This window comes from Astatotilapia calliptera, chromosome 9, assembly GCF_964374335.1.
Source record: "Astatotilapia calliptera chromosome 9, fAstCal68.1, whole genome shotgun sequence".
In the NCBI taxonomy this organism is placed as follows: domain Eukaryota; kingdom Metazoa; phylum Chordata; class Actinopteri; order Cichliformes; family Cichlidae; genus Astatotilapia; species Astatotilapia calliptera.
The window spans coordinates 34,392,122-34,680,479 of record NC_137430.1 but is presented as its reverse complement, the minus strand read 5'-3'; the positions used below and the strand labels follow the sequence as shown (position 1 = coordinate 34,680,479).

Here is a 288,358-nt window from a genome sequence, read left to right as displayed (position 1 = left end):
GAGCACAGTTTTAACATTCCCCTCATTCCTTCCCCAAACTCAGAGGCAGCGGTCCGGGAGCTTTTATGAAGATGAATAATGGAAATGAGGCAGCTCTGTGACCCTCTGCCTCGCTTTAACGCACTTCCTGTGGCCAGCAGAGACGGCTGGAATGCATTATGGAGATGAAGCCAATGTTTTTGGATGTCATCCTCCCGCAGTTTGACTTTTATGTGCTTTTACCTCAATCAGGCAGGTCTGAGAGCTGCCGGGCGACCCGTGCAGGGCAGAGAGCAAACGAGCCGGTGGGCTTAAAAGCAGCTTCATTTGCATGTTCTCATCACGGCGCTGATTTAATCCTCAGTGACGCAGCGTGACTGAGAGCACAGCTCGCTCTCCACGCACCTGCCGATTGATGTGGACGGTTTATTGGTGACTTTCCACTTCCTAAACTTTTAAACGACTGCATGAAAAGCTGATTTTGTTTCATTTCACAGCAAGCAATTGACTCACATCCACCAGTAACAGACGCCTCATGAGTCCAGCTTTACTCATCTTTAGAAGCCTCTTTCTACAAGCATGAAACATCCAAACCATCAATGCACAGATTCAAGTTTGAAGCCGTGCACTGGCCTAAAGTTACCTCAGCTTTAGTACCTACATCCCCAAATGATTTGACCCTAATTTATTGCCTCGCCTGTCCTGACAGGGCGCCACTGCCGCACTGCGCCCAAAACACACAAGACTGAATGAATCTCCACCCGTGAGCTTTCTCTGCAGCTCTCTGTCTTCTGGGGTGGACCTCGCTGGTCATCATGTGACCTGAAGACCCTGACCCTGTAGAGGCAAAAAACTAAACCATCAAGGAGTACGAGCGGCGAGGGAGGAGCAGAAGTCTTAAACGGAGGAGGCACCACCTTCAATAAAGTATGAGTCTGCTTATCCGGGGCTAGGTCACAGGGGCAGCAGCCTCTCCTCAGCCACCTCCTCCAGGGGGAGGAGGAGGAGTTCTCCAGTGTGTCCTGGTCTGCCCCGGGGCCTCCACCTGCGACAACATGCCCAGAACACCTCCCTCTAAGGCTGTGTGATATGACCAAAGTCTCATATCCCGATATAAGACATCGTCCCGATAACGATATAAATCACACAAACGTAACATTTTCTGTAAAGTCTGTGAATCTCGGGCAGCTCGACTTGTGTGAAGTGTTTCCAGCTGAGCGTCGTGTAGCTGGAGTCGAGTGTTTTAACTGATGCATGAAACGACACAGTTTTAGACACAAGTTGTAACGGCGCCGTTTTCTTTGTATTTATTACACGGCGTGCTGCGGGGAAAAGTTCTAACGTTTGAGTCTAAGGTTTATTTTTTAGCACCTGGCGTCTTTTTTACTTCTCATCTGTAAACACTCTGCATCTTTCACGTGATTCAGTTTATTTTGAAAAGTCTCAACAGGATCTTGAGCTTTATTGTGAAAGCTTTATGTGGAAAATAAACAAGCGGACACGCGGTGGTTTTACCGTCGTTGTTGCTAACGACAACGCATAAAAACAGGCGCTTGTCTGTCCGTAGTGTGGTTATATTAAATATAAGAGAAAGAGAGAACTTTAAGAAATTAATAATAACTACAGTGACATCAGAACATGAACAAATATTGCCGTAAACAGTTTATTTTGTGACATAACGAAACAAACGATAGTGTAAAATGAAACGACAGATGTTTTTATATCATCATCCGATATATATCGTTATATCGAGCAGCCCTACCTCCCTAATGTTAATGTTTCAGAGGGAGAGAGACGCCCTTCAGACAAAACTCCTGGAGCCTGACTGCATTCATTAAGAGTCATAGAGTCAGTCGTTACATCACACACTCCAGGTGTACACAAGCATAGCAATGCTATAACGCCACGCCCACAGAGGGAAGAACAGCTGCTATAATGTTAGCTAAATGTTAGCAAGCTGCCGTTGTTATACGTAATAACGTTACAGCTTTGTGAGTTGTATAAATTCACCTCCAACACCACGATGCCTAAAAGCCACGTGAACATACAGGTAAACGATGTTTGAGAAGCTCTTTGGGTTTACAAACGTTGTCATCTTGTAACAAAGTGCTGCTAGAAACATCTTCACCATCTTCAGATGGACGCGTATCCATGCAGCTATTTTAAACCATCAGCTTAGTCAGATCTCAAACACTGGACTGACAGTTCATCAGCCAATCAGCTGTTAGCCTTTGTTGTTGTACTGACTCACAGTACGAAGATGATCAGGAGACAACAACGATCACACAAACCACAGCGTATGATCTCACAACAGCTCGGCTGTAATTCACCTTCTATTGACCAATCACGTTCCACCATGCAGGTAAACATTATGTTTGTACCTGCTGAAACATGACATCAGCCACACCCACAGCAGCAGTGGGTGGAGCTTCACTGTCGTCCCGAGTGTGAAAGCTGAAAACTGTAAACTCAGGAAGTGTTCCTGCTTTTGTGTCACAGAGCAGACGAGGGAGCGAGGAGGCTCAGATGGATGCTGCACGCCGCCCTGCTCGTGCTGCACCTACACGCTGCAGTACAGCAGCGCATTAATGTTTCACAGTCAGCCTACAGCGAGCTCCATCCATTACATTCAGTTTTCCTTTCTTTGCTTGTTTCAGCTTCCATCTCCTCCTCTGTGGCGTTCACACACCTCCCTCTCTCTGCAGTCTGTATGTAGGTCATGTAAATGTCGCTCACACGCTCAGAGCGGCGTCCCCGTGATGCAGGGACTGACTGACAGATAAAATGAAACTCCTCCGTCCTCTTCAAACGCTCAGAGAGAGTTCGTCTCCCGGGCGACCCCGCGAAGCTGCAGCCGCCCGCAGAGTCCACGTGAACTCGCTGAAGCCGCTTTGAGGAAGGAGTCTGGGGGCGGGGTCACATCTGCACAGGTCAGTCAGGTCCACCTCGGCACAGGCGTCAGCGCTGGGACCGGAAAATGAAACAACCAGAATGAGCTTAACTGAGCCGAGTGGACGAACCACAGAGCGAAGACGAGTCCAGAGTCCACGAGCCGTGAAACGAACTGTCTCAGGTACAGCACGCTCCATCAGCGCTCCACCAGTGCTCCATCAGTGCTCCAACAGCCCTCCATCAGCGCTCCATCAGCCCTCCATCAGCGCTCCATCAGCACGCTCCATCAGCCCTCCATCAGTGCTCCAACAGCCCTCCATCAGCGCTCCATCAGCCCTCCATCAGTGCTCCATCAGCCCTCCATCAGCGCTCCAACAGCCCTCCATCAGCGCTCCAACAGCCCTCCATCAGCGCTCCATCAGCCCTCCATCAGTGCTCCATCAGCCCTCCATCAGTGCTCCAACAGCCCTCCATCAGTGCTCCATCAGCCCTCCATCAGCGCTCCATCAGCCCTCCATCAGTGCTCCAACAGCCCTCCATCAGCGCTCCATCAGCCCTCCAACAGCGCTCCATCAGCCCTCCATCAGCGCTCCATCAGCACGCTCCATCAGCGCTCTATCAGCCCTCCATCAGTGCTCCAACAGCCCTCCATCAGTGCTCCAACAGCCCTCCAACAGCGCTCCATCAGCCCTCCATCAGCGCTCCATCAGCACGCTCCATCAGCGCTCTATCAGCCCTCCATCAGCGCTCCATCAGCCCTCCATCAGTGCTCCAACAGCCCTCCATCAGCGCTCCATCAGCCCTCCATCAGTGCTCCAACAGCCCTCCATCAGTGCTCCAACAGCCCTCCATCAGCGCTCCATCAGCGCTCTATCAGCCCTCCATCAGCGCTCCATCAGCGCTCCATCAGCTGACCGCAGGAACATATTCATCACATACTCTGGATCCTTAAACTAAAGATGAGACCTCACTGGCCTCTCTGACACAGGTGGAATATTATCTGAGTGAAGGATCTGATCACTCAGGTGTCTCCTGTTCCTGCCACTACCTTTAATTAACCAGAGTCATAAACCTCAGTGGGAGTGGATCCTCCTCAGGTGGCAGCACACTCTCCCACTGTGGGACTGTGAGGAAGTGTGGAACGTCTGCCGGCAACAATTCAGTCACTTTGATCCGACACCAGGAAGGCAGCGAGTCCTTGTGATCTGTGGGCGGGACAGGAAGCACTCAGGTGTCACATGTGTAAAACGTTCAGGTTTCCGTGGTTACCTCAGGCGGTGACGGTCACAGCTGGAGGCTCATTGATGAGTGCGTCTCAGAGAGGAAGTGATCAGGAGGTTTATCTGTGTCGCAACAAGATTAGATTAATTTATTTCTAACGTTTCCATTCAGATGTGGGTCAGAGGGTCAGTGGCACAGGTCAAAGGTCATCGGGTGAATCAGCAGCATTTGCAGGATGTAGTGCTGAGCGGGAGTTTAACAGTGTGGAAATGGAGCAGCAGTGAAAACGCCTCCAGCTCCTCCAGATTCTGAGTAACAGCTTTGATGCTGCGCCGCCAACCAAACCACAGCACAATGAAGCCAGCCAACCAGAAGGGCCGCCTCCCCCGCACGCCAGGGAGGAGGAGAATCCGTCGCTGCAGCGGGTCAGTGGGTTTGATCGCTGAGAGGAGTCACTCCGGGGCAAGCCGCGCCTCCTCCTGAATCTTAATGAGGGTCTGCACACAGAGCGAGCTCACACCTGCCGCCCTCTTACAGGCCTTATAGACACACCTGCTCAGGCTCATGTGCGACTGTGATGTGTTGCAGAGACATCAGCTGAAGCTCTACACAGCTGGCTGTACTCTCATGTAATACCTCTTTGAACCACACGATGGTGCAGCGAGTCGGTGCACTCGGGGAGGATGCTTTGATAACTCACCTGTCTAAATCGTACTTAAAGTTTGCTTTATTAGGGGCGTGGCCTCTGTGACTGACAGGTGGCTGTAGCTGCTAGCTTCATCTGAACTGGACTCTCGTGTTTGTGCTGTTGGAGCCTTTTAATGATATCATGTGACCACTGATAAGAATGTGGCGACCAGGTCATCCTGTGTCCCGCCCACATGACATGTTGGCTCTAAAAGTCTCACAAGCACAGAGCTGTGCCTGGATTTAAACCCAGAGAATAGATAAACAGGTTTAAAGGTAGCGAGCCATAAGAATAAACTTTATGTTCTATGTCTTTACTCAGCTGGAGCAGGAGAAAACTTACGTCAGACCTGGATCCTGAATCCTTTTATGAGTTATAGATCTGAGAGCTCGGGTCTCACAGTCATCAGGCTTTAATATCCTGTTAGTTTGCACTAATTAACAGACACACAAAGTGAAAACAAGCAGATATAAAATCAGTCATGTTGATGGTCAACATGGGATCCACAGAGGGTTTCAGGTCTTCTCTGGTCATTTGATTAAGAGCACACAGCTCAGCCCGTTAAACCAATAATAATGACACAGAGAGCAGAGCTCCAGATGTTTGCACAGCAGCAGGAGCTGCAGCCTGATGCTATCCTGGAGAAAGGTCAGCAGGTCAGGAGATGACATCTATTTCCATCAGCTCACACTGCAGAGCTGCATGAATATTTAGATTTCCACACGGAGCAGATGTGATTAAATCCTGCTGATTAGACTTTCAGGCCAACTTGGAAATGTCATGTGAGGACAGGTGTGAGGCGGCGCTGTCACGTCCTCCCCCTCCCATCCGCACGAGTCCCCAGCTGATCTCTGAGGAAATTTTCATTCCAGCGGCTCGGCGCAGTCATCTGAATGTAAATGCTGAGCTGATTGCAGAGCGCGGCGAGGATCTCCGGCGGGAGGAGGCTCTCTGATGCGAGAACGCAGCCGGCGTGTCCTCGGCGAGGTCGCCGAAAACCTGTCTGACACCGAGACCCCAATCAGGTCTGCGAGGGAGGACGACGTGACGGGAATAATCAGGTGCTCCCGTCACAGACTCACAGAGCTGGATCACTGAAACACTCACAGACATGATGGGGACAGATTCATGAACCAATCACACACCTCCAAACACGCCCGTGTTAGAAACTGCACGAACAGTTCGTTTGTTATAAACGTTTGTTTTTCTTTCTCTATCGACGTGTTTGAGGCTCTCCTGGTAAAACGATGAGCTGAGACGCTCAGCTGGGAGCAGATACAGGAGACCCCGACTCCTCCTGAGGTTTCAGGTCCCCGAGCTGCTGAGTCCACGTTAACCGGGACACACTGCTTCACGTCCTTTGGTGGACGGGTTCCTCGTGGACGTGTTTATTATTATTTTTTATTATTTGATTGTAGTTTACTGTCGTTATTGTTTATCAGTGAAGCTCACGTCTGTTTAAACCTTTGAGAAGAAAATCTTTGATTTATTAGTTTTATGCCTCGTGACAACCTCGCCTCTCATTTCTGCTTTCCCAGTTCGTTACCCCTCCCCCACCCTTTCTCTCGCTCTTCATCAATGGCTCTGTGTTATCTCCTCCTCTTCCTCCTCTCTGTCCTGACTTGATGCTCGGAGGTCACATCAGGTAAATCCAGCTCTGTCTTCGTTCGTCAGCTGTCAAGTTTAATCCTCTGCTCCATTAAACTCAACCTAGAAATGCATCGATCTGATTGGTTCAGTGAGCGAGCTCATGCTATAGACTCTGTGTGAGTCTCCGTGGATCAAACTTCCACCATCCTGTGGATGTGGACAGATTCAGAGTTAGGTCAGCACAGCAGAGGAGAAGCATCACAAAGTCTCACAGAGAGCAGCCGAGCACCTTCACTCTGCTGATGCTGAGGTCAAAGGTCAGGGAGATCAGCTGCCTTCTGCAGCAGTTTAACTTCATCTTCACATTTCTCTTTCAGACTGGCCGTGTTGTACTGTAACAGTTGGTAACAGACGGCGCTCAGGAGACCACGGCGCTTTTTATTTGTCTGTTACTGCACAGCTACAGCACACGCCTGCCCTCTGCTGGTGGAGGAGTCAACAGCACCCCAGCACTACAGTATATTACACCATCCATCCATCATCCATCCATCATCCATCCATCCAGCCATCATCCATCCATCATCCATCCATCCATCATCCATCCATCCATCCATCCATCCATCCATCCATCATCCATCCATCCATCCATCATCCATCCATCATCCATCCATCCATCCATCATCCATCCATCCATCCATCCATCCATCCATCCATCCTCCATCATCCATCCATCCATCCATCCATCCAGCATACATCCATCCATCCATCCATCCATCCATCCATCCATCCATCATCCATCCATCCATCATCCATCCATCCATCATCCATCCAGCCATCCATCCATCCATCATCCATCCATCATCCATCCATCCATCATACATCCATCCATACATCCATCATCCATCCATCCATCCATCCATCCATCCATCATCCATCCAGCCATCATCCATCCATCCATCATCCATCCATCCATCCATCCATCATCCATCCATCCATCCATCCAGCCATCCATCCAGCCATCATCCATCCATCATCCATCCATCCATCATCCATCCATCCATCCATCCATCATCCATCATCCATCCATCCATCATCCATCCATCCATCCATCCATCCATCATACATCCATCCATCCATCCATCAATCCATCATCCATCCATCATCCATCATCCATCCATCCATCATCCATCCATCATCCATCCATCATCCATCCATCCATCATCCCATCCATCCATCCATCCATCCATCCATCCATCCATCCATCATCCATCCATCCATCCATCCATCATACATCCATCCATCCATCCATCAATCCATCATCCATCCATCCATCATCCATCCATCATCCATCCATCATCCATCCATCCATCATCCATCCATCCATCATCCCATCCATCCATCCATCCATCCATCCATCCATCCATCCATCCATCCATCATCCATCCATCATCCATCATCCATCCATCCATCAATCCATCATCCATCATCCATCCATCATCCATCATCCATCCATCCATCATCCACCATCCATCCATCATCCATCCATCCATCATCCCATCCATCCATCCATCCATCCATCCATCCATCATCCATCCATCATCCATCCATCCATCATCCATCCATCCATCATCCAGCCATCCAGCCATCCATCATCCATCATCCATCCATCCATCCATCCATCATCCATCCATCCAGCCATCCATCATCCATCCATCCATCCATCCATCCATCCATCCATCCATCCATCCATCCACTCACAAACAACATTTTGGTATTTTGTCTAACTAAGGATTGTTACACAGACTGAAAAGTCTGCTTTCATGCTCTTTAACTATCAGTGCTGACTGAGCTCAGGTGGTTTCATCACTTCTGTCATTATCATTGAAGAACGTGGGTTCAGTCGACCTTCAGAGGTCGTCGTTTGTTTCAGAGCTGGTTTTGGAGAAAGTGTGAACAGTTTATGACGTTTGTCATCATAAACCTCCCTGATCCTCCCCCTCAACTCCAATGATGTGGGCTCAGACTTGGAGGTACAAACATCACCTCAGTGTAAGTCTGAGGTTATGAAGCCAACGTGATCACATGATCTAAACGGACACACTCTGCCCTGTGATTGGCCCAGAAAGCCCGTGACCTTACAGCCTCTGTGACATCATCGCTGTGCTTCTTGTTTTCAGCCCTCTGTGCTCGTGTATGAGCCGTTTTAGTCTTTGTGGCTGTTTTGTGTGTTTTTAGCCATGTTGCCTCTGTGTGTACTCCTCCACCTGTCCTCCACCTGTTGTTGAGCTTTTAGATTTTTTTCTCTGATGTTTCAGAAATTTCTGCAGGACACGATTCTCTCTGAGATTTAGTGTCTGTGTTTGCTGCTCCAGAAATGTGACTTCACTGATCCACCGAGTGAAACGTGGAGGAGGACGACTGTGGGTGAATGTGAGCTGAGTGGGAGACAAGCCGAGGGAAACCTGACCGGGTGGAGCTGCAGCCGGAGAACAAGAAGGGAAACACAAGACGTGGAAGGGAGGAGACGAGGAAGGGAGGAGATGAGCGGATGCTGAGAGTGCAGACTGGCAGCTGGTTTTCCACCCGTCTTGTATTTCATGTGAAGGAAGTGTCCAAACCCTCAGCAGGCCACACACCGGCCGCTCCACAAGCACCAGCCCGTCTGCAGGAAGATTTAAAGGATCTGAGGTGCACATGATCAGATCCTGATGGAGTAAATGTTCCCAAACTATGATCTCACTCCAGCGTCCTCCCAGAATGAAAATGCTGTTGTGCAGGATTACATTACTTCCTGGATTCAATCAGCAGTTTGAGAAGCTCATTAAATCGAGTTTGACCAACTTTAGGTTAATAAATCTGACAAAAGATTAAAAATTAACATCTTTCCTGTGTTTTTACTCTCACTGCCGTTAACCTGCAGGCTCCAGTACTTCATTGATGAAGACCTCAGTGACCACTCTGCTTCTTTAGCTAAGGGTTAGCCACCTCCCTCAGCACGAGGCCTTTAACACACCGTGGACGCTCTGTTACCAAAGTGACCTCACAGCAGCCGTGTTATTGGTCACATGACGTCATTAAAAGGCTCCACCAGCACAAACACGTGCAGAGGTCCAGTTCAGGTGAAGCTAGCAGACAGCTAGCAGCTACAGCACACCTGTGTCACCATCCACCTGTCACTCACAGAGGCCACGCCCCTAATAAAGCTAACTTTAAGCCTGGTTATGATTTAATGTTGGACACAGGTTTATCTTCATGCTTTATGGGACAGATATCTGCTGAGTGTGACGCCTGTAACATTTCAGAACAAATAACGGACCAAAAACAATCAAAGTAAAACCATGTGAGGGATTTTTATTGCTTCTGTTAGAAACGAACAGCTCTGCGAGATTTCTGCACATTTTCATCCTCTGAGGCTCCGACAGTCCGATGATGATGTCTTCTTCTCCTGCATGCATCACTGAGGGAAATCAGTCACACCTGTGCAGCACCTGTGCAGCACCTGTGCTGCACTCTCATGGTCCCTCACATTATTATGTAAATGGACTCGACACAGTGAAAGTGATTCTGCAGAGAAGCTGCACTTGTGGACGTGGTTTCCTCCTCCTGCCCCGGTGCCATAGTTAAACACGACAACAACAGAATTTAAGCCACAGCTCAGAGAGATGGACCCCGCTTCCTGCTCAGGCTTCAGAGCAGAGCGGGGTTAAACGTGCGCCCAGATGTTCCAGATGCTCCACTTTTACTTTCACACAATCTGAAAGCCAAGCTCACCGACGACATCACAGCTGCTGCTGCCCACACAAGCACACTGCACTGTGGGCGCTGAGGTCACAGCTCGTGACCACAGTCTGCTAGGGACCGTCATCCAACCACCATCCATTTACCTGACTGCTCCATCAAACATCCGCCCGTCTGTCCGTCCAGCCTCTGCTCAAAGACCTGCTCCAGACTCACCTCCATGTGCCGGTCAAACCCGTGTCCACACTCTACACTCTGTAACTCTCATGTACACAATCACACACTTTAGTTTGCAGCAGGTGTATTGATTTGTAGGCGCACACATTTAGTTTACTTATGTATTTGTGACTGATCCTTGTTTCTTTTATGAGCCTGACATTTGTTATTTTTTAAATATAACTTCTTGGGTTAAATAAAGGAAAACCCTTTTCTTCTAATAATTCCTGTGACTTGTCCTGCTGTTCAGCTCCATCGAGGTGTCCCAGAGCCAGTGAGGGATCTAATCTTCACAGCAGAACATTCATGAAACACTCAGATCCTGAACGTTGACTCTTTTGATGTGGAGGAGCAGCAGCTCTGCTCTGAGCTTCTCCTGAATGACCGTCGCCCTCTGTAGTGGAGAGCCCAGAGTTGGGCAGCCTACAAGAACAAAGAACCACAGCATGTTGTCCAGGCTGAGGATACTGGGGCTCTGCTCTGGAGATAGGTGATGTGGTTTGGTTGGAGGTCTGACCTCAGTCACAGTGACTCATGTGGGTCTGGGATCCTGGCGACCACAGAAGGGGCCGTAGGGGTCCAGAGGTTTGTGGGGGGGCGGGTCAAGGGGAACGATTCGGTCCAATCTCAAAGACGATGCTTTCACCGAGCAGCTCCATGAAGGAGACGGATCACTCCTGTGCTATCTGCTGAAAGTGACAGAGTGGGAGGACTTCCTGTCAGGTCACCGAGTGTACGACCTGTCCTCTGCTGTGGGATGAAGTCGCACCATTATCCAGTGAAGCGGCCCGTAAACATCACAGCTGAGGAACAATCAGACTTCCTGTTTGCTCCTCAGCATGAATCAGTGAAGCTGCAGGATCACCTGCTGCCCTCACAGCTGCTTCATGTGCAGGTGAGTGCTGCCACCTGCTGGACCGTCTCACCACCAAACAGCACAGAACCTTTCAAATCTCTCATTTCTAACAGCGTCTCATCTAAAACCAGCCCGATTCTGTCTGATGTTTAACTCCTGCTGCTTCTCATCAGCTGATGCAGTGTCCAGTGTATTACGTACAGCTGCTAAACTCTTCATTAAACTCACAGTCCAGCTGTTCTGACATTTACAGTAAATTATATAGAATAGAATCAGAGTCAATGGGCGGGGCTTAACCCACATTTTAGCCGTCACTGACAGGATGGCGGTGCAGACAGGAAATGACCGTTCGTCTTCAGCATCCCGCCTCCATTTGGTCCGAACCACAGGAGCGTGTCATGGGTCAAAGTCTGGGCTCATGTTTCTCATTTATGAATATCTGTACGAGTCTGGCTTCAGACAGCGCCCTCTGTTGGCAGTTAGAAGCACAGGGTCAGTCTCGTCCTGAACGAGTGAAAGCTGGAGGATCCTGTTACTCTGGTCTGTTTGTTGGAGTTCAGGTTTCCAGGCCTGGAGTCCTGCGTTAATATAAAACCTCTGGCAGAACAGCTGGATGAACTCCGGTGTACACAGGTGTTCATAGACAGCTACACCTTTCTTACCTCAAAGCACACCGAGTGCTGCACAACATTCAATATTTACTGTTATTTACATTTATTTAGGTTATTGCAGTGGTGCTGTGTTATTGTGTTGCTCTTGTTTTTCTCTCAACAGGTAACCAAGGAAATTTGTTTTCTTTTTTTAGTGTCCTCTCTCACTGTCCCTCTTCCTGTCTTTCTTCCCCTCCCTTTTTTCTCCCTCACTCACGTCTGTCCCATCTGTGATAACTTGAAATGAAATAAATAAATAAATGAATAATAAAGGTCAATCAAATGGACCAATACGACAAGGCCGTGATGAAGTAAATCCGTTGGGCGTCTTTGTTGACCTTCACAGATCAACTCTGACGGCTAAAGAACCAAACAGGCAAAAACAAAGACGTTTGATTTAAAGAATAAAGGGTAGAGAAAATTATGACTGTCAGACAGATTTGATATTTTCGTAGATTATAAAGTGTCCTTTATAACACAAACACAGACTGAATATTTACAGAGAAGACGACCTCATCGAGTGATTGTGAATTTATTGGACAAACAGACGTCGGAGAACGCTGAGCAGCAGTTAGAGTGTTTAAGGCACTTTACCAGCAGTGAGCACACTGAAAGCATCACGGTGTGAAAACTGAAGCTCAGACTCACACGGACTCCTAAAGCATCAGCTGAGGACAGAAGCTCTGTGAGCTTTAAGCCTGCGTTTCATTCACTGAGACCTGCTGCCACAGCCTCAGAGCCTCTGCACCTCCCTACCCCGCCCACCAGGTGGCGCTCACACTACAGATTGGTCACGAAACATCTTACAGTCTGCTCTAAGTCACTCTACAACATTTACAATTAATAACCATCATCTTCATCATACACGCCTCCTCTTCCTCAGAGCTTGGCCTTGGCCTGGAAGAAGCTCATGACGGCGTTGAAACACTCGTCTGACATCCAGCGCTCCATCAGGCGCTCCACCTCGGCGTCGTTCACGGCGTGCAGGCGCTCCTTCTCCACCGAGCGGATCAGCTGTTTGGACAGAGCCAGAGACTGAAAGAGGGGCGGAGACAGAGAGGTCAGAGGTCAGATTAAGCTGATTCGGGGCCTGGACTCGTTTCCCTGCAGACACAGCCGTCAGCATCACTCTGAAGTCCTTCATACACAGAGACCAGTTTCACCTCAGAGCTAACAGGACAGTAAGTATTCAGTTCAGTTTTATTTATATAGCGCCAAATCACAACAAAAGTCGCCTCAAGGCGCTTCATAGGTACAGAGAAAAGCCCAACAATCATATGACCCCCTATGAGCAGCACTTTGGCGACAGTGGGAAGGAAAAACTCCCTTTTAACAGGAAGAAACCTCCGGCAGAACCAGGCTCAGGGAGGGGCGGGGCCATCTGCTGTGATTGGTTGGGGTGAGAGAAGAAGACAGGATAAAGACATGCTGTGGGAGACTGTAAAGCAGTAGAGTACTCGAGTAAGTCTGTGTGTGATTACGTTGCGGGGCAGCTTGGCGTAGGCCTTCAGCCGAGTCCAGACCTCCGACTGGAAGCTGCTGTCGGGGAAAACCTCGGTGACCAGGCCGAGCTCACAGGCCTGAACCGCCGTCAGCTTCTTGTTGAACAGCAGCATCTCGCTGGCCTGAAGACAGGAGACAGTCAGAGAGCTCATGTCCTCTATGTCCAACCAGCAGATACTCATGTCACAGCAGTGTTACCATGGTTACAGTCATGTTTACTAACTGTGATGGTTTTAGGTCCGATGGTTTAAATGCTGTAAAATGTAACTAAAAATGAGGCAGCTTGAAATCAAAGAGATGAACTCAGTGTTTTCCTTTCATGTCATCCACAGAGGAACACTGTCACCGTACGACCTCACACATACACACAGAACGAAAGGAAACGTCAGTCCTAACAGCTGCCTGCAGTGTGCACAGGTTACCAGCAGGGGGCAGCGTTCATATGAGCACTGCCTCTGTGACAGTGTGTGTGTACCTTAGCAGCACCCATGAGTTTAGGGAAGGTGTAGGAGGAGCATCCCTCGGCGCTCTGACCCAGCTGACTGAACGGAGTGTGGAAGGTGGCCTGAGACACACAGAGGCACAGCGTCACCACCTGGAGCAGGTCGCTGTCACGTGACCTGAAAAGGTGTCTTTCATGGAAACTGGACGTTAAATTGTTCATTAACAATAACAATGAAGCTCTGCATCAACACCCAGCATCAGATAAATGAGGATAACACAGGGCTCTTATTTTTACTCACTGAAACCAGGAAAAACATTAAATAAAAGGTTTTCTCGTAACTCTTTTTAGTTTAATTACGTGTAGTTTCCCTTTTAAACTGAGATCTGCTGTCCTATACCTGAGTCAAGACACATATCAATCATATCCTGATGCACGCTCGACCGTCCAGGTAAGTAAATCTCCAAAAGTTGATTCTGTTCATCTGGACGTGTTCAGTGGGAGAAACGTTTCGTCATCATCCAGGCGACGTCTTCAGTCTCAGCTGACTGCAGGTTTGCAGCCCACTGAAGGAACAATGGGCTGGGAGGTCAGTTCACTGATCATGGAAGCCTACATCCACATGAACAGACTCCAGAGAAATACAGATAGGAAATGGGAGCAATTGTGGGAGTCAGTAGGAGGGGGGAGGGCACGGTCAGATGATCGTGTCTCACAACAGTTATGCATAGTTAGTGTAAGAAAATGGCTGTTGTGCATTTCTAATGGCACTGGCCAAGAAATCACAGCAGCGTCTCTTCTTTCTCCGCAAACTAAGAAGAGCAGGAGCACCAGCCCCCATCATGTACACTTTCTACAGAGGCACCATCGAGAGCATCCTGTCGAGCTGCATCACTGTGTGGTTTGGAGCCTGCAATGCGTCCTGTCATAGAACCCTCCAACGCATAGTGAGAGCTGCAGAGAGGATCATTGGTGTCTCTCTCCCCTCCCTCCAGGACATTTACAGCACCCGTCTCACTAAAAAAGCCCTTTGCATAGCGGCTGATCCCACGCACCCAATGCAAAGCTTCTTCAAGCTGCTGCCGTCAGGGAGGAGACTGCGGAGTCTCCAGGCCAGGACCAGCAGACTGAAGGACAGCTTCATCCATCAGGCTGTCAGGAAGCTAAACTCCCTCCCGATTCTGCCCCCCTCTCTCCTCCACGGTCTCACTGAACTCTGTCACACACACACACACACACACACACACACACACACACACACACACACACACACACACACACACACACACACACTCTCTGACTCACTCACTGGCCTGCACCAGTTACCAGTCACTTTGTGGAGCATTGGACTGCCATTACCTCATAAGACTTTGTTGTTACACTATCTCTTACCGCATACTACTAAATCTCCATTTGCACTATCTGCCTATTTGCACCACTCTGCCTCCTTACTTGAATATTGTATATTGTATATTGCATAGCTTTTTTTTGTTATACGTAAAATTGTATTGTATTTATTTAAATTTTTACTTTTTAATTATTTTATTTGCATTTTTTAATCACTAGGGTTTGAGAGTAACGAAATTTCTATTCTCTGTATGTCCTGTACATGTGGCAGAATTGACAAATAAAGTTGACTTGACTTGACTTTCAGCAAAAACCCTGTAGGTGATGGAGGGAGATGGTGTTTGCAGCACTGATAATCATGCTGCGCTGCAGCGCAGTCAGAATAAACACGCACAGCAGGTCCAGCTGTGACCACAGAGGCAAGATCATCATCCAGGTGAGGAAACACACCTGAGTCTGCACTCAAACATCCTGAGCCTACGAGTCAAAGGTTTCATCATCATCATGTGACGTCTTCTCTGTGTGTGTGTGTGTGTGTGTGTGTGTGTGTGTGTGTGTGTGTGTGTGTGTGTGTGCACCCTCTCTGTGGCGTAGACCAGGTCAAAGAGGCCCAGCACAGTGACAGACACGCCCACAGCCGGTCCGTTCACCACGGCAACCAGCGGCTTGGGGAAGTCTATGTAAGCGTTCACGTACTTCCTGCAGAGAGACAGAGGAGAGCTCAGGGTTTCAGGTTTGGCACCAAAGAAAACATCCTGACTGTGCGAGGCGGGAATGATTCAGGCTGATCTCTCCTTCAGGTCAGTTTGAGGTTCAGAGGTCAACAAGGAGACGACCTCACATGATGCAGATGACGGCGTGCATGCAGAGCCACTGTGATCCACGCTATACTTAAGGACATGAATACTTTGGTACTTTTACTCGAGTACAGTGGGTTTCCTGCTGCTTCCATCATGAACACTCACCTGAGCAGATCTGCACCCCGTCTGGCCATCTCCTCCACCCCGTTCTCCGGGATTTTGGTGAAGTTGGTGAGGTCGTTTCCACTGCAGTAGAAATCGCCGGCGCCTGAAACGTGAGAACGAAGAGAACACGCGTTCACTTCAACACGAGCCTGAAGGTTTCAGTCGGAGTTTAGTCCCAGCGAGGACGGACCGCCGCGTTTCCTCAGACTCATTCTCACCACGAACAGCAACAATCATTCATGATGTTCAGTAACATCTGCAGGCCTGATGATGAACCAGAAACGTTCACACAGCAGCACAACTTTATTCATTTGACTCTTCTTCCTGTCAGTGGTTTGTTCTGGAAGCTCACAGGACCTGACACACAGCCCTGTGTGTGTGTGTACCTGTAACGACGGTGATGACAGAGTCGTCCGTGGCCGCCTGCTCCAGAGCGGCGATGATCTCGTTGTACATCTGACAGGAAACACAGATATAAGAAGAAAAGCAGGTGTACATGTTTTTGTTTCAGAGTAGCTTCAGTCTGAAGCGTGGCTGACCTCGGTCGTGATGGCGTTCTTCTTGGCCGGTCGGTTCAGTTTGATGGTGGTGATGTCATCCTCCTTGGTGACCAACAGCGTCTCGTAGGTCGCACCGCTCCCAGCTGGCTGTGCGCTCACCTGGGCGGAGCTTCCAGTCTCTTCCTCCACCAGGGAGCCAATCAGGTCGCAGTACTTCTGTCGGGCTTCATCCTAACAGATTCAAACCAAAGAGGAAAGAACACAGCAGAGCGGCCTGTTAGCATCAAGAAGCTAAAGGAGGAGCAGATCTGTGAGCTCCGAGCGCAGCGACGCTCTTTCAGGAAAGAGCGTTAACCTGAAGTCCCGAGAGAATAAAAGACTTCCTACAGACAGCTGAGCAACGACCCTTCATCATTTATCTCCCTGCTGTGTTTGTACCTGTGAGATGGAGCCCAGAGACTTCCACGCGTCCCACTTGGCCTTGTTGACAAAGTCCAGCATGCCGGGTTTGGGAGCGTTGCAGGGACCCTGGGTGGCCTGAGCGAGGAGGAAAAGGAGGAAGAGGAGCAGGTGAACTTATACTGAAGTCCTTCATGAACCCACACACCAGGACTTTTACACCGGGGCAGAGTTTTGAGCATCTCTGTCATATGTGTCGAGCTCGGCTTCATGTTAGCACTCCGACGAGACGAAGTCAAGTCAACTTTATTTGTCAATTCTGCCACATGTACAGGACATACAGAAAATAGAAATTCCGTTACTCTCAAACCCTAGTGATTAGAAAATGCAAATAAAATAATTAAAAAAATTTAAATAAATACAATACAATTTTACGTATAACAAAAAAAAGCTATGCAATATACAATATACAATATTCAAGTAAGGAGGCAGAGTAGTGCAAATAGGCAGATAGTGCAAATGGAGATTTAGTAATGTACGGTATGAGATAGTGTAACAACAAAGTCTTATGAGGTAGTGGCAGTCCAATGCTCCACAAAGTGACTGGTAACTGGTGCAGGCCAGTGAGTGAGTCAGAGAGTGTGTGTGTGTGTGTGTGTGTGTGTGTGTGTGTGTGTCTGTGTGTGTGTGTCTGTGTGTGTGTGTGTGTGTGTGTGTGTGTGTGTGTGTGTGTGTGTGTGTGTGTGTATGTGACAGAGTTCAGTGAGACCATGGAGGGGAGAGGGGGCAGAATCGGGAGGGAGTTAAGCTTCCTGACAGCCTGATGGATGAAGCTGTCCTTCAGCCTGCTGGTCCTGGCCTGGAGACTCCGCAGTCTCCTCCCCGACGGCAGCAGCTTGAAGAAGCTTTGCATTGGGTGCGTGGGATCAGCCGCTATGCAAAGGGCTTTTTTAGTGAGACGGGTGCTGTAAATGTCCTGGAGGGAGGGGAGAGAGACACCAATGATCCTCTCTGCAGCTCTCACTATGCGTTGGAGGGTTCTATGACAGGACGCATTGCAGGCTCCAAACCACACAGTGATGCAGCTCGACAGGATGCTCTCGATGGTGCCTCTGTAGAAAGTGTACATGATGGGGGCTGGTGCTCCTGCTCTTCTTAGTTTGCGGAGAAAGCAGCTGTTAGCGGCACACGCAAGACTCCAGCCAATGACAGGAGATCAGCACGCTCCCACATCTGAACGCTGAGCACAGTTTTACTCACGTCTCAAACCGGGACGACAGGTTGCTGAAGAAGGAGCAGAAGCAGCTGCTGACCCCACAGCTGACCCCACAGCTGGCCTCTCAGCTGACCCCACAGCTGGCCCCACAGCTGGCCCCACAGCTGGCGTAAGAATCTGGCAGGTGGCAGCAGTGAAGCTCAGTAACAAGATGGAGCGACTTATATTTTCCTTCACTACCAAATCTAATCAGTCCCCCAGTAACACCAATTAAATTAGTTTTTTTACACTGAGGTTACTGAAAATTAGACTCAGTTTTATGAAGTTTTCATAAGTATCATTTTTTTAAGCCAATACTTTTTTTTAAAGGAGGACATGATTTTTTTTTTTTTTTTTAAAAAGGTTTGACAAATCTGGATTAACCAATTAAAAACCTGCTTTGAAAAGCTCCACGTGAGAAATTTCCAGAACACCAAATGTCTGAATGTGGAACATGTGGAACATCTAGAACGTGTGGAACATCTAGAACGTGTGGAACGTGTGGAACATCTAGAACGTGTGGAACGTGTGGAACATCTAGAACGTGTGGAACATCTAGAACGTGTGGAACATCTAGAACGTGTGGAACATCTAGAACGTGTGGAACATCTAGAACGTGTGGAACGTGTGGAACATCTAGAACGTGTGGAACGTGTGGAACATCTAGAACGTGTGGAACATCTAGAACGTGTGGAACATCTAGAACGTGTGGAACGTCTAGAACGTGTGGAACGTCTAGAACGTGTGGAACGTGTGGAACATCTAGAACGTGTGGAACATCTAGAACGTGTGGGGAACTGGCACCTGTTTGAAGAGAGCGTAGATCTTCAGTTTGACCTCGTTGCCCGGGTCGTCCTTCAGCGTCGACAGTTTGCTCTTCGCCTGCTCAAACTGCTCCACTGTCACACCTGAAAACACGCAATGACATCATCACCAAGAGTCCTCGATCATCATCATCATCAGTACATGTGCTGTTTGAGCTCCTCAGAGAACTTACTGTGAGATTCTAAAATCCCAGCAGAAATAAACATGATACAAACCTGTTCTGGGCTCTGTCCTCTCCGTCCCCATAATAACACCTGTTTATAACTCACTGTGCTTTGAAGGCTCTCCTGCTGCTGTGAACATCATGGATGATGATGATGATGATGATGATACTCACCCATCATGGGAGACGCTGTGGTGTGAAACTTCAGGCTGGGAATGTTGGATCGGACTGAGCTGGAAACAGAAGCACACACAGTGTTTACAGAGCCAATCATGACTAACCTGACTCACACTTTCACTACAGCTTCACCCAAACAGGCGCAGCTCAGTGATGAAGACTATTGCTGTGGCTTCTTCGTCATTTAAGAGCAGAACCTCCATCTTCAGTGTGAATATGAGCTATAACATGCTAGCCCACCTGTCTGCTCACCTGTGACTAGGGTTGCCAACTGTCCCTTAAAAAACGGAATCGTCCCGTATTGAGCTAATAAGGGACGCACTTTGTCCCGTAATACAGTGAGAATCAAAAGTAGTCTATAAATGTTAATGGAATTAATGCTTTGTTTGAAAACATAATTCCCAGCCCCTCTCCTGCTTTGTGACCAATGAGCTGACAGCACACTTATGACAATTCGAGTATGACAATTCAGATTACCGCTCATCTCATTGGTCGAGGAAAGGTCGCTTACGGAGAAAATACCGGAAGACAACAGATGACCACAACAAGAAGCATGGCCGACAGGGAAACAAACGCCGACACTGCGGTGCAAGTCTCGGACGACGGTACACCTAAAGCTGGGCAAACACTGTGCGATTTTTTCAGTCACGTTATTCAGCTCCTGCTCAAACTGCACGATTGACTCGCAGGGGTTAGAAGTTGGTAGGTCACGATGCTCTGATGCGACCTGAGTCAGGGCTCGCAAAATCGCTAGCCCGACGTCCCGGGGCTAGCGATTTTTCCAGTCGGGCTACCAAAACCTCTCTCTGCTCTGCCCGTCAGGCTATTGTAGGAAGGAAAAATATATGTCAATGCTTTTGCATTCTTTCGGAAATGTAGCTGGGTAATTATGTCATTGGCATCGGTGAGTAGGGCTGCCACGATTAGTCGACTAGTCACGATTACGTCGACTATCAAAATCGTCGACGCCTAATTTAATAGTCGACACATCGTTTAAATGCCGTAAAATCCTGAAAGGTGCAGGAATAACAGTATGATTTAAGAGTGTAATACTTAAATCCAGTGTAGACTGAAACAGAAGATGGCGGAAATGCACCTACAAGGATACCGTTAAACGCCAAAGATGAAGAAGAAGAAGAAGCAGCAGTCTCCGTTATCATGGCTACTCGGCAACGGAACTCGAAAGTCTGGGAGCATTTTGACCAAACAAAAGAAAAGAAGGTCCAATGCAAAATCTGCAAAATGGAACTTGCCTTCCATGGCAGTACAACGGCGATGCACGAGCATCTAAAAAGGAAGCACGTCGTGGCATCCGACGTCGAAGTGGTACAGTCGTCTCGGTAAGCTAATTGGCTAGTTAGCTGCTAACATTATTATAAACAGCAAGCTGCTAATTATTTGTGCTGTCAGTGTTAATCTCGTTAGTATGATGTTAACGCCATAACCGCATTAACACGGCAAATCCCCGTTAGTCAGTGCCATGCAGCCCTCGCACCGCGTTTTTGCGCTAACGGGGATTTGCCGCCTTAACATCGTATTGACGAGATTAACGCTGAGAGCACTACTTATTATTGCTTATGTTAATAGCTGTTAACATTACAGGACTGCTAAAAAAATACGTTCGTCTTCAATGGACGACTTTGTCACCAAGCCAACAACATGTACACCTCGGCAAGCAGATGTCCTGACTGAATCAATCTTGAACATGTTGGTGACGGACATGAGACCCCTGTCTATGGTTGATGATCAAGGTTTCAAAGAGATGATCAAGCAGTTCAACCCACATTACCATGATAACTACCTACCAGGCCGATCCCACTTCACCAAATTGATGGAAAAGAAATATGATGCTGCCTTTGAGAAGGTTGGTCTCTCTTTCTCTCCACTCTCTCACACCACAAACACAAAATAGCAATTTGTATTAGAATTTAATAAATTTCATGATGAAATAATATAGAGCTTGCTGACTGAGGAACCAATAAATTAATCTTGGTTAAAGCATGTAATGGAAAGTTGTTGTTTTTTTTTTTACTGATATGTTGAATGTTTATTGTTTAACATACGTAAGTGTATTTGATGTAACTGAATTATTCAATTGGTAAATTCAAATCTTAATGCATAAACTGACAAGCATTATTAATAATGAAAAAATATACTGTAATATATTTCCCTAATGCTTACTATTGTTCCAAATCATCTCATATCTTTAGGTAAAGCAGACCCTTGGTGGTGTCAAAGGTTTCTTCACCCTGACTGCTGATGTCTGGACCAGTCGTGCAACAGAGGCCTACCTTGGTGTGTCTTGCCATTTCCTGAGTGAAGATTGGAAGATGAAGAGCTTCATCCTTGATACCATGCCTCTTGAGGAGAGGCATACTGGTGCCAATATAATGACATGGATGGAAGAGGTGCTAACAAAGTTTGACATCTTGCCTGCCAAAATAAAAGCAGTAGTACATGACAGTGGTTCCAATATGGTGGCAGCAATGCGACTGCTTGAAGAAAAACATGGATGGGCCTCTATCCGCTGTGCTGGACACACACTCCAGCTCATAGTCAATACTGCTCTCAAAGAAACCACCATCAGCAGAGCACTAGGTGCTGCTAGGCAGCTAGTGGAGCACTTTAAGAGAAGCGAGCTGGCTAGTACAAGACTAAAAATGAAACAGGAGCAAATGAATGTGAAGAAAAATACACTGATCCAAGATGTCAGTACAAGATGGAATAGTACATTCCACATGATAGAAAGACTCCTCGAACAGCGCTGGCCTCTCACTGCCACTCTTTCAGATCCCGAGGTAACGCCAAGGGGGAAACACTACTTTGACTTGAAGCCAGAGCAGTGGGTGCTGCTTGAAGAACTGAAGCAAGGTTTGGCACCTTTTGAGACTGCTACTGTTTACCTTAGTGGACAGAAGTACACAACGGTTTCAGGTCTTCCACAGGTGGTCAAAGGGCTGACACGGGCTGTACACCAAAGCCAACTGGAGACGAGCTCAGGAAAATCTTTCATTGCCAGTGCAGAAAAAGGCATAACACAGAGATGGGGGAGTATATGTACTTTCTCAGCAGACAAAGAAAACTCTGTTATTCTCGCAGCTGCCTTGGACCCCAGATACAGAAAGTTGAAGTTTTTGGCTCCTGAAGATGTCATCAGAGTGCAGGGGACTGTTGAAGTGCTTGCTGTCAAAGAAGCAAATGCTGGGACACATGAGCATGCAAAAGTGCAGACAGCCAATGGTTCAGGTAGAACTGAAAAGACTGCTCTGGACAACCTCTTTGAGTCTGACACAGACAGTCAGGGTGACAATGAGGAAGAAGCATCTAAGGAGGACCAAGATGTCCAAGTTGTGAGAAGTGAAGTTCAGCTGTACTTTAAAGAAGCCACAGTTTCTAAAAAGGATGATCCTCTTAAATGGTGGAGCGAAAATGAGGGACGTTTCCCCACACTATCAAAGCTAGCTAAATCTTTTCTGTGCATTCCTGCAACCTCCACCCCATCGGAGCGGATCTTCTCCACAGCAGGGAACATCTGCTCTCAAAAGAGAGCAAGCCTTTCTGCAGAACATGTAGAAAAGCTAACTTTCCTGGCTATGAACAATAATCTCGTGTAGATTGCTATACTGACTATATAGTCCCAAAGTTCAATATAGTTGTGAGGACTGAGCACAAAATGCTATTTTGTTATATTTGTTTTCGGGTGGCTTCAAACTTGAAATTTCATTAAAAGTTTAATAAACTATCATCTTGTCTTTATTTTTAGTTTCACATACCTTAAACACTTAAAGCTGTAAGCTAATGATAGTTATATAAGAGCAGATGCTGCTGCTGCAATAATCTGTACGTTTTACGTCCAATGGATGCATAATCTGATTAGTCGACTAATCGCAAGAATAATCGGTGACTAGTCGACTATCAAAATAATCGTTTGTGGCAGCCCTATCGGTGAGCCACTGTCAACATGTGACATATTGAAATCGCGTTTGAATTTGCGCTTGTTTTTTTGCTTTCACTTTGCAATCGCGCGAACTGTGTATAGAGAGCGACAGCACTGATCTGTGAGTGATGATAATTTGTGCACCAATTCCTCTGACATCGTCTTATTAATCGTTAGCTTACTACGCAAACATGACAAGTGAAATCTCCCGCAGCTTAAACATGTGAGAGGTTGATCGCGCAGAGAATCGCTGAGCTTATGTGAGTGCGTGTGTAAAAGCAGCAGGATATATATTTTAGTTCTGCTGAGCCAAATAAGACAGGTCAGGGTGAAGAAGTGACAGCCAAAGAAAAGCTTACCACAAAACGGAGAAGTTATGACAAATCAGACTATAAGGCAAAAAGAAAGCTTTACAAATGTCAGAAGGAGTCCGAACCACAAAAGAAGCGCGTATTCTCGGAAAAGTGGTTGCAGGAGGTGAGCTGGCTTCAAACAAATGATGAACACACAGATGTGGTGCGGAATGTGCCGTGAAAATCCCACTCTAGCGGACAAAAACAGCTTTTTATATGGACGCAAACGCGCACTGCAACTTCTTATCTGGTGCGTCTTTTATTTTGACAGCGAATGCGCACATGCGGACCACTTATATGCAGCCATGTAAATAACATAATGTTCTGCCGGGTGTGTTGTTGGTTTTCTCTCGATTTCTGAGTCGACAAGCGCCTTTGTTACTGGGACCAGTCATTTTAAGAAAGGCCCCCATTAGAAGCCATGAGAAATGCAAGAAATGCATTATTGCTCAGTCTGCAATATCTTTCCCAGAACAAACACCAATTGCAAATAATATACTAAAAATAAACCTGAAAAATCTGTTTAGAACAGCTACTATGTTGCAAAGAGTGAACTACCACTGGCAAAATTTAGCAGTCTTTGCAAACTTCAAAAAGCAAACGGCCTCGATCTTGGTTCCACTCGTCTCTTACCCGCGACTTCAGTGGAAATTTCAAATTCAGGATCTGACACAGACTGATTCATGTCCTACACAGTTCTTACAAGTTCATAGAAACTTCTGTTCAATTAGAACCAAGTATTTGAGTTGATGATTGTAATTTTTATACAATGTTGTAATTTGTGTTTCAACAATTTTTTGATTAATGTTTTGTTTCCTTTACAATATTATACTTTAATGTATAATATTGTAAAGGAAACAAAACATCAACCAAAAAATTGCTCTCTTTTTTATTCGGGCTACTTAAATTTATTTTGGGCTACCAAAAACTGAAGAGTCCCTGCCCGAAGGGCTACCAGGGATTTTGAAATTTTGCGAGCCCTGTGAGAGCTCACACTGTGCCTCCATAAAATTAAGGTTATAACAGAAAATCTGTCGCTCGCTCTCTCTGTCTTTCACTCACACAGACACACCACCACCATCAACTTTGCTAAATTGCTAATGAAAAACATGATCAGGCAGCTGTGATTGAGCAGCAGTGTAAATCCAACTATTTTCACGGTTGTTGTGGTCGTGATAATTTTGTGATGCCACATCGAAAAGGCTCGGATGAGCCAAAGTTCTACAAGTTGTGCCTCCATCGCTTGTGTCCAGATCACACGCTGCACAGCTGTGCTGCTGCGTCTTTTTCACCGACGTTTACGTGTTTGCGCATGAGCAGTGTGAGCGGCTGTGGTGAGACCCTCACGAGCGATTGATGATCGGGAGCTGGTCGTGAGGTGTTAATCGCTTCTCGTTACCCCACGTATACTACACGACGCACGATGAAGGCCAAAATCGGGCCGATCACCAAATCGGTCGCACGACTCAAAAATCGTCTCAAAATGGGCCTAAAATCGCACAGTGTGAGCCCAGCATAAGCCCAGCATCAGAGCAGCAATGTTTGTTCCCCTCAGAGAAAGAAAAAAAGGAGGATTGGGAAAAGGAAAACACCTGGCTGGGAAAGTGCACGATAACACCTATAAAGCGCACTGCACTGTGTGCCGGCGCACTTTTCCCATAGGCATGCTTCTAGTGGTGGCACATGAAGAACATGAGGGGCGTGACAGCTCGGGGAACCCTTAACCAATTTGTTGTCCACCAGGCCACGGCAGAAGCAGATATGGTATGTAAACACTGGTTTGTTGTTTAAACCCTCTGGTTAAGGTTAATATGGGCATGTGCAGTGAATATCAGCGCTATGTGGCCAGAAGTGTGATAATTTATTTTGTGTAATAAACAACTGCAAGGATGGATGATTACAACAAATTGATGACTAATACATAAAAGTAATACATAGATGAATAATGATGATGAGTTAAGATGTGTAATCATGGGAACAAGCGGGTTTACAAACAGGAGCAGCTGATTAGCATTAGAAAAGCTGAAATAATACCTCAGCTGAAGCCAACTGTACTAAATGCACTAAATGTGCACAGTTACAAGAATATTTTTGTTCTATTGCTTTCTATTAATTTATATAATTTTAAGTTAAGCAGGACAGAGTTCTTTTAAAGAAAGATTTACTTATATTCTCAAAAGTTAAGCATGACAGGCTTCTGTTTAAGAAAGAGACCTGTTTTACTGTGTTAATGTTGTCATTTTGAGCTAAAAATAAATGGCTAAATGATCATTTGTTTCCCATACGGTCATATCACAAAGAATATGCATCTGCTTAAATCAACTTCAAGTCAAATGGTTAAAAAATAATTTCACACACAAAAAAAAGAGCTACCACACTGGGAAGGGTGAAGACAACTGGGTCGCCCGGCCCTGGCCACGAGGTGTCCCTTATTTATCTTTCAGGGAGTTGGCAACCCTAACTGTGACCCGGGGCCCGTTCTTCGTACGTCGCTTACTACATCCAAGATCAAATGACACATCCAAGATCAAATCATCGCGCTAACCGTGAGCTCGCTAATCCGGTTCCCCGAACACACCTGCTGTTGACGATTACTACAGCTGGACGCAGGAATGTGACATCACTGGGTGTCGTAAAAGGGGCTACGCATCGATAGTAGAAACATTGATCGGCAACCCACTGATTGGTCGGCGAAAATGTCGAAGGGGCGTGCTCGGTATTTTCCGGCAGCAGAGCAAGAACTCATGAGTGAGGGATTTCAGGAGTTTCAGAGTTTAATTAAAACGCAAGAGAACACTGCAAAGGCTGCAAAAGCAAGGAGAGAGGGCTGGCAGGAAGTTGCTGACAAATCAAACTCGTAGGTAATTTAATAATAATAATAATAATGGATTGGATTTATATAGCGCTTTCCAAGGCACCCAAAGCGCTTTACGATACCACTATTCATTCACTCCCACATTCACACACTGGTGGAGGCAGCTACGGTTGTAGCCAGGCTGCCATATCGCGCCATCGGCCCCTCTGGCCAACACCAGTAGGCGGTAGGGTAGATCTATCATATGACACTATATTGTCCAATATCATATGGCATTATATTATATTATAATATGTTATATTATATCCCCTTTCACATTAGAGCCACAACAGGACCCACAAGAACATGGGAACAAGTAAAAGTGGAATACAGGAGTATTCTACAGAATGGTAATATTTATCTCTTAGATTGCTTTGCGTCTCTTGGCAAGGTAATACTGGCCTGTAATACTCTGTTAGTTTGTTCATAACAGCAACCAAGAAAAGGGCAGAGGAAAAAAAGACAGGTGGTGGTCCTGCACCCCCTCGTCAACAAGTTGGTTAAGTAAATAATACCCTCACGGGAAAATCGATATCTCTCTATGAGCACACTGTCGCGCTGAGCTAAAGGATCCTGTCTGTCCCGCAATATACGCTGAATTCTGAGGACTCTCCTTATCAATCTTGCACCTTCCGCAATGGGTGGCTCGCGTATACGGACAGGACATGGCTGCGACAGGCTTCCCAAATCCACCTTCGCTTTTATAGCCGTGGTCTCTCATCTTGATTACACGAAGTAATTTACAATTGCTACTCTGAAATATGAATTACATCTGTAATAATCACATACATGTAATAGAATGTTAATAGTTCATTTCCCTTTTTTAGGAAATGACCTGTATGTATCTGTGTGACATCAATAAAAGGATCAAGTGCTGCATTATCTTTAGTTACATTGATAATATTTATTTATGGTGAAACAGTGGTGGAATATCGCTGTTGCTTTCGTATAAATGAAGCGGACATACCTGCGTGGCCGCGATCTAATCCTGTTTACATAAAGTAAGCCTGCTCCCGAGCAGGTTTACGCTTACGGCTCTGTTGCTATGACAGCAAGTCCCGGATGAGCTTCGGGGAACCGACTGATCCAGGATCACGCGAAATCGTCAACAATCTAATCCGGCTAACCTACTTAGCGAGGTACGAAGAACAGGCCCCTGCTCACTGAATGAACAGAGGATGAAGCTGAGCCTCATCTTCAGGTCATGTCTGAATGTGGAGCAAAGGTCGTGGCTAGCTGCAGCCATGCTATATAAGCAGCTAGCTGCTTATATAACAGCTGATATTTCTCCGCTTTGAGCGCGAGCAGCGCACCTGTCAGCTTCAGCCCGTCTCTGTGTGACACCTGAGTCTGACAGGTGTCGTTAGCGGTCAGGTAACCACAGACCCCCGACACTCAGTGCTAACAGCCATGCTAACTGTTAGCTTCCTCCAGACTTTTCTAACTACAGTTAGCATCTAAACTTCTGATTCCGCCTGAAACACCCCGCGGGCCTCACCGGTCATACCTTGTTAATGTGACACGGCGCCAGACAGCGGAGCACCTCAGCGCGACGCCGGCCATTAAAGCGCAGATCCGGGGGGTCCAAGGTTCGGGAGGACGGGCTAAGGCGGTGAAGGGTTAACTAGCGTCGCCACAGTGGAGCTAATCAGCGGCTAACATGTTTACATCGCTGCTCCCGCCCACGCCGTCATCTCCTGTTTTCCCATTGGTTAAAGAGAACTGCTGCATGTCTTCCTCTCTCTCTGTTTCCTGTCAGTCCTGACTGTATAATAATAATAATAATAATAAACTTTATTTATAAAGCACACTTAAAAACCAAGGGTATGCCAAGGTGCTTAACAAGTAAAATAGAGTATATGAGGAGGATAATAGAAATAGGACCAAAGCAAGTACTAAATATGCAAGCAGAAAACTGTCACTAATACATAGGAAAGCAACAGGTACAGAGCAAACAAGAATTTAAATGAGCATAAAAGTGCATGATATAAAATCATAAAAGAAATATTAACTAGAGGGAAAGGCAAGATTGAATAAGTGTGTTTTTAATCGTGATTTGAACAGTGCAATGGAATCAGATGCGCGGAGGTCGAGAGGAAGGGTGTTCCACAGTACCGGGGCAGCCGGAGCAAACGCACGGTCACCCCGGGACTTCAGTCGAGATCTGGGTTGGGTCAGAAGTAGTTGAGTGGCAGATCTGAGTGTTCTAGCAGGAGTATGTGGTTTGAGAAGTTCACTAAGATAACTTGGCGCTAATTTATTAATAGTTTTGAAAGTAAGAAGTAATATTTTAAATTGAATACGGTACTTTATGGGCAGCCAGTGCAGGCTAGCTAGAACAGGAGTAATATGGCAAAATTTCCTGGTACCAGTTAAAAGGCGGGCTGCTGCATTTTGGACTGTTTGCAGTCTAAGAAGAAGAGAAGAGGGAAGACCATAGTACAAGGAGTTACAATAATCCAACCTGTATCTATGGAATAACGCCAAAAAATAAATAAAGTCAGCTTCAACACAGACTGAGCTCACGTGATTTGATTTGATTAGTAACAGAAACTAATAAAATGGACAGACTGTATATAAAAGATGGCTGTAGCGCAGTTGTGGAGCCTCTTGCTGCCGCCATGTTGCTTTCTGTGTCCAGAAGTGACCATATTTAAGAGGTTATCAGCTGATGTCAGCATCACACAGACACAGGTACCTTCTTATTGAGTAACACCCAATCAAAGTCCTCAAATTTCACTAGGGCTGAACGATTATGGAAAATAATCTAATTGCGATTTTTTGCCCCAATATTGCGATTGCGATGCGATATGCGATTATTTTTTAAGGTCTTTGTCTTCTGTATTATTAAACAAAGACAAGCAATACATCATATAGTATGGCCAATACTATATTACATTAATTTTAAACTGTTCTTTCCTGGAAGACAGACCTCTGTTATGATGACATGAGGTGATGCATGAATTGATGACTGACATTTTTATTTAACTTCTTCAATCACAACAGTATATTTGAACATACACAATAGTTTATTTTTAGCTTACAAACATCTGAGCATAAAGTGCTGACAAGGAACCCTGGTGTAAACATTAAAATGAAAGTCAGTACAATGTGCAGATTGCAGAAATATACATAAACAAAATCAGTGGCTTTACCACACTCAGTTTTTCGACATCTGTGAACTACTAGACAGTCATTCAATTAAAAAATAATATTAAATAAATAAAACTAATAAATAAAAAATACACACATCTTACTGATCTCTGCAGTCAGTAACATTACACATAAAGTGCAAACATAATAGCAATTGTATAAACACACACACAAACACGCCTTTAAAGTTTAAAGGCGTGAAATTGGACGGTCTAGTTCTGATTAGCGTCACCGCTGTCTCGGTGGAGTTTAATAAACTCGGCCGTCTGCTTCTTGCTATCTAAAATATAACCAGACACTGGTGTAAATTCTCGACTGTCTCATACTTCTGTTTAATAAGTTTTCTGTTTGACGTTTAGTCAGCTGTGTGAAAACCAAGGAGGAACCCACCCGGGGGATTAATAAAGTTTTATTTTATCTAATCTAATAACTTTAATCTCAGCCAAACCGATTTACTCACGAACAAACAAAACACTGAAAAAAGCCCAACAATAACATTTTTAGGTTGTCTAAGTGACGTATATATTACGTTTAACCCGAGCAGCGAAACTCCGCGGTGATCTGAAAATGATGTGCCGGAGTTGTGCCGTTCTCGGCCGCATCAGTAACCCTCGAGCTCCCGGCTAGCTGTCGAGCTGGTGGGTAGCAGACGCCTCTGAAAACGTCGAAGCACTTTTGCAAATATGGGATATCTTGATAAACCGAGCAGATATTTGATGTTTACACAACTACTTTCTCGCCTGAAAATATGTTAAAAGTTTATTTTGTGACCCAGAAAGATTAGTATGAGTAATTTTAAAACTTAGTAGCGGCCGCCATTGTTGGAAACTGGAGTTTGGCTGGGCCGCGCTATGAATTCTGGGATATGGTAGGCCACGAAGGACACACCCGACCCATCCTTCAAATTCGGGGAAAAGGAGGACGCATTTGTCGGCTACATTCGGAGGAGTCTATGAATTTGGACAGCCTTCGTTGCGTCGCTGTGACGTAATCGGTCTACAAATGCGGCCTCAGGAGGATGCAGCCCATGAATTTGGACATGTCCAGAGTATAATCGCAGCCTTTGCGGTTAGAAAATTGCACTTGATCATGTCGCGATATTATCGCAAATGCGATATATCGTTCAGCCCTAAATTTCACTGTGCACAAAACCTGGAGCTCCACATTGTTGGATGCTCTGTTACCACAGTAACCTCACAGCAGCCATGTTATTGTTCACATGATGTCATTAAACGCTCCAACAGCCCAAACACGGTCCAGAGGTGCAGTTCAGGTGAAGCTAGCAGACAGCTAGCAGCTACAACCACCTGTGTCACCATCCACCTCTCAGTCAAAGAGGCCACGCCCCTAATAATGCAAACTTCAAGCCTTAATACGATTTAAACAGGTGAGTTAGAAACAGGTGTTATGAATGCAGATATTATCTCTGGACATCAAACAGTCTGTGAGCATGATTTTTTAACCTTTATTGGAAGAAATGATCAAATCCAAGTCAAACAGACCAGAATTGTAACAATTTACATTATAAAGATGGTGAAGCAAGTCTTTGACTTCAAAGGGAGAAAATAAAGTATCTGGGGTTTAATATTAAGGAACATAGACCTTTTGACAGAGGCAGGAACATTAGAATAACAAGTACTTTGTGGTTTTACTGCATAGTACAGCAGTTTTTTTATTCACATTTGAAATAAGCTTAAGTGACTTAAAATATTGACAAAATGGTAAATGGCCTGTATTTATTAGAGATGGACCGATCCAATATTACGTATCGGTATCGGTCCGATACTGACCTAAATTACTGGATCGGATATCGGAGAAAAATAAAAAATGTAATCCGATCCATTAAATATCACGAAAGCATCTCACAAAACTTGCAACACGCCGTAACTCACCTCAGCACGTTAGCACGTCGGAGCAGTATGCATCACGTGATAGAGCGGCTGTAGCATGCGGGACCTGTCGGTGGTCTGGATAGCATGTGGAGCTTCGCTAGCAACCCGGCATTTCATCTCCGACAAAGTTATCCCCGAGAGAAGTAAAGCAAGTGTGTAAGTCCATCTCTGAATGTTTGTAAAGCATTCCTGCGTTAAGCTTAACAAGCGATATATGGAGCGACTGCCTCTTCTTGCTGCTACTTCAATCATGAAACTGCTTAATGATCAGCTGATCGGCTTTTCTGTTGCGAGTCCGTGTCTCTAGTTTGTTTTTGGCCCACTTTGCACCAGACAGAGGAAACCAGCGGCTGAACAACAGCAGCACGTTTAAGCTTGATCAGCTGTTGTTAGAATTTATTTAATATTACTTTCTACTCGAGGATCTTTTTCTACGTAGCTGACGCTGGTAACTGTGCAGGGGCGGATCTAGCAAAGTTTAGCCAGGGGGGCCGATAGGGCAATAACAGGGAAAAGGGGGCACAAAGACATACTTTTCTTTCTTATTCTCATTTAAAATGTCTAGCTTTTAATAAATAATTATCTGACACCCAAAGTTTAAATTTGATGTAAAATGAATAGAAGTCAATTACTGTATATAGTAACTGTTAAGTCTAATATACCCTAGTAAGCTATAGTACTTTTTCCTTTGTGAAGGTACCATCTGTGCAGTCTGCAATTTTGTTGAAGAAAGATGTTGAATCTATTTAATATTTCTTGAAAAATAATTGATTTCTGTGCATTTTTTTTCACACTGCATCAAATTAAGGTTGATTACGTCGATTAAGCATCATGAGGTGGAGCGTGAGGGGTGGTTCCCTATTTTTTATTTATTTATTTTTGTTGTTGCTGGGAGTTGGAACCCTATTAGTTAGGTTGCTTAATATTTACACTAAGTACTCTTTAAAATACCAGAATAGGGAGGATGGTGTAGGTCTAAGTTTATTAGATTGATCAGTATTGCTGAACTATGAAACATTTTTTTTTTGCATACAAGTATAACAGATTAGCTTTAGTGTAGTTGTTGTTTTAAACTTGAGTATGAACTTATACAAAATGCAGCAAGATATTTAAAAAACAGTTTTGTTGATTAAAACACACTATATCGGATTCATATCGGTATCGGCAGATATCCAAATTTATGATATCGGTATCGGACATAAAAAAGTGGTATCGTGCCATCTCTAGTATTTATACAGCACTTCAAAGGGAGAAAATAAAGTATCTGGGGTTTAATATTAAGGAACATAGACCTTTTGACAGAGGCAGGAACATTAGAATAACAAGTACTTTGTGGTTTTACTGCATATTACAGCAGTTTTTTTATTCACATTTGAAATAAGCTTAAGTGACTTAAAATATTGACAAAATGGTAAATGGCCTGTATTTATATAGCGCTTTTCTAGTCCCTAAGGACCCCAAAGCGCTTTACACAACCTGTCATCCACCCATTCACACACACATTCACACACTGGTGATGGCAGCTACATTGTAGCCACAGCCACCCTGGGGCGCACTGACAGAGGCGAGGCTGCCGGACACTGGCTCCACCGGGCCCTCTGACCACCACCAGTAGGCAACGGGTGAAGCGTCTTGCCCAAGGACACAACGACCGAGACTGTTGGAGCCGGGGCTCGAACCGGCAACCTTCCGATTACAAGGCGAACTCCCAACTCTTGAGCCACGATCGCCCCCATAAAAAAGTAATTGAAGAAGACGGTAAACAGAGGAGAGGCATCTTCCACTTACATGAATGAATAAAACACTTACACAGCACTATTACAAAACTGACAACATCTGAGATTTCAGAGTCCAGGTTGTCCATAAAGTAAAGAACATCCTTACATGTGAAGGCAGGTATATTGGAAATTCTGAGTGAAAGCCAGCAGAGTATTTCAAACCAAACTGCATCAACGTGCTGACATTTGAAAAATAGATGCTCTAGTGTTTCTGGATGAGAAGAACAGAAAAGAGTCGGACTCGAACTTAAACCTTTTATACAGGATAAACGTCAGATATGCTTCTGAAGTGTTTCTTTCATTTTAGGCACAGGTGGCTATTTTAGGTAAGAAAATGACTTTTCTTTCAACGTGTTATCAAGGTGATGTCTGACATTGACATTATAGTTACAGAATACAGTTTGCTTACAGGTATTAGAGATTAACTTATTACTAAATTGTCCTTTATTGAGGTGTCATTGTCAGTGAAGGTGAGCTTGTTCTTGTTAGTGAACACTTTAAAGTGTTTACGATGGTATCGCTTTACAAACCTTATAATTATTAAATGAAACGTCTATTTTATACTTATCAATAAATTCTTCGTAAGATAGCAAGTTTCTGTTTTTATCAAGCAGATCAAAAACAAACACACACCGTTATCATACCAGTCTGATTTAAATAAGGACTCTTATTGATGACTATGACCCTGCTATTCCACAGCACAGGATTGTGGGTGAAAATTAGTTTCCCAACATTCAAAGCTTGCTTATAGAAACTAGACAATTTAAGAGGAATCTCAGATATTTCAAAATCACATCTGAGCAGAAAATCTACCCTCGAGCTTATTAAAGAGTTTGTCTGGATTATGGCACCACATAGACTGAGGGAAATGCAGTCGTTCATCCATCTGAGCCTGAACGCAGCAATAATGGATTCAAAGTCTAAAGCTTTCAAGCCCCCGTTTTCATAGTCTTTAATTGTGATTTGCGTATATGATGTGTTTTATTCTTCCAGATAAAGCTGAATAAAATAGAATTGGACAGTTTGATCATTTTGGGAGATGTAAAAATTGAATAACAGGGATATGTGAGTCTTGAAAGTCCTTCTGCTTTAGACAGTAAGATACGACCTAATATGGATAAATCACGTGTTAGCCAGTGATTACATTTTTTTTTAAACTACATTTAATCTAGAAGTTATGTTATTATTCTCTCCATCATTAATATTCTTACTGATTATTGAACCAAGGTATTTTACTTCCTCTTTTACTGGAATATTGTTAACAGTACTTTGATTCCAGCTGTGTACAGCTAAGATTTCACATTTTCTAAGGTTTAGTGTTAAGACAGATGCTTTGAAACTGAAAGGATTTTATTAATTGCAGTAGAGACCATATTTACATTCCTTAGAAATAAGGCAGTGTCGTCAGCACATTGACTAATTTTAAATTCTTTATCAAGAATGTTTATTCCTTCCACATCTGGAGAGAGTTTGATATAAATGGCATTTCTGCTGCAACAATAAACAATAACGGGCTAATAGGGCATCCCTGCTGAATGCCACGATTAATTTTAAAACTATTAGAAAACCCTTGATTGAGAGCAGTTCTACTTGTTATATCTCTGTACAACATTTTCACTACACTAACAGATCTGGGACCAAAACCCACAGCCTCCAGAGCTTTAAATAACAAATTATGCTCCAAAGAATCAAACGCTTTAAAGAAATCAAGAAATAAAATAAGGCTATCATGAGGAATTAAATGATTGTAATCCAACATATCTAATACTAAACGGGTATGATGATGGATGTGACGTCCTTTTATAAAGGCTGACTGTGTCTCATCTATTATTTGAGTTATTCCTATTTTTAATCTGTTGGCATAGAGATGAGCTAACAATTCATAATCACAGCAAAGAAGTGTGATACGTCTCCAGTTATCTAAAAGGACAGAGTCCTTGTTTGGCTTAGGAAGTAAAGAAATTATTCCTCGTTTCACAGTTGGAGAGAGCATCTGATCATTAACACATTCATTGAATATCTCTAATAACAAATCTTTAATGTCACTCCAGAAATATCTGTAAAATTCAATCGTGGCTCCACTCGCCATCTGGGAAACAGCAGCATCCAAATCTGTGAACATGATTATTTAAACACGTCTCTGCAGCTGACTCACTGCTGCCTCTGCTGGACATCAGGGGAACTGCAGATGCTGCCTGTGTAGAAGCCTGTAAACCCCGTCGAGCAGAGCACGATCAAAAGTCTGTGACTGTGGAGTCTGAGTGCAGTGAACTCATCGGCGTGTTCAGGAAACCAGCCTGAGACCATCTGAGCTCTGACACGGAGCTTTGGCAGCCTGAGCCCAGGAGGCTGTCCTGACAAACAGCTGACTGCGATCATGTGACCACAGTCAGAGCTGCAGGTGGTTAATGTGCTTTCATTCTGCCTGTGTTCAGCCTGATCCTCAGAAAACCTGCAAACACACCTCAGAGAAACATTTATAATGTTTCATGTTTTAAACATTATAAATAATATTTAATGTTGCTTCAGGTTGAAGGTTTCAGCTCAGAGAACAGAACAAAGCTTTGATTCGGTGCTTCCTGTCTCGTCTCAGCTTGGTGCAGTGTTTCCATCAGCTGAGAGCACCTGACAGGTACGTCCTCTGACTGTCCACCTGTGTGCTGACAGGACACATACATCAACTGTAACCACACAGGTGAGGACGCGGCGGGAAACCTACCAGCAATAAAAACAGGAAGCACAACAGCAGTTACCAAAATAAAACAGGAAGCGGAAACACAGGAGACACGAGGAGGATAAAAACCAGAAAAAGAACCACACACAGGAAGTAGAAACCCAAACTGTGGTGGTAAAAGTCACCTGTTCACCTGCTGACAGTAGCTTTACCTCAGCCTGAGGTTCACTGCTGCTGCTGTTGGTGCTCAGAGAGATGAAGACGTCACATCAAAGCAGGACTGAAGCTCAGCTCCTGGAAAAGTTTAAATAGTCAAAGAAAGACTGAACGAAACCTAACAGCTGCATCAGTGCAGGCAGTGTCAGTATTAGTACTGTACTTTTAGGAATACTTTTACTGCAGTAAAGGATGGCAGTACTTCCTCCTGACCACAGCCTGTTTGTGTAGAAACGTGACGTGTGCAAGATCATTGAGCTGCAAAGCTGCGGCCAAGCACTTTCTATTCACACACACACACACACACGCACACACACACACACACACACACTCACACACACTCTCACTCACACACACACTCACACTCACACACTCTCACTCACACACACACACTCTCACTCACACACACACACACACTCACACACACACACACACACACACACTCTCACTCACACACACACACACACGCACACACACACACACACACACTCACACACACACACAGCAGAATCAGCAGACAGGTCTGGATGAACTGAAAGCGTCGAGGCAGCAGAAACCTTTGAAGCCGACTCTTTTGTCCGGGGGCCTCGGCCCTCGGCCCGCCGCGCCCCTCGGTCGCCCCCCTTCCGTATAAATTGGGGTGTCCAACTTTTTCTCTGTTACACTGTGTGTGTGGTTGCGGGCCAGGTTGGACGACATCCAGCGGGACAAAATGTCACAGTACTCTGGAAAGGTGAGTGAGACCGACGAGGATCGCTTTGAGCTCTGTTTCAGTCTGAGCTCTGAAGCTGAAGATCAGGCTGCTTAAAATAGTCAATTTTTGAATGGAGTTTGGTGTGAAGCTCTTCACAGCAGCAGGACATTTAGTTTTTAAAGACAAGAACAGAAAAAAAAAATCATCATCTGAGTTTCACTTCACATTCATGTGAAACATTAAAACGACAGTTTCTGTTTTTGTTAAAACTTCACTGTTTGCTGTTGATGATGTCACTTTAATAAAGCAGCTGGGGTCATGTTTAAGACCAAACAGACGTCGCTGCACGCTCGATCGTCCTCTAAGCCCAGGATCAGGTTACAGAGCAGTAAAAATACTCAGTTACTTTCCAGCCTAGATTCAGAAATGTCATTCATTGTTATTTATTCGTGTTATTCCGTGTTAGAGACATCAAAGACTAACAACCTGGTGAAGGATGGAGATGATTCACATGACAGAGTCATGATAAACTCAGACCTGTGAGACTGGAGGCTTCAGATTACAGCAGGAACTTCGTCCTGTCAATCATTTTTAAATAAAGTTTTATTGAATGAAAGCACGTGACCGTTTGTCCTGCAGATTACTTTTTATGAGGGGAAGTGCTTCACCGGCAGGAAGCTGGAGGTCAGAGGTGACTGTGATAACTTCCAGGACCGCGGCTTCATGAACAGGTAACTTCCTGTTTTCAGGTGTTTGCTTTCTCTTTTTTTCTTTACTGAAGACGTTTGAACCTGAACTGAGTCAGAGCAGATCTTCAGTCGCACCTTCAGTTTCTCTGAGCTCAGAAACCAGAGTCTGACTGATCAGCTGATCAGAGGAAACGTAACAGGTGGTTTTATGTAATACCGCTCTGAGCCACGAGGGGGCGCAGCCTGTCAGTGTAACTGTAAGCAGGTCATGAAGTCATGACAAGTACAACAAATGTCAGAAACTGAGAGACCTGCAGCGCACATCTGGAAACACATGTGTGGAATCGCTGCCCCCTGGTGGTCACATTTATATTCAAACCGTGTGGACGAAACTGTTTCTGCTTTCAGCTTCTGAAATTCAGGCGAGAGCTGATATTTCTGACGAGCCTCTGAATACTGATACGAGGTCAGTGTTTCAGTTACTCTTAAGATTTTTCTAATGACATCAATGAAAACACAGAAGAACAGAAGCTTTGTGATTTCTGGCCGTACAGGAAGTCTAAACGTTTCCTTTTTAGTGACAAATAGAAACACATATCAAAGATCTGACGTTCTGCAAACTCAAAGATGTGAATTTGATGACCAACAGTTTTCACTAACAGCACAAACTCAGACTGAAGTCCGTCCACACAGAAACCATATTCAGCACTTTTTTTTCTGACCTTATCAAACATTCAGCCGCTCTTCATCAGAGGAGAGCACGAGGCCGACATCATCATCATCATGGTCAGGATAAACTGGAGTTCTTGGTGTAAGTGCTTCCTGTTTCCTTCAGCTGATCATCACCTGAACTCCATGACTGTGTCTGAGCAGCAGATGATCGTGCTGGGACGGAGGATGAAAAAGTTCTGACCAGTTAAACCTGCTGATGGTTTCAACATGTGACTGAGCACCTCTGCAGGGTAACATCTGGAGCCTGTCTTTGTCTCTTCAGGGTGAACTCGATCCGTGTGGAGAGCGGAGCCTGGATCTGCTACGACCACCCTGACTTCAAGGGCCAGCAGTACATCCTGGAGCACGGCGAGTACCCAGAATTCCAGAGGTGGAACTCCCACAACGACCACATGGGATCCTGCAAACCCATCCGCATGGTGAGCACCTCTGACGGAGTCGTGATTGTTTAAAGAGCACGGATGAGGTGATCTGACAGATCTGAGATTTTACTGCTGTTAGGAAACACAATTTCATCTTCTTTTTAATTCACACTTTTAAAAATGTCAGATTTGTTTTTCATGTGTTAGTGAAAGACTGACTCTGTGAGTCTTTTCCACTGAGGGGAAACCATCTTTTCTTGCTTTGGGATGAAGCACCTTCATCCTGAAGCTACAGCTGCTCCGTCCGGTCTGTGATGTAGGTTTTGTTGTTGGATTCTGACCTAATCGTGTCCGTCTGTCCGGCAGCACGGCGAGCACTACCGCATCGAGCTGTTCGAGGGCTGTAACTTCTCCGGTCAGTGCGTGGACATCTGCGACGACTGCCCCTTCCTGCAGAGCCGCGGCTTCTCCAAGAACTGCATCAACTCTGTGAAGGTCTACGGAGACGGAGCGTGAGTTTCTCCTTTACCAGAAACCTTAACGCTGATGTTCCTACTCCCCAGGGGATAGACTTTGGTGACCTTTAACCTGAGATTAGTATTAGGACAATATTCCTAACATGCTAACAGGAAATATTTATCATTCACATTCAAAGTAAAGGTCGGTTGTTGACATATTCCTGCTCTGCAGAGGATCAACTCTGTAGACTTTATTGCTGCTGGCAGCTTAGACTGTGGGGCTCATTATTTATTATCCCCAGATGATGAAATGTGACACAGTAATGTTCTTGTTCTTGGAAGTTTTGGCTGATGATTGATTTGATTGATTGAGTTCAAACTTTAGCTTTCAGGATTTTTCACGCTCATGTCCCCCTGAGGATGAACCCCACCAGGCTTATCTTATTATTAGACTTCTCACCTGGAGACCAGTAGAACTGTTTTTCATCCTCAGCTTAATTTTTCTATTTAGTGCTAATGTTAGCATGCTAACAACCTAAGGTTGGATGTGTTAGCATGACTTAACATAATAGAAAAAAGTCTAAAGATGTTTTAAGGCGGAATATATTTAAACATCATTCTGAATCCTCCTTAACAAAAGTGTGACAGGTTAATAAAAGCATGTTCCTCACTTTAACCCCGCCTCTCTTGCCTCCTTGCTCCACCTCCAGCTGGGTGATGTACGAGGAGCCAAACTTCCGTGGCCGCATGTACATTGTTGAGCGTGGAGACTACTGCAGCCATAACGAGTGGCAGGCCCAGAACCCCAACATCCAGTCCATCCGCAGAGTCGTCAACTACTTCTAAACCCCTCTGACCTCTGACCCCCAACCCTGACCAGCCCCCCTCACCTGTGACTGTAATCATGTACGATAAATAAACTCGGACTAAAATAAGAAAGCAGGTTTTTTTATCAAACAGTCTGTGTGTGTGTTGATTTGTGTGGCCACACCGACACCATCACATAAACAGGTTTTCATTCCTGCTGTGACAAAAGAAATTATAATCTGGATTAATACAGATAACAGAAAATATCTGTTTCTGACAGGTGGAGAGTTAATTGAAACTTCTGACAAAGTTTTAAAGATGTATTGTGGTGAATCCCACTGATGATATAAAAGACTCACAAAAATTCATGTATTCATATGATGCACTAAGTGTTAGAGGGTTAGAAGAGTCCAGGACCTTTAAATATGTCTGTGAAGGTTTGCAGTCATCCAGGTCAGAGTAATCTAAGGAGCTTGGCAGAGAATCCCAGAATTTTAAGCCCTATGGGAGTGTCCCTAAGAGGGTCATGGACCCACTACTGACCCTCTTAGGGACACTCCCATAGGGCTTATAAATCTGGACTCTCTACCAGTTGCTCTTAGAACTGAAGACGTTCTCAGATGAGAGGCCAAAAGTCTTCAAGAAACTTAAAGTCCAGATGCTTTTCTCTCCAAGATCCTTAGACTAGGATTTTTCAACCATCAATCATTTAGATATAAGGAGTAACAGGACATGTGAAGGAATAATAAGTTGGTCTAATTATGAGCTGCGTGAATGCATCGATCTTTAAAGCACTTTTTGGCTCTAGGTTATATTCCTGGAGAATTTACATCAAGTTAGTACTCAGAGGCCCCTCCGTGAATCGCTACCTCATCGTGGTGGAAGGTTTGTGTGTCCCAGGGATCCTGTGTTGTTGGGGGGCTTTTGCACTCTGGTAGGGTCTCCTGTGGCAAATCAGTCCTTGGTGAGGGACCAGACAAGAGTGATTCAAAAATCACCAATTAGAAGTAGATCCAGATTGTCTGCACTTAGCATCAGTTCAGAGTACCCGGCCTTCCTGAAGTCCTTGGGTGTGGTGCTTGAGGGTGCTCCACCTCGGGACTCGTCTTACTGGGAGACTTCAACACTCGGGCAATGACAGTGTGACCTGGAGGGGCGTGATTTGGAGGAAAGGAGCGTCTGTTCGTTAGTCGAACCTCGGATACAGGAGGAACAATGCAATTTCCATCCTGGTCGTGGAACACTAGACCAGCTCTCTATCCTGTCAAGGATACCTGAGGGAGCATGGGAAATTGCCCAACCAGTCTGCATGTATTTTGTGGACTTGGAGAAGGCACTCGACCGTGTCCCTCATGGTGTTCTGTAGGAGGTGCTGCGGGAGTATGGGGAGTCTTTGCTACGGGCTATCTGAACCTTACACAACTGCTGCAAGAGCTTGGTCCACATAGCTGGCAATAAGTCAGACTCGCTCCCGGTGGGTTATGGACCCCACCAAGGCTGCACTTTGTCACTGATTCTGTTCATAATCTTTATGGAGGAGTTTGGCCATCCAGGAGGGGCTCATACAGCGCAGGAATATATTAATCAGTATTAGAGTTACAGTGGTTGCAAAAGTATTCGGCCCCCTTGAACTTTCCCACATTACGTCACATTACAGCCACAAACATGAATCAATGTTATTGGAATTCCAGGTGAAAGACCAACACAAAGTGGTGCACACGTGAGAAGTGGAACCAAAATCATACATGATTCCAACATTTTTTACAAATAAATAACTACAAAGTGGGGTGTGCGTAATTATTCAGCCCCTTTGGTCTGAGTGCAGTCAGTTGCCCATAGACGTTGCCTGATGAGTGCTAATGACTAAATAGAGTGCACCTGTGTGTAATCGAACAAGGCCGAACAAGGAGAGCGCTGATCAGAAATGCAGCCGAGAGGCCCATGGTGACTCTGGACGAGCTGCAGAGATCTACAGCTCAGGTGGGGGAATCTGTCCACAGGACAACTATTAGTCGTGCACTGCACAAAGTTGGCCTTTATGGCAGAGTGGCAAGAAGAAAGCCATTGTTAACAGAAAACCATAAGAAGTCCCGTTTGCAGTTTGCCACAAGCCATGTGGGGACACAGCAAACATGTGGAAGAAGCTGCTCTGGTCAGATGAGACCAAAATGCAAAACGCTATGTGTGGAAAACTAACACTGCACATCACTCTGAACACACCATCCCCACTGTCAGATATGGTGGTGGCAGCATCATGCTCTGGGGGGGCTTCTCTTCATCTGGGACAGGGAAGCTGGTCAGAGTTGATGGGAAGATGGATGGAGCCAAATACAGGGCAGTCTTGGAAGAAAACCTCTTGGAGTCTGCAAAAGACTTGAGACTGGGGCGGAGCTTCAACTTCCAGCAGGACAACGACCCTAAACATAAAGCCCGGGCAACACTGGGATGGTTTAAAACAAAACATATCCATGTGTTAGAACGGCCCAGTCAAAGTCCAGATCTAAATCCAGTCGAGAATCTGTGGCAAGATCTGAAAACTGCTGTTCACAAACGCTGTCCATCTAATCTGACTGAGCTGGAGCTGTTTCAAAGAAGAATGGGCAAAGATTTCAGTCTGTAGATGTGCAAAGCTGGTAGAGACAGACCCTAAAAGACTGGCAGCTGGAACTGCAGCAAAAGGTGGTTCTACAAAGTGTTGACTCAGGGGCTGAATAATTACACACACCCCACTTTGCAGTTATTTATTTGTAAAACATGTTTGGAATCATCAGTGTTGGGGAGTAACGGAATACATGTACCGCCGTTACGTATTTAAAATACAAAATATGAGTAACTGTATTCCGTTACAGTTACCGTTTAAAAAGGTGGTATTCAGAATACAGTTACTTTGTTGAAATAAATGGATTACACTGCAGTACTTTCCTGTTTCATGTTGTCGCGGGCAGTGTTGGTCAAGTTACTTGAAAAAAGTAATCAGTAACTAATTACTGATTACTCCCCCATAAAAGTAATCCCGTTACTTTACTGATTACTTATTTTCAAAAGTAATTAATTACTTAGTTACTTACTTAGTTACTTTTTAAAAACACGATTTACAACCTGAAGAGGTGATAAAGCGATAGATCTTTCAGCCCAATTCTACTTTTTCTACATAATCCATCATACAAAATGTAATCAAATGGAAAAGTCTCTTTTTTTAACTTGTTTTATCAGTTTTAATCTTTTAACTTTTTGCATCAAGCAAAAATTTAATTATATGCAACATTCTCTGACTTGAATAAATTAGTTTAACATTTAAACCTATTTTCTGCACATTCCAGCACATAAAATAAAATATTTTTTGTGTTTACACTCACTCTTTCAAACAGATGCAAGTAAAACACAGCAGAAAATAAATAAAGTCAAAGACTCAGCGGTCCTTTTGCTCTATTTTCACCTGTAAAGCAGGAGCAGGGTAGGCGGAGGGTTACCCTGGTGCAGGTGTGCTGCGGTCAGTTGAAGAATCCGCGCGAGTTTCTCTGTGAGTTTCCCATTACGTCGTAGCTACTCGGTGCTTGTTGGAAGTTTAGGGGTTTTTTTCGCTGTAAAAAGAAGTTTTCTTCCCACGCACAGCGGACACTAATGTTTTTGTCACTCTTTATGGAATCAAACTCAAAGTAAGGTCAGTACTTCCACGCTTTAAACGCTGCACGCTCATACTCTCTCTGCACTCGATATATTATCCATTGTTGATCTGCACACAGCTGCTGTCACCAACGTCGCACTTGCTTACGTCACTGTCGTGAGACATTCTCGCAAAAAAAATCACGGTTTTAGTAACGCAGTAACGCAGCGTTCCTACGGGAAAGTAACGGTAATCTAATTACCGATTTTGCAATAGTAATCCCTTACTTTACTCGTTACTTGAAAAAAGTAATCAGATTACAGTAACGCGTTACAAGTACAAGTTACAAGTAACGCGTTACTGCCCATCTCTGGTCGCGGGTCAGGACTGTTTGGGTTTGTTTGACAGCTACGTTCTGTTGTTCCAGGCGGCAGCGTTACGATTGCCATGGTTACAGGGCGACGCTCTCTCTCTCTCTGCGACTGTGTGTTTCCTGGGTGAGAGAGCGCCTTTTCGTTGTTGTTGTTGTGCTAAGCTAACAGGCAGAATGCTACAAGCATAGCTCTAAAGAATGTAGCATCATGGGCAGTGTAGTCCGTGCTGCAGGGAGAATGGACTGCCATACACGTTATGGGTCTGTGAGCGCGAGGAGGGAGAAAGGCGAGTGGAAAGGTACGAGTTGTCGTCGAGCAAAAACGGGAGCTGGAAGCATGTAAATATAATAATAACCACTGCAGCCAAGAAGAGTGCCTGACGAGCCCAGTTGTAAGTAAGCTATTAAGACTCGACTGTACACCGTGTTCCTGTTTTCCTCCGAAAACAATAAGCTCCGTTGGAGCAGCCTTTCAACGCCTCTCTCTGTCTCTCGCAAGAAAAGTTGACCCACACAACAAAGTAAAGCTATTTTTCGGCTACGAGCCGACAGGGACCCCGCCGTATTAGTCAGAGGTCCCTTTACTACAGTTCGGAGTCGCGGACCTTCAGTAATAGTAATAAATCACAGCAATAGTACATTCATGTTGTTGTAAAAAGCACGATAATATATTAAGTAATCCAAAGTATTCAGAATACGTTACTGTCATTGAGTAACATAACGGAATACGTTACAGAATACATTTTGGGGCATGTATTCTGTAACGGAATACATTTTAAAAGTAACCTTCCCAACACTGGGAATCATGTATGATTCTCGTTCCACTTCTCACGTGTGCACCACTTTGTGTTGGTCTTTCACCTGGAATTCCAATAACATTGATTCATGTTTGTGGCTGTAATGTGACAAAATGTGGAAAAGTTCAAGGGGGCTGAATACTTTTGTAAGCCACTGTAGCAGCCTTTCCTGCTCAGACTCAGCTTTGTCTCACAGTTCTTCTGGAAGGTTCTGAGGGTTCGAGCCTGAAGTGCAGAGTGAGACTCAGAGTGAAGACTGAGTCTGTTGATGCACCACCCTAACCCCCATGCTACACCTCCTCCACCACCAATCAGCTTCAGTCTCTGTTCTTCTCACTGACCTGGTGTTTTTGCTTTTGTGTTTTTGTGTTTTCAGACAGACAGACAGACAGACAGACAGACAGACAGAAACACTTTGTGTCGTCTTTATTGGCTCCATCACAACCAAAGAATCAACAGGAAACCGCTCAGACACAAACTGAGACTCCGCTTTGATCCAACATCACCAACAATGATGTCATTGATGATGTCACTGATTAAACTGATACACCTGTGCGGTTTGAGCGGCAGGACACTGAATTATTGCTGAACAGATGATCGTCACTGTCTCCACATTGGCACGCCGCTCTGAACTCCCCGACTGCAGGACGATCTGTGTGTGTGCGTGTTTGTTCTACACAGCGACAACACTCGACCCGGCCCGAGCGTGTCACTAGGTGTGGGCGGGCTCACGGTGCAGGTACGCCTTCATGGCAGAGATGAGCTCGCTCTCCTCCTCCAGCGTGAGGTCCAGGTAGTCCTCCTCGTGGGGGGCGATGTCCTCGAGCACCTCGCTCACCAGCTCGCTGTCCTCTGGAGGGTCACACAAGCAGACTTTAGATCATGTGACTTTTTTCTTTTCTTGAAATGTGTTTTTTTCTTTCTGAAATCACAACTACACCTCTGAGGTACATTCCTCAGCTCGTCGGGTCACTCAGGCTTTCTATTGGACGATGATGGGTTTCTAAACCACATGACCGTCCTCACTGAAGCCCCATTGGCTGGTTTGGTTAGCATGTTTTCACAGTGACTGATGAGATGAAGATGAACCTGCTCTAAACGAGTTTCACCCTGTGAGCTCTCAGTTTCAGAGAAAAGCAAAGAGACGTCTGTAAAAGTTTCCATGCTCGTCAGGTAAAACGAGTCACAGAGACTGAGGAAGACGAAAGGTCTAATCTGGCAGCTCAGGTCCTTACAAAGGATGAGATCTGCTGAAATCTGCCTCGTTCAAACATCGACACTTCCTGTTCTGTAACTTTGTTGTGTTTATGCTGGATGAACGAAGGGTGGTTCTGTTACCTGGGGAGCTGGAGTCGGAGCTGGGCTCCTCTGAGGATGGTGTGGAGGAGGAGGAGGATGTGGAGGGCGGGGTCAGCAGCTCCGGGGAGAGGACGCCCTGGTTGTCCAACAGCAGCTGTGTCGCTGATTGGACGTCTCCACCTGTCAGTCTGAGCGCCGCTTCAGCCGAATCCCGCTCGAATCCCAAATACAACAGCTGGAGGGACAGAAAGAGAACAGCTGGAGGAGAACAGCTGGAAGAGAACAGCTGGAGGAGAGCAGCTGGAGGAGGGCAGCTGGAGGAGAGCAGCTGGAGGGACAGAAAGAGAACAGCTGGAGGAGAACAGCTGGAGGAGAACAGCTGGAGGGACAGAAAGAGAACAGCTGGAGGAGAACAGCTGGAGGGAAGGAAAGAGAACAGCTGGAGGAGACATAGCTATAGGAGAACAGCTGGAGGAGAGCAGCTTGAGGAGAACAGCTGGAGGAGAACAGCTGGAGGGACAGAAAGAGAACAGCTGGAGGAGAACAGCTGGAGGGACAGAAAGAGAACAGCTGGAGGAGAACAGCTGGAGGAGAACAGCTGGAGGGACAGAAAGAGAACAGCTGGAGGAGAACAGCTGGAGGAGAACAGCTGGAGGGACAGAAAGAGAACAGCTGGAGGAGACATAGCTATAGGAGAACAGAGAGAAGCCCCGCCCCCAGCTTTCCTCTGCTCGTCTTGTCACTGTTCAATAAAGTTTGAATGTTGAACGTGACCTCTGAGCGTACCTGCTCCACCATCTCTGGGCTAGCTCCGCCCTCTGTGTTGTTATTGGTCGCCTGGGCATCCTGGCTCGAGTCCAGCAGGATCTGGGGATGGCACAGAGGAGAACATGGAGTCAGTCACGGCTCCACCTGTGAGACCTGTACGAGGAGGCGGGGCCACTGACAGCGTAAGCTCTGTCTACGTTCCCGTCGGCGTGGTGCAGGGCGCGGGCGGCGTCTCTCTGGGAGAACCCCAGCTCCATCAGGGCGGAGATGGCCTCCATCCTCGTCCTCCTCTTCTGTCTCTCCCTCTGCTTCAGCTCCTCCCGCTCCTGATAAATAGAGATAAAACTTTATTAAACACTCAAACGGGACGAAGACAGGCGGTGAACTGACTTCCTGTCAGGTGTTACCTGTCGGCGGGTGCTGATGTGGATGGCGGCCTCCTGCAGGTCGCCCCGGGAGGCTCTGAGGCCGAGCCGAGCTTCTCTCTCGCTGAAGCCCAGCGCCATCAGCTGAGCCATCTTCTCCGAGTCGGGACGCAGGCGCGCGTACAGAGACTCCACCTGACACACACAGCAGCTCAGTGAGCCACTCACACACAGCTGGATTATTGTGGACTGTCACTCATGCTAAGCCGAGTCTCACCCTGGAGAGCTGCAGCCGCGCCTCAGAGTCGCTTCCTTCGATGTAGGAGAGGAGGCTCTGCAGGAGGTACAGACGCAGGAACAGCACCTCCTCTCTGCCCGTGTTACCCTGGCAACACACACATTAAGTCAATGACAGGCTGAAGGTTACAGATTCACTGCAATAACTTAAGCATAGCTCATCAGCATGTGTTACCATGGTGATACATCCCAGTAAGAAGTAAACAGTGGACATCTGCAGTGAGACTGTTCAGCTTCACATTGTTTACAACATTAACATTAAAACTTTATTTACACAGGTCGTCCCACTGAGACTCAATGTGTCACATACATGCTCACTCTCAGCATCGTCTAAGAAGCTGACCAATCAGAGTGCAGCCTGTCTTCACCTCCACTCAGCCTGCTCAAACCTGATTGGTCAATGATTCTCAGACTACAGGAAATGGACTACAAATATGGACTACAAATACAAACCAGAAAGTTTATTCCCTCATGTTGGTCACAAACATGAACACGTTCCCTGATGATGGTTTCACCCTCAGCATCAACACACAGTGTGTGTGTGTGTGTGTGTGTGTCTGACCTTGATCATCAGCAGTCTCTCCTGCTGTTCTCCGTAGCAACGCAGGAAACAGTCCTCGGCTCTCTGCAGGCGGCTCCGCCCATCCTCCAGGCAGGACAGCGCCTCCAGAGCGCGGTAACACCACACGATGTCCAGCTGCAGCACGGCGTAGTTATCCACGGAGCTGAGCAGCGCCGAGCCGCACTTCCTGCACACACGCACACACACACAGGACTTTAACCCTCATTAATGACACACAGCACGCTGGATGTGCTGGAAAACCTCACTCTGGAGGTTTATTTTGAAAAGCTGGTGCACGTTGCGCTCACACACAGGGACTTCCTGTCTCATGAACACAGTTTCAGACGTTTACAGTGACGGTGGATGAAGAGTCTCTGATCTCAGGCTGAAGGCTGATAAACTCGTGGTGAGCTGTGACGCGGCTCAGAGCCAATCAGCTCGCTCGTACCTGAACTGCTGGTCGGCCTGCAGCAGGTGACACAGAGCGTTATCGTGCTGCTTCCTCTTCATCAGAGCGCGACCTTTCTCATGGAAGCCCATGGCCAGGATCAGAGCCTGCACACACACACACACACACACACACACACAGAGGTTACACAGCAGCGCCCCCTGGTGACTGACCTCCGCACTGCGTCCTGTCTCAAACTCCACCTTCTTCTCCGTGGGGGGAATCTTCAGAGGGTTTCCTTTCTGGTCGGCGATCTCCAGGAACGGTGTGGTGTGTGGGTCCTCGCTGCCGTCTGATGGAGAGGAGCAGACGTTTAAAAACAAACAGCTGTGCCCCTCCCACTGCCATGCCCACATGGTCACCTGTTAGCCTGGGACACCACCCTGCTGTGGTCACCTGTGGGCTGAGCAAAGGTGTGTTGGAGGCGTGGTTGTTTCCTCACCTCTCTCTGACAGGATCTGGAAGCCTTTCTGGGTCCTCTGGACGCTCTCCTCCTGGCTCCTCCTCTCCTCCTCCTCCTCCGTCAGCTGCTGCTTCAGCTCGCCGTCGCTCACCCTCAGCACCATCACCTTGCTGTGGTTCTTCACGCCCTGCTCGTCCAGACGTCGCTCTGCACACACACACACACGCTCACGCTCTGCTCTGACAGATCACATGACTACTGCAGCTGTGAGGTCACTGACCTGCAGACAGAGTCCTCCCACTCAGGATCAGCTTGATGCTCCTGAGGCCGTGCTCCTCAGCGACCCTGCACGCACACACGCACACACACACACACACACACACACGCACACACACACACACACACACACACTTTACTACAGTATTGAATGGAGAACTGGTTCTTCTGCTTCCCAGTTTTCCAGCTGCTTGGAATCATTTGTCCTGTTGATCCCACTTCTTGTCCTCACACTACGATCAGCTGATTCCAGCTTGGATGTCAGAGGAGGAAAATAGTGACCATGTGTGTCCAAATGTATTTTTTATTGCACAAAAGAAGAAGATGAATGTAAATGTAAATAAGTGAAACGTGCATCCAGGACAGAAACACTCACAGTGCTGCTAACACAACCTCACTTCTTTACATCTGCACTGACAGCATGCTAACGCTAAGCTAGCCCAGAGTGAAAGCTGAGCGTGTGCAGACTCCACCCCTCGGCCCAGCAGCCAGAGCCTGAACTTCAACAGGTAACAAACTGATGAGCAGCCAGGCTGCAGCCTTGTTCCTGTTTCTACAGTAGAATCACCGTGGCAACCATTTTTTGTGTGTCTTCATCTTTGATTTGTGTGGTCGGCTTTGTGCTATGTTGGAGGTGTGTGTCCTCGTTACAGATGTGTTGGTGCCTCAGGTTTACAGGGAGTGCAGAATTATTAGGCAAATGAGTATTTTGTCCACATCATCCTCTTCATGCATGTTGTCTTACTCCAAGCTGTATAGGCTCGAAAGCCTACTACCAATTAAGCATATTAGGTGATGTGCATCTCTGTAATGAGAAGGGGTGTGGTCTAATGACATCAACACCCTATATCAGGTGTGCATAATTATTAGGCAACGTCCTTTCCTTTGGCAAAATGGGTCAAAAGAAGGACTTGACAGGCTCAGAAAAGTCAAAAATAGTGAGATATCTTGCAGAGGGATGCAGCAGTCTCAAAATTGCAAAGCTTCTGAAGCGTGATCATCGAACAATCAAGCGTTTCATTCAAAATAGTCAACAGGGTCGCAAGAAGCGTGTGGAAAAACCAAGGCGCCAAATAACTGCCCATGAACTGAGAAAAGTCAAGCGTGCAGCTGCCAAGATGCCACTTGCCACCAGTTTGGCCATATTTCAGAGCTGCAACATCACTGGAGTGCCCAAAAGCACAAGGTGTGCAATACTCAGAGACATGGCCAAGGTAAGAAAGGCTGAAAGACGACCACCACTGAACAAGACACACAAGCTGAAACGTCAAGACTGGGCCAAGAAATATCTCAAGACTGGTTTTTCTAAGGTTTTATGGACTGATGAAATGAGAGTGAGTCTTGATGGGCCAGATGGATGGGCCCGTGGCTGGATTGGTAAAGGGCAGAGAGCTCCAGCCCGACGCCAGCAAGGTGGAGGTGGAGTACTGGTTTGGGCTGGTATCATCAAAGATGAGCTTGTGGGGCCTTTTCGGGTTGAGGATGGAGTCAAGCTCAACTCCCAGTCCTACTGCCAGTTTCTGGAAGACACCTTCTTCAAGCAGTGGTACAGGAAGAAGTCTGCATCCTTCAAGAAAAACATGATTTTCATGCAGGACAATGCTCCATCACACGCGTCCAAGTACTCCACAGCGTGGCTGGCAAGAAAGGGTATAAAAGAAGAAAAACTAATGACATGGCCTCCTTGTTCACCTGATCTGAACCCCATTGAGAACCTGTGGTCCATCATCAAATGTGAGATTTACAAGGAGGGAAAACAGTACACCTCTCTGAACAGTGTCTGGGAGGCTGTGGTTGCTGCTGCACGCAATGTTGATGGTGAACAGATCAAAACACTGACAGAATCCATGGATGGCAGGCTTTTGAGTGTCCTTGCAAAGAAAGGTGGCTATATTGGTCGCTGATTTGTTTTTGTTTTGTTTTTGAATGTCAGAAATGTATATTTGTGAATGTGGAGATGTTATATTGGTGTCACTGGTGAAAATAAATCATTGAAATGGGTATATATTTGTTTTTGGTTAAGTTGCCTAATAATTATGCACAGTAATAGTCACCTGCACACACAGATATCCCCCTAAAATAGCTAAAACTAAAAACAAACTAAAAACTACTTCCACAAACATTCAGCTTTGATATTAATGAGTTTTTTGGGTTCATTGAGAACATGGTTGTTGTTCAATAATAAAATTATTCCTCAAAAATACAACTTGCCTAATAATTCTGCACTCCCTGTATATGTTTAAACAGTGATTATGAGACAGTGAGCTGCAGCTGTTTTACAGAGTAACATGAAAGTAATGCAACGAGTAGTGTAACTAGTTAGTTTTTCCCAGGAGTAATTAAGTACTGCATTACTTTTACACCACGTTCCAAATTATTAATAAAATTGTATTTAAGTGTCATAAAGATTAAATATGTTGTTTTTCAATCAAACTCATGGATGGCATTGAGTCTCAGAGCTGTTTGGATCACTGACATCAGCCTCAGACACATGTGATCATTCGTTTTCTACTAAAGAAGCATGCGCCACATTATTAAGCACACTACCATTTACAAGCAACATGGGAAAGAAAAAGGATCTCTCTGCTGAAGAGTGTGAAACAGTTGAATGCCTTGGACACATAATGAAAACCTTTCACGTAAACGTAAGCGCGATCGTCGTGCTGCTCAGAGATCACACTCACAAAACTCTCCAGGTCCATGGATGCTATCAAATGAGGGGTCCTGTGTTTTTATGGAACCTGTTAATGTTTTTGATTGAAATAGTTTTGATTTCAGTAAATTTGATCTTCTAATGGTGCAAATTCAACAAATGATCACTTTCAGTTCTTTACAACCAATAAAATGTTTGGAAGCTCTGTCGGCCTTTTAAGTTTGTTAGTTTAGAAAAACACGGTTTTCATTGGGAGGTTTGTTCAGTAACATTTGAACTACTACACACTCGGCCTGTGATGTAATAGAGTACCTGTCCACCACCTGCTGCGCCGACACGTCCAGCCTCGTCTCCAGGTACGTCCTGACCTTTGGATCCTGGAAGCAAACACTGAGGTCATTCTCCTCCGTCACAGGAGAGCAAAGCATTGTGGGTCGGTGTGTGTCATGTGATGAGTGTGTGGCGTGAGGTACACCGTCAGGTAGCTTCCTCTGTCCTCGCCGCCTTCGTTACCTTCTTGGCGTCTCGCGGCAGCAGCAGCTCCAGCGTCGCCACGCTCGTCTCCCTGAACGTTTGGTTTCCTCTGCCTCGCTTCACCGCCTGAGCTCGGATCGACTCCAGAGCGCCCCCTACCTCCGACACGGGCAGGCGCAGCAGGTGGGCGTAGCGCTCCGCCAGCTCCTGATGGAAGAAGAACAGCACTGAGCACGCTCAGAACAGAATCCAACGGCTGAACTTTGCTGTGAGGCTGAGACAAAAACCTCACTGATGCTTGAATCTCGGTGAAACAGAATCAGTCAGTCCTCATCCAGGGGCGATTTTAGCCCCTTTTTGGGGGCGGATCCCCCAAACCCGCCTGGGTGCGTCAGCACCCCCAAAGAGTTCTTTTTTTGACAATATTTTCTGTTTGTGTGACACACTACTAAAAATATAAAAAGCATACAGTACTTAATTGAGAACATTTAACAACAAAAGTATAGATAGCCCCTCCCCCCCGCTCTGGCTCTAGCGCCGCTGCTGCCAGAGCGATGGTGGCTGAGACGCAGCGGAGCGGAGGTGGAGTGTCTGGCTTAAAACAGGACACGTTAGCTGCATTTAACCTTCAGTTACTCTTTATATAGTTAGGTAGGAGTCAGACCCTGTTTCTTTTTAGCTGAAAAACGTTACACCAGGTAACTTGCAGGGTTGAAAACGTGTTTTCTGTCTATGTCTGTGAAGGTTCTCAGTCATCCAGGTCATCGTAGTCTAAGGAGCTTGCAAAGAAAAGCGTCTGGACTTCTTTAAGTTGCTTGAAGATGTTTCACCTCTCATCCGAGAAGCTTCTTCAGTTCTAAGGTCAAATGGTGGAGAGTCCCAGATATAAACCTAGTGGGAGTTTCCCCCCACAGAGGGACAAAAGGACCCCCTGATGATCCTCTAATCGCCTGAGCCAAGGTGGGAAACTGGGCGTGGGTCCCAATCAGCCAGAGTTTCGGGTGTGTTCATTGTGAAACCTGGCCCCACCTTATCATGTGATGTCCTGAGGTCAGATGGCCCAGGATGTGAGTGGGCGTTAAGGCGTCTGGGAGGGATCTCAAAACTGGATTATAGATGGCAGAGAGTTGGTGTCGTAAACCCCGCCTCTGTTCAAAGATGGTCGCTCACAGTGGACATAGATGCTTCTTTCACTCCTCTTTCAAACCATCTGTCCTCTCTGTCCAAAATGTGAACGTTGGCATTCTCGAAAGAGTGTCCTTTATCCTTAAGATGCAACCACTGCGTAAATCAAACTTGGTAGGTGGCGCTGTCACTTGGTGTTCGCTCGCTCTGCGGTAGAGTATCACTTCCTGTTCCTGTTCATTCACAGTGGTGTTTCTGAGTAGCTTATTTGCTTAGTAATTTAATTAACAACTTTTAAATATATTCTTCTTTCATAGTATAATCTTCACGTGCTTCATCCGAAGCACACTTTCTGTGTACTCACTACCTAATTTATAGCCAAAGTATTCACTCACTGTCTCTGTACTGTTTCGCTAGCTTAGCTTAGCTCGTAGCCGACTCGTTAGCACCATGGCTACTTCTCCTGTCCCTCCTGCACTTTCTTGCTCATTGTGTCAGATGTTTAGTTACTCCTCGGCCTCCTTTAGCAGTAATGATATCTGTAACAAATGTAGCATATTTGCAGCTCTGGAGGCCAGGATTACTGAATTGGAGACTCGGCTTTGCACCCTTCATTCACCTGTAGCTAGCCAGGCCCCTGTAGCTGGTGCAGCCGAAGATAGCGTAGGCCCCGCTAGCTGTTCCCCGGCAGACCCCAAGCAGCTGGGGAAAGAGGGCGGCTGGGTCACGGTGAGGAGGATGCATAGTCCTAAACAGAAGCCCCAGGTACACCACCAACCCGTTCATGTGTCTAACCGTTTTTCCCCACTCGGCGACACACCCGCCGGGGGTCAAACTCTGGTAATTGGTGATTCTGTTCTTAGACATGTGAAGCTAGAGACACCGGCAACCATAGTCAATTGTCTTCCAGGGGCCAGAGCAGGCGACATTGAAGGAAATTTAAAACTGCTGGCTAAGGGTAAACGTAAATTCAGTAAAATCATAATTCATGTCGGCAGTAATGACACCCGGTTACACCAATCGGAGGTCACTAAAATCAATATTGAATCGGTGTGCAACTTTGCCAAAACAATGTCGGACTCTGTAGTTTTCTCTGGTCCCCTCCCCAATCAGACCAGGAGTGACATGTTTAGCCGCATGTTCTCCTTAAATTGCTGGCTGTCTGAGTGGTGTCCCAGAAACGATGTGGGCTTCATGGATAATTGGCAAACCTTCTGGAGGAAACCTGGTCTTGTTAGGAGAGACGGCATCCATCCCACTTTGGATGGAGCAGCTCTCATTTCTAGAAATATGGACAAATTTATTAAACCCCCAAAAATATGACTATCCAGAGTTGGGACCAGGAAGCAGAGTTGCAGTCTTACACGCCTCTCTGCAGCTTCTCTCCTCCTGCTACCCCCCCAAAAACCCATCTCCATAGAGACTGTGTCAGCTCCCAAACAGACAAAGAACAAACTAAAAACCAGCAACAAACGACTTAAACATAAACAATCACAAAGAAAGAACAATACAGTATCCACATCTGAACCAAAGAGTAGAACAGTGAAATGTGGATTATTAAATATTAGGTCTCTCTCCTCCAAGTCTCTGTTAGTACATGACTTAATAATTGATCAACAAATCGATTTACTCTGCCTTACAGAAACCTGGTTGCAGCAGGATGATTATGTTAGTTTAAATGAATCAACACCCCCGAGTCATTCTAACTACCAGAAACCTCGAAGCACAGGCCGAGGGGGAGGTGTGGCAGCAATTTTTCACACCAACCTATTAATTAATGAAAGACCCAGACAGACTTTTAATTCATTTGAAAGCCTGATGCTTAACATTGTCCACCCCAGCTGTAAAACTCAGAAACCAGTCTTACTTGTTATCATCTATCGTCCACCTGGGCCTTACACAGAGTTTCTGTCTGATTTCTCAGACTTTATATCTAATTTAGTTCTGAGCTCAGATAAAAAAATTATTGTGGGTGATTTTAACATCCATGTAGATGCTAAAAATGACAGCCTCAACATGGCATTTAATCTGTTATTAGACTCAATTGGCTTCTCTCAAAATGTAAAAGAACCCACCCACCACTTTAATCACACTCTAGATCTTGTTTTAACATATGGCATAGAAACTGAACATTTAACAGTGTTTCCTGAAAACCCTCTGCTGTCTGATCATTTCCTGATAACATTTACATTTACAATAATTGATTACACAGCGGTGGAGAGTAGACTTTATCACAGTAGATGTCTTTCTGAAAGCGCTGTAACTAAGTTTAAGAATATAATCCACCCACTGTTATCATCTCCAATGCCCTGTACCAACACAGAGCAGAGCAGCTATCTGAACGCTACGCCAACAGAGGTCGATTATCTTGTTAATAATTTCACCTCCTCACTACGTACGACTCTGGATACTGTAGCTCCAGTGAAAACTAAGGTCTCTAATCAGAAGTACCTGACTCCGTGGTATAATTCTCAAACACGTAGCCTAAAGCAGATGACTCGTAAGCTGGAGAGGAAATGGCGTGTCACAAATTTAGAGGATCATCATTTAGCCTGGAGAAATAGTTTGCTGCTTTATAAGAAAGCCCTCCGCAAAGCCAGAACATCTTACTATTCATCACTGATTGAAGAAAATAAGAACAACCCCAGGTTTCTCTTCAGCACTGTAGCCAGGCTGACAAAAAGTCAGAGCTCTTTTGAGCCAACCATCCCTTTAACGTTAACTAGTAATGACTTCATGAACTTCTTCACAAATAAAATTTTTATCATTAGAGAAAAAATTACCAGTAATCATCCCACAGATGTAATATTATCTACAGCTACTCTTAGTACCATTGATGTTAAGTTAGACTCTTTTTCTCCAATTGATCTTTCTGAGTTAACCTCAATAATTACTTCCTCCAAACCTTCAACATGTCTTTTAGACCCCATTCCTACAAAACTGCTCAAAGAAGTCCTGCCATTAAGTAATTCTTCGATCTTAAATATGATCAACCTATCTCTAATGATCGGCTATGTACCACAGGCCTTCAAGCTGGCTGTAGTTAAACCTTTACTCAAAAAGCATCTCTAGACCCAGCAGTCTTAGCTAATTATAGGCCAATCTCCAACCTTCCTTTCATATCAAACATCCTTGAAAGAGTAGTTGTCAAACAGCTAACAGATCATCTGCAGAGGTTTATTTGAAGAGTTTCAGTCAGGTTTCAGAGCTCATCACAGCACAGAAACAGCTTTAGTGAAGGTTACAAATGATCTTCTTATGGCCTCTGACAGTGGACTCATCTCTGTGCTTGTCCTGCTAGACCTCAGTGCAGCGTTCGATACTGTCGACCATAATATCCTATTAGAGCGATTAGAACATGCTGTAGGTATTACAGGTACTGTGCTGCAGTGGTTTGTATCATATCTATCTAATAGACTCCAGTTTGTGCATGTAAATGGAGAGTCCTCTTCACACACTGAGGTTAATTATGGCGTTCCACAGGGTTCAGTGCTAGGACCAATTCTGTTTACATTATACATGCTTCCCTTAGGCAGCATCATTAGAAGACATAGCATACATTTACACTGCTATGCAGATGACACCCAGCTCTATCTGTCCATGAAGCCAGATAACACACACCAATGAGTTAAACTGCAGGAATGTCTTAAAGACATAAAGACCTGGATGGCCGCTAACTTTCTGCTTCTTAATTCAGATAAAACTGAGGTTATTGTACTCGGCCCTGAAAATCTTAGAAATATGGTATCTAAGCAGATTCTTACTCTGGATGGCATTACCTTGGCCTCCAGTAACACTGTGAGGAACCTTGGAGTCATTTTTGACCAGGACATGTCCTTCAACGCACATATTAAACAAATATGTAAGACTGCGTTCTTCCATTTGCGCAACATCTCTAAAGTTAGAAATATCCTGTCTCAGAGTGACGCTGAAAAACTAGTTCATGCATTTATTACTTCCAGGCTGGACGACTGCAATTCATTATTATCAGGAAGTCCTAAAAACTCCCTGAAAAGCCTTCAGCTGATCCAAAATGCTGCAGCAAGAGTCCTGACAGGGACTAGAAAGAGAGAGCAGATTTCTCCTGTACCATATCACCCTATTAGAGCACTTCGCTCTCGCTCTGCAGGCCTACTTGTTGTTCCTAGAGTATTTAAAAGTAGAATGGGAGGCAGAGCCTTCAGTTTTCAGGCCCCTCTTCTGTGGAACCAGCTTCCAGTTTGGATTCGGGAGACAGACACTATCTCTACTTTCACGATTAGGCTTAAAACTTTCCTTTTTGCTAAAGCATATAGTTAGGGCTGGACCAGGTGACCCTGAATCCTCCCTTAGTTATGCTGCAATAGATGTAGGCTGCCGGGGATTCCCATGATGCATTGAGTTTTTCCTTTCCAGTCACCTTTCTCACTCACTATGTATTAACAGACCTCTCTGCATTGAATCATATCTGTTATTAACCTCTGTCTCTCTTCCACAGCAGGTCTTTATCCTGTCTTCCTTCTCTCACCCCAACCGGTCGCAGCAGATGGCCCCGCCCCTCCCTGAGCCTGGTTCTGCCGGAGGTTTCTTCCTGTTAAAAGGGAGTTTTTCCTTCCCACTGTTGCCAAAGTGCTGCTCATAGGGGGTCATATGATTGTTGGGTTTTTCTCTGTATCTATGAAGCGCCTTGAGGCGACTTTTGTTGTGATTTGGCGCTATATAAATAAAATTGAATTGAATTGAATTGAATAGATGGACTGCTGAGTCTTGTCCTGTGGAGGTGGCTCTTCTGTGTTGTGCCATGCGCTTGTGAAGTGGCTGTTTGGTCTCTCCAATGTAGAGGTCTGAGCATTCCTCGCTGCACTGTACAGCATACACCACATTGTTAAGTCTGTGTTTTGGCGTTTTGTCTTTCGGGTGAACCAGTTTGTGTCTGAGTGTGTTGCTGGGTCTGAAGTAAACTGGGATGTTGTGCTTGGAGAAAACTCTCCTGAGTTTGTGATTAGAGGATCATCAGGGGGTCCTTTTGTCCCTCTGTGGGGGGTCACTCCCACTAGGTTATATCTGGGACTCTCCACCATTTGACCTTAGAACTAAAGAAGCTTCTCGGATGAGAGGTGAAACGTCTTCAAGCAACTTAAAGACGCTTTTCTTTGCAAGCTCCTTTGTTTCCCGACGATGTTTGCTACCCTACAATTCGTCCTGCTCTGTAGTAAAATCAGCCACATTTGACCGTCTTGTTGCTCCCATTGAAATGTATACAGACTATTTAAAATCTAAAACTTAACATTGTCCGTAGCTGCTGTTGTTACCACTGTCCTGTTTGAAATGTAATGAGAGAAACTGGTTATTTTGTCATATGTGCATGTGTCCAGGGTACTAACTAGCTGACTGACTGGATGCTCATTAACCTCATAACTCTGTGTGTGTGTGTGTGTGTGTGTGTGTGTCTGTGTGTGTGTGTGTGTGTCTGTGTGTGTGTCTGTGTGTGTGTCTGTGTGTGTGTGTGTGTGTGTGTGTGTGTGTGTGTGTGTGTGTGTGTGTCTGTGTGTGTGTGTGTGTCTGTGTGTGTGTGTCTGTGTGTGTGTGTGTGTGCAGAGAGACAGCCGGGTTCATATAAGTTCAGATCAAATGATCCGTTAATCAAGAATAATGTTGGATCAGTGTTTCAATATTTATATCTTTTATTAGATGTTCATGTGGTTTGGTTATTTGCCTTTTGGTTGAAAGGACACTGAGAGAGGACTTTATTTATTAGTGATCTTAATAGAATTTTTTTCATCTAATTGAATACAATCTATTTGTGTATGATTGTCAGTCCAAAGAGGGAGAGAGGAAAGTGGAGAACATGAAGAGAAAGTACAAGGTCAGGAAGAACCAGGTAAGCAAACAGACAGGGAGCAGTGCAGTGGCGGCTCCTGAAAAAAATCTCAGGGGGGGCAATTTTTATGATATCGACTAAAATGACCCATTTAATGAGTACATCAAACAACACAATTTTAATTTAAATTTAAAATGAACAACCATATTCTGGCCATTTGTATAGATTTGTAAAAATGAACATGAACAGATTTTTTTTTTTTTTTTGAATGAATGAAAAATAACTATTGAAAACAACAACTGTAAACTGATTGGGGGGGTGGGCTAAATGCGTCCCCGCATTGCTAGCTCAAAAGCACCACAAAACTTAATACAATCGATGATTTTAGATAAAATATGACGGTTTTTATCTACCTCTTCGTTGTGCCTTCTTAAAGCAATCCGATGTCCATCATCTAGCTGCGCCGCTATGCTAGTTTTCCCTAGCACAGCTAGCTTTACACTGTTGTCCATATGAACTCGTGAGCTTTCATGTTTCTTGATTCGTTCGGAGAGGTGCTTTAAGTCGGTTTGTCCAGATTGTGTCCACGTCAAATCACACTTGTCACTTTTGAACAGTATGCACGGGAAACAAAAAAGTGCATTAGCTGTTCCACAGCCTGTCAGCCACGACTTGCGCTGGAACCAACTCCGACAAAAAGTCCTGTTGTATGCTTTTGACTTCTCCTTCGTTGCCTGGGTTAGTTGAATTTCGGGCTTGTCAGGTCCCAACTCTTTAACTTGCAGTTTTTCTGCCATTGTCCTTCTGGCAAAAGGGTAGGTTAGAAGCGATCTAACCGAATTTGGGGGAGGCTGTGCCTCAACCGTTAACAATACCGCTGCCATCGTCTCTCTCTGACCTTATAGCTCACTTAGGCTACTGACTGAGGTAAAATTCTAGAACAGCAAATCTTCGCGCGTTTTCTGCAGGGGCGCAATTTTAAGCGCCCCCAAACCATTTAATTCAGCGACGCTGATAGGTCAAATATTTATTATTTTCCCCTGGCAACCATTTAATGATAGGCTATTTCGCTGCATATCAAGGGCGCTTTGACGAGCGCCCCAGAAGAAGAAAAACACCGTTTGTTGGTTGAACTTTAATGAGTCAGCTGGTGAAAATGTTAAAATACGCCTGGCTGTATATGGGCACACACATAGTAAAACTATCATTGATGAATTTTTTAAAAATATATATTTTTACTCCTCCACATTTGGGGGGGCGGAGCCCGAGCGCCCCCTATGGGCCAGCCGCCACTGGAGCAGTGACAGGCAGAAACTGTTAAACTGACAAAGAGAAAAAACCTGATTTTACTCACAATCTGGAAGTTGTGTCTCCCTATATTAAAGCTGCTGTACAGAGTCTGCTAAACAAACTGGGTTATCAGCCCTGGCCCTGCGTTACCATGTTGAGCTTCAGTCAGAGGAAGCCACGGCTGCCAAAGACCTTTTGAAGCTCAAGAGTGAGGCTGGTGCCATCCCAGATATGTTAACATTGTACAATCTTCTGGATAATCAGATCTTCCCCACACTGAAAACTGTTATTCAGGTTGCCCTAACAAACCCAGTTAGCAGCTGTAGCTGTGAGAGGTCGTTTAGTGTCTGGAGTCACCTCCATACCTGGCTGAGAAGGACCATGGGTCAAAGCAGACTCCAGCACCTGGCTGTGATGTCAGTTGAGAAAGAGAAGCTTGAGAGACTCGACCACCAAAATGTGACAGATTTGCCAACCTCAAGGTGAGGCGACATAGGATAAAAGAAAAGATCTGCAGAGCCATGTTAGTATCTGCAGTAAAGATCTTTTCATACGTTGTACCGGAGGCCAAGGTGTCTCAGTTTTCTACATTTTTAATAATATTTCGTACATTTCAAGGACTCTTCTATTTTTGTAAAGTATTTTTATGTGTCTGTATTATATTAAACACACACTTTAAAAGTGAATCTCTGTCCAGAAAATGCTCTCAGTTTACTTTTTACTCACTGTGAGCATCATTCATTATTCTCCCAGTAATTAAGGTCAGGATATGTATTTTTATTCCAGTCCATTCTTCTTTAGCAGCATTTAAATAAACTTTATCAGATTTGATGGTTTTGTTACAGACTTTTCAAAAACGTGTTTTTCTTTCACACATGTGGGATTAAATTATTAAAATGTACAAAACAGTGATGTCATGTTTTGTGACGAGGACCCAGGCACAGAGAGACTTAATGAATTTAAGAATCTTATGATTTAATAAAGAAATTTGCAGACTTGCACAGAGATGGTAAAATTATAATGACTGATAATAGAGACGAAGACAACAGATGACGAGGAGGACAGGGAGGAACAGGGGTTTAAATGCACCAAGGAGACAGTCAGAGAGAACTCGGGACAAGTGGAGACATTTAAGGATGCAGGGACTGACAGAGACGGGGGAGACGTCTCATCGTGACGAGTAAAGTGTATCTTGTATCAGCTCTCTGGGTGCTCAGCACCCCCACAGCTCTGATCCTAGAAGCGCCCCTGCTCTCATGTCTCCTCATGTGTTTCCTCTATAATCTGTTTCACTGGGTCAGTAAGTTGTTTAACTGAGGTTTCCTCTGACAGGAAAGAAAAACTGAACTCTTTAATGATGGTTTCATTTTTTTGTTTTAGCAGATTTATTATTTTATTGGATTCATGTAAATGATTAATTTGTTAAACAGCGTCACAAAGTGACCTTCATAGACCTGGCTGAACGTTATATCCTCATACTTTGATCTCAGTAGGAAGGTGTGTGTGGCCACGCCTCCTCAGGCGGGTCACCCACCTGCATGTGCTGCCGGCCCGGCTGCTGGCCCTGCTCGGTGTACGGCGGGTTCCACAGCTGGATCTTCTCCTGCTTCAGGAGGTTCTTCAGCTTGGCCTCCAAGTTCTGCTCCGCCATCGTTCTGAGAGGATACAAGATAAAAACTGTGACGTCAGCATCTCAGGTCCACGAAGACCTTTTTGAACCCCTGGACCAGGTCAGAGGACAGCAGCTGCTCACATCTGGAAGCGTTTCAGTGAAGCTCCGCCCCCTGATGGTGGCCAGCGATCACTACAGGAAGTGCAGCTGTAATAGTCTGTTTCCTGACTTTGAGTTAAAGCTGAGGTTAGTCATCATAAATCACTCACTCCTGTCACACAGAGCTCCAGCTGCATGAAGGGAAATGTAGGATCCACACAGGAGCCTATAAAGTCCAGAGGTCAAACTACAGTTCAGAGGTCAAACTACAGTTCAGAGGTCAAACTAAAGTTCAGAGGTCTCGGTGACTTCAGCACAAACCTGTGGTGTGTCTTCAGCTGCTCCAAACTCTGCTCCCGGCGGATTTACGACACAACAGCCTCAAACACGACACTTAATCAGAGAAATGACGCCACCGGGCTGACGTCAGCAGCTAACAGCTGCAGGTGAGCACAGCTGCTCTGACAGGTAGCTCACTGTCACAGGACCCGACGGCGACCAGCTGCTCGGTCTGAGAGCCGGTAAAACTCCGGTAAAACTCCGGTAAAGCTCCGCGGCGGCAGCTGTCTGCTGTTGTTTACGCGAACCAGGCTTTTCTGGGAAGGAGGCGAGCGCTCACTCTGCGCATGCTCCAGGATCAGCTGATCGCACCAAACGACGTCTGCCGAACACAGGCCGACGCTCCAGGACCACGTCACAGCAGACACGAGTCTTCACGAATATAGACGATCTTTGATCCTGCCGTACGGCTGCCCACGAGGGTCAAAACGAACAAACGCTACCTTAATGACACAAAGGGAAATGTATTAAAAATGTAAATACTAGTAAGTGGAGCAAAAGATATTTTGTTTGAAATGTATTGAAAATAAAATAAATAAGCAAACGATAAAAAAGAAAACCAGAAAATATAACAGTGAGTGATGCAACATGTTAGAAAAGGCAAAATAATAATTCAAAATAAAGTAAGACCGATTTTAAAGCTAAGACAACCCAGCAGGATCAAATTCAATCATAAATAATAAAAAACAATTTAAAAAAGTATAAGAACACTAACAGAGCCAAATCCAAAATCTGTGGTTATACATTTATTCCAAACACTATCTCTGTGTTTGTTCTTTCTATTTGCTTTCTACATCCTATCAACAACAACGTCATACTACCACAAACCATTATAAACTATGTTCCCTTTTGTAGATAACAGTGATGTTATGTTTGCCTGCCTTTGCTGCAGTTACGGAGGTTTCCAGCAGAGGTCGCTGGTGTTCTAACTGGGCTATGTGTGCTTCCTGTTACCTGTGTACAAACGTTTAAGTTGTAGTGATGGGATTTCCGGCTCTTTCAGCTCCGAACCGGCTCTTCAGGTTGTTTTGTTGCTTTAATTAATTTATTATTAACAATAATATAAAATTATGGACAAAAGGAATTAATAAAGTAAAAAAAAGTGGTTTTATTTATATATAAAATAATTTAATTGCCGCAGCAATTAAAACAACAAATGGCTGTGCGCGCTCGGAGTGCACCAGTGAAGAAAATGCACTCATCATCACAGAGCATGCCGTGAGGAACACCTTCAGGCGGGTGAACACCAGGAAGGCAGCAGGACCAGATGCAATCCCTGGCCGGGTCCTGAGAGCCTGCGCTGACCAGCTAGCACCAGTGGCGTGTCCAGCGGGGTGGCCTGGGGGGGCACAGGCCACCCCCCCAACCAGACTGGCCACCCCAGGTGCCACCCCAAAGGCAAAACAATAAAATTCAATCAAATATCAAATGTCCGATTATGTTTTCACGGTGAAGGTCAGATATCCGAGTGTAAGTGAATGCAGTATCGGCTTCTGCGCTATGTGCATCACGTTAGCAAAGGTAGGAGAGCCAAGCACGAAAGACGCACTGCAGGAAACAATTTTTCGGTGAAAGAAAATGAGGACAGAATAAATGTCCCGGTAAGTAATATTAAGTTTGTTGAGTTTAGTAAACTTCGGCAAAATTAGAATACCAAGGAAAAAATAACACTTAAAGAATTATTGCAGCCGTGGAATATTTCAGACAGTATGCTACTGAGGGCAGCTAACATAAGAGTTATGAGTTATAAGATATCATCTAAGTCGTAACATTGCTGTATGGAGCTGCAGATTTGGTTGCAGGTTAACATAGCTGGACTGGCCATCGGGCATACCGGGTATATGCCCGGTGACTTATTTTTTATTTTTTTTGTAACGGCATGAACAATGAGAGGTGGTGGATTGGCCAGATGCAGGTCGATGTGTAAAAATAACTCAGTTGTTTGGTGGTGGCTATGACGGGGCTTCCACAGAGGCCAGCAGGTGGATGAGGGAAGGGGAGGCAGGAGGAGAGCCCCGAGGCGGCCACCAGTCCGAGTGTCAGGTGAACTGAACTTCAGGTAAGAAGTTATGACCTGGGCCCTGTTTCAGGAAGCCGGTTTGGAAAACTCAGAGTGAAAAACGACACTCACGGTTGAGTAACCCCGAACTGTCCAACTCGGAATATTCGGTTTCAGAAAGGCTGATAACAATTAGTTCAGTCAACGCGGAGTTGCTTTAACCCCAAGTGAAGCGCGCGGACGAGGATACATAAAGCCCTGATAAGCGGAGCACAGATTAAGCGAGTCACCATGGAGACGGAGGGAAAGAAGGCGCGGTCAATGTATCTTACAGCGCTTGAGGCCGAAATTCTGATGGCAGCATATGCCGATAACATGCAAATTCCGCGGAAAAAAGTAACACAGCCACAGCTGCAAAAGAAAGTGAGCATGCATGGCAAAACATAGCCGACAGAGTCAATGCGTGAGTGGTAATGTAAACATTGATCGAGGGATTTCCACCCATTTAACACGTTATTTTATCATATGTTATTTTATTTGTTATTTTATACATTTTATTTTGTGATGTGATGTGAGCGCAGGTGCAACCCAACAGGCCCCAAACGTACCTGGCAGCAAGTAAAAATGAAATATAAAAATATAGTCCAAACAGGTGAGGTGTAATTGTATCATGAGCCATAGTGCTTGGTCTGTGTGTCCTATGTAAATCAATTGCAGTTAGAGGCCACAGTAATTTCCCCTCTGTGAGCACTTATTGAAACTATCTGAGCACATTACAAGTACATACTTGCTTACTCTGTATGCCCAAATGTGTGCTGTCACAGCCAACAGAAAAAAAGCGGAGGCCCGGAAAACAGGTGGGGGTCCTCCACCACCACCACCACTCACAGAGGCTGAGCAGTTGGCCCTCAGCCAAAACAGTTGGCGCCCTGTGGCTGAAGGCATCTCTGCGGGGACATCCTCTGAGTCAATAACCCCGCAAGACACAAGTGCCTACATAAGGGGTAAATCCAAAACAATACATGGCGTGTACACATCCATTCTGCACAGTCACCATGACCAAAATGAACTATGTCGCAGTGCAGTTACTGTCCTACTGACAGAGAATGACAGTCATCAAACAGTTAGGTGAATAGACAACACTGAGACACTTGGAAACTGTTAACGTGCTGCACGGGTGAGGGCCCAGGGAGAGACTCACACACACCGAGCTGCAGTGGTACGTCTTTATTATGTGCATAGCGGTGTCCGTTAATTTTGCATACGTGTGTGTGTGTTAACCCCCCACAGGGTGAGCTCCCTGTTCCCAGAGACAGAGCGAGTAGTACATTCCGTACCCTCCCCAATGAGTGTAACATATGAACATATACCTCAATGCAACATAGAGCTCATAAAGGCGTTCCCACCCTGACACCTACTGATTTTGCCTTCCCTCAGTGTCGGTTGTCTCTGAGAGCATACTGACAATGAGGTGTATGGTGATTGGTATGTCTGGTAATTGCCATTTGCGCCCACATAAGTCATGAGTGACCTGTATGAACCCCATATTCCCCCAGTTGACGGTGATGGTGTACTGCATCTGGTGCAGCCCCCTGTTGAGCCAGACCGACATGCAGTTGTGAGTACTCGTAATACTCCACAGACTACATGTGTCAACAGTGGAACAGCAATGTTGTTAAATGTCTCCACCACAGGCACATGATGACGACACAGTGACAGCTGCTACAGAGGAGGCCGCAACAGAGCCACACTATGAGGTATACAGTGTACAGTGGAAAATATAACAACTGACTACAATGTGGCACTATGATGACACCATGGACCTACTATGTCCCCGGCAGAGTGATGCTGCAAATGAGGAGGAAGAGGGTCCAGCCACTCCTACAACGAAGCTTTCCGCAGTGGGTTGTCCAGCACACATTCACAACCAACCTAAGTAGGCATGTACTATGGATGCCAATGCTATGTCCTTTGTTGCAATAGCTCCCTGTGAAGCAGCTGTATAGAACATATCTGGCCAGGAGGATAAGGAAGTGTGATATGGAAATGGTGCACCTCCAGCTGCAGATCCAGAAGTCGAAGCTGGAGATTGTACTGCTGGAACAACAGTTAAGGGTGGGTGGAGTGATCATAGATGGACGAATCATGTCAGTGTTCGTACAACATACTAATATTCGCATTTATTCATTGTGCACAGGACATACAGGGTGAGCAATAAAACAAGTTGACCACAGTATCTGTGTATTTGTCTCGTGACATGTTGGGTTGCCGGGTCACAGGAAATGGTTGTGGCATATGGTGTCTCTGACTGCTCGCCCATCCTGTACGTTCGTGGGTGGGTCAGGATGTCCATCATGTGGATCACTGCTGTCGTCTGGTTCAGCTGGACACTGTTCACCTCTAATCGTGGCAATGTTGTGTAGGATCACACATGCCACAATGATGTCACATGCCCTTTCTGGGGTGACTCTGAGTCCACGAAGGCACTGGAACCGGGCCTTGAGCATTCCGATGGTCATCTCAACTCTGGCCCGTGTCCTGCAATGGGCCAGATTATAACGCTGCTGTGGGCCCGGTTCAGGGTCAGGGTAAGGGGTGAGCAAATAGGGTAGACATGGGTACCCCCTATCACCAAGCAGGTGGCCAGTGAACTCTCCTAGGACAGAAGAATACATGTCAGTGCAAACGTCCCTGTGGCAATTGGTCTCTGTATATTTCACAGTTACTTCGACCCACCATGTCCAAATTTGGTGCTCAGTGTACATTCTCGGAAGATCCGTGAGTCATGGACAGAGCCTGGCCACTTGGCTTCCACATTTGTGATGATGTTGGCAGCATCACATATGATCTACACAGTGCAGAGTACACATATTAGCATCCGTTACCATGATGCCATCACTTGTTGGTGTGAAATGCTACAGGGAATTATGTACCTGTACATTAATGCTGTGGAAAGACTTCCTGTTCACAAAGTCTCCTTCATTTGCTGAGGGTGCAATGATTGGGATGTGGGTGCCATCTATACAGCCAATCACGCCTGGGAACCCTGTAAATTTATGTACCATTTAAGTAGTAGTTCAAGTATCACCACATCATACATTAAGTTTCGTTCATCCTGATACCTGCAATTTTGTGGAATCCCTCTTTGATGAATCTTGTGGGTCTATGACCGGGGAACACCACAAACGAGTGCAGGAGACGTTTCAGTGCTACTGTGACATTCCTGACTGCCCGACAGACGGTAGCCTTGGAAACGTGCTCAGCGTCACCGATATAGTACAGGAAGCTCCCGTTTGCAAAGAAACGGAGTGCGGTACAAAGAATATGTAATGGACTGAGCGCATGTCCGCGATGTGTCACATGCGTAATATATGGCCTGAGGATGTTATTCAAATAAATTATAGATTGTGCTGAGAAACGGTAACGTTCGCACAGGAAATCATCAGGTAATGATAAGATGTCCAGACGCGCTCGAATCACTCTCTCCCGGCGGAGAGCTCTGCGGAGAATTTGGGCTTCGATATCTACCGGCTCTTCAAGGAAGGGACACGCCATGTCTGACACTTCCTACTGTCAGGTTTCCGACAAAGGGGCGGAGACAGTCAGGGTTAGTTGTAGTAAACCTGCTAGGGGGCAGGTTAGCTTCACGGCGTGTGTCGTCATAGTGACTCACTCAGGCTGCAGCTGAACTCGCTTTGTGAAACCGAAAACCCAGAGTTTTCGTTAACTCAGGGTATACTTACTCAGTTTTTCCACTAAACCGGCTTCCTGAAACAGGGCCCTGCAGTCTATCTGGGTCAGATATAAACCAAGTTTAGGTGGAGTTTATTTTCGTTGTGCTGACTTTTTACCCTCAGTTGCAATAACTCATACTGCGTTCTAGCCAGCTTGACGGAGTTTTTATACAGCTGTTCGGTTGCTATGATGTTACTGATAGTGAACTTTATTTTATTCATAAGGTTAGTAGAGTTGCCAACGGCTCCTTAAAAAAATGGAATGGTCCGTCATTCAGAGAAAATATTACACGTTTCGTATTGAGCTGAGAAGAGACGCAGTTTGTCCCGAACTTTCTCTATAATGAAAAAAAGACACAAAGCTGGATTTATTCTGTCGTTACGCTGCACAGCTGCCTCTTCTTCTCTCATTCTCTCCCCTCCCTCTCCTTTTTCTACTTCAATCATGAAACTGATCAATGATCAGCTGATCGGCTCTCTTGTTTGTTTATCGCCCACTTTGTGCCAGAAAGAGGAAACCAGCAGATGTCGCGCTAAACAACAGCAGCACGTTTAAGCTTGATCAGCTGTTGTTAGAATGTATTTAATATTAATTTCTAGTATCAGCTGATGTTTGCTGGAGCCACAGCTGTAAAGCTGCTGGTCATGATGTCTGTTTAGATATGTGGTGAGAGGGAAACATGAAGATGAAACCAGGAGATGTCCTTACTGAACCATCAGAGCTGTGATGGAGAAACAGGTTTACCTTTTAGGTGACATGGATGAGTTGAAGTTATGAACTGTTTCTGAGACACAAATAACACCAGGATCCTTTTTTAGGTAGCTGACAGCTGGTAACTGTGCAGGGGCGGGTCTAGCAAAGTGTTGCCAGGGGGCCAGGTAGGGCATTAACAGGGAGAGGGGGGCACAAAGAAATACTTTTCTTTCTTATTCTCATTTAAAATGTCTAGTTTTAAAAAATAATTATCTGAATCTTACAACCAAAGTTTTTATCTGACGTAAAATGTATAGAAATCATACATATACCAACAAGACAGTGTACATATGGAAAAGATATATATAAATCTTATAAAGTTTGTATCTGTCTTGTGTGAAACTTGTATGAAAAGCATACAAGAGTAAAAACAGATATAAGATCCCTTGAAAAATTATATAATGAAACTTGTATGTTTTGGATACTTACTAAAACAATATATGAAAGTAATGAGAAAGTGGCCACTTTCATGAGTTAAGTCATATAAGTTTTTACTATTTCTTTTCCATATGGGACTGTCACAGCAGCATTTGTTTTCATTGAAAGGCTTTATGGCTTTAATACCTGGGGGGCCGGTCTGTAGTCAAAATGCCAGATTTTCTGTCCCAGTCCAGTCCTGCAGGTTAATACTGGCAGTGTCACCATCATCAGCCAGTGTTGTTCTTGATCAATATTACCAAAGTTTACCATAAGGCAGCATAGAAAGTATTTACTTGCTTTCAGGTTTTATTCAAATGTTAGTCTTTTCATTTGTTTCCCCACTTTTTTCCTGTTTCAAAATCAAACACCAGTTTGTGAGAAGATTATCTTCTTTTTTTAACAGGCAGATAAAGTTTTGCATTGGCATTGGCTAATTTGTCAATTGTTTGTTACAAATGTTCGTATTTTAATATTCAAAAATGTTTTTCCCAAAACATATGTGCACTATATGTCAGTAAAAATGCTATGCAAATATTGATGTCCTTGAATGCTGAGTAAACACTGACTGATTGTATCTCTTGTATTTTATCAACACAGTATCTAAAAACTTTGCACCGTAGTGGTTAAAATCTCATTCTAATAAGAGTTAAAAGCGCATTCAGTTATTAGGTTTACAGGGTTATTGAATTATGGTTAACGGTTGGTAGAATTTTTTTTTAAACATTATCTGCCAATTACATCTGCCACCCTTCTCCAAATCTGTGCCCCTACCTGGCCCCCCCAACAAAAATTTTCTAGACACGCCACTGGCTAGCACCGGTGTTCACGGAGATCTTCAACCTCTCCCTGGCCCAAGCTGTGGTTCCCACGTGCTTCAAACAGTCCATTACTGTCCCTGTTCCAAAGAAACAACAGCCCGCTTGCCACAATGACTACCGTCCAGTAGCACTGACTTCAATTGTGATGAAGTGTTTTGAAAGACTGATGAGAGATCACATCACTTCTTCACTTCCTGCCACCATCGACTCACTTCAGTTTGCTTACCGGACTAATCGTTCCACAGACGATGCCATATCTCACCTGCTCCACACATCCCTGAGTCACCTGGACACTGGCAGAGGGAATTATGTTAGGATGCTGTTCGTGGACTACAGTTCAGCATTCAACACAATAATTCCCTCTAAGCTTTTCACCAAGTTGACGGATCTAGGACTCAGCTCATCACTGTGTCAGTGGATCCTCAACTTCCTCACAGACAGACCCCAATCAGTGAGGGTGGGAAAACAAGTCTCCCCCTCCATCTCACTCAGCACTGGAGTGCCTCAGGGCTGTGTTTTAAGCCCCCTGCTGTACTCACTGTACACTTATGACTGTGTAGCCACATCCGACACCACCTCCATCGTCAAGTTTGCTGACGACACTGCTGTTGTGGGCCTGATCTCCGACAACATCGAGACGGCCTACCTGGAGGAGATTAGGAACCTGGAGACCTGGTGCCAGGAGAATAAACTCCTCCTAAACATCAGCAAGACTAAGGAGCTGATCGTGGACTTCACTACAAAGCAGGCGAGGAATTACAAACCCCTCATCATCAGTGGCACGCCAGTGGAGAGAGTGGACAGTTTCCGATACCTGGGTGTCCACATCACTCAGGACCTGTCATGGTCCTGTCACATCAACACCCTGGTTAAGAAAGCCCGTCAGCGTCTCTTCTTCCTCAGAAGACTTAGAGACTTCCATCTGCCACTGAAGGTGCTCAAGAACTTTTACTCCTGCACCATCGAGAGCGTCCTGACGTCAAACATCTGCACCTGGTTTGGGAACAGCACCAAGCAGGACAGACGAGATCTGCAAAGGGTGGTGCGCTCGGCAGAACGCATCATTCAATCAGAGCTCCCTGACCTGCTGTCCATCTACACCAAGCGGTGCAAGTCCAAAGCTAGGAAGATTATGATGGACCTCTCCCATCCCAACAATGGACTCTTCTCACTGTTGAGGTCTGGGAAGCGCTTCCGCTCCCTTAAGGCCAAAACAGAGAGAATGAAAAGGAGCTTCTTCCCCCAGGCTATTCGGGGCCTGAACCAGGTGTAGGACTGGACTCTCCCAAACACGTCACTATAAGACTGGACTCTCACACACGTCACCACACGCACCACCACACATTTCCTATAATCCTATAATTCCTATAATTTATAATCCTTATCTTTATAATCTCTTCTGCTATTTACACATTCTTTACTGTAAATTTCTAAGTTAATTTGTAAATTTTGTAGTAAACTGTAAATTGTAAATACTGTAAAACTTTTTTCTGTCATTTAATGGTCGGGCATTGTACAGCTACAAGCATTTCACCCCCATGTCATACTGTGTATGGTTGTGTGTGTGTGACAAATAAAATTTGAATTTGAATTTTATATGTTTATATATAAATATATACGGTGGCCCCTAGAGACAAAGCACGTACAAACTCCAAAACACATTTCTAGCGTTAACTGAACTTCAAAACAGAGCTACCTAGATCACTTAAATTAGACAATTGAAAGCATATGTGTGTTGTTTGTGTATTAGTGTGTGAATGGGTGGATGACTGGATGTGTAAAGTGCTATACAAATACAGGCCATTTACCATATTTATACACAAGCACTCACATATAGTCAAATAATTTAAAAAAAAGTTAATTTACCTGTTACTACCACACACCAAATCCGGTCGTTGGTACTTCCTGGCTTGTGTAGCCACGAGGTAACAAAAGCTCAACGCTGCCCCCTAGCATCCTGGAGCACTTCTGTTGTGTTTTGTCTGTAGGGGCCACCGTAAATATACTTTTATTTATTCACTCCACATAAAATGTAATAAATAAATCATATAATACAAAAACCAACTAGTCACATTTCAACTTTTAACTATTTAAATTTTCAGCTCTTTCCTTTTAAACCAATTTAAAGTGAAACAACACAAAACACTGCAAACCACAACACAATTAAATATAAATTAAATATGAAAACAAAAAGAAGATGCATATTCTCTGTCATATGGACCTGCATGAATAAACTTTCTGAGTCCTTTATCATCTGCAACTGAAAATAGTTGTGTATGATTACTATACCTTTCTAATGTGACGTTGTTGTCCCTGCTCTCTCTCTCTCCCTCCCGCTCTGTTCCTGTGCTACTGAGTGTAACTACCGCCCCTCCCCCCTCTGCCCAGCGCAAAGCACAAGGCTCGCGTGCGGAGTGAAGCGGGAAAAAAGTGCGAGAGAGAGAGAGGGTGAGAGAAAGGGAAAAAAAAAACATGGCTCGTGATAAGGCCTCCCTGAGCCTGGTTCTGGAGGTTTCTTCCTGTTAAAAGGCAGTTTTTTATTCCCACTGTCGCCAAAGTGCTGCTCATAGGGGGTCACATGATTGTTGGGTTTTTCTCTGTATCTATTATTGTAGGATCTACTGTGCAATATAAAGCGCCTTGAGGCGACTGCTGTTGTGATTTGGTGCTGTGTAAATAAAATAGAAATGAACTGAATTAACTTCTCTCATACAATCAAAAACGCAGTGTAGCGACGGTAAGACATCCTCAGTCAGATGAAAGTAAATTTGAATATCATCTGCGTAACAATGGAAAGAAATTTTATATTTTTCAAAGATGCGACCTAGAGGTAAAAAATACAAAGAGGACAACATAGGGCCTAACACAGACCCCTGGGGCACACCACAGGAAAAGGGGGCAACAGAGGAAGAGTAACTTCCCATCGTAACAGCGAAGGACCTTTCAGAAAGGTACGATTTAAACCAACTAAGAGCAGTACCCTTAATGCCTACCATGTGTTCTAGCCTCATCAAAAGGATATTGTGGTCCACTAAATCAAACGCTGAGGACAAATCCAAAAAAACTAAAACTGCTGAGCGCCCTGAATCAGCGATTATAAGGAGGTGAAAACTCTCAACAATGTTGTTTCTGTACTGTATGACGTGATTTGAACCCAGACTGGAATTTATCAGTGATGCTATTCACATCTAGATGGGCCTGTAGTTGCAAAAGGACTTTTTTCTCTAGAATTTTAGCCAAGAAAGGAAGTTTGGAAATCGGCCTATAGTTTGCAGGGTCATTTTGGACAAGGCTACTTTTTTTAAGAAGAGCTTGTACTACCGCATGTTTAAAAGTGGTCGGGGCACCACCCAAAAGCAATGATAAGTTCATTAAGGATAGAATGCTAGGCCCAATTACATTAAAACCCTCCTTGATGATGCGAGATGGGAGGATGTCATGTACAGAGTTTGAATTTTTTAGATGCTCAATTATCCCCTTCAGGGCAGAGAGTGACACCGGTTCAAACCACCTGAAGGTTGAGGTGCATCCCGAAGCAGAAACTTGATTAAACACAGGAGAAAGTGGAACTGTAAGTGTAATAGAGTGAATTGTTGCCCCCCAGTGGTAAAATACAGAAGTGCCTGTTACAGGGCTACTTCTTTCTTAAAAAAAGGGTAGCTTGTGCATCGCTAAGAAAACAACAAGTTAGTGTGTGATGTCCTGCTGTTCAATAAAGCACCTATCCACGTCCTCCTGATCTTTTCAAAGAGCCTAATCCAGAATATCACAATAAGAAAACTTTTTTTTTTTCAGTAAAGTGGTTTAAAAAGTGTTTGCAGAGAGTCGGGGAAGCCTCTCAGAACATCAGGGCGAGATTTAACCACTGAGTGAATGGGTTAAATGCATAATTTACCTACTACCCTAATAAAGTATACACAAAAAACAAGATAAAAACTTTAAGTCTTAAGTTAAAAACTACAAGTCCCAGCATGCTCTGTGTTTAGGGAGGAGCAGTGAAAGTGATCCTCCGAGCAGCAGGAGGAGGAAGGTTGAGCTGAGGCAGGTGAGTGTTAACGTGAATGTTTCTTCTTATGACATAAAATAATTCCACGCTGTTCGTGTTTGTGGGTGAAACGTGAGGCCGGTGGGCTCCTCTCAGCACTTTCCGTCCACTCCGTTGATTTCCTGTAAGTAGAGAGGAAGTGAAGCGAAGTGCGCAGTTTAGCTGAGCCTCCGTTTAGTGTGAGAGAGCAGGAGGAGAGTGAGAGCTGTGCTGAGGCAGCTGAGTGTAAACACCGCTCTGACATTACTGTGTCTCTGTGGCGGGAACAACAGGCTCCGTCAGTGGAGGCAAAAATAATCAGACTTTGGTTTTTCAAAGAAAACTACTTTATGTCGCAATTTACTGCGCGCTCATTGGATAACGACTTGTCAATCTCAAGTTATTAGCCAATGAGCGCGCAGGTTCACAGTAAGATCCGCCCCTAACACAGCATTTTTAAAACCTAAAATGGCGACAGTGGAAAAGTCTCAGGCGGTTTCTTAACGTGCGTACTTGCGTTCTCGTGGACTTGTGATACGTCATCACTCACAGACCAAAACCTTTTTTTTTTCTCATACTTTAATTAAATTTATGCACATATTACAATCTCTCGTTGGGAGACAACATTAGTGCAACAACATCTTGAAAAGGTTGAATAAGAAACCAAACGAAAAACAAAACAAAAACACATATATACATTTACATAAACATATGAAGGCCATTTTTATGACATATAACAGTTTCCTTTCTGCGAACACTTTAACATACATGTGGCTTACTTAGTACACCAAAAACACAATCATTAAAAGGATAGAGATTGAGTCCCATTGTCGCATATCAAAGCAGCCTCTTTACATGAATCCCTCAGTAATTCTAAAGATGACAAAAAAGATTTGAATTCAATTTTCAATACAGTTAGGGAAGGTCTTTTACTTTGTCATTTGCATTTGTGTATGTGGTATTTGCCCATAATTACCACCTTGTGTAGCATGGACAGTTCCTTAGATGGATCACCATTATTATATAAAACTTGTGTTAGAGTCAGTGGGGTCATCCCATCTATTCTTATACTCAACCAGTCTACTAAATCTTGCCAGAAGTCAGTTGTTACTGAGCAGGAAAAAAACAAATGATCAATACTTTCCACCTTTTGTGAACAAAATCCACTACCTCAAACCCAAACCTTTTTTTAAGCATTTCAGCTGTTGGGTAATATCCATTAATTATTTTAAATTGCATTTCTTTGACTTTGGGGGGGATAGGCCATTTTAAAAAGTGCGTATATTTGTTCGTTATTTTAATATTACTCCCTTTTAGTTTTGTGTTACTGTTAAAGTCGTGAAATAATTTGTTTTTAAATATCTTGTTCATGGTTTTATTATTACAGTTTTTATCCGTCAAAGGAATCTGGTTTAGATGTAAAGAAGGTAGACTAATTTGTGCCTTAGAGTAATACAAATAACCTTGAATCAAACTCAACAGAGGTAAGGGGATTGCCTTACAAACCTTGTCATATTCTCTAAGGGAACACTGAATGTTAAACTTAGCATTAAAAACACCCACTGAGAGAAACTGACCCCTTTCATCAAGTAAGTCTGTTATAAAGATTATGTTTTTTTCAAACCACTCTTTAATAAACAATGACTTCTTATTAATTGTAATTGTTCTGTTATTCCACAAGGTGGAGCAATGTGGTGAAAAGTTATGGGCAAACACCATCTTCCAATAAGACAAGACCTGCTTATGATATTCTGACAGTTTCACAGGCAACTTCAATATATCAAAATCACATTTCAGGAGAAAATCCAACCCTCCCACCTTTTTGAAAATATTTTTTGGGATATGGAACCATATGGAGTCAGGTTTCAAGAAATAAATCCAGTTTATTTTAAAAACTCCAACCATTGATTGAAAATCAATTGACTTTATACCACCTTTAGCGTAATCTTTGACAAGTTGTGATTTTTTTAATGTAATGTGTTTTATTGCACCAAATGAATTGATAGATTATAGAGTTAATCTTTTTAATACTTTTCGGGGTAATGTATAGTGAGTATGCTGGATAAACCATCTTTGAGACGCCCTCTGATTTGGATAATAGATTGCGTCCAAAAATTGTAATATGTCTCGTCAACCAATGATTTAGTGTTTTGGACATGCCATCAATTTTGTCTTTTAGGTTTTTTGATTCTCTAGTGTTGATGTCTTTGTCTAAATAGATGTCTAGATACTTAACTTCATTTTTCACTGGAATCGTCCTCAAGCTATTTTCCAAACAATTCCTGTCGAATTCCACAGAATATGTCTATCCTAGATGTTATGCCTGGATTGAGCGAAACATAACTATAAATTTGCTTGTAGAACAGTTTGATCACTTTGCAAAAAGCAGAAAGCAAGACCAGGAGGCGCGTAAATGTTTCTTCTCCATGATGTTTCCTCAAATGTTTCTTCTGGATGATGATGAGACCGTGACACGGGATGCCACCTTTGGTCTTGTGATGAAGCAAAGCTCAGGAAGAAGTGTGATTAAATGGTACCCACATGTGTGCTGCTGAGAAGGATGTACAGGGGCTCCTGCAGCCAAATCCAAGCCTCAGGTTAGTTGTAGTTGCAGAACGCTATAGACTGAGACAGCTGAGGCATCAAATGTTTGATTAAACGGATGAAAAAGAGAAGTTTCTTCCCTATAATTATCACTTCTTAAAATCTGTAGCAACTTCAAGTCTGTCAGCGTGCTGAGCATGCTCAGAATGTCACAATATATTTTTGTTCAATATTTAATTTCTTTCAGTTGCAATTGTTAAATGAAAAAAAAAATAAAAATCTATTCTTATAATTTCCATCCATCCATCCATCCATCCATCCATCCATCCATCTTCATCCGCTTTATCTGGGGCCGGGTCGCGGGGGCAGCAGCCTAAGCAAAGAGGCCCAGACCTCCCTCTCCCCAGCCACCTCCTCCAGCTTATCCGGGGGAATACCAAGGCGTTCCCAGGCCAGCCGAGAGATATAATCTCTCCAGCGTGTCCTGGGTCTGCCCCGGGGCCTCCTCCCGGTGGGACATGCCTGGAACACCTCACCCAGGAGGCGCCCAGGGGGCATCCTTGTCAGATGCCCGAACCACCTCAGCTGGCTCCTTTCGATGTGGAGCAGCAGCTGCTCTACTCTGAGCCCCTCCCGGATGGCCGAACTTCTCACCCTATCTCTAAGGGAGAGGCCAGCCACCCTTCGGAGGAAGCTCATATCCGCCGCTTGTATCCGCGATCTCGTTCTTTCGGTCACTACCCACAGCTCGTGGCCATAGGTGAGGGTAGGGACGTAGATCGACCGGTAAATTGAGAGCTTCGCTTTTACACTCAGCTCCCTCTTCACCACGACGGACCGGTGCAGCGTCCGCATTACTGCAGCTGCAGCCCCAATCCGTCTGTCGATCTCCGGCTCCCTTCTCCCATCACTCGCGAACAAGACCCCGAGATACTTGAACTCCTCCACTTGGGGCAGGAACTCATCCCTGACCCGGAGTGGGCACTCCACCCTTTTCCGGCTGAGAACCATGGCCTCAGATTTGGAGGTGCTGATCCTCATTCCCGCTGCTTCACACTCGGCTGCGAACCGTTCCAGTGCGAGCTGGAGGCCCTCACCCGATGAAGCCAACAGAACCACATCATCTGCAAATATCAGAGATGAGATTCTGAGGCCACCAAAGCGAAAGCCCTCCGCCACTTGGCTGCGCCTAGAAATTCTGTCCATAAAAATTATGAACAGAACCGGAGACAAAGGGCAGCCCTGGCGGAGCCCATCACCCACCGGGAACGAGTCCGACTTATTGCCGGCAATGCGAACCAAGCTCTTGCAACGGTTGTATAGGAATCGAATGGCCCGTAGCAATGGGCCAGACACCCCATATTCCCGCAACACCTCCCACAGGACACCCCGAGGGACACGGTCGAATGCCTTCTCCAAGTCCACAAAACGCATGTAGACTGGTTGGGCAAACTCCCATGCACCCTCAAGTATCCTGGAGAGGATAAAGAGCTGGTTCAGTGTTCCGCGACCAGGACAAAAACCGCATTGTTCCTCCTGTATCCGAGGTTCGACTAACGGACGAACTCTCCTTTCCAGCACCCTGGCATAGACTTTCCCAGGGAGGCTGAGGAGTGTGATCCCCCTGTAGTTGGAACACACCCTCCGGTCCCCCTTCTTAAAGATGGGGACCACCACCCCGGTCTGCCAGTCCACAGGTACTGCCCCTGATCTCCACGCAACATTGCAGAGGTGTGTCAACCAGGACAGCCCTACAATGTCCAGAGTCTTCAGGAACTCGGGGCGGACCTCATCAACACCAGGGGCTCTGCCACCAAGGAGTTGTTTAACTGCCTCAGTGACCTCGCCCCCGGAAATTGGCGGGTCATTCCCCTCATCCCCAGACTCTGCTTCCTCCTCGGAAGACGTGTCAGTGGGATTAAGGAGGTCCTCGAAGTATTCCTTCCACCGCCTGACAATTTTCTCAGTCGACGTCAGCAGCGCTCCGCCAGCACTATACACAGTGCAGGTAGAGCACCGCTCCTGAGACGTCTGACGGTTTGCCAGAATCTCTTCGAGGCAGTCCGAAAGTCTTTTTCCATGGCCTCTCCGAACTCCTCCCACACCCGAGTTTTTGCTTCAGCCACTGCCCGAGCCGCATTCCGCTTGGCCTGTCGATACCTGTCGGCTGCCTCCGGAGTCCCACAGGCTAACCAAGCCCGATAGGACTCCTTCTTCAGGCTGGTGGCTCCCTTCACCTCTGGTGTCCACCATTTGGTTCGGGGATTACCACCACGGCAGGCACCAACCACCTTGCGGCCGCAGCTCAATGCAGCAACTTCGGCAATGGAGACGCTGAACATGGTCAATTCGGACTCAATGTCCCCAGTCTCCCTCAGAATGCTGTTGAAGCTCTGCCGGAGGTGTGCGTTGAAGATCTCGCGGACTGGGGCCTCTGCTAGACGTTCCCAGCACACCCTCACTATGCGTTTAGGTGCACCAGGTCTGTCCAGCGTCCTCCCCCGCCACCTGATCCAACTCACCACCAGGTGGTGATCAGTTGACAGCTCAGCCCCTCTCTTTACCCCAGTGTCCAGAACATATGGTCGCAGGTCTGCTGATACGATTACAAAATCGATCATCGACCTGTGGCCTAGAGCGTCCTGGTGCCACGTGCACTTATGGACACTCTTATGTTCGAACAGGGTGTTCGTTATGGCCAAACTGTGATTAGCACAGAAGTCCAATAACAAAGCACCACTCGGGTTCAGATCAGGGAGGCCGTTCCTCCCAATCACGCCCCTCCAGGTCTCGCTGTCGTTACCCACGTGAGCATTGAAGTCTCCCAGCAGGACAACAGAGTCTCCAGGTGGAGCACCCTCCAGCACCCCCCCCCCCAGGGACTCTAAGAAGGCTGGGTACTCTGAACTGCCACTCGGCGCATAAGCGCAGATGACAGTCAGGACCCGTTCCCCGACCCTAAGGCGCAGGGAACAAACCCTCTCGTCCACCGGGAAAAACCCCAACGTACCGGCAGCAAGCCGAGGGGATATTAGAATACCCACCCCAGCCCGCCGCCTCTCACCAGGGGCAACTCCAGACTGAGACAGAGTCCAGCCCCTCTCCAGGAGACTGGTTCCAGAGCCCAAGCCATGCGTAGAGGTGAGCCCGACTATATCTAGCCGGTACCTCTCAACCTCACGCACTAACTCAGGCTCCTTCCCCACCAGAGAGGTGACATTCCATGTCCCTATTGCCAGTCTTGGCAGCCGGGGGTCAGTCCGCCAGGGCCTCCGCTCCTGGCCGCCACCCGGCACACAATGCACCCGACCCCTATGGCGCCTCCTGCGGGTGGTGGGCCTGCGGGAGGATGGGCCCATGTCTCCTCTTCGGGCTGTGCCCGGCCGGGCCCCATGGACTAAGGCCCGGCCACCAGACGCTCGCCCTCGGGCACCCTCCCCGGGCCTGGCTCCAGGGCGGGGCCCCGGTAACCCTATCCCGGGCAGGGTAAACTGTTCCCTCGGTGTCCTTTTCATAAGGGTCTTATGAATCGCTCTTTGTCTGGTCCCTCACCCAGGGCCAGTTTGCCATGGGAGACCCTACCAGGGGGCAAAAGCCCCCAGACAACATGGACCCTGGGATCCCTGGGACACACAAACCCCTCCACCACGATAAGGTAGCAATTCAAGGAGGGGATTCTTATAATTTAGCAAACTAATTTATTGAACCCAACTCCAGTAACTCTAAACACATGCCATCCATTTCTAACGGCCTGGTTACTTCCTGTCAGTTACTTTAGAAACCATGTGGTCACCTGACCTAACACTGTTTCTTCTTCTTCCCCTTAATGTTCAAGTGTCACATGTCAAACAGCTGGAGAGGAAACGACACCAGTGTACTGAGATGTTTCACCAACACGTGCCAGATGCTGTTCCTTCATGGTGACGTCACCAGAGACAGCCCCACCCACCTCAGGACCTCGCCATTGATCATGATGATTATAATGATGACAGCGAGCGGAACTACTGTAAGACTGTAAAAATCCACGACCAGAATGTTTCTTTCTAATTATTAATGAATACTGAGCCTCTTTCTGTGTTTTGTCTGTTTTGGTTTCTTAAGATAAGATAAGATAAGATAAGATAAGATAACTCTTTATTGTCATTGCACAGTCATACATAGTACAGTAGTACAATGAAATTGGAAAAACTGTCCTACGTCGGCACTACATATAACACAACACGACACGATATGACACACCACAACGTAACAAACAACACAACACAGTATATTAACTTAGTATAAAAAAAGAAGAATAAGTGTATGTGTATTGCACACTGTTATTATTGCACATTAATTATTATTGCACCTTGTTATAAATATAAATATTATTGTTATCGTTTTAAACATTGTTACCTCCCCCTAAAAAGTCCAGGGAGGTATCCAGTCAGGTCAGCTATTTACATTGATCAGGGCTATTGCCCTGTTGTAAAAGCTGTCCTTGAGTCTATTTGTTCGGGACCTCAGCAGCCTGAACCTCCTGCCAGACGGCAGCAGCTTAAACACCCGGTGTCCTGGGTGTGTGCAGTCCCGTAGGATGCTGCGTGCCCTCTTGAGACAGCGAGTGCTGTACCTCATTTGTTACTAACAAAGTTCACAAACTCACACAGTTTACATTCTGTATGTTTCCATCTTTACCAGCCACACTCTAACTGCATTTAAGAAAATAATCCTTAGAAATCGTCGTTTTTCTCTTTTGTAATTGATGATAATTCAGTGAATATACTGCGCTGCTTCCTTTTATTGCGTCTCACATTGCTTTAAGTTTTTCAGTGTCCAGGGCCCTATTTCAGGAAGCCGGTTTAGAAAACTCAGAGTGAAAAACGATACTCAGGGTTGAGTAACCCCGAACTGTCCAACTCGGAATATTCGGTTTCAGAAAGGCTGATAACAATTAGTTCAGTCAACGCGGAGTTGCTTTAACCCCAAGTTAAGCGCGCGCACGAGGATACATAAAGCCCTGATTAGTGGAGCACAGATTAAGCGAGTCACCATGGAGACGGAGGGAAAGAAGGCGCGGTCAATGTATCTTACAGCGCTTGAGGCCGAAATTCTGATGGCAGCATATGCCGATAACATGCAAATTCCGCGGGAAAAAAGTAACACAGCCTCAGCTGCAAAAGAAAGAGAGCATGCATGGCAAAACATAGCCGACAGAGTCAATGCGTGAGTGTTAATTTAAACATTGATCTAGGGATTTCCACCCATTTAACACGTTATTTTATTATATTTTATTTTATTTTTTATTTTATACATTTTATTTTGTGATGTGATGTGAGCGCAGGTGCAACCCAACAGGCCCCAAACGTTCCTGGCAGCAAGTAAAAATGAAATATAAAAATATAGTCCAAACAGGTAAGGTGTAATTGTATTATGAGCCATAGTGCTTGGTCTGTTTGTCCGATGTAAATCAATTGCAGTTAGAGGCTACATTAACTTCCCCTCTGTAAGCACTTATTGAAATTATCTGAGCACATTACAAGTACATATCTGCTTACTCTGTATGCTCAAATGTGACCCGTTATAGCCAACAGAAAAAAAGCGGAGGCCCGAAAAACAGGTGGGGGTCCTCCACCACCACCACTCACAGAGGCTGAGCAGTTGGCTTCCACATTTGTGATAATGTTGGCAGCATCACATATGATCTTCACAGTGCAGAGAACACAAATTAGCATCCATTACTATAATGAAATAATTTGTTAGTTTGAAATGCTACAGGGAACTATGTACCTGTACATTAATGCTGTGGAAAGACTTCCTGTTCACATAGTCTCCTTCATTTACTGAAGGAGCAATGATTGGAATGTGAGTGCCATCTGTACAGCCAATCACGCCTGGGAACCGTGAGAATAAATGTAAAATTTAAGTAGTAGTTCAAATATCACCACATCATGAATTAAGTTCTGTTCATCCTGATACCTGCAATTTTGTGGCATCCCTCTTTGATAAATCTTGTGGGTCTATGACCGGGGAACACCACAAACGCGTACAGGAGACGTTTCAGTGCAACTGTAACATTCCTGACTGCCCGACAGACGGTAGCCTTGGAAACGTGCTCAGCGTCACCAATATTATACAGAAAGCTCCCGTTTGCAAAAAACCGAAGTGCAATACAAATAATATGTACAGAACTGAGAGGATGTCCGCGATGTGTCACATGAGCAATATTAGGCCTGAGGATGTTATTCAAATAAATTATAGATTGTGCTGAAAAACGGTAACGTTCGCACAGGAAATCATCAGGAAATGATAAAATGTCCAAACACGCTCTAATCACTCTCTCCCGGCGGAGAGCTCTGCGGAGAATTTGGGCTTCAACATCTACTGGCTCTTCAAGGAAGGAGCACGCCATGTCTGACACTTCCTACAGTCAGGTTTCTGACAAAGAGGCGGAGAAGGTCAGGGTTAGTTGAAGTAAACCTGCTAGGGGGCAGGTTAGCTTCACGGAGTGTGTTGTCATAGTAACTCACTCAGAATTAATCTAAACTCGCTTTGTGAAACCGAAAACCCAGAGTTTTCGTTAACTCAGGGTATACTTACTCAGAGTTTGCACTAAACCGGCTTCCTGAAACAGGGCCCAGTTATTTTTTACTGCTGTTTGAATTCTCTATGTTTGACCCTGTAGACTGTTTGATGGACTGCTTGTCTTCCTGTTTGTAACCGCCGCCTGTTTTTTAATAAAGATTTGGATTTCTGACTTCAACACAGCCTCTGCGTGTCCTCCCTTTGTGTCCTCTTTCTCTGTGAATGTGTTGCATGTGTCACAGCATTCATTCACAGCACATTGCAGAAGGATTCAGATTAATACAGTGATCTTACAGTCAGAATGATCCTGAGAGAGTGCCACTGTGAATGATCTTTCATCAGGTCAATTTTAAAGTTCAGTATTTCAAAGCAGGATTTATGAAGACTCATACTGGCATTAGGACTAATAATATGTACTTACAAAGTCAAAGTTTTTTAATTATGCTAGAATATTGGAAGACAATCAACTTTTAGTGTTTTCCGCATATTAATTATTCTGAAATAGAGACGGTGACCCTCACTGTACAGAAGCACTAAACAACTGACAATCTAACAGACATCATTGGCCTGAGCCGTCATGCACAGTGAGTCTGATCCTTTGCTGTGAGAGTCTGACAAGCATGTTTCTGGTCAGTTTGGAAGAAATAATATCACAATGTTGATCTTTTTTTCAATATTCCTTGTCTTTTACAACATAAACTGTGATCAAAGGTACTTATGTTCACAGCATGTAATAATACTGACAGTCCAGGGCATTGTGGTCTGTTGAGCTAGGGTTAGCAATTCAGACATATGTAATCAATATTAAACGTCTCTGACGTGGGCCACCGTCCGCAGTGTTGGGAAATCCATACCAGGCTGGAACGAGTCAAGGTAGGTGAGCATCCACGAGAAGACACAGCAGATGCATCCTACTAATACTGACAGGACCAGGAGACTCCAGAAACCGAGCATCTTCTCTTCAGTGCCATCCTCTCCTGTCACCCTCTCTGCCCGCAGCTCTTTGAGTATGGGGTAGATAAGGTTGCAGAGAAACCCTTATTACTAATTTGTATTATAATTCAATTTTCATGAAATATTCAGTATCGGTCCTTTTATATTATAACCACGGATCCACCCAGGCTCATGGTGGGGCAGGGCTCTGTCCTGGGATGCTTGAGTACAAGGTAATGTACACGCTGACCAGGTATCCAGTCTGTCAGAATTGTTTTCAATATTTGGTTCAAAAACATGAGTGACAACAAAAATCCAACTAGGATTCTTGCATATGATGAATGAAGTCTGTCTTTGACTGTATTGTCCAGCTGATCCATCAAACCCCCAGCAGGTGAACCTTATTCATGACATAACACGGCAACAATGTAAAAAATGAAACAGCAACAGTCTAAATATAAAGTGCATCTAAACTCCTCTTCAATAAATCATATGCAAAGAGTCATTCAGGACTGTAAAACGTGAACTACAGAACCCAGAGTCTTCATCATTAAATCTCCGGTTGCTTCATTTTTCTATCCTATATCAGATACTTTAAGGTTAGCTTAGGTAAAGTTGCATTCTCATGGTGAGGCAAAGTGCTTTATGTGTGTGTGTGCGTGTCATGGACGGCTATAATTAAAGAAAGTGGGTTTTGAGTCCGAGTTGCGGCAGACTGTCACTACTTGTAAATGGAACGCAGCCTTCCTACGGCGGACAGCTAATAACAGGAATCGGACGCGGCCCACCCAAGTCCACAGCAACCACCATAGCAACCGCCTAGCATGACCTTAAAAACATATTCTGTCTTCATAACTATCAAACACGTGAAATGATTTGCAAAGTGTGAAAGTGTTACAGCTGCAGAGAGCTGTGGCGGTATCTTTGGAAGCTGTTTACATAGCTAATAATATACGATGTAACCATGGAGACAGTCAGTCACGTGAGCTAGCGGTGCATGTTTACTACAGTGAATAAGGTGATTGCGTCCACACGCTGCAGGGGGTAAAGACATTACTTCAATATTGTTTTATACTGATATATATTTGCCTTCTGTTGACCATCACCTCAGGTTCACCATCACAGTTTCAGCAGACAGATGCACACTGTCTAAATATCAACACATTCAAAAACTCAGAAATAAGCACAGCTGTTCATGTTTGTCATCAGAGTTTTATTTGTAAGAAAATTATGAGCTTCATATTGTGCATCAAATAAAAGAACATTTCACAACTCTGAGTCAACAGAAACAGGAAACAGAAATGTCTCTAATGTGTACAGTGTAGTGTAAGCATTAAAAGATCATAAAGGAAACACTAACATTCATGTGAAACTAATTGTAATAAAAAAAATGAACAGGTGGTTTATAGATGTAAAAGAAAGAATCTGAAAACAACACTTTTTTGGTCATCAAAGTAGAAAACAGAACTGATGTTCAAGAACAAATCGTAGCTGCATTAATATTACACATCTCGATCGTTGTGGTGAACAGACATGTTGCTTTTAAAACCACATGCAGTGTGTGACCGTGACTGTTCACTGAGACCATGAACGCCACTTTGCTGAAGCCTTCGCCTTCTTCTTCTTCTTCTAAATTGGAAGCAGAAGGAGCACGAGCTGCTTTGATCTACTGAAAGGAAAAAGCAGAACATCTGAGCTGAAACCATTAAGACAGGAACAATCATTCAATGCAGTGTCTCACGTATCTTAGCCTGTTACAACTGTTGATACAAGCTAAATACGGTTAACACACAGTGTCAGGGAGCTCCAGTGTGGGAACTAGTGGCTTTAGGTTTGTAGTCATTTAACTTTCATCCATTCATTCATTTAATTCAGGAGGAAGAAATGTCAGGTTGATGCAGGCTGGTTACATGCATTTGGTTCCATGCTGTCTTTAACTAAATGACTTGGTTCACTTTATGGCTGGGCTGTATGTGGGGTTATATCATGTTATTTGGGCAGGAGGACCTGTCCTCTGTTAGACTTATAAAGTTTCTCCATAAGTAGAGTTTCTAACTCTTCTAGCACATCTGTGGCTGACAGCTTTTTGGTGGCTCTTTTTACCCCACACTGGTTGTGAGTGTGTAAATAGCCCCACTAGTTCTTTTGGGTTGCAGTTAACTTGGGAGGAAGAGGTAGGTCTGCCATGACTAGATGAATAACAATTATCTGGGATACACAAATTTCATAATGCATGCATGTATCTCTATAAACCTGGCCTGAGGGCTGCCATTTTTTACATTCAGTTATTTCTCTGTTGAATCTAAATAATGAATGTGTTACAGTTAAACTGACACTGATCAGTGTAAATGGCTCATTGGGAAACAGAAACCTTTAAATTAAACCTGATATCGAGTGTCAAACCATATCAAAGCTGTAAAAGCTCTTTACAGTCAGAATTTATAAAACTATGATTGTAAATAAATTCAAACAAGTGAGCTTTTCTCTTTGTGCTGAACATCAACACTGTGACTTCTTAGACTGTAAGCTTTACTTTAGCACAACCAGTTGTAGAAGCCGTCACTCCAAATGTCTTTGATAACAAGAAAAAAAGACCTTTTCAGTCCACGGCCTGAAGTTCTTCTCTGACATCTTCTGCCATCAGCTTTGTCTGCTGGTTTGAAGACAATAAACCACAAAAAAGATGATTTAGTCACTTTGTCTGCGTCATGCAGCTCGAATGTGTCGTGTAACGATGTTGAATAGCCGTCGTTATCCCTCTGCTGTGTCAGTAGGATTGTACTGTACAGCATCTCATTGATATGTGAGGAATGCTAATGTAACACGATGTCAGAGTATTTTTGTTTTTAAAGGTTTTATTATTCATATAATAATCAGCTAAGAGTGTTTATATTTCTCTTCTGTACTCAACCAGCTGTATATTTTAATTGCTGGCTCCCTACTTTATAACGGAAACTGTTTGCTTTCACATAATCACTCTTTTGCCTTCACATTGTCACTGTTTGCCTTCACATTAATTGTCAGCAGCAGGAAACCGCCACCCAAGAGTAAGAAACAACCTTGTAGAAAACACAAAGTTTTTGAGAAACCACACCTGCGTTCTTGACGAGATAAGGATGATATTTCCTTTTTTGTATGCTTCATGATGTGTATAAATAAAGCCAGACTGCACCAAGGAGGTGTGTGAGTCTCTCCCTGAGTCTCTCACCCGTGCACGTTTAAAACTGCTCTAAGTGTCTGAGTGATATTTCATTGCATCTGAGTACTTGATAATAGAATATCTTTAACATTTAATTGGTCCTTCGAGCCGGATGGACATTGATATTTTTTCAATGCTCCAATAGGAAACCTTCATCAAGTCCTGACGTCGTGAGAAGCCCACGCTGTCGACTCCTCTCCAGGCAGAGGATAAAGTCCAGAGACGTGACGTTCGGGTTCTGGCCAGCGTTCTTATAAGAGGTCCACGACTTCAGGGGTTGATGAAGGAAACCAAAGCAACCACACAATAACTCAGGTGAATATTTAGCACTCACTCACATCTTGCGCAAAATGACTGAGGCAACCTGTGGTCTGTACATAAAATAGTTTCCCGTCAAAATATGACAGCTTAGTAACATTCTCGTCTGAAAAAGGACTGGTAGAAAAGTTACGCAGCTCGCCTGAAAAAGGGCTCGGAGCAATGTAAAAAGACACAGAGTTGCCCAGAATAATACTCATTACGCGTATGATCTGTTGTTTTACTGTTTTGTTGGTGGAGTAAGTTGATTTTACAGCACATTAAGGAGGCTGAACTACTCCACCGAATTGTTTACCGTTGGTTGCTCGAGTTCTGGTGGAACGGGAAAAGGTTGTGTTTCATCACATAAAATTGACACCGCTTTCAAGGCTAGCTTGAAAGTAGAAGGCCGTGTCAATAGCCTCTCCCATTCCTCGTGCCAGAGAAAGCACCAAGGGTGTGTATGTGTGTGTGTAAACGTAAATATATCTATGAACTAATAAAAAATAATAAGAAAGAAAAATAGGTAATAAATCAACAAAACTCACTGCTGACGAGCAGTGGCTAGAGAAAAATGTCCAGGCGCCGGACAAACTGCAGTGACTGATAAAACCCTTAATAAGTGAAAACTAGAGATCAAAGTAGTTTAAAAAGGTTGGAAACAGACCTCAACGAATAGATATAAATATAAGAAGTACAAAAATAAAATAAATAAAGACAAAATTACATTAGAACGTATTTTTAATGTACTGAAACTAATAATAGGAAGGATAACAACCTGTAAACTTATATTAACAATGAAACATAGTTGGCAAGACGTTCATGCCCAGAACGTATAAAATAAATAAAAGGAAATAATTCACACAAAAACCTTTTAAATAAAATAGAGAGATGCATAAGGTACATTAAGGCTGTGTCATTGGTCAGCCAAGGAAAGTGTGTGAAAAGGTAAATGTCTCCAGCTTGGGAAAAGGTGAAGCTGCAGATCACCCGAAGCCCTTGATGGACACAAAATAAAATATAAAATATATAATAATAAATTGCTTGGTTCGACATGCAACAGAGAGAATGAAAGTGACCGAAGGTTGGATCTGAGATGAGGCAAACAGAAGACCAGTCTAAAAAGTAGGCACAAACCTGTTCAGAGAAGAAGCAAATTTGTACAGATTGGATGAATTCTAAGTTATCTGTTTGCTGAGTAAGATGATCCCAACTATTAAATTGGCTCAGTAGTAGTATAGTAATATACACTTTTATATACACTGATAAAATGTTGTAATATACTGTTGTTATTATATGGAAAGAAAAAGATGATAATAATAAGAAGTAACCTAGTCAGGTATGATGTGAGATGGACAATTGTTATGAAGTAGTCTGCATCAAGCTTAAGGTTTGCTCAAACTCAGTATAATGACATAGGAGATGAAGAAAATAAAGGAAATATCTAAACTACTTAGGTGCATAGAGGCACCTGACATGCTTGAAAACCTGTCATTTACCCTGGATAAAATATTACTGAGATATAGAGCACATCTATAGTAACAACTAATAAGCCAAACCCTGTAGACAACAGCTAAAGTTACAGGATTGTGAAGCTGAATTAAATATGTGGACACCGCTAAGTTGATGAGCATGTTACACATTTTCTTTTATTTTTATTTATTTGTTTTTAGAGCAAAAACTGCATAAAAGCCAACACATGCAGCTGTCTGTGAGCTCAGTTTTCCCTCACACGTCTGCTCTGTTTCAGTAGCAGCATTTTTTCTTTTTGGGTCCTGACTCATGTATGTTTTCGGTTTTGTTTGATTATTTTATTTTGTTGATTTGGAAACAAATTTGTGACCATACTTGTGGATCACAGTGACATATAGTGATTAGGCATATGATTTACAAACGCCCAGTTTTAGAATTGTGAGCCATTCAAAGTTTAAATATATATATATATAAAACCCTAATTTCAAAGTTTGAAATATGTAAGATGTGTGAGATGTGTGAATTCTTTGAAAAACTAGAAATTATCTAAAAATGCCTTAAGTGAGAATGTAATGTAGCATCTATAGAGAAGAAAAAAAAAATCTTGCTGGAAGTGATCACCTTGCCAAAACAATTGGCACTTTGCACATGTGCAGCACATCAAAAAGACAATTATATTGTCACAAAAGGAAATAATTTTGCAGAAGAAGCAGCAAAACAGGCTGCACAACAATCGGCAGAGCTACTAGAAACCAACTACTGCCTACAAATACCACTTGATGTACTAAAAACCGAACAACAAACTGCCGAGTAATATCTTTCCAGTGTCTTGCAGGTTACAACCAGGTGATTGGATCCTGATCAAAGTACTCCAGAGAAAGAATTGGAGTTCACCAAGGTGGGAGGGCCCATACCAAGTCCTACTTACCACACCCACCGCCTGCAAAATAGCAGAAAGACCATCTTGGATCCACCAAAGCCACTGTAAAAAAGTGAGTGACAATCCAGACGCTTAGACGCCGGCTCCCCTGGCTTCTAGGTGATCTATTGGTGAAGGGAAGGGCTGATTGGGTATATCCCGCCTTTTTTTTTTACTTCTCGCCAATAGTCTACTCACCAGAGGTCTAGGTGTGCCTGGTCATCATGAAGACACTTGTCCTCCTAGTGGCCAGCATTGCGCTCCTAGTGAGCCTACTAACACTCACCCAGATGAGAGGAAATAAACAACACCACCTGCAAAAAAGATGGACACATGACAATTCGCATCTGCGTGACCTGAACCAAGACCATAACCACCCATGGATGAACAACGCGTGGTATAGATATGTGTATGATAGAACACGCACCGACAACAGCACGGAATGCTATGTGTGTTCACATATGCCAACAACAGCCGTACACGCAACAATATATGGAAAGGCACCTGAACTTGACGAAGCGATGTGTGTGTTCAACAAAGCAACAACTGGCAATTGCACACGCAGAGATTTGATGGCAACAGGACTGACCCTAAAAGGTCAAAGCACAAAGAAGGAAGACCTAATTCCATGGTGTAGTGACACAGACGTTAAACGTGTCACGAAACCACTTTCACAACGACGGATCCCAATTGAACAGACAACCCCTTGTGCCTACAATCTGACGAACTGGAACTACACCTGCAACGAAAAACATTGGGTAAACGTCAAAGCCAACAACACAAAAAACAAATCATTCGCCATAGTTTTGCCGCCGGACATACAGCACCCAATGTGTTTCAACTTCTCTGATGGAAACAGGAAACTTGGACGAAACCGCAACTGCACACAGACACTTGACCTGACCCAATCCAGAGGAATACACACCTTCAAAAATGGAACTTTCTGGGTCCAGGGAGCCGCTTGGGCCTGCGGGCCTAAAACCTACTTCATGCTCCCACCGAACTCCACCGGTCTGTGTGCACCAGTACTAATTTCAGACCACACCTTCAAGATCACAGCAGAGACACACACGTCAAGAGCAAAACGTGAAGTTGCTGAAGTCGCTGAAGTAATGCCACATGACCCAATCTATGGATCAGATGTGCCCAAGAACTTCAAACTATGGACTGATGGTCAGAAAGTCCTCCACTCCTTGTTCCCTTGGGTGGGAGCTGGGAAAAACATGCTGAGGATCGAGACACTTGACTATCGATTTGGACTGTTCCTAAATGCTTCAATGAAGATCAACAAAGCGCAAAATGAAGAAATCGACGCAATACGCATTGTAGTGATGCAACACAGAGTCGCACTAGACATGATTCTAGCTGAAAAAGGAGGTTTGTGTGTATTGTTTGACACTACATGTTGTACATACATCCCAGACAACATACACTCACAAAACATGACCGACGTTTTGAACACCTTGAGAAAGATTAAAGATGCTGAACAACAAGACTATGTCACAAGCACTGATGATTGGTTGACATGGTTACTAGGTGGTTCATGGAAGTCCCTTCTGATTAAAGGACTTGTTGGAATAGCATGTTTGCTTTTACTGTTATGTGTTTTCACAACATGTGTAGTACCCTGTCTGAAGAAAATGGTATCAAACATGGTGACAACTTCTATCAATGCTTTTGTGATGATGTCTCAAATGGAAGAAATTTTGAAAGATGATCCATACAGTAATGTTTAGTTTAATTGAACACAGGACTGTTTCATGACGTTCAAACCGAAAATGTTCAGACAAGAGGTTATGAACTGACATAACTAACAGTACTGTCATGTGAGAAATCTAAACAACAGGAGGGAATGTCAAAATATTTTTGCTTTTAAAGGTTTTATTATTCATATAATAATCAGCTAAGAGTGTTTATATTTCTCTTCTGTACTCAACCAGCTGTATATTTTAATTGCTGGCTCCCTACTTTATAACGGAAACTGTTTGCCTTCACATTAATTGTCAGCAGCAGGAAACCGCCACCCAAGAGTAAGAAACAACCTTGTAGAAAACACAAAGTTTTTGAGAAACCACACCTGCGTTCTTGACGAGATAAGGATGATATTTCCTTTTTTGTATGCTTCATGATGTGTATAAATAAAGCCAGACTGCACCAAGGAGGTGTGTGAGTCTCTCCCTGAGTCTCTCACCCGTGCACGTTTAAAACTGCTCTAAGTGTCTGAGTGATATTTCATTGCATCTGAGTACTTGATAATAGAATATCTTTAACACACGATAACAGACTTACATCATTAAAACATAAAGGACAGGAGATATTTAGATATTGTTATATTTATATTACATTTTATAGCTGACGGATATTACTAAATAGATAGAATTTACTAAATAGCTGGATGAACATGAAAAATATGTCCATAATCACAAATGACCATGAGAGCCAGTAGAATTAATTCAACTGGACACTCAAAAGATGTCCTTAAATGCTCTTTAAGTGGCAGAACAGATGAACAAACAGTTAATCGCTTACTTGAGATGAAATCTGCTCAGCTACTTTGAAAACAGCTTCTAACTGGTTCCTCCTTTAACAGGATGACTGCTCAGGGGTAAGGCCATCATGCAGTCCAGCAACCTTTATGGTTCTGCTTTGATTCACTAGGAACTATTAGGGAAACCTTCCAGCGCCTCCTGTGAAAGACACAGGCATAAACACACAAACATTTATTAACATGTTCCACAGTGTTCCAGTTTGATTTTCTTATCCTGTGGACAACAACGTACATGGATGCAGGTTTATTGTTAACTTTTGTAAGGTTTATTTACTGAACATATCCAGCTGCAGCTCCACTGTGATCCTGAACTGGATAAGCACTTAAGGAAATGTGTCAATAAATGGACATACATCAACTTACTATATTTATCCAAACAGACGGGACCAATAATGCTTCACTGAGTTAGAGACTTTAATGTCTCTTCTATGTAAGAAGATCTCGTGCTGATATACCAGCAAACTTGACAACAAAGGTTTTTCAGACTACATGTAGCTGTCCTCTATGTCAGCTCACACATTTACATTCATGTCACACTTATTTCTGCTTTCCCATTTTATAATTATTACTTACATTTTGATTAGATACCTTGAGTTTGTAAATGATCAGATTACATAATTGGAATACAATGCATCCAATTCAGGATTGCGGGAGGATGAAGCCTATCCCAGCTGATACAGGACAAAGACAGGCTGCCAGTTTATTGCAGGGCTAACACAATATGTGTAACAGAAAATCCACTTAAATGTTTGATATTTCTTATAATAATCATAATTATGACTATTATTTAAAGGTTTCTTTATAAATACATTTTGATTTTTTATAACCTCTAAAATATAAACCTGAGGTGTTTCAGATTCTGACCTCTGACCTCACTGCAGCTCCCTCTTGGAAGTACGTCTGCTTCTTGTCTTCCCCCAGTGTTGACCGCCTGCCCTTGATATCACGTACTGTACCTGAGGAACAAAAAAGGACAAACACTTGCCTTCATTTAAGAAGTACATTCATACAGAGGTAATCTATGGAAACACACTAGTTCACCCTTTGGGAGAAATCAGTTCCTGTGAAACATTTCTGTAAATGAACATCATGTGGAGAATGAATGAAGTCCCACACTGACAAATGAAATCTAGTTAAACTATTAAGCATATTTGCTCTTCTGAAATCTGTGTTAAACAACAACAAACATAAGTTAGTAACAAAAATACAGCTGAGTAGAGGCTTTACAAACCACCAGCAGCCATAATGCTAAATTTTAATCTTCAAATGTTTCTGAGCCGTCTTCAACCTGCTTTTAACACATTAAAGTCCCACAGTCAATGCAGCCTGACCCAATCCTAGATGTTCAGCACACAGAGACACAGAGGTGCCGTTTAAAGTTTAGTGTTAACCTGAGTCACTGATCATTTGCAGTATTACAGAGTCTGGCAGTCTTTGCATGATGTCCACGTCACTGTACGTTTCTAGCTGACTCTCAGGTGTGACAGGTGTGCCAGCAGGAAAGAGTAATAATAACCTGCATCCTGAGGTTTGTCATGCAGGATTAAAGGAGCCAGGCTTTGTTCACACAGCTAGGATTGTATTTTACACTGACCCTGGGTCAGTATAAGTATCATACAGTTTAAACAAAGCACTGAAACTTGCACATATTTATTACAGATGCACTGAAGCTAATCGAGATATTTGCTGTCAGTCTGTGGCTGCGATTAATCACTTTACTGGAAACTTTATTAACTAGTAACTTCATCAGTCATGACAGAAGCTAATATTTCTGTGCTAACATCGTTTAACCAGTAACAGCTTTACTCCAATATAAGCTAACGTTTACACCGTAACTTTAAGCTAGCACCATAAAGACGGTAAAACACGTAATAATATCTACAAATGCATCTTAAAGCTGTTATATTAGCACTCGGTGTATTACTAACATAACCACATTAACATTACTGACACTCGCTGACTTTTAATAGTCATTCTATAAATGCTGTCCGTTTAAATGGTCTTACCTGTACACACTGCATATCCACCGGGTTCCAGCCAGAGTGGATTCTGGAGTCTTCCACGCTCCTGTTAGTGATCCTCCATCTGGATGGATGAGAACAACCTTCTGAACAATCTAGCAGGAGATGGCCCATATCTATGGGACCGATTTGTGCTAATAACGCCCATTGTATGGACTGATAACAGCCGAAGCGGGTGAATAAAGTCACCCAGTCGCTAGCTGTGCCATTACCCAGCATACATCACTCCCTCCGTAAATGCAATAAACCATACAAAAGCATCGTTCTACCTGTTTTTCAGGTAGTTGTTTACATTATATAATTTATTGTGTTCAGTATACGTCACTACAATGTGATTTCGGAAATATATAAATATACGGACAACAGGCTCTTCCGCGGCAATCCCTTGTCGTCAATAAGCAACGTTTAGGGAGCTCTATAGTATTCAATGAGAGGACCCTGCGCGTCCATAAGTGAAGCAGAGGGAGCCTGACCATGCGTCACACATTTGACGAGTTGGGAGTGAGAACGTGTTGGTTTCCATGTTTAGGACCGGTAACCCTAAAGACAGCACAAGATCCAGCGTATGAGCCTGTTTCTGGGTGTAGATCAGTCTCATGATGAACAGGCTCAAGAACGTCTCTGGGATCACTGCTGTTGTTTTAAAATGGTTTATGTCATATTTATCTGAGAGATCTTTTACTGTTCGTATGAATCAAATGATGTCCGAATCAACAGTTCTGCCTTGTGGGGTACCTCAGGGATCCGTCTTGGGTCCAATTCTCTGTTTGCTTTATGTATTCAGGCAGCGGCACCATGGTTGTGGAATTCTCTTCCACTGTTTTTATGCTCAGATTCTTTTAAAGAACAGCTGAAGACATTTTTATATAGACAAGCTTTCAAATCATTTTTTTATGTTGTATTTTATTGTGATATTGTTATATGTTGCTTTCTCATTCTTTGTATTGTGAAGCTCTTTGTGATTTTTATTGTTATCTGTGAAAAGCAACATAAAGACATTTTACTTATTTCCTTTCCTCTCCACACAGACCTCATTTCCCAGAAACCTTTAAATGTGGCCCACAGTCAAACTGAAAGTGTTTCTTTAAAAAGAGACGATGCAGTTGAACATAGTTCCAACATGGAACATGAAACTGATCTGAGCACAGTTTGTAGCTGTTGCTAATGTTCTTGTTGGGCTTTTACATTCACAAACAAAATGACAACAGTTACATAAAACATGAAAGCTTGTGTTTGCATGAATGGATGAATGAGACATGTAAACAGTGTAATGGTTGATGTTCATGGACACAAACGTTATCTCTGTGAATATTTTACAAACTGTTGATCTGAATTCAGATAATCAGCTCTGTGAGCAAAATCAACAGTCTCTATTATGTATCACTCTACTTCTATTATGATCCAATGGCTGTCTGGGCCATTGTTAAAGCTGGTGTTATTAGGATTAATGCCTGTTTATTTATTCTGTTTATTTATGATTGAATAGAACAAACTGTTTTATTCTCTGTGAATCAGAATCAGAATCAGAAAGGGTTTTATTGCCAAATGTTGAGCAGGTTTACAACATTAGGAAATTGCTGCGGTGCTTCAGTGCAAACATGCTGTCATAAATTGCGCTTAAATAGACATGAAAAAATAAAAGTAAGAATAAGAATTAAAAGTGCTACGTAGAAAGATATATACATGATATATACATGAGTGCAGGTGGTGATCAGTGCCAAAACATGGAATGATGCAGTGACACAGCGTAGGGTCATGTGTTAGTGGTGGGAACAGTCGTACGTTTATTGTTCATGTGTCCAACAGCAGAGGGGAAGAAACTGTTCTTATGGCGAGAGGTTCTGGTGCGAATGGACCGGAGCCTCCTGCCTGAGGGGAGCAGGTCAAACAGACTGTGTCCAGGGTGAGAAGGGTCAGCTGAGATCCGAGCTGCACGCCGCAGTGTCCTGGAGGTGTACAGGTCCTGCAGAGATGGGAGTCTGCAGCCAATCACCTTCTCAGCAGAGCGCACAACACGCTGCAGTCTCTGTTTGTCCCTGATAGTGGCTCCAGCGTACCACACGGTGATGGAGGAGGTGAGGATGGACTCGATGATTGCAGTGTAGAACTGCATCATCGTCCGTGTTGGCAGGTTGAATTTCTTCAGCTGCCTCAGGAAGTACATCCTCTGCTGGGCTTTCTTAATGACGGAGGTGATGGTGGGCTCCCACTTCAGGTCCTGGGTGATGGTGGTACCCAGGAAGCGGAATGAGTCCACAGAGGTGATGGGGGTGTCAGTCAGGATGATGGGGGGGAGTGGAGCTGTGTGCTTCCTGAAGTCCACAATAATCTCCACTGTCTTCTGGGCATTCAGCACCAGGTTGTTGTAGCTGCACCAGGACACCAGACGTTCAACCTCCCTCCTGTAGGCAGACTCGTCCCCGTCCGAGATGAGCCCAATGACGGTGGTGTCATCTGCGAACTTGATTAGCTTGACAGACTGGTGGGTGGAGGTGCAGCAGTTGGTGTACAGGGAGAAGAGCAGAGGAGAAAGAACACAGCCCTGAGGGGAGCCGGTGCTGATGGTCCGAGAGTCCGAGACATTCTTTCCCAGCCTCACGTGCTGCTTCCTGTCCGTCAGGAAGTCAGTGATCCACCGGCAGATGGGATCAGGCACATTCATCTGGGAAAGCTTGCCTCGGAGATGGTCTGGAAGGATGGTGTTGAAGGCAGAGCTGAAGTCCACAAACAGGATCCTGGCGTAGGTTCCTGGGGAGTCCAGATGCTGCAGGATGAAGTGTAGGGCCATGTTGATGGCGTCATCTACAGACCTGTTGGCTCTATATGCAAACTGCAGGGGGTCCAGGAGGGGGGCCGTGAGGGTCTTGAGGTAGGAGAGAACCAGGCGCTCAAAAGACTTCATGACCACAGATGTCAGAGCCACGGGTCTGTAGTCATTTAGTCCAGTGATCCTAGGTTTCTTGGGGACAGGGATTATGGTGGAGGACTTGAAGCAGGCAGGCACATGACATGCCTGCAGTGAGGAGTTGATAATGCCAGAAAACACTGGGGCCAGCTCGTTTGCACAGTGTCTGAGGGTGGCAGGAGACACGCCGTCTGGGCCGGGAGCTTTCCGAGCATTCAGACTCTTAAACTGCTTCCTCACATCTGCTTCATGAATATGAAGAGTTGTGGTGGGAGGAGGTGGTGTGAAATCCTCTTTTGTGTGGGGTGAGGGGGCGGGTGTTGTAGGTGAACAGTTTGAAGGTGGTGATGGCTCTATGGAGGGGGGAGAGGTGGGGGAATGAGTGTCCAAAGTGCCTCTATTGTTGGGGCCGTTGGAGGTGTGAAGGCTGCCTGATGGCTCGTCAAAAGGGCAGTAGAAGTCGTTAAGGGTGTTGGCCAAGAGCAAGTCATCAGTGGAGTGGGGGTTTTTAGGCTTGTAGTTGAAGAAGAAGAAGAAAGTGTGTACATTATTGTACTTTATTGAGCCCCGTGGGGAAATTGCTCTCTGCATTTAACCCATTCACTCAGTGAAGCAGTGGGCAGCCATTGGGCGCCCGGGGAGCAGTGTGTAGGGACGGTACCTTGCTCAGGGGTACCTCAGGGTAGCTGTTAAGGGGAATCGAACCCCCGACCTTCCGATCATGGGGCAACCACTCTACCTACTGAGCTATCCCTGCCCAGTTGGTGATATTCCTAAAACCTTTCCACACAGAGGCCGAGTCATTCACTCAGATCTGCTGCTGCATCTTCTCAGAGTGCTGATGTTTAGCAACGTCCACTTCTTTAGTGAACCTGTACTTGGCCTCTCTGTAGCAGTCCCTGTCTCCGCTTCTGAACGCCTTTCTCTTTTCCAGCCACAGCTTTTTGAGTTTAGGAGTAAACCAGGGTTTGTCATTGTTATAACTCACCCTGGTGTGTGATGGCACAATGCTGTCCTCACAGAAGTGGATATAGGAGGTGACAGTGTAGGTTCTCAGTCACCCAGGTCACTGTAGTCTAAGGAGCTTGGAAAACAAACGTCTGGACTTCTTTGAGTTGCTTGAAGACGTTTCATCTCTCATCCAAGAAGCTTCTTCAAACTTTCTTATCATTTTATTCTAATGTGTTTCTGTTCAGCAGGGCTTTCAGTTTGGTTGTACGCCTTTGTTTACCATGACGATAAAGCTCATGTTTGCTCTGTAAGAGGCTGATCTTTGACACTGAATGTAGTCTTGTTCTTTTTTGTAATCGGAAACACTCTTAGAAGGGATGTGTTAAAATTGACACATCATGTGTTAAATTTTAACACATGATGTGTCAATTTTAACACAATTAATGTGTCTGCTCCTTTAACACATCTTCTGTGTTAAAAAATGTAAACACAAAGATGTGTTATTTTGACACAAAGATGTGTTAAAATGTGTACATTTCAATTTTTTTTTAAAAAGGAGAAAAAAGATGGGTATATATTATACATTTACTGAATTCCATTTTTTATTTGGCATATTATAAATCATTACAAACTGAATGAACAACAGCTGTCAGAATCTTTTCAATTAAAATGTTTTAAATTCAATTTTAGCCAAAGCTATATCACAATTTTTACTTTACAAAATCAAACAAAATTCATATCTGACTAGCTTTCTATCTCTCTAGATCATTAAAATGTCAAAAAAAATTGAAAAAAGGGCAATCATATATATGATTGCCCTTTTTTCAATTTTTCAATTTTTTCAATATATATATATAATGTTCTGATATAATCCAGACAATACATGAATTAAAATTTTTAAAGGTAACAATTGTCATCTTCAACAAATTTCAACATTTAACAAATGTGCAGTTGCATGCAAACAGAAAAACATACATTTTGGCGAATATAGCATCCAGGTTATACAATTTTGTACCTTGGGTTTAAATACGAAAATCAAAAATTTCAGCCAATCAGTTCATATTGTCTGACCTTTCCACTGCATAGGCATAAAAATGGTCAGTCCTGATAAGCAGTGTATTTGACAAAGATGCCAAATGAGGTTTCTCACCTCTGTGAACAGAGACTCTCTACATTTTGGACAGGTGAACATTTTACTTGCATCCTTTAATCTGTGCAATCAGCTCCAGTACTTTGGTTTTCCTTTGGGTGGACAGCGGCAGGTCATAGACAAAATCAAAGAAGGTGAAGACGGAGCCAAGTGGTGCTGGATAGGACAAGTTACATACCCAGTACAGTTTGAAAAGCTTATCCACAGCACACGTCAGGCCATCATTCAGAGAAATGGTTACTCTGTCATTCTTAGCAACAATGATGTACTGCCTGGTTGCCCTCTTTAGATCACCGATGCATATCAGCTGGGGTTGGTGTGTTGTGGATGATGCTTCAGGATCACTGCAAAGCGATGCAATACTTGTTCCAGGCTTGGAGATGGGGAAGATAAAGATAGTATTCAGTGAGGTGTAGACAAATGCTTTCCTCAGGTAAATACCGTGAGAACTTTACTGAATACATACCAGTGCAAAAAAGGCTGCAACGACTGGCACCAACTGGTGGGAGTAGGTGTGTTAACACATGGCGGGGGGGTTCTTGTTTCCAGGGCAGCTACTGATTTGAGCTTCGGAATGATACTGGCTTCCCATTTTCGCAAAAAGAGATCCACCTTTCCTCCTGTAAGATTGCCAAACTCCAAGTCCAGCCTACGGAAATAAAAGAAGTGTTTAAGTTTAAAATGAAGCATTAAATACATTAAATCAAAAGTACATTCTGTCCATTTGGTAGCTGTATGGCTAAAATCAAACTTTACAGTATCACATTTCTGTTACCCATTCCACATCAAGCTTACCTACACAGTGAAACAACAATTTACTTGGAGTGGTATTTGAATACAAGTCCATTATTCCTTAATTTTAGCTATGATTTGGGTCCCATCAGACCCTGAGAAAAAATTAGGACTTTTTAGCTGATGTTCAACTTTCTAGCAGACAATTTCTTATGTTGTCTGTCTGCGGTTTGTCCTGTAGAGCTTTTTTGTTGAAAATAGTGCTGCTGAAAGCAGAGTTTCATACAGATTTAGGTGATTTTTTGTAGGGTTTTCACTTCCACGAGCAGCACTTTCTGCATTGTCATTTGATGTCCCTACTATTAGATAGTCATTTGGTGGTACGACTAAGATTTTGGACCATGTGAAAAGTGATGCTCATTGTAATCAGTGCGCAGGGAGTAATGATCAAACTCTGAAGTTATAAAACTTTCAAAATATTCACTAGGAGCTCATAAACATACCTCCAAATGTATCGACTCCTGTTACATACTTTGTATGCAAAACACAACTGAGTGGAGAAGGAGTACATAAACCATTACCAGAGAACCAAGCAACTTACCAGACTTGGCATGTCCAAAAACCGTGGGTACTCTCCGAATATTCCAGGCTCTGAGACTGGTGTATGTTTCCTCCATGCCTGACATGATAATTGGAAGGTTCTCAGCTGAGGGCCGCAATAACTTGGGTGACCCACTCATCTGTGCTGCTGGTATTCCCATCCTCTCGCCTGAGCTTCTTGTCTTCACCACAGTCATCTGTCACTTTTCGCTTCTTATAATGTCTCTGCCCCTGGTCGAGATTCCGTCTAAGTTTGCGCAGTTTAGTCTCTAGGAATCCACAATGAGAGACTGGATCATAATAATGCTCCTGAGGAAGAAAGGACAGAGGTATATGGGTAACAGCTGAGCAATTTTAACTGAGAAAAAAAGCTCTAATAAATAATTAGATAAAGGTTAAACGATACACAGTAAGTGGGAACAAGTGCAATTTACAGTATGTAGTGGAATTTACATTATTAAAATGCTAAATTTACTTACAAATCCTTCCCCCTGTCCTGCCACTTAAGGGTGGAAAAGTGGTGAGGATGCTTTTTGCTACAGTTAGCTTCTCTGCACTAAGAGGGTAACTGGAAAACAAAGGTAAACTTTTTTACTTCTGTGCACTTCAACATTTTTAAAGGAAAACATTCATTGCAAAATTTTAACAAAGTACAGTAAAGTGCGATACTTACTAACCACACCTCTCCACCAAATCCCCAATGCAAGTCTTCACAAGGAGCCTCCTCGATGGCACCGACAGGTTTCATACTCCTTAAGAATCTGTGGGGCTTTCCTGAGTGACTTCAGGGGTTGACTTTGTTCTTCTGTGGTAATGGTAGACTGTGTAAAGGCAACACCAGACACTTTACCTCTCTGCAATAATCTTCAAAGTCATGACAGCAAATTTCCACAGAGCATAAAAGCACGAGTTTACTCAAAAAGCTGCAGCAGAAGAAGGCGGTTTCTTAACTACGTGATTATAACGCAATGACTAAAAGAAATTCTGAATAATAAATAAATTGATTTTATCTTCTAGTTGCTACTTGGTGAATAAATCTGATCCTGACTAATAGTGATGTCTGATGTCTGTGGCACTGCTGACAATAAGAATTTTTTTTTTTTTTTACAAATTTCTTTCTCATCTATAAAAGTGGTTACAAGGACTTTGACAGATTCTAAGTTGTCGTATGTGTGCTGAAAAAATGAAACACATGGCTAAATAAGTAAGATAATTTGCATGGTCAAGTTGCTGTTGTTTGGTTTTTTAAATAACACTGACTATTACTTCCTCAGAAGTTCTGCATAAAAAAGAAACTATATCAGAGCATGTTTCCAGCAATAAGCCTTAAAAAAGAATGTGCACATACTTTAGTTAATCATACTAGATGCAAAAACTGCTTTAACTGCTTGAAAAAATAATTATCTCTGTCAATATGAGGTATATTTCATGTTAAAGTTACTCAGTCTTTATTCCTATTCTCTGCTAGTAAACGAATGGTCGCGGTGATAACTACATTTGCTATATTCAGAGCTAATGACAATATTGTCATTTTACTCAACACTGCTACGGTTAGGTGCTGACTCTGGCGTTGCTCATAGACAACATAATGCCTGTCGGAGCCGCTAGCCAACTACCACACTGGTTCTAAGAGCAATTTCTGAATACTCTAATACATAAATAAAGTAAATAGATAAATACATGAATAAAGTAATACATAAAAATACTACCAAAACACATTAACTCTAATGGAGTATGGCACGAAATCCAAGAACTAATAATAAAATTAAGAGTAGGATATGTTAGCAAGACTGTTACATTAAGGTTAGCTGGGTATAGTTAAGCAGTAATTAACTTAAACTCTAAACTCCTATATTTTATATAAATTCACATTCTTCCAGAAACCCGGCATATTTTCAGTACATTAAGATAAACTGGTAAATGATACTTACTGTAAGGTCTGACAACAGACTAGGCGACGTAACCTCCATCTTTGTCTCCTTTGTCTCAGTGGCGCGAAAGATAGCGCCCCCTTCCCGCCGCCGGTATGTCATGTTGCTGGGCAGAATTTGTTTCAATTTTAAGCATGTGTATTCTTACTCATTTCATTTTCTACTTTTGCTTCAATTGTATTCACATGTTACGGTCAAAATTAAGCCTGTTCTTTGTGGATACTTATGCTTATAGTATAGCCGTGGCCATTAATTGGTATGCCATACATATTGAGAAATAAAAAATTAATCCTCTTTCAGAATTTTAGTACACCATACACACCTTGGTCCACATTACATTATAAAATGTTTTATTTGTTGAAAGTAATGAGGAAAGGATTAAGGAAAACAAACAATAACTAAACATTTTATTTATTCAGTTAATATAGTTATAATACATTGTTAATCTACAATTTATTTCACTAAACACAGGGCTAGCATCAAATTACTGAGCTGCTAATTTTAGGTCCTGTTGTTAGATTCTGAAAATAACACACAAAATGTGTTAAACTGTGCAACACATCAAGTGTGTTAAGCGTTTTACACATTTTTTCAATGTTTACACATTTTCTTACACATGTTATGTTAAAATTTACACAAAATGTGTTAATAGTGTAACAACACATTTTTTGTGTCATTTTTTAACACATCCTTTCTAAGAGTGAAGGGGAGGAGCAGGTCTGTACATAAGAGGCATAAGAGGAAGTGTTTGAGTCAACGTCTCATTTCACAACGAGGATGAAAACGAGGTGAGTGCTGCTCCATGTTCTTGTTTTTCTGCTGTCAGAGTGTGAGCGAGCTGGAAGTGGAAATCAGGAGCTGTTTATTTGGAGCTGAGGGTTGAGCTGTGTGTGTGTGTGTGTGTGTGTGTGTGTGTGCGTGTGTGTGTGTGTGCGTGTGTGCGTGTGTGTGTGCGTGCGTGCGTGCGTGTGTGTGTGTGTGTGTGTGTGTGTGTGTGTGTGTGTGTGTGTGTGTGTGTGTACTTGGTGTTCAGCTGGTCTGGGTGTGGTTCTTGATCAGACTGGTGTTTAGAGCTTAGATAAAGGTGCACAGGGATAAGAGAGGTGCTGCTGATGATCATGTCGATATTTCAGGGTCTGCATGCAGCTCTGCAGGTACCCACAGACTCTGCTGTACTTCATGTTTCTGTATCTCAGCAGCCGAGGATCAACTTTGAATCGGCTTCTGCTTCTGAAGTGACTTTTAGCTCCTCCTCTTTGTGGTTAGGCCAAACATCCTGGTTTTCACACTACTGTGACAAATAATAATAAAAAAAATATATAATCATAGTCATTTTATGTAGCACTGTTTAGAACTATAGTGCTCTGACAAACCATTAAAAACAGATCTGTAAACTGAAACTGAGACGCAGAAAACCAACGAGCTTCACTTTAGTTTCATCTTGTTACGACGTGGCTCAAAAGCTGCAACAGAAACAAGGAGACGAAAACCAGAATTTCAGTGAGAAGAGGTTTTATCCTAAATACATAGCAAGTTGGCTAAAATAGCTGTTACTACCAAGGCAAGGGCTAGTGAGCCTCCTCCTGAAAGCCTGCCTCAGGTATGCTTTTATCCAAAGCTGACTCGGTGTGGCCCATCGGCACCAGCTGAACTCACTGAGGAGATTCGGGGCTGCAGAGGGGCCTAACAATCTTTAGAGAGGAGAAAACACAAACAACAACAAACAATTAACAACAATATTTGAAGGAAACTGTTTCCAGGGCCTACTCCGTGGATCGGCTTCCTCCGAGGCGTGGACGTCTATCAGCAGAGAATGTACCTTCACCTATCAGCAGAGAATGTCCCTTAGTCTGTAACACAGTCAAATATATTCTCAAGTAATATTCAAGCATGCCATTCAGCGTGTTAGTACGAGCAGCTCGGGAGCAGCTTGGGAGAACAAGAAAACAGAGACTGCTTTAGATTGTCTTCCCAAAGTGACTCAACTTTATTCACAAGTACAACAGTTTATATAGAGGGTAAAATTCATGAGACAGCAGATTATCAGTTTAAACCAGTACAGATCAAGATAAGGCAGCGTCTTCCTGCCCTTGGGTGAAGAAGCATCCTTTGTGTAGTTTATTAGTTCAGCTACAATTGTGATTATCTCAGCGACATATTTTCAAGGCACAAAACGAAGAGTTCTTACATTAGTGAAATCTGAAACAAACCATTTGGCCTTCAACAGGCGTCTAAAAGATTAAGAAACTAATGTAGCTGAGGGAGTGATCTCTGTGGTATTTCAACCTTGTACCAGCCTGTGATTCTCACACATCAATTCTTGGGTCAAAGAGAAAAATAACTAAAACAAAGGGGCCTTATTGAATGACAGAGTTTTCCTGCATAATGTCACTATAAAACAATATCCAGTAAATGCTCCCATGGTACTAAAATACCTAACAGTTCCACTCTTTTTTTATTATTATTTTTAAAAAAAATAATAACTCAAATAGAAAGGAAAAATCACAAATGTAATAACATAATATAAAAAGCAAATCATAAAATGTAATAGTTCACAACCTAATGTTCAATATACACATCAGGAACATCATTGGTAACATCTGGCACATCCTCAGGATCAATTTGTGCTAATTGCAAATACATTGAAGTAGCTGTACTAGTAGCTATACGGGTTATCATTGAGCGTACACAGGGTATCACACAACAGGCAATAATCATCAAAAACAAAATAATACATGCTACAACTGTTACAAAGGCTATAATGAGTTCCTTCCATTTTCCAAACGTGTCCTGCATCCACTTGTCTAGCCACTGACCGTGACCTGTATTGGCTCTTAGTTCTATCTGCAATGCTTCAAGTTTATTCATAGCTTGTGTAAATGAACCGTCAGGGGCGGTATTATTGGGAATAAAAGTACAACAAACATCTTCAAACATAGCACAAACACCTCCTTTCTCAGCTAACAGCATATCTAAGGCCATTCTATTTTGCATGGTCATTAAGGAGGCAGCAGACATCTGTTCTCCTAGGGCTTTAAGGGCCGTATTGGTCAAATTAGTAAGTCTTTGCTGATTGTAATAAACATAATTGATCCAGCCTACATTTTTGTTTACCTGTATCCACGGTAGTATTGAGACAAACCCTGCTGATATTTCTCCTTGTGCCTTTAATTCATTTGGTATCCCGCGTGGAACTCCTATAGCATCTATGTAAACGTTATGTGAATAAGCGGAGCGTTCCGTCCGTCTGCTGGATACAGGCAGATCCGAGGTTTGTTGTATCAGTAGTTCTTGAGCTAAAGTTACTAGACCGCAGGTACCGGTCCAATTAACAGGTAAGGCTAATCTAAGAGTATTATTGCACATCCAATAAGCATGTGGGATTGGTCTGGTCAGGCGCGAAGCTGTAAAGCCTTTTAATATGCCTCCCCAGTACGAGTCGTTTAGTGTGTTGGGCGAATGCAGGATTGTTGAGTTATCTGAATGCGTACTTATATATGCATATATATAAGAAAACATATGTTTATATTGTGTCCTGTCAACACTCGCTGCTAGCCATGTTTCGTTACAGCGTGCTCCTGGAGAGTCAGAAAAGAACGTATAGTTTTGTGTGTCATAATTTATGTTTTCAAGTTTTGGTCGGTGTATGCATGTCATCAAGATATTTGGGTGATGGCGCACCTGTGTTGGGGGCGAAAGAGGTTCAGTGCGGTCTTCGGGGCGCTTCATTTGGTTGCAGGGGTGGGTAGAATCATTAATCATGCTAACATCCTTACTAGAGACTTGTCCTGTGTATATGAATAAACAATCTAAAGGACTTAGTTCTACTCGCACCGCTTCAATCAGGGTTACTGTTAAGGGCCCCTTTTTATCATTTTTGAATAGCATCTTTGTTAAGGGAAAACCTGAAATTGGATATCCCACTATGACCTGTTCTGGATTACCCTTTGAACAGACATAACAGTTACTGTTTCCTAAGTCACGAGCGGCTATTCTGGCATTGTCATACCAGGCGTTAGTTCCTGTTCTAGGGGGTGCATAAGATGGTTTATTGGTGGTGTCTGTGTTGCTTTCTACTGATTTTAGAGAACGTGACGAGTGTACTAGGTGGGTGTCTTGCCAAGTGGAGCATGAGGTATTGTCAGCAAAATGTGGCTTGCAGAAATGTGAACAGGGTTGCACTTTACAATACGAAATAGTAAATAAAAATCCTAAGGTTAATGCAGTAGATATGATTAATAACCTAAATATATAAAAAAGACAGTTCTTTAGTCGTCTCCTGGCCTGGTCCCAGGTTCGAGAGACACCGTATAAGCGTCGTGTGATGACAATGGGCATTTCATTTTCTCCATTATCAGGATGAAACGAGTCTATCTTTATCAGGTTAGACATTGTGTGGTACTCTAGGCTTTCTGTTCCTGCTGGATGTTCGAGTACCTTGTTGTTGTTCAGGTGGGGGATCAAAGGGCTTTCTGAGTCTTGGCTCTTTCCGACGTTGTGTGTTAATCAGTGATTGTGTGTGTGTAGGTGGATTGGATCCGGGCGCTGGCTCGCCTGAGTCGTCATCTATAGGTGTATTGAATCCGGGCGCTGGCTCGCCGGAGACGTCATCTACTTGATCCGACGCCTTAGGTGGTTTGGTGGGGCTGGTCTTAACCCTGCTGGCATGAATCCACTGAGGTTGTCCGTCTGTTAGGATGCTGGTTCTCGTCACTGCAAGTACAGTCTGGGGGCTGGAACACGCGGCCTCCCCGAGTGCCCTTGGTTTTAGCGACTTTACCAATACCGCATCTCCTGGTTTCCACGGATGGGTTGGATCTATGGAAGGGAGAGGCTGAGAGAGACAAACTTTCTGATAGTTATTATTCAGTGTTTCTACCAGGTTATGAACATAGTCAGACAATGCAGTGTCTATGTCCCCTTCCAATAGCGGTGCCCCTCTGGAGGCTGACCATGGTGTTGGAAACGGTCTTCCCATGATTATTTCAAATGGAGATAATTTGGTTGCTGCGGATGGAGTCATTCTAATCTCGCAGAGGATTTGAGGAAGTAGTTTGATCCAGGTCATTCCTGTTTCTATCATTGCTTTAGTCAGGCGATTTTTTATGGTCCTATTCATTCTTTCTACAACTCCTGAACTCTGAGGATGGTATGGCACATGATATTTCCAGTCTATTGCTAGAGTTTTAGCACACTTCTGAATTACTTCTGATGTGAATGAAGGTCCTCTATCACTGTTAATTTGGTGAGGTATTCCAAATCTGGGTATTATTTCATTGCACAACTTTTGACAGACTACTTCTGCAGTTTCTTTTGATGTTGGGTAAGCTTCTACCCATTTACTAAATTGGTCCACTATTACCAGTAAGTACTTGATGCTTCCTTGTGCTGGCATGTGTGTAAAATCAATTTGTAATGTATGAAATGGGAAATCTGGTTGTGGTAAATGCTGATGTTTTGCTTTTGGTTTTCCTACATTAGTTCGTGCACATGTTAGACAGGTTGCTAATATGCGTTTTACTGCGTGTGATGTTTTCTTGATTACAAATCTTGATTTTATTGCTCCTATTACCCCTCTTTGTCCGACATGACTCACACCGTGAAAATGGCGGACAAGGATTGGCAGTAGTGAAGATGGGAGGGCAATCAAACCCTCAAGGTTTTTGTATAAGCCGTCTCTGTTATCTAAGGTACAATCATTACTTTCCCAGTAAGTGTAATCTAAGGCAGAGGCTTGCTCTTGTATGAATTTTAGGTCAACATTTGTTTCTAAATAGTCTGGGAGCGTGACAAGTGGCAGCTGTAAAGGCAAAGATAATACTTCCCTTCTGGGTGGTTGCTGTGAGGCAGCAGCTGCTTTCGCGGTTACGTCTGCAAGAGCATTTCCCACTGCTTCGTCTGTGTCAGCCGTGCTGTGCCCCTTCGTTTTAACAACTGCAATTGCCGATGGCAGCTGTATAGCCTGCAAAAGTCTTTGAACAAGGTCAGAATTAGCGATCGATTTTCCATCAGCAGATCTAAATCCTCTTTGTCTCCACAATGTGCCAAAGTCATGCACCACACCGAATGCATAACGGCTATCAGTGTAAATTGTTACCCGCTTATCCACATGTAACTCACAGGCGCGTATTAAAGCCATGAGCTCTGCTTTTTGTGCTGAGTGAAATGGTAATGAGTGAGCCTCTAGTATGATGTCAGGCAATGTCACCACCGAATAGCCACAAAGAAATAAGTTGTCATTTGGTTTTGAACAGGACCCGTCCACATAAACAATGACTGAGTCTGGGATTGGTGTCTGCTCTAAGTCTGGGCGTGGTGCTGTGGATTCCTGTATACGTGTCATACAATCATGATCGTCAGGGTCGTCTGAACCATCCTGTCGGTCAGAGGAACACAGCATACGAATGAGTAAGTGTGCTGGCGAATTGGGTGTGCTGCTTGCTTTTATAGTGAGATTTGCTGTTGAAGTTAGTGTAGCTTCATAACCTGAGCGACGTTGTGCGGTCATGTGTTGTGTAGTTATGTTTGCTAGAATGGTCGTGACCTGGTGATTGGTGTGTAGAATAGTGTCATGTGAGAGTGTGAGCTTCTCGCAGTCCCTTATCATGATAGAGCAAGCTGCTACTGCTCTCAGGCAGGCCGGCATCCCCTGAACTACTGCTGGCAGCACCTTTGAGTAGAAGGCTACTGGACGGTAGCCACAGCCATGTTCTTGGGCCAATACACCTGCACAGGTTGTGCCGTTCTCTGTGACGTACAGGTGGAACGGTAAGTGGTAGTCAGGCAGACCCAAACAAGGGGCGGAGGTCAGCGCTCCCTGTAATGCATTGAAAGAGGCAGTCATTTCTGTGGACCACAGTATTCGAGGAGGCTTGTCTTTTTTGCAGCATTCACGCAGAATGTGGTCATGAAAAGAACAGTCTGGTATCCACTGTCTGCAATAGTTCACCATGCCTAGGAAAGACAGCATTTCTTTCTGTGTAGTGGGCTTAGGGACAGAGGTCACAGCTTTGACCCTGTCTGTAGTCATAGAACGTTGTCCGTGAGACAGTGTAAATCCCAAATATTGAACAGAAGTCTGACAGTACTGCATTTTCTTTGCTGATGCTTTGTGGCCAGTCTGTTGGAGGTGCTGGAGTAGCATGTATGTGGCAGTTTGACATAGTTTTTCACTTTCAGCACAGAGGAGGAGATCATCTACATACTGGATCAGAGTACAGCCCTCTGGAGGAGTGAAGCCGTCCAGGGTAGCACGTACCACCATTGAGAAAGCCGCAGGGCTGTCTACCATGCCTTGGGGTAAGCGAGTCCATGTGTACTGCTTATCTCTATGTGTAAAAGCAAATATCGGCTGTGTGTCTTCATGCACAGGTACTGAGAAAAAGGCGGAGCACAAATCCACCACAGTAAAATGTGTAGCTGTTGCTGGAATACCTGTCAGTATGCTGGGAACATCTGGGACAATAGGTGGCAGAGGCATAATGACTGCATTAACTTGCCTTAAGTCTTGTGTGAAACGCCATACGCCAGGTTTGTTAGGCTTTGGCACAGGATTGACAGGAGTGTTATATGGAGATACTGTGGGCTTTATTACTCCAGCTGTCAATAAATCTCCTATGATGATGTCTAAGGCTGCGGCTTTTTCAGCGGAAATGGGATATTGCTTGACATATACCGGCTTGTTGTTTTTCAGCTGAGCATGATAAGGTGTACAGTCGATAAATCCTACATCATTCTCACCTCTTGACCATAATGTCATGTTTTGATATTCAGCTGGCAATGTGACAGCAGAGATAGTACAGTGTATGGGGTAGGTTAGATCTGTGTGTCGACATGGTGCAGTGATGTCATAGCCTATGTCTGAGTTATGTGACAAAACCACTGTTTGGCCTTCACTGGTGTGAGCAGTTATCATGTTGTTGAACAGTGTGAGAGAAACAAATATGTGGCTTCCAGGCATGGGGCTACCTGGTAACGGTGTTTGCACATGTTTTTGACACAGAGTGTGACGTGGGATACCAGTCAGATGGATATTGAGTTCATTCTCCGCTGAGGCGTCCAGCTGACACAGAGGCTGTTCCTTCTCCATGGTGTCGGTGCATAGGGCAGAGAAAACATAGCTGTTATCAGTATCTGCAAACATTTCACCCTTTGTGTTAAATGAAATACACAAGTTCATTTTTGCCATTAAATCTCTGCCTAATAGATTCACAGGCGAGTTTGGAATAATTATGAATGGATGATATGTAATTTCGTCTGGTTTTGGGCCCCAGCGTGTTTTTAGAGAATGAGTTTTGGGGCATTGCACTAGAGTTCCGTTTATTCCCATGGTGTTGATGCACACAGAGGAAACAGGCCCACTATAGAATTTTCCAGACAGTGAACTTTTAGTGGCTCCACTGTCAACTAAAAAGGAATAAGTCTTTTCACCTATCTCTATATCTAACATGGGCAAGCTTTCTGTGTTACGGGACAATTGCAAATGCAGCATCGTGTGTAGTGCTTCACACTGTCCCTCATCATCACCTGGGCCTCCCTATGGTTGGTCCAGTCTTTCGTTATCATATGGGTGGGGATTAAAATGTGGATTATAAGGTTGCTGCCTAAGTGCAAAGGGGCCATTATTTTGATGTGATTCCTGTCTGCGTTGCCAGTTACCTTGTCTGTAAGAGCTCTGCTGACGCCTAGTGGCAGGAGCTGGTCCTGTGTTCTGTGGTTGAGACCTATGTGCTGCTGATTTGCATTCCCTCCTCCAGTGTCCTATTTTTCCACAATAAAAACATACGTCTCCACTCCTATCTCTCCTTCTGAAATCTCCCTGCTGCGCTTGTTGAGGGGACGGGGCCCCTGCATACATCATTTTTTCACTTTCCTCTGATCCTTCAACATCAAAATTCAACAACATCTTAACAGTTTTAGCCTTCGTGCTGTTGGGGAAAAGATCTGCACCAGCTTTTGTTTTGACAAGTGTGATAAAGTTCTTTATTTTCATGTCATAGAGATTATCAGTGGCAGTCAGCTTCAATAGTTGTGAACATTCTGGATGAATATTGTTTAAGAATGTTGTTATGAAAATCTGATCATTTCCTCCTTCAGGCATGCATGCCTCATTAGTCCAGCAGTGTGTGAAACGTTTCATAAACACTAGAATGGATTCATCTGGCTTTTGCTTACACATGGTTACTGCATTTAAATCAATTTTATCTCTAGACATTGTGAGCAAAAATCTCTTTAGATTTTGAAAAAAGGCTGTGATTTTGTCATCATTTATCCACAAAAACGAGGTGGTGTTGGCTGCTTGGTCGTTTTTAGGGTCTAGTTCCTCTACTTCTTCAATAAGCTGAGATTCAGTCACACCTGGGATTCGTTGACATAATATATATCTATAGTCAGGCCCACCCAAGTGGTGGTATCTGGTACTTCTCTGTAATGCAGAAACAAAGGCTGTAGGATTTTGTAGAGGATCGGGAAGTTCTTTAATGGTTGCTGCTAACTCTGAAATTTTAGGGGGTTGAATGCAACACATGTCCCCTATTATCATGAACGGGAGGGAGGTGCTGACGTCATTAAATTGTGATCCCTGCTTTTCTTTATAACGGGTGTTTTTGTGGGGGCCCTCTTGAGTTTTTTCCTCTTTTTTCTGCTTTAAGTAGTTCCTTATTAAATTTCTGGTGTTAGTTATTGTTTTTGGCACAGTCAAACCATTCGCTACTCTAGTGTGGCGCTGAACATGATTATCTATGACGGAAACGGCTTCCTGCAGTTCAGCTTCCGTACGTTCAGTTAAAGGATCTTTCATGATTTCCTCACACTCTGCCATTAACTGTTTTGTTTGCTTTTTATGTTCCTGTAACTCTCTTTCTCGTTCAGTGTATTCTCGTTCCTGTCTTTGATCTAGGTTAAACCAGTCATCTTCTTCTGATTTAGGTGTCATTTCAGTGCCTTCCTTACTCTTTTGGGATTCTGCTGTTAAATCAGGATATACGCGCTGATGACGTGCAGCCGCCGCAGCAGCTATTAATTCTGTTTTTTCATCATAAGGCGGCGGAGCCGTAGGTTGAACGGATGGGCATATAAGGCTAGTTTTTTCTGCAGTGGATTTACTAGAGCCTACACTGGCTTGATTTAAAGCATTTACGTCTGGCTCGGGTCCTTTTTTCCATAATGGTAGCATGCGATTGGTCACATCACGACATTCTATCATATATTTTTTACAGGACTTTTTAATCAGCCTACTTTTCTTATCACAAATAGTATTTAACATTTCTACTGACCTGTTTTCTGGCGATAATCGTTCGGGATAGGGCTCCGGAAATACATTAGGATGCATTAAAGTTATAGTTCTTAAGTTCGAGACGAAATCAGTCACGTAAGCACTTCCGCATGTTCTGGATACGTAATCATGGAAGTCTTCATTGATTCGCGAGCGTGGGTTAAACGTAACCGGAAGTGGGAGTCGTACTGAGCCGCTATTTGTGATTTTATATTTTATTTTTTTCGGTTTTACAGTTAATTTTGATTTTTTATCGGACCCGTCTAAGGTCTTTGAATTATTCTGACCCATGGTCAGTGATTTCCAGAGGGGTTTAGACGCTTTGAAGGATTTAAGTTAGTTTTTATTTTTGCTGTGGCACACCTGAGGTTACTTGATTTTTTGCTAGCAATTTTATGTTTTTAGTGAGCAACTTCTCACTTTTTAACGAGCAACTTCTCGTTTTATGACCCCAGGCAACTTCCTGTGTCCTTTCTGCTGGTGAGCAACTTCTTAGTTTATGACAGCAGGCAACTTCCTGTGTCCTTTCTGCTTTTATTTACAAAACAACAGGCAACTTCCTGTGTTTCTATGTGGGCCACTAAAGAAGGCTCCTCAGTGTATCCCACTTGTTACTATGTGGGCCACTGAAGAAGGCCTCGTCAGCGTATCCCGTTTCTATGTGGATCACTGAGAAAGGCATAACACAGTCTTATAAAATAAAAGACGAGTGCCTACCTTCGTCAGGATCCCACTTCTGACACCAAAATTGAAGGAAACTGTTTCCAGGGCCTACTCCGTGGATCGGCTTCCTCCGAGGCGTGGACGTCTATCAGCAGAGAATGTACCTTCACCTATCAGCAGAGAATGTCCCTTAGTCTGTAACACAGTCAAATATATTCTCAAGTAATATTCAAGCATGCCATTCAGCGTGTTAGTACGAGCTCGGGAGCAGCTTGGGAGAACAAGAAAACAGAGACTGCTTCAGGTTGTCTTCCCAAATTGACTCAACTTTATTCACAAGTACAACAGTTTATATAGAGGGTAAAATTCATGAGACAGCAGATTATCAGTTTAAACCAGTACAGACCAAGATAAGGGAGCGTCTTCCTGCCCTTGGGTGAAGAAGCATCCTTTGTGTAGTTTATTAGTTCAGCTACAATTGTGATTATCTCAGCGACATATTTTCAAGGCACAAAACGAAGAGTTCTTACATTAGTGAAATCTGAAACAAACCATTTGGCCTTCAACAGGCGTCTAAAAGATTAAGAAACTAATGTAGCTGAGGGAGTGATCTCTGTGGTATTTCAACCTTGTACCAGCCTGTGATTCTCACACATCAATTCTTGGGTCAAAGAGAAAAATAACTAAAACAAAGGGGCCTTATTGAATGACAGAGTTTTCCTGCATAATGTCACTATAAAACAATATCCAGTAAATGCTCCCATGGTACTAAAATACCTAACAATATTAATACAAGAATTAAAGCAATAAGTAAATTCCAACATTAAAAAACATCCAATGACACAGAGCTGAGAGTAAGTTACTCAGGAAAACATGCAGAAAGAAGAAAGAGAGAAAAACGAATGAACAAACGGTGCTGTGCAAAGAAGAAAGGTGGACAGTAGAAATACAGCAGTGTGTGAATGCTGGGCCTCCGCAGATGATGTTGATCTGTGAGCAGATGTGCAGCCAACAGAGCAGCTTGTAACAACTGCTGAAACGAATGCTTTCTGCCAGAGGTGTGGACTCGAGTCACATGACTTGGACTCGAGTCAGACTCGAGTCATTAATTTTATGACTTTAGACTTGACTTGAAAAAATGTTCTAAGACTTGTGACTTGACTTGGACTTTTACACCAATGACTTGGGACTTGAATTGGACTTGAACCGGTTTACTTGAAAAGACTTGATATTTTACCCCAAATATAAAATTTAACATTCATATTATATAGAGATTGAAAATGTGACGTCATTCACGGGTAGAACCGCAAAGGATTCTGGGAACTCGTGGCAAGCGGTACTAGCGCACGCAGGCTTTCAATTAAAATCAGTTATACAGCGATAAAAAATGTCAAGAAGCCGTTGTATTATTAACTGCAATAGCCGGTCGCATGACAGCCACGGGAAGCTGACGGGTAAAGAGATCGGTTGTTATTGTCACGGTTTGCCGGGGCAAGCCATGTGGAATATGAAATAGGACCCAAAATGCGGCAGCTCTGGTGCAGATGAGTGTTTATTTACAGGGGTGTGAGTACAAACAGCGGTGGCGACACAACATGAAACCGGAAACCTAAACTGGGTAAACTAATAAGACAAACCAGAATGAGGATGCAGGGAGGTCCGGAGAAATACATACAGGGAGAGCAAGGGTAAACAACACAGACGAACCAGCGATTACCAAGACAGAAAATACAACTTAAATACACTCAGAGAACACAGGGAGATTACACACAGGTGGGAGACACAGCTGGGAGTGATTAACATGACGAGACCAGGGAGGCAAACTGAAAACACTCACATAAGACGCAGACCTTCACAATAAAACAGGAACACACGGGGGGGAACAGGGTAAACACCAATTAGAGAACAGAACCAAAATCGCAAAGAGAAAACACAAATGGCTGGGTCAAAAGGACCCAGGATCATGACAGTACCCCCCCCCCCCAAAGGCTGGCCCCAGACAGCCCAACAAGAAACAAAACAGCCAGAAAAAACAGAAAACAACCCGACCAGGGCGGGCGGCGGGGGCCCAGGAAGGAGGGCTCGAAGCAAAACAAAACCGGAGCACCAGAAGGCCAAAAGACAAAAACAAAAAACGAGTCCAAAACCAAAAGAAACGAAGCACACCAGAACACAGGAAAAAACAGAGTCCAAAACAGAAGAGTTCAGGGGGCCGACAGCACAGGAGTCCAAAACAGTTCAGGGGGCCGGCCAGGGGGCCGACAGCACAGGAGTCCAAAACAGTTCAGGGGGCCGACCGTGCGGACGGCAACAGCGGCGACGTGGACACAGTTCGGGGGGCCGACCGTGCGGACGGCAACGGCGGCGACGTGGACACAGGTCGGGGGGCCGGCCGTGCGGAAGGCAACGGCGGCCACTCAGGCGATGGCGGTCCGGGGGCCGGCCGTGCGGAAGGCAACGGCGGCCACTCAGGCGATGGCGGTCCGGGGGCCGGCCGTGCGGAAGGCAACGGCGGCCACTCAGGCGAAGAGGGTCCGGGGGCCGGCCGTGCGGAAGGCAACGGCGGCGACTCAGGCGATGGCGATCCAGACCAGGCGAGGCTGCAGAGGCCGGACCAGGCGAAGCACAGGCTGAAGCCGGACCAGGCGAAGCACAGGCAGAGGCCGGACCAGGCGAAGCACAGGCAGAGGCCGGACCAGGCGAAGCACAGGCAGAGGCCGGACCAGGCGAAGCACAGGCAGAGGCCGGACCAGGCGAGGCTGAAGGCTCTGAGGCTGGGCCAGGCGAGGCTGAAGACACGGAGGCTGGGCCAGGCGAGGCTGAAGACACGGAGGCTGGGCCAGGCGAGGCTGAAGGCCCTGGAGCTGCAGCAGGCGAGGATGATGATGGAGCTACAGCAGGTGGCTGGACGGGCTGAACGGGCCCCTCGGACCCTCCAGCGGAGGCGGGAGGCTGAACGGGCCCCTCGGACCCTCCAGCGGAGGCAGGAGGCTGAACGGGCCCCTCGGACCCTCCAGCGGAGACAGGAGACGAAGGCCGGAGCGGTCCCTCGGACCCTCCAGCGGAGACAGGAGACGAAGGCCGGAGCGGTCTCTCGGACCCCCCAGCGGAGACTAGAGACGAAGGCCGGAGCGGTCCTACGGACCCTCCAGCAGAAGTCACCACTAAGCCAGCAGTCATGGAGTCCTCTGGCAAACACGAAGGCAACTGGCGATGCACTGAGCACTGGCTCTGCCCAGGCAACGCTGACATGGTGCAGTTCTCAGGTGGCTGCATAAACTTCAGGGGTCCAGAATCAGCCGGGGACTGAGACCTAGCCTCTGGGGAAGCCCTGGAGCGGCAAACTGTGCCAATGGCGGCTGAACCATGAAAAGCACCTTGACGTGAAATTAGACTTTCTCCCTGCATGGAGTGAATGAGTGAAACCGGTGATACTGGAGCCAGAGCTACGGGTAGCGGGGGCACTGGAGCTACTGGGGCCTGCGCTACAGGCGGCACTGGAGCTACTGGGGCCTGCGCTACAGGCGGCACTGGAGCTACTGGGGCCTGCGCTACAGGCGGCACTGGAGACTGAACTGAGGGTGGCACTGGAGACTGAACTGAGGGTGGCACTGGAGACTGAACTGAAGGGGACACTGGAGACTGAACTGAAGGGGACACTGGAGACTGAACTGAAGGGGACACTGGAGACTGAACTGAAGGAGGCACAGGAGACTGAACTGAAGGAGGCACAGGAGACTGAGCTGAGAGGAGCACTGGCTGCGGGGGAGCTAACCGAGCTGAGAGTGGCTGCGGGGGAGCTAACCGAGCTGAGAGTGGCTGCGGGGGAGCTAACTTAGCTGCCGGTAGCTGCACAGGCGATAAGCAGCTCGCGTTGACATCCGCCACACAAAACGCAGCCCCTGAATGAACAGTCATGCAGTCTGAAAATGAAAAAGAGTCCTCACTCACCACAGCCGGCGATTTAGAAGCCCGAACGTCCGGCTGTGGGGTGGCACGCTTGCGGCGCGATCGGCGTTTCCTCCCCGCAGACGGCTCCGACGGGCCGGGCAAGATCACATCCGGCGAGTCGGGCAGCGAGGCAGGAGTGGCTGAGAGAAGGTGCGGTGTGAGCCGGAGAAAAGCCTGCATGGTCGGAGGAAGCGACTGCAGAAGCCATGGCAGGCCAGAAAAGAGCCGTTGTAGCCGACTTTCCACGGCACGACGAAGCTCCTCTGGAGGGTTCTCCAGCCATAGCCCGAGGAGAATCTCCACATTGTACGCAATGTCGTCCTGGAGCTCCTCGGACGGATTCACTGCCGCTGGGTCCATGGTGGCTGGTTCGTACTGTCACGGTTTGCCGGGGCAAGCCGTGTGGAATATGAAATAGGACCCAAAATGCGGCAGCTCTGGTGCAGATGAGTGTTTATTTACAGGGGTGTGAGTACAAACAGCGGTGGCGACAAAACATGAAACCGGAAACCTAAACTGGGTAAACTAATAAGACAAAACAGAATGAGGATGCAGGGAGGTCCGGAGAAATACATACAGGGAGAGCGAGGGGAAACAACACAGACGAACCAGCGATTACCAAGACAGAAAATACAACTTAAATACACTCAGAGAACAGAGGGAGATTACACACAGGTGGGAGACACAGCTGGGAGTGATTAACATGACGAGACCAGGGAGGCAAACTGAAAACACTCACATAAGACGCAGACCTTCACAATAAAACAGGAACACACGGGGGGGAACAGGGTAAACACCAATTAGAGAACAGAACCAAAATCGCGAAGAGAAAACACAAAACGCTGGGTCAAAAGGACCCAGGATCATGACAGTTATAGGATTACGTCGTTGAAGAGAAATTGTTCGAGCCATGTTTCCGAAGTAACAAAGACGCGACGGATGGCCTGGATTGCAGCCATTCAAAGATCAAATATAACGTCCCAGAACCCTCCAGCTCACAGGTTAGTCTGCTCCAAGCATTCCCACAAAGGTCAGTCTGCTGTTGTAGTTAATGCGTCATTTTTCTTAACATAATTGGTGATATAGGTTACAAGCAAGTCTGGCGCTGAACAGAAATTGTCGTGCTATGCTCCTTTATTTATTGTGCATAAATAGTGAATTGTCCTGACACAATATTGCGTTTCGCTTCTGTTATTATGGTACATTGACAAAAACATATACTTTTATTCACAGGATAAAACAGGTTTTTTGTATCACTAATTGTCCAGTACGATTACAGCATACAGTATTATTGTCACTGCTACATTTCTGTGATGGGTACCAGAAATTATTTCCACTACTAATTAATTACCGTTGAGCTCAAAGGTCCTATTAATAAACGGTTAACGAATGTGTATTTATGAAGACGATTTGTGAGACTGGTAAACTTACCTTTGTTCGTACGATGGTCTTTACTTTCTACACGGTGCATTTCAAGGTCCTGCACCCATCCGTCGGTAAACTGTACCTGGGCTTGTTGCAGTGACCTGAAGTTACTAAACTTCATGAGTGTATGCACTCACTCCAAGAACCGTATGATTATAAATATGCATATAAATATGCTAAGATGAGATAGCTGACTTCATCTAACTAGCAAATGTTGTCCAGGCTACGTTGGTGATGCAGTTTTTTTTAATGTGTATGATATTTTTGTCATGCGATTTTAAAGCTGGTCCTACAACCGCATCCAAGAATAACATGCAGCGTATCTCAGAACTGTCGGTGAAAATTATTCTTGGAGCTAGGTTTAATTGAGCTGCATTTTAAAGAGGTGCAATTTCACAATTTGTGTATATTTTCTAAGTTCACTATTTTGTCATGTGTTGAGAAAAACACAGATTTTAAAATTACATGGTCTAATATTTACATTTAGCATAACTGCAACATTATTTTTTCGTTGTTTTTTTTTAAAGACTCGAAAGGACTTGAAATTCAAAGTTTCAGACTTGTGACTTGACTCGGACTTTTACACCAGTGACTTGAAACTCGACTCTGACTTGCCTGACATTACTTGAGACTTGACTTGAGACTTGAGGATAAAGACTTGAGACTTACTTGAGACTTGCAAAACAATGACTTGGTCCCACCTCTGCTTTCTGCATTTATGGATCATGGAGTTTAAAAGAACAAAAGGAACTCCAAAATATTTCTAAATACCATTATTATTTTACATTTTAACATGGATTTTAATGTTTTTAATATTTCAACACATTTTAGTGAATAAAATTTTGAACATGATTACAAGCCAATAAGTTGATTAAGTAAAATAAATAAACTAGTTAAAGACAATCAGGAAAATGTCAAATAATCCCCAGAAATGTCATTATGTTTGTTTGGAGAGGTTAGAGAGGATAATCACAACTGGATCAGAGGAAACTCTCACCTTCCTGTTCCTTGTTGATTCTAATAATCCAATGGGAAAGCAGCATTCGCTGGATAAGCAGTGGAAATCAAAATCCTCTCAAAGATACAAACCACAGGGAAACTGGAAACTCTCAGAGGTTTTAATCCAGCTGGAAAACAATGGAAATCCAGATCCTCTCTTCAAATATTTTTATTGTGAAGCACAAATAACAATCACAAATTGTCCCATAGACTGACATTGCTTCCTTTTTACAGTTTTGGCATCAAAAAAAGGGGAAAAACAAAGCGAACAACAACAACAACAGCAACAAAAAACAAAACAAAGCAAATCAACAAAAACAGGAAAAAACAAAACGTACCAAAAAGTTCGGTCAAAACAACAACAACAAAACAAATAAACAAACAAACAAAAAAAACCCTCCTCCCCACACCCTTCCCTTATCCCAGAGCAATGGTGAAGTCTACATAATAACTCTCATTTGTTCATAGTTTCCAAGTGCTCAATGAGCGGCCTCCAAATCTGATGGAAGTCCTCCAGTTTGTCATTTATAATGTAGCGGATCCTTTCCAGATGAAGAGTATCTGTCAATACTGAAATCCAGGCTTTCCATGAGGGCACTCCTTTTCCCTTCCATAGGAGGAGAATCAGTCTCTTTGCACACATCAGGCCATAGGACAGGAGGGGAATCTGTGTGCTCTTAAGTTTTTTAGATTGTCCCGATAATCCAATAAGAATCAAAATGGGGTCAGGGTCTAACTGCACATCAAAAAGTTTGGAAAAAAAAGAAAAAACTGAAGCCCAAAAACTCTGTAATTTGGTACACATTACAAAACTGTGAAGCAGATCAACTTCTGCACATTGACATTTATCACAGATGGGTGACGTTTCAGGAAATATCCAATGTAATCTCGTCTTCGAGTAGTGCAATCTGTGCAAAGTTTTAAACTGAATTAACCTATGTCGGGCGTTGATAGAGCAGGAATTAACATAACGTAGCCCTTTAGTCCAGATATCATTTTGAATTTCTGACCCTAATTCTTTTTCCCAAGCTGATTTTATTTTACCTGTATCCTTCTGCCGGAGTAACTGTAATATCTCATATTTAGAAGCAACCGCATGCTTTTCTGTTATACAATCTGCCAGGCATTGGTCAAGCTTACCTGGAGTTGCAAACTCAAATTGTTGTAGTTGGGACCTTACATAGCTCCTTATTTGAAGGTATCTAAAAAATCACAGGCTAATAAATTGTACTTCTCCTTAAGCTGTTGAAATGAAGCAAAAGAGCCCTGAAAATACAGGTGTCCCACATTTCGCAACCCCATTTCCTTCCAGCGATCAAATGTCCCATCTAAAACTGAGGGTTTGAATGCAGGATTAGCTGTAATAGGTGTCCAAAGCGAGAAGGCTCTGAGTCTATACTCTTTACGATCTGTCTCCAGATTTGAATTGTATTGTGTATAACAGGATTACAGTTGTAGTACGTCTTTTTAAAACGAACAGGAGACAATGCAATTGCACCAAGAGAATAAGGCATACAGTCCTCTTGCTCCATGTCCAACCAACCTCCCATTATAACTGTATCATCTAGCCAATAAGCTATGTATTGCATATTAGCTGCGAAGTAGTAATTTTTAAAGTCTGGTAAAGCTAGGCCACCATGTGTTTTCTCTTTACAAAGGTGGGCCTTTTTTATCCTGTGGCTCTTATAATTTCAGATAAAAGGGAGAAGGACTGAATCCAATTTTTGAAAAAATGTAGCTTTTAGATACACAGGGATATTTTGAAACAGATATAGGAGTTGGGGGAGACAAATCATTTTGATCGCATTCACCCTACCTATCATGGAAAGTGGGAGTGATTTCCAAAATTCAACCTCGTTTTTAAATGTATCCAGAATTCTCACAATGGCTTCATATAATGACTTGTATGACTTAGTAACTTCAATTCCAAGATATGAAAATTTTTCTGACGTTATTCTAAAGGGAAGACGTTTTAGTAAATCAAGATTACTGCATTTAATTGGCATCAGTTCGCTCTTCCCCCAATTTACTTTGTAACCTGAAAAAGAGCTAAATAAATCTATTGTTACTAGCACCTTAGGGATTGAGTCTAATGGTCTGGTTACAACAGCAGAATATCATCGGCATACAGTGAGATCTTATGGAGGTGTATCCTGTATTATAGCCATGTATTTCTTTATGTTTCCAAATTGTTTCTGCCAACGGCTCTAATGCGAGGCCAAACAATAAAGGGCTCAGCGCACATCCTTGTCTTGTGCCCCGAAATAGCTTAATTGGTTCGGAAAGGGCATTGTTTGTGAGTATTCTGGCACACGGATTACTATATAACAATTGAATCCAGGAAAGAAATTTAGGTCCAACTCCGAACTTACTTAATAGGCTCAATATCACTAGGCCTTTATCTGGATCCCTAGAGGAATAAATAATGTCAAAAAGACGTCTCAGGTTATGAGATGCATGTCTTGCTGGGATAAACCCTGTTTGATCTGGGTGAACCACTTTACCTATGTGAGAACTAAGTCTCCTGGCTAAAGACTTGGCCAGTATTTTCTGATCTGTGTTCAATAAAGAGATTGGTCGGTAAGAACTGACCAATTCTGGGTCCTTTCCTTTCTTTGGAATGAGAGTCACAGTTGCTTCATTCAGAGTCTGTGGGAGTACACCATCTTCCAAGGCCATATTAAACATATTCAGCAAATATGGGGTTAGTAAACTGCTACATTTTTTATAAAACTCATTACATAGACCATCAGGTCCTGGGCTCTTCCCGTTTTTCAGGGAGCGTATGATAATACTCAATGCTGGACATGTTAAGTCTGCATCTAGAGATGTCCTGTCCTTTTGTGCCAATGTAGGCAAGTTACATTTGCTTAGAAAATCCTGCATAATTTCAGGAGGTGCATTACACTGAGATGTATATAACTGTTCATAAAACTGTCTAAAAGCAGTATTAATATTCTTATAAGAATTAGTCAACAACCCTGAGTCTGACCTGATTGCATGAATGGCCCTATCACTTTCTCTCTTCCTTAGATGCCTGGCCAGCTAATGCTTATCACCAAATTCAAAATAGGTCTGCTTAACATACATGAAGGCCCTGGAAATTTTATCTGAGAGCAAGTTATTGAGTTTATACTTCAGAGCTGATATTTTACTATGTAGCTGTACAGATGGTTGTCTGGCATTTTCAGAGTCCAGTTTTTGTATTTGAACCTCCAACTGTATGCGTTCCATGGTATTACGTTTTTTCTCAGATGACTGAAAAGAAATGACACAGCCTCTAATATATGCTTTAAACGTCTCCCACAATAAAAGAGGTGATACATCATCTTTGTCATTCATCTCAAAAAACAACTTGATCTGTTCTTCCAGATAATCGCAGAATGTTTTCCTCATAAGAAGTTGAGGGTCTGATCGCCAGTGTTTATAATTACCACCTGATTCCAGTAAATTTAGTGAAATAGACACTGGGCTATGATCTGATATAAGGATATTATGATATTTACTAGTTTGGACTCCATGTAACAGTTTACTATCTAATAGAAAGTAGTCTATACGGGGGTACGTATTATGAACCCCAGAGTGAAAGGAATATTCCCTTCCGGTTGCATTCAACGTTCTCCAAACATCCACAAGACTCAAATTATCAATAAACAATTTCAGAAACCTAGAAGCATTCGATGGCGCAATTCTCTGAGCTGACGACCTGTCCAGATAGGTATCTAAAACTAAATTAAAGTCTCCCCCAAGTATCAAGTTTGTAGTTGAAATATCCGGGATCAAGCTAAACGTTTTTTCTAAAAAACTCTGGGTCATCCCTGTTCGGGCCATAGACATTCAGCAATGTGATTGGTATAGACTGAATATTTCCTACCACCATGATATATCTCCCCTCCTCATCTGCCAGGGTAGATTTATGTATGAATGGCACATTTTTACGAATAATTATTGCTGTACCCCTTGCCTTTGCGGAAAACCTTGAGTGATAAACCTGCCCTATCCACTTAGCTGTAATCCTGCAATGTGCATCATTTTTAAGATGCGTCTCCTGCAAGAAAATAACATCTGGTCTCAATGACTTTAGGTATGCCAACACCTTACCACGTTTTATTGGTTCACTGATGCCATTCACATTCCAAGAGCAAAAGGTTACAAGCCCTCTCCTGTTCAGGAAATCCAAATCCTAATGACTTCATGATCTTACACAGCTTCCAAGGACAAACTCTACACAGGTTCTCAGTAAGACGCCTGTTGTTAGAATACATTTTCTCATTCATTATCCTGGTTAAACTTACACCTGATCATATTCTGATCAGTACGGAGCACTCAAGCTTGATTAACTATCAGCAACATTACATGTCAATTATGATTCTGTGTTTAACCATTAATACCCTTTTTTAAATCAAAATCATGCTTCATAAAGGTTTGGCAGTTTCTTATCATTCCTGCAGACACTAATCTGCCAAGTTTGAAGCTGAATCGTGTCACACACAATCCAGACATTAGAATTTAAACTACATTTCTGATTTATTTTAATAATCAAACTTGGACTTTTATTAAATCTTTGATTAAGAACAAAGATCCTTTACTTTCAGGAACAGCACACACTCATAATCACTTTCTGTCCCACCTCTCTGGGAATCCACAACCTGCATACTCTCCCCTACACTGTCAGCACATCTGCCCACATGTGTTGACCTGATAGGTTTGTAGCATAAACCTATTCGCTGGAACGTTCAAGACAATTCTACTACACAACAAAGCGAGACACAAGTCGCCAAAGTTCTTTGTGGCTGGAGCCAAGTGTTGGTCCGCCCACTTGACCTCCGTCAGACTCTCAGCCAGGATCCCTGTTCAGTTTCAGTTTTCAGTTTTATTTGTCATATGCAAGTTAGCACAGGGTCAACATTGCAATGAAATGTGTTTGACGAGCAGCAGTCACTCAGCAGCATGATACAGTAGGAGAAAATATAATAAAATATAATAGAAGAAAATAAAATAATAAAAAAATAGAAAAATAGTAAGGAGCAAAATATTAGAGAGACATGATAATAATAATGGATTTATATAGCACTTTTCAAGGCACCCAAAGCGCTTTACAATACCACTATTCATTCACTCTCACATTCACACACTGGTGGAGGCAGCTACAGGTGTAGCCACAGCTGCCCTGGGGCAGACTGACAGAAGCGAGGCTGCCATATCGCGCCATCGGCCCCTCTGGCCAACACCAGTAGGCGGAAGGGTAAAGTGTCCAGGACAGAGAGCCCAGGGATCGAACCGGCGACCTTCCGGTTACAGATGCGATTCCCAACCTGAGCCACGGTCGCCTGTATGGTAAAAGAGAAAAGATGACTAAATATATATGTATCTATAAATATAAATATATGTACACTAGTGATTAAATAAGAAAATCTTGAAAAGAAATATGACGGGGGGCAGATGGGACATTGCACAGGAATGAGCAGCAGAAAATTACAGTATTGCACTTTTAAATATAAATATCAATAACAATAAAGTGGAGTGACCAGTGCAGATTAAACAGAGTACTTGTGAAGCTGCAGGTAGCTTCTGAGTGCGTCCTGTGGACTGTGTTGTGTGTGTTTAAGTGTTGTGCTTGAGGTGTCGTATGGCTTGGTGGTAAAAACTGTTTTTAAGTCTCCTGTAACGTCTGCCAGATGGTAACAAGGAGAAGAGCTGATGTGCTGGGTGGCTGTGGTCCTTGATGATGCTGTGTGCTTTACGGAGGCATCGCTGGAGATAAATGTCCTGAATGGCAGGAAGCCTCGTGCCAGTGATGTGCTCTGCTGCCTTCACCACCCTCTGTAGTGATTTACGGCTGCTGGCAGAGCAGCTTTGTACCAAACTGTGATGCAGCTCGTCAGCAAGCTCTCAATTGCACACCTGTAAAAATTTGAGGTGATGTTGGCGTTCATGCCAAACTTCCTCAGCCTCCTCAGGAAGTAAAGCCGCTGGCGAGCTTTCCTGATAGCAGCGTCTGTGTGAAGGTGTCAGGGGTCGTGTGCGGAGGCGAGGAAGGGATGACCCACATGCAGGACTCTTGGTGCAGAACGAGGTTTATTGAATATGTAGACAACAGATGATAGAATGGATGGCTGGCTGGCTGGACTTAGCGGACTGGTAGACTGGCTGGCTAACTGACTGACTGACTGGACTGAACACACGACAGAAACAACATCATCAACATCATCAATGACCCGACACTGAATGGGTAGAACAGAGGGCTTAAATACACAGACTGGTGATAATGATGATAATGAGGGACCGGTGAGTACACAGCTGAACATAATGAACTAATGATAATGGGAAGAGGACTGAACATAATACACACAGACCAAGGCTAACACAATAAAACAGGAAGTGGAACAGGCAGTAGATAAACAGTGAGTGTGAACTGAAAACACTGGGTCACCGACCCAGGAACCCTGACAGGACCCCCCCCCCTTCAAAGGCCGGCACCCGACGGCCAAACGAAAAAGAACCAGAACAGGGCGGGCGGAGGGGGCCCAGGACGGAGGGACGGAGGCCACACAGAGACAGTTCGGGTGGGTGGCCACGTGGCCCGAGGCCGAGACGAGACAGTTCCGGTGGACCGACCGTGCGGAAGGCAACGGCGGTGACGTGGACACAGTTCGGGAGGCCGGCAGTGCGGAAGGCAACGGCGGCCACTCAGGCGAAGGCGGTCCGGGGGCCGGCCGTGCGGAAGGCAACGGCGGCCACTCAGGCAAAGGCGGTCCGGGGGCCGGCCGCGCGGAAGGCAGCGGCGGCTCTCCAGTGTTAGGCGTGCTGGCCATGGCCCGGTGGGCACAGGACCAGACGAGGCAGGACCAGGCGACGACGGGGCCGGACCAGGCGAAGCACAGGCTGGAGCTGCAGCAGGCGAAACAAAAGCCAAAGTCGAGGCTGGGCCAGACGAGGACGAAGGCTCTGAGGCTGGGCCAGACGAGGACGAAGGCTCTGAGGCTGGGCCCGACGAGGACGAAGGCTCTGAGGCTGGAGTACGGACCAGGCGGAGCAGAAGCCGAGGCTGAGGCCTGACCAGTCGAAGTTGAGGCCTCCGACTGGAGACAGGCCGGGCCAGCGGGTGCGGAAACCCCTGGCTGAGGAGCGGCCGGACCAGCGGGTGCGGAAACCCCTGGCTGAGGAGCCACCGGGCCAGCGGGTGCGGAAACCCCTGGCTGAGGAGCGGCCGGGCCAGCGGGTGCGGAAACCCCTGGCTGAGGAGCGGCCAGGCCAGCGGGTGTGGAAACCCCTGGCTGAGGAGCGGCCGGGCCAGCGGGTGTGGAAACCCCTGGCTGAGAAGCAGGAGAGCTCACAGCTGGCTCTGGGTGCTGTGGCTGCAGGTCCAGGAACTGAATGGGATGGTGGACAGGCGACTGGGAAACAGGCTGGACAGGAGCAGACTGAGCTACAGGTGAGTGGACAGGAGCAGACTGAGCTACAGGGGACTGGAGGGCAGGAGGAGACTGAGCTACAGGTGAGGGAACTGACTGGAGTGGAAGCTGAACAGCAGGTGAGGGAACTGACTGGAGTGGAGATGCTAAGGGATGAACAGGGGTAGGTGAGGCTGACGACGGAGCTGAGGTTGGTGTGGCTACTAGCTGAGCTACAGATTGAGCTAGTGACGGAGATAAAATTACGGCTTGGGCTAGTAAGGCTGGTGCCTGGGCAGGGGACAGTTCAGCTAATCTAACTAGGGATAGTGCGAGGGCGTGAAAGGCTGGGTCAGGAGGTGGATCAAGTGGTGACGTAGCAGGTGAACCGGTTAGCTCTTCCAAGTCTCTAGGGAGGTCAGGCTGGGTTCTGGCTGCCCTCAGCCTGGGCGCTGGGACGGGCACGGAAGGCGGCTGGACACCAGTCACCCCCACCTGAGAAACAGAAGCGGGTGTGGGGTTAGACCGGGTCGCAGCTGCCCTCCTCCTGGGAGCTGGCACTGGTGTGGGCGTAGACTGGGCCCCCATGCTGGTGGGAAATGGCTGAATAATGGGTGTGGAAATAGTGACGGTAAAATGTTACGCTTTGGGAGTGAGAACGGGTTGGAACTGAAGAAGCTTCTCAGGTGAAACTTCTTCAAGAAACTCAAAGAAGTCCAGACACTTTTCTTCATCAACTGTCAAACATGGAGGAGGAAGTGGGAGGTCTGGGGCTGTTTGCTGATCCAGGGTCAGTGACTTGTGCAGAGTGAGAGGCTCCCTGAACCAAGACAGCTACCACAGCATCCTGCAGCACCATGCAGGACCCTCTGGTCGGTCAGAGGTTCATCCTACAGCAAGATAATGACCCAAAACAGTCCAAGCTGTGCCAGAACTACCTCAGGAACAAAGAACAAGATGGTGAGCTTGGAAACATGGAGTGTCCAGCACAGTCTCCAGACTGAAACCCCATCGAGCTGGTTGAACTGGACAGAAAACTGAAAGCAAAGCAACCTACAAGGTCCACAATTATGGGAACATCTGCTACAGATATGGGAGAATATTTGATTTCAGAAGCCACAGGTGTGTTCAGTCAAACGTTTAGAATAAACTTTGGTCTATAACAGGGGCGGATCTAGAAGGGTGGCATGGGGTGGCAAGTGCCACCCCAGTTTTGCATATGACAGTGTTGTTTATTAAAATAAGACAGCATTAACAGTTTGAGCGTAGTTACAGTCAACACTGAATATAAATGCTAAAACTAAATATATTGCATAGTGTTCCCCCCCTCCACCAGTAACAAATGGTTCAGCCCATAGCAGGACCGGCTATTTTTGTCATGGTCCTGGGTCGTTGACCCAGCGTTTTGTTTTGTGATTATTTCCCTCTGTCTAGTTATTCTGTGTCCGGTCCGGCCTCTGCTTCAGCATCCTCATCAGCTGCCTCGTCTGGTCCAGCCGCTGCTTCGGTCTCGTCTGGTCCAGCCGCTGCTTCGGTCTCGTCTGGTGCTGCGACGGCCACGCCACCTTCGGGTCCCAAACTGCCGCCTCGACATCGGCGGTCATCTGCCAGGCCGCTGGTGGAGTGTCATCGTCAACATGGACGACCTCCTAGACGCCGCCGCTGCCTTCCGCGCGGTCGGCCTCCAGACTTGTGTCATCGCCGCCGTTGCCGTCCGCACGGTCGGCCTCCAGACTTGTGTCATCGCCGCCGCTGCCTTCCGCGCGGTCGGCCTCCAGACTTGTGTCATCGCCGCCGTTGCCGTCCGCACGGTCGGCCGCCTGACTTGTGTCATCGCCGCCGTTGCCGTCCGCACGGTCGGCCGCCTGACTTGTGTCATCGCCGCCGCTGCCGTCCGCACGGTCAGCCCCCTGAGCGGTTTCCCTGTTGCCGCCGCTGCCGTGTGCACGGTCGGCCCCCTGAACTGCCTCCACTCCGCCACCGCTGCCTTCCGCTCGGTCGGCTTATGGATCTGCGTCGCCGACGTGGCCGGCCTCAGAAGATGAACTGTCCGGGACTTCTGAGTTGTCAGCCTCCGGGCCGGCCTCCTGACCTGTGTTTTGTTCTCGTACTCCAGCATGTGTTTTTGTTTTGGACAATTCCCTCGGTTCGCTGGAGCTTGTTTTGTTCGGTGTTGGTCCCTCCGTCCTGGGCCCCCGCCGCCCGCCCTGGGTTGGTCGTCTGTTTTTGTTTTGGGCTGTCTGGAGCCAGCCCTTGGAGGGGGGGTACTGTCATGGTCCTGGGTCGTTGACCCAGCGTTTTGTTTTGTGATTATTTCCCTCTGTCTAGTTATTCTGTGTCCTCCCCCCTTGTGTCCGGTTCGGGTTCTAGATTTCCTGTTTTGTTCTGAAAGTCTGTGTCTGTTGTCATTGTGTTCAGCTTGTGTCCTCCAGTCATCATGTGTAGTCAGATCAGCTGTTCTTCCCTCCTGTGTGCGATTACCTGATTACCTTGTGTGTGTATATTTAGTGGGTGTCGGTCTGTGTTTGTTGTCGGCTCGTCTGCGTTCATCCATGTATCACTGCGTTAATCTACATTCATCTGCGTTCTATGGTGTTCCTGTCTCTGCGTCTCTCTGACCCGCACCCCTTTGTATGGTCCCAGGTTTGTCACTTAGTTTCTCCCAGTTTAGGTTTCCGTTTGTAATTACTCGTGCTTCATTGCCTGTTTTTGCCACTACCACCCTGTAAATAAAACGTCACTCGTATCCTCAGTTTGCTGCATTTTGGGTCCTCCTTTTCCTCCACACCACACGGCTCCCTCCGCCAGCCGTGACAATTTTCTTGTTTTCAGTAGCAAGCGATGCTTATGATTGTGCCAGAGCACATTCTGAACAACACCATGGGAATTTCAGATTTCACACAGGTGATTGGATGTTACACTCTGGAAATGGAAGCAAGGTGAGTGTTATTAACCCTCTGTGGTCCACGGACACGCTGCACCTCCAGATCACATGACTGATGTAAGCTGACACAGCAACAAACTGCAGCCGCTGAGTCTCTATTTCAGCCCACATTGAAAGTTCAGACTTCAAAGTTTTTTTTAATTTTAATTACAGGCCAGTAAATCCAGAGTTATGATAACATATATCAGCCACGCTTTTTTCTAAATACTCTTGTCACGTTTTTGTGTGTGTGGGTTTAAAGTGTTTTCTAAGGACGCCGCGAAAACAGTAAAGAAAGAAAAAAAGCCACCTGTTTCCTATCGGTGGAAAAATGCACCATGTCGACCAATTTAAAAAAAACAAAGTCTACATGTGGGATTTGGTTGTTTAGGAAGAGGGAAAAGTTTTGGGAGTGATGGTAACGACAGCGAGAGAGAGAGAGAGAGAGAGAGAGAGAGAGAGAGAGAGAGAGAGAGAGGGTTTTTAGATGTGGGAGATTTGTGACGTTTAGTGTGGAGTGTATAGTTAGTGTGTTGTGTTGTCTTGTGTAGCTGTTCTTTTGTGTAGTCGTTTTGTTTTGTGTGTCAGTGAGGGCACTAATGAATGTCACATTGCAATGTAAACACTGTCACTAAGTAGAAAACCAGCGGAGTGATACACCTGCTGTTGTCAGGCCTGCAGGTTTATCCCTGTGCTCTTCTGTCGTTTGGTGGACAAACTTTTTTACTGGCACACATCATTTGTGGGGCATCTTATTGCGACACCTGATTGTTCTCTCAGTTTAGTTTTAGTAATGCTTTTAAATCCTTATACAAAATGAAAAAAAAAACGGCAGGTGTATTGGCTGCATTTTTAGATAAATGGTTGTATATGTTTACAAAATGTACAATTTATATTTACTCAACATGTCTGTAGGGGGGTTATACAGTAAAAAATTACTACTAGGATTTTAAGTTCTTTGTGTGATTTCAGATCAGTAACACTAATGCAGTATGTCAGTGAAAAAACAACTAAATTCAATTGAGCTGAAAAGATACCAAACAAAGCAAGGGGAAAAAATAAAATGAAACAATTTGAGGGTGAAATACAAACGTAAACTCAAAAGGAGTCAAACATGGCCAGTTGTAGTTCAGACCTCAGTGGGTTAATCCAACAAATCATGAAAAATTAGGTTAAAATTTTTGTTCATGGCGGTGCAGATTTCTGACATTTTGTGTAATTTAAGCTGTAACAATGTGATTGTTTTCTAACAAAAAACAGTGAAACTTAAGTTAGACTTGTGTTTGTAAATGAACCGCCCCATGTTGTGTAGCTTTCTGGATTTTATACTCATTGGGCTACATATTTATTTATTTATTATACAGGCTATACAGTACATAACATCAAAACTCACATGTTTTATGTAACTAAAGAGTGTAATTATGTGGGCTACAGACAATAATTAAGTTATAGACTGTATTTATATGAAAAATGTGTATACTTACTGAATTTAAATCATTTTAACCATATGTAACCACCTGCACATGTGTTTGAAAAAAAAGGCTTTGATTTGCCCCCCCCCATGCCACCCTAAGGAAATTTCTCTAGATCCGCCCCTGGTCTATAAATGTGTTTCATGATTTAGTTTTAACTCCAACTGCTTATTTGTATTATGCTTTCATTTCAGAGTGCAATGAGAAATAAAAAGGATATGTTCAATAAAACTGTCACGATCCTGGGTCTGTGACTCAGTGTTTTCTGTTGTGTATAGTTAATCTTTGATTTCGTGATGTATTTTTGTTTATTCTTACGTTTTGGTTCTGTGTTTTGTTGTACCTCTAAGTTCAGTCTATGTATTTCCTGCTTTGTTGTGAAGCTCCGTGTCTCATGTCAGTGTGTTTAGTTTGCGTTTCCTCTGTCTCGTCTTGTCAGTCACTCCCAGCTGTGTCCTCCTTCTGTGTCTCATTCCCTCGTTATCCCTCTGTGTATTTAAGCCTTGTGTTTGCCTCTGTTAGTTGCTGGTTCGTCTGCTTATCTGTCAGGGTCCTGGGTCTCCTGATCAAGTGTTTTCAGTTCTTTGTGATTTTTGTATTATGTCCGTTTTGTTTGTGAGTTATTCTATGCTTCCTAGGTTTTGATTCCCTGCCCCCTTGTTTCTCTGTGCACTATCTTCTCTGTCCATATGTTCCGCCCTGTGGTGTTGCTCTCTGTGTAACTGTCTATATAGTGATGTGTTGTGGTGTTTTGCTCCCACCCCTTGTGTTCCGTGTTTTCGTCTTCCCTTCGTGTACTTCTTCATATTCGTATACTGTTAGTTTTCCCAGTTTAGGTTTTTGCTTAGTTTCCATGCTCACCTTCGCCATTTCTGTTTGTATCACCATGTGATGAATAAACTCACTTGCATCTGAGCTGCCTGCATAAAGGGTCCTTTAATAATTTACACACGGCTCGCAAACCGTGACAAAAACACTGGAAAAATTGGGCTGTTCTAAAACGTTTGACGGGTAGTGTATATATTTAGTTTATATATTTTATTTATTTATATAGTTTGTTTTATATTGTAGCAAAGTGTTACTTGGATACTTCTTTATGTGCAATTTTGTTGCATTCTGAGCCTTAGAAATTTATTGGTGGTAGTGATGAACTGCTGTTAGAATCATGTTAAATTGTTAAAATCAGACAATTACCTCTCCAGCTGTTCTTACAGTCTTTGTGTTTATCGGATTCTTACAGGGTAAAAGATGACGACACCTAAAGAAATCCTTCTGGGGACTTTGGAGGATTTGGAACGTGAAGACTTTGAAAAATTCAAGTGGCATCTGAAGAACAATGGGTCTGTAGAAGGTTTACCAGCAATCCCAGGGAGTAAACTGGAGAATGCAGAGAGCACAAAAGTAGTGGATCTGATGTTTGAGACCTACTCTATCAACACTTTTAAAGTCGCTAAGAATCTTTTGGGGAAGATGAACAAGAATGATCTGTTGGAGAATTTAAATAAAACCATCCCAGAACCCAAAGGTAAGTCAGGGAATGACTAAACAAAAAACACAAACAATAAAAACATCAGTTAACATTACACAGGTGCCATTACCATCCATATAAATAATAAATCCAAAACACTTGCCAACACTTTCAGGAGTGAGAGACTGCAGAAAGCCAACAGTTTGTGTTTTATGCATCTGCACAAATAACCTCCTGTCTACACATGAATATCTGCTCTTTGGGTTGGTTTGATTAAAATGGGACCAGCAGCAGGTTTTCTGCCCATTTTACAGATTTATATTGTCCGACTGGTTTTAGAGCTGTTTTATCAACATAAATGAGGCGACAACAACAGTTTGGGACACGTCACAAATATGATCAAAGTGCTTTTTCTTAAATCTATTTACCAGTTGAAGGTAAAGTAAAAAAAAATGGCTGCAATTTTTTTCTGTTGTTTGGAGACCCAAAAAAAAAAAAAAAAAAAAAAAAAAAAAAATGCCCAGACAGTAAATGCTTTTTATTATGGTTGATAAACAGGACAATAAGGTGATTGGTCAAAAGTTGGAGGAAAGCCACAGTTCTCCTTATTTGACTGAAATCTCAGCGTTTTTTCTTCTGCAGCTTTCTGGGAGATTCCACTTCAACCTTCTGCTGGCAACGCTGCCATTACCATGCTTCCCTTAGGCAGCATCATTAGAAGACATCATACATATACACTGCTATGCAGATGACACCCAGCTCTATCTGTCCATGAAGCCAGATAACACACACCAATTAGTTAAACTGCAGGAATGTCTTAAAGACATAAAGACCTGGATGGCCGCTAACTTTCTGCTTCTTAATTCAGATCAAACTGAGGTTATTGTACTTGGCCCTGAAAATTTTAGAAATATGGTATCTAACCAGATTCTTCCTCTGGATGGCATTACCTTGGCCTCCAGTAACGCTGTGAGGAACCTTGGAGTCATTTTTGACCAGGACATGTCCTTCAATGCACATATTAAACAAATATGTAAGACTGCTTTCTTCCATTTATGCAACATCTCTAAAGTTAGAAATATCCGGTATCAGAGTGATGCTGAAAAACTAGTTCATGCATTTATTACTTCCAGGCTGGACTACTGTAATTCATTATTATCAGGAAGTCCTAACAACTCGCTGAAAAGCCTTCAGTTGTTAGGTGTGGCTGTGTGCAGGCAGGAATAGGACCCAAGGTGCAGACTCCGGAGACAGTCGTGAACTCAAAAAAGGCTTTAATTTAATACTCAAAATATAACATAACTGAAAAAACTCAAAACAAACTTAAACTGGAGGAATGACAGAACACACAGCTAGGAAAACGGTAGATCGTGACACGGACACAGAGAAACACAGGGCTTAAATACACAGAGGGAGCAATCAGGGAATGGGTAACAGGAGGGAAACACAGCTGGGGCAAATCAGGCCTAACGAGACAAGGGGAAGCAAAACCAGACACATTAACATCAGACATGGACTTTCAAAGTAAAACAGGAAACACATAACACAGACTGAACAAAGACACAGACTCGCACGCACTGCAACAGAGGGAACAGAGACGTGGGACCAGGGCAGACACAAACACTGACTGGACACGGGGATATAGCCACTAAGGACACACAGAGACGCGAACTAGACAAGGGGATACAGCCGACAGGGGAGACAGAGCAGCTAGAGAAGACAGAGACATAAACTATAAGACAGAACTCAAAGAAACCAAAGACTAGAAAGTATAAATAATATAATAAACTCAAAACCTCTGGGTCAACGACCCAGGCATCCTAACAGTACCCCCCCTTAAGGGCTGGCTTCCAGACAGCCCAAACCAAAACATCAAAATAAAAAAACCCAAAAACAACCCAACCAGGGTGGGCGGCGGGGGAAACAGGATGGAGGGCTCGAAACAAACCAAACAAGGGGCCAGAAACAAAAAAAAGAACAAACAACGGAGCCTGGAAAGCAACAGAACAAAAACACAGGAACAAAGTCCAAAACAACAGCACCAAGGCCCAGGCATAGTCCAAAAGCAAACAAACAAAAGAGCTCACGAAAGGCGCAGAGGCCCAGGCAATAGTCTCAAAAAAGTTCAGGGGGGCCGGCCCGGAGGCTAACGGCACAACAGTCCAAACCCGGGCAGGTCAGGGGGGCGGCCCGGAGGCTGATGGTCCAATAGCCCAGAAAACAGGTCAGGAGGCCGGCCAGGCGGGAGGCACCGACGGCGACCGAGCAGATCAGGAGGCCGGCCGGGCGGGAGGCACCAACGGCGACGTAGTTCAGGGGGCCGTCCATGACGGCAATGACGTCCAGTCATCGGCCGGACAGGACGTGCAGGACGAGCAGGCCGGACAAGATGTGCAGGACGTGCAGGCCGGACAAGATGTGCAGGACGTGCAGGCCGGACAAGATGTGCAGGACGTGCAGGAACAGACAGCATGGAGACCTCAGGAGCAGACGAAGCTGAACACTCGGAGGCCGGACCAGGCTGAGCTGCAGAGGCTGAGGTCGGATCAGGCAGAGCTGCAGAGGCTGAGGCCGGACCAGGTGGAGCTGCAGACTCGGGGGCCGGACCAGGCGGAACTGCAGACTCGGGGGCCGGACCAGGCGGAACTGCAGATGCAGGACCAGACGGAACTGCAGACTCGGAGGCCGGACCAGGCGGTGGAGCCGGTGGTGGCTGAACGGCCTCGCCAGAACCATCAGCAGACACTGGGACGTGCTAGCTGGGTCCTCCCGGACCCCCAGCTGACGAGGCAAGAGGCTGAACGGGCCCCTCGGATCCTCCAGCGGAGATAGGGGGCTGAACGGGCCCCTCGGACCCTCCAGCGGAGATAGGGGGCTGAACGGGCCCCTCGGACCCTCCAGCAGAACGGGCTCCTCGGGCCCTCCAGCTGACGTGGCGTGAGACTGAACGGGCTCCTCGGGCCTTCCAGCTGACGAGGCGTGAGGCTGAACGGGCTCCTCGGGCCCTCAGCTGACGAGGCGTGAGGCTGAACGGGCTCCTCGGGCCCCCCAGCAGAGGCAGGAAGCTGAACGGGCCCCTCGGACCCTCCAGCGGAGACAGGTGGCTGAACGGATGACCGAGGAGAGGAGTGACGGTGGCGTCGCTTCCTTCTAGATGAGGGAACAGGAACCGGTGGAGAAATGGAGACCTCCTCCTCATCCTCCGACCACATAGCCGCGAGGAAAAAGGCAGGCGAACAAGGTCCCGGCTGGTGTGAGGAAGGAGAGGCAGTCTGTGGTGAGGCAGGTGGTGAGTGTGTGTCGTTCTGGGGCGGTGGTAAAGAAGTGGAGGTGGAGATAGAGAGCTCGCCAGCCCTGACTTGCTCCCTCCAGGCAGCTACGGAGCTGCCCAGCACAGTGTCCATAGAAAGCTGATTAAGCCGAGGGTTGCTCCGAATGATGGCATCTACAGCGCTTAGCCCAACTGCCATGGTCCTGAAATCATTGGCCTGAGCAATGCGGTCAAGGAGCTTAATCAACCGCTCCATCTCAGCGTCGAATCCAAAAGCTGAAGAGTCTGCTGGGTCCATGTTCTGGTCGCGATCTTCTGTTAGGTGTGGCTGTGTGCAGGTGTAACGGAGCGGAAAGGCTGATTTATTTCCAAGGTGGTTTGTGTTTTTTTAAAAGGAAGGAAACCTTTCTCAAAATGGGCAGAGCAGTGGAGCCGCCAAGGGAAAGCACACAATTTAAACTGTAAGATTAAAAATATAATTTATTATATTTAAATAGTTAAAAATGTAAAATGAATTAAAACAACCTTGGCCAAGGGATAACACAATAAAAAAAATCAATAAAACACAACATTAAAAGTCCAGTGGGATCCACCACGGCATAAAAGTCACAAAAAACTAAGAAATCCAGCGTAGTAGTAAAAGAGGGAAACCCAGCGGAGTCCTCGCCTTCCTCCCCGCATTCCACGTCCCGGTGCACTGAAGGAAGGGAGGGAGCGGCAGTCACTATTCCTTTCGACAGTTTTACTTTATAAAAAGGGATAAGTCAAAGACTTACCCCGGGTGGGCAGAGCTCTCAACTCCGCCCGCCGCTTCTTTAAAACTGCAATCGGCACCAGCTGTCTCACTGCTTCTGCTCTCCCGCAGTGCACAAGCTGGCTCTTGTCGCTATTGCCGTCTGACTGCCCGCTGCGCGTCCCTAGTCGCTGGTGGTGGCGCGTCCCCAGTCGCTGGTCATGTGTCTTGTCGAACGCCAACTCCAACCCTCTTATGTGTCATTGAGCACTCTGTAAATTACCTTGCCTTTCCTCTCAGGTGTGTCCAATTAGTAAAAACAGGGGAAAGGGCGGAGTCTCTCCAGGACAATTTGACGGTAACTAAAACATGCAAACTAAATAAAACACTGCACAAAATATAACCAATACATGCAATATAAAAAATAAATAAGTACACTTCACATTAAAATACAGCACAGCAAAACATCCGTCCTTCCCTGGATAACATCCCCCCACACTGAAATATTAGCAGTCCCTGCTAATGCTCTACCTCTCTATAACGCTCTAGTGGAATCCCACGCGTGGTCCTAATGGAGCGTCTAAGGGACATACCTGAATCACTCTGGTGAGGTGACACACAGTCAGTAAGGGGTAAAAACCCATAAAACACTGGCGCTGGGAAATCCGAAGGGCCTGTGGTCGGCTCCTCCGTAGGAGGGGTAAAGTCTGTTTGAGGAGCAAGGCACACTTTTAAGGCATTTCTATGTAAAGTTTGTATATTACCCCCCTTTTCTGGTTTGACCTTATACACTAAGCCCGTATCTCCCACCTGTTCCAACACCACATACGGCTCAGGAGACCACCAGGAACACAGTTTTCCTTTGCCCTGTCTGTTTCGATCACGTACCCAGACTCTCTCCCCGGGCAACAATGGAAGGGTACAGCCTCTTTTCTCATACTGGCTTTTGTGTTGAGAGGCTGCACTACACATCTTCTGCCCAGCCAATTGATAAGCTAGGGAGAGCTTCTGATGATGGGAACACACCCACTCACTCAAACCCTGCCTCGCCTGTTGGGGGCCCACACCTAACACCACATCCACAGGCAGACGTAAATGCCGACCAAACATCAAGTAGGCAGGTGCGTAACCGGTGGAGCTATGGATAGTATTGTTATAAGCATGAACAAGTTCCGGCAGCTTTCCTACCCACTGGCTCTGCCTAACTGATTCTAGTGAGTGAAGCATGTTCAATAGGGTCTATTGAACATGCTTCGGTCTGATTGAAACGTTCTACACTACCATTCCCCGCAGGGTGGTAAGGTGTTGTGCGGCTTTTAGTTATACCATAGGTACCACAGAGTTGTTTCATTAATGCAGATTCAAAATTAGACCCACGGTCGGAGTGGAGTCGGCCTGGGCAACCAAACGGCTGTATCACATACTTCCATAAAGCCTTTACTGTAGTCTCTGCTGTTTGGTTTATTGTAGGGATAGCCCAAGCGAACCGCGTAAACAGATCAGTCACCACAAGTATGTTTTGATAAGTGTCAGTTGGTCGGCCTAAGGACAGAAAATCCATGCCTACAACCTCCAAAGGGTATGAGACTGAAATAGGGTGCAGTGGAGCCCTAGGTTCTACTCTCTCCTTTTGTAGACTACAGGGGACACAACCCAGGTACGTACCTGCGCTTCCATGTTAACCCAGTAGAACCGCTGCCGTATCCGAGAGAGGGTTCGATCTACCCCCGCATGGGCAGCAGCCTCATGGATCTTCCGCCACACCTCATGGCACCTGGAACTAGGACACACAACTTGATGACGAGTCTCCTGGGTATATTCGTCCGACACTTTACGGCACAATACCCCGTCTTTAATAAAAAGTCTTTTTTGCTGCTGTAGGACAATGCCTGACGTTCTGACTTTGTGGGTGCGACCTGAGCTTCCAGAAGTTGTTTTACCACTTGAATATCCGGATCGTGAACTTGTGCTTCTGCCCAGTCACTCCCCTCTACCTCACAGGTCAATTCAATGGCTGCTGAAGTGACTCCACGCTCTGATCCAGCCCCCTCCAGGTGCTCTGCTGGGACAGTGGGGAATCGAGAAAGGGCATCAGCATTAATATTGCTCTTACCCGAACGATACTTGATCTTGTAGTCGAAAGAGGCCAGCTGGGCAACCCAACGTTGTTCTACTGCGCCCAAGCGAGCAGTCTGTAAATGGGCCACAGGGTTATTATCAGTATACACAACGAATCGTGCACCAGTCAGATAGTCTTTAAACTTCGGCAGCCACGGGGCTCCGGGATATACAGGCATCCTCATATTTGCTATTCCCCTGGCTAACCCAACTGCTCTTGGCTCCGTATCCTATGTCGACAACGCCAATTATGTAACAGAGCGGAAAGGCTGATTTATTTCCAAGGTGGTTTGTGTTTTTTTAAAAGGAAGGAAACCTTTCTCAAAACGGGCAGAGCAGTGGAGCCGCCAAGGGAAAGCACACAATTTAAACTGTAAGATTAAAAATATAATTTATTATATTTAAATAGTTAAAAATGTAAAATGAATTAAAACAACCTTGGCCAAGGGATAACACAATAAAAAAAAATCAATAAAACACAACATTAAAAGTCCAGTGGGATCCACCACGGCATAAAAGTCACAAAAAACTAAGAAATCCAGCGTAGTAGTAAAAGAGGGAAACCCAGCGGAGTCCTCGCCTTCCTCCCCGCATTCCACGTCCCGGTGCACTGAAGGAAGGGAGGGAGCGGCAGTCACTATTCCTTTCGACAGTTTTACTTTATAAAAAGGGATAAGTCAAAGACTTACCCCGGGTGGGCAAAGCTCTCAACTCCGCCCGCCGCTTCTTTAAAACTGCAATCGGCACCAGCTGTCTCACTGCTTCTGCTCTCCCGCAGTGCACAAGCTGGCTCTTGTCGCTATTGCCGTCTGACTGCCCGCTGCGCGTCCCTAGTCGCTGGTGGTGGCGCCTCCCCAGTCGCTGGTCATGTGTCTTGTCGAACGCCAACTCCAACCCTCTTATGTGTCATTGAGCACTCTGTAAATTACCTTGCCTTTCCTCTCAGGTGTGTCCAATTAGTAAAAACGGGGGAAAGGGCGGAGTCTCTCCAGGACAATTTGACGGTAACTAAAACATGCAAACTAAATAAAACACTGCACAAAATATAACCAATACATGCAATATAAAAAATAAATAAGTACACTTCACATTAAAATACAGCACAGCAAAACATCCGTCCTTCCCTGGATGACACAGGCAGGAATAGGACCCAAGGTGCAGACTCCGGAGACAGTCGTGAACTCAAAAAAGGCTTTAATTTAATACTCAAAATATAACATAACTGAAAAAACTCAAAACAAACTTAAACTGGAGGAATGACAGAACACACAGCTAGGAAAACGGTAGATCGTGACACGGACACAGAGAAACACAGGGCTTAAATACACAGAGGGAGCAATCAGGGAATGGGTAACAGGAGGGAAACACAGCTGGGGCAAATCAGGCCTAACGAGACAAGGGGAAGCAAAACCAGACACATTAACATCAGACATGGACTTTCAAAGTAAAACAGGAAACACATAACACAGACTGAACAAAGACACAGACTCGCACGCACTGCAACAGAGGGAACAGAGACGTGGGACCAGGGCAGACACAAACACTGACTGGACACGGGCATATAGCCACTAAGGACACACAGAGACGCGAACTAGACAAGGGGATACAGCTGACAGGGGAGACAGAGCAGCTAGAGAAGACAGAGACATAAACTATAAGACAGAACTCAAAGAAACCAAAGACTAGAAAGTATAAATAATATAATAAACTCAAACCCTCTGGGTCAACGACCCAGGCATCCTAACATCAGTTAATCCAAAATGCTGCAGCAAGAGTCCTGACAGGGACTAGAAAGAGAGAGCAGATTTCTCCTGTTTTGGCTTCCTGTTAAATCCAGAATTCAAAATCCTGCTCCTCACATACAAGGTCTTAAATAATCAGGCCCCATCTTATCTTAATGACCTTGTAGTACCATATCACCCTATTAGAGCACTTCGCTCTCGCTCTGCAGGCCTACTTGTTGTTCCTAGAGTATTTAAAAGTAGAATGGGAGGCAGAGCCTTCAGTTTTCAGGACCCAAAAAGATAGTTGGGGTTTCTTCTGTTGTGTTACTGTAGGTTCTTTATCTTACAATATAAAGCACATTGGGGTGACTGTTGTTGTTGTTGTTGTTGTTATTTGGAGGAATAAAAAAAAAAAATTTCATTATTGAAATTCTTTCATTTATTCTACATATTTATTCATTACTGGCTCCATAGTGTTGTTTATGTAATATGTGAAATGTTGCTAGTATTGATTTGATGCTGTATAAATAAACATAATTAAATCAAATGTGTCTCTATAAAACCTGCCCTCAGTTATAACCCAAGTGTCAGGGCTCAATGGCTCATGAAAAGGACTCAAGCACAGAACCAAAAACCAGAGGCTGAGTGACTTTTAACAGAAATGTATTTTACTAGATTTCTTGACGGAGAAAGCTGAATCACGGCTAAATTCAACAGCAAGCGAGGTATTATGAGAAGTGCAGAGCTGAGGCCAGAACATAAGCTGAGGCAGGTCAAAGGAACAACAGGGGCAGAAACGGGCGGATAGAAACGATCCAGGATCACTGGAACAAAGGAGATAATAATCAGAGTGGTCCAAGATTTAAAAACTAAGAGGTGTTACGTGGCCGCAGGTGGAGATCAGCTGGAGGAGGAGATGAATTAAATCTGGGTACAGAGTGAGATGTGGGTGCACAGGGAGGCAGGCAGGTGAGGAGGGCAGTTTGCAAGAGTGAGTTTTACCAGCAGCGGCAGGCCAGAATCCTGAGGCGTGACTTATGGCGAGAGTTGGAAGATATATCCAGGTGCCGACTAGGGAACAGGAAAAGAGGGTTACGCGAAACAAGCTGAGGAGCACAAGACAAAATGTGAGGCAGAGAACTGACTGTGGTAAGCAGACAATCTGGAGAAGGTTCATTGTGAGTGCTGCTCATAAATACTGCCGGAGTAATTGGCAACAGGTGAGGAGCAGGGAGGAGGGCTCCACCCAGGGGAGGAGAGCTGATGCTGTGGAAAGTTACTCAGACTCACCCGGATCATGACACCAAGAGTCCAGTGAACTGAACACATAACCACAGTAACCAGAATGCAGTTTTCTCATTTGTGTCATTTGCTGTATCTTCATGCAGAGATTCTCCCTGAGTGTCAGCTCAAGCTCAAGTCAAACCTGAAGCAGAAGTTCCAGTGTGTGCATGAGGGGATTTCTACAACAGGAAACCCGACCCTCCTGAATCAGATCTACACAGAGCTCTACATCACAGAGGGAGGGACTGCAGAGGTCAATGATGAACATGAGGTCAGACAGATGGAAACAGCATCCAGGAAACCAGACAGACCAGAAACAACCATCAGACAAGAAGACATCTTTAAACTCCCACCTGGAAGAGATAAACCAATCAGAACAGTGCTGACAATGGGAGTGGCTGGCATTGGGAAAACTGTCCTAACACAGAAGTTCACTCTGGACTGGGCTGAAGACAAAGCCAACCAGGACATCCAGTTCATATTTCCATTCACTTTCAGAGAGCTGAATGTGCTGAAAGAGGAAAAGTTCAGCTTGGTGGGACTTGTTCATCACTTCTTTACTGAAACCAAAGAAGCAGGAATCTGCAGCTTTGAAGACTTCCAGGTTGTGTTCATCTTTGATGGTCTGGATGAGTGTCGACTTCCTCTGGACTTCCACAAAACAACAATCCTAACTGACCCTAGAAAGTCCACCTCAGTGGATGTGCTGCTGATAAACCTCATCAGGGGGAAACTGCTTCCCTCTGCTCGCCTCTGGATAACCACACGACCTGCAGCAGCCAATCAGATCCCTCCTGACATTGTTGGCATGGTGACAGAGGTCAGAGGGTTCACTGACCCACAGAAGGAGGAGTACTTCAGGAAGAGATTCAGAGATGAGGAGCAGGCCAGCAGCATCATCTCCCACATCAAGACATCACGAAGCCTCCACATCATGTGCCACATCCCAGTCTTCTGCTGGATCACTGCTACAGTTCTGGAGTTTGTCATGAAGAACAAAGAGAGCGAAGATCTGCCTAAGACTCTCACAGAGCTCTACCTACGCCTTGTGCTATTTCACCTAAAAACGAAGGACATCAAGTATGATGGAGGAGCTGAGACAGATTCATGCAAGAAGATGATTGAGTCTCTGGGAAAACTGGCTTTTGATCAGCTGCAGAAAGGAAACCTGATCTTCTATGAATCAGACCTGACAGAGTGTGGCATCGATATCAGAGCAGCCTCAGTGTACTCAGGAGTGTTCACACAGATCTTTAAAGCTGATGAGTGCCACATGTTCACTGATGTCGTTTACTGCTTCGTCCATCTGAGCATTCAGGAGTTCTTTGCTGCTCTTCATGTCTATCTGACCTTCATCAACTCTGGAGTCAACCTGCTTAAGAAACAATCTCCTCTCTCTAAAATTTTCCAGCAAACACTTACTGTAAATGACTTCTACCAGAGTGCTGTGGACAAAGCCTTGAAGAGTCCTAATGGACACCTGGACTTGTTCCTCCGCTTCCTCCTGGGTCTTTCACTGCAGGCCAATCAGGATCTCCTATGCATGCTGACACAGACAGGAAGTAGCTCACAGACCAATGAGGAAACAGTCCAGTACATCAAGAAGAAGCTCAGTGGGAAACTGTCTGCAGAGAAAAGCATCAATCTGTTCCACTGTCTGAATGAACTGGATGATCGTTCTCTAGTGGAGGAGATCCAACAGTCCCTGAGATCAGGATGGCTCTCCACAGATGAACTGTCCCCTGCTCAGTGGTCGGCCCTGGTCTTCATCTTACTGTCATCAGATCTGGATGAGTTCGACCTGAAGAAATACTCTGGTTCAGAGAAGGCATTTTTGAAGCTGCTGCCAGTGGTCAAAGCCTCCAAGAAAGTGCTGTAAGTGAATCTATGAACAAATATGTTTAATAATGCTAGATGAAGAAAATAATATGTCTGCATTGTTATTCTTCCTCAGGCTGAGATATTGTGAACTCTCAAAAAGAAGCTTTGAAGCTTTGTCTGAAATTCTCAGCTCCCCATCCAATCATCTGAGAGAGCTGGACCTGAGCACAAACGAGCTGCAGGATTCAGAATTGGATTTGCTGTGTGTTGGACTAAAGAGTCCTGACTGTAAACTTGAAACTCTCAGGTAAGGATACAGACTTTTTGACACTTTTTGTTTATCTTGATGCGGACGTTCAAAGTCAGCACAGTTTTCCTTTTAAGTTCCTGAGTTTATATTTTTGACTGTCAGGTTGTCTGGACAGATGTTTTTATTTTATTTTATTTTTTTACTTGTCCCTGAAGTCAGAACTAAACTCACATATAGGTGACTTTCTGTTACTGGAGCAGCCTTCCTGAAGACAGCAGTGTGTTTTCATGCTTTTAACACTTAGAGCCCCAAGAGCAGCCATTTGGCTTTTCTACCTTTAAAACCCGCCTACCAGCCAAATGGCTTTTAGCTAGGCTTTAGCTTCAGCCAAGTGTTTTCATGCTTTTAAAGCCAAACTCACCTTTCTGACCTGGCTTTCATTTATTATCTATTTTTATTTGTTTATTATATTTTTATTTCTACTGTTTAACTACTGCTCACATCTTTTATTCTCCTTTTTAATTGTTCATTTCTTTTTACCCAGTGTTTCTATATTGCACTTTGTATTTTTCATCTATTTTTATCATGCACTACTTTGCTCATTTATTGTTCGGTTTTAATGTTGTTAAATTCTGGTTCTTTTGGTATTCTTTACAGCCAAAAAGACACGGCTCAAAAGTGGTCTTTTTACTTTAAAAAATTATCTTTATTTTACATATCCGGTAGGGGTGCAACGATACACAAAATTCACGGTTCGGTTCGATACTTTGGTGTCACGGTTCGATATTTTTTCAATACAAAAAAATGTTCATGCTTTTTTAATTTGTCATTTATTAAAATTATAAATATATATTTTAACTCAAAAGTACAGCTTTTAAATTTAATGTTGCTGAAACAACAAAGTAATAAAAAAATAAATCTGTCTGATCAAGGAATCCCTCATCTTTGGAAAAGAGAGTTTATTACAGAGAAATGGCTCTTTCCAAAATAAAAGCTCTACTATCCGCTTCTTCTGGGCTATATTCTCAGCAGCATATTAAACATATCAGGTCCCCATAAGGAGAATCGTGTGCTAACGGCTGTCTAAATGACTCGGGTAAAGTTAGTAGCATGCGTGCTTGTTGTTTTTGTCTGCTTCCACTTGTCTTTGCACTAGGATGATGTCGGTGTAAATGTGCAGTCATATTCGTTGTGTTCCCACTAGTGCTTTCAGGTTAATCTCGTTGAAATGACGTTAACGCCACAACACGGCAAATCTCCGTTAACGAGCTACCGCGGATCGCCCCGTGCATGGGGCTGGACGGCGTTAACACGTTAACGAGCTAACTACGCTAACACAGTAGTTCCCACCAATGTAATTGAGCATTGCATGGCACATCCGACATACTGTTTTACTTTTATCCATGACTCGCTTACCTTCAGGGTCATACGTCACATGAAGACCAAAATAGTTCCAAACGCCAGATCTGAATGAGGGTGGGGGAGGTTCAATTTGTCATGTTGCAACGAGCTTAACTGCTGTCTTGCTAGCTTGCGCTGCGCTCAATGGATCTGCGCTCGACAGTGCAGCCTAGACGGAGTAGTCGAGCGCAGATCCACTGAGCGCTCAACACAGACAGCATCGTCAGAAGAAAAGTTGATAAAATAAATTAAAAATTTTGTATTGTTCGATACATATGTGTACCAAACCGAAAGCACTGTATCGAACGGTTCAATATCAATACAAGAATTGTTGCACCCCTAATATCCGGATATGGAGACCTGAACACACAACACACAACCCCAGGTCTGAAGCACAAAACAGGAAGCCTAGTCATTTATATAGACGTCACACACACACTTTAAGTTTCGATCAAACACTCTGCTTAGTTTCACTTTTCGCCTGCAAAAGCATGTAATTTCTTTTCAGTCCTGTCGGCACAGAGTGTACTCAGAGTTGGGCCTTTCTTATAAAGCAATATAATCAGCATATAAGCATTTAAGATTATACATTTAAACCTCAACAATGTTCTTACCTGGTCTCTGGTTTGTTTGTTTGTTTGTTTGTTTGTTTGTTCTGCTCAGTTCTGTTTTTCTGAGGTTTTTTAAGTTATTAAATTTGTAACTGTAGTGATTTGTGTGTGTGACAGAGAGGCACTGCTAGGGATTTTTGACACAAGTTGTTCTTGTAAAATCAGTCTGTGAAGGTTCTCAGACATCCAGGTCACCGTAGTCTAAGGAGCTTGGAAAGAAAAGCGTCTGGACTTCTTTAAGTTTCCTTGAAGATGTTTCACCTCTTATGAGAGAAGCCTCTTCAGTTCTAAGGGTCAAATGGTGGAGTGGGGCAATCAGTGAAAGGGTAATGGTGGTGGCTCACGGTTTGTATGTTTGGGGGTTCAGAGGGAAAAGATGAATGCAGGTCTGGAGTTGGTGTGTGAGAGCAGGGAGTGAATTCAGCATCCTGACAGCCTGGATGAAACTGTCTCTCAGTCTCCTGGTTCTGGCCCGGAGGCTCTTCAGTCTCCTTCCTGAGGGCAGCAGGTCCTGACAAGCATGTTGTCAGGACCTGGGGCTTTGCGTGTGTTGATCCTGGCAAGGGATCTCCACACACTGTCTGGGGATAGTCTGGGGACTCCACCCGATCGTTGGAGGGGTGGAGTCTTGTGTGCTGGGGTGGCGTTCTGTGCCTCAAAGCGAGAGAAAATTTCACTTAGCTCTTACGGTAATGTGGTGGACCCGACAGCGGTCTGAGGAGTGGGCTTGTAGTCTGTGATGGTCTGTATCCCTTGCCACAGCCTCTGAGTGTCTCTGCTGTCACTGAAGCTTTGCAAAATCCTCCTGGAGCACTGCATTTCCACCTCTCTCATGCACGTGACAGGTTTGCCCTTGCTGTTGTCAGGCTCACCTCATCCCCAGCTTTCAAGGCTGCATTTCTCACCCTCAGGAGCCTGTAGACCTCACCTGTGAGCCATGGTTTCTGATTGGCCCGGACAGTGGTCTCTATGACCTCATCGATGCCTTTTGAGATGTAGCCAATGACAGTTTCTGTATATTCCTGCAGGTCTGTGGTGTTGTCATGTGCGGCGGCCTGTTTAAGGATCTCCCAGTCTGTGGTGGAAAAGCAGTATTGCAGGTCCTTCTGGCCACACACGTACCTGCTTACGAACTGGTTTAGTGACTTTGACCAGGGGCCTGTATGCTGGCATTAGCATAACAGTGATGTGATCAGAGGCACCAAAGTGGGTGGGTGGGGGGCTTTGTAATCTCCTCTGTGGGTGGTGAAAACATTGTCCAAAATGTCGTTTCCTTCTGTTGGAAATTCAATGTGTCTATGCAGTAGTAAACATAGGGGGTGTCCAAATTCATGGGCTGCATCCTCCTGAGGACGCAATTATAGACCGATTACGTCACAGCGACGTGATGAAGGCTGTCCAAATTTGTAGACTCCTCCGAATGCAGCCGAAAAATGCGTCCTCCTTTTCCCCGAATTTGAAGGATGCGTCGGGTGTGTCCTTTGTGGCCCACCATATCCCAGAATTCATAGCGTGGCCCAGCCAGTTCCAGTTTCCAACAATGGCGGCCACTACTAAGTTTTTAATATTACTCTTATTATTCTTTCTGGGTCACAAAATAAACTTTTAACATATTTTCAGGCGAGAATGTAGCTGTGTAAACTTCAAATATCTGCTCGGTTTAAGATATCGCATATTTGCAAAAGTGCTCCGACGTTTTCAGTGACGTCTGTTACCCACCAGCTCGACAGCTCGCTGGGAGCTCGAGGGTCACTAGAGCCTCAGAGAACAGCAAATTCCTGGCACATCATGTTCAGATCACCGCGGAGTTTCGCTACTCAGGTTAAACGTAACATATAAGTGACTTAGACAACCTAAACATTTTATTGTTTGGCTTTTTCCAGTGTTTTATTTGTTCCTGAGTAAATCGGTTTGGCTGAGATTAAAGTTATTAGATTAGATTAGACAAAATAAACCTTTACAGTGGCTTGCAAAAGTATTCGGCCACTGTTAAGGGTTCAAATATTGAGGAGGGATAGGGCTTTGGAGCGTGATGTCACGGGGGTGGGCGTGGAAAGGATTTTAGCCCGATTCGCCATTTTGGGGGTCTAAGCTAGGAGCGATAGCATAGCCATGGTTCGTACTTGCTGTGTGCTCGGCTGCAATGTTCGATCTTACGACCGGCACGGGAATAAGGTTGGATTGTCTTTTTATGCTTTCCCAACCTGGAAGCAACATGAAGGAGCTCATGTATCGGATGTTACCAAACGAAGGCGTCCAGCCTGGATAGCAGCCGTGAGACGAGCTGATATCAAGTTCTGTTACGTCTCCAGATATCAGCGGGTGTGCTCACGACATTTTCATTCCGGTAAGTTCTAAATATGTTCACATCACACTTTATAGCTGAATAATATTACCGTTGGTGGTCTCGGAAGTTATAGAAATAGCGATCAAACATCGAATGGAGTGACTTTGCAGACATATGTGCTATGTAACGATTCGCTAATTGTTTCGCACAACTGTAGGGAAGCCTGCCTATGAAATGGATCAAACAAATCCAGACTGGATACCAACGCTACACATGGGGCACTCCGAAACCCGAACATCACATTCAGACCGTCACAGGAGGCGAACACAACGTCAACAAAATAAAGTACTATTTGGAGGTAAACGACAACCTAACCCCCAGCCACAGTCTCTTATTTTAAAAGTTGATCTTAGTCAATTAACACAAACATTTTTGAGTATTCATACGGCCTTAATGTATAAACCATTTAAAACTTCTCTTGTGTATTTGCACTCTTTTTATTGGACAGGCTTTGACAATGGAGCAGCAGAGTGTGAAGGTGAAGCCTCAGCAGAAGTTACCACAGAAGAGCAGCCAGAGATGGACACCACAGAAGAGCAACACCATAACAACCTTGTTATTTTGGCTGAGGGACAAATTTGTGCTGGACAAGTAGAAGCAGAGGTAACGGGTGCAGATGCAGAAAACATTGATATCAGAGAGAAACAGACAGAAGATCAACAACTGACAAATGATTGTGTGCGCTGTGTACAGAGCAGAGCAGAAATAAACCGGCTGCTGGAGGAGAACAGAAAGCTTAAATCAAAGTTGGACAAGACAGAGCTGAATGAAAACTTTTTAAAGGGTGACACGGAAAAAGTGAAATATTACACCGGTTTTACTTGTTTTGCTATTTTTATGTCCGTGCTCGAGAATGTAAAAGCTTTCCTACCAGCATCAAAGAAACTGTCGCATTTCCAAATGCTTTTACTCACACTTATGCGACTTAGACTTGATCTTCCTGTCCAGCATCTTAGTTATCTATTCAAAGTCTCCCACAAAACTCTTTCTTCTGTCTTTTCTGATACAATTGACGTGTTGTATGCCCGCTTTGGAATACTTGTACACTGGCCAGAGAGGCACTGTTTGCAAGCAACAATGCCACCACAATTTACGGACACTTTTGGAAATCGTGTAGCCATCATTGTAGACTGTTTTGAAATTCGTACAGAACGACCATCTAATTTAAAGGCTCGTGCTCAAACGTACTCACACTACAAGGGTACACACACCATGAAATATCTGATCGGGATTACTCCACAAGGTGCAATTTCATTCATTTCTAAGGGGTGGGGGGGCCGTGCATCAGATAAACACATCACAGAGCAATGTGGCATACTTAACAAGCTGTTACCAGGGGATGTAGTTTTGGCTGACAGAGGCTTTGACATCAGAGATGCGGTGGGAATGATGTGTGCGGAGGTAAAGATCCCAGCATTTACAAGGGGCTTCTGTCAACTAGATGCCAAGGACATAGAAAATACACGAGCCATTGCACACCTAAGAATCCATGTTGAACGAGTAATTGGCAGTTTGCGCAACAAATTCAAAATGCTACATACTACCATGCCCATCCGTTCTCTTCTTCCATGTGAGGGTGAAGACGTTACCTTCCTTGATAAAATTGTGAGGGTGTGTTGTGTTTTGGTTAACATGTGCCCCAGTGTGGTAGTGAAACCAGGCACACATGAGACTTGTACTTGTTAATTAATAATTGTTTAAACCAGGAAAACCTTTTTAATTTTTTGTATGTGTGACTGTATGAACACATTGACATTGCGTTATGTAACCATTTCTGTACCTGTATACTATAAGCGAAAGTTTATCATCACTTTGAACTCTTTGTTTCACTAAAATTACGTTATAATAAAAGCAAGATAACAAATAACTGCTTTGCACTCTTTATTTCACACTTTGACAATTGGTACATGGTAAGTGCTGCACGTTTGAAATCAAGTTATACATATTTCAATGCACTTCTGACAAAAAACTAGACACCAGAAGAAAAAACGTTGTGACCATTCGGGGCTGCATTTCGCTTAGAGAAATGTTTTCCTACCGCGTACTCTTGTGCAAGAGGCACAGGGTGTGTGTGTGGAGCACGCAGCTCAGCAAGGTCCCCGTCCTCGGCCGCCTAAGCTTAAATACCGATGTGACAGCTGAATGCTGTCACATCGGTATTTAAATGGACATTTAATTTCTAGGCACCCCTTCCCACAGCATTCACACGTGGTTAGTCCATCAGGAGATGCTCCTACTTCAGGAAAAGCCATGTTAACAAGAAAACCACACATACGGACCTGTAGGTTTTTGTGACATGCTGACATTGTCTGGGTGTAGGCATGTCGAGCATCCTGTTCATGCTCCAGTCCCCAAGTTGTTTGCACATTACAGACAGAGTTAACAGGGTAGCAAACACGATTAACCACAGTAATGGCGGGTTTTTCTACAGTGGTGGCAAACACAGCTGTCAGAGATTTACAGTTAACAAACAGTCAGGTGAATAAACAACAATGAGACACTTGAGATAGTTAACGTGCTGCACGGGTGAAAAGCTCAGAGAGCAATCACCCCGAACTGCAGTATTCGTTTATTTTTATAGGTTACATTGTCAATATGCAAATATAATCACATTTCCTGTCATGTAGGTCCTGATGTCTGTCTGCATGCAAGCTGTGTGTGTGTGTGTGTCACAGAGTATGTGTGTTGCAAGTCAATTCCTAGGAATAATATAATGCAAATCAACTTCTGCGGATATGTATTTCTGTGCTGGTCTCTTGTCAGTGTCACAGGGTCAGCTTCCTGTTTCAACAGAAAACTGTGTCTGGTGAAATATGTATAACATAACTTTTGAAGCATAAGCAAATAAAACAATAAAAACTCCCTGACATTCCCTCCTGTTGTTACCGTATTTCACCACTTCAATCATACTTTATTATCAGCCAACAATCACTTGCTTTCAACACTTTCAATTGTAGCATCATTCAGTATGTGTGAGTGTGTGTGTTCCTATACTAAATCTTCTTGTGGCAGTCCAACATAGGTGATCACTGTGGCCTGTACCATTTTGTCAATCATTGATCTGATACAGGGTAGAATGCATGTAGAGAACATGCAAAGCAATAAAAGAAGAACTCCTATCAAGACAAGTCCTTTGATCACGAGGGTCGTCCAGCCGCCGCTCAGTAGCCAGGTCAGCCAGTCCTCTGTGTTCATGACATAGTCTTGTTGCTGTGCATTACTCAGTTGTCGTAACTTCTCCAGGGCGGTGGTCATGGTCAAGGAATGCACGTTATCTGGAATAGCAAGTGGTGTTGAATAAGACACAGAGGCCCCCTCTCTCAGCGAGAATCATGTCCAGGGCGACCCTGTGTTGCATGACCACTAGTCTGATCGCGTCGATATCCTCATTCTGAGCCTTGTTTTATCCATGTTGAGCTGTTCAGGAAAAGTCCAAATCTGTAGTCAAGAGTCTCGATTCTTAGCATGTTTTTTCCATTCCCGATCCATGGGAAAAGTGAGTGCAGGACTTTCTGTCCGGTGGTCCACAACTTGAACTCCGCTGGCACATCACTGCCCCAGATTGGATCATGAGGTTGCACGTCATCAGTGCTCCTCTTGCGTCTTGGTGGGTCCTGATGGAATATTCTGAATGTGTGGTCTGACACTAAAATTGGGGCGCAGAGTCCGGTGCTGTTGGGTGGGATGGTGAAGTATGTCTTTGAGCCACATACCCAAGCTGTACCCTGCACCCAATATGTGCCATTCAGGAAGCTTATCCGTGCCTTTCTGTCCTGCGGCATCCGGAAAGTCTGGGAGCAGTTCTGGTTCATCCCCAGCTTTCTGTTGCCGTATGCGAAGGTGAAACACATTGGATGTTGTATTCCTGGTTCCCTCCTGACGTTGAAAGATTTTCCCTTGTCATTGGTCGCATTCAGGTGTACCCAGTATTGGTCATCACAGCTGTAGTCCAAGTCTGAGATCTCTGGTGTACAGAAGAGTAGCTCATTAGGTTTATAGTTGATCAGTGTTCCATTACACCGTCGCAGGTCGATTTTTGTGACTTGTCTTTTTAACTCAAGCTTGAAGGCGAAGATGTCTTCGGGGGGAAATGTTCCGCTGGTGGCTTTGTAGAATATACATAGGGCTTCGAAAAGGCTGGGTGATTTTCCATACAGGGTGGCTTGCATTAATGTTGTTGGGAGGTGAGAACAGACGTAGCAGCCAGTGTGGTTGCCTTCTGTATGTACTCGGTTGTAGACGTACCGGTTCCAGGCATTGTTCAGTCAGGGGTGGTTATGCTCTTTATCCATATCCTTTAGGTGTAAGTTGTCATACGACCATTTCTTCTGCAGGTGGTGCTGTGGGTCCTCGTCTCTCCAGGTGAGTATCAGTAGGCTCACTAGGAGCGCAATGCCAGCCACTATGAGGACAAGGTTCTTCATGATGACCAGGCACACCCGGGCTCCAGGTGAGTAGACCACTGGCGAGAAGACAAAAGGGCGGGATATACCCAAACAGCCCTTTCCTCCACCAGGGAACACCTAGGAGTTGGGGGAACCGGCGTCTATGCTTGTGTTGTCACTCACTTTTTTGCAGTGGCTTCGGTGGATCCAATCACCTGGTTGCAACCTGCAAAACACTGGAGAGAATCTCTTTATTCTCAAATAATTTAGTCATCCACTCTGCTAGGGTGGTTTCTCTTATAGACTTATTAATAGGCTCACTAGTGAGAGGCAGCGGAAATTGCCTCCCATGAACGATTTCAAAGGGTGTGAGCTTTTGCGAAACCCTGGGTTAGTCGCATCCACATCTTCACCAGGCCCAAACACTCAGGCCTTTGTCTGATTTTATCAGAGTAGGAATAAAATGGTTGCATAAACATTTTGCTACTGACATTGCATCTGCTCTTTTTACTGGATAGATTTCTGGCCATTTTGAGAACACATCCACAATTACTAGAGCGTATTTTGATGTTTGACATTCGTTCAGTTCAATAAAATCCATGTGGATTGTGTGAAATGGGTGCGGTGGTGTTGGGGAAAAGCCTCTTTTAGACCTGAGGTTTCCCTGTGCAATATGTTTCTGGCAAATCATGCATGTTCTGATAAACTCTTGTGCTGAAGCTTCAAAATTTTGAGTATAGAAGTGTTTGGGGAGGATACTCATCATTCCACCCCTTGACAAATGCTTTAAGCTATTTTTCACTAATGCTGCTGTCTTGTGTAGCAATTTTGTAGCCGTGCTCCACACTTTAGCCATTTCTTTCGCTCCGCTATAGGAGCAGCTTCCTATTCATCTCTAAGTACATCAAGTGGTATTAGCTGTGAAGTTTCAGACATTAAAGTTCATATTGGGTGCTGTGCGGCCTTCTTTGCGGTTTGGCCTGCGAAGTTATTGCCTTTAGTAATTTCTGAATGATCTTTTTTGGTGTGTAACGCATATTGACTGTCAGTGTGACTATATATATATCTTGACCTTTGCGCAGCATGCACGTATGATAGCCGCTAGTTCTGCACTCTGTGCTGAAAAAGAGGAAGCTAAAGGTTTCGCTTCTAAAACAGTAGGCTGCAGTGTACTAAAAATGTCTGGTTGGGGTTTCATTTTTTTTCAGTTAGCTTCAGCATACAGCTGTGTTCGGCACCATCTACTTCCGCAGGAAGGAGAGTGCTTGTCACAGTCAGGCAAAGCTAAAACTGTGCTTGTTTGCAGGGCAAGTTTTAAGTCAATAAATGCTTTGTCTGCCTCTGGTGTCCATTCTATTTCATCTTTCAGAGCTAAGTGTTTGCCATAGATCAAGTTTTGCAAAGGTTGGGCCAGCAGTGCATATTCAGGTATCCAACATCTGCAAAAGTTGCAGAGACCTAAATAACTCATCATTTGTTGTTTGGCGACAGGCTTAGAAGCGTATTGTACAGCTACTTTTCTGCTGTCTAACAGCTGTCTGCCTTGTCCTGTCAGTCTGTGGCCAAGGTACGTGACCTCTTTGCTCTAAGGTCATGTACTAGCCGATATTTCCCCGTGTTTGCTTTTTTTTTTTTTTACTGGGAAAATCGGAGTATTACATGTTGCTTCAGTTGTTTTTATTAAAAGGCCTATTGTTAAAATACTGCACGCTTTTTCTTCTCTATAGATGCAACATTACATTTTCACTTAAGGCATGTTTAAATAATTTCTTGTTTCTTAAAGAATTGGCACATTTCACTCATCTTACATTTTTCAACTTTGAAGTTAAAGTTTTCTTATTTCATCTCTCTCTCTCTCTCTCTCTCTGGTCAGAAATACCAACTCATGTTATGTGTATAAGTGTAAGCAGGTCTTCATTTCTTTTCCTATGCATGTTAATGTTCAGTGAGTGTAAGCTGCTTCCTTCATTGCCTCTGTATGTTATTATCAGGTTTAATTCATGCATCATTTCACTGATTTCTTAATTCAAAACCATCCCACTTCTGATTCTTTCCAAAAATAATTTCACATGTAACAATTTGTGTATGTGTGTTTCCTATTCATTGATAGACTGCTCCCTGTGCTGTCCTCTGTGCAGCTTCTGCTCTAAAAACAAATAAATAAAAATGTTTAACTCGCTCATTAGCTTAGTAGTGTCCACATATTTAAATCAGCTTCTCAATCTTGTAGCTTTAGTTATTATCTACAGGGTTTGGCTTATTAATTATCATTATAAATGTGCTCTACATCTCAGTAATATTTATCTAGGATAAATGACAGGTTGTCAAGCAGGTTAAGTGCCTCTATGCACCTAATTGGTTTAGATATTTCCTTTATTTTCTTCATCTCATATGCCATTATACTGAGTTTGAGCAAGCCTTAAGCTTGATGCAGACTACATCATAACAATTGTCCATCTCACATCATAGTGACTAGGATACTTCTTGTCATTAATATTATATTTTTATTAATATTATCATCTTTTTCTTTCAATATAATGACAACAGTATATTACAACATTTTATCAGTGTAAATCACTATACTACTACTGAGCCAATTTAATAGTTAGGATCATCTTACTCAGCAAACAGATAATTTAGAATTCATCCAATCTGTACAAATTTGCTTTTTCTCCGCCTACTTTTTAGACTGGTCTTCTGTTTGCCTCATCTCAGATCCAACCTTCAGTCACATTCATTCTCTCTGTTGCATGTTGAACCAAGTAATTTATTATTATTTTTATTTTTATATTTTATTTTGTATCCATCAAGGGCTCTGGGTGGGCTGCAGTCCCACCCGTCATCCAGGCTGGAGACATTTACCTTGACACACACTTTCCTTGGCTGAACAATGACACAGCCTTAATCTACCTTATGCATCTCTCTTTTTATAGAAAAGGTTTTCATGTGAATGATTTCCTTTTATTTATTTCATACAATCTGGGCATGATCGTCATGCCAACTATATTTCATTGTTCAGTTCTGTTTGTAAGGTTCCTCTTAAAATAGTTACTGCAGAGGGACTGCAAACCATTTAGTTTCGTTTTGTAGAAGGTTTGATTACAATGTATTTTATTGAGTTAAATATACAGTCAGACCCGTGAAGCTGTCTCCGGCTCGAAGGACCAATTAAATGTCAGAGATTTACAGTTAACAAACAGTCAGGTGAATAAACAACAATGAGACACTTGAGATAGTTAACGTGCTGCACGGGTGAAAAGCTCAGAGAGCAATCACCCCGAACTGCAGTATTCGTTTATTTTTATAGGTTACATTGTCAATATGCAAATATAATCACATTTCCTGTCACGTAGGTCCTGATGTCTGTCTGCATGCAAGCTGTGTGTGTGTGTGTGTGTCACAGAGTATGTGTGTTGCAAGTCAATTTCTAAGAATAATATAATGCAAGTCAACTTCTGCGGATATGTATTTCTGTGCTGGTCTCTTGTCAGTGTCACAGGGTCAGCTTCCTGTTTTAACAGAAAACTGTGTCTGGTGAAATATGTATAACATAACTTTTGAAGCATAAGCAAATAAAACAATAAAAACTCCCTGACAACAGCGTGCATCATTGAAGCTGTGATCCTCCCAGCACGCCAAACATACCATTCTGGGCTCTTGTGTTGCAGTCTTGTGCGTACCTCAATAGCTTCTGCCTGTTCTTCAGTTACTTTAGCTGTGTTTATGTACTTTACGCAGTGCAGTTGTAGCTCGGTAAGGCCAAGGGACTGTGCACCTGTGCTGTGCAAACACGCCAGAGACAGTGGTAATGTGGATGACTGTACAGTGTGTGATGTGTAGTATTTCTCCAATCCAGACAAACACACTGCTTTATTGTGTTTTTGAAGTGTGTCTAACACTGGTGACAACTCCTCAAACGTAGCAGAGGGAATCTTTCTTTTTGAAGGACGGCTTCTTCTGCCTTTCACCACAGACGGTCCGTTTATATTTTCATCAAGAGTCTTTTTTTGTGCTGCTGAAGATGTAAAGTCAATGTTATGGCCAACCTCTGGCTGTATCTTGGTTGTGTTCCCCGGCAAAACCCAGTAAGCTGGTTCATCTGTGACTGTCTTTGTGCCACGTATCCTCACTGTTGCCTCCACTTTAAACAGAAGTGCAGCGACATGGGTGCAGGTCTCAGCAACACCGGCCATACAGGTGCAGTGTGCAGTTTCGACCTTCCCTGTGGTGCTTACAATTACCCATGGTCGTAATGCAGGTTCATTCAATCTTTGGGAGTGCAGTACCTGTAACATGCAAGGACAAGGTTGATGTAAAGACAATAAATGAAATGAGACAGGGAGGACACTGATTGGCGTTAATAATTTGCCCGATTATCAATGTGTTAATTTGCATCTACTTTACAATTATGGGCATATAATATGATAACGATATTTTAACAGTTCAATGATAAAGATTTAACATTAATTATGGTGGGGGGTGGAAAATGGCTATGTCACTCAATGCACTCCAGCTGACTTACCTTGGTATGAATGACGACGTACTCAGAGTTTGGCGGCTTGAAAATAGCCAAATCTTGCACCCAGCCATTTGTAAATTGGATGTGCGCCTCCAGTGACTTGTAATTACGAAACTGGTTCGCAGTGTAAGCACTTACTCCACAAACAAGATAGGTGAAGATATCGGGGTAGGACAGTGGCGGTAAGTCGTCTGGGTCTTTACTCCACTGCCGTATGTCGTATGGGTCCAGATTTGCGATGCACTCTATTTTTTTCAAATACCGCTGCTTCGCCTCTGGACGCAATCGATCTCTATACCGTCCGTTTTCTTTCGAGCTGCTTTTAAGCATGTTTCTTGTCGTAGTCGCCGTTCCAATACAGTGTGTTTGTTTGGATCGTAGACCCCCAAAATGGAGCTGCGCTCCCACAATGCATTGCGGCGTGACGTCAACTCCAAAGCCCTATACAGGAGGGATTCAAAATCACAACAACCCTCCTGGTCCAGGAGGGTTAGGTCAAACGATGATTTTAATGAACACACGTGTGGGGAGATGAACACTGTCACACACTCAGCATCGATCTCCGCCCAATAATACACAAGCAGTTGTTTTTATAGCATCGGGGTATTATTTATGACGCCCCCTCATGCTTCAAGCAGATACAATACATGCATAACTTTCAAAACCACAAATGTTCTGGTAACGACTTTTGACACAGTTTGAAGAGAACATTTTCTTCACCTCCAAGCCAGGTGCTTCCTGTAGCTCATCTCGCTCTTGCTTCTCCAAAACCTCAGATGCATGCTCTGCAACAAAACTATCAATTCTGCAGACTCAAAATGCAGTTGCAAGAAAAATATGTCTGAACTCTTACCTAGAATATAAGTCTACCTAAGATGTGTGTGTATATGTCTACCGACCTCAATTGCACTGTTTCACCTCTCACCTCACCTACTAAAGCTCACAACCAGACAGAGGCCACTCTCATATGTGTAACAATCTAACTAAAACTATATATGTATATATTGAATAGATGCTTTAATTAAATGCCACTACTCAAAGCTTAATATTAAGATTATAAATGAATAAAACATGATAAAGAATAACATGATATAAGTGTTTTATAAGCGTGTAAGCAACCTTTCCATAGCTCTAAGTCACTTTACTCAATAGATCGGCCGGATATCGCGCCGGACGAAGCTTCTGACCATCAATTAACTGACCGAGCTTCAACTCTTTTAATAAGCACCAAAATGCAATGTATATAAAATGATTACAGTTTCTCTTGCAATGAAAGATTATTATATGATTATGATACCACCTGTAATACAGACTTTAATGTAATATCATCAGCTTCAATAAATGCTTTAATGCAATGCTTGTTATGTAGTTCTAATGCAATGATAATGACTTAATGCAAGGTTAATTAATGAAATGATAATACAGATAATAAGTAACAGTGAAATAATTTGTTTTATCCCATACCCCCTTGAACTTTTCCACATTTTGTCACATTACAGCCACAAACATGAATCAATGTTATTGGAATTCCAGGTGAAAGACCAACACAAAGTGGTGCACACGTGAGAAGTGGAACGAGAATCATACATGATTCCAAACATTTGTTACAAATAAATAACTGCAAAGTGGGGTGTGCGTAATTATTCAGCCCGCTTTGGTCTGAGTGCAGTCAGTTGCCCATAGACGTTGCCTGATGAGTGCTAATGACTAAATAGAGTGCACCTGTGTGTAATCTAATGTCAGTACAAATACAGCTGCTCTGTCACAGCCTCAGAGGTTGTCTAAGAGAATATTGGGAGCAACAACACCATGAAGTCCAAAGAACACATCAGACAGGTCAGGGATAAAGTTTGTTGCACTTTGTAGACGCTCCCTGAGCACTGGTCTCACAGCCAGCTGCACATAGAGACCAGTGTTGTTAGTCCAGGTCAGAAGATGACTTGTTGGAATGAAAATGAGCTTGTAGTTTGTCTGCTTTAATAATGTGACTGGAAAAAGGTGTTGGACTTCAAATATGTCCGTTTCTGTCACACTTCACCTTTAAAAGTGAAGCCATGTGGTTCCTGGAAGGAAAAACACGACTTTTTCAAGTCTTTGTCCTGTTTTTATGAGAAATGTACGACTTTAATGTGAAACATTCAGAGTTTTTTCTCTTGTTGTGTTTGTTTGAAGCTGCTTCCTGTTGGCTTCAGCTGTTTGGAGTTTCCATTTTCTAAACTTCTACATTCTGAACCTTCTTCAGCTCTGAACAGATGATGAAACACTGAATGATTTCAAGCACTTTGTCTAATAAACTTACATCTTTCATTCTTTATACAGATTGATGGACTGTGTTTTGTTAAAGATCAGCTGTTATTATCTGGCAGCAGCACTGAAGTCCAACCCCTCCCATCTGAGAGAGCTGGACCTGAGCTACAACTACAACCTGAAGGATCCAGGAGTGAAGCATCTGTGTGGTTTCCTGGAGAGTCCAGGATGTAAACTTGAAACTCTGGGGTCAGTCAGCATGTTTTAGTTGTGCTGAGATGAATATGATGTGAAAGTTGTGCTGACACTAAACTGCAGACATCAGGCTGATATTATACTGATCCACACTGAGGATCTTCATGGTAAAGTCTGTTTTCTTCTTCTCTGGTTTAGTCCATTGACTGCAGCAGAACAATGTTCACATTTCAAACCTTCAAAGAAGAAAAAAAAATCCTCCACTGGATGATTCACTGTGAAACTCTCAAACTCTTCATTCCACCTTAAAGTCTGTGTGACACTGAAATCCAAAATCAAAATGTCTGTTCTCTTTACAGACAGCAGTAAAGTAAAATGTTATTTATATAGCACCTTTCAAGATAAAATCACAAAGTGATTTACAAAGGCAGAAAACAGACATTAAAATCTAAAACAAAACAAAATCAACCAAAAGCGAGTTTAAACAGATAGGTTTTTAACTGCTTTTTAAAAGACATGACTGAGTCCACAGATCTCAAACTCAAAGGGAGCGAGTTCCAGAGTCTGGGAGCCACTCATACAAACGCTCTGTCACCTTTTTTTTTTAACCTTGAATGCTGGACAACCAGCAACCCCTGGTCACAAGACCTCAGTGACCTGCTGGGGTGATAGGAAAGAAGAAGATCACTTAAGTAAGTTGGAGCTACACCGTGTAGGGCCCTATAAGTCATGATTATGATCTTAAAATGGACCCTGAACTTGACAGGGAGCCAATGCAGCTGCAGGGGAGTGGCATGGGAGTGTTTGTGATGCTTTGTCAGAAGCTTAGCAGCAGCATTTTGAACACCCTGCAGTCGTTCCAGGGAGGCATTACTTAAGCAAGTAAAGAAGGAATTACAATAGTCTAAGCGAGATGAAACGAAAGCACGAATAATCATTTCCAAATCGGAACGTGACACAATGGGACTCAGCTTAGCGATATTTCTTAAATGGTAAAAACAAGAGCAAACTAAAGATTTAATGTGTGTGTCCAGCGTCAGAGCTGGATCAAGTGTAACATCAAGGTTCCTAATGGAGGATTTAATATAAGAAGCAAGAGGGCCTAGATTTTTAACCACGAGGGGAACAAATTTCTCAGGATCAAAGACAATGACTTCCGTTTTATCAGCATGTAGTTGACGGTAATTACCAGCCAGCTGATCTCTAACGGAATCTAAGCAGGACTGCAGGATTTGGAGCTTAGAAACATCAGGTGGCCTAAAAGAGATATATAGCTCAATATCATCTGCATAACAATGACATGAAATATCAGAGAAAGAACTAAGAAGTTGCAGAAGAGGGAGTAAATACAACAAAAACAATAACGGTCCCAAGATAGAGCCCTGAGGCACCCCGTAGGCAAGAGAGCTGACGGAGTATCTGAACTTAGAGGTAGCCACAGAGAAAGATCGATTTGACAAATAGGATTTAAACCATTCCAATGCGGCACCCGATACACCCACCCAGTGGTTTAATCTATCTAACAAAATAAGATGATCAACAGTGTCAAAAGCAGAGGTCAAATCCAGCAACATCAAAATAGTGCACTCTCCAGCATCATAATTCATCAAAACATCATTAGACACTCTAAGAAGTGCAGTTTCGGTAGAGTGAGTCTTACGAAAGCCAGATTGAAATATATCAAGAATGTTGTGTTCATCTAGAACAACTGTGAGCTGCTTGGCCACAACCTTTTCTAAAATCTTGGCAATAAAAGGCAATTTTGAGATGGGTCTGTAACTGGAAAGCACAGAAGGATCAAGTTTAGGCTTTTTTAAAAGTGGGTGAATGACAGCACTTTTACAGTAACCAGGGACCTGACCAGAGAGTAGAGATGTATTAAGCTTCAACAACTTAGGTAAAGACACTGGTGAAAATCTTTCAAATCTGACAGGCTTAAGTAAAATCGGAACAGACAAATGGTACATGGAGGGAGAGATTTTGCTCCTTACATTGCTAACCTTTTCAACAAAGAAGGAAAGAAAATTTTCAGTTTTCATTTGAAGAAATAGGGACAGCAGCAGAAGCCGGAGCAACAATATCCCTAATAGTATCAAATAAAACGTTAGGGTTACCTCTGCTCCTAGAAACTAGGTTTGAAAAATAAGCAGCCCTTGCATCACGAATTGAAAAGGAAACTAAAAGGTCTTTTAAATAAAGGAGATGAACCTGTAAACGAGTCTTTCTCCACAAACGCTCAGCTTTATGACAGACACGCTTTAAACAGCGAATGCTGACATTTATCCAAGGCGAGGGTTTTGTAACAGGGGCTAGTCTAGTTTTAATAGGGCAAATATTATCGATAATAGAAAGACAGTAATTATTAAAAAGATTTGTTAATAAATCAACATCATTAGAAACGGGCAGAACCAAATTAAAAACGTCAGAAAATTTAGCAGCAGTAGAAGAATCTAAGACGCGCAAGCTAAAAGCACGACGAACAGGAGGAGGAGGCAAATAAAATGCAAATTAAATATAATTCAATGATGGTCCAAAATAAAAATAACCTCAGAACTAATACAGTCGATGGTTAAGCCAACAGTAAAAACAAGGTCCAGAATGTGTCCTTTGGTGTGGGTGGGGCCAGATACATGCTGTTTGAAGTGAAAAGAGTCCATGATGCTAAGAAAACCTCTGGCAAAGAGGTCAGAGTCATCATCAATGTGCATATTAAAATCACCAATTATTAGCAGTCTGGACAACTTCAAGATGGAAGATAAAAAGTTACTGAATTCCTTTAAAAATTGACCGTTAGGTCCAGGTGGACGATAAACTACAGCACAGTAACACGGATCTTTAATTCCAATTTTAACCAGCTGTAGTTCAAACGTTGACATTTTTTCAACCATCAATGAGCGATAGTGAAACCAATTTCAATACACCACAGCCAGTCCTCCGCCACGACCAGAAGTCCGCGGCCGACTGACAAAGGAGTACCCGTAAAGTTCGATAAGGGAAGAATAGTCACCATCACGCTGCCAGGTTTCAGTTAAAAATAATAAGTCCAGTTTTTTGGAAAGAATAAGACTGTTCAATAAGAACGTTTTATTTGTCATAGATCGGGCATTGAGAAGCACCATGCTCAACGAGGAATAAGTCAAACCATTACCGACACTGACCCGTTTTAGGGGGCGTAGAAACTGGGGGTTCGATCCGTAACAATCATAGATACCGCTCGCTGCTGGGGCAGCGGGCCAAATAATAGGAGAGTCTGGATGAACACTCCTAAGGAAACACGATCTTATAAGTCCAGGCTTCCCAAAATCCAGCAGGGGCAGGGAAAACAAATTCTCCTCCGAACAGGCAGTCTGAGCACAGGTAACCAGAAATGCTCGACGTCGCTTACCCGCTAATCCTCGTCTGAAGAGGAGTCTAAATCTCACCTGGACACCAGCTCTTTTACCTCTCCTCCGTGATTTGCGTGGACCAAAAAGGGTGCTGTTGGTGACATCTGTCAAAAATCCAGACACCGGCGGCGGAGGAGGGAAGAAGCCATTGTATGAAGGAGCGATATTCAGGCCCACAATAGAGGAGCGAATAGAAAGTAGTGTCAGATGATCATAGACTAGGGCAGGCAATACATCAGAGACAAAAAAGTATAGCAGGACAGTCAGAAACAGCAGCATAACAGAGCGAGGGAAACTGCAGCCAGCGGCGGCAACGCCGAACACAGGCGCCATCATACCGGAAGGCAGACCCTAAAATAATAATAAGTCCAACACAAACATACACACATCATCCAAACACAGTCCAACATCCAAATCTCCTCCACTGCCAGCATGAATGATGGGAAAGAGGAGGAGGAACACTCTGACATTCAGGGTTAGAATGAGTTTCATCAAGCAGACTGTGAAGATCAAAGCTGCATTAGAAAGCTTACATGAATGAATGAGTGGACAGAAGTGGACAGAGATCATCTGAAGCACTTCAAAGGCTTTAAATCAGCACATTTCTCTTTATTCTTTATCAACTCTGTTAGTTTCTCTCAGTTTTCTGTGGAATGAAGCTAACAGCAGGCTAATAAGATGCTGACCAATAGGTTTCTATTAAAGGTTGTAATTTGTATATGAAAAAGTGCTTTGGCTCAGCAGGGATCAGCTTACAGGTAGAATACAGCTGCTGGATGGGATCAGCATGTCATAGCTATCTACCAAACTGCTAACTGGGGGATTTCAGGCCATCTATGGATCATTTTTGCTAACTGTTTATTCAGCTTAGGCTCACAGGGCTGCAGCCTGTGCCCTAGCTGTCATAGGGCAAGAGGCGTGGTCCACCTGCACAGGTGAGCAGTCCATCACAGGGCCAACAGAGAGAGACAAAGAGGTGGAGGTGGTGGGGCCACAGCACCATCATCACTGAGTGCCATAGGACACTTAACCTTTGTTTCCATATGCTGGGAACTTCCTGTTGTTCCAAGGAGGACTGGAAAATGTTCCTCACAGCACACTTCAATCATCTCCCTCCCACAGCATCAGGACCAGGGCTTTTTCTCTCTTTGGTCCCACTAAGAGATTTCCACACAAACACCTCATCAGTGGGACTCTCAGAGCTACCAGCCCTTTGCTACAATCACAAAGCTCTTCATTGAAATCAATGATATCAAAGCTGGAATCAAATGAGTCCAAGTCTTCTGCTGATTCAGCATCACATTCATCTTTGCTCCTTGTTCTGCATCCCCACCATGGACTTCATTCCTTTCCAAGCCAGCCTTGAGTGTCCTTTATTCAGCTCATCCTCTGCTTTACTTTTACACCTGATTTTAGCTGCTTTGTCTCTCTTTCAGCAGGTTTCTGTGCCTCAATCTTTTTCTTCTCTCCCTCATAACAAGACAGCTTCTTCTGCCTGAGAACATGTTGGAGTGATTTACTAATCCAGGGCTGCTTATTGGGGAAATACTTCCTGTTTCCAAAGTAATCCCCATTTTCCCCAGAAAGAAATGTCAGTAGAAATCGATGATCTAAGTGAGAACATGAGCCTTTAAAAAGTCCCAGTGGGTGCAGTCAAAGCAGTCCCTCAGTCCCAGTATAGAGTCTTTGGTCCAGACTGGAACAAGTGTGTGCCCAGTTTGAGCTCTCTTCAGTGCTGTGACCTGACAGACCCAGAGGGGCCATCACATCACATTTAGAAGCTCCCCTGATGGAGCCACAACACATGTCCAATACTTAGTCTGTCTTGTTGGACCAACTGGAAGAAATGATTCAAGGACTTAGTCACAGAACAGAGATTCAAATCTCCAAAATCCAACTGGCTGCATCAGGACATATAGTCTGAAACTCTGCACAGTTTCCTGTTTGAAGCTGCTTCCTGTTGGCCTCAGCTGTTTGGAGTTTCCATTTTCTAAACTTCTACATTCTGAACCTTCTTCAGCTCTGAACAGATGATGAAACACTGAATGATTTCAAGCACTTTGTCTAATAAACTTACATCTTTCATTCTTTATACAGATTGGGGGACTGTGGTTTGTCAAAGCGCAGCTGTGATTATCTGGCAGCAGCACTGAAGTCCAACCCCTCCCATCTGAGACATCTGGAGCTGTGGGAAAACAACAAGCTGCAGGATCCAGGAGTGAAGCATCTGTGTGGTTTCCTGGAGAGTCCAGGATGTAAACTTGAAACTCTGAGGTCAGTCAGCATGTTTTAGTTGTGCTGAGATGAATATGATGTGAAAGTTGTGCTGACACTAAACTGCAGACATAAGGCTGATATTATACTGATCCACACTGAGGATCTTCATGGTAAAGTCTGTTTTCTTCTTCTCTGGTTTAGTCCATTGACTGCAGCAGAACAATGTTCACATTTCAAACCTTCAAAGAAGACGAAAAATCCTCCACTGGATGATTCACTGTGAAACTCTCAAACTCTTCATTCCACCTTAAAGTCTGTGTGACACTGAAATCCAAAATCAAAATGTGCGTTTGCTTTACAGACAGCAGTCCAACACAAACATACACACATCATCCAAACACAGTCCAACATCCAAATCTCCTCCACTGCCAGCATGAATGATGGGAAAGAGGAGGAGGAACACTCTGACATTCAGGGTTAGAATGAGTTTCATCAAGCAGACTGTGAAGATCAAAGCTGCATTAGAAAGCTTACATGAATGAATGAGTGGACAGAAGTGGACAGAGATCATCTGAAGCACTTCAAAGGCTTTAAATCAGCACATTTCTCTTTATTCTTTATCAACTCTGTTAGTTTCTCTCAGTTTTCTGTGGAATGAAGCTAACAGCAGGCTAATAAGATGCTGACCAATAGGTTTCTATTAAAGGTTGTAATTTGTATATGAAAAAGTGCTTTGGCTCAGCAGGGATCAGCTTACAGGTAGAATACAGCTGCTGGATGGGATTAGCATGTCATAGCTATCTACCAAACTGCTAACTGGGGGATTTCAGGCCATCTATGGATCATTTTTGCTAACTGTTTATTCAGCTTAGGCTCACAGGGCTGCAGCCTGTGCCCTAGCTGTCATAGGGCAAGAGGCGTGGTCCACCTGCACAGGTGAGCAGTCCATCACAGGGCCAACAGAGAGAGACAGAGAAGCATTCTCTCACATCCACACCTACAGCCAATGTAGAAGCACCAATGAACCTAAGCAGCATTTCATTGGACTGTGGGAGAACATCCAACCTCCACAGAAAGGCCACCAAGCTTCAACCTACAACCTTCTTGCTTTAAGGCACTAGTGTGAACCACTTTTCCCCATTTCAGCCCAAATCCTGCATCTTCCTGTTTCTGACTCCAGGCCAGCTCCACTAACACTTTCTCATCAGACACTGCCACCTAGTGGAGGAAGTCTTAGTTCCATTTGAAGCTTCAGATTACAGTTAGTTCCTTTACAAAGAGGTGGAGGTGGTGGGGCCACAGTACCATCATCACTGAGTGCCATAGGACACTTAACCTTTGTTTCCATATGCTGGGAACTTCCTGTTGTTCCAAGGAGGACTGGAAAATGTTCCTCACAGCACACTTCAATCATCTCCCTCCCACAGCATCAGGACCAGGGCTTTTTCTCTCTTTGGTCCCACTAAGAGATTTCCACACAAACACCTCATCAGTGGGACTCTCAGAGCTACCAGCCCTTTGCTACAATCACAAAGCTCTTCATTGAAATCAATGATATCAAAGCTGGAATCAAATGAGTCCAAGTCTTCTGCTGATTCAGCATCACATTCATCTTTGCTCCTTGTCCTGCATCCCCACCATGGACTTCATTCCTTTCCAAGCCAGCCTTGAGTGTCCTTTATTCAGCTCATCCTCTGCTTTACTTTTACACCTGATTTTAGCTGCTTTATCTCTCTTTCAACAGGTTTCTGTGCCTCAATCTTTTTCTCCTCTCCCTCATAACAAGACAGCTTCTTCTGCCTGAGAACATGTTGGAGTGATTTACTAATCCAGGGCTGCTTATTGGGGAAAATACTTCCTGTTTCCAAAGTAATCCCCATTTTCCCCAGAAAGAAATCTCAGTAGAAATCGATGATCTAAGTGAGAACATGAGCCTTTAAAAAGTCCCAGTGGGTGCAGTCAAAGCAGTCCCTCAGTCCCAGTATAGAGTCTTTGGTCCAGACTGGAACAAGTGTGTGCCCAGTTTGAGCTCTCTTCAGTGCTGTGACCTGACAGACCCAGAGGGGCCATCACATCACATCTAGAAGCTCCCCTGATGGAGCCACAACACATGTCCAACACTTAGTCTGTCTTGTTGGACCAACTGGAAGAAATGATTCAAGGACTTAGTCACAGAACAGAGATTCAAATCTCCAAAATCCAACTGGCTGCATCAGGACATATAGTCTGAAACTCTGCACAGTTTCCTGTTTGAAGCTGCTTCCTGTTGGCTTCAGCTGTTTGGAGTTTCCATTTTCTAAACTTCTACATTCTGAACCTTCTTCAGCTCTGAACAGATGATGAAACACTGAATGATTTCAAGCACTTTGTCTAATAAACTTACATCTTTCATTCTTTATACAGATTGGGGGACTGTGGTTTGTCAAAGCGCAGCTGTGATTATCTGGCAGCAGCACTGAAGTCCAACCCCTCCCATCTGAGACAGCTGGACCTGAGTATAAACTACAAGCTGCAGGATCCAGGAGTGAAGCATCTGTGTGGTTTCCTGGAGAGTCCAGGATGTAAACTTGAAACTCTGGGGTCAGTCAGCATGTTTTAGTTGTACTGAGATGAATATGATGTGAAAGTTGTGCTGACACTAAACTGCAGACATCAGGCTGATATTATACTGATCCACACTGAGGATCTTCATGGTAAAGTCTGTTTTCTTCTTCTCTGGTTTAGTCCATTGACTGCAGCAGAACAATGTTCACATTTCAAACAGTGAGACTCAACGTATGGCCCGCGGCCCACACGCGGCCTGCCCACCTTTCCTGATTCAGAGAGAGGGGACCCTGATTAACTGTGTAGCTTCTTCCTCACAGTTCTAAGTATCAGACACAACAATGAATCATCCACAGCTGACTGTCTTTAGCAGGTCAAAGGTCACGGCACACAGCAGACAGTGGGAAATATTCTAACTCTGATCATTGATCAGTTGTGACACTGTGAGACTTGATCAGAGGTGTGATCATCACAGCAGAGGCCTTTGTGTCAAAGTCACTGAGGATCAAACAGAAACACATGAAGCAGATTTTCCTCTTCTGGCTTTTTATAGCAGATAACCTTCAAAATATTCTGCAGTCGATCAAAAACTGAAGCAAACCATGAATCAACATGTGAACATGAGCTGATGCTGCTGAAGTGAAGCAAAGTTACAGAGGTTTGATTACAGACACAGCTGAGAGTTTGTAATCTGTCATCATTTTAAAAAGTTTCCATGGAACAGCAGAAATGAGGCTTTACTGTCAGAGGCCGACAGCACTGAACACAACAGCAGACTGGTGGCTAATAAACAGTGAATGATGCAGAAACAGATGTTTGAAGCTGTTCTTGGAGTACACTGAGAGAGAGAGAGCTGTGCAGGCAGGAACAGCCAAAGTCAGAGAGAATTCATGAGCATATTTATCAAACGTGAAGCAGAGTTTGGATCTTCTTCTGCTGCTGCTTCACTCAGTTTTGGTTGGAGACAGATGAAACCTGCAGCTTCAGGATCTGTGAGCTGTCCACTTTCAGCCCCGACGGCGTGTCCGTGTACGTGCCGTCGAGTGAACGATCCACGCTCTGTGTTTCCATCTTTGTGTGTTTAGCTGCTCTCATTTACTGTTTTAGCTGTTTGCTGCTTGTTGAAATAGTTTGTGAGCTTTAACCTGAGATTCTGGCAAAATCCATTTATATTAAACATCGATTCAGGATTGAATGAATCAACATCGTTTTATTCAAATTAAAACCATTTAAATGGGAACATGAATTTTTTACACCCGCCTCTAATGCTGGGTGATGTCAGCTGGTCCATGTGCAGCTGGCTGTGAGGCTCAGGGAGTGTCTACAAAGTGCAACACTGAAAGAACATCATCCATAAATGTTGAGTAAGAACTGGACTCTCATACAGCGAGACTCAAATGCCTTTAAACATCAGCTTATCCTGCTGATCCAAGTCCAACACTGAGTTTGTAAAAACATGTTTGTCAATCGTTTTGTTTGTTTCTGAGGAAAATGATTCAATAACTTGCTGCTAATACACAACATTTCATCATATTTCCTCATAACCCTCTTTTGTCTGACCATTTGATCCCATTTGAATTTGCAATAAAGGATCCACAGAGTTTGGTGACAACAATGACAGTAGATGTTTGTGTGAAAGTGCTGGAAGCAAATGAGTGTGTGATGTTCTTTCAGTGTTGCACTTTGTAGACGCTCCCTGAGCACTGGTCTCACAGCCAGCTGCACATAGAGACCAGTGTTGTTAGTCCAGGTCAGAAGATGACTTGTTGGAATGAAAATGAGCTTGTAGTTTGTCTGCTTTAATAATGTGACTGGAAAAAGGTGTTGGACTTCAAATATGTCCGTTTCTGTCACACTTCACCTTTAAAAGTGAAGCCATGTGGTTCCTGGAAGGAAAAACACGACTTCTTCAAGTCTTTGTCCTGTTTTTATGAGAAATGTACGACTTTAATGTGAAACATTCAGAGTTTTTTCTCTTGTTGTGTTTGTTTGAAGCTGCTTCCTGTTGGCTTCAGCTGTTTGGAGTTTCCATTTTCTGAACTTCTACATTCTGAACCTTCTTCAGCTCTGAACAGATGATGAAACACTGAATGATTTCAAGCACTTTGTCTAATAAACTTACATCTTTCATTCTTTATACAGATTGTGGAACTGTGGTTTGTCAGAGATCAGCTGTGATTATCTGGCAGCAGCACTGAAGTCCAACCCCTCCCATCTGAGAGAGCTGGACCTGAGCTCCAACAACAAGCTGCAAGATCCAGGAGTGAAGCATCTGTGTGGTTTCCTGGAGAGTCCAGGATGTAAACTTGAAACTCTGGGGTCAGTCAGCATGTTTTAGTTGTGCTGAGATGAATATGATGTGAAAGTTGTGCTGACACTAAACTGCAGACATAAGGCTGATATTATACTGATCCACACTGAGGATCTTCATGGTAAAGTCTGTTTTCTTCTTCTCTGGTTTAGTCCATTGACTGCAGCAGAACAATGTTCACATTTCAAATCTTCAAAGAAGAAAAAAAAATCCTCCACTGGATGATTCACTGTGAAACTCTCAAACTCTTCATTCCACCTTAAAGTCTGTGTGACACTGAAATCCAAAATCAAAATGTACGTTTGCTTTACAGACAGCAGTCCAACACAAACATACACACATCATCCAAACACAGTCCAACATCCAAATCTCCTCCACTGCCAGCATGAATGATGGGAAAGAGGAGGAGGAACACTCTGACATTCAGGGTTAGAATGAGTTTCATCAAGCAGACTGTGAAGATCAAAGCTGCATTAGAAAGCTTACATGAATGAATGAGTGGACAGAAGTGGACAGAGATCATCTGAAGCACTTCAAAGGCTTTAAATCAGCACATTTCTCTTTATTCTTTATCAGCTCTGTTAGTTTCTCTCAGTTTTCTGTGGAATGAAGCTAACAGCAGGCTAATAAGATGCTGACCAATAGGTTTCTATTAAAGGTTGTAATTTGTATATGAAAAAGTGCTTTGGCTCAGCAGGGATCAGCTTACAGGTAGAATACAGCTGCTGGATGGGATTAGCATGTCATAGCTATCTACCACACTGCTAACTGGGGGATTTCAGGCCATCTATGGATCATTGTTGCTAACTGTTTATTCAGCTTAGGCTCACAGGGCTGCAGCCTGTGCCCCAGCTGTCATAGGGCAAGAGGCGTGGTCCACCTGCACAGGTGAGCAGTCCATCACAGGGCCAACAGAGAGAGACAGAGAAGCACTCTCTCACATCCACACCTACAGCCAATGTAGAAGCACCAATGAACCTAAGCAGCATTTCATTGGACTGTGGGAGAACATCCAACCTCCACAGAAAGGCCACCAAGCTTCAACCTACAACCTTCTTGCTTTAAGGCACTAGTGCGAACCACTTTTCCCCATTTCAGCCCAAATCCTGCATCTTCCTGTTTCTGACTCCAGGCCAGCTCCACTAACACTTTCTCATCAGACACTGCCACCTAGTGGAGGAAGTCTTAGTTCCATTTGAAGCTTCAGATTACAGTTAGTTCCTTTACAAAGAGGTGGAGGTGGTGGGGCCACAGTACCATCATCACTGAGTGCCATAGGACACTTAACCTTTGTTTCCATATGCTGGGAACTTCCTGTTGTTCCAAGGAGGACTGGAAAATGTTCCTCACAGCACACTTCAATCATCTCCCTCCCACAGCATCAGGACCAGGGCTTTTTCTCTCTTTGGTCCCACTAAGAGATTTCCACACAAACACCTCATCAGTGGGACTCTCAGAGCTACCAGCCCTTTGCTACAATCACAAAGCTCTTCATTGAAATCAATGATATCAAAGCTGGAATCAAATGAGTCCAAGTCTTCTGCTGATTCAGCATCACATTCATCTTTGCTCCTTGTTCTGCATCCCCACCATGGACTTCATTCCTTTCCAAGCCAGCCTTGAGTGTCCTTTATTCAGCTCATCCTCTGCTTTACTTTTACACCTGATTTTAGCTGCTTTATCTCTCTTTCAACAGGTTTCTGTGCCTCAATCTTTTTCTTCTCTCCCTCATAACAAGACAGCTTCTTCTGCCTGAGAACATGTTGGAGTGATTTACTAATCCAGGGCTGCTTATTGGGGAAATACTTCCTGTTTCCAAAGTAATCCCCATTTTCCCCAGAAAGAAATGTCAGTAGAAATCGATGATCTAAGTGAGAACATGAGCCTTTAAAAAGTCCCAGTGGGTGCAGTCAAAGCAGTCCCTCAGTCCCAGTATAGAGTCTTTGGTCCAGACTGGAACAAGTGTGTGCCCAGTTTGAGCTCTCTTCAGTGCTGTGACCTGACAGACCCAGAGGGGCCATCACATCACATTTAGAAGCTCCCCTGATGGAGCCACAACACATGTCCAATACTTAGTCTGTCTTGTTGGACCAACTGGAAGAAATGATTCAAGGACTTAGTCACAGAACAGAGATTCAAATCTCCAAAATCCAACTGGCTGCATCAGGACATATAGTCTGAAACTCTGCACAGTTTCCTGTTTGAAGCTGCTTCCTGTTGGCTTCAGCTGTTTGGAGTTTCCATTTTCTAAACTTCTACATTCTGAACCTTCTTCAGCTCTGAACAGATGATGAAACACTGAATGATTTCAAGCACTTTGTCTAATAAACTTACATCTTTCATTCTTTATACAGATTGGAGAACTGTGGTTTGTCAGAGATCAGCTGTGATTATCTGGCAGCAGCGCTGAAGTCCAACCCCTCCCATCTGAGACAGCTGGACCTGAGTAACTACAATAACAAGCTGCAGGATCCAGGAGTGAAGCATCTGTGTGGTTTCCTGGAGAGTCCAGGATGTAAACTTGAAACTCTGAGGTCAGTCAGCATGTTTTAGTTGTGCTGAGATGAATATGATGTGAAAGTTGTGCTGACACTAAACTGCAGACATCAGGCTGATATTATACTGATCCACACTGAGGATCTTCATGGTAAAGTCTGTTTTCTTCTTCTCTGGTTTAGTCCATTGACTGCAGCAGAACAATGTTCACATTTCAAACAGTGAGACTCAACGTATGGCCCGCGGCCCACACGCGGCCTGCCCACCTTTCCTGATTCAGAGAGAGGGGACCCTGATTAACTGTGTAGCTTCTTCCTCACAGTTCTAAGTATCAGACACAACAATGAATAATCCACAGCTGACTGTCTTTAGCAGGTCAAAGGTCACGGCACACAGCAGACAGTGGGAAATATTCTAACTCTGATCATTGATCAGTTGTGACACTGTGAGACTTGATCAGAGGTGTGATCATCACAGCAGAGGCCTTTGTGTCAAAGTCACTGAGGATCAAACAGAAACACATGAAGCAGATTTTCCTCTTCTGGCTTTTTATAGCAGATAACCTTCAAAATATTCTGCAGTCGATCAAAAACTGAAGCAAACCATGAATCAACATGTGAACATGAGCTGATGCTGCTGAAGGGAAGCAAAGTTACAGAGGTTTGATTACAGACACAGCTGAGAGTTTGTAATCTGTCATCATTTTAAAAAGTTTCCATGGAACAGCAGAAATGAGGCTTTACTGTCAGAGGCCGACAGCACTGAACACAACAGCAGACTGGTGGCTAATAAACAGTGAATGATGCAGAAACAGATGTTTGAAGCTGTTCTTGGAGTACACTGAGAGAGAGAGAGCTGTGCAGGCAGGAACAGCCAAAGTCAGAGAGAATTCATGAGCATATTTATCAAACGTGAAGCAGAGTTTGGATCTTCTTCTGCTGCTGCTTCACTCAGTTTTGGTTGGAGACAGATGAAACCTGCAGCTTCAGGATCTGTGAGCTGTCCACTTTCAGCCCGACGGCGTGTCCGTGTACGTGCCGTCGAGTGAACGATCCACGCTCTGTGTTTCCATCTTTGTGTGTTTAGCTGCTCTCATTTACTGTTTTATCTGTTTGCTTGTTGTTGAAATACTTTTGGGAGCTTTAAGCTGAGATTCTGGCAAAATACATTAATATTAAACATCGATTCAGGATTGAATGAATCAACATCGTTTTATTCAAATTAAAACCATTTAAATGGGAACATGAATTTTTTACACCCGCCTCTAATGCTGGGTGATGTCAGCTGGTCCATGTGCAGCTGGCTGTGAGGCTCAGGGAGCGTCTACAAAGTGCAACACTGAAAGAACATCATCCATAAATGTTGAGTAAGAACTGGACTCTCATACAGCGAGACTCAAATGCCTTTAAACATCAGCTTATCCTGCTGATCCAAGTCCAACACTGAGTTTGTAAAAACATGTTTGTCAATCGTTTTGTTTGTTTCTGAGGAAAATGAATCAATAACTTGCTGCTAATACACAACATTTCATCATATTTCCTCATAACCCTCTTTTGTCTGACCATTTGATCCCATTTGAATTTGCAATAAAGGATCCACAGAGTTTGGTGACAATGATGACAGTAGATGTTTGTGTGCTGGAAGCAAATGAGTGTGTGATGTTCTTTCAGTGTTGCACTTTGTAGACGCTCCCTGAGCACTGGTCTCACAGCCAGCTGCACATAGAGACCAGTGTTGTTAGTCCAGGTCAGAAGATGACTTGTTGCAATGAAAATGAGCTTGTAGTTTGTCTGCTTTAATAATGTGACTGGAAAAAGGTGTTGGACTTCAAATATGTCCGTTTCTGTCACACTTCACCTTTAAAAGTGAAGCCATGTGGTTCCTGGAAGGAAAAACACGACTTCTTCAAGTCTTTGTCCTGTTTTTATGAGAAATGTTCGACTTTAATGTGAAACATTCAGAGTTTTTTCTCTTGTTGTGTTTGTTTGAAGCTGCTTCCTGTTGGCTTCAGCTGTTTGGAGTTTCCATTTTCTAAACTTCTACATTCTGAACCTTCTTCAGCTCTGAACAGATGATGAAACACTGAATGATTTCAAGCTCTTTGTCTAATAAACTTACATCTTTCATTCTTTATACAGATTGGTGAGCTGTGGTTTGTCAGAGATCAGCTGTGATTATCTGGCAGCAGCACTGAAGTCCAACCCCTCGTATCTGAGAGAGCTGGACCTGAGCTACAACTACAAGCTGCAGGATCCAGGAGTGAAGCATCTGTGTGGTTTCCTGGAGAGTCCAGGATGTAAACTTGAAACTCTGAGGTCAGTCAGCATGTTTTAGTTGTGCTGAGATGAATATGATGTGAAAGTTGTGCTGACACTAAACTGCAGACATCAGGCTGATAGAATAGAATAGAATAGAATAGCCTTTATTGTCATTGTACAGAGTACAACGAAATTGGAGTGCCACTCCCTTGGTGCAAGATTCAATAATAAATATAAATGTAAAATATAAAAAGTACAATAAAACAATCGCAAGTACTCAAACAGTAGTAAGTACGATATATACAGGATAGCAGCATTAATATAATGGCAGTGACGGTATGGTATAGCTAAGCAGGTTCAATTGTTTTGTGCTTATTTACTACGGTGATAGCTCTGGGAAAGAAGCTATCCCTGAATCTGTTTGTCCTGGTTTTATGTGACCTGTACCGTCGGCCTGACGGTAATAGTTCAAACAGTTGGTTGCTGGGGTGAGAGTGGTCCTTGATGATATTGCCAGCTCTGCTGAGGTACCGAGAGTTTGCAGTGACCTCCAGGCTGGGCAGAGAGCAGCCAGTGATCTTCTGGGCTGTGTTGATGACCCTCTGCAGTACTTTCCTGTCCGCAGCTGAGCACCCTGCATACCATGTTGTTATGCTGTAGGTTAGGATGCTCTCTATGGTGGCTCTGTAAACTGTCACCAGCAGCCTCTCCTCCAGGTTGTTCCTCCTGAGCACTCTCAGAAAGTGGAGACGCTGCTGGGCCTTTTTTTAACTGATCCACACTGAGGATCTTCATGGTAAAGTCTGTTTTCTTCTTCTCTGGTTTAGTCCATTGACTGCAGCAGAACAATGTTCACATTTCAAACCTTCAAAGAAGACGAAAAATCCTCCACTGGATGATTCACTGTGAAACTCTCAAACTCTTCATTCCACCTTAAAGTCTGTGTGACACTGAAATCCAAAATCAAAATGTACGTTTGCTTTACAGACAGCAGTCCAACACAAACATACACACATCATCCAAACACAGTCCAACATCCAAATCTCCTCCACTGCCAGCATGAATGATGGGAAAGAGGAGGAGGAACACTCTGACATTCAGGGTTAGAATGAGTTTCATCAAGCAGACTGTGAAGATCAAAGCTGCATTAGAAAGCTTACATGAATGAATGAGTGGACAGAAGTGGACAGAGATCATCTGAAGCACTTCAAAGGCTTTAAATCAGCACATTTCTCTTTATTCTTTATCAACTCTGTTAGTTTCTCTCAGTTTTCTGTGGAATGAAGCTAACAGCAGGCTAATAAGATGCTGACCAATAGGTTTCTATTAAAGGTTGTAATTTGTATATGAAAAAGTGCTTTGGCTCAGCAGGGATCAGCTTACAGGTAGAATACAGCTGCTGGATGGGATTAGCATGTCATAGCTATCTACCAAACTGCTAACTGGGGGATTTCAGGCCATCTATGGATCATTTTTGCTAACTGTTTATTCAGCTTAGGCTCACAGGGCTGCAGCCTGTGCCCTAGCTGTCATAGGGCAAGAGGCGTGGTCCACCTGCACAGGTGAGCAGTCCATCACAGGGCCAACAGACAGAGAAGCACTCTCTCACATCCACACCTACAGCCAATGTAGAAGCACCAATGAACCTAAGCAGCATTTCATTGGACTGTGGGAGAACATCCAACCTCCACAGAAAGGCCACCAAGCTTCAACCTACAACCTTCTTGCTTTAAGGCACTAGTGCGAACCACTTTTCCCCATTTCAGCCCAAATCCTGCATCTTCCTGTTTCTGACTCCAGGCCAGCTCCACTAACACTTTCTCATCAGACACTGCCACCTAGTGGAGGAAGTCTTAGTTCCATTTGAAGCTTCAGATTACAGTTAGTTCCTTTACAAAGAGGTGGAGGTGGTGGGGCCACAGCACCATCATCACTGAGTGCCAGAGGACACTTAACCTTTGTTTCCATATGCTGGGAACTTCCTGTTGTTCCAAGGAGGACTGGAAAATGTTCCTCACAGCACACTTCAATCATCTCCCTCCCACAGCATCAGGACCAGGGCTTTTTCTCTCTTTGGTCCCACTAAGAGATTTCCACACAAACACCTCATCAGTGGGACTCTCAGAGCTACCAGCCCTTTGCTACAATCACAAAGCTCTTCATTGAAATCAATGATATCAAAGCTGGAATCAAATGAGTCCAAGTCTTCTGCTGATTCAGCATCACATTCATCTTTGCTCCTTGTTCTGCATCCCCACCATGGACTTCATTCCTTTCCAAGCCAGCCTTGAGTGTCCTTTATTCAGCTCATCCTCTGCTTTACTTTTACACCTGATTTTAGCTGCTTTATCTCTCTTTCAACAGGTTTCTGTGCCTCAATCTTTTTCTTCTCTCCCTCATAACAAGACAGCTTCTTCTGCCTGAGAACACGTTGGAGTGATTTACTAATCCAGGGCTGCTTATTGGGGAAAATACTTCCTGTTTCCAAAGTAATCCCCATTTTCCCCAGAAAGAAATGTCAGTAGAAATCGATGATCTAAGTGAGAACATGAGCCTTTAAAAAGTCCCAGTGGGTGCAGTCAAAGCAGTCCCTCAGTCCCAGTATAGAGTCTTTGGTCCAGACTGGAACAGCTGTGTGCCCAGTTTGAGCTCTCTTCAGTGCTGTGACCTGACAGACCCAGAGGGGCCATCACATCACATTTAGAAGCTCCCCTGATGGAGCCACAACACATGTCCAATACTTAGTCTGTCTTGTTGGACCAACTGGAAGAAATGATTCAAGGACTTAGTCACAGAACAGAGATTCAAATCTCCAAAATCCAACTGGCTGCATCAGGACATATAGTCTGAAACTCTGCACAGTTTCCTGTTTGAAGCTGCTTCCTGTTGGCTTCAGCTGTTTGGAGTTTCCATTTTCTAAACTTCTACATTCTGAACCTTCTTCAGCTCTGAACAGATGATGAAACACTGAATGATTTCAAGCACTTTGTCTAATAAACTTACATCTTTCATTCTTTATACAGATTGGAGGACTGTGGTTTGTCAAAGATCAGCTGTGATTATCTGGCAGCAGCACTGAAGTCCAACCCCTCCCATCTGAGATTGCTGGACCTGTGGGGAAACAACCTGAAGGATCCAGATGTGAAGCAGCTGTCTGATCTTCAACAGAGTCCAGACTACAGACTGGAGACTCTGAGGTCAGTAGAGTGATGGAGTGAGTGGGTGGTGCTGTCAGCAGTATTGTACTAAACACAGTCAGTATGAAACAAAGATCCAGTGTTTCCTGTAAAGCTGCAGCTTCTCAGTGAAGCTGTGAGAGGAGAACGGTGACAGGCTTCAGGATTGGACACAAACACTTCCTGTTTCTCACCTTTATGGTCACCATAGTAACGGCTGACGCGCTCTGATCAAACGCTGTCAACAGCCAATCAGCTCTCTGAACAAAGCAGCACGCAGACCAATGACTGCATTGATTTCCAAGTTTAAAGCAGTGAAGATCACAGTCTGTAGGTGAGGAAGAACTTAGTGAGAGCAGATGTTTGGATGGAGTTCCTCCAGTTAACAGCTGGAACCGTCCATCTGGATTGTTGGGCTTGTTGTTGGGGCTCCTACAGAGCTCAGAGTGGACACACCAAGGTTCTTCTAATGAATGAAAGTCCAAACTCAGACTAGGAGGGAAAAACATTTTCAGCAACTTCAATAAAAATCCAAAGATTAGAGAAAGTGAAGCAACAATGAGTCCTAGTACAGTCCCAGCACTGACGTCCCTGCTGCTCTTTATACTGGATGTGCTGCATCACTGACTGACAGCTGATGAAGAGTCTCTGGAAACACTCGTTTATCTCCTCTGCTCTTCCTCCTTCTCTCTGCAGGTGGTCAGGACTGTCAGTGCTGTAGAGTGAACTGCTCTGAGAACAGCTCCACTGTCAGACACAATGTAGAGTCCAGCATCATCCCTGTGTGTCCCTCTGGATCTGACAGGATCATCTTTTTTTTTTTTTTTTTTTTTTTTTGCCTGTCCCGTTTGGCTCTGTTGCATCAGAATTATTGTCTAAAGGCAAAGAAAGATGCCCAACGGATTTACTTTACCAAACTGACCATCCCAGCCTTGCCGTAATGGTCCATTTGATTCACCTTTTATTGTTTATTTTATTTTCACTTACTGAATACGGGACAGACTTGACTGGGGGAAAGAAGGGGAGAAAGAAAGAGGGAAAGAGAAACAGCTGAGAAGAGGGACGGGGGAGAAGGGCAAAAGACAAAAACCAACAGAACGGGCAGAGAAAAAAAATGCATCTATCAATCACCTGGATCACCTGCTGAGAAAGAAAAAAGAAAACAAGCAGAAGAGAACAAGAGTAATAGAATAAACAACATCACAATGATATATGGGAATATGACAGTAAATACTAAATATTAAACATTATTGTGCAGCACATAAGATCAACAGAACACAGTGTGCTTTGAGGTAGGAGCCAAAAAGGGTGTAGTTTGTGGGTGTGATCACCCGTGTGTACACCTGTGAGCATGGACGCGCTTGTTTTTTTAAAAGGTTCCTTCATGTAATGATCTGCTAGAGGGTGTGGGGGGGCCACAGCCCCGTCCTCCAGGGGGTGAAGCAGGTATGGAGGAGATCAAAACTCCAGACATCCAGAGGCCCCCAGAACACAAGAGACCAAGGAAGACCTGGTCTTCCTGTCAGGAAGATCTGACAGGATCATCAGTGTATCTGGACTGCCCTGCTGCTGCTCTGTCCTTCTACAGTCTCTGCACAGTCTCTGTCTCACTCTGGAAAGACTTGTTGTAATTACAGAACATTAATATTATATTCAAACATGTGATCTTCTCTTTATTTCTGAGTCTTTACCAAATAAAGAAAAACCAAACTAACAAACAGAACCTGTCGTGTCCTTTTTCACCACATCTGTGAATCTTTTCTGTGTTTCCCTCTTTTCCTCCTTCCTGCAGCTCCATCTTCATCATTCTGTGTCCAGTATATGTGAACATGTCCAAAGCATCTGAGCCTCATGTTGCCCGTTTGTGTGAGTTACGCCTGTCGTTGTGTTGTGGTGTATAAATCAGGGGCAGGAGACAGCGCTGGATCTCTGAGTTCTTTACTGTCAATTTCTGCAACATCTGCAATATCTAGAAATGCAAACCTGTGAGCTGTGTGTGTTGTGCGTCTGCTCGGCCACCTCTCCTCCGGCCATGCTGGAAGCAGCTGTGTTTGACAGTTTTATCCACTCGACAATAATCGAACAAATTAATGTTCAAAAATATCAACTTAAGCACTTCAAAGTCAACAAAAAGCTTAAAACAATTAAATAATATTTCAGTGAAAAAACAACAGCTCATAAGAGCGATACACAAAATAATAGAGAAACCAACAAACACAACTTATTAAGCAGGATCCATGTTTTTGTCACAAACACTGAATCAGCTGATTCACTCTTTATGTCTCTGAGTTTTGTGATTATAGTTCTGGTTTGTGTGTCTTCACTGTGTCCCACGTCTCCTTACTTTGGACTCTGTATTTCCTGTTTTACTTTGACAGTCCTGTGTTACTGTTTCCTGTCTCGTGTGTGTAATTGGTCCCAGCTGTGTCTCCCTCCTGTCTCCCGTTCCCTGATTACTAAACTGCGTCCACGCCGCCGGCGCTCCTCTCCACAGCTGGATTTCAGAGCATCCAGCTGTGGAGAGTGATGGAGACACTTTCTCTGCTCCCTCAGTAATCAGGACAGTTTATTGAACATCAGAGGACATAAAGGACTGTTTTTCACCTGCCCGTCCTGAAGCTGGACATTAAAGACTGCTGGCTTCAAGGACATTAATCCCAGTGTCAGCCAGCCAATAACAGCCTGTGTTTTTCAGCTCTTTAGGAGTCAGAAATGAGAAAGACACAGACTGCTAACTCTCCCTGCAGGAAATAAGCTCCGCCTCTTCCTTTCCTGTATATGAGGGATTTGATTCTGACACGAGACACAATGAGTTTTCTGTTTATTGTGACTTAAAGCGAGCAGCAAAGACACTAAACTGTGTGTTTCCAGCTGAAGCTGCTGTTTGTGTTGCTCCCACAACACTGTCTAAAACAGTCAGTGAGGAAAACTCAGTTTCTGCTTCCAAGCTCATTGTGAGAGGACACATTGTGTTCCTGCAAGTGCTGCTTTTGTCTGCATCCCTGAGTTTAGTGAGCTGCCTCCAAGGACGTGTGAAACCCAGTGTGTTAAGGCTGCATCTCCCAGATGTTTCCACCTTTCCAGCACAGACGATAAATGTTCCCACAAAGGCTCAAAGACTGTTTGACTTTCTGGCCTCAGGAGATTGCTCAGTGAGCACCTGAGTGTTTCTGGGACATCGGACACTAACTGGAACTTCAAGTCTGGTTCTGAAGCTGCACATGCAAAGACTGTTTCTGGTTGTAGAGACCTGGCTGTTCCAGGGATTGTAACCTCCCCAGAGGCTGAGCTGCTGACCTCAGCTGACTCTGGAGCCTTGAAGGTAACTAAGTTTGCACCGCTCGGGTGAGTCAGCTGCAACAGCCTCCACAGAGAGCTCACGCAAGCTTACCCAGGCTGCTGAGGAGTTTATGCTGCTGCAGCCCAAAAGGCATCCTGAGCTGGCTGACAGCCACCCACAGCTTCAGCTGCCTCAGCCAGGGGTCTCCACACCTGCTGGCCCTGCATCTGCTCCGACTGGGGGCTCCGGAGAGCCGCGCCAGCCATCCATCTCTGCTGGGGCTCCTGTTTGAGAATGTAGGAGTGTAAACTTCAAGTATCTGCTCGGTTTGTCAAGACATCACATATTTGCAAAAGTGCGCCGACGTTTTTGGAGACGTCTGTTACCCACCAGCTCGATAGCTGACCGGGGTGAGAACAGCCAACTCCCAGCACATCGTTTCAAACCCCCGCGGCCTTTGGCTACTCAGCTTAAACATGATACATAAGTCACTCAGATAACTTAAAAATGTTGTTGTTTGGCTTTTTTCAGTGTTTTATTTGTTCCTGAGTAAATCGGTTTGGCTGAGATTAGAGTTATAGTTTTCACACAGCTGAATAAACATCAAACTGATTAAACAGAAGTGTGAGACGGTCGAGAGTTTACTCCAGTGTCCTGTTATACTTTAGACAGCAAGGAGCAGACGGCCGAGTTTATTCAACTCCACCGAGACAGCGGTGACGCTAATCTGAAGGCCAGACCGTCACAGCCGCTCACTTCCGCCTACCCGACCTTTGGAGGACCCGGCCCACGTAGACCTTGAAGGCCGGGTCCTCAGGAGGATGCAGCCTGTGAATTTGGACACGCCGTGACACATGATGTTCTACACCTGATGTGTTTAAATGAGCTCTACAGGTGAACAGACTTATTAACGTTAGCAGCATAATAAACTGTCCTATCACTGAAGGCCCAACAAGGACGTGGTGCTGAATGCATCCAGACCCTGCTGACTGTCTTTGCAGCTTCGGTCAAACCAGTTTCCCCCAGTTTAGGTTGGTTTACTCCCCGCTCTGCTCCTCCTGTTTTTGTCACCTTATCACCTCTGCAAATAAACATTCACTGCATCTTGGATCCTTTTCTCAATTCACCACACGACTGCTGTGCAGCCGTGACAGAAAGAGTCTGTAGAGCTTTGACCATGAATCTCAAAGACCGCTGACGGTGTCATTGTGATCTTCATGTGACGTGTTTTTAAACTGCACTTTAGTTCTGAAAGTGCCTCTCGTTAAAACCTGGACTCTGATTAGATGCTGAGCAGGACATTGGATGGACTGAAGCAGAGTCTGGGACCTCAGTAATTATTAGTGCACAAACCAGCAAATATGTGAAGCTCCATTAATGCTGAACCACATCTACAGGTTGAAGAGCAACACCTCAGGTTATCTGGGACCAGCGTCAGTTTGCACCAATATAACTGAAGCTGTTTTTCCTGTAATGCTGGAATAACCTATTGAATCACATGATCAGTGTTTACAATCTGTTTACTGAGGTTTAAACTCTCCTCTGTGCTTCTGCCTGTTTAAATAAAGTTTTGCTGCCTGCTTTCTTATGCTGGAGTTTGAATTCAGAGATCAGGAACTTAGAAAACTGATAACTGATGGACAGCAGGGCAATAAACGGAAATGGAGACAGCCGGGAGAACAAGACACAGCAAACAAGACGAGGGAAACAAAAGCAAAGCACGAGGACGACAACTCACCAAAATAAAGCAGGAAATGTGAAAACTGAAACAGACACATGAACAAAGTTAATACAAGAGACTTGACCCGAGAGGGAGAAACACTGAGAGAGGAATAAACTCTAAAGTAGCAGCGAACCAGGAACAAACCAAATATACATGAAACCGTCTAAAACCTGGATTCAATATATACATATACTGTGTATTTTTGTCTTTTTGAATCTTCGACATCATTGTAAATGATTTCAGTGGCTGAAATAAATGACTTAACACCCACAGAGGAGGCAGCTTTGTTGTGTGTTTGGTTGCAGAGTCACTAAGAAACACACACAATCCCCCAGCCTGGGTTACCATGGAGACAGTCAAACTTTCATTCACTTCCTGTTTCCACTGTTAGTCTGACTTCACTGGTTGGTCCCAGAGTATCAGAGACTCGTCCTCAGACAGACGCACACAGGTGAGTCAGCACAGGTATTATAACCCTGCTGGTTTCTGATCTGATGAAACATCGTCTCATTATTATTACTGAGTCTTGTTTTTATTTGGGAGCTTTATTAACACCACATTTATCTTTATCTGTGGTCTTATGGATAGATGATGGCAGCAGTTTCACAGAAAGATGACACCATCAGTCAAAAAAGGAAATTATTGAAATGAAATGTTTATATTAAACATTAAAAAGAGAAAAAGCTTTGTGTAAAATCTCTTCTTATTTAAAAACTAGCAGCTTTCATTGGTAGCAGGTGAGAAACACGTGGCTGTGTGAATAAAGGAGTTCAGCACATGTGCATCAGAGCGCACAGCAGGGGTAACCTGGACATCTGTGACGGTTATTAATGCACAACTATAGCTGCAGGTTTAAGAGCAGCGCATGCTGCAGTCAGAACTGTTACCCAATGAAAAGATCTGCAGCTTCATGAAGCAGCTGAAAGATCAAACAGTCCAACATTTACAAAGTGCTGTTAGAGGTCCAGCTGAAGCAGTACAGATGTGCTGCTGTCCCACACTCGGTCCAAATGAATGAGCTTTAAAAATTACTGAGAATATTTGAATTGTGACTCAGATGGCAGATCCAGGCTCTCAGCCTCCAGCTGAAACTTCCAGTCCTCCCCCAGCCAGAAGCTCTGATGCTGGGCTGAGAGACTTTGATCCTTCCCTGGATCCAGAAGTCCAGGAGGGAGAAGGAGAACAGGACCTCCTTCCTGATCTGGAGAGGCCTGAGGGAAAGAAAGATGGAGCAGACAGAGCTTTGAACAAATCCAAACCTCCTGAGCTTCACCTCCACAAAGGTGCAGACACTAATGCACAGATTCACATGTGACACCTGCAGCGTCCAGCTTGTGCCGCTGACATTATCTCCACTCTGATACAAGCCTCATTCACTCGCTCACACACGTTCATACAATCACCTTTTCCTCACAGTCACACACATGAATGTAATGAGGGGAACTCGGGTTCACTGTCGTTCCTCAGGATGCTTTGATATGCAGGCTGGAGGCTCTGTGGATGAAACACCGACTGTCTGAAGCACTCTGAAGTGTTCATGATGGACTTCATCCTGATTGACACTACAATACTTGTTACAGGCCTTTTATATGGAATAATATTCTTTTCCATTAAAGCTCTGAACATTCTCACTCTTTCTGGACCAGGTGTGACAGGTGAAGGACACCGGCCAATAGGAGGACAGAACCTGAGAGCCATTAGTCACATGACTTCAGCTGCTGCTGCCTCACCAACCACTGGCCCCTCGGTGAGTCTAGAGTTCCAGCAGTGACCACAGGAAGTGCACACGTGTGATCTAAAGCTACATGTGGGCCTGTGACCATCAGTCTTCTCACTGTGGTAGACGGGTTTGTGAGTCCCTGTGATGCTGGGAGTGTCCAGGACAGTCGCTCCTGATCGGGTCTCTCATGGAAAGCTGGTCCCAGGAATTCCTGGAAAATTCCTCCACAAAAGAGAACTGGGAACATAAGTGCAGAGTGACAGAGGTGCTCAGCAGCCCTGCTGTTATATGGGAATAGAACCAGAATAGTCGGCAACCACTTGAGTTAAGTTAGCCAAAGAGATGCGACTCAGACTGACTTCATCATGTTGGCAACGTGTCTGCATTGATAAACTCCAGTTATTGACAAATCAGAGAATAATTCCAGTCGTTCAGAGACAGATTGGGATTGTTTGGAGGATGTAATGGTTTCCTTCAGGGAGCGTGTTGGACGCTCAGTGTCCGGGTGATTAGCTGATGCAACTACTTAGAATCAGTTTGTGAATATGAAGACAATCAGTGCAGTCACTGGACAAACTCTGATTCTTCCTAGTTTCACTCTTGTTTCAGTCCAGTGTGACTGAGGTGGTAAAAACTGATCTGACTTTTAGCCACACAGCTGTCTGCTAGAGAAAAAGCCTTTGTGCACAACTTTCTTAAAGGCAAACGGCACCATGTTCACTGCAGCTGCAGCAAACGCAGCAAAGAGTGAAAGTTGGACTGAGAATGTTGTGACTGTTTCATGAGAAAGAGCAGGAAACAACCATCACACACCCAGACACAGTGCTGGGATTAGAATTAGACTTTAGAGCAAATGTAGGACAAAAGCTTTAATATGAAAGAGGAAAACCCAACAACAGCCAGAGCATGAAGCTCAAATCTATACCAATCACCAAGAAAGCTGACAGGCCTGTGACACGTCAGAGACGCCGTTCAGATCAGAAAGAAGTTGGTTTATTGACAACATGTAAAAAAACAAAAGAATCAACCTTCAGTTTAGAGCGAGTCGACCAATCAGGCACAGCAGCAGCTCTAGAATAAGCAACAGTTTGATGTATTACAAACAACCTTTCATATACACACATACATGTGGCTCATATGCTGTTTAAAAAGGGCTCAAAGACCCAACAGATTACACAAAGTATAAAAATACTTTCATTCAGCTGTGCATGAGACAGAGAGACGACTACAGTTAGTAACATGGACTCACTTTGTTTCAGACACGACACAAAGTAACACAAAGTAACACAAAGTAACACAAAGAGCAGAAACATCAACAAGGAGGCAGAGCAGCAGCAACTCTCCATGAGCTGTGAGGCTAACAGCCACCCACACTTCCTGTGATGCATAATGAAAACAACATTAACCTGAAGGATGATAACAACAGAAAGAAGTGTAAGCTAACGTTACACAGCGCTCACACAGCGCTGACTGTACAGGCCTCACACAGCTACGACCTGCATCCACAACACCTGATCCTACTGAACACAAACAAGTTAATGATATCTGAGCGATCCAGGGAAGGCTTCCAGGAAGGTGAGGATCCACAGACAGCTCTACAACAGCATCAGGCAGCAACAATGTTACTGATCACTGACTCTTTCATCCTTTATACTCAATCAGAAAGTGCTGTGTTCACATTTGTTTCTGCTGAAATCCAGACACTGAAAATGTTTTAAAGTTTGAATAAACTGACTGAACTTGTCACGAGTCCAACCGTGAGGAACACTTCCCCCCATGACACATCACAGGACAACGTCTCAGTGGAGGGGGGGCAGGAGCTCAGTTTAGGCCGTCGCACTCAGAATCGATGCTCCAGTCAGGGTCAAACGTGGTCCTCAGAAACCTGCAGATGTTTGGCTCTCACTGGTCTCTGCGTCTGTAGACTGAGCTGATGTTTCTCCAGGTGTCTGGTAAAAGGACGATGCTGCTGTCCAATGAGGCGAGGAGAGAAGTAGCCAAACAGGCGAGAGCCGTGAAGGAGGAACGGCGGGCAGCTCTGGATGCCCGACATAAATACCTGATGAGCAGGCTGGCAGACGCCGGCAGCCTGGAGGAGGCGGCGGTGGAAGACGCCATCGTCTCTGATGACAGAGTAAGTTCAGAGACGTGATCCTTCCTCAGAGTCGAACCTTTGAGTCATTAATGTCTGATTCTTCCAGTTCAGTCTGATCCATGAATTCTTTGCTGCAAACGGATCCAAGAAGCTGATTTTCTTCTATCAGGATGTCAAACAGGTAACTTTGACCACATTTCAATGACGGACACATGAAGGTCTGACCGCTCTTCATAATCTGCTGGTTGTTGCAGCGTACTTTGTATTCATATCTTTTAATATCTGCCTTTCTCCCAGAGTCCGTCCTCCCGTCAGTCTTCCTTTGTGGACGCATCAAACTCAGCTGTGGCTCAGAGGAAACTCTTCCTCACTACGGGGAACTCTGAGGTTGGCTTCAGCTTTTTATGCTTCGTTAATGTGAGAATCACAGAAAAATGCTGATATGAGTGGAAGCTTCTGCTGGGAAATTGGCAAAGAGCAGATTATTGAACAGTGAAGCAGACAGTTCGTTTCAGTGATGCCAGTTTATTAGAAACGAGGACTGTGGGGCTGCTGGAAGTCAGGACGGCCGTTCTCTGGATGAACCTGACAGCTGAGGTGGAGAGCAGCATTTATCCACAGACGGCTTCTTCCAAGCAAATGTCCTGAACACACCTGAGCTGTTACACAGAAACTGTCTTAAAGCACGAGCCTGGATCAGACTCGAGGACTCAGAGCTGTGTGACGTCACATTGATCCACCTCTCGGGGTTTTTGTGTTCTGATGTATCTGATTTCTCTTTAAGCTCCAAACAATCCCGAGCCTACGATTCATCATCGTCCTGTTCAGAGACGATGAGCCTGAGCGTGTTTGTGTTTCCATGGATCAAACTGTGCTGCTTTGTTTGGTTAACGAGGTGATTAAAGTCTTTGAGCAAACACTGGATGACTGACAGCTGCAGGCTGAACATCAGGAGGTCGAGAGGCCGAAGTCTGAGGAGCTCAGAGCTCCACAAACACTTATTCACAGAAAAAAGGACTACAAACATGGAGGAGCAGCAACATGAGCTACAGGCTACATGCTAATAACACTTCCCCTGGATGTGGTTTTAACAGGATCATGAATGATGAAGCATTTAAAGTCAGTTCCAGCCTGAGTCGGTGCCGTGTTGGCAGCTCTGATATGCAGAAACGTTCAAACATGGGACAGGAATAAAAACACTCCTGTGACGTCAGAGTTTATGAATGATGACAAACTGCTGCTTGTTTTTAGAAACGTTGTTGATGCTTAAAATGATCAGGAAATAAAAGCTGAATAGATCCACTTCAAACAGGAGAAGCTTCCCAGTTTGCATCAGCTGGGAAACTCGCTCATATCCAGTGCTGGGCCAGTTACTTTCAAACAGTCATTAAACATTCATTAAGTCATTAATTATACTTACTAATTACTTCTTCAAAAAAGTAACTTAGTAACTGAGCTACAAGGTTGTAGATGTAATTAATTACTTGAAAAGTAACTATTGTGTTACTTTAAAAGTAGCCTCTGGGCTCCAGGGTATAATCGGCCATCGTGAACTCCTTTTGTCAGCGTCCTGGGTCGCAGCGTTTTGTGTTTCCTTTTGGTTTCATCTTGTGTTTGCTGTTTATTCTGAGTCTGTGTTCGTTCTTAGGGTTTGGTTCTTATGTTTAGTGCTTCGTGTTTCCTCAGCCCTGCCTGTGTCTGTCCTCTGTGCTCTGTTCCTGTCCTTGTGTTGTGAAACAGTCTGTGTGTTTCCTGTTTTACTTTGAAGGTTTGTGTGTCGTCTTGTGGTTCAGCTGTGCTCCCCTCCTGTGTGTCATCCCCTCATTACCTGCTGTGTATTTATAGTGTGTGTCTGCATGACTCTGTGTGTCTCCGTGTCCATCGGTGTGTCTCCACGTCTCTCTGCCTTCTTCGTGTCATCTCTGTGTTTCCCTGCTGCCCTCATGTTTCCTGCTTTGTCTGTTAGTTTGTCCCAGTTTAGCTTGATGTTCGCTTCTTTCCTCACCTTTGTTATTGTCACTGTAAATAAATCTCCACTCGCATCTCCACCGCCGTCTGCATCTCGGGTCCTCGTTCATTCCACCGCACGACTGCTGCCCCAGCCGTGACAGCTGCTGATGTTTCCTCCACATTTACCTTTAAAAACTATTTACTTTGCCTTGTTGGGTCTCATTGTTTTCAGCACAACCTCACGTGTCTGAATCTACACGTATGTTTTCATTTTGACAAACTGTGTTAACACAACTGATCTAAAATCAGACAGAAAACATAAAAAGTTATTTTTACTGTAACAACCACGAACATGTTGAACGAATCATTTTCATAACTTTAAATATAAATGTGAAAATTATGCACAAGTTTTGCAAACAACAAAGTTATTTGCAGCCATTTACCTTTTTTTTAATAACCATTAAACTATTTCCAGAACAATCAGCTGTTCTTCAATAAGACGCCACAAATTATTTGTGCGACTCCAAAATAATCATTTGTGTCCAGTATAAAGGAGAAGATGACAGCCTGATAGCTGCAGGTCTGACAGCAGCTCATAAGCAGAGAGGTCTCGCTGCTGTCCTCAGACAGTCAACATGAAACTATTGAGGAACAAACACGTTTATATTGTTTATCATGACTCTGGTTTTACTGGCCCATCAACACAGTTTATAAACTGGTATATGTCACCTTGTTGCTTTGTCTGTAAGTGGTCATGTGATTGACCACGACTCCTTTATTCTTCCTCAGTCAAACAGCAGCACTCGTGCCATTGTTTTGCCCCCTGAGCTCCAGCTGTTGTGCCAAAAAGTGATGGTCTGTCTGCGGGAGCGCACAGCTGCTTAAAGCTGCAGCGCCCAGATTACTTACAGCTACTTCCTGCAGCTGATATAAGCTGCTGGAAGCTGAACACAGCTTCAACCGTCTGTTTGCTGAAACATAGTAACGCAATCACATTTTCTTGTTAGTAACTGTAACGGCGTTGTAACGATAGGAGTAGTAATTAGATTACTCGTTACTGAAAAAGTAGCGCCGTTACTCCCATCACTGGTAACGAGCAGCCTGCAGAGCTCTCCAACCACCCCGTCTTTAAAGCCCATGAAAGGTTTTCCTTTGCATGGTGAACTCTGGTGACAGAGTGCAGAGGAAGTGCTCTGTCTGCGTCACGTTAAAGGAACCTGAACTCCATCATGTTCTGTGTTTCCAGCCTTTACTGGGGAAATGTCTGTTCTTCCTGAGAACCACTGAGAAGGCCATAACCACCGCTAACGTGCAGCAGGTCAGTAACTGGTCTGGGTCACCTCCTCACCTGCAACTTTAACAAACTGCACAGACCTCATTGGTTGACTGTGACGTGGATAGAGTTGGATGTCTCGAGACCGGTCTTGGTCTCGAGACCGGTCTCGAGACCACTTTTACGTGGTCTTGGTCTCGTCTTGGTCTCGACGGACTTTTGTCTTGGTCTCGGTCTTGGTCTCGCTGTTTCGGTCCTGCGTTCTCAAATCGACATAGTGTTCGGGAGATTTGGAGTCAACCATCAGCGGAGCTGGGGGGGGTGGTGGCTTACTGGGCTTAAGCCCGGGTCATTTTTTCAGAAGCATGGGGTCTTTTGGAGTGTAATTTGTTAGTTAGATGCCTGACTGACAACTGTATAAAACAAAAACAACACACGAAGCACAGAGCGCACCGTTGTAAATTCCCCCTAATTGTGGTATGATCCGAGCTCAGGCACTGGGCGACTGAGCACAGCACCCATGTGAGCGAGGGGGGAGAAGCTGCTGCCTGCGAGTTTGCTGCAGACAGAGGAGAGCTTAAGTTTGACCAGGTACCAAAGCAAATCATTCGTACTGAACTAATAATGTAAATATGACGGTGAATCACAAAAGATTGATATCAAACTGATCACTTGGTTGCGTTACTTGCTCTTCGAGTGAATCAACAAATGGATAAATAAAAAGCCGAACAGCAATGCTGATTTTTTAGAGAGTCTTAGCTTACATTTCATATTTTCAGTTGTTACCCTCCACGGCTAAACAAACTCTCTAAATCGGTTTCAATTGTGTACTGATGTACACAACAATGGACATAAGGAGCTTCTTTCAAAGAAAAAACTCAGATGTTATTTTATATATTATGCTTTGGATGTTGTTCAGTATATCTATGCAAAACAAGAGGGATTTCAATACACAGCAGGATATTCACAGCTGAAACCAGATATTTACATACACTTTATGGAGAAAACATAAAAACTTTTTTTTACTGTTAAACATCAATTTAGAGTAAACTTTTGTTTTAGATAAATAAATGTTGAAATATCTTTTGAATTACTTAAATGTCAGAATAAAAAGAGGGAGCTGTCTATTTTAATCACTTTGATCAAATGTAGGAGCACATGTACACTAAGTTTATTGTTAATTAATAAGAAACTCCAGACGATTCCATTCTGAGCTGAAGAAGCTTCTGATTGGTTCGTAGAGTCCATGTGAGTAAACTGGTGGCACAGCTGTGGATGCATATAAGGCAAAACACAGAGCCTGTTTCTGTGACATGGGAACATCAAGAGATGTCAACCAAAACACCAGGAAAAGAACTGTGGAGCTCCATAAGTGTGGCTCAGTTTGAATACAATTTGGTGCCATTTACAATTAAGAAATACAGACAGTTTCTCTCTTTACTGTTAAAGTTAACAAATATGTTTTTTATATTTATCAATCTAAAAGAATAAACATTTAGTCTGATTTGATGTTACAATTAAAAAAGTGTTTGTGTTTTTATCTGAAGAGTTTGTAAATATCTGGTTTCAACTGTATATTTGATGATTGTCAGCACAGAGAGAGAGAGGAACAGAGAGGGAGAGAGAGGAACAGAGAGGGAGAGAGAGGAAGAGAGAGGGAGAGAGAGAATGATGACAGAACAGAGATGAACAAGAGCAGGTGAGACACACATGTTAGTCAAATGGTTGTTTGCCAAAACTCATCAGAACATGTATCTAGTACCTAGTGTTTCTTTTTAGATACCATTTGTTCCTTTTCAAATTCTATATTTATTAAGTTATGCAGCTTGTTTGCACAACAAGGCTAAATAATTATATAAACCTTTCTCAATCTAAATAGTGGACTTTGGTAGAATTAAAAAATAAGTGTAGTGCAGGTCTATGATGATTTTTAGTGCTACTATCATCTAGTTCTGATTCTGGTTCTGTCTTGGTTACTGTTGTAGTCCTGTTTTAATTCCGGATCAGTTCTGGGTCTGGTTGAATTGGGGTTTAGTCCTCGTGTCTCGATACAGGCCCGACTTTGTTCTGCCTTGCTGCTTAATTAAAAAACTAGTTTAAGGTGTCCTGCATATGTATATAGAATAGCATCTGGCTGCAGTTTAAAGACTTTTTTTGTCTCGGTCTTGGTCTCGTCTCAACTTGGTCTTGGTCTCGATACCCTCTGGTCTTGGTCTTGTCTTGGTCTCGGATTAGGTGGTCTTGACTACAAGTCTAGACGTGGATGCAGCCAATCATTCTGATCTTCTGGTGCAACCTGATGTTTCCAGGAAGTGAACTTTGGCGTGTTGGACTGCAGCGGCGGCGGCGGCGTCCTGAACAGTCTGGAAACTCTGCTGACTCACATCATGTTACCTGCTCTCAGGTCGCAGCAGGTAAAACACCTCCATCCATTCAGGCTTTCACTGAGCACAAGAAGGGAGATGTTTTAAGCTTCCAGTGATCACATGACGCCATATATGAAGACTTTGTTGATGGTGGGAAGGAAGAACTCTCTTTAAACAGGAAGAGACTGAAAGCAAAGAAAGGGGCAGGGAGGGGCAGCCATGAGGGGTCAATCCTGTGAAGAGAAGCTAGTGTAGGAGAAATCTGCTGTTTCTAGTCCCTGTCAGGACTCTTGCTGCAGCATTTTGGATCAGCTGAAGGCTTTTCAGCGAGTTTTTAGGACTTCCTGATAATAATGAATCACAGTCGTCCAGCCTGGAAGTAATAAATGCATGAACTAGTTTTTCAGCGTCACTCTGAGACAGGATATTTCTAACTTTAGAGATGTTGCACAAATGGAAGAAAGCAGTCTTACATATTCGTTTAATATGTGCGTTGAAGGACATGTCCTGGTCAAACATGACTCCAAGGTTCCTCACAGTGTTACTGGAGGCCACACCTTGGGCTTATCTGTAGCTGCTGGTTTCTCTTTGTGGGGTTTGACTGTAGAGCAGCTGTTACATAATGATCCATGAAAAGTCTTATTTGTGTGCAGTGCTCCTCCTGATGCTTTTGGCTGTGAATAAGGTAAAAGGTGAAACAGGAAACACATTAACCTTTGTTGTTATTGCTGACCTTTGACCCTGTGCCCAGTCGTGGGGCTCTGTGCAGAACGGCGCCTCGTGTCCACACGTCCGGTCCTTCCTGTCCTCGGTGGATCAGTTCGTCAGTAATCTGAGCTCAGCCCGACTGAACATGGAGAGGAAGTTCCAGCTGCAGCACGTGGAGCTTCCTGACGCCATCAGCCAGCTGAGCAGCCCTGCAGACTACAGAGCAGCAGGTATGAAGCTCAAGCTGTTCACATCTCACACAAACAATAAGACTGTTGGAAATACAGGAAACATCGTTTAAAGCTTTAAAAATCAACTCTCAGGTAAATCAAACCAGTTTATCTGTGGAAGCTGAAGGAAGCATCTGACCTGAGACGATGGCTTCTTTGAAATAATGAGTCCGTGTTCACGTGTGTTCAGAGGAACTCGTGTGTTTCGCTCTCAGCCAATAACAGTGAGCTGGTGGAGCGTCTGGAGGAGGCGTTGACCCTGTGGACCAATCAAATCAAGCAGGTGCTGACGGAGAGCGAGCAGATGAGGAAAGAGGCCGACGACGCCGGGCCGTCGGCCGAGCTGGAGCACTGGAAGAGCTGCACGGTGACCTTCAACAGGTAGACGCGTCCTCTCAGCTGGATCTCACTTTAAACTCCGTTTATCAAACATGATCTGACGTCTGTGGACAGAAGCTCCTCAGACCTGCAACAGTTTAGTCTCCACTCTGACACTTCAGGACAAAACCACTTTTACACAATATAACTTTCTGTTCTTTCTCTTTCTGCTCCTCGAAGTCGAAATGTTCCAAAATATTCACGTGTTTGTTTGTTTGTTTAATAGTTTTTAACCCTTTCATGCATGAATTATGACGACATCAATCAGGATTCTTTCTTTAGTATTTTTATTCATCTTTAGGGATGAAAAAAGATTTTTGAACTTCATTTTTTCAAACATGTATTTTTCCATCTTGGTTTGAAGAGATTGCTGATCGGGTTGGTGAGATGGCCACTGATTTAAGAACACAGTTGTGTGAAAGAAGCAAAAACTTTCTTGCATCTCTTGCTGTGGATGAAAGTACAGACATGATGGACATTGCACAGCTGACCATCTTCATCCGTGGAGAGGAAATATTGAACATTAAATCGATGCACAACCACAGGAAAAGACACTTTTTAAAACGTATGTCAAAGTGTAACTGACATGAAACTGCCCTTGTGTTTGCTTTCATTTACTTTTTCTGGGGTTTTGGCAGCATGTTCATATTTCTAACTTGCAAAATTTTGACAGGATATATTTTTATGAAGAGCAAAATATTTAAAGGTTATTTTTTTAAATTTATTTAATCTGGAATAATATTCCTGTCTGTTTTTATTCATATTTAGGCTTAAAAAACATTGTTTAAGTGTGTTCAATAAATGTTTATCTTGTCTGGCCCGTGACCTAAAGTGTGCCTTGAGTTTTGGCCCCCTGTGCGATTGAGTTTGACGCCCCTGATCTAATCTGACTGAGCTGGAGCTGTTTTGCAAAGAAGAATGGGCAAAGATCTCAGTCTGTAGATGTGCAAAGCTGGTAGAGACAGACCCTGAAAGACTGGCAGCTGGAACTGCAGCAAAAGGTGGTTCTGCAAAGTATTGACTCAGGGGCTGAATAATTACACACACCCCACTTTTCAGTTGTTCATTTGTACAAAATGTTTGGAATAATGTCTGATTTTCGTTCCACTTCTCACGTGTGCACCACTTTGTGTTGGTCTTTCATGTGGAATTCCAATAACATTGATTCATGTTTGTGGCTGTAATGTGACGTAATGTGGGAAAGTTCAAGGGGGCGAATACTTTTGCAAGCCACTGTATGTTTGAGACGGGCAGTTCACAGTCAGCCTGACACCTGCTGGCAGTCAGGTGACGATGATGCAGACGAGCTTTAGTCTATATCAACCGTCTGTGATAGCAGATTATTAATAACAAACAAGGAAATTATAAAAAATATGAGCTGTGATTGTAAAGAACAGTGTGTTTCAAAAAATGCAATTTTATCCCTGTGTCAACATACGAGGCTCACTCACACCAAAGTCCCCGAAACTTTCAGTTCTGCTCTATTTTTAGCACCAAATCACAAGAACAGTGACCTCAAAGCATTTTGTATTCGACTGAAATGGTTTACATTAATACAGAGGAAATGCTAACAATCACGGCTCCCTGTGAACAAGCACTTTGCCACAGTGCGAAGGAAAAACTCCCTTAACAGGAGGAAACCTCCAGCAGGTCCAAGTTCAGGGAGGCGCTGCCATCTGCTGGTGGATTGGTGGTAAAAGGAAAAGAAAGCACGGGGAGATGCCACAACACACAGACTAAAGGAAAGGGGGACAACATTCACTGGCAGCGCTGATATAGAAACATGTGGGCAATGTGCTTCGAAGTAGCAGCCAAGAAAGGTGTAATTTAAGTCTACGAGCAGTGAACACCCGTGTGCACACCTGTGTGGATCAGCGCGCTTGTATTCAAATGGTTTCCACATGTAATGGTCTGCAAGAGGATGTAGAGAGCCATAGCCCTGTCCCCCAGGGCATGAAGCAGGCATGGAGGAGATCCAGGCCCCAGACATCCAGAGGCCTCAGAGTGCGAGAGCCCAAGGAGGACCACCGGAGGGGCATCCGTGCCACCCTCATGGGAAGGGCTGAGGATCCCCAGACGAGGCGTCACCCAGTAGCCACCGAGCAGAAGCTAGAGGGGGCTGCACCGGCGTACCTGCCGGCTCTGCCGGCAGCCAGCTGTGCCAGAGTGAACCGAGCCGCAGGCCCAGAGGCCGGAGGCCCGAGGGCCCCCCGCACCCCGGAGGAGGCCTGACCGAGCAACAGGCGCCAGGCCCCGCCAGGTAGCCACCGGGAGTGAGCCGGTACATACCTGAGCGCCCAGCCCCGGACACCAAGAACCACCAATACACTGACCCCTGAGGGCATCAGTCACCGGCAGGGAGTGTGGTGAGGGGAGATAGGCCTTGGATGGCCTGGGAGTTCCCAGAGAGGTGGAGTCTAAGACCCGACCTGACATATAGACAGAGACAAACAGGCACACACAGACACAAACATGCATTCCCACCCTCATGCACACATATACAAACACTCAGCACTCACCCAACGTAAGGATTGACATAAATGGACATGTACACACAATCACACTCCCCACACATACTCTATACCCCGGGTCCAGGTACCCTCGCCCCCAGAGGGGGAAACAGAACCCAGACCCAAGAGATGTTACCCTTCCCCCCGGGGTGGAGGCAAGCAGACCGTCCCAGGCTCCGCAGCAGCAGGGAGGCCAATCGGACAGCCAACATCTCCTCCCAGCCCCCCCGCCCCGATGGCTAGCAGAGAACGGGGGTGTGTGAACACCCCATACCTCCCTCCTCCCGCTCATGTGTAGTGTTGCTGCATGTTGTTCTAAAGTGCATTTAAAACACGGGAGAGCATGGTGCTGCTGCCAGAGAGCAGCAGGTGTTGGCACGGCCCCTCCCGAGAACCCTCAATGTCTACATGGATTTAAAATTGAGAGGTGGGCACCAGCGCCAGAGGTAGGTTTGAGTACACAGACCGTCCACTGGACGCCGTTAACGTGCCCACCCTCAAGGCCCTATATATGTGTGTGTGCTCCATATCTCAAGAACTAAGTAATATTTTTAAGAATCGGCTCCAAAGCGACCCCGGATATTTTCTTCTCGGCCTACCCTCAAAAGAATTAACATTAAATGACTCGCAGCGCAAACTATGTGACAAACTATTGCTGCTAGCTAGGAAATGTATTCTCATTAACTGGGTTAAGGATAAATGTCCCTCTGTGACTTTGTGGCACAGGGAATTATTTAAAGTTATGCTGCTGCTTTAGGAGGAAATGAGGATCTGTTTCTAAATGTTTGGTCCCCTTTGCTTTTTTTATTTGCCAAATGATCTGTCCCAAGTGTTGGGGGGGAGGGGGGGGTGCTTCTAAGATGTCCTCAGGTAAATATGGAGTGAGTGTAAAGGACAACAGTTCACCCTTGTAGTTTATCTTTTTATCTAAATCTGTGAGTAAATATTTATTTTCTTTTTTCCTTTTTTTTGTTTGTTTCTTTGTTTGTTTCTCTCTTCTTTCACCCCACCCCTACACAGGGACGTGCCCACAGTGGGGGCACCGACCCCATTGGGCGACAGCGTGGATAGGACCGGTGCTGGAATGTAACAGAGTACATTTACTCGAGTACTTTACTGATTGAAGTATTCCTATCAGGATGTGTCAGACGTGATTGGAGCTGTGAGGATTCAGGTGTGAACACGTTTGAACACAGCCACAGGTAAAACACTGCCCAGGTAATCACCAGCAGGACCTTTAAACCTTGCTGGGTGGATCTCTGGAGCTCCAAGAAAGTCCACAGCTGAGGGGAACTTGTTTTTTGGGGAGATCTTAAACTTCTTAAAAGCAATAGAAAATAGTTCTGTTGCAGATGGGTTAAATACACAACAATGGGGTGTTGGAATAAGAGGAGGAAAATGGCAGTGAGATAAAATTATATCAAACACAACAGTGAAAAAACAGCATCACATGTTTCCATGTTTAGGACCAGTAACCCTAAAGACAGCACAAGATCCAGCGTATGAGCCTGTTTCTGGGTGTAGATCAGTCTCATGATGAACAGGCTCAAGAACGTCTCTGGGATTACCCATATGGAAAAGATATATATAAATCTTATAAAGTTTTTATCCGTCTTGTATGAAAAGCATACAAGAGTGAAAACACATATAAGATCCCTTGAAAAATTATATAATGAAACTTGTATGTTTTGTATACTTACTAAAAAAAAATATGAAAGTAATGAGAAAGTGGCCACTTTCATGAGTATGTTTTTACTATTTCTTTTCCATATGGGTACTGCTGTTGTTTTAAAAGGGTTTATGCCATATTTATCTGAGAGATCTTTTACTGTTCGTATGAATCAAATGATGTCCGGATCAACAGTTCTGGCTTGTGGGGTACCTCAGGGATCCGTCTTGGGTCCAATTCTCTGTTTGGTTTATGTATTCAGGCAGCGGCACCATGGTTGTGGAATCTCTTCCACTGTTTTTATGCTCAGATTCTTTTAAAGAACAGCTGAAGACATTTTTATATAGACAAGCTTTCAAATCATTTGTTTTTTTATGTTGTATTTTATTGTGATATTGTTGTATGTTGTATTCTCATTCTTTGTATTGTGAAGCACTTTGTGATTTTTATTGTCATCTGTGAAAAGCAACATAAATACATTTTACTTATTTCCTTTCCTCTCCACACAGACCTCATGTCCCCAGAAACCTTTAAATGTGGCCCACAGTCAAACTGAAAGTGTTTCTTCAAACAGAGACGATGCAGTTGAACATAGTTCCAACATGGAGCATGAAACTGATCTGAGCACAGTTTGTAGCTGCTGCTAATGTTCTTGTTGGGCTTTTACATTCACAAACAAAATGACAACAGTTACATAAAACATGAAAGCTTGTGTTTGCATGAATGGATGAATGAGACATGTAAACAGTGTAATGGTTGATGTTCATGGACACAAACGTTATCTCTGTGAATATTTTACAAACTGTTGATCTGAATTCAGATAATCAGCTCTGTGTGCAAAATCAACAGTCTCTATTATGTATCACTCTACTTCTATTATGATCCAATGGCTGTCTGGGCCATTGCTAAAGCTGGTGTTATTAGGATTAATGCCTGTTTATTTATTCTGTTTATTTATGATTGAATAGAACAAATTGTTTTATTGTCTGTGAAGGTTCTCAGTCACCCAGGTCACTGTAGTCTAAGGAGCTTGGAAAACAAACGTCTGGACTTCTTTGAGTTGCTTGAAGACGTTTCATCTCTCATCCAAGAAGCTTCTTCAAACTTTCTTATTATTTTATTCTAATGTGTTTCTGTTCAGCAGGGCTTTCAGTTTGGTTGTACGCCTTTGTTTACAGTGACGATAAAGCTCATCTTTGCTCTGTAAGAGGCTGATCTTTGACACAGACACTGAATGTTGTCTTGTTCTTTTTTGTAAGCGGAAAGGGGAGGAGCAGGTCTGTACATAAGAGGAAGTGTTTGAGTCAACGTCTCATTTCACAACGAGGATGAAAACGAGGTGAGTGCTGCTCCACGTTCTTGTTTTTCTGCTGTCAGAGTGTGAGCGAGCTGGAAGTCCAAAAAATAAATCAATTGTGCCCACAAAATACTACTTTGTGGGCATGAAATGCTAATTTGTGGGCACGAAACACTTGACCAATAACCGTGATCCTTCCCAGGCCCTTGCAGTTGGTTGACAATAAAATCTATCCCGGCGTCCAGGTCCTACATACGTCTGTAAACTGGGCTCTCAGTACCCTGTTCAAAATGTTCTGCAGCCTTAAAGTACGCAGCCTCAACGGTCCTCAAGGGCCGCGTTGTCACGGTTCGGCATGGCAAACCGTAGGAGGTGTGGGGAAGGAGGACCCAGGCGCGGTGCTCTATGTACAAACAGTGCGTTTATTTACAGTGTATGGTACAAAACGACAATAAATCCCCGTGCTCTCCCTGACTCCCGTGTCGTGTCTCTCCGTGAATAGTCCGTGTCTCAGTGCTCTCCGCTCCCGTGTCTCAGCACCCCTCGTGCTGGCTGCTGTCTGGCGCTCCACACTTCTCCTGGGGACACAATAGACGCAGCCGTCAGAACACATCTAACCGCGGGCGCACACACACACTAACTCAGTTCAACTGGATGACTAACGTGGAGTCTCATGGAATGATCCCGCGCCGGTGGGCGCTCCAAGACTCTCTTAAGTAGCTCCCCCGACGAGGCCTGATCAGCAGCAGGTGTGTGGCTTCAGGTGTGGCCAGTCCGCCAGCAGGGCCACACCCACCAGGCCTGAAGGCGCCCGCAGAAACACATACACACATACAAGCAGGGATAACGAGGGACAGCAATACAAAATATATATTATAATATTAGTCCATAACTGCTCAGGGATCCTGGGTCGCTCAGACCCAGGACCCTGACAGTACCCCCCCTCTAAGGGTCGGCTCCCGACGACCCCAAAATCAAAACAAAAACAGCACAACCAACCCAGGGCGGGCGGCGGGGGGTCCAGGACGGAGGGCCAGAACCAAAACAAGCAAAAACAATAAACAACAAACCCCCCCAGGTCACAGTCCCAAAGTCAGACCGCGCATCCCGCAGCGGCGCAGAACAAAAAAAACACAGGAAAAAACGCCACAAAACAGTCTCAGGCGGCCCATCACCACAACAAAAGAGTCCAGGTGGCCCACCTCGGGTCCCGTGACGGCAGTAGGACACTGAAGGCAGCTGACCCCGAGTCCAGTGCGGGCAGCGTTGCAGCTCCGGCGGGCGGCCATGGGTCCGGCAGCAGCAGCAAAACGGCTCAGGGGTCTGCCGCTGATCCAGTGGTGGTGGCTGGCGCTGCTCCTCCGGCGGCCTGCCCCGGATCCAGTGGCGGTGGCGGCGCTGCTGCTCCTCCGGTGGCCTGCCCGGGATCCAGTGGCGGTGGCGGCGCTGCTGCTCCTCCGGCGGCCTGCCCCGGGTCCGACGGCGGCGGCGCTGCTCCCCAGGCGGCCTGCCCTGGGCCCGACGGCGGCGGTTCTGCTCCGGTGAGCAACAGTGAGGTGAGGTACATGGCCGATGACGCGCTGGTCGCTGACGTGGACGTGCTGGACTTGGATGGTGTGGAGGGCGCGCCAGACGTGGAGGTCCCTCCGACTCGCTGACCTCCAGTTCTGGCCGAGCGGGTCCCTTCGGAACTCCGAGCTCCTCCGGCGGCAGCGCGGGCTCCACCGGCTCGCTGAGCTCCTCCCGCTCGCCGAGCTCCGGCTCATTGAGGTCCTCCAGCAGCGGCGCTGGCTCCTCAGCTGGCTCCACCGGCTCGCTGAGCTCCTCCGGCAGCGGCGCTGGCACCTCAGCTGGCTCCTCCGGCTCGCTGAGCTGCTCCTCGGCCGGCAGCTCGAGCTCCTCCGGCTCGCCGGGCTTCTGCACCGGCAGCGCGAGCTCCTCCGGCCCGGGCTGGGCAGGTCCGGAATCACAATTGTGCTACAGGAATCACAGTTTGGGTTTACAGTTTTTCCTGAATGCTTAAACCCAAACTGTGATTCCTGTAGCACAATCTCTAAAACTATTCAGACTTATAGCAAAACCACTCACTGAGTTTGCAAAACTAAAAGCACAAAAACTGCTTTGCACTCAGTTTGCAATTTCGTAACACACACTTTGCAAAACTGTAGGCACAATTCACTGCACAACACTCAATTACCAAATTTCCAACACACTCCTAGCAAAAGTATACACATGTATGGCTATCATTAACACTAATTTGCCAACTGTCTGGCACACTTTCACATGTGAAAACTTTCTCAGATAATTCGTTCACTTTGCAATCAGCCTAAGCACTATAATACAGGTAAGCTGTGTGTGCGGAGTACAATGGAAGGAGCAGGAAGAGTGAGAAGTAGAGGAGGCCGAGGAAGAGGACGTGGAGGTGAAGAAGTAGGATGAAGAGGACGACAAGGACAAGGAGGAGCAAGAGGAAGACGAGGAGGGGGCAGAGGAAGCATGTTCACTGCAGACCAAGTAACCCATATAGTCATTATGGCGATTGCAAATAATCCTATACTTGGAAATAAACACTTGTGTTTGTTTTGATGTGTTTGAATAAACACCAGTACTTGAAGTTTGGATCCCTCCATGCTTACGGATCTATGACAGAAGTATGAGCTCACACTGACATGGCCTACCTTGTGCACAGGGAAAGCAAAAGCCAGATGTGTTTTGTATTCATACCATCAGTGTGCAGTTGGCGCATTGTGTGCTTAGTAGATGATGGCTTGTGTGTACTGTTTGATACGGAAACACCATTTTTACGAAGGTGTGAGGAGTTAATCTAGCTGTGTTTGCTTTTGCAAGAGAACTACAATGTTTTGATGATTGGGTGACAGGTTTTCTTATTTGTGTGAAGAGTTTTGCAAAATTAGCCAATAGTTGCAAAAAAAGGGCTTAAGCAATCAGAAAAAACTGTAAAATCACCACAGATGAATAGTAATTTTTGGTTCACCGAAGCAAACATTTTTTTTTTTTTTGATTGAATAGAAAAAACTGTTTTATTGTCTGTGAAGGTTCTCAGTCACCCAGGTCACTGTAGTCTAGGGAGCTTGGAAAACAAACTTCTGGACTTCTTTGAGTTGCTTGAAGACGTTTCATCTCTCATCCAAGAAGCTTCTTCAAACTTTCTTATTATTTTATTCTAATGTGTTTCTGTTCAGCAGGGCTTTCAGTTTGGTTGTATGTCTTTGTTTACAATGACGATAAAGCTCATCTTTGCTCTGTAAGAGGCTGATCTTTGACACTGAATGTAGTCGTGTTCTTTTTTGTAATCGGAAAGGGGAGGAGCAGGTCTGTACATAAGAGGCATAAGTGGAAGTGTTTGAGTCAACGTCTCATTTCACAACGAGGATGAAAACGAGGTGAGTGCTGCTGCATGTTCTTGTTTTTCTGCTGTCAGAGTGTGAGCGAGCTGGAAGTGGAAATCAGGAGCTGTTTATTTGGAGCTGAGGGTTGAGCTGTGTGTGTGTGTGTGTGTGTGTGTGTGTGTGTGTGTGTGTGTGTGTGTGTGTGTGTGTGTGTGTGTGTGTGTGTGTGTGTGTACTTGGTGTTCAGCTGGTCTGGGTGTGGTTCTTCATCAGACTGGTGTTTAGAGCTTAGATAAAGGTGCACAGGGATGAGAGAGGGGCTGCTGATGATCATGTCAATATTTCAGGGTCTGCATGCAGCTCTGCAGGTACCCACAGACTCTGCTGTACTTCATGTTTCTGTATCTCAGCAGCCGAGGATCAACTTTGAATCGGCTTCTGCTTCTGAAGTGACTTTTAGCTCCTCCTCTTTGTGGTTAGGCCAAACATCCTGGTTTTCACACTACTGTGACAAATAATAATAATAAAAATATATAATCATAGTCATTTTATGTAGCACTGTTTAGAACTATAGTGCTCTGACAAACCATTAAAAACAGATCTGTAAACTGAAACTGAGAAGCAGAAAACCAACGAGCTTCACTTTAGTTTCATCTTGTTACGACGTGGCTCAAAAGCCACAACAGAAATAAGGAGACGAAAACCAGAATTTCAGTGAGAAGAGGTTTTATCTTAAATACATAGCAAGTTGGCTAAAGTAGCTGTTACTACCAAGGCAAGGGCTAGTGAGCCTCCTCCTGAAAGCCTGCCTCAGGTATGCTTTTATCCAAAGCTGACTTGGTGTGGCCCATCGGCACCAGCTGAACTCACTGAGGAGATTAGGGGCTGCAGAGGGGCCTAACAATCTTTAGAGAGGAGAAAACACAAACAACAACAAACAATTAACAACAATATTAATAAAAGAATTAAAGCAATAAATAAATTCCAACATTAAAAACATCCAATGACACAGAGCTGAGAGTAAGTTACTCAGGAAAACATGCAGAAAGAAGAAAGAGAGAAAAACGAATGAACAAACGGTGCTGTGCAAAGAAGAAAGGTGGACAGTAGAAATACAGCAGTGTGTGAATGCTGGGCCTCTGCAGATGATGTTGATCTGTGAGCAGATGTGCAGCCAACAGAGCAGCATTCGTGCTGAAACGAATGCTTTCTGCATTTATGGATCATGGAGTTTAAAAGAACAAAAGGAACTCCAAAATATTTCTAAATACCATTATTATTTTACATTTTAACATGGATTTTAATGTTTTTAATATTTCAACACATTTTAGTGAATAACATTTTGAACATGATTACATTAAGTAAAATAAATAAACCAGTTAAAGACAATCAGGAAAATGTCAAATAACCCCCAGAAATGTCATTATGTTTGTTTGGAGAGGTTAGAGAGGATAATCACAACTGGATCAGAGGAAACTCTCACCTTCCTGTTCCTTGTTGATTCTAATAATCCAATGGGAAAGCAGCATTCGCTGGATAAGCAGTGGAAATCCAAATCCTCTCAAAGATACAAACCACAGGGAAACTGGAAACTCTCAGAGGTTTTAATCCAGCTGGAAAACAATGGAAATCCAAATCCTCTCTTCAAATATTTTTATTGTGAAGCACAAATAACAATCACAAATTGTCCCATAGACTGACATTGCTTCCTTTTTACAGTTTTGGCATCAAAAAAAGGGGAAAAACAAAGCGAACAACAACAACAGCAACAAAAAACAAAACAAACCCAAACAACAAAAACAGGACAAAATAAAACGTACCAAAAAGGGCGGTCAAAACAACAACAACAAAACAAATAAACAAACAAACAAAAAACCCCTCCTCCCTACACCCTTCCCTTATCCCAGAGTGCTATCAGCTTATTTTAAACAATGGTGAAGTCCACATAATAACTCTCATTTGTTCATAATTTCCGGGTGCTCAATGAGCGGCCTCCAAATCTGATCGAAGTCCTCCAGTTTGTCATTTATAATGTAGCGGATCCTTTCCAGATGAAGAGTATCTGTCAGTACTGAAATCCAGGCTTTCAAGGAGGGCACTTCTTTTCCCTTCCATAGGAGGAGAATCAGTCTCTTTGCACACATCAGGCCAGGACAGGAGGGGAATCTGTATGCTCTTAAGCTTCTTAGATTGTCCCGATAGTCCAATAAGAATCAAAATTGGGTCGGGGTCTAACTGCACATCAAAAAGTTTGGAAAAAAAAGAAAAAACTGAAGCCCAAAAACTTTGTAATTTGGTACACATTACAAAACTGTGAAGCAGATCAGCTTCTGCACATTGACATTTATCACAGATGGGTGACGTTTCAGGAAATACCCGATGTAAACTGGTCTTCGAGTAGTGCAGTCTGTGCAAAATTTTAAACTATGTCGGGCGTTGATAGAGCAGGAATTAACATAACATAGCCCTTTAGTCCAGATATCATTTTGAATTTCTGACCCTAATTCCTTTTCCCAAGATGATTTTATTTTAATAATAATGGATTGGATTTATATAGCGCTTTTCAAGGCACCCAAAGCGCTTTACAATGCCACTATTCATTCAATCACTCTCACACACTGGTGGAGGCAGCTACGGTTGTAGCCACAGCTGCCCTGGGGCAGACTGACAGAAGCGAGGCTGCCATATATATCGCGCCATCGGCCCCTCTGGCCAACACCAGTAGGCGGTAGGGTAAAGTGTCTTGCCCAAGGACACAACGACCAGGACAGAGAGCCCGGGGATCGAACCGGCGACCTTCCGGTTACAGATACGCTTCCCAACGCCCCATTTTACCTGTATCCTTCTGCCGGAGTAACTGTAATATCTCATATATAAAAGCAACCGCATACTTTTCTGTTATACAATCCACCAGGCATTGGTCAAGCTTACCTGGAGTTGCAAACTCAAATTGTTGTAGTTGGGACCTTACATAGCTCCTTATTTGAAGGTATCTAAAAAAATCACAGGCTAATAAATTGTACTTCTCCTTAAGCTGTTGAAATGAAGCAAAAGAGCCCTGAAAATACAGGTGTCCCACATTTCGCAACCCCGTTTCCTTCCAGCGATCAAACGTCCCATCTAAAACTGAGGGTTTGAATGCAGGATTAGCTGTAATAAGTGTCAAAAGCGAGAAGGCTCTGAGTCTATACTCTTTCACGATCTGTCTCCAGATTTGAATTGTATTGTGAATTGTAGTTCGTCGTTTTAAAACGAACAGGAGACAGTGCAATTGCACCAAGAGAATAAGGCATACAGTCCTCTCGCTCCATGTCCAAACAACCTCCCATTATAACTGTATCATCTAGCCAATAAGCTATGTATTGCATATTAGCTGCGAAGTAGTAATTTTTAAAGTCTGGTAAAGCTAGGCCACCATGTGTTTTCTCTTTACAAAGGTGGGCTTTTTTTTTATCCTGTGGCTCTTATATTTCCAGATAAAAGGGAGAAGGACTGAATCCAATTTTTGAAAAAATGTAGCTTTTAGATACACAGGGATATTTTGAAACAGATACAGGAGTTGGGGGAGACAAATCATTTTGATCGCATTCACCCTACCTATCCTGGAAAGTGGGAGTGATTTCCAAAATTCAACCTCGTTTTTAAATGTATCCAGAATTCTCACAAAATTGGCTTCATATAATGACTTGTATAACTTAGTAACTTCAATTCCAAGATATGAAATTTTTTCTGACGTTATTCTAAAGGGAAGACGATTTAGTAAATCAAGATTACTACATTTAAATGTCATCAGTTTGCTCTTCCCCCAATTTACTTTGTAACCTGAAAAAGAGCTAAATAAATCTATTGTTACTATCACCTTAGGGATTGAGTCTAATGGTCTGGTTACAAACAGCAGAATATCATCGGCATACAGTGAGATCTTATTGGAGGTGTATCCTGTATTATAGCCATGTATTTCTTTATGTTTCCGAATTGTTTCTGCCAACGGCTCTAATGCGAGGCCTAATGCTGTGATATCATCCTCTTGGTGGCGCTGTCACTTGGTGTTCGCTCACTCTGTGGTAGAGTATCACTTCCTGTTCCTGCTCAAACACAGTGGTGTTTCTGAGTAGCTTATTTGCTTAGCAATTTAATTAACAACTTTTAAATACATTCTTCTTTCATAGTATAATCTTCACGTGCTTCACCCGAAGCACACTTTCTGTGTACTCACTACCTAATTTATAGCCAAAGTATTCACTCACTGTCTCTGTACTGTTTCGCTAGCTTAGCTTAGCTCGTAGCCGACTCGTTAGCACCATGGCTACTTCACCTGTCCCTCCTGCACTTTCTTGCTCATTGTGTCAGATGTTTAGTTACTCCTCGCCCTCCTTTAGCAGTAATGATATCTGTAACAAATGTAGCATATTTGCAGCTCTGGAGGCCAGGATTACTGAATTGGAGACTGGGCTTCGCACCCTTCATTCACCCGTAGCTAGCCAGGCCCCTGTAGCTGGTGCAGCCGAAGATAGCGTAGGCCCCGCTAGCTGTTCCCCGGCAGACCCCAAGCTGCTGGGGAAAGAGGGCGGCTGGGTGACGGTGAGGAGGAAGCATAGTCCTAAACAGAAGCCCCAGGTACACCACCAACCCGTTCATGTGTCTAACCGTTTTTCCCCACTCGGCGACACACCCGCCGGGGGTCAAACTCTGGTAATTGGCAATTCTGTTCTCAGACATGTGAAGCTAGAGACACCGGCAACCATAGTCAATTGTCTTCCAGGGCTAGAGCAGGCGACATTGAAGGAAATTTAAAACTGCTGGCTAAGGGTAAACGTAAATTCAGTAAAATCATAATTCACGTCGGCAGTAATGACACCCGGTTATGCCAATCGGAGGTCACTAAAATCAATATTGAATCGGTGTGCAACTTTGCTAAAACAATGTCGGACTCTGTAGTTTTCTCTGGTCCCCTCCCCAATCAGACCAGGAGTGACATGTTTAGCCGCATGTTCTCCTTAAATTGCTGGCTGTCTGAGTGGTGTCCCAGAAATGATGTGGGCTTCATAGATAATTGGCAAACCTTCTGGAGGAAACCTGGTCTTGTTAGGACAGACGGCATCCATCCCACTTTGGATGGAGCAGCTCTCATTTCTAGAAATATGGACAAATTTATTAAACCCCCCAAAATATGACTATCCAGAGTTGGGACCAGGAAGCAGAGTTGCAGTCTTACACGCCTCTCTGCAGCTTCTCTCCTCCTGCTACCCCCCCAAAAACCCATCTCCATAGAGACTGTGTCAGCTCCCAAACAGACAAAAAACAAACTAAAAACCAGCAACAAACAACTTAAACATAAACAATCACAAAGAAAGAACAATACAGTATCCACATCTGAACCAAAGAGTAAAACAGTGAAATGTGGATTATTAAATATTAGGTCTCTCTCCTCCAAGTCTCTGTTAGTACATGACTTAATAATTGATCAACAAATCGATTTACTCTGCCTTACAGAAACCTGGTTGCAGCAGGATGATTATGTTAGTTTAAATGAATCAACACCCCCGAGTCATTCTAACTACCAGAAATCTCGAAGCACAGGCCGAGGGGGCGGTGTGGCAGCAATTTTTCACACCAGCCTATTAATTAATGAAAGACCAAGACAGACTTTTAATTCATTTGAAAGCCTGATGCTTAACCTTGTCCACCCCAGCTGTGAAACTCAGAAACCAGTCTTACTTGTTATCATCTATCGTCCACCTGGGCCTTACACAGAGTTTCTGTCTGATTTCTCAGACTTTATATCTAATTTAGTTCTGAGCTCAGATAAAATAATTATTGTGGGTGATTTTAACATCCATGTAGATGCTAAAAATGACAGCCTCAACATGGCATTTAATCTGTTATTAGAATCAATTGGTTTCTCTCAAAATGTAAAAGAACCCACCCACCACTTTAATCACACTCTAGATCTTGTTTTAACATATGGCATCGAACCTGAACATTTAAGGTTGGGTGGCTGTAGCTCAGGTGGCAGAGCAGGTCAGCCACTAATCAGAAGGTCGGTGGTTCGATCCCAGGCTGCACCCTGGCTGCATGCCAAATATCCTTGGGCAAGATACTAACCCCGTGTTTGCCTACTGGTGGTGGTCAGAGGGCCCGGTGGCGCCTGTGTCCGGCAGCCTCGCCTCTGTCAGTGCGCCCCAGGGCAGCTGTGGCTACAATGTAGCTTGCTATCGCCAGTGTGTGAATGTGTGTGTGAATGGGTGAATGACTGAATGTAGTGTAAAGCGCTTTGGGGTCCTATGGACTAGAAAAGCGCTATACAAATGCAGGCCATTTACCATTTAACAGTGTTTCCTGAAAACCCTCTCCTGTCTGATCATTTCCTGATAACATTTACATTTACAATAATTGATTACACAGCAGTGGAGAGTAGACGTTATCACAGTAGATGTCTTTCTGAAAGTGCTGTAACTAAGTTTAAGAATATAATCCACCCACTGTTATCATCTTCAATGCCCTGTACCAACACAGAGCAGAGCAGCTATCTGAATGCTACTCCAACAGAGGTCGATTATCTTGTTAATAATTTCACCTCCTCACTACGTACGACTCTGGATACTGTAGCTCCTGTGAAAACTAAGGTCTCTAATCAGAAGTACCTGACTCCGTGGTATAATTCTCAAACACGTACCCTAAAGCAGATGACTCGTAATCTGGAGAGGAAATGGCGTGTCACAAATCTAGAGGATCATCATTTTGCCTGGAGAAATAGTTTGCTGCTTTATAAGAAAGCCCTCCGCAAAGCCAGAACATCTTACTATTCATCACTGATTGAAGAAAATAAGAACAACCCCAGGTTTCTCTTCAGCTCTGTAGCCAGGTTGACAAAAAGTCAGAGCTCTTTTGAGCCAACCATCCCTTTAACGTTAACTAGTAATGACTTCATGAACTTCTTCACAAATAAAATTTTTATCATTAGAGAAAAAATTACCAATAATCATCCCACAGATGTAATATTATCTACAACTACTCTTAGTACCATCGATGTTAAGTTATACTCTTTTTCTCCAATTGATCTTTCTGAGTTAACTTCAATAATTACTTCCTCCAAACCATCAACGTGTCTTTTAGACCCCATTCCTACAAAACTGCTCAAAGAAGTCCTGCCATTAATCAATTCTTCGATTTTAAATATGATCAACCTATCTCTAATAATCGGCTATGTACCACAGGCCTTCAAGCTGGCTGTAGTTAAACCTTTACTCAAAAAGCATCTCTAGACCCAGCAGTCTTAGCTAATTATAGGCCAATCTCCAACCTTCCTTTCATATCAAAAATCCTTGAAAGAGTAGTTGTCAAACAGCTAACAGATCATCTGCAGAGGAATGGTTTATTTGAAGAGTTTCAGTCAGGTTTCAGAGCTCAGCACAGCACAGAAACAGCTTTAGTGAAGGTTACAAATGATCTTCTTATGGCCTCTGACAGTGGACTCATCTCTGTGCTTGTCCTGCTAGACCTTAGCGCAGCATTCGATACTGTCGACCATAATATCCTATTAGAGCGATTAGAACATGCTGTAGGTATTACAGGTACTGCGCTGCAGTGGTTTGTATCATATCTATTTAATAGACTCCAATTTGTGCATATAAATGGAGAGTCCTCTTCACACACTGAGGTTAATTATGGAGTTCCACAGGGTTCAGTGCTAGGACCAATTCTGTTTACATTATACATGCTTCCCTTAGGCAGCATCATTAGAAGACATAGCATACATTTTCACTGCTATGCTGATGACACCCAGCTCTATCTGTCCATGAAGCCAGATAACACACACCAATTAGTTAAACTGCAGGAATGTCTTAAAGACATAAAGACCTGGATGGCTGCTAACTTTCTGCTTCTTAATTCAGATAAAACTGAGGTTATTGTACTCGGCCCTGAAAAGCTTAGAAATATGGTATCTAACCAGATTCTTACCCTGGATGGCATTACCTTGGCCTCCAGTAACGCTGTGAGGAACCTTGGAGTCATTTTTGACCAGGACATGTCCTTCAACGCACATATTAAACAAATATGTAAGACTGCGTTCTTCCATTTGCGCAACATCTCTAAAATTAGAAATATCCTGTCTCAGAGTGACGCTGAAAAACTAGTTCATGCATTTATTGCTTCCAGGCTGGACGACTGTAATTCATTTTTATCAGGATGTCCAAAAAACTCCCTGAAAAGCCTTCAGCTAATCCAAAATGCTGCAGCAAGAGTCCTGACAGGGACTAGAAAGAGAGAGCATATTTCTCCTGTTTTGGCTTCCCTTCATTGGCTTCTTGTTAAGTCCAGAATTGAATTCAAAATCCTGCTCCTCACATACAAGGTCTTAAATAATCAGGCCCCATCTTATCTTAATGACCTTGCAGTACCATATCACCCTATTAGAGCACTTCGCTCTCGCTCTGCAGGCCTACTTGTTGTTCCTAGAGTATTTAAAAGTAGAATGGGAGGCAGAGCCTTCAGTTTTCAGGCCCCTCTTCTGTGGAACCAGCTTCCAGTTTGAATTCGGGAGACAGACACTATCTCTACTTTTAAGATTAGGCTTAAAACTTTCCTTTTTGCTAAAGCATATGGTTAGGGCTGGACCAGGTGACCCTGAATCCTCCCTTAGTTATGCTGCAATAGATGTAGGCTGCCGGGGGATTCCCATGATGCATTGAGTTTTTCCTTTCCAGTCACCTTTCTCACTCACTATGTATTAACAGACCTCTCTGCATTGAATCATATCTGTTATTAACCTCTGTCTCTCTTCCACAGCATGTCTTTATCCTGTCTTCCTTCTCTCACCCCAACCGGTCGCAGCAGATGGCCGCCCCTCCCTGAGCCTGGTTCTGCCGGAGGTTTCTTCCTGTTAAAAGGGAGTTTTTCCTTCCCACTGTCGCCAAAGTGCTTGCTCATAGGGAGTCATATGATTGTTGGGTTTTTCTCTGTATCTATGAAGCGCCTTGAGGCGACTTTTGCTGTGATTTGGCGCTATATAAATAAAATTGAATTGAATTGAATTGAAACAATAAAGGGCTCAGCGCACATCCTTGTCTTGTGCCACGAAATAGCTTAATTGTTTCGGAAAGGGTATTGTTTGTGAGTATTCTGGCACACGGATTACTATATAACAATTGAATCCAGGAAAGAAATTTAGGTCCAACTCCGAACTTACTTAATACTGCATATAGATATGACCATTCGACACAGTCAAAGGCCTTTTCTGCATCAAGGCTCAATATCACTAGGTCTTTATCTGGATCCCTAGAGGAATAAATAATGTCAAAAAGACGTCTCAGGTTATGAGATGCATGTCTTGCTGGGATAAACCCTGTTTGATCTGGGTGAACCAGTTTACCTATGTGGGAACTAAGTGTCCTGGCTAAAGACTTGGCCAGTATTTTCAGATCTGTGTTCAATAAAGAGATTGGTGGGTAAGAACTCACCAATTCTGGGTCCTTTCCTTTCTTTGGAATGAGAGTCACAGTTGCTTCATTCAGGGTCTGTGGGAGTGCACCATCTTCCAAGGCCATATTAAACACATTCAGCAAATATGGGGTTAGTAAACTGCTAAACTTTTTATAAAACTCATTACATAGACCATCAGGTCCTGGGCTCTTCCCGTTTTTCAGGGAGCGTATGGTACTAATCAATTCTGGACATGTTAAATCTGCATCTAGAAGTGTCCTGTCCTTTTGTGCCAATGTAGGCAAGTTACATTTGCTTAGAAAATCCTGCATAATTTCAGGAGGTGCATTACACTGAGATGTATATAACTGTTCATAAAACTGTCTAAAAGCAGTATTAATATCCTTATAAGAATTAGTCAACAACCCTGAGTCTGACCTGATTGCATGAATGGCCCTATCACTTTCTCTCTTCCTTAGATGCCTGGCCATCTAATGCTTATCACCAAATTCAAAATAGGTCTGCTTAACATACATGAAGGCCCTGGAAATTTTATCTGAGAGCAAGTTATTGAGTTTATACTTCAGAGCTGATATTTTACTATGTAGCTGTACTGATGGTTGTCTGGCATTCTCAGAGTCCAGTTTTTCTATTTGAACCTCCAACTGTATGCGTTCCATGTTATTACGTTTTTTCTCAGACGACTGAAAAGAAATGACACAGCCTCTAACATATGCTTTAAACGTCTCCCACAATAAAAGAGGTGATACATCATCTTTGTCATTCATCTCAAAAAACAACTTGATCTGTTCTTCCAGATAATTGCACAATGTTTTTCTCGTAAGAAGTTGAGGGTCTGATCGCCAGTGTTTATAATTACCACCTGATTCCAGTAAATTTAGTGAAATAGACACTGGGCTATGATCTGATATAAAGATATTATGATATTTACTACTTTGGACTCCATGTAACAGTTTACTATCTAATAGAAAGTAGTCTATACAGGAGTACGTATTATGAACCCCAGAGCGAAAGGAATATTCCCTTCCGGTTGCATTCAATGTTCTCCAAACATTCACAAGACCCAAATTATCAATAAACGATTTCAGAAATCTAGAAGCATTCGATGATGCAATTCTCTGAGCTGACGACCTGTCCAGATAGGTATCTAAACTAAATTAAAGTCTCCGCCAAGTATAAAGTTTGTAGTTGAAATATCCGGGATCAAGCTAAACGTTTTTTCTAAAAAACTCTGGGTCATCCCTGTTCGGGCCATAGACATTCAGCAATGTGATTGGTATAGACTGAATATCTCCTACCACCATGATATATCTCCCCTCCTTATCTGCCAGGGTAGATTTATGTATGAATGGCACATTTTTACGAATAATTATTGCTGTACCCCTTGCCTTTGCGGAAAACCTTGAGTGATAAACCTGCCCTATCCACTTAGCTGTAATCCTGCAATGTGCATCATTTTTAAGATGCGTCTCCTGCAAGAAAATAACATCTGATCTCAATGACTTTAGGTATGCCAACACCTTACCACGTTTTATTGGTTCACTGATGCCATTCACATTCCAAGCGCAAAAGGTTACAAGCCCTCTCCTGTTCAGGAAATCCAAATCCTAATGACTTCATGATCTTACACAGCTTCCAAGGACAAACTCTACACAGGTTCTCAGTAAGACGCCCGTTGTTAGAATACATTTTCTCATTCATTATCCTGGTTAAACTTACAGCTGATTATATTCTGATCAGTACGGAGCAATCAAGCTTGATTAACTATCAGCAACATTACATGTCAATTATGATTCTGTGTTTAACCACTGATACCTTATTTTAAATCAAAATCATGCTTCATGAAGGTTTGGCAGTTTCTTATCATTCCTACAGACACTAATCTGCCAAGTTTGAAGCTGAATCGTGTCACACACAATCCAGACATTAGAATTTAAACTACATTTCTGATTTATTTTAATAATCAAACTTGGACTTTTATTAAATCTTTGATTAAGAACAAAGATCCTTTACTTTCAGGAACAGCACACACTCATAATCGCTTTCTGTCCCACCTCTCTGGGAATCCACAACCTGCATACTCTCCCCTACACTGTCAGCACATCTGCCCACATGTGTTGACCTGATAGGTTTGTAGCATAAACCTATTCGCTGGAACGTTCAAGACAATTCTACTACACAGCAAAGCGAGACAGAAGTCGCCAAAGTTCTTTGTGGCCGGAGCCAAGTGTCGGTCCCCTCACTTGACCTCCGTCAGACTCTCAGCCAGGATCCCTGTTCAGTTTCAGTTTTCAGTTTTCAGTTTTATTTGTCATATGCAAGTTAGCACAGGGTCAACATTGCAATGAAATGTGTTTGACAAGCAGCAGTCACTCAGCAGCATGGTACAGTAGGAGAAAATATAATAAAATATAATAAAAGAAAATAAAATAATAAAAAAAAATAGAAAAATAGTAAGGAGCAAAATATTAGAGAGACATGGTAAAAGAGAAAAGATGACTAAATATATTGTAGCGGGTCAGGGCTGTTCGGGGTTCTGTTTGTACAGTTATGTTTGTTTCTGTTGCCATAGTGATGGTTGACGCCCTCTCGCTGCGACGGGGTTGTCCTTCCGGGGTGAGAGGGCGCCCTGTGTGTTGTTGTTTTTCGCTGTGTGTGGCCGCGCTGAGCATTAGCTAGTGGCAGTGTTTTTCTAGAACTGTTAATAAACGGCTGTGCTCCCGGGCTAGCTCTCGGAAGCAAGACCAACTGACACCTCTGTCTCCTCCTTTTCTGAGCTCGCCACATTGGTGTCAGAAGTGGGATAGCTCACCCTCGCCGAAATGGAGAGAGACATTCAGAGGCTGGAGCAAGCTGTCGAGGAGAACATTCCCCGCCTGGGAAACTGGCGATTGAAGAGAGAGGATGTGAGCGGCCATGTAAGTCCCCCGACGTGTCCCGATGGCGCGAACGCACCGCGGCGGCGGCCCGTCGCGGCAGATGCTAGGACAAGGCTTCATGGGCTACCTCTGTCGACCCATACGCCGAGCCCCCAACGGTGAGCAGTTATGCCTACCATGCCAGTTAAGGTACCGAAATACAACGGGCTAACCCCGCTAGAGCCCTACCTCTCACAAGTGCGGCTGGTCGCCAGACGTAGTGGCTGGAACGTAGAGGTGACTGCTACACACCTAGCGCTAGCATTAGAGGGGGATGCACTGCAGATCCTCCTCGACCTAGCCCCGGCAGAGCAGCATGAGCTCCAGGCCCTCACCGGGGCACTCGAGAGGCGATTCGGGCAGCAGCACTCCACTGATCAGAGCAGAGAGCAGCTGACCAACCGGAGCCGTCGACCGGGGGAGAGTCTGGGCACCTTTGCAGCAGACGTGTTGCTGTATGCTACCCGGAGTTCCCAGCAGCAGCCCGTGAGGAGCTTAGCCTGCATGCTTTTCTGCAAGGACTTTTCCCAGAGCGACTACGCCAACACATCCGCCTGGCCATGCTTCAGACCCTGCGTGAGGCTCTCCTTGAGGCTGAAAGGGCCGAGCCGGTGCTCACCTCGCGACCTAACCAGCAGGTGCCCCCCCCAAACTACCCCCAAATCAGAGCCGCAGACTGCGACGGGGAGGGGGAGGTCGCCGAGATTTCCCAGCTGCAACCCTCGGTGCCCCGGAGGCGTCCTCGTCGACCGACCGACCGCTGCTACCGGTGCGATGAGCCTGGCCACGTGGCACGTGACTGCCCAGCACCAGCCCTGAAGACCAGAACTACGCAGCCTCAGGGAAACGAGGAGGGAGCGGTGTAGCGAGGGGACCACCGCTCCAGCTTCCTGCCCCCCTCCAAGGATGATGCACGGTGGTGGGCCGAGTTGGGAACCTCAAAGGACTCTACCTGAGCTGCTGTGTTGAGGACCAGCCGTGCCAGGCCCTGGTGGACACGGGGTCTACCATTTCCCTGCTACGACCTGGCGTGCTCCCTGAAACATCCGGGCCACTGGTGAAGGGTTGGTTGCCCACGGACACCCAGCTGATGACAGTGACGGGGGAGAAAACTGTTATGCGGGGGAAGAAACCGTTGCAGATCCGAGTGAAGGGTCTAGAGCTGGTGCACGACTTCTGGCTCGCCGACATTCAAGACCAGTGCATCATTGGCCTGGATCTGCTGAGCCGCTGGGGGGCCTGCGTCGACACCGCGAAGCTGGCTGTCACTCTTGGCGCAGAGACGCGGCCAAAAGCAGGGAGCGGGGACCAGATGAGACAGGCGCCAGGCAGCTGCTGCTCAGCAGATTTCGGATGCCGGTGGCTCTGGGTCATCTCCACCCCCAGTCGCCAGCTCTCCACTCGCCTCAGCCTCAGCCTTTCAGCCCGACAAACCTCCTTCCACCGAGACCATCGAGGCTGTCGATGACCTTTGGCAGCGCAGCTGCGTAGGCCTCAACGTCGACCAGCGCCAGCGGTTGAGGTGCCTCCTGGACGAGAATGTGGACATCCTACAGTCTTTTGCCAGTGACAAAGACTGTAGGCAGACGAGTCTGGTCCAGCACACCATCGACACCGGCTCTGCTCAGCCCATCCGTCTGCGCCCACACCGGCTGCCCCTCTCAAAACGGCAGGTAGCGGAGGAGAAGATCCGTGAGATGGCTGCGGCTGGGGTGATCGAGCCGTCCAATACCCCATGGGCGGCACCCGTGGTTCTGGTGGGGAAGAAGGATGGCAGCCCGAGGTTCTGCGTGGACTTTCACCGTCTCAACGCAGTCACCAAGAAGGACTCGTACCCGCTGGCGTGGATCGACGAGGCCCTAGATTACGTTACCGGCTCCAGTTGGTTCAGCTCCCTCGACCTACGCAGCGGTTACTGGCAGGTGGAGCTAGCCCCCGATGCAAGGCCTAAGACTGCATTCACCATTGGACAGGGGCTGTGGCAGTTCAGGGTCATGCCATTTGGGCTCTGCAATGCGCCAGCGACGTTTGAGAGGTTGATGGAGAGGGTGCTCGTGGATATCCCTCGTAGCCGCTGCGTTGTGTACCTGGATGACCTGTTGGTGCACAGTGGCGACTTCGACAGTGCACTGTCTCACCTGAGCGAGGTCTTGAGTGCCATCCGACGAGCGGGGCTGCGGCTCAACCCTGCGAAATGCCGGCTGTTGGCGAGAGAGACCACGTTCTTGGGCCATGTGATCAGCGCTCGAGGTGTCGCCACTGACCCCGCGAAAGTGGCTGCGGTCCGGGACTGGCCGACTCCCTTGAACGTCCAAGAACTGCCGCGCTTCCTAGGCCTAGCCTCCTACTATCGTCGGTTCATCAAGGGGTTCGCGACGATGGCCAGCCCCCTCCACCGCCTGACTGACAAGGGACAGCTGTTTGGCTGGGGGGATGCCTGTGCTGCGGCTTTTGCACAGCTGAAGGAAGCCCTCACCAGAGCCCCAGTCCTGGCCTACCCCGACGCCTGGCAACCTTTCATTGTGGACACTGATGCTAGCAATGTAGGAGTCGGGGCGGTCCTTTCCCAGCAGGACGAGGCTGGAGAACGAGTGGTGGCGTACTTCAGTCGTGCCTTGGGGCGAGCCGAGAGGAACTACTGCGTGACCCGGCGGGAGCTGCTGGCCGTAGTGCCAGCGGTGCGGCACTTCCAGCCATATCTGCACGGCTGCCGGTTCCTCCTGCACATTGACCATGCGTCTCTGACTTGGCTCCTGAACTTCAAACACCCAGAAGGGCAGGTGGCCCGCTGGCTGGAGGTCCTTCAGGGCTACGACTTCGAGATCCAGCATCAGGCAGGTCAACAGCATGGCAACACTGATGCCCTCTCCAGACGGCCCTGCGTAGCCGTCGAGTGCTGCTACTGCCTGCGATAGGAGGAGCGGGCCCAGGAGGTGCTGGGGGTGGCTACTGCTCAGGCCACAGCCAGCGGAGGGGGGTAGCTCCCATTGACAACGCAGCAGCTGAAGCGGGAGCAGGAGGCTGACGCGACATTGGTTCAGGTGGGGGCCTGGCTGGAGGCGGCGCAACGCCCCGCCTGGACGGGGGTGTCGGGACAGGAGCCCGAGGTGAAGGCCTACTACTCCCAGCACAACAATCTGGAGACCCACGACGGCCTCCTGTACCAGAGATGGCGGGCCCCCGGTCATGGCAGAGATCTCCTGCAGCTGTTGGTGCCTCGGTCGCTGCGGTCGCAGGTGCTTGAGCTGGTCCACGGCTCGGTGGGGGCAGGACACTATGGGAACGCCAAAACTCTCCGCTGCTTCAGGGGACGGTTCTACTGGCCTGGCTGTCGATGGGATGTGGAACTTTATGTGCACTGCTGTGACACCTGCACGGCACAGAAGGGCCCAACTCAACGCTCCACTGCCCCCCTTCAGCAGTACCTGGTGGGGGCCCCAATGGAAAGAGTGGGAGTGGACGTCCTAGGGCCTTTCCCCATCACAGAGTCAGGGAACCGGTATGTGTTGGTGGCTATGGACTATTTCACGAAGTGGCCAGAGGCCTACGCGGTGCAGGACCAGAGCGCAACGACGACGGCCGAGAAGCTGGTGAAGGAGATGTTCATCCGTTTTGGGGTCCCGGCTGAGCTCCACAGTGACCAGGGGCATAACTTCGAATCGAAGGTCTTCGGGGAGATCTGCCGGTGACTGGGGGTGGAGAAGACGAGAACCACACCGCTCCACCCACAAAGCGTTGGCTTGGTTGAGCGCTTCAACCGCACGCTGGCCAGCCAGCTCATCATTCTCACCAGCCGCCACCAGCGGGATTGGGACCGACATCTGCCCCTGGTCCTTTGGTCGTATCGTACTGCGGTGCAGGAGTCAAGCCAGTGCACACCTGCCGCTCTGATGTTTGGACGGGAGCTCCGGACGCCTGTGGATCTGGTGCCTACGACACCAAGTGCCGAGGGGGAGTTTTCATGCCTGGTGACAAGGTTTGGGTGTACTGCCCGGTTCGCAAGAGAGGAGTGTCGGTTCGCAAGAGAGGAGTGTCCCCCAAACTCTGCAGTCACTGGCAAGGGCCGGCGGAGGTCGTGGAGCGGCTAACAGACGTGGTGTACCGTATCCGCATGCCGGGCCCGGGGCGCATGGTGGTGTTACACCGGGACAGGCTCTCACCGTACCGACCGCTCGCTCCGGCAGAAGCCGGGGCAGGGGATGATGGTGGCACCCCATGTTCTGACCCGAGTGACTTTTCCCCCGCCGGTCGTGACCGGCCGGTGCGCCAAAAGAAGGCACCTGGACATTTGCAGGACTTTGTGTGGGGTAATGGGGTCGTCGGGGACGACTGACCTCTTAGGTGGGGGCTATGTAGCAAGTCAGGGCTGTTCGGGGTTCTGTTTGTACAGTTATGTTTGTTTCTGTTGCCATAGTGACGGGTGACGCCCTCTCGCTGCGACGGGGTTGTCCTTCCGGGGTGAGAGGGCACCCTGTGTGTTGTTGTTTTTCGCTGTGTGTGGCCGCGCTGAGCATTGGCTAGCGGCAGTGTTTTTCTAGAACTGTTAATAAACGGCTGTGCTCCCGGGCTAGCTCTCGGACGCAAGACCAACCGACACCTCTGTCTCCTCCTTTTCTGAGCTCGCCACAATATATATGTATCTGTAAATATAAATATATGTACACTAGTGATTAAATAAGAAAATCTTGAAAAGAAATATGAAGAGGAGGGCAGATGGGATATTGCACAGGAATGAGCAGCAGAAAATTACAGTATTGCACTTTTAAATATAAATATCAATAACAATAAAGTGAAGTGACCAGTGCAGATTAAACAGAGTACTTGTGAAGCTGCAGGGTAGCTTCTGAGTGCTGTGTTGTGTGTGTTTAAGTGTTGTGCTTGAGGTGTCGTGTGGCTTGGTGGTAAAAACTGTTTTTGAGTCTTGTAGTCCGAGCAGACAGACTCCTGTAACGTCTGCCAGATGGTAACAAGAACAGCTGATGTGCTGGGTGGCTGTGGTCCTTGATGATGCTGTGTGCTTTACGGAGGCATCGCTGGAGATAAATGTCCTGAATGGCAGGAAGCCTCGTGCCAGTCATGTGCTCTGCTGCCTTCACCACCCTCTGTAGTGATTTACGGCTGCTGGCAGAGCAGCTTCGTACCAAACTGTGATGCAGCTCGTCAGCAAGCTCTCAATTGCACACCTGTAAAAATTTGAGGTGATGTTGGCGTTCATGCCAAACTTCCTCAGCCTCCTCAGGAAGTAAAGCCGCTGGCGAGCTTTCCTGATAGCAGTGTCTGTGTGAAGGGTCCAGGAGAAGTCCTCTGTGATGTTGACTCCAAGGAATTTGAAGCTGCTGACCCTTTCGACCTTGACACCGTTGATGTGGATGGGCTGGTGTTCCCTGACTGGTCATTTCCGGTAGTCCACTATCATCTCTCTAGTTTTGCTGATGTTGCTGATGTCATCCGCAAAAACAGTCGTGTGTGAACAGGGAATATAGGAGGGGGCTAAGCACACAACCCTGTGGCGTTCCTGTGTTTAGGACGAGTGGTGAGGAGGTGTGCTTACCAACTCTCACCACCTGGGGCCTGTTTGTGAGGAAGTTTAGAATCCATCTGCAGATCGGTGTTCCCAGCCCAAGGTCGACGAGCTTCGTGGCAAGTTTCGAGGGGATGATGGTGTTAAATGCCGAGCTGTAGTCGATGAAGAGCATCCTTGCATATGTATTCCCTTTTTCCAGGTGAGTGAGGGTGGTGTGCGTTGCCAGGGCGATGGCATCCTCTGTGGCTCTGTTTGTCCGATAGGCAAACTGAAGAGGGTCCAGTGTGTCAGGGAGGGAGGAGCAGATGTGACCTTTGACCAGCCGCTCCAGGCACTTCATGATGACGTATGTCAGTGCAACAGGACGGTACTCATTCAGACAGGAGACCACTGATTTTTTGGGAACGGGAATGATGGTGGATGCTTTGAGGGACGTGGGGACCACTGACTGCCTCAGGGAGAGGTTGAAGATGTTGGTGAACACCTCTGCCAGCTCGTCTGCACGCACTCTGAGTAGCCGGCCTGGGATGCCGTCTGGTCCTGGAGCTTTGTGAGGATTGACCTTTTTAAAGGTCCATCTCACAGCTTCTGTTTTCAGAGGTAAAGTTGCAGCCTCACTGTCCTCCTGAGGGTAGAGGATCTGCTCTCTGTTGTCTGCGTCAAAACGAGCATAGAAGTTGTTGAGCTCATCTGCGAGAGATGCAATGGGCTGAACACTGACTGTGTTGTCCTTCTTGTAGTCAGTGATGCAGTCAGTCCATTCCACAGTCGCCTGGTGTCAAAGCTGTGGTAGCTGGACTCCATTTTGTCCCTGTAGTCCTTTCTGGCCTTTTTTATGGACTTTCGGAGGTCATACCTGGCTGCTTTATATGCATCAGCATCCCCAGAGTTAAAGGCAGAGGTCCGCACTTTTAGCTTGGCGCGAACGTCTTTATTTACCCAGGGTTTCTGATTTGGATATATGCAGACAGTGGTTTTTGTGATGATATCATCCATGCACTTTCCAATATATCCAATGACAGAGTCTGTGAGTTTGTTGATGTTGCCATCAGCTGCATCCACAAATATCTGCCAGTCAGTTGTGGGTGCAACGCCCCCAAACATGCATTAACAACAACACGGTCTATAACAATTTTGGCTCTGTTGAAGTCTCCCAGCACAATAAAGGCAGCTTCTGGATTTTTGTTCTCAAGTCCAGTAATGATGTCATACAGTTCGTCCATAGCCATAGCTTTATCAGCGTGTGGAGGAATGTAAACAGCTGAGAGGAGAACTGAGCTGAACTCCCTCGGGAGGTAAAAAGGCCTGACTTTAACGGTCAGCAGCTCGAGGCTCTGAGACCAGTAAGTTTTTAAGATACACACATCTCTAGCCCACAAGGCGTTAACCATAAAGCACACCCCTCCTCCCCTTTTCTTGCCTGAGTCCTTCGTTCGGTCTCCCCGGTAATCAGTGAATCCATCCAGCGTGATGGCGCAGTCGGGGACACTGGGCTCCAGCCATGTCTCTGTGAAGGCCAGAACGCAGCAGTTCCTGATGTCTTGTTGGTGTTTAATCCGTACATGCAGCTCGTCAAGTTTGTTGTCCAGTGACTGGAGATTCGCGAGCAGGATGCTGGGCAGAGGTGGCTTGCTGTTTCTCTGTCGCGTTCGGCACAAAACTCCGGCGCGTTTCCCCCTCTTTGTTTTCCCTCGACGTCGCGCGAGTAAACAACGGATCCCAGGCAGCAGAGCGTCCACGGAGTCGAAACCCGCTGTAAAGTCCGAACTGGCTGACGAACGTAGCTCCAGAAGCGTTTGTCTGTCATACCGAGTGTATGATTACGCTGTGCGCACAGAAATTGAAAGCAGTACAAAATAAATAATAACACTTTGCTGAGATGACTGGGAGCTCTCGTCGGTGCAGCCATCTTACGGCGCAACCGGAAAGACCTTTTGTAGCGCTCCTTTTATTGTGGTTACATGAATATGCATAGATTCATTAACATATGACGTCTTACATAGGTATACATGTGAACAAAGTGTAGTCTGTGTGTGTGTGTGTGTGTGTGTCTGTGTGTGTGTGTGTGTGTAAATGACTTCCCTGATCCTGTTGGCCTGGAAGTCCAGCAGTTCATCTAAACAAAAGGCACTTGTGCTAAAACAGACATAGATATGTTTATCTAACCATCAAACAATAAAAGAAGGTGCGACCTCTTCTCGTGACCCCAGGATGTGGGTGTGAATGCCAGAACACTCTGGAAGGCACACAGAGTCTTTACAGACTGCTAAGGATCAAACCTCTATCAATATGCAATTGATTATAAAGCTCTAAGCATATATGAGTAAATATTTCTAAGCATAAATGACAATCAACCATATAAACCTGACAGACGGGTCTCTCGGTCCCTGTTGTGTCAGTCCCACTCTGAACACTGATACATGTTAAGCTTAATTTATTAAGTATTTGCTTACAACCTAAATGTCTTTGCTACCTCCATCCACCTTGGTAACGCTTGGTTTTCTTAATGTTAGAGTGTCATGGTCCGCAGTCTGTGGACTCTGTGTTTAAGTTTATTATTATTCTGTGGTCTTGTTTATTTTGGGGTCCTTTTTTTGATTACCCCCAGTGTTTGGTGTCCATTGTGCTCCCCTGTTTCACGTTTCACGTTCCTATGCTCTGTCTCCCCCAGTCTGTGTTAAGTTTGCGTGTGCAGAGTTCAGTCAGTGTGTTTCCTGTTTTATTTTGAAAAAGGTCTCGTGTTCTGTGTTCATGTGCTTAGTTTTACTCTCCCCTGTCCTGTCTTTAGGTTCATGTATGTCAGCTGTTGCCCTCGTGTGTTTCCTTTTCCTCCCGTGTATTTAAGTCCTCTGTTTTCAGTGTGTCATTGTCAGGTCGTCTGTTTTCCTCGCCATAGGCACGGTCATAGTCATGGTTAGTCCACCACACACACCTCTGCACGGTCTGTCTCCACAAACCGTGACATTAGAGGACTTCATAGGAAACTGATTTTATAATCTGAAATCAGCCTGATTTGATATTTTTAAAATAAGCATCATCGAGGTCTGGAGAGGACCATCTTATTTGTGAGTTATACTCATCACATGTGAGTCAGCGCAGAGAAAGTGGACAGGGTGGAGGTTTGGCTGCGGTTTTTCCCAACAGTTTGAAACGATCCACTATTAAGGTGGAAATGTGTGTAGTTTTGATGTGCTGGTGTGAAAGGTCTGAAACGCCTGCTGTCTGTGCAGTTATCTACCTACAAAGACCAAATAAGGATCACTGAGCTGAACTCTCACATTTTAGTAGAAGCAGGTTAAACACGAGCTTGAATGAACACGAGCGGGGATGAGTCTGCCTACAGGAGGGAGGTTGAACGTCTGGTGTCCTGGTGCAGCCACAACAACCTGGTGCTGAATGCCCAGAAGACAGTGGAGATTATTGTGGACTTCAGGAAGCACACAGCCCCACTCCCCCCCATCATCCTGACTGACACCCCCATCACCTCTGTGGACTCATTCCGCTTCCTGAGTACCACCATCACCCAGGACCTGAAGTGGGAGCCCACCATCACCTCCGTCATCAAGAAAGCCCAGCAGAGGATGTACTTCCTGAGGCAGCTGAAGAAATTCAACCTGCCAACACGGACGATGATGCAGTTCTACACTGCAATCATCGAGTCCATCCTCACCTCCTCCATCACCGTGTGGTACGCTGGAGCCACTATCAGGGACAAACAGAGACTGCAGCGTGTTGTGCGCTCTGCTGAGAAGGTGATTGGCTGCAGACTCCCATCTCTGCAGGACCTGTACACCTCCAGGACATTGCGGCGTGCAGCTCAGTCACAGCTGACCCTTCTCACCCTGGACACAGTCTGTTTGACCTGCTCCCCTCAGGCAGGAGGCTCCGGTCCATTCGCACCAGAACCTCTCGCCATAAGAACAGTTTCTTCCCCTCTGCTGTTGGTCACATGAACAATAACCATATGACTGTTCCCGCCACTGACACATGACCCTACGCTGTGTTCACTGCATCATTCCATGTTTGGCACTGATCACCACCTGCACTCATGTATATATCTTCTACGTAGCACTCTTAATTCTTATTCTCATGTATATATCTCATGTATATCTCATGCATATATCTTTCTACGTAGCACTTTTAATTCTTATTCTTACTTTTATTTTTTCATGTCTATTTAAGCGCAACTTATGACACTATGTTTGCACTGAAGCACCGCAGCAATTTCCTAATGTTGTAAACCTGCTCAACATTTGGCAATAAACCCGATTCTGATTCTGATTCTGATTCTGAAAGGTTGTCTTGGTACCGATCCAGGGTGTACTTGGGCTCTTGCTCCATGACAACTGAAATATACTGCAGCCTCGTAAATGAGACAAGTGGAAGAAAATGGTTGGAGGGTATTTGAAAAATTAGGTAGGGGATCAATAGGGGGTCCATGGCCCTATTGAGGACACTCTCATAGGGCTTAAAATCTGGGACTCTCCATCAGTTCCTCTTAGAACTGAAGAAGCTTCTCAGGTGAAACTTCTTCAAGAAACTCAAAGAAGTCCAGACACTTTTCTTCATCAACTGTCAAACATGGAGGAGGAAGTGGGAGGTCTGGGGCTGTTTGCTGATCCAGGGTCAGTGACTTGTGCAGAGTGAGAGGCTCCCTGAACCAAGACAGCTACCACAGCATCCTGCAGCACCATGCAGGACCCTCTGGTCGGTCAGAGGTTCATCCTACAGCAAGATAATGACCCAAAACAGTCCAAGCTGTGCCAGAACTACCTCAGGAACAAAGAACAAGATGGTGAGCTTGGAAACATGAAGTGTCCAGCACAGTCTCCAGACTGAAACCCCATCGAGCTGGTTGAACTGGACAGAAGACTGAAAGCAAAGCAACCTACAAGGTCCACATTTATGGGAACATCTGCTACAGATATGGGAGAATATTTGATTTCTATTGTAGACAGAAGCCATAGGTGTGTTCAGTCAAACGTTTAGAATAAACTTTGGTCTATAACAGGGGCGGATCTAGAAGGGTGGCATGGGGTGGCAAGTGCCACCCCAGTTTTGCATATGACAGTGTTGTTTATTAAAATAAGACAGCATTAACAGTTTGAGCGTAGTTACAGTCAACACTGAATATAAATGCTAAAACTGAATATATTGCATAGTGTTCCCCCCCTCCACCAGTAACAAATGGTTCAGCCCATAGCAGGACCGGCTATTTTCTTGTTTTCAGTAGCCAGCGATGCTTATGATTGTGCCAGAGCACATTCTGAACAACACCATGGGAATTTCAGATTTCACACAGGTGATTGAATGTTAGACTCTCAAAATGGAAGGAAGGTGAGTGTTATTAACCCTCTGTGGTCCACGGACACGCTGCACCTCCAAATCACATGACTGATGTAAGCTGACACAGCAACAAGCTGCAGCCACGCTGAGTCTCTGTTTCAGCCACATTGAAAGTTCAGACTTCAAAGTTTTTTTTTAATTTTAATTACAGGCCAGTAAATCCAGAGTTATGATAACATATAGAAGCCACGCTTTTTTCTAAATACTGTCGTCACGTTTTTGTGTGTGTGGGTTTTAAGCGTTTTCTAAGGACGCCGTGAAAACAGTAAAGAAAGAAAAAAACCTGTTTCCTATCGGTGGAAAAATGCACCATGTCGACCAATTAAAAAAACAGTCAACGCGTGGGATTTGGGTGTTTAGGAAGAGGGAAAAGTTTTGGGAGTGACGGTAACAACAGCGAGACAGAGCGAGCGAGCGAGTGAGAGAGAGAGAGAGAGAGAGAGAGAGAGAGAGAGAGAGATATGTGGGAGATTTGTGACTTTTAGTGTGGAGTGTTTACTTAGTGTGTTGTCTTGTGTAGCTGTTCTTTTGTGTAGTCGTTTTGTTTTGTGTGTCAGTGAGGGCACTAATGAATGTCACATTGCAACGTAAACACTGTCACTAAGTAGAAAACCAGCAGAGTTTATCCCTGCGCTGTTCTGTCGTTTGGTGGACAAACTTTTTTTTTACTGGCACACATCATTTGTGGGGCATCTCATTGCGACACCTGATTGTTCTCTCAGTTTAGTTTTAGTAATGTTTTTAAATCCTTATACAAAATGAAAAAAAAAAACGGCAGGTGGCTGCATTTTTAGATAAATGGTTGTATATGTTTACAAAATGTACAATTTATATTTACTCAACATGTCTGTAGGGGGGTTATACAGTAAAAAATACTACTAGGATTTTAGGTTCTTTGTGTGATTTCAGATCAGTAATACTAATGCAGTATGTCAGTGAAAAAATAACTAAATTCAGTTGAGCTGAAAAGATACCAAACAAAGCAAGGGGAAAAAAATCAAATGAAACAATTTGAGGGTGAAATACAAACTGTTACGGATTCAAAAATTGGGGATGGATACAAGAGGAAAAACCACAATGACAACACTGGTCCGGCCGGGTTGAGTCAAACGATGATTTTAATGATCACACGCGTGGGAGATGGACACCGTACGCAGACAGCATCAGATCTCAAAATGGTGGAGCATTGATCAAACTCTTATAGCCTCTAGTGGCCCCCAGCTAATCATAAAAGCCTAAACATTCACATACTTTCTCTCACACGGCGCCTAAGCTACGACCTCGGCTCCCTGTTTATCTGCTCCTGCTGAGATGGGGCAGAAAACTCCAGTATATTCTGTTCTAATCAGACAAATAGGCGATGACTTTCTGCGAGCAGTATTTCTTATAACTCAGCAGTATAATGCATCATAAAACAATATCATTCATTCACAATAAATCAGCAGTCTAATGTAATGCAAATCAGTTTAACTAATGCAATAGTTATCACCTTCTTCTAATTCAGGAGAATAATGCAAACTAAAACTACATAATAATTCACAATCTAACCTCAAAATCCCATCCTTTCGTGAACCTCGGGGATGAAAAATGGCCTTGCCCGAAAGTGCTCTAAAAATGTTATATATCAATATTTTTTTCTACTTTAAATTAGTCAATCTTTTAAAACTACTTCTGCTTAAAATATCCATATCAAGTTTTAATTATATTTTCATTGTTTTAACCCTTTAAATACCAGTTTGTGTACATGAGCGCCCTGTTTTTTAACAGAAAAAAAATACAAACTTAAATATTTTCCATAAAATACATTTGAAGTAATATTTGATTGTTATTATAATTAGGCCTTTAGATGAGCCAAAGATTGGCACCAACATTCATTTTGATCCATTATTATTATTTGTGCAGGAGCACATTTAATAAAAATGCATCCACCTTTATGCCTAAGGACAATTCCCCAAAAAGTGCTATAAAAAATTATATATTCATATTTTTTTTCACTTTAAATTGGTCAGTCTTTTAAAACTACTTCTCCCTGAAATAGTCATGTAAAGTTTTAATTATATTTCGGGGGTGTTAACCCTTTTAATCGCAGTGTAATTACATGAGCGCACCGTTTTTTATAGCCCCCAAAAACAAAACTAAATATAAAAAAAACCAAAAACATTTGAAGTAATATTTGATTGTTATTATAATTAGGCCTTTAGATGGACCAAAGATTGGCACCAATATTCATTCCGATCTACCTTTATTTTTTTTTTCCAGGAGCAGAAAATGGTCTCCAGGCGGCCAATGCTGCTCCTCTAGGCCGAAAGAAGTGCCTCTTCCCGGGCATAAATCGCGACGATCACCGGGGCATGTTGCGTCGGACTCATTTTTCCAGCAAACACGTCCGATACCACGTGACAACAAATACGTCATTTCCGGTTGATTAAAAAAAAAAAATGCACCCTCTCACCGCCCTGGGGACCGAAAATCGTCCCGCCCGATCAGCGGGCGAAGCCGCTGCTGCACACCGAAAATGAGGCTTCCTTTCCCGCAGGTCTGTCTAAGCAGCCCGCTGTTTTCCAGCCCAGGGTCAAATGTGAAGCAAGGGCGCCACTCGGTGGACAAATAAAAAAATTACAACTCTAAGGCCCGGAGTCCAAAATGAAAGCGAAAGTTAAGCAATCGCCACTACGTTGATGGTAATAATTGTGCAGTGAAAAATAGCGTTTATAATGGGTTTCAATGGGGCAGAAATCGGCCACGAAGTTCGAAAGTGGATGTATGTCTGTAGCTCAGCCATTTAAGCTCATTTAAGAAACTCAGACTGAAATTTTAAAATAAAATGAAAAAAAAAGACATTTTTGAAAATTTGGCTATACTCCATTAAACACAGTGGAAATGGCGTGGAATTAAAAAACGCAAAGGCCACGAAATGGTCCCAGGTTCTACTAAGGGCTTTAGGGGTCTAACATGGCATAAAATAATATTATAATCCCACAAAAAATAAAAAGGATATGTTCAATAAAACTGTCATGATCCTGGGTCTGTGACTCAGTGTTTTCTGTTTTGTATAGTTAATCTTTGATTTCATGATGTATCTTTGTTTATTCTTACGTTTTGGTTCTGTGTTTTGTTGTACCTCTAAGTTCAGTCTATGTATTTCCTGCTTTGTTGTGAAGCTCCGTGTCTCATGTCAGTGTGTTTAGTTTGCGTTTCCTCTGTCTCGTCTTGTCAGTCACTCCCAGCTGTGTCCTCCTTCTGTGTCTCATTCCCTCATTATCCCTCTGTGTATTTAAGCCTTGTGTTTGCCTCTGTCAGTTGCTGGTTCGTCTGCGTATCTGTCAGGGTCCTGGGTCTCCCAATCTAGTGTTTTCATTTCTTTGTGATTTTTGTATTATGTCCGTTTTGTTTGTGAGTTATTCTATGCTTCCTAGGTTTTGATTCCCTGCCCCCTTGTTTCTCTGTGCACTCTGTTCTGTGTTTAGTCTTCTCTGTCCATTTGTTCCGCCCTGTGTTGTTGCCCTCCGTGTCTCCCTCTGTGTAACTGTCTATATAGTGATGTGTTGTGGTGTTTTGCTCCCACCCCTTGTGTTCCGTGTTTTCGTCTTCCCTTCGTGTACTTCTTCATATTCGTGTACTGTTAGTTTTACGGTTTAGGTTTTTGCTTAGTTTCCATGCTCACCTTCGCCGTTTCTGTTTGTATCACCATGTGATGAATAAACTCACTTGCATCTGAGCTGCCTGCATAAAGGGTCCTTTAATAATTTACACACGGCTCGCAAACCGTGACAAAAACACTGGAAAAATTGGGCTGTTCTAAAAGGTTTTACGGGTAGTGTATATATTTAGTTTATATATTTTCTTTATTTATATAGTTTGTTTTATATTGTAAAATAAATGGTAAATGGCCTGTATTTATATAGCGCTTTACTAGTCCCTAAGGACCCCAAAGCGCTTCACACTACATTCAGTCATCCACCCATTCACACACACATTCACACACTGGTGATGGCAGCTACATTGTAGCCACAGCCACCCTGGGGCGCACTGACAGAGGCGAGGCTGCCGGACACTGGCGCCACCGGGCCTTCTGACCACCACCAGTAGGCAACGGGTGAAGTGTCTTGCCCAAGGACCCAACGACTGAGACTGTCCAAGCCGGGGCTCGAACCGGCAACCTCCCGATTACAAGACGAACTCCCAACTCTTGAGCCACGATCGCACGATATTGTAGCAAAGTGTTACTTGGATACTTCTCTATGTGCTTCTTTATGTGCAATTTTGTTGCATCTGAGCCTTAGAAAATTATTGGTGGTAGTGATGAACTGCTGTTAGAATAATGTTAAATTGTTAAAATCAGACAATTACCTCTCCAGCTGTTGTTACAGTCTTTGTGTTTATCTGATCCTTACAGGGTAAAAGATGACGACACCTAAAGAAATCCTTCTGGGGACTCTGGAGGATTTGGAACGTGAAGACTTTGAAAAATTCAAGTGGCATCTGAAGAACAATGAGTCTGTAGAAGGTTTACCAGCAATCCCAGGGAGTAAACTGGAGAATGCAGAGAGGACAAAAGTAGTGGATCTGATGTTTGATACCTACTCTATCAACACTTTTAAAGTCGCTAAGAATCTTTTGGGGAAGATAAACAAGAATGATCTGTTGGAGAATTTAAATGAAACCATCCCAGAACCCAAAGGTAAGTCAGGGAATGACTAAACAAAAAACACATAAACAATAAAAACATTAGTTAACATTACACAGGTGCCATTACCATCCATATAAATAATAAATCCAAAACACTTGCCAACACTTTCAGGAGTGAGAGACTGCAGAAAGCCAACAGTTTGTGTTTTATGCATCTGCACAAATAACCACCTGTGTACACATGAATATCTGCTCTTTGGGTTGGTTTGATTAAAATGGGACCAGCAGCAGGTTTTCTGCCCATTTTACAGATTTATATTGTCCGATTGGTTTTAGAGCTGTTTTATCAACATAAATGAGGCAACAACAGTTTGGGACACGTCACAAATATGATCAAAGTGCTTTTTCTTAAATCTATTTACCTGTTGAAGGTACAGTTAAAAAAAATGGCTGCCATTTTTTTCTGCTGTTTGGAGACCCAAACAAAAAAATGCCCAGACAGTAAATGCTTTTTATTATGGTTGATAAACAGGACACTAAGGTGATTGGTCAAAGGTTGGAGGAAAGCCACAGTTCTCCTTATTTGACTGAAATCTCAGCTCATGTTTTTTTCTTCTGCAGCTTTCTGGGAGATTCCACTTCAGCCTTCTGCTGGCAACGCTCCCGTTACCATGCTTCCCTTAGGCAGCATCATTAGAAGACAGCATACATATACACTGCTATGCTGATGACACCCAGCTCTATCTGTGCATGAAGCCAGATAACACACACCAATGAGTTAAACTGCAGGAATGTCTTAAAGACATAAAGACCTGGATGGCCGCTAACTTTCTGCTTCTTAATTCAGATCAAACTGAGGTTATTGTACTCGGCCCTGAAAAGCTTAGAAATATGGTATCTAAGCAGATTCTTACTCTGGATGGCATTACCTTGGCCTCCAGTAACACTGTGAGGAACCTTGGAGTCATTTTTGACCAGGACATGTCCTTCAACGCACATATTAAACAAATATGTAAGACTGCGTTCTTCCATTTGTGCAACATCTCTAAAGTTAGAAATATCCTGTCTCAGAGTTACGCTGAAAAACTAGTTCATGCATTTATTACTTCCAGGCTGGACGACTGTAATTCATTATTATCAGGAAGTCCTAAAAACTCCCTGAAAAGCCTTCAGCTAATCCAAAATGCTGCAGCAAGAGTCCTGACAGGGACTAGAAAGAGAGAGCATATTTCTCCTGTTTTGGCTTCCTGTTAAATCCAGAATTCAAAATCCTGCTTCTCACATACAAGGTCTTAAATAATCAGGCCCCATCTTATCTTAATGACCTTGTAGTACCATATCACCCTATTAGAGCACTTCGCTCTCACACTGCAGGCCTACTTGTTGTTCCTAGAGTATTTAAAAGTAGAATGGGAGACAGAGCCTTCAGTTTTCAGGACCCAAAAAGATAGTTGGGGTTTGTCTGTTATGTTACTGTAGGTTCTTTACCTTACAATATAAAGCACATTGGGGTGACTGTTGTTGTTATTTGGAGGAATTAAAAAAAAAAAACTTTTATAATTGAAATTCTTTCATTTATTCTACATATTTATTCATTACTGGCTCCATAGTGTTGTTTATGTAATATGTCAAATGTTGCTAGTATTGATTTGATGCTGTATAAATAAACATAATTAAATCGAATGTGTTTCTATAAAACCTGCCCTCAGTTATAACCCAAGTGTCAGGGCTCAATAGCTCATGAAAAGGACTCAAGCGCAGAACCAAAAACTGGAGGCTGAGTGACTTTTAGCAGAAATGTATTTTACTAGATTTCTTGACGGAGAAAGCTGAATCACGGCTAAATTCAACAGCAAGCGAGGTATTATGAGAAGTGCAGAGCTGAGGCCAGAACATAAGCTGAGGCAGGTCAAAGGAACAACAGGGGCAGAAACGGGCGGGTAGAAACTATCCAGGATCACTGGAACAAAGGAGATAATAATCAGAGTGGTCCACAGTGTAGTGAATGAGTCCAAGATTTAAAAACTAAGAGGTCTTACGTGGCTGCAGGTGGAGATCAGCTGGAGGAGGAGATGAATTAAATCTGGGTACAGAGTGAGATGTGGGTGCACAAGGAGGAAGGCAGGTGAGGAGGGCAGTTTGCAAGAGTGAGTTTTCCCAGCAGTGGCAGGCCAGAATCCTGAGGCGTGACTTATGGCGAGAGTTGGAAGATATATCCAGGTGCCGACTAGGGAACAGGAAAAGAGGGTTACACGAAACATGCTGAGGAGCACAAGACAAAATGTGAGGCAGAGAACTGACTGTGGTAAGCAGACAATCTGGAGAAGGTTCATTGTGAGTGCTGCTCATAAATACTGCCGGAGTAATTGGCAACAGGTGAGGAGCAGGGAGGAGTGAGGAGGGCTCCACCCAGGGGAGGAGAGCTGATGCTGTGGAAAGTTACTCAGACTCACCCGGATCATGACACCAAGAGTCCAGTGAACTGAACACATAACCACAGTAACCAGAATGCAGTTTTCTCATTTGTGTCATTTGCTGTATCTTCATGCAGAGATTATCCCTGAGTGTCAGCTCAAACTCAAGTCAAACCTGAAGCAGAAGTTCCAGTGTGTGCATGAGGGGATTTCTACAACAGCAAACCCGACCCTCCTGAATCAGATCTACACAGAGCTCTACATCACAGAGGGAGGGACTGCAGAGGTCAATGATGAACATGAGGTCAGACAGATTGAAACAGCATCCAGGAAACCAGACAGACCAGAAACAACCATCAGACAAGAAGACATCTTTAAACTCCCACCTGGAAGAGATAAACCAATCAGAACAGTGCTGACAATGGGAGTGGCTGGCATTGGGAAAACAGTCCTAACACAGAAGTTCACTCTGGACTGGGCTGAAGACAAAGCCAACCAGGACTTCCAGTTCATATTTCCATTCACTTTCAGAGAGCTGAATGTGCTGAAAGAGGAAAAGTTCAGCTTGGTGGAACTTGTTCATCACTTCTTTACTGAAACCAAAGAAGCAGGAATCTGCAGCTTTGAAGACGTCCAGGTTGTGTTCATCTTTGATGGTCTGGATGAGTGTCGACCTCCTCTGGACTTCCACAAAACTACAATCCTGACTGACCCTAGAAAGTCCACCTCAGTGGATGTGCTGCTGATAAACCTCATCAGGGGGAAACTGCTTCCCTCTGCTCGCCTCTGGATAACCACACGACCTGCAACAGTCAAGAAGATCCTTCGTTACATTGTTGACATGGTGACAGAGGTCAGAGGGTTCACTGACCCACAGAAGGAGGAGTACTTCAGGAAGAGATTCAGAGATGAGGAGCAGGCCAGCAGCATCATCTCCCACATCAAGACATCACGAAGCCTCCACATCATGTGCCACATCCCAGTCTTCTGCTGCATCACTGCTACAGTTCTGGAGGATGAGCTGAAAACCAGAGACAGTGAAGATCTGCCTAAGACTCTCACAGAGCTCTACCTACGCCTTGTGCTATTTCACCTAAAAACAAAGGACATCAAGTATGATGGAGGGGCTGAGACAGATTCACACTGGAATCCAGAGAAGAAGATGATTGAGTCTCTGGGAAAACTGGCCTTTGATCAGCTGCAGAAAGGAAACCTGATCTTCTATGAATCAGACCTGAAAGAGTGTGGCATCGATATCAGTGCAGCCTCAGTGTACTCAGGAGTGTTCACACAGATCTTTAAAGCTGATAAGCGTAACATGTTCAACAACGTTGTTTACTGTTTCGTCCATCTGAGCATCCAGGAGTTCTTTGCTGCTCTTCATGTCTATCTGACCTTCATCAACTCTGGAGTCAACCTGCTTAAGAAACAATCTCCTCTCTCTAAAATTTTCCAGAAAACACTTACTGTAAATGACTTCTACCAGAGTGCTGTGGACAAAGCCTTGAAGAGTCCAAATGGACACCTGGACTTGTTCCTCCGCTTCCTCCTGGGTCTTTCACTGCAGAACAATCAGGATCTCCTATGCATGCTGACACAGACAGGAAGTAGCTCACAGACCAATGAGGAAACAGTTCAGTACATCAAGAAGAAGCTCAGTGGGAAACTGTCTGCAGAGAAAAGCATCAATCTGTTCCACTGTCTGAATGAACTGGATGATCGTTCTCTAGTGGAGGAGATCCAACAGTCCCTGAGATCAGGACGTCTCTCCACAGATGAACTGTCTCCTGCTCAGTGGTCGGCCCTGGTCTTCATCTTACTGTCATCAGATCTGGATGAGTTCGACCTGAAGAAATACTCTGCTTCAGAGAAGGCATTTTTCAAGCTGCTGCCAGTGGTCAAAGCCTCCAAGAAAGTGCTGTAAGTGAATCTATGAACAAATATGTTTAATAATGCTAGATGAAGAAAATAATATATCTCCATTGTTATTCTTCCTCAGGCTGAGAGATTGTAAACTCTCAAAAAGAAGCTTTGAAACTTTGTCTGAAATTCTCAGCTCCCCATCCAATCATCTGAGAGAGCTGGACCTGAGCTTCAACAAGATGCAGGATTCAGGATTGGATTTGCTGTGTGTTGGACTAAAGAGTCCTGACTGTAAACTTGAAACTCTCAGGTAAGGATACAGACTTTTTGACACTTTTTGACTCTTAAATCTGTAAGTTTATCTTGATGAGAATGTTCAAAGTCAGCACAATTTTCCTTTTAAGTTCCTGAGTTTATATATTTGACTGTCAGGTTGTCTGGACAGATGTTTTTATTTAATTTTTTTTACTTGTCCCTAAAGTCAGAACTAAACTCACATGTAGGTGACTTTCTGTTACTGGAGCAGGCTTCCTGAAGACAGCAGTGTGTTTTCATGCTTTTAAAGCCAAACTCACCTTTCTGACCTGGCTTTCATTTATTATCTATTTTTATTTGTTTATTATATTTTTATTTCTACTGTTTAACTACTGCTCACATCTCTTATCCTCCTTTTTAATTGTTCATTTCTTTTTACCCAGTGTTTCTATATTGCACTTTGTATTTGTCATCTATATTTATTATGCACTACTTTGCTCATTTATTGTTTGGTTTTAATGTTCTTACCTGGTCTCTGGTTTGTTTGTTTGTTTGTTTGTTTGTTTGTTTGTTTGTTTGTTTGTTTGTTTGTTTGTTTGTTTGTTTTGCTCAGTTCTGTTTTTCTGGGTTTTTTAAGTTATTAAATTTGTAACTGTAGTGATTTGTGTGTGTGACAGAGAGGCGCTGCTAGGGATTTTTGACACAAGTTGTTCTTGTAAAATCAGTCTGTGAAGGTTCTCAGACATCCAGGTCACCGTAGTCTAAGGAGCTTGGAAAGAAAAGCGTCTGGACTTCTTTAAGTTTCCTTGAAGATGTTTCACCTCTCATCAGAGAAGCGTCTTCAGTTCTGGAGTCAAATGGTGGAGAGTTCCAGATTTTAGCCCTGTGGGAGTTTCCCCCCAAGACCAGACTTTATAATCCACACTTTGAAAATGGCTCCGATTATTTCCTCCTCTCTTACAGTGAGCTCACCCCAACAGTTAAACACACAAGCATTTATTTTCAAAGCTTTTTATTAGAAACACATTTAAACTTCTACTTTTTAATATCTCACGAAGCACAAGTAAGCCTGCAGTCTGAGAGCGCAGTGGTCTGTGAGGAGAATAACGGATTAATAATAAGAATCAGCTCATATTAGATAATAAGGTTTATTCCAGGAAGCCGCTTCCTGTTTCAGATCAGCGGATCAGAGTCAGGTCAATCAGCTCTGAGCATGCTCAGTATGAGTTATGATTGTGGGCAAATTCGTGGGAGTGGGGCAGTGAAAAGCAATGGTGGTGGCTCAGGGTTTGTATGTTTGTATGCTGGCATTAGAATAACAGTGATGTGATCAGAGGCACCAAAGTGGGTGGGTGGGGGGCTTTGTAATCTCCTCTCTGGGTGGTGAAAACATTGTTCAAAATGTCATTTCCTTGTGTTGGAAATTCAATGTGTCTATGCAGTAGTAAACATAGCGGGTGTCCAAATTCATGGGCTGCATCCTCCTGAGGATGCATTTGTAGACCGATTACGTCACAGCGACGTGACGAAGGCTGTCCAAATTCATAGACTCCTCCGAATGCAGCCGACAAATGCATCCTCATTTTCCCCGAATTTGAAGGATGGGTCGGGTGTGTCCTTCGTGGCCCACCGTATCCCAGAATTCATAGCGCAGCCCAGCCAAACTCCAGTTTCCGGCAATGGCGGCTGCTACTAAGTTTTTAATATTACTCTTATTACTCTTTCTGGGTCACAAAATAAACTTTTAACATATTTTCAGGCGAGAATGTAGGAGTGTAAACTTCAAATATCTGATCGGTTTATCAAGACATCGCATATTTGCAAAAGTGCTCCGACGTTTTCTGAGATGTCTGTTACCCACCAGCTCGATAGCTCGCTGGGAGCTCGAGGGTCACTAGAGCCGCAGAGAACGGCACAACTCCCGGCACATCATGTTCAGATCACCGCGGTCTTTCGCTACTCAGGCTAAACGTGATATATAAGTCACTTAGACAACCTAAAAATGTTATTGTTTGGCTTTTTTTCAGTGTTTTATTTGTTCGTGAGTAAATCGGTTTGGCTGAGATTAAAGTTATTAGATAAAATAAACCTTTACAGTGGCTTGCAAAAGTATTCGGCCCCCTTGAACTTTTACACATTTTGTCACATTACACATTACACACACATTACAGCCACAAACATGAATCAATGTTATTGGAATTCCACGTGAAAGACCAACACAAAGTGGTGCACACGTGAGAAGTGGAACCAAAATCAGACATGATTCAAACATTTGTTACAAATAAATAACTGCAAAGTGGGGTGTGCGTAATTATTCAGCCCCTTTGGTCTGAGTGCAGTCAGTTGCCCATAGACGTTGCCTGATGAGTGCTAATGACTAAAGAGAGTGCACCTGTGTGTAATCTAATGCCAGTACAAATACAGCTGCTCTGTGACGGCCTCAGAGGTTGTCTAAGAGAATATTGGGAGCAACAACACCATGAAGTCCAAAGAACACACCAGACAGGTCAGGGATAAAGTTATTGAGACATTTAAAGCAGGTTTAGGCTACAAAAAGATTTCCCAAGCCTTGAACATCCCACGGAGCACTGTTCAAGCCATCATTCAGAAATGGAAGGAGTATGGCACAACTGTAAATCTACCAAGACAAGGCCGTCCACCTAAACTCACAGCAGAACAAGGAGAGCGCTGATCAGAAATGCAGCCAAGAGGCCCATGGTGACTCTGGACGAGCTGCAGAGATCTACAGCTCAGGTGGGGGAATCTGTCCATAGGACAACTATTAGTCGTGCACTGCACAACGTTGTCCTTTATGGAAGAGTGGCAAGAAGAAAGCCATTGTTAACAGAAAACCATAAGAAGTCCCATTTGCAGTTTGCCACAAGCCAGATAGCAAGGAAACATTGAAACAATGTTTAGTCAATATCGGGGGACGTCATTGAATCAACGTTGAGGTGTGACGTTGACCTAACGTCACTCTTGCACCCTTTATTGTTATTGAAACAATGTCAGATTCTGATATTGAAACACTGTTGAACTATGATGTTGATTTTCCACCTCTTTCGCACAGTTGCTTTTTATTGAAACAACGGTTAAATCATGACTGGACATCTACCGTTCTTTATAGGCAGTGTTGGGAAGGTTACTTTTAAAATGTATTCCACTACAGATTACAGATTACATTCCCCAAAATGTATTTTGTAACGTATTCCGTTACGTTACTCAATGAGAGTAACGTATTCTGAATACTTTGGATTACTTAATATATTATCATGCTTTTTACAACTACATGAATGTGATTTATTACTATTACTGCAGGTCTGCGGCTCCGAACCGTAGTAAAGGGACCTCTGACTAATACGTCGGGCTCGTAGCCGAAAAATAGCTTTACTTTGTTGTCTGGGTCAAGTTTGAGACAGAGAGAGGCGTTGAAAGGCTGCTCCAACACAACTTATTGTTTCAGAGGAAAACACGAACACTGTGTACAGTCGAGTCTTAATAGCTTACTTAGAACTGGGCTCGTCAGGCTTTCTGTTTGGCTGCAGTGGTTATTATTATATTTACATGCTTCCAGCTCCCGTTTTTGCTCGGTGACGACTCGTACTTTTCCTTTTTCTCCCTCCTCGCGCTCACAGACCCATAACGGGTATGGCAGTCCATCCTCCCTGCAGCACGGACTACACTGCCCATCAGGCTACATTCTTTAGGGCTGTGCCTGTAGCATTCTGCCTATTAGCTTAGCACAACAACAACAACAAAAAGGCGCTCTCTCACCCAGGAAACACACAGAACAAACAAAACCCAAACAGTCCTGACCCGCCACAATATGAAACAGGAAAATACCGCTGTGTAATCCATTTATTTCAACAAAGTAACTGTATTCTGAATACCACCTTTTTAAACGGTAACTGTAACGGAATACAGTTACTCATATTTTGTATTTTAAATACGTAACGGCGGTACATGTATTCCGTTACTCCCCAACACTGTTTATAGGTATTTTAACCAATACTAAACTACTACATGTTTCCATCATACTTAAACCACCTAAACACATAATTGTACTTATTCCTCAAATTGGACACCCTTTATATGTTAAATGTCTCACAATGTATCATGTCAATAGTAACATTCTAAAAACAGAAAGCATCACACATCATGTAACAGAGAAAAAAAACTAAACAAAAAAAGGTCAATAGACATGTATCGTTTACAAAATATTTTATTAAAAGACAAAGTTTCCTATTAAGATTTCTATGTTTCACGTCACTTTTTAATTTTTACTCCCGGATGGAGATGGATGATGTCAGTCCTGCGCCACCAATATGATCCGGAGCGTATCGGAGCCATTTCTGGACTGGTTAAGCAAAGACCAACTCAGACATAGAGTTCGCCCCTACCTGCTGCGTCAAGCCATCTAGGACAGAAATAGACACACACACACAAAAAAAGACAAAAAAAAGTGAATTACAGCACATGAATAAGCTCTTGTTAATTGTCTCCAGCAGGGAGAAAATATGTAAACTCCTAGGCTGATAAACTTGAAAGTCCAGGTGGAAATCAGCAAACTGAGCTGAAAATGTGACATAGGAAATGTGAAACACACCCAGCACATCAATTGATCCCTTTATTGTTCACTTTAGGCTCATAAACTACAATAAACAGTAAAACTTACCAAATATGCATCTGCACAGCGCTGTCTCTTTAAATGCCCTTTTTTGCTCTGTCTGGTCCTTGTTTTTTTTTTCCCTGCCCAGTTGAGAACCAATGCCAGCTCGTCTGGCGGCGCGGCGGACTCACACCTCCAGTGTGGTCCCTCCAATCAAGGCAAAGCGTCTCACCTATAAACACATTTTAAGAGATGGAATTAGCGTGTCTCATATCGTAAATGTTTTCGCAAGTGCTAGTGTGTTTAATCAACAGGCCGTTGTTATGTATTTTGATCAAATCTGACAGCTATTACACTTTATAGTTACAAAGTGTACATAACCTTTATATACTTACCATTGCCTTATTTGCTTCCAGTGTTGTGATGACTGAATGTGTAAAGCGCTTTGGGGTCCTTAGAGACTAGTAAAAGTGCTATACAAATATAGGCCATTTACCATTTATACCATCTAAACTGTGAAATTCCAAGATTTTCAAACTTGCCTTGTAATAGTGGCCTCACAGAGTCTCTGGAATCTACTAGTGATGGTAAATTTGATTCTTCTTTACTGAATCGAGTTTTAATGAGTCACTCACCAAAGTGAATCGGATTTTTGAGTCATTTGATTCACTGAGTCAGTCGACCAGAGAGTGCAAAAAATGTACATTTTCACTCAAACTTAATTTGTTTCTCTTTTCATGTAAATCCCACTGCTAAAATGAGTGATTCTAAAAGAAAACAACTATTTTATAGAGCAAAAAAGAGCAAAAACATTTCTAAAAATTAAGCAATTTCCTATCAAAATTGCTTAATAAACATTTATTTTGTTTATTTTTATTTAATTAGTATTTTCCTTAAGTGTGTCAAATATATATTTTCTCATCTAAATATCACTGAGCTGTGAGCCAGGGGGCGGTAATGCGCCTTAACATTGGTTGCCAACCAAGAAGAAGAAGAAGCTGTGAGCCAGGAGGGAGGGGGTGAGTGAGTCCTGAGTGATTCGCTTACCCTATGATTCAGCACAGGAGGGAGGGGGTGAGTAGCTCAAATGTGCTGTTAGCATGTTAGCAGAGCGATGCTACTGTGAACCGAGGAGCTATTTTCTTGATGTGAGCTTCTACTCAGGGTTTTTTCTTCATGTTCAGAGCAGAAATTGTTTTGTTAAGATACTGGATGTTGTGTTTTTCTCCACAATTTTAATTATAAGCTAGATACATTGCTGCTAACAGCAACGGGGATGAGTCAGTGAGTCAGTTGGGCTTGTGAATCATGATTCATGAGTCAGTGAGGTGAGGGCTGTTCAGAAAAAGATATTTAAGTATTTAAGAATACAGACAACTTGTCAAACGTTTTCTTGTGGCAGACACAGATATGTACAGATACTAGACATTATTTTATTACCTGGTATTTTCACTCGAGGGGCCTGGAGAAACCGTTTTTTTTTTTTTTGTAGGCTGCTCATCCTCTGAGTCAGTATATGTGTACAGAGGATTTGGTCTAAAGGAAAGAAATTGTTGGGTCTAAACTCAGACCCCGCTGTATCCAGGACTTATTCCCGTGAAAGAAAAACAAGGCAACAGCGATCGATCGTTTCACTTGCAAGGGAGGCCTCGTTGATGTCTACCACGAAATGACCCCAAATCTGGCCTCCTCCCGCTGCCTTTTATTGAGAGACGGTTCACACAAAACACATCACAGCAAAGCAGCGCCCACATGGTTCTAAGACAAGGGTGTGTGTGTGTGTGTGTGTGTGTGTGTGTGTGTGTGTGTGTGTGTGTGTGTGTGTGTGTGTGTACCAAAGGGTCATAAAAGCAGGAGCAACATCACAAGAAACAGATCTTCCAGATAGGGCTGGGCGATATGACCCAAAATTCATATCTCGATATTTTTTAGCTGGATGGCGATATAAGATATTGTCAGTTTTGGCCGGCGGTCATAGGTTCTGTCCAATAATATGACGCGAGACTGGAGTAAAAGACATCCATGGATTGGCACTTTATTAAAGAAGGAGCATGATAACAGCAAAACACTGACTACAACTAAACAAAATGGCTTCCTTTTATACTCTACCTTTTCCAGGTGAGCATCCGGAATAGCCCAAGTATGGGGGTTAACTAATCAAAATGAACACATAACCCTCCACACAAACAAACATACAATAACATTAAAGCACATCACAAACATATACATATTTCCAACACATACTATAAACAAACCAATAACATAAGCTTCACCTATTTCTATCTAAATTAAAACCCTCTTTATCCACACTCCCTAACCTGGCACACTGGTCTGCCCCAAGAGTTCTTAAACAGGTGATTGAGCCGCTTTCACTCTTTTGCTCCACATCCTGCAAGAAGCAACTAGGACAGGTGAGTACCTTTATAAGTTCTCATTTCACATATGTTTAGGTTATTGATAAATGATTAACTGCAAGCAGCTCTAACTTTGGCTCTTCTCCGACACAGGTAGGATGGCCAGTCCCACTGTCTCTTTTCTGTTACAAGCTGTCAATTTAATCGTATGTCAAATAACCTAATAAAAGACTCCATAAGAACTAATGTGTTTTCTTTATTACCCTATTTTAAATTCCCAATCCAACAATTTATTATTAACAATAGCCACCAGGTAATGGAACCCCTGGTCTCCATTACATTTCCTCCCCCCTTCTCCTTAGACTACTGTACTTCAATCTTCATACATACGTGAAAGACAGTCTGCAACACAGTTAGATTTGCCTGGACGATACCGCACTGTGAAATCATAGGGTTGCAATGACAAATACCATCTCGCAACACGCATGTTGGTCTCCTTCATCTTGTGCAGCCACTGAAGGGCACGGTGGTCTGTCTCCAGGGTGAAATGTCTGCCTGGAAGATAGTACCTCAGTGACTCCACCGCCCACTTCATAGCAAGACACTCCTTTTCCACGGTGGAGTATCTAGACTCTCTGTCCTGAAGCTTTCTGCTGAGGAAAACAACCGGGCGCCTCACTCCAAGCATTCTCAGAAAAACAAACATTAGCAATACACATTGACTGTGGTCAGACGCAGGTCGACAGGTTCCAAAGGTGCCATAAAAACACCATAAAGTCAACCATCCATAACTGTGGAAAGAAGTGACACTAGTTTTTAACACAGGAAATTTCTCACATGTTATTCACATCATCAAAGTAACCTTCACATTTTCCCATCAACACAGTGCAACAGCATCACCACTCATAACCTGTAAACACAGTTTTCTTCACATATAAACCCAGAAATCCTGTAGTAGGAAAAAACATCAACCAGTTGTATAAATCACACGATCAAACACATGAAGAACTGTAATGCTGTAGAAAAGAAAATGCAAATGTTAGCGCTGCGCAGATGCATACACACTTTCTCACAGTTTCCTCTGTGAGCAACACAGGATAGTGAATAACACCCCTGGTAGATGCACAGACACAGAAAGTGGCACTTAACAGATTAAATCGTCATGCAACCTCGAATGTTGCTGTCATCTTTCTGCTCCTGTAAAAGGAAACACATAGATTCATCTGCACCTTTGTCAGGTGGGGGTTAACTTCACACAGTAGTGTTACATCAGTAAAGTCTTGTCAGCTTTTGTCAGCTTTTACCAGTCAGTCAGTTTGTTTTTATTTTATTTCCATTCATTCATTCATTCATCCTTTCTTTGCTGATAGTGGAACCTGTCGTCGCATTTAGTTTCCACTCTCAGCAAAATGACGTCATTTCAAAAAGAAAACAAAGAACTTTAGTTCGGATTACATTGCTGAATCCTTTTTGGACAGGAACTTACTTTCTAATTGTCCCAAATAAGTGGCTTTCTCCAGAGCCCATTTTAATGTGGAGAAACTCACTTGTAACAATTTCCTCGACGACATGTCGCACAGCACTTTCTGTTCTAATCGTGCAGATCTGCTCAAACAACAGAGATTATCAAACAAAACTTTCAGTGCACTGTGAAAGTATCAAAATAAAAAGGCCTTGTTATAGTCATGACACAAGCTCCTCATCTCAGGAGGGTAAATCATACCATTAGCATGGTTTATCATACCATCATACTAATTGGCAGGCTCAACTTCACAACAAAAAAAAAACATCAGCTAAATTAACTCCAAACCAACCATCAGCTGCACAACACACAACATAACCCTAATATGTTATTAGATATGAGTTTAATCCCCAGGTCTGTGCTCTTCACTCATTTAGGCCACAGATCTATTTTATTCAGTTTTCCTTTTTCCCTTCATCATAAAACATGTGACATGCTGTCATGCACTTCACAAAGGAAGTTTGTTCTGACGTATTCAGAGTTGTGTATCTAAATACAGGATTCACTCGCACATCAAAACAGGAAACTCAGTGTTTTAGAGTCTCCACTCAACACACAACAAACTCCAAACAATCTTCATGAGCTCTCTTGTGTTTGTAAGTGTTAGTAGGGTTAATGCATGTTCTGCTTGTTTGTGTGATTTGTATATGTTTCTTTTTCGCAGTGTTTCAGACTCCTTCACAATTTTCCAACTTAAGCAGTCAGTTTTCTTTTCCCCAGGTTTGCTAACCCAAATTTTGAGTTCCCACGTTAAATAATTCCTATGTGTTCTCACCTAGTCTTCTCACTCTGTTGTCCTCTCACTCTGTTGTCCTCTCACTCTGTTGTCCTCTCACTCTGTTGTCCTCTCACTCTGTTGTCCTCTCACTCTGTTGTCCTCTCCCACTTCAACAGTCCAACAGCCGGCAGTTCTCCTTCAGCTTTGTCCTGTGTTCCACTGTCTCTTCTTGCCATTTTACTCCAAAGGTGGCAAATGTCAAACTCCAACTGCTCAGTTCTCCTCAAACGTTTTCTTCACATGCATAGTGAAGTTGCAGCTTGTTGTAGACACAGTGCCATTCATCCAATCAGGCAGGATGATGGGTTTGCTCTTCTTTCTCCGATGCTGTTTGTCCACACTGCTGCTGCTTGCTGGGACTCTTTGCTCAGGACTTTGCTGCTGTCTCTTTATCTGCCATGTTATTGCTCTTTGGAGCTGCATTCCTTGTCTTCAGGGAGGAGTGAGAGCTCGCTTGTGAGTTTGAGAAACACATGTTGCTGTAAATAAGTCAGCCAGAAACTTGGCCTGAATGTTTCCAATGATGTTAAACTATAACTTTTTTCCGACCGCTGCATGTGGAAAATTGATTCAGGTCTGCTTTTCACCTGAAAGTGACAAACTAAGACATTTTCATTATTATCATCGCTGCTTAATCAACACGCATCTCTCTCTGTGTTTTTGTGAACAATCCTTTCTTAAAAGCAGAAAATGAAATTGTAGTTGTTCTTGGCTGATCAACACAAAACCTTTTTCCTATGATTTTTTTTTTCATCTACAATACAAATTCTTTCTTCTTCACTCTTTTTTTTTCTTTTTTCTTTACAATAGCTGGTGACCTGCAGAATCACCGCTCTCACAATCAGAGGCAATTACTTTTACACAGCGCACAAAAACACTATGACGTCAGACACATTCACACTCACTTTTTCATCTGCATAAATAAATCATATGGCTGATGATATGTGCCATGGTGATCCATAGGTATGATCACAAGTTTATTTAATTATTTTTAACCCAACAAAACAAATAAACAGAAACATGATGCTGATGCTATGAACACTCTACACACATGAGTCAAGATGCAGGAAAACTGCTCACGGAAACGCTGCACACTCCAGTTATCACAATTATCATAGTTCTGTTTCCCTCACTTTGAGTAGTTCTCAGACAGCTCTCGATCTGATAATGTCAAAGTCAAAGTCAACTTTATTTGTCAATTCTGCCACATGTACAGGACATACAGAGAATAGAAATTTCTTTACTCTCAAACCCTAGATGAAATAGCAAATGAACATTTAAATATAAGAGAGTGATTAAAAAATGCAAGTAAAATAATTAAAAAGTAAAAATTTAAATAAATACAATACAATTTTACGTATAACAAGAAAGCTATACAATATACAATATACAATATTCAAATAAGGGTAAATGACATTGAGTGTAAACCAGGCAGAGTAGTGCAAATAGGCAAATAGTGCAAATGGAGATTTAGTAATGTACGGTAAGAAGTGTAGCTTGCTCATCAGCTCAGAAGAGACCGCAACGCAACCTCACACAGTGGTCGCGTGCTTTGCCCACAGTGGCAAAGACTTGCACTTTCATATTCAATTCAGCTTCTCCATCATGTACTTTTAGATGTTTCATACAGGGTTCAGCATATTAGTTGTTTTCACAGGTGTGCTCTATATGTCAACAATGGCTCATAATAAGATGACAGTCTTTCACACAGATCAAATGCCTCTATGCACTTCATTAGTTTAAATATTTGCCTATATCACTTCACCTCATATGTCATTGTACTGAATTTGAGCAACCACAAGCTTAATGTAGATTACTTTTAACAATTATCCACCTCAATTAAATCTATGGTCTGGAGCACAGGCTGTTGTCGATCAGGGCAAGCTAAAGAATAAACATTTTGTGTCAGCAAGGGGCGGGGGAAAGCCATTCACCAGAGCATATCTTAAGTGCTGCTGATGTGGGCTGGCCTTCGCCACACACTCTTGGTTGCTTAGGAAACCATGATAACAACAACAGCTGCTGACGTCACAGGCCACGTGTTCTGCTCCGCACACACTCACACAACAACGACGACAACAACAACAACAACACAAAATAGGCCTATCGTCCAGCACAGTCTGGACCCCGCGGAACTTCTCAATGCCACACAAAGCGGCAGACCCCACACAGCGGTCTACATTTCGCCCCACTAAGACGGCGAACCAAAAAAGTTCGAACTGCGCAACTCTGCGACTTAATGCTTCTGTACAAAAAACCCCACTGAGCGGCTTTGTACATCGCCCCACTAAGACGGCGAATTTTAGCCCCACTGAGCGGCCACGGACAACGCCCCAATGAGCGGCAAAGACGTACAAACAACGAATTTTAGCCCCACTAAGCGGCCACGGACAACGCCCCACTGAGCGGCGAAGACGTACAGTTATAGAGTTGGACTCTAAACTTACTCGGTGTTGCTTAGCGTGTAATATCAGCCTCGGATCCCGCCGATCCCCATTCATCAAGGAGAGAAAACAGACAGCTAATCCACAGGAACTTCCTGGCTGACGTCAGTCTTTCAGTGTGTCCCTTCTCCCATCAGTGAATGTCGACTCCAGGGCTCCGGCATCGAAGGACCAATTAATGATAGGTTTGTAGCTTGAACCTATCCGCTGGAACGTTGAAGACAATATAATTACACAGCAAGCAAGACACGAAGTAGGCAAAGTTCTTCATGTTACTCGTGCACGGGAGAGGCCGGACAGGCACCGTTCCTTCGCTTGACCCCAGTTGCTCTCGTCCGTTCTCCCGTAACACTGCTCTTTTATTGAGGTTACATGAATATGCATAGGTTCATTAACATATGACGTCTACATACACACAAAGAGTACCTTGCCTGTGTGTGTGTGTGTGTGTGTGTGTGTGTGTGTGTGTGTGTGTGTGTGTGTGTGTGTGTGTGTGTGTGTGTGTGTGTGTGATGTCAAGATGTGACCCTGTGAAGACTCTCCAAAGCTGGTGCCAGGAGTCTAGGGCTCCATCTGAACAAAAGGCTCTTATACTTAAAGAGATATACGTGTGTTTGCTAAACCATATATCAGCAAGAGAAGATACGACCTCTCCTAGGAGGTGTGTGATCTATGCCAGAACACTCTGTAGAGGAGTGAACGCACTCCCCTCTTCTACACAGAGTTGTTACAGACCTCCTAGGATGAGACATTCTTTCAATCTACAAATGATTATACACCTCTAAGCATATATGAGTAAATATTTCTAAGCATAAATGACAATCAACAATACAAAACCTAACAATTCTTACCTTATACTAACCGTGGTGCAGGCCAGTGCACTGACTTCTCCGGTCAATTCCACTGAGAGTAAATCTAATGTCCCGCTCTACTGTACAAGACAATGGTTACCTAGAGGGATGTACCACTGTGAGAGGGGTGCTGTGGAATAGTCCAAGTGATCGCTGCTTTAATTTCCCGGTCAACTATACATAACTTGCACGTCGACACGATTTTTTAAAGCTGGCGAACTAGACCAAAGTCATTGCTAACAAAGAACAATAAATCTACTGTCTCCGGTACTTTATACCCGCTCAGTTGCAATGCAATTTAATGCTCAACTACAAATCAATGGCTTTTTGATGGTGATCGGCGCGGAATGATGGTCAACTATAAATAGACGTTTTCTCGACGTTGTTGTCACCTGGTCGACTACAAATAGATCAAATATCAATGACAATAAAACAACGGTAAATCAACATTATTACAACGTCCCTATAGTAAGACCGTCGGTTTAATACAGTATTTCAATGCTGTTACAACATTGGCATTTCAACCCTGACCATAACGACGGATCCGATGAAAAATCAACATCAATTCAATGTCGTCTTGCTATCTGGGAAGTCATGTGGGGGACACAGCAAACATGTGGAAGAAGCTGCTCTGGTCAGATGAGACCAAAATGCAAAACGCTATGTGTGAAAACTAACACTGCACATCACTCTGAACACACCATCCCCACTGAAAAATATGGTGGTGGCAGCATCATGCTCTGGGGGGGCTTCTCTTCAGCAGGGACAGGGAAGCTGGTCAGAGTTGATGGGAAGATGGATGGAGCCAAATACAGGGCAATCTTGGAAGAAAACCTCTTGGAGTCTGCAAAAGACTTGAGACTGGGGTGGAGGTTCACCTTCCAGTAGGACAACGACCCTAAACATAAAGCCAGGGCAACAATGGGATGGTTTAAAACAAAACATATCCATGTGTTAGAATGGCCCAGTCAAAGTCCAGATCTAAATCCAATCCAGAATCTGTGGCAAGATCTGAAAACTGCTGTTCACAAACGCTGTCCATCTGATCTGACTGAGCTGGAGCTGTTTCAAAGAAGAATGGGCAAAGATTTCAGTCTGTAGATGTGCAAAGCTGGTAGAGACAGACCCTAAAAGACTGGCAGCTGGAACTGCAGCAAAAGGTGGTTCTACAAAGTGTTGACTCAGGGGCTGAATAATTACGCACACCCCACTTTGCAGTTATTTATTTGTAACAAATGTTTGGAATCATGTATGATTTTCATTCCACTCCTCACGTGTGCAACACTTTGTGTTGGTCTTTCATGTGGAATTCCAATAACATTGATTCATGTTTGTGGCTGTAATGTGACAAAATGTGGAAAAGTTCACAGCTGAATAAACGTCAAACAGAAAACTGATTAAGCAGAAGTGTGAGATGGTCGAGAGTTTACTCCAGTGTCCTGTTATATTTTAGATAGCAAGGAGCAGACGGCAGAGTTTATTAAACTCCACCGAGACAGCGGTGACGCTAATCTGAAAGCTAGACCGTCCCATTTCATAGCCGTTTACTTCCAGCCTACCCGACCTTCTGAGGACCCGGCCCACGTAGACCGAAGGCCGGGTCCTCAGGAGGATGCAGCCTATGAGTTTGGACATGACCATAGTAAAACTTAATGAGGTCTGACCAATGGCTGTGTCCCAATTCAGGGTCTGCACGCTTGAAGTACGCGCACTACGCGTACTACGTACGGTGTGTACTATAAGTATGAGAAGTGCGGAAGTGAGAGGCTTGTGAAATGGGACGGTATACGCTTCGTTGCGCTGTTCAGGTTGCCTAGCAACCATGATACTAACCGCGAGACACGTTACATACAGCTTTGTTTGACAGAAATGAAGGAGAAAAATGTTTTGTTGGTCATTCGTTTTTGTCGTGACATCACTTTGATTAGTTGAGTATCTGAGGCTGAGACCACGGGACTGTGAAACATGATTGTTGGGCTTCATTTCTTTGCTGAACACTCATTTAAGATTAGTTAGTAAATAACAATTAGCTGATGTTGTTCATGAGACTAAAACCATCTAACTGTGGTAATGTAAATATAATATGGCCAATATTATCCGGCGCACTAAACACACACACACACACACACACAAAAAGGGCAGAGACAGTAACTACTCTTTTAGCGGCTACCATTCATTAAAGTGGGATAAGTCAAAAGACTTACCCCGGGTGGGCAGAGCTCTCTCTCTCTCTCCATATATATATATATATATATATATATATATATATATATATATATATAAGCAGCTGGATAGCGTAGTGGTTAAACTACACGCCTTTGGAACAGAGGATCGCAAGTTCGATTCCTGCCTGGGGCGTCTGTATCCAGTAAGGGTCCTAAGGCTAGACCCCCTATGCTAAGCAAGCCTACCGCAGACATGAGCGAGACAGATAAATATGAAGGCATGCCGGCTCGGACGTCGCCCGGATCAACAAGGTCCGCGTCAGGTGTTGAGGAACCAGGGCACCCTGACGAAAAGTGGGCTACTGGAACAAGAAGGCATCGGTGGGCAAGGGACGAAAACAGGGCGTTGTTGGAATGCTACTACGCAAGTAACCCCGGCGGAAGGGGCTACATGAATAGGATGAGGGACCTATGGATTCTTCGATACCCAACATCCACAATGACGGCGAAACAACTAGTAGCTCAGTGTTCCAACATTCGAAAGAAGGGACTGCTCTCACAGCTAGAGATTGACGAGGTACAACACAAATGCTACGGCAAGGAGGAGTCAGGACGCCAGGTCAGGGGGGAGATATCATCACCCGAGATTGGGTACATAGCCCCAAGTGCGATAGGAGAAGGATCGTTGAGTGCGAGAGGAACTGACCTGAAAAATAGGATCAAGCTTGAAACCTGGATCCCCCGTAGCCGGTTACCAAGATTACGTGAAGTACCCTCAGAAGGTCTGCTAGATGATGTTAATGCAGCACTACGGACAATACCTACAACCACAGTTACCGACACTAACAAGCTGATCTACAATACGGCAGCAGTGAGATGCTTGGCTACAAGTTGAACAGCCACAAGGGGCAGTACCCTCCATGGAGAAGGAGGCTAGAGGGCAAGATCAAAGTAGCACGGAGGGAGGTTAGCCAACTAACGGAGTTGCAGAAAGGTGCGACAAATAAGGTGCCTAAGAAATACAGCAAGCTGTCCATACCTGAGGCCTTGGAAACTGCCAAGCAAAGACTCACAGCCTTGGCCAGCCGCTTGAGGAGGTACACCAGAGAGATAGAAGGCAGGAGAATAAACCAGCTGTTCTCCACAGAACCAGCAAAGGTGTACTCTCAGTGGCAAGGGAACAATAAGAGAACAGCACCACCAAGGCTGGAGACAGAACAATACTGGAAGAGCATATGGGAGAAGGATGCAACCCATAACGGCAATGCTCAGTGGCTAGAGGATCTGAGGGCAGACCACAGCGACCTCCCTGAACAGGGTCCAGTAACCATCACAGTGGCAGATATCCAAGAAAGGGTCTCCAGTATGAAGAGTTGGACAGCACCAGGGCCCGACATGGTTCACGCCTACTGGCTGAAGAAGCTAACTGCACTCCACGAGCGTCTGGCAGCACAAATGAACCAGCTGCTAGTTAACGAGAGACACCCGGAATGGCTAACTGAAGGCCGGACGGTCCTGATCCCCAAGGACCCCAAGAAGGGACCGGTCCCCTCCAACTACCGACCAATAACCTGCCTCAGTACTACATGGAAGCTCCTGTCAGGCATCATATCGGCTAAGATGAACAGGCACATGGGTCAATACATGAGCGGGACACAGAAAGGAATTGGCAAGAATACCAGAGGCGCAAAACACCAGCTACTGGTAGACAGAACAATCAGCCGAGACTGCAAGACCAGACTGACCAACCTGTGCACTGCCTGGATTGATTACAAGAAGGCCTATGACTCAATGCCCCACAGCTGGATACTGGAATGCCTAGAATTGTACAAGATCAATGGGACCCTAAGAGCCTTCATCAGGAACTCAATGGGGATGTGGCGTACAACACTAGAGGCCAACTCCAAGCCCAAGTCACCATCAAGTGCGGGATCTACCAAGGAGATGCTCTGTCCCCACTGCTGTTCTGCATAGGCCTGAACCCCCTCAGTGAGATCATTAACAAGACTGGCTACGGATACCGACTACGGAACGGAGCAGTTGTCAGCCACCTCCTGTACATGGATGACATCAAGCTGTATGCCAAGAGTGAACGAGACATCGATTCACTGATCCACACTACCAGGCTATACAGCAATGACATTGGAATGTCGTTCGGACTGGAGAAGTGTAGTCGGATGGTAACAAAGAGAGGGAAGGTAGTCAGAACTGAGGGGATTGAACTACCAGAAGGCAACATTGCAGACATAGAGGACAGTTACAAGTACTTGGGGATCCCGCAGGCGAATGGGAACCATGAAGAGGCCGCTAGAAAAGCTGCAACCACCAAGTACCTGCAGAGGGTCAGGCAAGTCCTGAGGAGTCAGCTGAATGGTAAGAACAAGATCCGGGCCATCAACACGTACGCCCTGCCCGTGATCAGGTACCCTGCTGGGGTAATAGGCTGGCCAAAGGAGGAGATAGAAGCCACTGACATAAAGACAAGAAAGCTCCTTACCATGCATGGAGGGTTTCACCCCAAGTCCAGCACCCTGAGGCTGTACGCTAAGCGGAAGGAAGGGGGCCGGGGACTGGTGAGTGTCAGCACCACAGTCCAGGATGAGACAACGAACATCCAAGAATACATTGGGAAGATGGCCCCAACTGACCGAGTGCTCAGTGAATACCTCAGGCAGCAGAAACCCAAGAAAGAGGAGGGAGACGAGGAACCATCATGGAAGGACAGAGCCCTGCTCGGTATGTACCACCGGCAGATAGAGGAGGTGGCTGATATCCAGAAATCCTACCAGTGGCTGGACAAAGCTGGACTGAAAGACAGCACAGAGGCACTAATCATGGCAGCACAAGAACAAGCTCTGAGCACAAGATCCATAGAGGCTGGGGTCTATCACACCAGGCAAGACCCCAGGTGCAGGCTGTGTAAAGATGCCCCAGAGACAATCCAGCACATAACAGCAGGGTGCAAGATGCTAGCAGGCAAGGCATACATGGAACGCCATAACCAAGTGGCCGGCATAGTGTACAGAAACATCTGTGCGGAGTATAACCTGGAAGTCCCGAGGTCAAAATGGGAGATGCCCCCAAGGGTGGTGGAGAATGACCGAGCTAAGATCCTGTGGGACTTCCAGATACAGACGGACAAAATGGTGGTGGCTAACCAACCGGACATAGTGGTGGTAGACAAACAGAAGAAGACGGCCGTAGTGATCGATGTAGCGGTTCCGAATGACAGCAATATCAGGAAGAAGGAACACGAGAAGCTGGAGAAATACCAAGGGCTCAGAGAAGAGCTCGAGAGGATGTGGAGGGTGAAGGTAACGGTGGTCCCCGTGGTAATCGGAGCACTAGGTGCGGTGACTCCCAAGATAGGCGAGTGGCTCCAGCAGATCCCGGGAACAACATCGGAGATCTCTGTCCAGAAGAGCGCAGTCCTGGGAACAGCTAAGATACTGCGCAGGACCCTCAAGCTCCCAGGCCTCTGGTAGAGGACCCGAGCTTGAAGGATAAACCGCCCGCAGGGGCGTGCTGGGTGTTATATATATATATATATATTAGGGGTGCAACGATACACAAAATTCACGGTTCGGTTCGGTTCGATACTTTGGTGTCACGCTTCGATATTTTTTCGATACAAAGAAATGTTCATGCCTTTTTAATTTGTCATTTATTAAAATTATAAATATATATTTTAACTCAAAAGTACAGTTTTTAAATTTAACCCTAACCCTTGTGAGTGTTTTTAATTTTGACAGCGAATGCGCACCTGCGGACCACTTATGTGCACCCTGGTTATATAGCTCATCATATCACAGCCACAGAAATTATTTTGTCCATGAAACCATAAAGCTGCACTTTCTTTTTGCCTTATAGTCTGATTTGTCATAACTTCTCCGTTTTGTGGTAAGCTTTTCTTTGGCTGTCACTTCTTCACCCTGACCGGTCTTATTTGGCTCAGCAGAACTAAAATATATATCTGTCTGTGAAGGTTCTCAGTCATCCAGGTCATCGTAGTCAAATATAAATCCTGCTGCTTTTACACACGCACTCACATAAGCTCAGCGATTCTCTGCGCGATCAACCTCTCACATGTTTAAGCTGCGGGAGATTTCACTTGTCATGTTTGCATAGTAAGCTAACGATTAATAAGACGATGTCAGAGGAATTGGTGCACAAATTATCATCACTCACAGATCAGTGCTGTCGCTCTCTATACACAGTTCGCGCGATTGCAAAGTGAAAGCAAATTCAAACGCGATTTCAATATGTCACATATTGACAGTGGCTCACCGATGCCAATGACATAATTACCCAGCTACATTTCTGAAAGAATGCAAAAGCATTGACATATATTTTTCCTTCCTACAATAGCCCGACGGGCAGGGAAGAGATAGATTTTGGTAGCCCGACTGGAAAAATCGCTAGTCCCAGGACGTCGGGCTAGCGATATTGCGAGCCCTGTATCTGATTGAGGAATCACTCATCTTTGGAAAAGAGAGTTTATTACAGAGAAATGTCTCTTTCCAAAATAAAAGCTATACTATCCGCTTCTTCTGGGCTATATTCTCAGCAGCATATTAAACATATCAGGTCCCCATAAGGAGAATCCTGTGCTAACGGCTGTCTAAATGACTCGGGTAAAGTTTGTGACCTTCAGGGTCATACGTCACATGAAAACCAAAATAATTCCAAACGCCAGATCTGAATGAGGGTGGGGGAGGTTCAATTTGCCATGTTGCAAGGAGAGCTTAACTTCTGTCTCGCTAGCTTGCCCTGCGCTCTTCCTTCTGACGATGCTGTCTGTGTGGATCGCTCAGTGGATCTGCGCTCGACAGTGCAGCCTAGGCGGAGTAGTCGAACGCAGATTCACTGAGCGCTCCACACAGACAGCATCGTCAGAAGGAAAGTTGATAAAATAAATTACAAATCTTGTATTGTTTGATACATATGCATACCGAACCGAAAGCACTGTATCGAACGGTTCAATATCGATACGAATATCGTTGCACCCCTAATATATATATACATATATATAAACATCACTAATGTCACATAACTTTGCCGACATGTGGCCAACAGTAATGTTTTAATGTTCTTCATTATTAAACATTCGCACATGAATAAGTGACATCATATTCAGTACTTACTTTTGACAGTTCACTCTTTGGCCGCTCCCTTCTGCCGTATTTTGCGGCAAAATTATCCACACCCACCGCCGCGCTATGAATTGTGGGATATATGGGACCACGAAGCGTGGACCGGACCACGCTTGATATTTGGGGAAATCGACGGCGCATTTGGAGTATGCATTTGAAGTATGCATTTGAAGTACACTTCGGATTGGGACAGCCGTTGTCGCGTGGCGGTTACGTAATCGCACTTAAAATGCGTACTTCAAGCGTGCAGACCCTGAATTGGGACACAGCCAATGACTGTAGAAAACATGGATGACATGACAACTTCCCAAAAATGAAGCCAAAACGTCTCTATCGCCCCCTGGTGTCTGGCTGCAGTATAGGTCATAAACCCCGCCTCCTCCATGTTAGCGGATGGGACTGGGGTCAGACTAAAATAAATTTATTCTCCTCAGATATTTTTCCAAACATTCTTTCTTTTGTTATCAATAGTTCTCATCACGCTGATTTATGTCCAAGGGGTCTCCTCTCCCATAAGTTTGATTCTAATTCCTACCACGGTGATGTTAGATTGGGGTGAAACGTCATCATAACAGCTTTGACTGGCAGCTGCAGTCACGGAGAAACTTGCGTATCTCCGTTCGGGAATAGCAGATAGAGCGTAGGCTCTGAGAGGAGGGCCAGCGTTTACGCTTCGACAGCCTGAGGTGTTCTTCAGTAAACTGGACTCCCCGACAGAAGGACCCGAGGCCCTGCTGTACTTTTTCGGTAAGTTAAACGTGTTTGTAAGCTACTCCGTAACTACCGTCCTTAGCTCGGTCCTGACACCTAGCTAGCTAAGATGAGCACTCGGCTGTCAGGGTTCGTTTAGCTGTGCAGGTGAATGAATTTACTAAAGAAATCAAGAGAAACGCTCCGGGCTGCTCAGTCACTAATTACTGTTACTGTACTACAAGTGTTATACTGTAAAGGCAACAGGCTGCATCCTGCTGCAGCTCCTGTGCAGAGCTGAATATTAAATATCTTATTAAACAGCACCATGTTTTCAGTCTCCACATGTGTAAAGACAGTAACACCAACTTTAAAAACCTGGCACTTCAGTAACAACACATTAATCCGTAAAAACTGATCAAATAGCAAAGCCCGATGTTTACTGAAACCAACGACTTCCTCTTGCCAGCTTAAGTTAAAATGTTTTAATTTTTCCAATGATTAATTTTTTAGCACTGACTGTATTTTTTATACTGCGTTTGTTGCAAATATTCAGGTTAAAAAAACTGTCTGAAATATTGTTGATGAGGTATGTTCACAAAGACACATGTGCAGAACTCTGTGCAGCTTCCATCCTTTAAGACAAATAGTTGGTGTCACGGTCCTGGTCTCCTGACCCAGCGTTGTTAGTTCTTTGTGATGTTTGTATTATTGTAAGTTGTTCTATGGTTTCTAGTTTCGATCCCTTGCCCTTCATGTTGCTCTGTGTCCCCTCTGTTCTGTGTAGTCTGTGTCTGCATGTTTGAGTTCCCCTCTGTGTCTGTCGGTTCTTAGAGTCCTCTGTAGTGATGGTCCGCTTGAAGCTGAAGCTCCGGTGCCTGTGTCAAAAAAATCAACACACTGCTTCAGAAGCACTGTGTCGAAGCTTGATTCGTTTGGCCAGAGTCACGTGATCAGTGACGTCCGAAGCTTCATTTAGAACCGAACTGCTTCGGTATCTGATTCAGTGGTTTATAAGCAGGTGAACCATTCGCGGGATTTGTGGAGTGTTTTGATGGTGACAGATAGCAAACCACTGATATTTCTATTGAGAGATTTGGAGCCAGCGAGGAATAGAGGAGGTTCTGTTGTGTGGGAGTATTTTTAGTTGATTTTGGTCAATCGGGTGGGTTTTCCAGCTTTGTGTTCTTGTTGTTTGCTTTTGTTTTGTGCGTGTTTATTTTATCTGACAACGGGAAAAACTTCAAATGTCAAAAATCTGCTTTTCATAATATAAATATCATTAAATAACTTTAGAAAGACTTCTATTTGACTCTTTACATTTAATGTTATAAAAGTATATATTTTATGTTTTAAATAATTTTAAAATGTTAGTCTGCAAAATGTGCAGCAATTTAATTTATTTATTCTCTTTAGCTGATAGTTGGTGGGGCCCAGGTAGACTGTATAACTGCATCTCTACCAGTTTCTGTGCACTCCAGCCTCTTCTGTTCCATGTGAAGGGATTTTCCTTAAGGAAGGAGAAATTATCTCCACGAAAAGGAACAGTTTCGGCCATCGCACACTAGAACAAATTTTCTTCTTAAATACAAATGGAAAAGGGTTACCTTAAATGCATCATGTTTTCAATTTGTAAGTTTACAAGCACTTTCCCTTTCCAGTTCACAATCAATTCTACCCCAGGTCAAAAATATGTATAGGAAAAGTTCCCTAATGTAATATTATTTATAAATACACCCGTCTAGCGATTAACTGCATAAGTACATGGAGGCGGGATCTCACAGCAGAAGCATACTCCAGAATGTGTTGTACATTATTATATGTATATTATATGTAATGTGGTATTTTTCAATTATTGCATTTACCAACATCAAGAAGTCACAAGCAAAGAAAGACCAAACCATGGTGCATGTTTAAACAAGGAGAGTTTACTGGTCAAAATTATTTATTAAAGTAATAAACAACATTTTTGTCACCCCAAAAAATACACGTATAAAGCAACACAACAGCGGCCCAATATCAGACAGAACTCCGCTCTGTAGAGTGGGCAATCATAATGAAGCAGTTGGTTTTATTTTGTGGATTCAAGCTGCTCTTCATATTTTTGGCCACCAGATGTCACCAGAGAGGACTGTGTTGAAAAGCTCCGAGTAATGAACCATTTTTCAATACAAGCTTCAGAAAGCTTCATTTGGCCATCACTAGACCTCTGCCTTATGGTTTATGTCTCTGTGTTTCTTAGTTGCTGTCTCCACTGTGTCAAGTTCGCGTCTCTGTGTGATCCTTCCTGTTTTACTTTGAAGGTCCGTGTCTTATGTGAATGCGTCCTGCTTTGCTTGTCTCGTCAGTCCTGATTTCTCCCAGCTGTGCCCTCCTTCTGTGTCTCATCCCCCTCGTTACTCCCCAGTGTATTTAAACCCTGTGTTTCTCTGAGTCAGTGTCGTGTCGTCCCTCATGCTGTGTGGAGCTCCCTGTGTCTCTCTGTGGGTTTAGTTTGTGAGTTTCCAGTTTAGTTTGCTTTGTATGACTTTCTCCTGCCAGCGAATAAAGCTGAGTTCTTTGTGTTTAAACCTCGTGCCTGAGTGCCTGCATTTTGGGTCCAACTCCTGCCTGCCGCACAGCGATTCATGACAGTTTGAAGCATTAATATTTCTTCTTCAATACCAGTGCTGATAGCACCTCTGTATGTTGTGACCAGGATGCAGCAGCAGACTGAACCAGGACTGAAACCTGCTCCATCATCTCATCTTTGCAGATGTCCATTTACAAAGCTCCAACAGCTCAAAGGTGAACATGATATTGGAACATCTGTTAGTATAGAAGGCTTTTTTTTAAACAAACAGCTCAGCTGTCAGCAGAACTGTAGGACTGAAAGAATGGAAGAGAAGAGAAGAACACTCCCGAGTGTGTGAGGACAGAAGGATCCGCTTTATTTCAGAGATAAACTTTATATTGCAGTTTGTGATGATTGTGTTCTCGTTGTGATTACAGGAGCCGTCCTCAGATCCAGACCTCAGCACCACCCAGTGACAGCAGACAGATCATCCTATAGCTTCACTCTTTGTAGTAACTCCATAATGAACTGATGAAAGCAGTCCAAAGGTTAAAGTACCACATGTGCTGTCAGTGAAAGCTGCAGCTGTTTAAAGACAAAAGGATGAATCAGCCATGTCACTGTGTCACTGTGTATCAGCATCAACAGGACCTGAGTTTGGTGTTTCAGAGAGCTGTTGTCTGTGTGCTGTCATTGCTCAGTCTGACCGAACGATGGACAGACTCAAGTTTGACTGTGAAACAAACTGTTGTTAAACAGTTTCATGGTTCAAAAACCAAACAATCAAAAACACTTTTTTCACACTTGTGTTCAGTTTTGTATAGAAATGAGACCAAATTGATTGTGAGGTTAATGTGATAGAAACAGCTCACACTGACATCCATCCTGATCAAACATGAGTGTCATGAAGCCTGTTTGCAGTTATTTGCACTGTTTCCACTCTGCATGTTGTTTCTGTTCAGCTGTGAGTATAAAAGGCTCCACTCTACAACCTGTTTGTGTTGTTCAATAGAAACATTACTTTGTGCTGATGTTGCACTTCTTTTATTCACAACCAAAGGGTTTTTAAAATCTTCATAAAACTGCATTTAAATAACTTGAATATTACTTTAATTACATAGATTAAAAGTTTAAATACAAAGATCAGTATTGTCTAATGTTTTGGCTGCAGTGTGTTGTTGCACACAGCTATAACAGAACAGCTTTAGCGTTTAGATTTTAAACTTGAGTATGAACTTATACAAAATACAGCAAGACATTCAAAAAACGTTTGATTATAAAATCGACTATATTGGATTCATATCGATGTCGGACATAAAAAGTGGCATCGTTCCATCTCTGCTTTGATTGGACACACAGCTCTGTGTTTTCCAATCCGTCATCATTTTAAAAAGTTTCCATGGAACAGCAGAAATGAGGCTTTACTGTCAGAGGCCGACAGCACTGAACACAACAGCAGACTGGTGGCTAATAAACAGTGAATGATGCAGAAACAGATGTTTGAAGCTGTTCTTGGAGTACACTGAGAGAGAGAGAGCTGTGCAGGCAGGAACAGCCAAAGTCAGAGAGAATTCATGAGCATATTGATCAAACGTGAAGCAGAGTTTGGATCTTCTTCTGCTGCTGCTTCACTCAGTTTTGGTTGGAGACAGATGAAACCTGCAGCTTCAGGATCTGTGGGCTGTCCACTTTCAGCCCGACGGCGTGTCCGTGTACGTGCCGTCGAGTGAACGATCCACGCTCTGTGTTTCCATCTTTGTGTGTTTAGCTGCTCTCATTTACTGTTTCAGCTGTTTGCTGCTTGTTGAAATAGTTTGTGAGCTTTAACCTGAGATTCTGGCAAAATACATTTATATTAAACATCGATTCAGGATTGAATGAATCAACATCGCTTTATTCAAATTAAAACCATTTAAATGGGAACATGAATTTTTTACAGCCGCCTCTAATGCTGGGTAATGTCAGCTGGTCCATGTGCAGCTGGCTGTGAGGCTCAGGGAGCGTCTACAAAGTGCAACACTGAAAGAACATCATCCATAAATATTGAGTAATAACTGGACTCTCATACAGCGAGACTCAAATGCCTTTAAACATCAGCTTATCCTGCTGATCCAAGTCCAACACTGAGTTTGTAAAAACATGTTTGTCAATCATTTTGTTGGTTTCTGAGGAAAATGATTCAATAACTTGCTGCTAATACACAACATTTCATCATATTTCCTCATAACCCTCTTTTGTCTGACCATTTGATCCCATTTGAATTTGCAATAAAGGATCCACAGAGTTTGGTGACAATAATGACAGTAGATGTTTGTGTGATGGAAGCAAATGAGTGTGTGATGTTCTTTCAGTGTTGCACTTTGTAGACGCTCCCTGAGCACTGGTCTCACAGCCAGCTGCACATAGAGACCAGTGTTGTTAGTCCAGGTCAGAAGATGACTTGTTGGAATGAAAATGAGCTTGTAGTTTGTCTGCTTTAATAATGTGACTGGAAAAAGGTGTTGGACTTCAAATATGTCCGTTTCTGTCACACTTCACCTTTAAAAGTGAAGCCATGTGGTTCCTGGAAGGAAAAACACGACTTTTTCAAGTCTTTGTCCTGTTTTTATGAGAAATGTACGACTTTAATGTGAAACATTCAGAGTTTTTTCTCTTGTTGTGTTTGTTTGAAGCTGCTTCCTGTTGGCTTCAGCTGTTTGGAGTTTCCATTTTCTAAACTTCTACATTCTGAACCTTCTTCAGCTCTGAACAGATGATGAAACACTGAATGATTTCAAGCTCTTTGTCTAATAAACTTACATCTTTCATTCTTTATACAGATTGGAGCGCTGTGGTTTGTCAGAGATCAGCTGTGATTATCTGGCAGCAGCACTGAAGTCCAACCCCTCCCATCTGAGACAGCTGGACCTGAGCTACAACAACAACCTGCAGGATCTAGGAGTGAAGCATCTGTGTGGTTTCCTGGAGAGTCCAGGATGTAAACTTGAAACTCTGGGGTCAGTCAGCATGTTTTAGTTGTGCTGAGATGAATATGATGTGAAAGTTGTGCTGACACTAAACTGCAGACATCAGGCTGATATTATACTGATCCACACTGAGGATCTTCATGGTAAAGTCTGTTTTCTTCTTCTCTGGTTTAGTCCATTGACTGCAGCAGAACAATGTTCACATTTCAAACAGTGATACTCAACGTATGGCCCGCGGCCCACACGCGGCCTGCCCACCTTTCCTGATTCAGAGAGAGGGGACCCTGATTAACTGTGTAGCTTCTTCCTCACAGTTCTAAGTATCAGACACAACAATGAATCATCCACAGCTGACTGTCTTTAGCAGGTCAAAGGTCACGGCACACAGCAGACAGTCAGAAATATTTTAACTCTGATCATTGATCAGTTGTGACACTGTGAGACTTGATCAGAGGTGTGATCATCACAGCAGAGGCCTTTGTGTCAAAGTCACTGAGGATCAAACAGAAACACATGAAGCAGATTTTCCTCTTCTGGCTTTTTATAGCAGATAACCTTCAAAATATTCTGCAGTCGATCAAAAACTGAAGCAAACCATGAAGCAACATGTGAACATGAGCTGATGCTGCTGAAGTGAAGCAAAGTTACAGAGGTTTGATTACAGACACAGCTGAGAGTTTGTAATCTGTCATCATTTTAAAAAGTTTCCATGGAACAGCAGAAATGAGGCTTTACTGTCAGAGGCCGACAGCACTGAACACAACAGCAGACTGGTGGCTAATAAACAGTGAATGATGCAGAAACAGATGTTTGAAGCTGTTCTTGGAGTACACTGAGAGAGAGAGAGCTGTGCAGGCAGGAACAGCCAAAGTCAGAGAGAATTCATGAGCATATTGATCAAACGTGGAGCAGAGTTTGGATCTTCTTCTGCTGCTGCTTCACTCAGTTTTGGTTGGAGACAGATGAAACCTGCAGCTTCAGGATCTGTGAGCTGTCCACTTTCAGCCCGACGGCGTGTCCGTGTACGTGCCGTCGAGTGAACGATCCACGCTCTGTGTTTCCATCTTTGTGTGTTTAGCTGCTCTCATTTACTGTTTCAGCTGTTTGCTGCTTGTTGAAATAGTTTGTGAGCTTTAAGCTGAGATTCTGGCAAAATACATTTATATTAAACATCGATTCAGGATTGAATGAATCAACATCGTTTTATTCAAATTAAAACCATTTAAATGGGAACATGAATTTTTTACAGCCGCCTCTAATGCTGGGTGATGTCAGCTGGTCCATGTGCAGCCAAGAGCACCTGGCTGCAGCCACTGTGGAGCTCCACAGTAACTGGAAACACGTAACTTCAGTTAAATCGACTTTGACAGCCAAAACTAAATTGGGTTTTTGTTACTGTTGATGCTGCTGAGAAATAAAAATGGTTTTAAGTGGGGGTTTTTAACACTCTGGGTTTGTTCAAAAAAATTCACCATCCCCTAAATTGTTCGTGGCCAAAAGTGTTCAGTGGTCCCTCGCTATAACGCGGCGCACCTTCCGCGACACTTGCTGTTTCGCTGATTTATTTATATTTTTTACAGTACATCGTGTTGTGCGTTCTGATTGCTGTAGACCATTGTCAATCAGTCTAGTCCAGTGTCTCCTGTACAGGAGCGGTCCCTAATAGGCCCACAGACTGGTCCCGGTCCGTGAGTCCTTTGGTACCGTTCCGCGACAGTTGATCCTCCGGTGTGAAATGTATGGTTGTAGTTGTGTGTCTTATTTTGAAAGAACTATTTACGCGTTACCATAGCGACCAGAGAGCGTTAAGAAGCAGAGAGGAGGATGTCACTGTCATTGTTGTTGGCGCACAGCTCAAGTCACGTTTATCATTATATTTACAAAATACCACAGTTTCTTTTTTTTATTCTTTTGTTGTATTTATCCGCGACACCTTAAAGGTCGTTCCCTGAAAATATTGTCTGACATTAAAGTGGTCTGTGGTGCAAAAAAGGTTGGGGACTCCTGCTGTACAGTACAGAATGCGTTTAGCTTGTCGAATTTACATAAATCTTCGATCGCTAGCAGTGTAACTCTGAAGTGCTGTACTGTATGTTTGTAAGTTTTCTCCCAAACAAACACAACAATGCCGACGAAACGTTTTGCACCCTCAAATGCACCTTTTGGTTTCATTCCATAATACTGGACTTATGTTTCTACGAAGGTTTGAACTCTAAGAGTGTTTAAACAAAAGAGAAAAGTGTGAAAATGTTCGTGCCTGTCTGAGAAAAGTGTATAAAGCATGTAGTGAGTGGTTTTACAGTCTTAACATCTGTAATAATTGTAAAAAATAAAGTTGGCTAATTCATTGATTTCACCTACCGCGGGTTATTTTTAGAACGTAACACCAGCGATAAACGAGGGACTGCTGTATTATTAATAGTAGTGTCTGGGACATCTAATTGATTAACATCAACATTGATTATTATGCACTATTATTTTTGTTCAAGGAGAGCCAAAAATATAAAACTCTCTCTCAGCTTGTTTGTTGCCAAAAATGGCAACTTTTTGTGTATGTTCACAAAATGCTGTAAAATGTATATTTCTTAAAACATTTATCTACTTTTACCGATGTGACTCTTTAAAATAGCACCAGTCCTTTTCATCAAAATCAAAATTGTATCTAAATTTTTTACTCTTTATAGCCAGTTAGGTTATATATGTCATGATCCTGGGCCCTTTTGACCCAACATTTTGTGTTTTCTCTTCGCGATTTTGGTTCTGTTCTTCCTCTGGTTAGTGTTTACTCTGTTCTGCCCGTGTGTTCCTGTATCTAGTCCGCGTTTCTTAGTTTGTGTCCTTTCATGTGTAAGTTCCTGTTTTATTGTGAAGGTCTGCGTCTTATGTGAGTGTTTTCAGTTTGCCTCCCTAGTCTCGTCATGTTAATCACTCCCAGCTGTGTTTCCCACCTGTGTGTAATCTCCCTTTGTTCTCTGAGTGTATTTAAGTTGTGTTTTCTGTCTTAGTAGTTGCTGGTTCGTCTGTGTTGTTTCCCCTCGGTCTCCCTGCGTCTCTCCGTATGTATTTACCCGGACCTCCCTGCATCTTCGTTTCTGGTTTGTTTTGTTAGTTTTACCCAGTTTAGGTTTTCCTGTTTCACCTTCACCCACGCCATTGCTGTTTGTATTTTCTTTTGTTAAATAAATACTCATCTGCACCAGAGCTGCCGCATTTTGGGTCCTATCTCCAATTCCACACGTCTGCCACCGCGGTCGTGACAATATATTACCATTAACTTTTCAGATAAAACGGTGATAAAGTCCTAATGTTTTCATGAAACTTCCTTTTTTTCCCATCTGAGCATCAGGGAAAAGGCTGTCTTGCAATTGTTGAGGTCACTAGTGTGTGCCCCATTTCTTCCAGGATCACTCTCTTTATAGGTTTTAGTGGACTCCTAGTACTGCGAAGTGGTTTCATGGTACAAAGACTTGTATTCCAAGATCTGGGAGACTGTAGAAATGAGCAGTGATGCCCTTCCTACCATCTTTCCAGAAAAATAAGTGATCTGGAAGCTGTTAGGCTGACTTACAGCTGCAGCACTTTCTGCACCTGCATAAACTCCAGGACACATTTACTAACGGTGTTTGTTGCTGTATGTGCTGCAGCTTTGAATTTTTTAATAATATATATTTTGTTAATATTTTGGCTATGGTGTCTTGTTATGAAATGTACAAGAGTAAAAGTGTTTTTAGCATGTGCTTCCAAGCTAAGTTTGACTGGGAAACTCAAAGCTCAATAGTCTGTATCAACAGAAAGTCACTGCAGCCTTTGTAATATTTCATGCGTCATAATTTATTCTACTCTATCTTGCAAATACATATTTGTGTGGCAATGTCATGCACAACACACACAACTATTAGATCCTTAAGATCAAACCCGTGTCATTCTTTTGGTCCACTGCAGTGCAGTAGTCCAAAAAAAAAGAATAAGTGAAGTGTCCACAGATGGCCAGGATAGAGCCCAGAGTGTTAATGTTTAAAATGTATAAAAATATTATTGATTACAATTCTTTACTGTTAATATCAACAATAAGCTTTTTATTTTGAAATTACAAGTTTAAAAAAAATGCTGTTACATTTACATTTAATGCTGTTACACTGTAATCCTTTATTATAAGTATGGACACAGAATAAAGTGAACAACATTTTGAAATAAGTTTAATTGGAATTTTGTACTACGCAAAAAAACAAAACAAAAAAACAACAACAACAACATATTAAACAAACAAACAAACACAGCCAGTGCCTTCATTTGTCCATTACATGTCAAACATAGCACTGACCCTTAGTCCCTGCTCATCAGCACATGCTTTCAAAAAGAGCTCCATGTCCTCTGCAAACTGAAAAACAAAGAGGAACAAGTCCCTTGCTCCGGTGTCTTCTTCCTCTGACATGTCTCTTAAGACCCTCTGCTGGTCCTCTTGATTTAAGGACAGATATTTTGGCATTGTTACGTGTCCACGGAAAAGTGCCTTATTTTGGACAACCCACTGCACAGCAGGACGCAGATCTTCAACAACTGCTGGCTCCTGTGTCAGGCAAATGGGGATGAAAACATAGTTATTTCTCTGTTGCAGAACAGTTTTTTAACAGTTATTCAAATGTCACTATCCATGTAATTACACTACTGTTTAAAGTGAATACTGACCTGACTGACTTCCTGGAACTTGCGCTTTTTCAGTCTGAAAATGGGCACGTGTTGTCCTTCAAGCACAGCTTTGGCTTCCTCTCTCCAGTGTGCAAATAGCTTGCCAGAGCTTAACAGAAAATGTTGATATTGTTAAGGTGTGTAAACTTTGACACAACATAGAACAGAAGTCAAAATATAAATACCTCCTGAGATCAAAGTTCTCCATCAACAGCAAGCACCACCATTTACGCAAGTAGGGCATGTCTGACTGTAAAATATTAATATGAAACATATTTAACAACTTTCAAAAGATTCAAGACTCCATTGCTGCGAAAGTAAATAGAATACTTACTATAGTATAGTCAAATGAAGCATCCAGTGCCACGTACAGAGCAGACTATTTGGAAGAAAAAATAAAAATGTCATTTTTTTTAGAAGCTTAAATTAGCTTCTGTATGAATCTCAAGAAGAGAAGAGAAAAATTACCATCAGCATGAAGATCCCACAGTCCATAGTCTTGGCTTGGAAAACCCTGTATTACATTGAAAATAAAGGCTCGTTAATAAAATCCCTTAAAAGAAGACTAGTGTAATTCATATTATTCACCATACACTTAAACTAGCACATACCTTCAAGTCAAAGCTCTTTTTTTCTGACCACTGCCCGGGAATGATCTTCACTGCAAGATTCCTTTTTTTTAAAAGACAGTTACATTCACAAGTTAACAGATGTCATGATGACGGGTGTGAAATGTTTATTGCTAATAGCACCAACTGTAACTACAGGCCTTAGGAACACGACCTCAACAAAACAGCATAACAAAATGAAAAAGTACAGTCACATGCTCACAGTTGGTCAAAATAAAGCACTTACAGCTTTAAGTTAAGGTTGGCATATTTTATAAACTAATTTTTAATGGTGTTTTATGTTAAACTAGAACATTTGAAGACCCTATTTATGTCTGAAAGTCATCTAAAGACAGCATCACTGACTTGATCATAATGTGAAGATGAGAAATAGAATAAAATGTTGAAGCATCATGCTGATATATCCATCCATCCATCCATTCGCTTCCGCTTATCCTTTTCAGGGTCGCGGGGGGTGCTGGAGCCTATCCCAGCTGTCATAGGGCGACAGACTGGACAGGTCGCCAGTCTGTCGCAGGGCCAACACACAGGGACAGACAACCATTCACACTCACATTCATTCACACAGTTACACCTAGTGGCAATTTGGATTATCCAATTAACCTATCCCCACAAGCTGCATGTCTTTGGACGGTGGGAGGAAGCCGGAGTACCCGGAGGGAACCCACGCAAACACGGGGAGAACATGCAAACTCCACACAGAAACTTGCTGATATAGTTTATAAAAAAAGCATGTGAGTGTACTGTATGTGTGAACACTCAAGATCAGCAGAACATGATCTGGGATGCACTTAACAGGTTCCTGAAAACTCCGGAACAAACCAAAAATGCTTATAAAAATGTGACCTCAAAAGTGAAACATATTGTTGGCCACCAAATCCTGCCTTGGTGTATAATGGGTCAAGAAAGAGGATTTCTCTTTTAGGTGGCTTCAGTACCTAAAGACAGTTAGCCATGACTTCAAACCTGAAAACAATGTCATTGCAAGCGATCACAATCAAAGACTTTTGAAACTGCGTCATAAAAGCTTGAATACATCTCAGACACATAGCAAAGTTCTAACAGTTTGTATGTGTCAAAAAACAAGACTTACACACAACTGGAAATGACCAGGTGTCCAGAGAGGGAGAACTATGATGTCCATCCTCTGAGCATCAGTCTGAAACAGAATGGTATTTTTAAGTATCCTGTATATGAACTCGCACCAAAGTTATAAAAAAAATCATTTTGATTACTTGCTTGTTTCTTTAAAGGACGGTACACTTACAGGAAAGGACTGCAATGGATCACAGCCATAGGGTGCAAGCCAAGTCCGGGTGACATACAGATTTTCTATGTAAATGCTTATCCCCTAGAATGTAAAAAAAACAAACATTTAAAACAACAACTCTTTAAATTAAAGCTTGACAATCATCATATACAACATACAGTACCTTTGACTGAACAATTTTAGTGATAAGCTCAAAACAGCCATTTCCAATCTGAAACAGAAAAAATCATGAAAAAAATGAATGTACACTTTATTATTTCATATTCGTAGAAAAAAAAATACTTACAGTCGATTCCATTTGTTTGTTTAAACCCATTGTCCAAAAATCTGCCCGCGTGAGGCATCCAGAAGACGTTTCAACAATCAGCTCATCTTTGGGTCTGCTGATGTCCAGAACATAGTTGAGCTAAAAAAACAGAGAGGTGTCATAGACTGTGGATGACCAAATCAGATAAGCACTAAAAGTTGCACTTTGCGACATCTGAAAACTTTAACATACAAGCTGTTGTTGGCCAGGGTGCTGTACAAAACACCACAATGAACGGCTGGCCCAAATGTTCTCAGGCTTTGTCAGAGCTTCGCACGGTGGTCCACACAGGTCAGGAAAAGTTGCATCTGTTGAGACCTTCTATTGGCTTTCTTGTTGTCAACTCTTTCCTGAGGTCCTATAGGGATTTTAACAGGTTTCAGACAAAACACTACATAGAATGCATATTAAATGCATACAAATGCAAGAAAAATAAGCACTATTTATAGAAGGAAATTCATTTGAAACAGCATGTAACAAATTCGTTTATGAGCCATCAACTACAACAAGATAATGAATGCAAGATTATTATTTCACCTATATATGACAATCACTATTCAAAATAAGAAATTTTACCAGTGTCACCAGACATTGAAGGTGCTGGGTTCAACACCATTTCTGTGGTTTCTCTGGGTTTATTGCACACCTGTGGGGCTAGGTACACAAAGAAAAGAATATACACACACAGATAGGAACAAATCTAACATGTAAACAATGGTACGTTCTGGTCATGAGACAATGCATGTACTTACCTACGACAGCTTGACCCAGTGCTGACAATGAGATATTGATCTGTGTGTTTCTCTGCCATGGAGCACGATGAAAAAACATTAAAATAAGAAGGAATGTTGTTGTAACGCAAAAAAAGTGGCAACATGATCATTGTAAGAAAACTAGACGATTCCTAGAATTATGAAATCACTAACGGCAAATTTATTTAAGAAAGACTCTTTGCGATAAACTTGCAAGACTTCCACGGTATCCATGCTTACGGCCACTGTGGAGCTCCACAGTGGCTGCAGCCAGACCCTTCTCTGTGCAGCTGGCTGTGAGGCTCAGGGAGCGTCTACAAAGTGCAACACTGAAAGAACATCATCCATAAATATTGAGTAATAACTGGACTCTCATACAGCGAGACTCAAATGCCTTTAAACATCAGCTTATCCTGCTGATCCAAGTCCAACACTGAGTTTGTAAAAACATGTTTGTCAATCATTTTGTTGGTTTCTGAGGAAAATGATTCAATAACTTGCTGCTAATACACAACATTTCATCATATTTCCTCATAACCCTCTTTTGTCTGACCATTTGATCCCATTTGAATTTGCAATAAAGGATCCACAGAGTTTGGTGACAATAATGACAGTAGATGTTTGTGTGATGGAAGCAAATGAGTGTGTGATGTTCTTTCAGTGTTGCACTTTGTAGACGCTCCCTGAGCACTGGTCTCACAGCCAGCTGCACATAGAGACCAGTGTTGTTAGTCCAGGTCAGAAGATGACTTGTTGGAATGAAAATGAGCTTGTAGTTTGTCTGCTTTAATAATGTGACTGGAAAAAGGTGTTGGACTTCAAATATGTCCGTTTCTGTCACACTTCACCTTTAAAAGTGAAGCCATGTGGTTCCTGGAAGGAAAAACACGACTTCTTCAAGTCTTTGTCCTGTTTTTATGAGAAATGTACGACTTTAATGTGAAACATTCAGAGTTTTTTCTCTTGTTGTGTTTGTTTGAAGCTGCTTCCTGTTGGCTTCAGCTGTTTGGAGTTTCCATTTTCTAAACTTCTACATTCTGAACCTTCTTCAGCTCTGAACAGATGATGAAACACTGAATGATTTCAAGCTCTTTGTCTAATAAACTTACATCTTTCATTCTTTATACAGATTGTGGAACTGTGGTTTGTCAGAGATCAGCTGTGATTATCTGGCAGCAGCACTGAAGTCCAACCCCTCCCATCTGAGAGAGCTGGACCTGAGCTCCAACAACAAGCTGCAGGATCCAGGAGTGAAGCATCTGTGTGGTTTCCTGGAGAGTCCAGGATGTAAACTTGAAACTCTGAGGTCAGTCAGCATGTTTTAGTTGTGCTGAGATGAATATGATGTGAAAGTTGTGCTGACACTAAACTTCAGACATCAGGCTGATATTATACTGATCCACACTGAGGATCTTCATGGTAAAGTCTGTTTTCTTCTTCTCTGGTTTAGTCCATTGACTGCAGCAGAACAATGTTCACATTTCAAACAGTGATACTCAACGTATGGCCCGCGGCCCACACGCGGCCTGCCCACCTTTCCTGATTCAGAGAGAGGGGACCCTGATTAACTGTGTAGCTTCTTCCTCACAGTTCTAAGTATCAGACACAACAATGAATCATCCACAGCTGACTGTCTTTAGCAGGTCAAAGGTCACGGCACACAGCAGACAGTCAGAAATATTCTAACTCTGATCATTGATCAGTTGTGACACTGTGAGACTTGATCAGAGGTGTGATCATCACAGCAGAGGCCTTTGTGTCAAAGTCACTGAGGATCAAACAGAAACACATGAAGCAGGTTTTCCTCTTCTGGCTTTTTATAGCAGATAACCTTCAAAATATTCTGCAGTCGATCAAAAACTGAAGCAAACCATGAAGCAACATGTGAACATGAGCTGATGCTGCTGAAGTGAAGCAAAGTTACAGAGGTTTGATTACAGACACAGCTGAGAGTTTGTAATCTGTCATCATTTTAAAAAGTTTCCATGGAACAGCAGAAATGAGGCTTTACTGTCAGAGGCCGACAGCACTGAACACAACAGCAGACTGGTGGCTAATAAACAGTGAATGATGCAGAAACAGATGTTTGAAGCTGTTCTTGGAGTACACTGAGAGAGAGAGAGCTGTGCAGGCAGGAACAGCCAAAGTCAGAGAGAATTCATGAGCATATTGATCAAACGTGAAGCAGAGTTTGGATCTTCTTCTGCTGCTGCTTCACTCAGTTTTGGTTGGAGACAGATGAAACCTGCAGCTTCAGGATCTGTGAGCTGTCCACTTTCAGCCCCGACGGCGTGTCCGTGTACGTGCCGTCGAGTGAACGATCCACGCTCTGTGTTTCCATCTTTGTGTGTTTAGCTGCTCTCATTTACTGTTTTATCTGTTTGCTTGTTGTTGAAATACTTTTGGGAGCTTTAAGCTGAGATTCTGGCAAAATACATTAATATTAAACATCGATTCAGGATTGAATGAATCAACATCGCTTTATTCAAATTAAAACCATTTAAATGGGAACATGAATTTTTTACAGCCGCCTCTAATGCTGGGTGATGTCAGCTGGTCCATGTGCAGCTGGCTGTGAGGCTCAGGGAGCGTCTACAAAGTGCAACACTGAAAGAACATCATCCATAAATATTGAGTAATAACTGGACTCTCATACAGCGAGACTCAAATGCCTTTAAACATCAGCTTATCCTGCTGATCCAAGTCCAACACTGAGTTTGTAAAAACATGTTTGTCAATCATTTTGTTTGGTTTCTGAGGAAAATGATTCAATAACTTGCTGCTAATACACAACATTTCATCATATTTCCTCATAACCCTCTTTTGTCTGACCATTTGATCCCATTTGAATTTGCAATAAAGGATCCACAGAGTTTGGTGACAATAATGACAGTAGATGTTTGTGTGAAAGTGCTGGAAGCAAATGAGTGTGTGATGTTCTTTCAGTGTTGCACTTTGTAGACGCTCCCTGAGCACTGGTCTCACAGCCAGCTGCACATAGAGACCAGTGTTGTTAGTCCAGGTAAGAAGATGACTTGTTGCAATGAAAATGAGCTTGTAGTTTGTCTGCTTTAATAATGTGACTGGAAAAAGGTGTTGGACTTCAAATATGTCCGTTTCTGTCACACTTCACCTTTAAAAGTGAAGCCATGTGGTTCCTGGAAGGAAAAACACGACTTCTTCAAGTCTTTGTCCTGTTTTTATGAGAAATGTTCGACTTTAATGTGAAACATTCAGAGTTTTTTCTCTTGTTGTGTTTGTTTGAAGCTGCTTCCTGTTGGCTTCAGCTGTTTGGAGTTTCCATTTTCTAAACTTCTACATTCTGAACCTTCTTCAGCTCTGAACAGATGATGAAACACTGAATGATTTCAAGCACTTTGTCTAATAAACTTACATCTTTCATTCTTTATACAGATTGTGGAACTGTGGTTTGTCAGAGATCAGCTGTGATTATCTGGCAGCAGCACTGAAGTCCAACCCCTCCCATCTGAGAGAGCTGGACCTGAGCTCCAACAACAAGCTGCAGGATCCAGGAGTGAAGCATCTGTGTGGTTTCCTGGAGAGTCCAGGATGTAAACTTGAAACTCTGAGGTCAGTCAGCATGTTTTAGTTGTGCTGAGATGAATATGATGTGAAAGTTGTGCTGACACTAAACTGCAGACATCAGGCTGATAGAATAGAATAGAATAGAATAGCCTTTATTGTCATTGTACAGAGTACAACGAAATTGGAGTGCCACTCCCTTGGTGCAAGATTCAATAATAAATATAAATGTAAAATATAAAAAGTACAATAAAACAATCGCAAGTACTCAAACAGTAGTAAGTACGATATATACAGGATAGCAGCATTAATATAATGACAGTATGAATAGCAGCATAATATAATGGCAGTGACGGTATGGAATAGCTAAGCAGGTTCAATTGTTTTTGTGCTTATTTACTACGGTGATAGCTCTGGGAAAGAACCTATCCCTGAATCTGTTTGTCCTGGTTTTATGTGACCTGTACCGTCGGCCTGACGGTAATAGTTCAAACAGTTGGTTGCTGGGGTGAGAGTGGTCCTTGATGATATTGCCAGCTCTGCTGAGGTACCGAGAGTTTGCAGTGACCTCCAGGCTGGGCAGAGAGCAGCCAGTGATCTTCTGGGCTGTGTTGATGACCCTCTGCAGTACTTTCCTGTCCGCAGCTGAGCACCCTGCATACCATGTTGTTATGCTGTAGGTTAGGATGCTCTCTATGGTGGCTCTGTAAACTGTCACCAGCAGCCTCTCCTCCAGGTTGTTCCTCCTGAGCACTCTCAGAAAGTGGAGACGCTGCTGGGCCTTTTTTTAACTGATCCACACTGAGGATCTTCATGGTAAAGTCTGTTTTCTTCTTCTCTGGTTTAGTCCATTGACTGCAGCAGAACAATGTTCACATTTCAAATCTTCAAAGAACAAAAAAAAATCCTCCACTGGATGATTCACTGTGAAACTCTCAAACTCTTCATTCCACCTTAAAGTCTGTGTGACACTGAAATCCAAAATCAAAATGTACGTTTGCTTTACAGACAGCAGTCCAACACAAACATACACACATCATCCAAACACAGTCCAACATCCAAATCTCCTCCACTGCCAGCATGAATGATGGTAAAGAGAAGGAGGAACACTCTGACATTCAGGGTTAGAATGAGTTTCATCAAGCAGACTGTGACGATCAAAGCTGCATTAGAAAGCTTACATGAATGAATGAGTGGACAGAAGTGGACAGAGATCATCTGAAGCACTTCAAAGGCTTTAAATCAGCACATTTCTCTTTATTCTTTATCAACTCTGTTAGTTTCTCTCAGTTTTCTGTGGAATGAAGCTAACAGCAGGCTAATAAGATGCTGACCAATAGGTTTCTATTAAAGGTTGTAATTTGTATATGAAAAAGTGCTTTGGCTCAGCAGGGATCAGCTTACAGGTAGAATACAGCTGCTGGATGGGATTAGCATGTCATAGCTATCTACCACACTGCTAACTGGGGGATTTCAGGCCATCTATGGATCATTTTTGCTAACTGTTTATTCAGCTTAGGCTCACAGGGCTGCAGCCTGTGCCCTAGCTGTCATAGGCAAGAGGCGTGGTCCACCTGCACAGGTGAGCAGTCCATCACAGGGCCAACAGAGAGAGACAGAGAAGCACTCTCTCACATCCACACCTACAGCCAATGTAGAAGCACCAATGAACCTAAGCAGCATTTCATTGGACTGTGGGAGAACATCCAACCTCCACAGAAAGGCCACCAAGCTTCAACCTACAACCTTCTTGCTTTAAGGCACTAGTGCGAACCACTTTTCCCCATTTCAGCCCAAATCCTGCATCTTCCTGTTTCTGACTCCAGGCCAGCTCCACTAACACTTTCTCATCAGACACTGCCACCTAGTGGAGGAAGTCTTAGTTCCATTTGAAGCTTCAGATTACAGTTAGTTCCTTTACAAAGAGGTGGAGGTGGTGGGGCCACAGCACCATCATCACTGAGTGCCATAGGACACTTAACCTTTGTTTCCATATGCTGGGAACTTCCTGTTGTTCCAAGGAGGACTGGAAAATGTTCCTCACAGCACACTTCAATCATCTCCCTCCCACAGCATCAGGACCAGGGCTTTTTCTCTCTTTGGTCCCACTAAGAGATTTCCACACAAACACCTCATCAGTGGGACTCTCAGAGCTACCAGCCCTTTGCTACAATCACAAAGCTCTTCATTGAAATCAATGATATCAAAGCTGGAATCAAATGAGTCCAAGTCTTCTGCTGATTCAGCATCACATTCATCTTTGCTCCTTGTTCTGCATCCCCACCATGGACTTCATTCCTTTCCAAGCCAGCCTTGAGTGTCCTTTATTCAGCTCATCCTCTGCTTTACTTTTACACCTGATTTTAGCTGCTTTATCTCTCTTTCAACAGGTTTCTGTGCCTCAATCTTTTTCTTCTCTCCCTCATAACAAGACAGCTTCTTCTGCCTGAGAACATGTTGGAGTGATTTACTAATCCAGGGCTGCTTATTGGGGGAAATACTTCCTGTTTCCAAAGTAATCCCCATTTTCCCCAGAAAGAAATGTCAGTAGAAATCGATGATCTAAGTGAGAACATGAGCCTTTAAAAAGTCCCAGTGGGTGCAGTCAAAGCAGTCCCTCAGTCCCAGTATAGAGTCTTTGGTCCAGACTGGAACAGCTGTGTGCCCAGTTTGAGCTCTCTTCAGTGCTGTGACCTGACAGACCCAGAGGGGCCATCACATCACATTTAGAAGCTCCCCTGATGGAGCCACAACACATGTCCAATACTTAGTCTGTCTTGTTGGACCAACTGGAAGAAATGATTCAAGGACTTAGTCACAGAACAGAGATTCAAATCTCCAAAATCCAACTGGCTGCATCAGGACATATAGTCTGAAACTCTGCAAAGTTTCCTGTTTGAAGCTGCTTCCTGTTGGCTTCAGCTGTTTGGAGTTTCCATTTTCTAAACTTCTACATTCTGAACCTTCTTCAACTCTGAACAGATGATGAAACACTGAATGATTTCAAGCACTTTGTCTAATAAACTTACATCTTTCATTCTTTATACAGATTGGAGGACTGTGGTTTGTCAAAGATCAGCTGTGATTATCTGGCAGCAGCACTGAAGTCCAACCCCTCCCATCTGAGATTGCTGGACCTGTGGGAAAACAACCTGAAGGATCCAGATGTGAAGCAGCTGTCTGATCTTCAACAGAGTCCAGACTACAGACTGGAGACTCTGAGGTCAGTAGAGTGATGGAGTGAGTGGGTGGTGCTGTCAGCAGTATTGTACTAAACACAGTCAGTATGAAACAAAGATCCAGTGTTTCCTGTAAAGCTGCAGCTTCTCAGTGAAGCTGTGAGAGGAGAACGGTGACAGGGTTCAGGATTGGACACAAACACTTCCTGTTTCTCACCTTTATGGTCACCATAGTAACGGCTGACACGCTCTGATCAAACGCTGTCAACAGCCAATCAGCTCTCTGAACAAAGCAGCACGCAGACCAATGACTGCATTGATTTCCAAGTTTAAAGCAGTGAAGATCACAGTCTGTAGGTGAGGAAGAACTTAGTGAGAGCAGATGTTTGGATGGAGTTCCTCCAGTTAACAGCTGGAACCGTCCATCTGGATTGTTGGGCTTGTTGTTGGGGCTCCTACAGAGCTCAGAGTGGACACACCAAGGTTCTTCTAATGAATGAAAGTCCAAACTCAGACTAGGAGGGAAAAACATTTTCAGCAACTTCAATAAAAATCCAAAGATTAGAGAAAGTGAAGCAACAATGAGTCCTAGTACAGTCCCAGCACTGACGTCCCTGCTGCTCTTTATACTGGATGTGCTGCATCACTGACTGACAGCTGATGAAGAGTCTCTGGAAACACTCGTTTATCTCCTCTGCTCTTCCTCCTTCTCTCTGCAGGTGGTCAGGACTGTCAGTGCTGTAGAGTGAACTGCTCTGAGAACAGCTCCACTGTCAGACACAATGTAGAGTCCAGCATCATCCCTGTGTGTCCCTCTGGATCTGACAGGATCATCTTTTTTTTTTTTTTTCCTGTCCCGTTTGGCTCTTTTGCATCAGAATTGTTGTCTAAAGGCAAAGAAAGATGCCCAACGGATTTACTTTACCAAACTGACCATCCCAGCCTTGCCGTAATGGTCCATTTGATTCACCTTTTATTGTTTATATTATTTTCACTTACTGAATATGGGACAGACTTGACTGGGGGAAAGAAGGGGAGAAAGAAAGAGGGAAAGAGAAACAGCTGAGAAGAGGGACGGGGGAGAAGGGCAAAAGACAAAAACCAACAGAACGGGCAGAGAAAAAAAAATGCATATATCAATCACCTGGATCACCTGCTGAGAAAGAAAAAAGAAAACAAGCAGAAGAGAACAAGAGTAATAGAATAAACAACATCACAATGATATATGGGAATATGACAGTAAATACTAAATATTAAACATTATTGTGCAGCACATAAGATCAACAGAACACAGTGTGCTTTGAGGTAGGAGCCAAAAAGGGTGTAGTTTGTGGGTGTGATCACCCGTGTGTACACCTGTGAGCATGGACGCGCTTGTTTTTTGTTTTTAAAAGGTTCCTTCATGTAATGATCTGCTAGAGGGTGTGGGGGGGGCACAGCCCCGTCCTCCAGGGGGTGAAGCAGGTATGGAGGAGATCAAAACTCCAGACATCCAGAGGCCCCCAGAACACAAGAGACCAAGGAAGACCTGGTCTTCCTGTCAGGAAGATCTGACAGGATCATCAGTGTATCTGGACTGCTCTGCTGCTGCTCTGTCCTTCTACAGTCTCTGCACAGTCTCTGTCTCACTCTGGAAAGATTTTACAACTTGTGTATTACAGAACATTAATATGATATTCAAACATGTGATCTTCTCTTTATTTCTGAGTCTTTACCAAATAAAGAAAAACCAAACTAACAAACAGAACCTGTCGTGTCCTTTTTCACCACATCTGTGAATCTTTTCTGTGTTTTCCTCTTTTCCTCCTTCCTGCAGCTCCATCTTCATCATTCTGTGTCCAGTATATGTGAACATGTCCAAAGCATCTGAGCCTCATGTTGCCCGTTTGTGTGAGTTACGCCTGTCGTTGTGTTGTGGTGTATAAATCAGGGGCAGGAGACAGCGCTGGATCTCTGAGTTCTTTACTGTCAATTTCTGCAACATCTGCAATATCTAGAAATGCAAACCTGTGAGCTGTGTGTGTTGTGCGTCTGCTCGGCCACCTCTCCTCCGGCCATGCTGGAAGCAGCTGTGTTTGACAGTTTTATCCACTCGACAATAATCGAACAAATTAATGTTCAAAAATATCAACTTAAGCACTTCAAAGTCAACAAAAAGCTTAAAACAATTAAATAATATTTCAGTGAAAAAACAACAGCTCATAAGAGTGATACACAAAATAATACAGAAACCAACAAACACAACTTATTAAGCAGGATCCATGTTTTTGTCACAAACACTGAATCAGCTGATTCACTCTTTATGTCTCTGAGTTTTGTGATTATAGTTCTGGTTTGTGTGTCTTCACTGTGTCCCACGTCTCCTTACTTTGGACTCTGTGTTTCCTGTTTTACTTTGACAGTCCTGTGTTACTGTTTCCTGTCTCGTGTGTGTAATTGGTCCCAGCTGTGTCTCCCTCCTGTCTCCCGTTCCCTGATTACTAAACTGCGTCCACGCCGCCGGCGCTCCTCTCCACAGCTGGATTTCAGAGCATCCAGCTGTGGAGAGTGATGGAGACACTTTCTCTGCTCCCTCAGTAATCAGGACAGTTTATTGAACATCAGAGGACATAAAGGACTGTTTTTCACCTGCCCGTCCTGAAGCTGGACATTAAAGACTGCTGGCTTCAAGGACATTAATCCCAGTGTCAGCCAGCCAATAACAGCCTGTGTTTTTCAGCTCTTTAGGAGTCAGAAATGAGAAAGACACAGACTGCTAACCTCTCCCTGCAGGAAATAAGCTCCGCCTCTTCCTTTCCTGTATATGAGTGATTCTGACATGAGACACAATGAGTTTCCTGTTTATTGTGACTTAAAGCGAGCAGCAAAGACACTAAACTGTGTGTTTCCAGCTGAAGCTGCTGTTTGTGTTGCTCCCACAACACTGTCTAAAACAGTCAGTGAGGAAAACTCAGTTTCTGCTTCCAAGCTCATTGTGAGAGGACACATTGTGTTCCTGCAAGTGCTGCTTTTGTCTGCATCCCTGAGTTTAGTGAGCTGCCTCCAAGGACGTGTGAAACCCAGTGTGTTAAGGCTGCATCTCCCAGATGTTTCCACCTTTCCAGCACAGACGATAAATGTTCCCACAAAGGCTCAAAGACTGTTTTACTTTCTGGCCTCAAGAGATTGCTCAGTGAGCACCTGAGTGTTTCTGGGACATCGGACACTAACTGGAACTTCAAGTCTGGTTCTGAAGCTGCACATGCAAAGACTGTTTCTGGTTGTAGAGACCTGGCTGTTCCAGGGATTGTAACCTCCCCAGAGGCTGAGCTGCTGACCTCAGCTGACTCTGGAGCCTTGAAGGTAACTAAGTTTGCACCGCTCGGGTGAGTCAGCTGCAACAGCCTCCACAGAGAGCTCACGCAAGCTTACCCAGCCTGCTGAGGATTTTATGCTGCTGCAGCCCAAAAGGCATCCTGAGCTGGCTGACAGCCACCCACAGCTTCAGCTGCCTCAGCCAGGGGTCTCCACACCTGCTGGCCCTTCATCTGCTCCAACTGGGGGCTCTGAAGAGCCGCGCCATCCATCCATCTCTGCTGGGGCTCCTGTTTGAGAATGTAGGAGTGTAAACTTCAAATATCTGCTCGGTTTGTCAAGACATCACACATTTGCAAAAGTGCTCCGACGTTTTTGGAGACGTTGTAACGTTGGGTTGTGTTGCGTGGTGGAGAGGAGGCGGCAAAACACCTAGCAGGCTAGTCGGAAGAACACACACCCACGCTGGTATCGATAATCCACGGTGGTTCTTTAATACGCCTTCTTCAACAACCATATACAGTGGGGCAAAAAAGTATTTAGTTAGCCACCGATTGTGCAAGTTCCCCCACTTAAAATGATGACAGAGGTCAGTAATTTGCACCAGAGGTACACTTCAACTGTGAGAGACAGAATGTGAAAAAAAAAATCCATGAATCCACATGGTAGGATTTGTAAAGAATTTATTGGTAAATCAGGGTGGAAAATAAGTATTTGGTCACCTCAAACAAGGAAAATCTCTGGCTCTCACAGACCTGTAACGTCTTCTGTAAGAAGCTTTTCTGTCCCCCACTCGTTACCTGTATGAATGGCACCTGTTTGAACTCATCATCTGTATAAAAGACACCTGTCCACAGCCTCAAACAGTCAGACTCCAAACTTCGCCATGGCCAAGACCAAAGAGCTTTCGAAGGACACCAGGAAAAGTATTGTAGACCTGCACCAGACTGGGAAGAGTGAATCTACAATAGGCAAGCAGCTTGGTGTGAAAAAATCAACTGTGGGAGCAATCATCAGAAAATGGAAGACATACAAGACCACTGATAATCTCCCTCGATCTGGGGCTCCACGCAAGATCTCATCCCGTGGGGTCAAAATGATCATGAGAACGGTGAGCAAAGATCCCAGAACCACACGGGGGGACCTGGTGAATGACCTGCAGAGAGCTGGGACCAAAGTAACAAAGGTCACCATCAGTAACACACTACAACGGCAGGGAATCAAATCCCGCAGTGCCAGACGTGTTCCGCTGCTGAAGCCAGTGCATGTCCAGGCCCGTCTGAAGTTTGCCAGAGAGCACATGGATGATACAGCAGAGGATTGGGAGAATGTCATGTGGTCAGATGAAACCAAAGTAGAACTTTTTGGTATAAACTCAACTCGTCGTGTTTGGAGGAAGAAGAATACTGAGTTGCATCCCAAGAACACCATACCTACTGTGAAGCATGGGGGTGGAAACATCATGCTATGGGGCTGTTTCTCTGCCAAGGGGACAGGACGACTGATCCGTGTTAAGGACAGAATGAATGGGGCCATGTATCGTGAGATTTTGAGCCAAAACCTCCTTCCATCAGTGAGAACTTTGAAGATGAAACGAGGCTGGGTCTTCCAACATGACAATGATCCAAAACACACCGCCCGGGCAACAAAGGAGTGGCTCCGTAAGAAGCATTTGAAAGTCCTGGAGTGGCCTAGCCAGTCTCCAGACCTCAACCCCATAGAAAATCTGTGGCGGGAGTTGAAAGTCCGTGTTGCTCGGCGACAGCCCCAAAACATCACTGCTCTCGAGAAGATCTGCATGGAGGAATGGGCCAAAATACCAGCTACTGTGTGTGCAAACCTGGTAAAGACCTATAGTAAACGTTTGACCTCTGTTATTGCCAACAAAGGTTATGTTACAAAGTATTGAGTTGTATTTTTGTTATTGACCAAATACTTATTTTCCACCCTGATTTACCAATAAATTCTTTACAAATCCTACCATGTGGATTCATGGATTTTTCACATTCTGTCTCTCACAGTTGAAGTGTACCTCTGGTGCAAATTACTGACCTCTGTCATCATTTTAGGTGGGGGAACTTGCACAATCGGTGGCTGACTAAATACTTTTTTGCCCCACTGTAAGTCACTTAGATAACTTAAAAATGTTGTTGTTTGACCTTTTTCAGTGTTTTATTTGTATACATATATATAAATATATATACTGTGTATTTTTATGTCTTTTTGAATCTTCGACATCATTGTAAATGATTTCAGTGGCTGAAATAAATGAATTAACACCCACAGAGGAGGCAGCTTTGTTGTGTGTTTGGTTGCAGAGTCACTAAGAAACACACACAATCCCCCAGCCTGGGTTACCATGGAGACAGTCAAACTTTCATTCACTTCCTGTTTCCACTGTTAGTCTGACTTCACTGGTTGGTCCCAGAGTATCAGAGACTCGTCCTCAGACAGACGCACACAGGTGAGTCAGCACAGGTCTTATAACCCTGCTGGTTTCTGATCTGATGAAACATCGTCTCATTATTATTACTGAGTCTTGTTTTTATTTGGGAGCTTTATTAACACCACATTTATCTTTATCTGTGGTCTTATGGATAGATGATGGCAGCAGTTTCACAGAAAGATGACACCATCAGTCAAAAAAGGAAATTATTGAAATGAAATGTTTATATTAAACATTAAAAAGAGAAAAAGCTTTGTGTAAAATCTCTTCTTATTTAAAAACTAGCAGCTTTCATTGGTAGCAGGTGAGAAACACGTGGCTGTGTGAATAAAGGAGTTCAGCACATGTGCATCAGAGCGCACAGCAGGGGTAACCTGGACATCTGTGACGGTTATTAATGCACAACTATAGCTGCAGGTTTAAGAGCAGCGCATGCTGCAGTCAGAACTGTTACCCAATGAAAAGATCTGCAGCTTCATGAAGCAGCTGAAAGATCAAACAGTCCAACATTTACAAAGTGCTGTTAGAGGTCCAGCTGAAGCAGTACAGATGTGCTGCTGTCCCACACTCGGTCCAAATGAATGAGCTTTAAAAATTACTGAGAATATTTGAATTGTGACTCAGATGGCAGATCCAGGCTCTCAGCCTCCAGCTGAAACTTCCAGTCCTCCCCCAGCCAGAAGCTCTGATGCTGGGCTGAGAGACTTTGATCCTTCCCTGGATCCAGAAGTCCAGGAGGGAGAAGGAGAACAGGACCTCCTTCCTGACCTGGAGAGGCCTGAGGGAAAGAAAGATGGAGCAGACAGAGCTTTGAACAAATCCAAACCTCCTGAGCTTCACCTCCACAAAGGTGCAGACACTAATGCACAGATTCACATGTGACACCTGCAGCGTCCAGCTTGTGCCGCTGACATTATCTCCACTCTGATACAAGCCTCATTCACTCGCTCACACACGTTCATACAATCACCTTTTCCTCACAGTCACACACATGCATGTAATGAGGGGAACTCGGGTTCACTGTCATTCCTCAGGATCCTTTGATATGCAGGCTGGAGGCTCTGTGGATGAAACACCGACTGTCTGAAGCACTCTGAAGTGTTCATGATGGACTTCATCCTGATTAACTCTACAATACTTGTTACAGGCCTTTTATATGGAATAATATTCTTTTCCATTAAAGCTCTGAACATTCTCACTCTTTCTGGACCAGGTGTGACAGGTGAAGGACACCGGCCAATAGGAGGACAGAACCTGAGAGCCATTAGTCACATGACTTCAGCTGCTGCTGCCTCACCAACCACTGGCCCCTCGGTGAGTCTAGAGTTCCAGCAGTGACCACAGGAAGTGCACACGTGTGATCTAAAGCTACATGTGGGCCTGTGACCATCAGTCTTCTCACTGTGGTAGACGGGTTTGTGAGTCCCTGTGATGCTGGGAGTGTCCAGGACAGTCGCTCCTGATCGGGTCTCTCATGGAAAGCTGGTCCCAGGAATTCCTGGAAAATTCCTCCACAAAAGAGAACTGGGAACATAAGTGCAGAGTGACAGAGGTGCTCAGCAGCCCTGCTGTTATATGGGAATAGAACCAGAATAGTCGGCAACCACTTGAGTTAAGTTCGCCAAAGAGATGCGACTCAGACTGACTTCATCATGTTGGCAACGTGTCTGCATTGATAAATTCCAGTTATTCACAAATCAGAGAATAATTCCAGTCGTTCAGAGACAGATTGGGATTGTTTGGAGGATGTAATGGTTTCCTTCAGGGAGCGTGTTGGACGCTCAGTGTCCGGGTGATTAGCTGATGCAACTACTTAGAATCAGTTTGTGAATATGAAGACAATCAGTGCAGTCACTGGACAAACTCTGATTCTTCCTAGTTTCACTCTTGTTTCAGTCCAGTGTGACTGAGGTGGTAAAAAATGATCTGACTTTTAGCCACACAGCTGTCTGCTAGAGAAAAAGCCTTTGTGCACAACTTTCTTAAAGGCAAACGGCACCATGTTCACTGCAGCTGCAGCAAACGCAGCAAAGAGTGAAAGTTGGACTGAGAATGTTGTGACTGTTTCATGAGAAAGAGCAGGAAACAACCATCACACACCCAGACACAGTGCTGGGATTAGAATTAGACTTTAGAGCAAATGTAGGACAAAAGCTTTAATATGAGAGAGGAAAACCCAACAACAGCCAGAGCATGAAGCTCAAATCTATACCAATCACCAAGAAAGCTGACAGGCCTGTGACACGTCAGAGACGCCGTTCAGATCAGAAAGAAGTTGGTTTATTGACAACATGTAAAAAAACAAAAGAATCAACCTTCAGTTTAGAGCGAGTCGACCAATCAGGCACAGCAGCAGCTCTAGAATAAGCAACAGTTTGATGTATTACAAACAACCTTTCATATACACACATACATGTGGCTCATATGCTGTTTAAAAAGGGCTCAAAGACCCAACAGATTACACAAAGTATAAAAATACTTTCATTCAGCTGTGCATGAGACAGAGAGACGACTACAGTTAGTAACATGGACTCACTTTGTTTCAGCCACGACACAAAGTAACACAAAGTAACACAAAGTAACACAAAGAGCAGAAACATCAACAAGGAGGCAGAGCAGCAGCAGCTCTCCATGAGCTGTGAGGCTAACAGCCACCCACACTTCCTGTGATGCATAATGACAACAACATTAACCTGAAGGATGATAACAACAGAAAGAAGTGTAAGCTAACGTTACACAGCGCTCACACAGCGCTGACTGTACAGGCCTCACACAGCTACGACCTGCATCCACAACACCTGATCCTACTGAACACAAACAAGTTAATGATATCTGAGCGATCCAGGGAAGGCTTCCAGGAAGGTGAGGATCCACAGACAGCTCTACAACAGCATCAGGCAGCAACAATGTTACTGATCACTGACTCTTTCATCCTTTATACTCAATCAGAAAGTGCTGTGTTCACATTTGTTTCTGCTGAAATCCAGACACTGAAAATGTTTTAAAGTTTGAATAAACTGACTGAACTTCTCACGAGTCCAACCGTGAGGAACACTTCCCCCCATGACACATCACAGGAGAACGTCTCAGTGGAGGGGGGGCAGGAGCTCAGTTTAGGCCGTCGCACTCAGAATCGATGCTCCAGTCAGGGTCAAACGTGGTCCTCAGAAACCTGCAGATGTTTGGCTCTCACTGGTCTCTGCGTCTGTAGACTGAGCTGATGTTTCTCCAGGTGTCTGGTAAAAGGACGATGCTGCTGTCCAATGAGGCGAGGAGAGAAGTAGCCAAACAGGCGAGAGCCGTGAAGGAGGAACGGCGGGCAGCTCTGGATGCCCGACATAAATACCTGATGAGCAGGCTGGCAGACGCCGGCAGCCTGGAGGAGGCGGCGGTGGAAGACGCCATCGTCTCTGATGACAGAGTAAGTTCAGAGACGTGATCCTTCCTCAGAGTTGAACCTTTGAGTCATTAATGTCTGATTCTTCCAGTTCAGTCTGATCCATGAATTCTTTGCTGCAAACGGATCCAAGAAGCTGATTTTCTTCTATCAGGATGTCAAACAGGTAACTTTGACCACATTTCAATGACGGACACATGAAGGTCTGACCGCTCTTCATAATCTGCTGGTTGTTGCACCGTACTTTGTATTCATATCTTTTTATATCTGCCTTTCTCCCAGAGTCCGTCCTCCCGTCAGTCTTCCTTTGTGGACGCATCAAACTCAGCTGTGGCTCAGAGGAAACTCTTCCTCACTACGGGGAACTCTGAGGTTGGCTTCAGCTTTTTATGCTTCGTTAATGTGAGAATCACAGAAAAATGCTGATATGAGTGGAAGCTTCTGCTGGGAAATTGGCAAAGAGCAGATTATTGAACAGCGAGGCAGACAGTTCGTTTCAGTGATGCCAGTTTATTAGAAACGAGGACCGTGGGGCTGCTGGAAGTCAGGACGGCCGTTCTCTGGGTAAACCTGACAGCTGAGGTGGAGAGCAGCATTTATCCACAGACGGCTTCTTCCAATCAAATGTCCTGAACACACCTGAGCTGTTACACAGAAACATGTCTTAAAGCACGAGCCTGGATCAGACTCGAGGACTCAGAGCTGTGTGACGTCACATTGATCCACCTCTCGGGGTTTTTGTGTTCTGATGTGTCTGATTTCTCTTTAAGCTCCAAACAATCCCGAGCCTACGATTCATCATCGTCCTGTTCAGAGACGATGAGCCTGAGCGTGTTTGTGTTTCCATGGATCAAACTGTGCTGCTTTGTTTGGTTAACGAGGTGATTAAAGTCTTTGAGCAAACACTGGATGACTGACAGCTGCAGGCTGAACATCAGGAGGTCGAGAGGCCGAAGTCTGAGGAGCTCCACAAACACTTATTCACAGAAAAAAGGACTACAAACATGGAGGAGCACCAACATGAGCTACAGGCTACATGCTAATAACACTTCCCCTGGATGTGGTTTTAACAGGATCATGAATGATGAAGCATTTAAAGTCAGCTCCAGCCTGAGTCGGTGCCGTGTTGGCAGCTCTGATATGCAGAAACGTTCAAACATGGGACAGGAATAAAAACACTCCTGTGACGTCAGAGTTTATGAATGATGACAAACTGCTGCTTGTTTTTAGAAACGTTGTTGATGCTTAAAATGATCAGGAAATAAAAGCTGAATAGATCCACTTCAAACAGGAGAAGCTTCCCAGTTTGCATCAGCTGGGAAACTCGCTCATATCCAGTGCTGGGCCAGTTACTTTCAAACAGTCATTAAACATTCATTAAGTCATTAATTATACTTACTAATTACTTCTTCAAAAAAGTAACTTAGTAACTGAGCTACAAGGTTGTAGATGTAATTAATTACTTGAAAAGTAACTATTGTGTTACTTTAAAAGTAGCCTCTGGGCTCCAGGGTATAATCGGCCATCGTGAACTCCTTTTGTCAGCGTCCTGGGTCGCAGCGTTTTGTGTTTCCTTTTGGTTTCATCTTGTGTTTGCTGTTTATCCTGAGTCTGTGTTCGTTCTTAGGGTTCGGTTCTTATGTTTAGTGCTTCGTGTTTCCTCAGCCCTGCCTGTGTCTGTCCTCTGTGCTCTGTTCCTGTCCTTGTGTTGTGAAACAGTCTGTGTGTTTCCTGTTTTACTTTGAAGGTTTGTGTGTCGTCTTGTGGTTCAGCTGTGCTCCCCTCCTGTGTGTCATCCCCTCATTACCTGCTGTGTATTTATAGTGTGTGTCTGCATGACTCTGTGTGTCTCCACGTCTCTCTGCCTTCTTCGTGTCATCTCTGTGTTTCCCTGCTGCCCTCATGTTTCCTGCTTTGTCTGTTAGTTTGTCCCAGTTTAGCTTGATGTTCGCTTCTTTCCTCACCTTTGTTATTGTCACTGTAAATAAATCTCCACTCGCATCTCCACCGCCGTCTGCATCTCGGGTCCTCGTTCATTCCACCGCACGACTGCTGCCCCAGCCGTGACAGCTGCTGATGTTTCCTCCACATTTACCTTTAAAAACTATTTACTTTGCCTTGTTGGGTCTCATTGTTTTCAGCACAACCTCACGTGTCTGAATCTACACGTATGTTTTCATTTTGACAAACTGTGTTAACACAACTGATCTAAAATCAGACAGAAAACATAAAAAGTTATTTTTACTGTAACAACCACGAACATGTTGAACGAATCATTTTCATAACTTTAAATATAAATGTGAAAATTATGCACAAGTTTTGCAAACAACAAAGTTATTTGCAGCCATTTACCTTTTTTTTAATAACCATTAAACTATTTCCAGAACAATCAGCTGTTCTTCAATAAGACGCCACAAATTATTTGTGCGACTCCAAAATAATCCTTTGTGTCCAGTATAAAGGAGAAGATGACAGCCTGATAGCTGCAGGTCTGACAGCAGCTCATAAGCAGAGAGGTCTCGCTGCTGTCCTCAGACAGTCAACATGAAACTATTGAGGAACAAACACGTTTATATTGTTTATCATGACTCTGGTTTTACTGGCCCATCAACACAGTTTATAAACTGGTATATGTCACCTTGTTGCTTTGTCTGTAAGTGGTCATGTGATTGACCACGACTCCTTTATTCTTCCTCAGTCAAACAGCAGCACTCGTGCCATTGTTTTGCCCCCTGAGCTCCAGCTGTTGTGCCAAAAAGTGATGGTCTGTCTGCGGGAGCGCACAGCTGCTTAAAGCTGCAGCGCCCAGATTACTTACAGCTACTTCCTGCAGCTGATATAAGCTGCTGGAAGCTGAACA

At 44.2% G+C, this 288,358-nt stretch overlaps 10 protein-coding genes and 7 long non-coding RNA genes across 25 annotated transcripts; 8 read left to right on the top strand and 9 right to left on the bottom strand.

Annotated features, from left to right (window-relative positions):
* Window positions 1-12,346: 12,346 nt before the first annotated feature.
* eci2 (enoyl-CoA delta isomerase 2) lies at window positions 12,347-28,274 on the bottom strand. Its single transcript, XM_026180425.2, has 11 exons — window positions 28,058-28,274; window positions 19,404-19,462; window positions 19,046-19,149; window positions 17,026-17,124; window positions 16,627-16,818; window positions 16,474-16,543; window positions 16,088-16,190; window positions 15,701-15,821; window positions 13,809-13,898; window positions 13,312-13,455; window positions 12,347-12,865 (listed from the first exon to the last, which is right to left on the bottom strand). The coding sequence occupies exons 1-11, from the start codon at window positions 28,111-28,113 to the stop codon at window positions 12,710-12,712; spliced, it is 1,194 nt and encodes a 397-aa protein (XP_026036210.1). The 5' UTR covers window positions 28,114-28,274; the 3' UTR covers window positions 12,347-12,709.
* Window positions 20,920-23,149, top strand: LOC113029531 (E3 SUMO-protein ligase ZBED1-like). Its single transcript, XM_026180424.2, has 2 exons — window positions 20,920-21,270; window positions 21,617-23,149. Exons 1-2 carry the CDS (start codon window positions 21,037-21,039, stop codon window positions 23,018-23,020), a joined length of 1,638 nt encoding a protein of 545 aa, XP_026036209.2. The 5' UTR covers window positions 20,920-21,036; the 3' UTR covers window positions 23,021-23,149.
* An 8,460-nt stretch (window positions 28,275-36,734) lies between the features above and the next one.
* On the top strand, window positions 36,735-40,137 carry crygn2 (crystallin, gamma N2). Its single transcript, XM_026180427.2, has 5 exons — window positions 36,735-36,996; window positions 37,597-37,688; window positions 38,641-38,797; window positions 39,107-39,252; window positions 39,909-40,137. Exons 1-5 carry the CDS (start codon window positions 36,976-36,978, stop codon window positions 40,042-40,044), a joined length of 552 nt encoding a protein of 183 aa, XP_026036212.1. The 5' UTR covers window positions 36,735-36,975; the 3' UTR covers window positions 40,045-40,137.
* Window positions 40,138-45,190: 5,053 nt separating this feature from the next.
* On the bottom strand, window positions 45,191-62,872 carry nub1 (negative regulator of ubiquitin-like proteins 1). Of its 3 annotated transcripts, XM_026180415.2 has the most exons (16): window positions 62,572-62,695; window positions 62,421-62,476; window positions 62,074-62,194; window positions 52,364-52,531; window positions 52,163-52,227; window positions 49,202-49,266; window positions 48,961-49,128; window positions 48,722-48,810; window positions 48,519-48,625; window positions 48,071-48,257; window positions 47,489-47,596; window positions 47,254-47,406; window positions 47,026-47,172; window positions 46,865-46,945; window positions 46,118-46,313; window positions 45,191-45,631 (listed from the first exon to the last, which is right to left on the bottom strand). In XM_026180415.2, exons 3-16 carry the CDS (start codon window positions 62,188-62,190, stop codon window positions 45,492-45,494), a joined length of 1,791 nt encoding a protein of 596 aa, XP_026036200.2. In that variant the 5' UTR covers window positions 62,191-62,194; window positions 62,421-62,476; window positions 62,572-62,695; the 3' UTR covers window positions 45,191-45,491. The 3 variants fall into 3 exon arrangements, with proteins under 3 accessions (XP_026036200.2, XP_026036199.2, XP_026036201.2); XM_026180414.2 differs by lacking the exon at window positions 62,421-62,476 and having other exon boundaries at window positions 62,572-62,872; XM_026180416.2 differs by lacking the exon at window positions 62,572-62,695 and having other exon boundaries at window positions 62,293-62,425.
* Window positions 62,873-66,926: 4,054 nt separating this feature from the next.
* Window positions 66,927-67,932, bottom strand: LOC145430858 (uncharacterized). The gene is made up of 3 exons (XR_013911176.1): window positions 67,522-67,932; window positions 67,325-67,436; window positions 66,927-67,244 (listed from the first exon to the last, which is right to left on the bottom strand). It is a non-coding gene; the product is annotated as an uncharacterized LOC145430858 (long non-coding RNA).
* Window positions 67,933-74,299: 6,367 nt separating this feature from the next.
* On the top strand, window positions 74,300-83,624 carry LOC145431206 (uncharacterized). 2 transcript variants are annotated; one of them, XR_013911585.1, is made up of 3 exons: window positions 74,300-74,359; window positions 76,700-76,935; window positions 80,718-83,624. It is a non-coding gene; the product is annotated as an uncharacterized LOC145431206 (long non-coding RNA). The 2 variants fall into 2 exon arrangements; XR_013911584.1 differs by lacking the exon at window positions 74,300-74,359 and having other exon boundaries at window positions 74,366-76,935.
* A 1,947-nt stretch (window positions 83,625-85,571) lies between these two features.
* Window positions 85,572-95,130, bottom strand: LOC113029541 (uncharacterized). 2 transcript variants are annotated; one of them, XR_013911175.1, is made up of 5 exons: window positions 94,822-95,130; window positions 93,680-93,771; window positions 92,797-92,954; window positions 86,975-87,032; window positions 85,572-86,048 (listed from the first exon to the last, which is right to left on the bottom strand). It is a non-coding gene; the product is annotated as an uncharacterized LOC113029541 (long non-coding RNA). The 2 variants fall into 2 exon arrangements; XR_003273436.2 differs by lacking the exon at window positions 94,822-95,130 and having other exon boundaries at window positions 85,582-86,048; window positions 93,680-93,894.
* Window positions 87,741-92,478, top strand: LOC145431003 (uncharacterized). The gene is made up of 2 exons (XR_013911373.1): window positions 87,741-87,893; window positions 90,174-92,478. It is a non-coding gene; the product is annotated as an uncharacterized LOC145431003 (long non-coding RNA).
* A 4,511-nt stretch (window positions 95,131-99,641) lies between the features above and the next one.
* On the bottom strand, window positions 99,642-101,414 carry LOC145431205 (uncharacterized). The gene is made up of 3 exons (XR_013911583.1): window positions 101,176-101,414; window positions 100,309-100,491; window positions 99,642-100,215 (listed from the first exon to the last, which is right to left on the bottom strand). It is a non-coding gene; the product is annotated as an uncharacterized LOC145431205 (long non-coding RNA).
* Window positions 101,415-101,427: 13 nt separating this feature from the next.
* On the bottom strand, window positions 101,428-103,122 carry LOC113029543 (uncharacterized). Of its 2 annotated transcripts, XR_003273439.2 has the most exons (4): window positions 103,106-103,122; window positions 101,848-101,995; window positions 101,654-101,742; window positions 101,428-101,483 (listed from the first exon to the last, which is right to left on the bottom strand). It is a non-coding gene; the product is annotated as an uncharacterized LOC113029543 (long non-coding RNA). The 2 variants fall into 2 exon arrangements; XR_003273438.2 differs by lacking the exon at window positions 103,106-103,122 and having other exon boundaries at window positions 101,848-102,258.
* Window positions 103,123-105,062: 1,940 nt separating this feature from the next.
* Window positions 105,063-114,823, bottom strand: LOC145431204 (uncharacterized). 4 transcript variants are annotated; one of them, XR_013911579.1, is made up of 3 exons: window positions 114,096-114,823; window positions 111,074-111,188; window positions 105,063-109,922 (listed from the first exon to the last, which is right to left on the bottom strand). It is a non-coding gene; the product is annotated as an uncharacterized LOC145431204 (long non-coding RNA). The 4 variants fall into 4 exon arrangements; XR_013911581.1 differs by having other exon boundaries at window positions 111,074-111,185; XR_013911580.1 differs by lacking the exon at window positions 114,096-114,823 and adding an exon at window positions 113,380-114,079.
* Window positions 114,824-133,441: 18,618 nt separating this feature from the next.
* On the top strand, window positions 133,442-146,216 carry LOC113029526 (protein NLRC3-like). The gene is made up of 2 exons (XM_080306858.1): window positions 133,442-133,730; window positions 142,908-146,216. Exons 1-2 carry the CDS (start codon window positions 133,454-133,456, stop codon window positions 144,680-144,682), a joined length of 2,052 nt encoding a protein of 683 aa, XP_080162984.1. The 5' UTR covers window positions 133,442-133,453; the 3' UTR covers window positions 144,683-146,216.
* Window positions 146,217-149,438: 3,222 nt separating this feature from the next.
* LOC145430857 (uncharacterized) lies at window positions 149,439-151,011 on the top strand. The gene is made up of 2 exons (XM_080305830.1): window positions 149,439-149,531; window positions 149,682-151,011. Exons 1-2 carry the CDS (start codon window positions 149,447-149,449, stop codon window positions 150,917-150,919), a joined length of 1,323 nt encoding a protein of 440 aa, XP_080161956.1. The 5' UTR covers window positions 149,439-149,446; the 3' UTR covers window positions 150,920-151,011.
* A 2,487-nt stretch (window positions 151,012-153,498) lies between these two features.
* LOC113028829 (uncharacterized) lies at window positions 153,499-158,485 on the bottom strand. Its single transcript, XM_080305843.1, has 3 exons — window positions 158,141-158,485; window positions 156,968-157,904; window positions 153,499-153,695 (listed from the first exon to the last, which is right to left on the bottom strand). Exons 1-3 carry the CDS (start codon window positions 158,465-158,467, stop codon window positions 153,499-153,501), a joined length of 1,461 nt encoding a protein of 486 aa, XP_080161969.1. The 5' UTR covers window positions 158,468-158,485.
* A 4,752-nt stretch (window positions 158,486-163,237) lies between these two features.
* On the top strand, window positions 163,238-278,103 carry LOC113029536 (ribonuclease inhibitor-like). Its single transcript, XM_080305842.1, has 10 exons — window positions 163,238-163,263; window positions 166,063-166,239; window positions 170,869-171,045; window positions 173,392-173,571; window positions 175,672-175,848; window positions 261,849-262,025; window positions 270,769-270,945; window positions 273,054-273,230; window positions 276,232-276,405; window positions 277,081-278,103. Exons 1-10 carry the CDS (start codon window positions 163,238-163,240, stop codon window positions 277,103-277,105), a joined length of 1,467 nt encoding a protein of 488 aa, XP_080161968.1. The 3' UTR covers window positions 277,106-278,103.
* On the top strand, window positions 231,153-259,527 carry LOC113016619 (NLR family CARD domain-containing protein 3-like). The gene is made up of 5 exons (XM_080306437.1): window positions 231,153-231,429; window positions 234,604-234,701; window positions 234,897-235,711; window positions 235,848-235,964; window positions 259,467-259,527. Exons 1-5 carry the CDS (start codon window positions 231,153-231,155, stop codon window positions 259,525-259,527), a joined length of 1,368 nt encoding a protein of 455 aa, XP_080162563.1.
* On the bottom strand, window positions 265,770-269,503 carry LOC113019023 (uncharacterized). Its single transcript, XM_080306859.1, has 11 exons — window positions 269,080-269,503; window positions 268,867-268,986; window positions 268,744-268,791; window positions 268,578-268,661; window positions 268,404-268,469; window positions 267,293-267,353; window positions 267,150-267,195; window positions 267,016-267,060; window positions 266,867-266,931; window positions 266,682-266,790; window positions 265,770-266,562 (listed from the first exon to the last, which is right to left on the bottom strand). The coding sequence occupies exons 7-11, from the start codon at window positions 267,174-267,176 to the stop codon at window positions 266,293-266,295; spliced, it is 516 nt and encodes a 171-aa protein (XP_080162985.1). The 5' UTR covers window positions 267,177-267,195; window positions 267,293-267,353; window positions 268,404-268,469; window positions 268,578-268,661; window positions 268,744-268,791; window positions 268,867-268,986; window positions 269,080-269,503; the 3' UTR covers window positions 265,770-266,292.
* Window positions 278,104-288,358: the final 10,255 nt, after the last annotated feature.

Bases quoted from the DNA above. Each gene is read 5' to 3' on its own strand.
- LOC113019023 (XM_080306859.1), bottom strand. From the start codon at position 267,176: ATGGACTGTGGGATCTTCATGCTGATG. The intron at 267,061-267,149 runs GTAATTTTTCTC...TCTTCCAAATAG, and splicing joins GTGGGATCTTCATGCTGATG to TCTGCTCTGTACGTGGCACT. The intron at 266,563-266,681 runs GTCAGTATTCAC...TGCCTGACACAG, and splicing joins AGTTCCAGGAAGTCAGTCAG to GAGCCAGCAGTTGTTGAAGA.
- LOC113016619 (XM_080306437.1), top strand. From the start codon at position 231,153: ATGACGACACCTAAAGAAATCCTTCTGGGGACTCTGGAGGATTTGGAA. The intron at 231,430-234,603 runs GTAAGTCAGGGA...GACCTGCAACAG, and splicing joins AACCATCCCAGAACCCAAAG to TCAAGAAGATCCTTCGTTAC. The intron at 234,702-234,896 runs GAGGAGCAGGCC...CTAAAAACAAAG, and splicing joins TCAGGAAGAGATTCAGAGAT to GACATCAAGTATGATGGAGG.
- nub1 (XM_026180414.2), bottom strand. From the start codon at position 62,190: ATGGCGGAGCAGAACTTGGAGGCCAAGCTGAAGAACCTCCTGAAGCAG. The intron at 52,532-62,073 runs GTGGGTGACCCG...TTCTTCCATCAG, and splicing joins CGGGCCGGCAGCACATGCAG to GAGCTGGCGGAGCGCTACGC. The intron at 47,597-48,070 runs GTCAGACACACA...GTGTGTTGCCAG, and splicing joins AGAGACTGCTGATGATCAAG to GGTAACACGGGCAGAGAGGA.
- LOC113029526 (XM_080306858.1), top strand. From the start codon at position 133,454: ATGACGACACCTAAAGAAATCCTTCTGGGGACTTTGGAGGATTTGGAA. The intron at 133,731-142,907 runs GTAAGTCAGGGA...ATCTTCATGCAG, and splicing joins AACCATCCCAGAACCCAAAG to AGATTCTCCCTGAGTGTCAG.
- LOC145430857 (XM_080305830.1), top strand. From the start codon at position 149,447: ATGGGGCACTCCGAAACCCGAACATCACATTCAGACCGTCACAGGAGG. The intron at 149,532-149,681 runs GTAAACGACAAC...TTTATTGGACAG, and splicing joins AAATAAAGTACTATTTGGAG to GCTTTGACAATGGAGCAGCA.
- LOC113029536 (XM_080305842.1), top strand. From the start codon at position 163,238: ATGCTAAGAAAACCTCTGGCAAAGAG. The intron at 163,264-166,062 runs GTCAGAGTCATC...TTCTTTATACAG, and splicing joins AGAAAACCTCTGGCAAAGAG to ATTGGGGGACTGTGGTTTGT. The intron at 173,572-175,671 runs GTCAGTCAGCAT...TTCTTTATACAG, and splicing joins TGTAAACTTGAAACTCTGAG to ATTGGTGAGCTGTGGTTTGT.
- eci2 (XM_026180425.2), bottom strand. From the start codon at position 28,113: ATGGCCGGCGTCGCGCTGAGGTGCTCCGCTGTCTGGCGCCGTGTCACA. The intron at 16,819-17,025 runs GTACAAACACAG...TGAATCTGTTAG, and splicing joins CTCTGGGCTCCATCTCACAG to GATGAAGCCCGACAGAAGTA. The intron at 12,866-13,311 runs GTAATCACACAC...CCCCTCTTTCAG, and splicing joins ACGCCAAGCTGCCCCGCAAC to TCTCTGGCTCTGTCCAAACA.
- crygn2 (XM_026180427.2), top strand. From the start codon at position 36,976: ATGTCACAGTACTCTGGAAAG. The intron at 38,798-39,106 runs GTGAGCACCTCT...TCTGTCCGGCAG, and splicing joins CCTGCAAACCCATCCGCATG to CACGGCGAGCACTACCGCAT. The intron at 39,253-39,908 runs GTGAGTTTCTCC...CTCCACCTCCAG, and splicing joins AAGGTCTACGGAGACGGAGC to CTGGGTGATGTACGAGGAGC.
- LOC113029531 (XM_026180424.2), top strand. From the start codon at position 21,037: ATGGACGACTTTGTCACCAAGCCAACAACATGTACACCTCGGCAAGCA. The intron at 21,271-21,616 runs GTTGGTCTCTCT...TCATATCTTTAG, and splicing joins ATGATGCTGCCTTTGAGAAG to GTAAAGCAGACCCTTGGTGG.
- LOC113028829 (XM_080305843.1), bottom strand. From the start codon at position 158,467: ATGCTTAAAAGCAGCTCGAAAGAAAACGGACGGTATAGAGATCGATTG. The intron at 157,905-158,140 runs GTAAGTCAGCTG...TGCATGTTACAG, and splicing joins ACGTCGTCATTCATACCAAG to GTACTGCACTCCCAAAGATT. The intron at 153,696-156,967 runs GTGACAGGAAAT...TCTTCTCGCCAG, and splicing joins AGACAGACATCAGGACCTAC to TGGTCTACTCACCTGGAGCC.